We start from the raw sequence: 225,554 nt of genomic DNA on the forward strand, positions 1-225,554 counted from the left end.
TAATTTTCAATTTTTTTAAATTTCTAGTCAGTTAATTATCTACTTTATTTACTCCTTTTTTATTACTTTTTCTCATCTCATTTTCTTACTTGCATTTGTCTATTTTGCCCTATCTACCTTTAACAGAATTTGCCACATATTCCAATCCCTACAAATGATTTAGATGTAACTCTCACTATGGAAAAAGAACTGAAGGAAATAACTCTTTGTAAATTATAATAAAAATTCAAAGCGTCTTTTTGTCTCCAAAGAACATTTGATTGCTTAAAAAATTTTATACATAACTGTAGAACCTTGAACTGGAAATTTCAGACATGGAAAACATAGAGCTTTCTTAAACTGAGAAGTGTCTGATTCTCTTCATAGGCATAAGATGATTGCTTACCAAAATTGCAAATTTTTAAAATTATCAAATTTTTCAGGAAAATGATGAAGCATAAAGCGGAGGGAGGAAAAAAATACGAAAGATTTCACGACCTGTGATCTTTTTTCTAAATTTTCATGGACACTGGAATCCTTTAAGGAGAAGATGCGAGGTAGTCTCAAATTTTTAATGACTAAAAGAATTGAACTTGTAACTTTCGGCCAGAAAGTCGAAATATTTTAACATCACTCGAACATTCCCTTTATTTTGTGTTTTTATTATGTACTGTTATTTATTGTATGTGAACTATGGATTTTATCAATGTATATAATACATAATGTTATAAAATTTAGATATAAGATTATTAGATATATAATTATTTACAAAGGAACACACAGATTTCGATGACCTTGAAATATGTTGACAAGATCATATCGAAAAATTCAGTTATTTGATTATACAAAATTATGTTGGCGACGAAATAAAAATTTTCCAGTATAATGAACGTAATGTTGTTTACGATTTCTGTACGTCCTGTAACCCATCTCTGAGAAATAATGTTGTTCAGATTCAAGAGAAAAAATAAACTCGAAATGTCAATAAAAGATGAATACTGAAAAAGGGGGCATCTGGTGGTCAACGGTTGCATTGTTTCGGCAACGGCCGCCGATAAGCTCTTGATGGAAAAGAAACGAGCGAACATATATTATGCATGCCGAGAGAAAAGGGAAAATAAATATCAATAAATGGGTTTCCTTGATCGTTACAAATCATTTCGAAAGTTATGAATTAGATAATTCACGATATATAGAATTAGTTAATTATTTTACGAATTAAGACCGAAAGCAAGCTCGCGGTTGCTATAAAAAATTTGAAATATAAAATGTCTTTTCTGTTTTTGATATAGGAATGTTCAGAGTTCAGGTCTGTTTATATGATAGCGATTCCGACGCATCTTAATCCTGAGCCAAACGTGTCGAAAAAGAGATAAACCAGGGCAATTCTTGGAATACACCTACCCCGATAGTATTCTCCATTCGAATTCTAAACAAACAATATTAAACGCGGGCTACGGCGTTACTGTTTTGACAAGCAGTTTTCGTATCTAAATATTACATGCTTATGACAGTCTCATGCGCAGATGCGTAGTAATTTTAGGTATTGAACGTATTTTACTCTATGATTTAACCAACCTACATAGTATATACTGGTACTACTATCTGTCTTTTCATTTGTCGCTGTCGTCAGATCTACGTATTATTTAAGTATCAAAAATTAATTTATAACAGTAAAGATGTTACGACATATTTTACAACCAATTGTCCGAAATACACGAAATGGTAAGCTAGTAATATTAATATGTTTTATTCCATGACTCCAAGATAATATATTATTGAATAATCTTATATAACATTGAGAATTTGATATTGCTGAAAAATGTTTAATAGCAATTACAAAGCTTAGCTTATATATATACATACACTTTTCTTAACTTTATCATTAGTAATTTATTTGATTCATTCTTTTGATACTTTCTGGTATTTAATAAAGAGAAAGATTTCCTATTTTTGCATAAAATTTCTTATAGCCAAGAGAAAAGTTATTTAAACAATGATTTCCTATATTCTATTATTTATTGTATTTCTAATAACATATATAACATTAAAGGTGTAAGATCATATCATGTACCTAATGAAGTTAGACCACCAAGTATGGATGAAGTGATTGTGCCGCAAGGCTCGTGGCAGCAATCATATTTTAAAGCTCAACAAAAACACAACTTACAGTTAGCAGCTGGTATCATTATACTTGGTGCTACTATAGCATATGTATGCATATATCAAGTAAATTACTGTTTTAAATTTTGTTAAACTATTTTTACTCATATTAGTTTAATTTTTAGGGTAGGGTATCTGGATTACTTTGGCTTAACTTCCGTCCACCAAAGCCAGAAGATAGGCCTGAAAGTTCTAAATAAAATGAATTCAAATATAATATTATAGCAGATAATAAATATAACAATTGTATGATTGTTTTATTGTAAAAAGTAATAATAAAACATTTATGATATATATAATTCCTGTATTACATTTTTTAATTTATATTCACAAATAAAGTTTAGTAACTTAACATTTACCTTAAAAGATACATATATCTTCTCTATTTTTAATATCTCTACATTAAAAAAATTTTAACTTATATTTTTAAGAAATGTAAAAATTATTAAGAGTAAAAATACCAAAAGTATATAGATTGAATTTTATTAAATAAATAAGCTTGTTTTATTTATCTTATTTTACAAGAAGACTGAAACTGAACAAAAATCTAAATAGTTCCTATGAAAATTAAATATTTACATTCTTTTATCAAGAAATTACATTATTTTGTTATTGTTATTTCAATTTAAATATCAATATATATTATGAAACGTTTATTTTACAACTGGTAAATTATTAATTTTTTTCAATGAGATCGAGCTATTTCTGAAAAAAATTCTAAAATATCTTGTATAGTAAATTCAAGAGTTACCATACTATCTGGATAACACCTTTGAATTAGCTCTTCTATGTATATATACTGCGCGATAAATTCACCTTGCATTTCGCGCCAAACAACCTAAATAAAAAATTATACAATATAAAATATAATACAGAAAAATGAATAAATTATTCGTATTTTTAATTTACTTGTAATAAATTTTCTTCTTCGCATAAATGTTTCTCAACTTTTCTGTACAAATTTTCTAAACCTTTTTTAACTTCTCGAGCGGGATATTCTTTTACGACACGTCTAAGTTCTTGTTTACTAAAAGCCATTTGATAACTAACTTCAGATTCTTTAACTCCAGCACCAACTTTTGCTTGCACGCCTTCAAAGAATAGCTGTAAGTATATATTATACATTATAATAATTAAAAGAAATACTATAGAAAGCTAAGAAAAAAGATTTAAGTCACAAACATTCAGTTTTTCTAGAGGTCTCCCAAAATATTGTGTAACATATGCGCGTAAAGCATCCTGATATTTTTGTTTAGCTTCCTTTCGTTCATGATCAAATATAGGTATTTTTAATTGTGATAGAAGATCATATAAATGGTGAAAGTTTTCTGAAATATAACACAATTATTTATTTAGCGCTAATAATTTTAATTATTAACACTTACAATCATAATCAAAGTATAAAGTTAATAGATTTATCTTACCCATTTTAATAACCTCTTGTGGAGTTTTATGATGTTCTCTGCTATGGATGACAATAGCTTCAAACATTGTACTCACTAATTTAGTATACCACTTCTCAAGATCAACTTTTCTATCTGAATTTTTAAAGATTTTTTCTGCCGTTCTTGCAAATGGTCCAAAATTCTCTACATATGGTAAAATACCACATTTATTTCTGCGATTAACTTTAGTATCACAGAGAATTGATTGTAATTGTGTTTGCATAAATTTATCAAATGCTCTTTTAACTTGAATTAGAGCAGAAGCAAATGTCATAGATAAAAATGAACCAGTGTCTTGTGCTGACATAACATGTTGTGACAAACGTACCAAGACATACATACACCAACTGAAATACTTTTTGCATTAATTATTCTGTAAGCAAATTAAACAAAAATTAATTGTAGAAATTTTATAAAATACTTACAAACTATCGATTTTATCCAGAAAGGCAATAAAATTATTTAATTCAGTTTCTAGCGATGGAAATATAGCCGCCATTGTAGCACGCACTTCTTCATTTACTTGTCTTTCTAATTTTTTACTTGCTGTAGAAGTCACTGATCCAGGACTTGCAGCTCCATTACTAACATTATCTGTTTCTTCCATTTCACTGCTCTAACATATTTAGATAGATACTTAGTTTTTGAATATTGTAATAAATCTGTAACAACAATTTACATACTTTTGATGGAGAAAGAACAGAATCTAATTGTAGAAACGAAATGCAGAATGCTTGTTCCGCGAGACAGACCGGTTGCATTTGAGAAAGCAGACAATCAAGTACTGAGTCTAAAAGATTTCCTTCGCCTACTGGTGCCCATGTTTCACCACTTAATAAGCAAATAGGTGCAGGATTAAGTAAATCTTCTACTTTTTGGCCACTAGACTTTGATGTATTTGCTTAAAAATGTACATTCTTGTAAAAAATGAAAATTTATTATTATTAACAATGAAGAAAAAAAATATAACATATATACCTTGAAGGCGTTTACAAATTAGTTTATTTTTTGCTTCCTCAAAAAATCGCTTTAAATCCCTTTTATATAGTTTACTCATTGTATCTGTATATACCTTAGTTAATTGTACAAAAGCCTTATTATCTAATGCTCTTAATAATTGCATTAGCTCTGTATATGGTTCAAGTTCATGATGAACTGCTTGATGTGTTGGAAGAATTAAATCTGTCATTGAGGTAGACATATCTCCAACATCATTGCCCTATAACAATATTATATTTCAATATCAATGATATTTTAATTTTCTATTACTTTCATAGGTACACATACCAAATGTATGAAGAGATTATTTAAATGTCTAGCAACAATTACAGAAAATTTTACTCTAAGTTTATCAAGTCGCCTTTTTTGTTCTGTTACTGCACTTAATTTATCAAGTCCAGGTGGTAAAGGAGCTGTTGTTGCTTTTAATAGAGCAGCACCTGCTTGGCTAAGTTCTTCTTTTTCTCCTGGAAGCTCAGCTTCACTCAAAACACGTTGGTGAGTTGGAGAAATATCTAATTGTGACTTACAGGATTGAAATTATTTTATTATTAAAGAATTGGGATTAAAATAATTACAGAATAAAAATTTTATACAAATAAAAAAGAGTTGTAAAATATAATAAAGTAAAAATTACTTACTATTACTGTATTCAATTGATCTAACAGAAGCCGTGCATTATTATTAGCTGTATGAATCGCCTGATTTTTTTGACCTACACGTGCCATAACTTCCCTAATTCTACCAAGGGCTTCATCATAGGCTGCAAGACGAGATTCGACAATAGAAGCTTCAGTTATTGCTGCTTCTATACTATTCATTAATTGAGTTACACAGGCTTCTGATGCCAAAACTGATTGTACATTTTCCTGCATTAATAAAAAGTAAATTCCCTCTGAATTAAGATTTCTCTTAATAAGAATTATAATTCACTAAAACCATAATTTTACCCCATCAAGAATTGAAAGATCTTTAGAAAGTGTTTCCATAAAAAGTTCCGCATTAGAGACTGCATATTCACAATCCTCCATTAATTGTTTTAAATCAGCAGCTTCTTTTTCAGTAATAGGTTGATAATCGGATGAAATAGGAGATGTTAACAGCTCTAAAAATATTTTAATGTTAGGATAACTGAAATTATTTTGTCTATATTATACATTACATATTTATTTAAACTTTAAATTCATATAAACTTAGTAATATCAAATAATCATATATATATATGAATATTATATATATTATATTATATATATATACAAATAGATATTATTTAAAATATAAATAAATAATAAACTAATTACAAGCAAACTATAATGTTTACCTGGTGTGAAAGTAATACTATCACTTTCCTTTAATGAACTGGGATCTATAAGCAATTCTTTTGGAATATTTTTAAATTGTGGCCTTTGGGCTAAATTGCAAGAATAAGTATATAAATTACTTATAAATGTTCTTCGTTCTTGTGCTGTTGTCACTGACCATTTATAAACTTTATCAATGTGCAATTCTATATCCATAGAATCATTTTTAACACCATCCACAATTTGAATATCGCTTAAAGGCCATGATTGTTTCTTCTTAAATACATTTTTATCGTTCTTCTTTACTTGGTATAAAAGTAAAGATGAAGGTGAATCTGTAGTTGTAGTCAAGCACAAAAAGCTCATTTTCTTTTTTCTGTATGCTTTACTGACATAACATACGCTTAATAATTTTTCATCACTAGGTGTGAAAACTTCTCTTTGTAATGTATGTCTTATTGCTGCCATAATTGAAGTTGAAGTTTGAAGTTTTGAGTTTATATAATATACAAGCAATATTACTTTAAAACGTTATTTATAAGTAAATTCGTTAATTTAAAAGACCTATAATAAACAAATTGAGAATATTGTGTAAAATTTTACAAAATTATATAACTTTAGTCGTCTTTAATATTTTTCAAACATTATTATAGAATTAATACCTGTTAGGTTAGTACACTTTAATTTCAGACACATCTCTTTTATAATTTATTATTTGTTACAAATTTATAGCAGAATATAATTTTACATATTTTATGTCAAAGTCAATCACTTGATTTGTCTACGAATCTGTCAAATACAATGTTTTGTTTGCCAGTTTTTTAGTTTACTGACAAATGTAAGTACTAACTGGTAGATACCTGATACTAACCTCTACTAACTACCAATTATCAACTACCAACTACCAACAGTAGGTACATAGCCAAGTTCAAAATATGTCTTATTAAATGTAGAGGTTTGTATTTAAATGCTCAAAACTAAATCGCACGTTAGCCTAATTGAAAAACATAAATTTTAAGTAAATGAGTTGAATGTTTTAGGCCTTTACACATCCTTCATATACACAGAATAATATTACTGAATGTTATCAGAGATTAGAATTTCTTAGTGATGCAATACTTGGTAACAGAATGTTTAATCATTTTAGAAGTTATTTTAAATGTTTATTGATCAATATGATATTAAATGGATATTTAACGTATTATTTCAGATTTCTTAGTTTTAAGCTATATTTATGAAAGTTGCAGATATTAAACCCTGGTCAATATATTTGAATTATAATAAAAATCTTATGCATCATTATACGTAAAAAATCATATTTATAAAAATAACTTAACGATCTAAACATATTTTGCCACAGGTAAATATTATTATTTGTGATAATGTATAATTTTTATTTAGACAAATATAACATAGTAAATATAGTCAAATTAGCAAAAATATTCTAAAAGAACCAATTCCTGAGTATTATTAGTAATAACTAATACTTCATCTTTGTTAGAATTATTTAACAATTATATAATATTTTCCTTGGCAAATTAACTGTTATTGATGGTACGAATATTATCATGGTACCTTCAAAAGTAATTATTGTTGGAAAAATAAAACATTTTTATGAGTACAAATAAGAAACATGCTTTAAAAACCTTAATATGTAAAAAATAAATCAAGATTATAAGATATACTAAGAGTTGTATTTATACATTGTTACATATTTAAGATATTCAAAAACCCCAATTAATACAAAAATATTTGGTTTGAATAAAACAATTTTACAATATGTTACTAATTCTAATGTAACATAAAATTCTTAACTTATCCTGATTAATTTTCATTTTTTCTTTTTTTTAATGATGGTCGTTCGAATACTTGCTTCATTCCAGCAGCTTGATTATTGTGGAATTTTAAATTTTGTGCTGTTTCTGAGATCCATGGTGAATCAAATTGAGTAGTATCTTGATCAACTAGATGAGTATATTTAGTTCTACCACTGCGTCCAAAGTTTTTCACTTGCATAACTTTGGGTAAAATCGTTTTATCAAAATGATCCTCCAAAGTTGCACCAGAGAAATCTCGCTTGAATATATTATCCTCTTTATCTAAATAGAAAGCTCCACGATGATAATATTTTTGTAGAAACTTATATTTCCCTTTGGCTGCTTTATTTGTAATGACTTTCGGATTTAAGCGTACCTCTTGTCTCCGCTCTTCTTCTGTCATGTTACGTATTCGTTCAACTTCAAGTCGTTCTTTTTCAAGTCTATAAGAAATGTTTTAAAAAATATTATAAAATTTTTTATATGTATCAAATAATTGTTATTGTAATAACGATACATACTGTTCTCTTTCTTCACGATCACGTTTAATTCTTTTTAATTCTCGCAATTTCCAAGCTTCATACTCAACTTCATCATTCTCATCATCTGTACAAACATCTTCAAGTTTTCCTTCATGCTCACTGGTGGTTTTACCTACTTGTGCTTCTTTTCTTATTGCTTCTTCTACCATCTATGTAATAAATAGAATAAAAGAGATAATTATTGATTTATTTACTAGTTATATAATTAGATTTACCCGTAATGTTTGTCGTTTCCGTTCTTCAGCTAACTTTTTAGCTTCAATTTCCGCTTGTTTTTGTTTCATTGCTTCCTTTTCTTTTTCCATTACTGTAATTCTGTCTTTCTTACGTACGAAAACTGGCTTCAATCTTGGTCCAGTTTCTTCCTCTGAATCTGTATATTCTTCATATTCGGAACTTTCCTCTGAGGTATCACCTGACCTCTCATCTTCTTCTCCATGAATTAATTCTTCTTCATTTTCTTTTTTTGATAAAACCCGTTGTTTTAATGCCTCTCGTCTTCTCTCAATTTCAGAATCTGATAATTCTTCATCTTCTGACGAATCTGAACTTTCTAACTTTATCCTTTCCCGAGTTCTTTCAGGCTCAACTTCAATTAATTCTGGTTCATGTATGTGTCTATGTCTCTCTGCACGAATTTCTGTATTAGATTCCTTCTGTTTTTCTAAACGCGTCAATCTTCTTATACGTGGATCATCTTCATCACATATTTTCACTTGCGAATGTATAGGAGTATCTATAGAAATTTCATTTTCCTCATAACTTTTATGTACACGCCTTTCTAAGAAATCTTCTTCTTCGGACTCTTCTTCTGAGCTAGCAGCTGGTGCGTAATCAGGTCGTTTACCAGAGACATAACGATGTACCTTTACTTTTTTCATAGAAAGTTCACCTATAAATTCAAATAAAATTTTTTAGGGATTTTAACACTTAAGACATAATTCACAGAAACAACTGTTGCTATCATTTATCTTTATATTATTGTTGCTATTTTTAGAAGAAACAGGAAGATAATTATTATAGTTAGTTAAATATTAATTATAATATTTAATTACTAACCTTTATCATTTTTTACAGGTACGGCACCAGCAGTACTCTGAATTCCCATTGGCGCAGGTGCCAAAGAATTATTTGTAACAAAATAATCCATCATCATTTTGCTAATTCACAACATAAATTTTCCAAGTAGTCTAAAGATATTATAAATTACACTCTATCGATGTCTTGTCAATAATAGTCAAACACATCTGACCGTGGTCAAACATTTTACACTTAAAAATATATATGATATAGATGTGCTATCGACCACTCTTTAAGGCCATGCCAAAAATGCATATGATTCTAACTGTAAACTGTTGATGTAAACTGTAAATCGCTGCTCAACTCTATGTCGTACCGCCCGTAACATGATCGTAATGAAATTACGAAATATTGCTTTAAGTACAAAAATTAAGTAAAAATATTTTAGTGAAAGTTAAGACACGAAAACGTGATCTTATCAGTAAGAATTATTATTTATTAAGTTAAGAATTTCAAGGATAAAAAAATGTTCTAAAAACCATCAAGTTTTAATCACTGTTATTAAAATATGGTGTTGAATCTACAAAAAAAATTAGTTCGTGACAGAAATTGATTTGCTGGTAATGGCGCTGTATGAAGTCTTTTAGTTGTTCATTAGTAGTTGGCGCGAGGTCGTAAAAGATACGTGATATCTGTATTTGAATGTAAGAAATAGAAAGTTTTTATAATTGATATTTCATTTTACTGGAATAAGAATCAAAAGTTACACAGACAAAATGTTTTGGGGTAAGTATAATCACGGTTAAGATGTATCTGATGGTTTTCCAAAATTTACCGGTATAAGGTGTTTTAAAATGGTGTCGCCATGTGGTTTCGAGAAACGGTTGCTCTTTATGAAAACAATATTTTACGAAAAGGAATTCGTATAAATATTAATAATAATTTTATAATCTTTTTTTTTTAGGTTTAATACTAGAACCAAATAAACGGTATACACAGACCGTTGAAAAATCATTCCATGTATCAATGGCTAGTTTAAATCTTCAAAAAGCCGGTAATATTAATAAATTCGTCTTATGCTAAATTTAAATTTATAAATAATCATTTTAAAATTTGGATAATAATCTAGCATGTTATTCAAATCTTAAATAAGTAATTTGTTGTAATAAAGTAAAGTAATAAATTGAAATTTGTTATATTTCTAAATAATAATAGTATGACATTTTATACTTTATTTATTATAGATGACGGTGTGGTACAAGTGATGTTATACTATGAAGGTACCAGTTATTTGTTATGCAATTTAAGAAAGAGCTCAACGTGGCAAGTACCGCTTGATTTAAATTTTCATGAGGGAACTACAATAGCATTTATATGTCATGGCCATGGTCATGTACATTTAACTGGTTATTTAATACCTGATGAAGATTTGGACTTGGATGAGCTAGAGGATGCAGAAGGAGAAGAAGATGAAGAAGAAGAAGAAGAACAGGTACCACAGTTGGTTGACAAAAAATCAAAAAGAAAAGCTATAGATACCTTAAAGAATGAAAAAAATACTAAGCGTCTTAAACAAGAAATTGAAGCAGAATCTTCTGATGAAGATATAGAACTAGATGGCATGAATGAAGAAAATGATTCTGATGATTCTGAAGAAGGAGATGAATCAGTATTAAATGAAGATGAAGATGAAGCTGAGGACGAGGAAGGCGAAGAAGAAGATAAAGAGGATGAGGAAGAGGAAAAGAAAGTAAAGCCTCAACAGAAAGATAAAAAAAATAAACAACAACAACAAAAAAAGAAAATGCTAAATGGAAAAGAGGCAAAGCAAAAAAAAGACAAAAGGGAACAACAACAAAATGAAATAAATATCCAAAGTGACCAGAAAACAAGGGTAGTAGAAGGTGGAGTGCAAATAAAAGAATTGAAAGTTGGTAATGGTGTTTTTGCCAAAAGTGGAAAATTGGTTTCTGTATATTATGTGGGTCGTTTAAAAAATGGAAAGAAATTTGATGCAACAACACAAGGAGATGGTTTTAAATTCAGGCTTGGGAAAGGTGAAGTAATTAAAGGATGGGATGTTGGTATTCAGGGAATGAAAGTAGGAGGAAAACGACAGATTACAATACCTCCAGCTATGGCGTATGTATTATTCATTTATGTGCGAACTAAATTTAAATATATTACTCATATTATGTTTTACATGTTTGTTATAGGTATGGAGCAAAAGGCTCACCACCTGTTATTCCTGGTAATAGTACACTGGTGTTTGAAGTGGAACTTCGGAATGTACATTAAACTTTTACGAATATTTAAGTATTGTTAAGTGATGTATAATGTATTTTAAACTAATAAATGTAATACCCTTTTTCATTATCTTACAAAACTTCAATTTTCTTGAAAATACAACATAAAAATACATAAATAACTGTGTTGGAATACAAAGTAAAATTACATTTTCATATAACTGTATGTTATTAATATACAAGATGACAAGCTATTTGTTTCTAGTATTAGTATCAGTAATTATTATTAGTAATAGATTTGCGAAAAAAGCGGAAGAGGATAAAATTTTATTATCTTTTATATAGGTAACACAATAATTTGAACAAATTTTCTAAATTCCCCATGAATTTCGCATAATAACACGAACATCCTAAATATAATAAATACTTTGCACAAGATGTATATTATGTATATGCATAATATACTTATGGTTATTTAGAAAGTTGTAAACAAATATAAAGTTTAATATTGTACAATAAATTATATTCAGAATAATTGTGTTTATAGACAAGTTTCATTTCAATCCTTTTTCATCGAATTTTCGTCTTGATTTTTTGTCCATGATAATGTACAAACTCCATTTTTACATTCCTTTACAAGCTGTGGGGGTTGTTCATTATTTGTTAATTCTATTTGTTTGTTTCTGAACTGCCACCATTTTATAAATAATGGCTGTATCAAGAATCTCCATATAATGAGTAATATTGGTATAGCTACACATGGTATACATACCATTTTAAGCCAATTTAGAATAAAATCTGGAACAATGCAGGTTATTATATATTAAACTACTGATTAACTTAAAAATTATATTTTTTTATACAGCTACTTTCACATCATTAATGTAAATAAAAATTGAATTCGTACCTTAAGTCAAACAAATGTATTTTTCTTTCTATTACTCAAAATAATCGAGCAAGCAAATAATTGAGATAATCTGAAAATATACAGAGGGATATAACCTTTATATCATACGATTAAGTATTAAATATTTAAGTTCATGACAATTTATTCTATTATTTTATGCATAAAAGAATAATATTTTTATCAAAACTGAAATTTTGGATGTATTATTTTTTACTATATTTCAAATTATCGAATTTTATTTAACGTTGGTTGTGTTATACGTATACTTTATAGTGACGCCCGTGAAAACATGCGCAATGGTCGATTTCAACAATTTAAATAATGTTCTACATCCAAGTCAATGTTTCCTTCGTTAAAATACCTAATATATCTTTAATAATTTTATTTTTAAGTAAAAATGAATTAAAAAAATGCAGATAATTATGCTATTAAGGAAAAATCAGCTAAACTCTTATAAATTTAATTTTCTTTATTCATTTAACTAAATTTTTAATCATATAATTTTCATGTCTTATCGCTTATCTTAGATATATTACTTAATATTACTTTATCTGGATATACATTGCATATTAATATTCATACATAAGAAAACATGGTCACAGCCATATATTGCTAACAGGATTTAAATCCTATTATTTTAGCTTAACAATATAAGGTACTAAAAGCATATAAAGCAAGTGTCAGTCAGTATTTTTACTAGAGTTACAAAAGTACTCTGATTAAGTTGTTATGATTTATAAATCGAATTACATGCTTCCAAATACTTTACGTCCTTTTGTTACGGATAAGGAAACAATGACGACACTTAAAACAAAGAAGACTAGTCCGAAGAAGGCGGTCAGAGCTCTGCACCATTGTCGTTTTCGTTTTGCTTTTGCAATTACACGACCTAAGCGTTCCGCTCGTGAAACGTCGAGCGTGAAATCTAAGTCTTCGGCAAATCCCTTCACACGATAGTCCCAATTATTTCTGTTGGATGAGAAGATTCTACCTTTGTTGAATGAATCACCGTCGCCGCACTCCAACTGCTGAAACATCAGTCTTGATACGTTGGTTACATTGACATTGTGAATACTGTTATTTGCTCCTAACGTTATTATATGCAAAAAGGAATATACATTACACGTAATGAATCTATTATATGGCAGTAATTGCTTTTATCTCTAAAGAGTTAGATTTATTTGTAACGATTTGTACATCGAGTAAAGAAATCGGTTAAAAGATTATAGAAATTTATAGCTCAGAAGTATTTCACATAGACTTACCATAGAGTATTCTGGTTCGTTAGAAATAACTTTATCCCGGTCCTGTTTGTTCTCTTCGTTAATATCGATCGTTTCTTTCGTATCACTTCTAATACAACGATTCACGTATATGTTTTTCGTTTTTTTATCGAGGGCAATTGAACGATTTAAGCATTTGCAAACGTGCGACTCAAATGTGTTTTTATTGTTCTGCTGTGTTAATTCTGAACTTGTTCTTCGACAGTGATTATCCATCAAAAGTATAACAGGTGGATTTTCTTTGTTTTCTGATCCATCGTGCGTCTTGGTTTGTTTGTCATTTTTAGAAGACGACAAAAATCTGTGAGTATGTTCACAAGTGCATAAGCAAGTGTACCATGGATTGTGCAGATAAAGTTGTCGTGTATTATCGTAAAGTTTTGAGTTTACTGGATTGATTTTCGACGAGGAATTTTTATTGCTACTTAATAGACACGAATTCTTGTCGTTTAAGAACGATCGTTTGCTTGGTAAAAAAGAGGAATTATGGTAAACGTACTCATAAAGTCCTCCTTTCAAACCAATTCCTTGGGCCACCTTGTACGAGATATTGTGCAAAATTTCTTCTGGTGTCATAGAATTTTTGCCTTCTATCACAGAGTTTAGTGTTTGAGATAATTCAAGGAGGACATCATGTGCTGATATACTTGCAGATTTTTCATAATCCCAATCGCAATATGAATAGGTATATGCGCAACTGCATCCGTAACATGTGTACAAAGCTATTATAAACCGCAACATGTTTTACTGTTTTTATAAGACATTAAAAGAAAAAAAGAATCTATTTGCTTACTATCATATTCGGGATTTTCTTCGCTCTGATAGAGTTCGCGCGGATTGGGAAACGCAGTCGGCCAAATAGGACGTGGAATCGATTCGCTCTCATGAATTACAGCAAGACCTCCGCTGAATTGATCCTTCATTGTTAAAGGTATTCCTCGAAAAAGACTCTGACCGGAGACTGCTGATGTGTAACAAGAATATGAACCAGCCGACAATGGCGGAGAATGGCTGGAGTAACCGGAACTGGTCGAAGTTCGGCAACATTTTTTTAGATTATTTCGCGTTGTGGTCGTTGTTACTGTCGACGAACCGGCTACAAATCTTGAAACATCAGCCTCTAGCGAGTCAGCCTCTATCCTGAAGAATAATTTTTTCTACTTTATATCGGTATTTCAAAATATTTAATTAAAAAGTTATTTACAATGTATATATATGTATATGTATATAATATACACCTATATATTTAACGTTCATTTATAAATTATTGCAATGATAAAAGAAGAAGTTTCACTTACCATTCTATCTCATGTAAACCAATTCGTGGTACCGCGTACAGATTGTCAGGATTGCAAGTGAATCGCTCATTCGCCGCATATAAAGACAATTTAGTAGTTTCACTGTCAGAGCTAGTTTGGTTCCCACCTGAAACTGCCAAGGCCGTTGCGATTGCGGCACTGGAACAAAACTTCCCGCGTTCCAGCATCCCCTGTTACGATCCAACCTAGTACCACCTATATGAAATTCCCACGAAGTCTTAAAAAATTATCACATTCTTGTATGTACTTTTAACGGTGTCATCGATAAAAGCCATTATGATTAATACAAATAAACAACTAGGACTTTCAAAAATAATCGAATATGCCATACGGGTATAAATTGTGTACGAATTTATGTATTCGTACCCGGATGGTTCGTGGCTGATAACGGTGTTACCGCATGGATTAGACGCAGGTTCATCTAGGGCCAGTAACCACCGTTGCATACTTTTTTAGAATAATCGTCCGCGGGCTAATAGCCACGCGTTTTCATTCTTAAGTTCCTCCATTATCATTAATATTTCAGCATCATTTTTTGTCTTCTTCTTGATACTCACTGAATCTATAATACAAAATTATGATGTATTATTTCATCGATTGTTGCTACCGTATAGAAGAAATTTCTAATTCTAATTCGTCATTTATCTACAGGTTGACTAAATTAATACTGCAACTTAATTTTTCATTGAAGTTTTAGCTACACGATCGAATCTATTAGATAACATTTTTTCTGGCTAGATATTTATCGGACATACTGCTTAGTATTGATGCGATGGATGATCCAAGTTTCAAGGTCGCTTTCACATTCGTCATGTTCACGTAAGAAATTGGACAATGTGAAACGAGTATTACGTTATATAGGACATTCTTTACAGACTGATGAAAATATAAGATAATCTTATATTTTTGCAATAATTATTTACACAACGAATTTTTGAAAACAAATTTTGTTATTATTTAATTAATATTTTTTGTTATCTTTATATTTTTATACTCTTTAAGCTTCATAAAATAATCAACTATTTTCTTGAGAACAATATTCAAATATAACTGTCATATGAATCGAGTCGTAGAAATGAAATATGTATCCGATACGGGAATCGGTCAGCCGGACTAATATACCAGAAGTAGCCCTGTACGTATAACATGTATAATAAACATGGTATCAGCCATACAATTACCTAGTACCACAGACGAGTACTCGTCTGTGCTAGTACCATGGATCAGTGTACACACCGTAGCGCCCAGCACTCCGCATTCCGCTTCTTCCAGTCGGAAACTTTCACGTCACTATAACTTACTGCCCGGTGTTCAGGTATTACACGGTGCACCCTAGAATGTCGATTGACGTTACAAAAGTCCTGTGTTTGGAGAAGAATGTAGCTCCAGTCAGAAGTTTAATATTTCTTAGATGCATTACATAATCGAAAAAGTATAAACGTTTATTAGATTAGGGTCATTTGATTAAGTAATCATTAAATGTTCAATTGTGAATTTATTTTTCTCAAATCTCGATTTGAACTCAAATTGTAATTTTTTTTTGGACTCAAATTGTAGTTTAAACCATTTTTCTATTTATTTAACGATATGTGCGCTTTCTCCATTTTTTCTTTCTTTCTTTTTTTTTTCTTTTGTTCCTTTTCTCAATTCTACGATTAATTTTTGTGCGCTTACGATATATAAATAGCTATATACACTTTATTCCTCATTAAGAAGCGAACATAGCGTGCTGTAACTTATCTTATAGGAAGCTCGTACATACGTATGAGCAATCTACAAAACGAAGTTGCAAAAAATATTTAACTCACGAACTTTCACTCGTACTCATTCAGGACCGTCGTATGAAAACGTACTGCCCCACAGCTTGAAAATAAATACCCGCCACTTCACTCTGTTATGCTACATATCTACGCTTGAGAGGACCGAACTTGTTCTTTTAATTGACTAACAGATCCTCAGAAATGCAAATATGTACAAAAAGGAATTAATCGAAACACACTTTCTTTTTCAAACTTCGTATGTGCTAGATTACAGTTCTTACACAATAAAATCAACAAAATCACAGGAAATAATAAATTAAGCGTGTAAATATCCGAAAAAAAAAGATTTTTTCTATTTACTTTCACGACATCGAAAGTGCTGTATAGAATTTATAATCAATTGATCTTCCGTCTTTCTGTCTATCTTACTTGTTTTTTTTACAAAGTAGCTATTTTTTTGCAATTTACAGAATGCAAATAATGCGATAATTAGCAATAAGTGAGATGTTTATAAATATTAACATAGTATTATTGTGTGTATTGTATAACTATAAAGTATGAAATAAAGGTTTAAGATTGCTGGCTAACGGTATAGTAGAAGACGATCATACGATAAAAATTTTCTTTCGGTGGTACAAGAAAGGCAAAGTAGCCCCGGGCAAACCACAACTTTCATATATGCAGATTTATGTTTCGTATCATTGAACGGATATACGAACTTTGGCCGTTGGAATTGGCTAAATAGCCAGAGGGTAATACCTGTAGCTTTTCTTTTCGCTGGAGAAAGTACAAAAATAACAATTGTTCCATGGCAATGAGTGTACCTGCATATTCAGCAAAGAACCAAAGGATTACGTCAATTTTACTGGTCCATGTGTGTACGTGCTTCGGTAGTCAACGTGCGATGCATTACCCAAAAAGATACACGTGATTTTATTTCCATCTGACTGAGATGTTCGTTATTTTCTATATTCTTTTTTTTACTAAGTTTAATTATCGTAAAAAGAGTCTAAATTATTCAAACTATCAATAAAATAGATGTTATCGCGAAAGATGCTTTTTATAACTAAAAAGAGACGCGATATAATTTTGAGAATATTCATAATTAAGCTTCAGAGGGATAAGCGATAAAATCGGGTAACTTGTTATCAAGTTGTTCCATGATTCGTTTTATTTTTTTTTTTCACAATTTGTTCCATGATTAGATTATTGTTTAAAAATGGTTAAAATATTAGTCGATATTAATCAAATATTAATCAAGTTCTAATACTATGAGATATAATGGTACATTGAACTTTTTAATGTACAAAAGAGCGAAAATCGATGGTTTATAAAAATGAACAATTAAAATTCCTTTCATTGGTTAAGAAAAGTTGACTCTGAACAGGCCCTGACTTTTCGACCCACGGCTCACGGCACGATGACTCGTGGACCATTGATCGTTTCATGTTCTTATACCTTCATCCTTCGACTCTAACATATGGCCATTCCGTTGAAACTCACTCCATTTCGCAATTCTCGTCACAGAGTATCGCGTACTTGTAGAATTCTTCGCAAATTTTTGTTTGCAATGCAAATTTTACTTTGCCTTCTATTAAATCAAATCGTTGTTTCGTTATCTTACTATATTATTAAAATTCATGGTATCTTTGATTTTCAGTTGGTAGAATGGTATACGCATTCATGTTGTAATTGACATAAATTATCAATTGACTAAACATTTAAAAGAAAAAGATTATTCGTAAATCACCATAGAACCCTATCCTACCAAGTTGAACTAGTTCGTATCTACTAGTTGAACTAATTGAAAACAAAAGTAAATTACTAAACAAGAGGAGCTAAGTAGTTGAAACAACATATCACGTAATAGTAACATCATCGCAAGTGTAATACTGCAGGTATTCTTGTGATATACGTAAGTACGATTTGTTATTAAAACATAGTAATATAAACCATTCGATCATATTGATTAATACATTCTATGATCGAATCGAATTTACACGGTGAACGGTTTTATTATAAAGATTCATTATCTATATATTCATGTTTCTTTAAAATATGTACACACATACAGTTTAGAATAAGTTAAATCTCTATGAGTAAAATGTCGCAACGTTATAAGACACAAATAATTTTCATAAAAAATGATACTCGATTTACAGTAATTGTTATTGTTATTTGCCATGCACTCTCAACCAGGGACGGATTAGCCATCGAGCAGTTTGGGGCAATTCCCGGTGGGCCGGTCGGGTTTTTGGGGCCGTTATACGTAGAATTTAATCAATGAACTAAGAATGGATAGCCGGTCATGTCGTTAATGTCTCGGTAAAAATTTACGTCCCAGTCCACTCCTGCTCTTAACCATACATTCTTCCGATACATACATATGTATATTTGCATACTCCGCTTATCTAATTATTTAAGGATTATCTTAGTCATTAACTATTTACTTCACTGCGTACTATTCAATATAATACTTTATTATCACACAAAGATTTAAAAACTATTCTCTACCTGAGAAGCTAAGAAGAATTAGAAAGAAAAATATGTATGTTGATAAAAAGTAGAAGATGTATAAAAAAGTAACTAACTGAGAATTACAATTGTAATAGTAATTATAAAATTATTGAATAAAAATTGAATTTTAAATTATTCATTGCTTTCGAAAATCTACATACGCTTTTAAGTATCTGTTTCAATCTTCTTCCTGCGTCAATAAACTTTGTGCATAGAGGAGGCTGGGCGCTCGGAATACAAAACTTTCACGCGCGTGCCAGCGTGACCGTTACACTCACGATGTTCCACTCGCGAACGCCTAAAAGAAACTGAAAGTCCTGCTTCTTCGTCATATAAACTCGACCCATTCGAAGGCCTCTATCTTTCAACGTGTTATCACGTCCGGAATCACGTAACGAATAGACAAATTATCCATTTTACCTGCGGTTTATGCTGCCTAAATTAATTAACCAGATACATACATTATTTTGCCACCTATAGCAAAATAAAATAAAGTTACAAAAATTTTGGTTTTTATTTGATCTGATATGTTTTATATTATAAAATTTATAAAACTTTTAAGTAAGACTCATTTGAGAAATAAAAATGATGATGATATTAGTGTAAATATTGATGTAAAGAAAATTGATGTATATTTGAAATGAATTATTCAATATACCCTATGATATTTCTTTATTGTATGTATATATAAGTTGTAATTTCATAATAAAAATACTTTTGATCCTACTTACGTATTTTATGTTCTAATTAATTAAAGCACTTTATTCTATTTGAAATTAGAAATTCTTTTATATTAAAAGTATGAAGTTTTAAATACATAATTTCTTAAAATTTTAAAATAATCGATAGTCGACTACTCTTTCGATATATTCAATAGTCGACCACCTTTTCGATATATTTACTAGTCGATATAGGACGTCGATAGATATAAACAGTAAGCTTTGTAAAGAATCTATGAAAATTGTGATCAGAGTATAAATTTATATTTGTAATGGCTAATTTTACTGAAGACTTGTTTGACGTTTTTGAAGAAACAGAAGATATAGAAGTGATTCCAACTCCGATAAAGTCAAGAAATGAAGATATAAACGTATCGTTAAACGAAAAGTTAGTATAAACTTTTACATAACCTCTTCGTAATATAAGTATGTATGTACTCTGAAAGTAAATTCAAGGAATTTCTTTAATTAAAAGAAATAATATGAACACAGGGCAACCAATGCAGAAAGTGGAACTAAACGAGAACTTGAAAATAATTCTGATGCATTTATTTCTAAAAAATTACGACCTGATCCTGTATTGGAGGATTTAAAGTAAGATGCAAGGTGTTAAAAATAAGAGCTTATAGTATTTATCAAGAGCAGTAAAAAATGTCTATTCAATGTTTCCTTTAACTATACATCTAAATAATAAAAGTTAAATTTACATCGTAAAAATTGTTCTTAGAATCTATGTTGATTAAACATCTTTCTACTCCTTTCAGTGAGTACTATAAGCTCTTTAAGTATTAGATACTTTTTTCTAACAATCTGTACAGTAGTTGTTCCTCTAACCAAAAAGTTATCTGCAAAGTTTTATTTGGTTCGCTTAATAATTGTCTTTGAATAATATATTTTCAAACTTTTATAGTATAGAAGAATTAACATCACGTATCAAAATACATACAATAGAAACGATTGAGTCATGTACACACGAAGTTGCAGTTCCACCAGATTATGAATATGTATCCCTGGAAAATAAACAAGGCAAACCAGCAAAAGAGTACAAATTTGTATTGGATCCTTTTCAAAAAGAAGCAATATTATGCATCGAGAATAATCAATCTGTTTTAGTTTCCGCACATACATCAGCTGGTAAAACTGTTGTTGCAGAGTATGTATTAGAATTTGAAAAACTGATATATTTTAAATAATCTATGTATTGTTAATAATAAATAATGTACAAAATTTTGTAGGTATGCAATAGCGTGTTCATTGAGAGATAAACAAAGAGTTATCTATACAACACCTATAAAGGCATTAAGTAATCAAAAGTACAGGGAATTTTTTGAAGAGTTTGAGGATGCAGGTTTAGTAACTGGAGATGTTACAATTAATCCAACAGCAAGTGTGCTTATCATGACTACTGAGATTTTAAGGAATATGCTTTATCGAGGATCTGAGGTATTTTAAAATATTTTTTAAATTTACATGTAAGTAATATTCTTAGAATCTTAATAGCGCGTTTAATATTTAGGTAATGCGGGAAGTTGGATGGGTAATTTTTGATGAAATTCATTATATGCGTGACAAAAACAGAGGAGTTGTTTGGGAAGAGACATTAATATTATTACCAGATAATGTGCACTATGTATTTCTTTCTGCTACTATACCTAATGCCAGACAGTTTGTAGAATGGGTTGCACATTTACATAAGCAACCATGCCATGTTGTTTATACAGATTATAGACCAACTCCTTTACAACATTATATATTCCCCGTTGGAGGTGATGGTATCCACTTGGTTTGTAGACTATAATAAACAAGTAGCCTGTGATGAAATAACCAACATATATTTATATATTTATATTTATATGTAGGTTGTAGATGAAACGGGACAATTTAAAGAAGAAAATTTTAATAGAGCAATGGCTTGTTTGCATCATGGTGATGCAGCTAAAGGGGATACTAAAGGACGTAAAGGAGGTATTCGTCCATCGAATGCTGGGCAAACAAATATTTTTAAAATGGTTAAGATGATTATGGAAAGAAATTTCGCACCTGTAATTATATTTAGTTTTTCAAAAAAAGATTGTGAGATATATGCAATGCAATTGGCTAAATTAGATTTGAATACATTAGAAGAAAAGAAGTTAGTAGACGAGGTATTTAATAATGCTATGGATGTTCTTAACGAAGAAGATCGACGTTTGCCACAAGTTGAAAATGTATTACCGCTTTTAAGACGAGGTATAGGTATTCATCACGGTGGGCTTTTACCTATTTTGAAAGAAACTGTGGAAATATTGTTTGGAGAAGGATTAATAAAAGCACTCTTCGCGACCGAAACTTTTGCTATGGGATTAAATATGCCAGCACGGACAGTTCTATTTACATCATCGCGAAAATTTGATGGTAAAGACTTTCGTTGGATTACATCCGGAGAATACATACAAATGTCTGGTCGAGCAGGCAGACGAGGTTTAGATGAAAAAGGAATAGTAATATTAATGATAGATGAACAAGTTAGTCCTGTCGTTGGTAAAGCAATTGTACAAGGAAAACCAGATCCTATTAATTCAGCATTTCATTTAACTTATAACATGGTTTTGAACCTTTTGAGAGTTGAAGAAATTAATCCGGAATATATGCTTGAGAGGAGCTTTTATCAATTTCAAAATCAAGCATCTATTCCAGACCTATATAACAGTAAGTGAATTATCTTTTCACCTATTAAATATTATGATTTAGAATAAAATATTATTTCTGCATATCATTGTAGAGGCGAAGGATTTGCAAATTGCATATAATGCAGTGACTATTGATAGGTATAACCATATATCTTCTTATCATGATATACGTGAGCAACTTGACCATCTTAGCACTGAATTTAGGTCATTTTTGACGAAACCAGTATATTTACTTCCATTTTTACAACCTGGAAGATTAGTAAAAGTATGTATTTATATATATTATTTACATTTTAAATCATTTTTTCTCATAATTATATTGATAATTGTAGGTAAAAAATGAAAATGAAATGTTTGATTGGGGTATTATTGTGAATTTTAAAAAGAAAAGCCCTAAAAACCCAATGAAAGAAAGCACTGCTATTATTATTGATATATTACTTCATGTTTCTAAAGACTCTAAGGAAGGTTGCCCTGTACCTTGTCATGAAGGAGAAGAAGGTGATGTGGAAGTAGTCCCTGTTATACACACATTAATTTCTCAAATTAGTTCACTTAGATTGTATTATCCAAAGGATTTAAGACCATCTGATAACAGGAAAAGCGTATTAAAAACGATACAGGAAGTAAAGAAAAGATTTCCTGATGGACCACCATTATTGAATCCTATTACAGATATGCATATCGAAGACGAAGCTTTCAAAGATATTGTTAAAAAAATTGAAGTGTTAGAAGAAAAATTATATGCTCATCCTTTGCATAAGGTAAAATAGTCATCTTTTGTTTTTACATATTTTTTCTTAGTTTTAATTCCCTACATTAATAATGAATATTTTACTTTCTGTTAATGTAGGATCCTGATGTAAATACGCTATATGAACAATTTTTACATAAAGAAGATTTAAGTAATCAACTAAAACAAGCTAAACTAGAATTAAAACAAGCTAAATCAATACTTCAAATGGATGAACTAAAATGTAGAAAACGAGTATTGCGAAGAATGGCCTATTGTACGGCATCAGATGTGATAGAACTAAAAGGCAGAGTTGCTTGTGAGCTGAATGGAGCTGATGAATTGTTAATGACAGAAATGATTTTTAATGGTTTGTTTAATTCGCTAAGTGTTCCGCAAATGGTAGCGTTAATTAGTTGTTTTGTTTGTGATGACAAATCAAATGAGATGCTTAAGTGTACTGAAGAATTAAGTGGTCCACTCAGACAAATGCAAGATTTAGCTCGAAGAATAGCAAAAGTATCTACAGAAGCTAATTTAGAATTAGATGAAAACGCATATGTAGAACAATTTAAACCGTATTTAATGGACGTTGTATATGCTTGGTGTAAAGGAGCTACCTTTTTGCAAATTTGCAAAATGACAGACATATTTGAAGGTATGTTTAGAATTGTTGTTTTTTTTTCACTAGATTATTGAAGGCCTTTACATGTTATTTTTAGAGAATAATGCAACTTTAATTTATTTTAGGCTCTATCATAAGATGTATGCGTCGTTCGGAAGAAGTTCTTAGACAGTTATGTCAAGCAGCAAAAAACATTGGAAATACGGATTTAGAGAATAAATTCAGCGAAGCAATTAAACTTATAAAGCGTGATATCGTTTTTGCTGCATCTTTATATTTATAATATAAATTCTTAAAAAAATTAAATATTATTCAAAATATATCTTTTTATTACAAATTCCATTCATATTTGTTACAAATTGAACTTCTTTAATATATCTTTAATGCTTTTTGCAATCATGGTAACGACAAACAAAAGGCTACTTTTGTTTGAGGTTTTTTGAAATGTAATTTATTTTTAGGAATTTAAAATATACAATGCACATGCATGGAAAGAACCTTTTTTTATAATATAAGACTACATTTGTCGTACGAATGAATAGTACGAAAAAATACAGCATAAAAATGTAGTTACACAATAAACTGAACTCATACTAACTGATAACTATTCAAAACTTGTTAAATAAATAACACTTTCAGAATATTGCAATGTTTAACTTCTACATTTTAATTTAATTACAACAAGTTACTTATCGTTCTTCTAAAATTACTGTTTCTTGAGGACAGAATTTTAGATCCATAAGAGTTAATTTCGAATCCATAGAAGTTAACTGAAACAAATAAAAAAATAACATTAAATAAATTTTAACTTCACTATTACAAAGTAATGACACATATGTAAAGAGCTCATTTATCCACGTTTAATTCAATAAAATGAGAAGCACATTTACGTAGTGAGAACTCAAGTGCTTACATCATCTACTTACATCCCTTCGAGGCCAACTACATAGAACTTTATATTCTTCTGTTGGATAACCTTCCACAATAAGGAAGTTAAGAAGCGTTTGTAATGGCGTATCAGATTGAAATCTACGTTCCAAAAATTTCCCAGCTGGGAGCCGTACTCGTACTTTTAGCACTCCATCACCAGTACTTTGTTGTGGCTCAGGAGGTAAACTTGATTCTACTGCTTGTCTATGAGCTTCTTTTCTCGCTTCTTCAGCCAACCTTTCATTTTCTGCTTGTTCTTTTCGTTGCTTTTCTAGCTCTTCTTGCATTTGTTTCGCTTCTTCTTTCGCTCTAGAATTATATCGAAATTAAAACAATTTGGATATATATATATTTATCTAAATATTATATGTATATTTTTAATGTACCTGTCTGCAGCTAAACTTTCTTGATATGCTCTATCTTGCTCTTGTTTTACTCTTTCTCTAGCTTGTCTTTCTTCTTCAACACCAATATCGGTACGTCTTTGTTCCTATTTTGAAAAAATGTAATGCTAGAGATTATATTAACATCATATATTAATTTTCATTTACCTGAAATACTTCAACAACGTGAATTAAATTAGTTAATAGTTCATTTACTCCGACATTGGCATGTATTACTGTAAACATTTCTGTAATTGATCTAGCTCTCATTATAATTACAAGAGCAGGTAAAGTATCAACATCTATATTTTCCATAGCTAATGTTGCAAATGATCCTAATGTTTGTTTTACAGATGAAAGAAATCTGTAAATTAAAAGCATTTTGCAAGAAAAAGGTCTGATGTTATTAAAAAATTATCTTTTATTGTTATATATACTTTTGCTTATTGGATTCAAATGTAATATCCCAACCCCATACAATGAAATTTGCTGAGAGAACTTGAAGTACTGCTTCACAACTTAATAACTGCGTGCAAAATACATTTGCTAATACACTATTATCATGATGCAAATATACAGCTAACAATTTTCTCTGTAACATTAAAAAATTATAATATTTTATATAAAATATTAATTAAAATAAATAATTCTATCAATTACAAACCTCTTTCGCAGGCTTTAAACATGATTCTTTAACGGCATCTTTAAATGTACCAGTAAAAAATTCTGGATGTGCTGGCCCATACCGTTTTTCAAATTCTTCTGCAAAATGCATTGTACCTATTGTTTCATCTGTTACATTTTCTGGCACTAAAAATAAATTAAATAAATTATTGATAACGTAAAATTAAATTTAAAAAATTTAATGTACGTACTAAGACGTTGAGTTTTTGTAGATCTGACGTTATCTACAAAAACATCATCTTCTATATCATCTTCATCTATAGAACTGTCACTCTCAACTAGGTCTATAACTTCCTGTAAGTACATAAGTATTATTTTAAAACTATATATATTTGCATTTTAATTATTACTATACCTTTCTTTCTTTTTTTATGGGGATTTCATTAACGGATAGATCATGTTCTGGATAAGAAATTCCACTCTGAGCTAACATAACATTATCATTTTTTACTAAACTTGGCCAGCCTTTCCATTGTTGATTTCGAACTGGAACAGCTGTTAATGAATAAATGCCAGATTTTACATCCAAAATTGTATTGGTTCCAGGAAATTTCAAGTTATATGTTTCCTTATTTATTTCATTTTTAATGTTCAAAGTATATGTTTGAGTCATTCGATTTGATAAACTCACTCTACAAAAATAATAAATATGTGAAATTATACATAAAATTGAAATATTTTATAGAATTAAACAGATCATTTTTTAGAAAATTTACTTACATATCAGTTGTTAAATCAACATCTTCTGTTGCAGGAGACATATACAATGTATTTTCTTTAGGTAAATCTAATGATTGTAATGATCTATAATCTGATTTTGGCTCTTTTTTCCACCCATACAGACGTTGTTGGCAAGGTGGCACATTTGTTTGTACCCATATAAGCTGTTTGAGATCCTCTAAAAAGATATGTATATGTAACTCTCATTTTAACTATTGTATACAAACAATATGATAAAGTATTAACCACTTACTTAATGATGAAAACTCAGACAAATTTATTTTATATTCATTATTAAGATGGTTAATATGGAATGTAAGAGTTCTTTCTTTTTCGCAACTTTTAGGTTTACTTGTCCCTGGTTTTGAATTTTCTGTTACTTCTACTTTGGAATTACTTTTAGGATCACAATTGGTTTGGGATGATAATGAATGTGCCTGAGGCATTCTTTCAATTTCTTCTATCATTTCTATATCTGGACTTACTTCAGAAGGTAATTGTTGTGTACCATGAAGCATAGCTTGATTTACTGCCGCCTATATGATATGATATATCATTTAAGTTCTAATGCATTTTTAAATATAATACATAAATGAATTTATACAAAAAGTTACCAATAAATCCCAATTTGATTCTTCTAAATATTTAATAGCATCACCAACATCATCAATTCCTGTACATGCCTAAAAGAATAGTTTACATTTATTTATTCATAAATAATTAATATAAATATTAATATAAAATAGAGAAAAATTTTTTTAATTAATTAACAACAGAATTCTTTTTTAAAGTTTGTTTCTGTCCTTGTAATTTTACAGTCTTTGTTATCCGTTTTTATGATTCATAAATACAATAATACAAAAACAAAAAGAGTGTGAAAAAACGTTTTTAACAATATACAGAATTAAACATCAAAGAATATTGTTTTAATATTAATGATATATGAAAATTGACCAATTTTCAAAATCATTTTTTTTTTTTAAATTCTCAAAGGAGAAAACTTTATACTAAATTTTTTCCTTATTTTTTCTCATAGAATCGTTTTCTTTTTGGTTGTACTACGATTTTCAGTCCACCCTATATATGTGTATGCTTATCTTTTTATATACTTTAAAATATCGCTAAAATCTTGACAGATCGAAGACAAAACAAACGAAAATATTGTTTTATATTTATACAATTTTTTTTACTACTGTCAATGTCATTAATGCATACAGCATAACCTAAAATTCTATTTTGTATTTAATATTGGCGAATAATTAATCATTTAATATATCACCTGAAAGTTAGCTAAAATCTCATCCCGGATCCCAGCCATCGTGTCGTCTACTGTCACACTTAAAAAATACTTGCGGATCGCGAAACGCTACCTCGTTACTTTTTGATCGTTACAAGCAACATGCACAACTAATGTAAGCCATTGACGTCTTAAACCTCACTCTAATTCGAAACGAACATTGAACCATCTAGGTATATAGTGTTTATACATTTTCCCTTGTAGCAGCAAATAATTGTTCGTATATTCAACGATACCAAGAAAGATATTTTCATTGCACGAATAAAGGTTTCCAATATATGTGAACTATTATGATTGGTAGAATCTCAAATCGTTACAAGCGATCTCCAATCATATTTGAACAACAAGAAATGCATGCGAAATACTTTTCTATACGTTTATGATTATGATAACGTAATATAAACATTTGACATTCTATATCTTCAAATTATAATATATCTTACTTATTATAGGCGTTTAATAATAATAATAATTGATTTGTATAAATTGCCTTGTAGTTTATGTAACATTTAATCTTCAGTCTACGCTCCTCTAAATTATGAGACACTAAATTAATTCAAAACTAATAAAATAAATTATTAATATTCCATAATCTACATTACTATAGGTAAATATCAAAAACATAATTGCAAAAAATTTGTCTTAATCGAAAAGAAATAATTATTTAATTTTAATCTGGAATATGTTACGCGCATATATGCATAAATGAAATACAGGCTTTACTGTATGAAAAATGGTACTTTAATACCGTGATCGTAACAGAATCGAGTTCTGTTCCGTCCACGTGAAACCAGTCGTAAATTTACAGTAGTTGTTTCCATTGTCAAAAAGTTTTGTTGCGTGCATCGTAGCTGCGCGCGTGGTCGATCGAGGAAGAAGACTTTTGTGCCTTCCACGCCGGGCACCGCCACTCTATCATGATCAAATTATTCTCGTTAAAACAGGCGAAAAAGGATGGCGAGTCGCCGAAAGCTGGCACCCAAAAGAAGGCATCTGCAGCACAACTGAGAATCACAAAAGGTTTATTGACGGTTACTCATAGTCTCCTTTACAATGTCTGTTGTATTTGTTACTATAAATCCAACTTAATATATAAAGACTAAAACGTATCGATTAAAAGTTGATTAAAAGTTTTGTTAAGATTCAACGTTGTAGTTAGTTTTAAATTTTGTAACAGTCAATATTTGCCCATTTTTATTGATACCATGTTACGCGTATATTATATATTTAGTTCTGTGCTTTCATTTACCTTGCATATACATATATGCAGAATTTACAAATTGATTTATTTCCGTATTTCTTGAAGATGTTGATTTGTGAGCAAAAATGTTATAACTTGTTTATAAAATATTATTTATAACGTTTCGACAAATTAAGCTAACTTTAACTTAAAAATTTTAAAATTAACTTAACTTTAAGAAGTTAACTTAATAAATAATAGAAATATATGGTTATATCCAATGAAGCACCAAAGAATTATTCACAAGATTATTATAAAGAAAATTCCTTAATAAATAAGATAATGCGACTTGATTTGTTTTTATATCTATTGTTATTAATATTAATATTTACATAATATTTAAGACTATCCTAAATTAAAAAATATTTTGTCCACTATTTTGACCTTTAAATAACCTTGTGTAATTTGAATAATTGAAATATATTTTTTTCTCTATTCTTTAACATGTACATTAAAAAATTTTTATTTTATGTAGACATAAATGAACTTAATCTTCCAAAAACATGTGGGACAGAGTTTCCTGATCCAGATGACCTTCTCAGCTTTAAGCTAATTATTTGTCCAGATGAGGTAAGAACATTTTTCTTTTTATATATACGACTTGGTAATGATTTAAAAAAATTTTTAGGGATTTTATAGAGGTGGTCGATTTGTCTTCAGCTTTAAGGTTGGGCCAAATTATCCACATGAGCCGCCTAAAGTAAAATGTGAAACACAAGTTTATCATCCTAATATTGACTTAGATGGCAATGTGTGTCTAAATATTTTAAGAGAAGATTGGAAACCAGTCCTTACAATTAATTCTATTGTCTATGGATTACAATATCTTTTCTTGGTATTTAGTATAACATTAATAATTATTACATTTTCTTTAACAAAGTAGAGAATTTTCTACATAAATGCTTAATTATTTAATTTATATCAAATTCGTTATATGTTACATCTTTGTATATAGTTGAGCAAAGAAATTTTTATGAAAAGATATTATTTGTTTAGGAACCAAATCCAGAAGATCCATTGAATAAAGATGCTGCGGAGGTCCTGCAAAATAATAGGAGAGCGTTTGAGCAGAATGTAGCAAAAGCAATGAGAGGTGGCTATGTTGGCGCGTTTTATTTTGAACGGTGTCTCAAGTGACATTAACGTTCACTTTATCCGAGGACACATTGAGGAAAGAGATCGAGAGTAGAACTCCTTCATGCTCTAAACGTGTTCCTCTCATCCATCTCATTCGTTTTAACGGGCCTCTTTGCGTCTTCATGAGTGCTTCGTACCTTTGGTCAATAAACCATCGGTAAAAAATACCACCGATGTGCTGTTTTCTCGGAGTTGTGGGATACTTTTTTTCCTTTCTGTACTTCTTTCTTTCAAATGTAACAAAGAATTGAAATTGTATTTACACTTGCAAGCCTTTTATTCAACTGTTAATTCATTAGTATATATAATGAAAACAGAACATATTGCTAATAATGATTATTAAAGTTGTTTTTGAAAGTATATCTATTAATGATTAGAAGTTACTGCTTCACATCTTTTTGCAAGACTAAACATGAAAATAAGCGTATAATTATTCTGTATTTAAAAATTTATTTTTAACTACAATCTTCTATACCCAAATGAAAATTTCGTAGTATCTCTAAAACTAGAATTGTTCTAATCTTATTTTTAAAAATGTATATATATATATGCATATATGTAACAGCAAATGTATCTACAGTTTCAATCATCGCAGCTCCTCTTATAAATGTATCTCCGCCCTGAGGGTTACTTCGCAGGATATAAATTATTTTCCATAAATGGATATATGTATATATCCTGCTAAGTTCTTCATTTAAAATCACGTAACTTAACTTATGTATCGATCGAAAGTGGAATATAAGGCTGTTAACGAAAAAATTTTGCATTTTAATTGTTAGTCAATTCTGTTCCTAATTATACAACTTCCATTTTTCTAGTCAGATATGATAACCAATGTTACTATGCGGAACTGTTATCAAATTTTATTTTATTCCTTCAAATAAATGAATAAAAAATGGTTAATAAAGCATTATACAATTTTTACAAAACAGGACTTAGCTTAACTAATGTCTTTAAATTAGAAACTTAGTAAGTCATAAACTTTGTACATGACTTTTACTTGTAATATAATGTACAAAGCGATATAATTCTACATCAATTTAATCTCCTTTTGAAATATTACAATTAATGTTATTGAAATTAAGGCTGTTAAGTTCTTTAAATCTTCATTTTTAATTAGCATTAATTTATTATATTCTAGTACATTGTTTAGGAAACTTACAAACTAGAGAAGCGTCCTAGCCTCGATCCAATTTGCTTTGTTTAAGTTAGGTCCCATCCGCGTCGAGCATGTTGAAGGCACTTTTTCGAGCGCTTCAAAAGCGATCGAACTACTTTCTCCTTTTTCGTCTGCTTTCCTCTTTCAAACACACACATACATACACGCGCTCTTTCTCTCTTTTCACCCTTCCATTTTTAGTTTCATACATATCTTTTTCTTTCTCGTACAAAAAAAAAGATTCGATCGCGCTGAACGATGGATTGGCATGAGCTCGGCGAAGAAGCACAGTGATTTGGAAATCGAGATCAGAACATATTCCCTGGAATCTGGAAATCGAAATAACAGTGATCAAAAATATCTTTCATATCAAAAAATACAAATTATTATCTTTATTTATCCTAGATGCATTTTTCTACTATGAGAATTAATTACGTTTTACTATTTTGTTATGAGAAGAAGCGTGCTTCTCCGCAGATTCCATCGTGGAATGGATTTCCAAACGCTCGAAAGGATGCTACCATTGTTGTATGTACCGAGCCATAGTCATGAAAAGTCAAAAACGTGGAGAAACAAACAAAAATAAGAGCTTTTTTCATGTCGAATTCAATTCGTGTGCAACTCGGTTTTAACGGAGTGGGAACATGTACTGCATTGTTAAGGATACTCGACTTGGATGCTTCACAATTTATTTACTTACTTAAGCTAAGAATATAAACGATCGGGTGTCTATCGGCTTAAAAGCGTTCCACCAAAATTGAACGATGTAGGTACAGTCTGTGAATGAAAGGCGTAACCTAAAACAAAAACATTAAATATATGTATATTATTTTAGTGCAATGCATCTCGAAAGCAAACTTTTACCTATATTTTATATCAATAAAAGGGAGGCTTACCACCGCTCTGCTCGATTCGTTTACTTTCAAGAGCTGCTTTACGCTGATCTGCTAAAAGAATAATTTCCTGTAATGCCTTTTGCTGTTCTGCAGTTAAATGACCAGTCAATGCTCTATACCAAACTGTATCTGTTCTTTCAATATCTGTAAATAAAAAAGAATTTGAGTATGTACTTCATCTAACAAATAGAAGGAAATACAAATATGTGGGAATCATAAGAATATAGTGATTACTCACTTTGCATTACTTCTTTGAAAACAATGTATTCATCTTGATTCATATCATCTGAATCTAAAGGTGTGGCATAGTATTCAAGTGGAGTTTCCTCATTAGCATCATATTCTGAGTCATCACCATCATCATCTGATCTGTGATCACCATGTCCATCTTGAATTGAAGCTGATACATTAAAACCATGTTGTGTAGATGACCTTGTCACCTTTTCCTGCAACTTTTCCAAATATTCTTGACTAGCATCGTCAATTTCGTCTTCATCGGATGATAAAATCTCTGTATAAACATATTGATAGCACTATTAGTTTTTGAAAATAAAAATGAATGAAAAGAGATATAGGAGGATAAATGGAAATTACTACCTTCATCGATATCGCTATCATCTTCTTCATTTTCTTCGTCACCAGCGTCAGATGCTTTAGCTGCATAGGCTCTTTTCAGTCCATCAAAAAGTAGAATCAAAGATGGGATGATTTGCTGGGCGCATTCATTCACTGCTGGTGGTTTTGCGGGACCCATACTGATTAAAGTACACAATCCAAGAACACAGAGCTTTCTATCATGCAACCTAAATAATATAAATATTGTTTTTTTTTATAAAAATGGATCAATATTTACAATATTTAATTATAAAACAAAAATGCAATCACTATTGAACAATTAAAATAATTCACCCTAAAAAACAATCTGTATCATGAATCCATTGTTTAATAAAGTGTGAAGCAATTGGTTCTGTCGACTGTCTAAAATTTCCTTGCAATCTATCCATTGTTTCAAGACAAAGTGCTGGGTTATAATAAAGTGCTGCAATTACTACTTGCAAACACATTGTTCTTAACTCAGATGTTTTAACTTCACGCATCAAACGTTCTAGTACCAATTGTACAAAGGAAGGTATGCACTAAAAGAATAGCATTACATATAAAATTTCTCACATTCTTATAAAATGAAGTTAGGTTAAAATGCACATTAAAATATACATCTAGAGTGTAGCTTACTTGATCAATATGATCTTTACACTGCAAGATTATGACTTCCAATAATTTGGCAGCATGACATTCTGGATCTTCTCCAGCATCCCCTGTTAATACCTAGTATGTACAAATAAAAAATGAATTTTTAACAAAATAAATTAAAAACGTCTTTTTCAATTTTTATAAAAACATGATCAACGCACAGCTTTGCACATATTAAACATAGCCAATATATGATTTTCATTCGATAAGAATGCTGGAGTATCAACTGTAATATAATTATGAAGAGCAGGCATCATATCAGTAAAGTATTCAAAACCATCTTTCTGGAATAACTGATATATCATTTCTAAAACTTTCCACATATCTCCTGATATTGTTTTTATCGTAAGATCATAAACTAATGAAAGAGATTCTTCATAGAATTCTAAAATAAAAAAATACATTACCAGTCATTTTAATAAAGTGTATATTACATTTAGTATCTGTGCCTTCGTTATTATTATTTGCCTTACCCATCACACTTTCTCCAAAGATATGAGCAACAACTTGAAGCACTGTTGGTTGCAGTCGTGCTATGATTTCTGGTTGATTTTCCATTACACTTAATAAAGACTCTATTGTATTTAATAATCCCATAGCAGTAATAGCTTTTTCATCACTGCCTTCATCTGTTTCGAGCACTTGGCTGAAAGTCGCAGCCTACAAAATATTAATAAAATTTTTTTCAATATCTTAATTTACTTTGTAAAGGGAAGAAATAAAGGAATAATACTCACAAGATGTTGACATATCTCAACTGCGATTGGCATAAGTTGGTCTGGATATATATAAACAATTTTTTGAATAACGGTTGTTAAATCATCATTTTCTGTTTCTCGTACAATAGCTAATAATTCAAGGGTTATAGGCTTAATTAGAGGTTTTACGTATTTTTTTGCTTTCTCTTGAGCAGAAAGAAGCATTTGCAAAGCAATGGCAGCTTCTACCTTAACAGGTAGATCTTGGTCCGTTAGAAGAACGTTCGTCGTCAATCGAACAGCCTCAACTAATATTTGTTCTTGCTTAAATTTTATTTCGGAGAAATAATGCAATACCCAACATGCCTGGAGTGTAATAATTATGAAAGGATTACAAATTAAATAATCAATAAATTTTAATAAATAACAATATACGGATTACTTACTCTCGCTCGCATATGTCCATGAGGACTACTAAATTCTGGAAGAACATATTGTAGTAACATCTTATCCATTTGCTCTTTATAAACTTTCTTCTTTAATAATACATCCGCTAAACTCCCAATCTAAAGAAAACTGATTTTTAGAATGTTTTATATTTTCTACCTTATAAAACATTTTTCTACATAAAGATAATTACCATATGCAATGCGCCATCCTTTTGTCTAGGGTCTGCATTTGGACTAGTTAGTACTTCCACACAAAATTGTATAGTTTCCTGGAGCATATCTTTACGTTTCTTACACGCAGAATATAATAAGGTCTGTGCTGCAGTTACTGGAGACACAAAGTCCTCAAAAATGTCTAGAAAGTAATAAATTATATCATTTATTAAAATAAAATAATAAAAGATAAAGTATACGCAAAGAGGATACATTTTATTTTTTAATAAATCATCTCACCGAATTTGACCCTAATATATTCATATGGATTATTATTCCAAAGTTCCTCATCTGCTGCAGAATATGAGAGTATTGGAAAGAGTACATCACGAATTATCTCAAACATGTGTGGTTTCAAAAACTTCCATGAATATGCATGGCTTACTCTATAAATTAAAACAAAGAATTTTCAAACTGTAGCTTTCAACATAATAGAATTATTGTTTCAATTTATTGCTTACCCTTGATTAATATAATTAATTGATTGTTGAATCACTCTAGGTGATACATATATCTTTCTTCGATATTGGTCCAAAATTTTCAAAAGGACTTCAAGTATCCCTCCACTAAAAGTTCTTAAATACCACCCAGAAAACTCCTTGTACTCATGAGTTACATTTCCTGGGCTTCCATATCTTTCAAACATTCTGCGTAAAATATGAAGAGCCCACTTCTTACATTTCCACCATGGCAATTCGGCTCGTTCGTCGTCATCCAAATCTGGATTGTTGGTTTCAGGTGGAACAGGTCTATCAGCTACTTGTCGTACCACATCCATCCATTGTGAAAAAACTTCTTTTGAAATCAAATCTAAAGGAAGTGTATACTGAAAGAAAAATCATAAATTATAATGGAAATTAAAAAAGTGATTACATACTTTTATATAGAATAATATGTTTAACATCTATAAAAGCAAAATTTATACCTGTGTAAGGGTGAAAAATATTTTTAATATCTGCTTCTGCAGCAATACTGATTGTTCTGAAGGATCTGGTAAAAGTCGTAATATCAATTGATAAATCATAGGAAACAAGAGATTCATTGCTTCATTTAATGGTCCTCTTTCTTCTGCCTTCTTATATCTAAAAAATATACCAGTAAATGTTTCTACTATTATCACTGCAATTTGAAACATATGTAATATGTCATGTTTTGGTAATAATTTTTTCTTTGAATAAGAAAGTCTAGTAAGACATACTCAAAATTTTTGACAAGTTGATGGAGTGCAAGGAGAACACCTGGCCAGCAAGAAGCATCTGAATTCTGTAAATATATTGTGATCTTGTCCACTATTTGTGTCCATCTTCCAGGAAAGTCATGTTTAATTATATTACTAACACAAACACCCAATTGTACTCTAAATCAACAAAAGAATGTATTGATTAAGATTACTTATAAGGATACCATGTTACATATATATATTGTATACTTTCTACAATTGAAAATATGATTGTGATAGAAAAACTTACCTAATAAGTTCTGGTGCATGTACAAGAGCATCAACAATTGCATCACGGATCATTGCACGATCTTGTTCATGAATAGTAAACTTGACTGACCCATTTTCATCTTCTCTGTCAGCCCAATTTGTTGCAATTAGATTCTTCAAATATATAACACCTAAATTGGTATTAAGTTATCATTAGTTAACTAATTTTCTCTTTTTTTTTTTTAATGCAATTAATCTTATTAATTACCGGCTTGTCTTACAGACATTTCCTCTGCAGTCATTAGTACTTGAAGTAGTGTTGGTGCAAAACCAATAATTTTGTGAATCTGAAAACATTATGGAATTCTTTAAATTATAAATCTAGTCTCGTGTAGTTATTATTGTATGTAAACCATTATATGTAACTATAATTTGAAATTTATTAGATTAGAATTTGAAATTTATTAGATTACAATTTGAAATATAAAGTAATAGTTCATTTTTATTAATGTTCAATAGAGTACATAAACAGTATGATGTATACATTTAATAGTACAAATAAAGAGAAAGAGCGTCAATAAATAATAGTATTAAATTATAACAAATTAGGAATATCTTGTAAATGAAAAAGAATGTTTTTAAATAATAATAATTAAGTAATAAGTAAATATTTCAGAATTGATAGACAGTAAAATAATGTTTTAAAATGTTAAAAAACTTATCTATGTTATTTCATGGAAGAATATATAACAAAAATTTCTAGATCCACATAATTATGAGTTTGGTTAAATGCCGTCCTCTCGAAAATTAAAATTAATAAAAAAAATCAAATTGTTAGGTAACAAAGATAAAAAGATTTATTTTCCTGAATATGTTTTAGAAGAATTAATTATATATGTATGCATATAAACATGGGTGAATAATAATGAAGAAAATATAAAAGATGAATAATAATGAAGGAAAATGATAGGAATGGAGCACATGTTTCTGTTGGAGTATTGGTCATTTAAGCACGTTTTCAATCAATTGACCGACCTGATTTAGCTGCTCCTCAGCTTGTTTCTGTTGCTCTGGGTCGATCGTGGCTCGTAATAATTCTGTCACTTTTCGTACATCCATCTTGTAATTGGTTTCGTAGTAGACGGTGATGTCCAAATTTTTAACTCTTCGTCACGAATTCGACCCGGCGCATTCACCTCGCTACTCCCTCATCACGTGACACAACAATATGGCAGCCAAAACTGATGTGCGTTATATCCGGCCATTAACTGTATGAAAGTTAGAAAGGGAACTGGCAAATTCATTACGTTGCAAGACTGTAGATAGCAAACTACGTTATAAACAGATACATGTGCAATAGCTATATTTGTTTATAGGTCATCGGTCGGTCAAAACATTGTAATCGTAATTCTATGCACCATAGTTAAAGCTGCACCATTTTTATTACTATCGCATTAACTTGAAAAAGATATAATTTAATAATATTTTTAAAATTTCACTTGAGTGAAAGTGTTAAGAATTTAATTAACACAAGAACAGTGATATGTTGCAATTAATAAACCTGCCTGACATTGTTTTAGAGACAATTTTGTCTAACCTTTCGTACGATGATATTTCTCGATATAGAATTGTAAGATTATTTTTATCTTTCTTGTGTGTTATTGTTTGCTAAGGCTCATATACTAAGTTTTTAAAAAAATTGTAACAGGTTTGTAAACAATTTGATCGGATATGTAAAAAATTATTAAACCGAGGTTTCAATTTGATGGAAAAATATCATGCACAATGTTTGCGTGCAGTAAAAAGTCAATTACCACGAAGAGAATCGGAAAGAAGGAGTCATCCTTTGGCACGTCATTGTGATATATTAACAGCTATTGAAACAAGAATATCTATGTTATCCATGACTTTTATAAAATATGTGGATCTTAATTTGTGTTGTTTCATTCCTGGGAAGGTAGAGTATTAATAATTTCAGCTCTTTTAATATATGTTTAATTAATATATATTTTTGCATCAGGTAATCGATGAGATTTTTCGAGTTCTTCGTTTAATTCGGGATTCTAAAACTCCACCCAGGGCTCATGAAATACTTCAAGAGTTAAGAGATATTAGTAGCATGGCTATGGAACATTTCGATGAAAAAATTTTACCAGATCTAAAACACAGTATTTGTACTTCAGTTGTTAGTAATGTAGGTTCTTATGAATTGCCAAGTGGAAGTCTAATGATTTCTCATCATACTACAAGTTCAAACAGTGTAACACTGCCACACAATTTTAATTCAGAAAAATTGAATCAGACTTTCAAGAAAATTTATAGTCGCACTAAAAAGAATAAATTATCTGTTCTGTCTATAAAAGGTCAAATTGGTAAAATGAAACTTCGAATGAAAAGACAAGGCTTTCAAATGAGATTACAAAGCTTAAAATTACAAGAGCAGGCAAAGAAAATACATGATCAAGATACACAATTAGCTGAAATGAGAAAACATCTTGAAGAGTGGGAACAAAAAATGGTTGATTTAACAGCTGAGCTAAGTCGTGCAAGAGAAGAAACACAAAAACCTGATTCTATAGAAACTTGCAAAAGAAAGCATATAGATATGATTAATCAACGAGAAACTGATTCATTGCAAACAAAAGAACTGCAAGCAAAGAAACGTAAATTAATTGTAGAAAGAATATCATCTAATGATGCAAAAGATGTCAAATTTAAAAAATTTATGACTGATCTTCTTGCAGGTAATGCTATAGAAGCATATCCATCAACTTCACATTAATTTACTATTTGTACATAATGAGGTTGTATATCAAAACAAAATTATTATTTTATGTGTATTTTGCATTTTGTATGTTATAACTAAATAAACTTAAACGTTTAAGCTTCTTGCATATTTAAATCAAATCTATACAACTGCTTTTACAATATAATTTAAAATTATTTGAAAATATAGTAGCGAAATATTTAATAAAAAAAGTAGTATGCAAAAAATGATATGTTATTTTAAAGCGATACTGTGTTTAATAAATAAACATACAACCAAATTTTCTTAATTCAGATAGATAATATTGTACAATTTATACAATAGTCCTCGTTTAATAGAAGCACACTCCGAACCGCGTCGCGTCTATTACTATACTAAGGGAAATAGATACATATTGCTGGCTGTTATCTGATTTTGGCTTGTACGCTTCTTAAATGCTTACATATTTATATCAGAAACAAGAGTGACAAACAGAGTCTGAAAATCTGAATGAACTGAAAGGAAAGGTTCGATAGTTATTTTATGTTAAATTTATTCATATATAATCACGTTTTCAGCTATCATTTTCGCCAAAAACACTTGAGACATTTTATTAAGATAAATACGAAGTAAAAGATATAAAAATGTCACTTTTCTTATTTTGATGTTTCATTATTTGAAATAGTTATTCAGGAAATAGCCTGATCACAGATCAAAAATGACGCGAACGCTTGCTATATGTAAAAAATTACAAAAATTGATGGAATAACATTGCGTCTATGAGCGGAAAATACTGTACACAATGAATGAAAATACAAACACATGAAAAATGAAATGTACGATGTTCTCTATTTTGATGCAAGCATATTATTAAACAAAAAAAGTATGAGTATAAATATAATGAATTGTATATTAAATTATTGTAAAAATTTAAAAAACAATTAATAAACATATTAAAATATATAATTGTACGCAACATGATATGACTCATATATTATTTTAAATATATCATTAAAATGTAGATATTAATTATCAACTAAAATATTAGCCCTTAACGCTCCAACTTCTAATTGTGAATATCGACCTGTAACTCCAACTTATTCTCATCATATTTCGACTTGCAAGTTTTTAAGTGTCAAATTTTAAATGCTATAATGACGTGTAAATAATAATATTAACCCATTTGCATTATGGCTCTACTTAAGAGGACTGGTCCCTATCACCGCGCGCGGTCGATCGTAGATGCAGTAAATGACATCCGAATTCTTCATCCGAGTTTATCGAAAATTTACTGTTCAAAACGATTAGTAGACAATGTTACTTCGCAAACATCGTATCTTACATTCTTTATAACAGAGGAAAAAAGAAAAAATTATTTATTTAAAAAGAAATAAGAAATTAAATCATATTATTTCTCGTGGAATTCTTTAAAATGGTCAATACAATAAACTGATATAGGCGAGATGCTGACAAACGGGATAAACGTGAACACTCATATCTGAAAAATACTTAGCGACTGAAATAAAAAGCAGTCGCAGCGCGCGTAATAATCCGCGCTTGGTGATAGAAGACAGTTGCAGCGCGCGGATTAATCCGCGCTTGGATACAAATGGGTTAAAGTCATTTAAAAGAATCTTTATTCGTTTTAGAAGTAATATAATTTTGATTACAGCATTTATATTAATTATAATTGAGTAATGTGTGGTATTTTTTGAAACATTCATTGGGATGCAAACCGGGTTTGCGTTAACAGGTCTCACAGTAGAAAACTGTTTGTCTTTTTACCGTATTACTTCCTTTTGGTGAACAAACAAGACACTTTTTCTTTTTCCCTTTCGGCAATTGATTTATTATATGGAGTTTCCCATCTAAACGTTGTTCGTTATCTGTTCAAGAAGGCCTGCCATACGCATTGTTATTCCTAAAGTTACTTACGAGCTGACTTACTAATAATTTAACAAACTTATAGTGTGACAAAGCGCTTTCTCCTTTCCTTTCCTGAGAAATTTTGTAAAGTATATAAACATTTATTACGCTTGTTTCTAGTCCCCAAAAAACAATTTCCGCCACCATTTCAACGATTTTCTCAGGAAACAATATGTTGATGCATATTGATCGGCTTTATCTACACCACCTTTATTACTCCTATAATCAGCAATCACATTTGGTTTTGAAGCTTCTTCAATAGTACAATTTCATGATGATCTAGTCATGACTCTTGACCCAAAGGCGTGATACGTGCTCAACATAGTGACAATTCGTTTGTCTTTCCAAGCAAGGAGTAAGTAATTTGAATGACGCATTGCAATTATATTTGAATTGATAAATTTCGGATTAGAAATTCCTTGTGGTATGTGTTTGCGATTTTTTTGTATTGTACCTGTTATGTGACACTTCATTTGTAACAATTCCTCTGCCAGGACTAAACTTGTACCCATGTTCAGTACGAGACCAAGAAAAGCTTTCATCTCTTCAAATTCAACCTCACACCAGTCATTCCACATAGAGCATTTTGATAATATCCTATCCCTAAGAATATGTTTTGCATATAAATTTGTTTCTAGCGTAATGTCTTCTATTAACGCATTAGTAAAAAATAATTGAAAGTATTCAATAGGTTCACATAAATTATGTACCTGCGGACCAGGAGTTTTTGTACTAGTCGAAAATTCAAATCGTTGTGGAATGATATCTTCGTTAAAAATTTCCTGCCAATCAGAAGATCTTACGTTACAAATACTCTTGGCTAAATTTTCTTCCTGTGGTTCTCCATCATCTGCACTTTCATAATTCGATGAAAGTTTTTTTTATTTTTCTTCTTCTTCGAGGAACGAAAATATCATTATCACTGCTGTCACTATAACTGCTTTCCAAATCAACAGCTACATCATTATAGATGCGAAAATCAAAATTGTCATTGTTACTATCTATATCATCCTCATAAGGATAATTAATTTTTCTCCTTGACATAATTAAAATAGGGGTTTACAATAAAACAGGTTCAGATCTGACTATCTTTACTGATCGCTTGTAACTGACTGAGGAGTAAAATATTCTAAGGAATAATAATGTTTATTATAATTTTTTAAGATATTTAATTCTGTGATTCAATTTTTTTGCCATGTTTTTCTTCAGATTCTTTATCTAATAAACTTTTGTCTTCAACAAGTGGTAAATTGAATATCTCTTCATAAATTACAGCATGTGCATTCTGCAAATAAATTTGTTGCTTTTCTCTTATATTTTTTCGTACAGCAGTTCTTTCCACTTCAGGTAATACAAAATTATAAATCATATTAGCAACCATTTCTTCTTCTGATAATTTTGTTGCACTGAAATATAAAGCATTAGGAAATATAATATATTAGTCACAAAAAGATTTTATAAAATGTACAATATTTATCATACTTATTCTGCGCAGCTTTTGATATACTGTCTATTTTATCGCACAATTCTGAAATATATGCTTTAGTTGCTTCATCAGATATCCATTCAATGCCTTCTTTTATTATATCTTCTAAATAACTTTCCACAGATTCTTGATTAACTTTCATAGTTTGCCTAAACATTTCGTCAAATTCCCTGCGACGATTATATTCTAATTGACGTCTTCCAGCTTCTGCTGCTTCTCTCGTAGCTCTTTCTCTTTCAGCCAATAATGCAAAAGCATGTATTCGACGTTCATCCTCTAATCTTATTAATTCCTTAAAAATAAGAGTGAGAAATATTATAAAAATTGTATTTAGTTATTTTTAATAATCGCAACTCAAAATGAATTGTACTTTGCTAAGAAAATCTAGCATTCCCGATATAGTCATTCCTTCTAAAGAATTAAGAATTTCATATAAACTATCTTCTTGCATAGATTTTTCACTTTGTAAATGTTGTAATTCTAACGTATGCGCTTTTTCTTCTTGATGTTGTTTTTTGCTATGTTCTTCTAATCCATAAGATGATTGTAATTCTTCGATTAATTCCCTACATCTATTGCGGCCTTCGAACATCTAAAACATGATGACTTTTTTATCGAAATTTTTTATCGAATTAATCGAAATACCTTATTTAGTCTCATTTCATATCATTTACTTTCTAATTATTACCATGCATTGGATAGCTCTTCCTTTAATTATTTTTTGAATAAGTATAGACAATTGATGCAGACGTTTATTTGTTATATCTTCTGTGCTTTTCCTATATGGTGTAGAAGGTAGAGCTGGCAATTTATACTTGCGTTTCAATAATAGTGGTGCCTCTATTGTCTTAGTATTTGATCTACTTGCTTTCAAGTCACTATGTAATTGACTTAGCTTTTCTTTTGTCCATCTTGTTGCTCTGATACATAAATCAGCTGACTTAGATCTTGGCTTTAATGCACTTAATTCTTCATATGTCGGAAGCCAATTTGGCAATGTATTTATTTCAGTTACATCTAAAATAATTGAAAAATATAATATAAAAAATATCATATATAAATATAATATTATTTAATATTAATATACATATTCTTTTTACTTTCGATACAGCCTTCTCCTAACAACTCTTTTTCTATTACTTCATGTTTTCTTTGAGGATGTTCGCCATAACGCATTTGTGGGGCATACAATTCAGAAGATGGATCATCATGTTCTTTAATAATATCACGTTTAAAAGGTTGCGATTTTTGTTGTTGTCTTTTATATAGTTTTCTCAATTCTCTTCTAAGCTTGTGTTTAATAGAGTTTATTTCTTTATCTCTACGTATAGATAAAAAATTCGTCCATCTATCCAAACGGCCTTGAATCTTTTTTTCTTTTTCATATTCTTGTGATTTAGATATTTCATCCATTAATTCAAGCCTATAATCCACTATTGCTTGAATTTCCTAAAATTAAAAAATTTTATTTATTAAGCATTTTATTCTAGAGATGAACATAATTACAGTCTATATTTTATGAATTAAGAAATATTTACTGATTCTCTAAATGCCCATTCATCTATTTCTAATGCATTTATTATAGCTGATCGTTTTTTTATGTTTGCTGGTGTATCCATAGGAGGAAGAACTGCTTCCCATGCCCTTTTTCTTCTCATTCTATTAATGATTTCTAAATCATGAATTCCAATTTCTAATCCATGATTCCAAGATAAATGTGCTATTGATAATGCTTCAGGATAATGGCCTGGAAAATAATGTTAATATTCATCAACAGGTGAAAATCAAGTTGAAATATATCTAATATATTATACCTGATTTAATTTTATATGGTGGATCCCAAGGTGCAGTTTGCGAGTCACTATCCCGATAATCTGTTTGGGTTCCTATATTTCTAAATGGTTTTAATTTAGATGAAAATGTATAACATTGTTTTTGTGCATTTGTTACTATGTCGTTTAAAATATCATGATTAAATCGTACAGGAATATTCATATTTTGTGATTTTGATACTAAAAATGGTACAACTGGTCGATAAAAACATTTAAAACTGTTACAGTATTCAATTTTGGTTAATTTATGATGTCCAGCCATTATCCTATAAGTATCACACATAAAGCAATTGTATATGCTTACACTCATTTCTTAATTATAACATAATGTATAAAAATATTGATTTTTAACTTATATAAATGGTTTACCTGTAAATTAAAAATTATAACATTAGTTTATTACTCTAGATCATTATTCGATATATTAACTTGCTTAAACTCTGCAATCCAATTTTCTTTTTCACTGTTACATTGTCCCTTCAAGCTATACTCTAAATTTTTTACTTCATTTTTATATATACGCACATCATTTTTGTAAATATTCTGCAAATTTATAAGTATGAAAGTTTGTACTACTATTATTTAACAGAAAAAACAAGAATAATATCATAAAGCAACTCACATCTATAAAAATGTTTTGCATGTCAGATGTTTGAAATTTTGGTTTATTAGCACATGCAGTATATGAAGATTCTGTATATATAAATATATAAAAAGATCATGGAAATTTAATTAATAACATACGTATTATAAAATATATAACTTACGGTTTAATATTTGTCTTCTAGGCATCTTTAGAATTAAACAGTTACATACTCTATTTTAAAATAAATTATTTTAGTATTTTAATTTTAATTAATTAAATAGTTTATATAAAAAATATACTATTATTTTTTAAAAAGGAAGTTGATATTAGCTGTTTAGGAAAAACTTCTATATCAAATGGATATTGATCAAACACCTAGCTTCAGACTTTTCAGAATCATATAGTAGAGTTTTATTCCGTTACTATATCAGTAATAAGCAATGTTTTTAGCAAGTTTTAATAAAACTACATTGGTTGTGATATCTGTTTCATATAATACCAGTATTTTACACATAACAACAACCGATAAGTTATTTTCCATATCATTATGTTAAACATTACAAATACCTTGGAAATAGAATATATTGTGCATAAATTAATATTACAACAATTGACAATCTTATAACTTATACATATGTAAGTTATATAAGTTATAAACACACATACGTACATATCATTATGTGACATATCAGTTAGGCAATAACATTGTATCTTTAGAATGTTAGTACCAAATTGTAGGTACTACAATCTTGTATATATAATGATTTCTTTTATTACATAATAAATATATATTAAAAAAATAATAATATATAGTTATAGTTCATTGAATTCTGTTTATAATGTTACTGTTTAAAATCTAATATTTCTGATAAATTTTATAGAAAAGAAATATATATTTATTATTAAAAAATAAAATATAAAATAGTATTAATATTTCAATGGATTTAATGCTCTTTATGGAAAACATAACTATCTTATTTAAAAATTTGTTTTATAAAATGATTTAAAATATCCATTTCCACCTGAACCTAAATATTCAGGCCAATTCTGATGCAAAGATATATTTTTGCAACTTTGATTAGGTAACATATCTTCTGGACACATACATTCTAATTTCATCCTATATATTGTCATTTGTCCAAGAGAAATTTTTAAATCTTTTTTGTTGCTCGTTTCTAGATTTGCTTTATAATTAATACCTCGTTCACCTAAACATTCTTTAATAATATCATCATTTTGTTTATACTGAAAACTTTTTTCGGAAAGCAATGTTTTCCAATGAATACAATTAAAATCTTCTTGAACTAATATTACAGATGCCTCAGAAGACGGTAACCAAAATGTAGAAAATACTAAATCAATAGAACTTATTCCTTCTGTTTTTAAAATAGATGGTAATAATATTCCAGTTGGTGGTTGTTTTTGTATACCATGTACTGAATACATGTGATTGTTAGCCTTTATATCCCGCTTTTCTTTTTGTTTTTTTAATTTTAATCCAGATTTATATTCTAATTTTAATTTTAAATCTATGCCAGTATCCTTTTTCTTATTCCGACCTTTTAATGATTTTTGTTTAGGAATTTTTTTTATAGCAACAGCTTCTTCTTCTTCTTCTTTTAGTGCAACATTAAAAATCTGACGAGTGTAGGTTTCTACATCCTAAAAAAAATTTTTCTTTACTTTTTTCCTATAAACTATAATTTTTAATAATCTTATTACAAATTAATAGTCTTACAATAAAAGTTTGATCAGTTGTTTCTTTTGTTTTATTCACGTCATAATGCAACAAATTAATTGTTCTTTTACTTAATACTTTAGTTCCTCCATCACTTGCATTGTTTTCAATGTCTAAGTTATGAGAGGTTTCATGTGTACTTGTCTTACTATTCGTAATGTCCGTTTCATCATTACGCATATTTTTTATAAAATTATCTATTCCCTTATCAAATTGACTAGTAAATTTGAGATTAATGTCGCTTCTTTGTTCTCGTATTTCATCTTCTTGTTGGTAATCTATTGGCTGTTCTCTTTGTATGTTAATTTTATTATTCTCATCATATAACAAATCAAAATCTTTACTTGTTTGTATAATATTCTGAGTCCATTCATTCTCATTTTTCAAAACATTATTTTGTCTACCAATAGGAGTAAATTTTTTCTGTTGTGTGTACTGTTCGTAAGTTTCATGAGAAACTTCCTGTTCTTGTTTAGAACTATCTTTTTTATTTTCATCTTTATATATTTTTGGCAATCGTTCAGATACAAAAGGTGTATTTTCAGGTAATTCTATTCTAACATTCATAGAATTATTATATTCTAATGACTTCCAGTCTTCAGAAAAATATAATGATATACCAGGTGGTCCAACATGTTGGCTTAAAGCATATAAATTTGTAATTAAAGTAGAGTTAAACCGTAGTTTACAAACATCAGCGCGTGATTCAGATATAAAATCTTCACTTCTGAAGAACTGATATTTTTCTTTAATCCCTTCATAGTTTAGACAATCAACTGACCAATGTAAAAACCAATCATTTCCAAATCCTTCAACGGTAACAGATAGGCCAGACATTTCTCTACTTAAACTATCTTCTATTGGTTTTTCTAGTAAAGATTTACCAGTTTTTCCATCTATGATTGTTGCAACTGTGTAGTAATATGTTGGAAAACCCGAACCTATCTGATGTTTTACCATAAAGTCTGGAACATTATCATCATTATAGTAACCAGGAATCGGCATACTTATTATTTCAGAATTAGGTACTGTATAATTCCAGATAGGTTCAAAAGTTAATCCATTATAAACTATTATTGTAGAGTTAAACATAGCAGCAACAATATCTTCAATTCCATCTAATGTTACATCTACCAAAATTGGAGGTAGCAAAGTTCCTTTTCCTGTGTTATGGTGAAGTTTTTGTAGTTTCTATAACATACATATAATTGTATAATAATCTATTTATAAGTTATCTTTAAATATTTAAGGAACTTACCAAGTTACTATACATTAAATTCACTTGAGGAATTACATACAATCCACCTGATTGTTTTTTACTACTAGTAACAAGGACAAAAACATTTTCTCCATCTGGATGGACTAATTTCTGAGGTGCTAAAAACAATTGCTCTGTATCTGGTAAAGCTGAACTATGTATAATATTTCCATTGATTCCTGATATCATAAGAATTTCACTTGAATGAATTTCTCTTGATTGTATAGTGTGTGATGCGATAATATCTCCAATGTCATCTCCATCAACATCAGCAATAAATTTAGCATTATAGATATCTGAGAGCTTCCATTCTTCTGAAATTGATAAATCTCGAACTGGCATTTTCCATATACTAGCTCCATTATAGCCATTAACTGCATGAAGTATTCCACCTCGACCACATATAATGCAATCTTTAATTTTGTCATTTGTTAAGTCTATACCACAATCAACTGAAAAAATAGCATGATTCGTCCAATACACCCAAAGGGTATCTCCTGTTCTTCCGTTTAAAGCTAGAACTCCACCAAAACATGGAACTTGTCCATCAAAGTAGAATGCACAAATATATTCTGAAATATCCATCATGTCCAATCCTGTATATCAGAATAATGTTACTGTTTACTATAACTAAATGTAAATATTACAACTAAATACATTACAAAAATGATATACCTCAAAAACTGAAATATTCGGCAAAATCATAAAACTATAAATCTAAGACCTGTAAATCAAAAGGTAAATATACTAAAAATTTAATACTACTAAAACAAATAAAAAATTATTTTAAGAAATTAAGCCAAAATACACTTGTTCAGAGATAAGAACCTGTACTAAATCCAATAATAATATCTTCAACTCCATCACCATTAACATCATTGCTTCTTATTGGTGATTCAGATGTTAATTTTGGAAATGATCTAGTCCATAAAATCTTTGATGCAAGAGATGTGCATGGTATTTTGTTAGAGTCATGTAATGAATCTTTAAGATCATGTGATAACCAATTTTTCAAGATTGACATTGGTCCAGGAATTATATTTATGACATATATGCATAATATAATTAAACTTAACAATATTATTAATCCCACAAGACCAAAGCCAGTCCTATTTGATAATCCATATGTCGCAAAATTATATGACCTTTTACATCTTCTACGAGGTGCCATTAAAGGCCGTTTAACTCCTCCATCATCATCTAATTTTAAGCCATTTTTTCCATCTCTAATGAATACCTCATCATCAATATCTGTTAAATCTTCATCATCAAAACCATCTCGCTCAACCAATTTAGGTAAAATTGGATAAACAGCAGACATATTGTTTATCTGTAAAATTTTTATATTCTTAAAAAACTGCTTATAAATTATATAATAAAAATTTATATTTTTTCCAAATAAATATAATATAATTAATGAAATGATAAAAAAAATGCATTAACAATACACAATCATTTATGTTCCTGAATGTTAAAGGCAAAAGATATTTACATTCGTTATTATATTTATAAATATACGATAGAAATACACTTATTAAAATAACAAAATGTAAATAGAATATTAAGATAATAATATAAACACAAAAGATGTGCTTAAGTCAACGTCTACCGCATTGAAATAATTATTATTCGATAATAAATAAATGAAATTATATAATAAATAAGAATTAGTAAAATTAAAACATACTTTTTTTTAAGTATTTTTGAAAGATTCTGGTTTCAAATAACAAGCAGATAAAATTTGTTCACTAAATTTTTCAGAGACGTCGTATGAGAATGATGCAATAAATATACATATTATACTTAAGGGTTATTCATACTCATTCGTATTGAACATTAAGATTGAGATATATTTACAATTTTAGTAATTGATGATTTGAAACATTATTAAGAAGCATAATTAATTTGTTGAGTATTGTAATTTATAAAAATAATCTATATAAGTTACACATGAAAAAGTTTACCAGTTAAGTAACGTTAATAGAACTTGTTATATTAAGAATTTTAAGATACATAAATTTGATCTTATAAATTAGAAAATCTATTCCACAATGTTTAATTGATTAAATAAGATTCAAATCTACAACATTAAATAAAAGTGGCTTTTAAAAGGAAAAAAGAAAAGACGGAAATATTATGAAGTTATATTATACATATATCTTTAAATCTAAATTTAAATGGATCAAGAGGGCAACTATTCATCTTTCCTATTATATCAATATACTAAACTATAATTAAAAAATTTAATTATAGTTATCATTCGTTCCTAGGGTATTAAATCTGATATAATATTTTCCTACACTCTATATCATAAAAGAAACTTGGTTACTATTGTTACCAACTACCAACTATAACAGATTGAATTCGTGCTTCTTCCAGTAACCGGCAGCGTGTATCACCGGTGGATATTAGTTAACATAAAATGTCGTACACTAAATTCAATTTTTCATTTTATATCATATGCTGTTGCTTATCTTTGGGTCTCGTAAATGCAAATACTCAGACATCGTCGAAGAATTTTTTCGCGGAACAACTTACCGAAGAAAATTGGGATCGTATGCTCATCGGAGAATGGATGGTGGAATTGTAAGTTGAATTGGTTCAATGTCGTTAAATTTGATGGCGTGTCGAAAGTCATATTGAAAACATTTGTATATATGTATTTTAATGTCTTATTTGAAATTGTATAAAATTTATAAGTTTTATAAAAGTATTATAAAAGACAAAAGAAAAATTTTATTGGAAGCAAATTGAAGATATAAGGAGGAAGCTATAAGAAATATTTTATTGAAACCTATTTGTATTTTAAAGTAATATATGTGTTTATAACTAGACTATTTTGTGATTTAGCTATGCTCCATGGTGTCCTGCTTGTAAAACATTGGAACCAATTTGGGAACATCTTGCTGCACAAAAGGAAAATTTAAATATCAATGTAGGAAAAGTTGATGTGACTGATTCTCCAGGACTTAGTGGAAGGTTTATGGTTACAGCTTTGCCAACAATATATCAGTAAGATTTTTTGTTTTGGAAAAAGAATAATATGATTTAAAGTTCTAAATATTTTTAATTACATTTTAATATTTCCTCTAGTGTTAAAAATGGCATATTTAGGCAGTATAAGAGCCCTAGAGATAAAGATTCATTAATTGAATTTGTGTCTGAGAAAACTTGGGAAAAGATTGAACCAATTCCTGGCTGGAAGAGTCCAACATCTATTCAGATGTCTGTTATTGGTCAATTCTTTCAGATCTCACAAGTATTGCGGGTGAAGATTTAAATTAAATGTTAATGGAACTAATATAAATTTTAAATGCATTATAAAACAATTTGATTATTCTTATAGGGAATACACAATAGGTTTATGGAAGATTTTGGATTACCTACATGGGGAAGTTACTTGATCATTGCCATTGCTACCATTGTCTCAGGTGCAATATTGGGATTGGTAAGCTTGAATAATAAAATTGAATCATTTAAGCTAGAATTAATGAAACTAACTGTTACTTATATCTTGTAGTTTATCGTTTGCTTGATTGATTTTATATATCCACCGAAACCCGTGATGCTTCAAAACAAAAAGAAACAAAAAGATGGATCAGGTGGATTTATGCAAGAAAAAAGTATACAGGATGAAGAAATTGTTGAACATGTTAAGGATGATTTAGTAGATGAGGAATCAGAGCAAGAGGGATCTGAGACAGAAGAAAAAGAAAAAGATGCAGATAAAAATTCCAAAACTGAACCGAGCAGTCCAAATGTTCGTAAACGTAAGCCACGTAAAGCTGATTAGACATACTAGTTTATTGTATGTAAATATCTAATGTCTGGTAAAAATGACAAATAATAGCACATTTTAATGTTAATCCATTTTGGTAAATGAGAATAGCAAGAGCAATACATAAATATTTTATGTTTGTCAAAAAATGTTAAGGGTTTGATCAGAGATGGAAATAATTGATTGTATTAATAATTTAAAGTTATATGAAGCATACAAAATATTTTCAAATATGACAGCTGAATTTCGATATTGCATAAAAAATTTTAAATGCAAAATAACTAACCTCAGGTATCATTTTTAACATTATAGAACATTAATCACACATAATACTAAAAAGTAAGATTCGGAATATTTTACTGTAAATTTATAATATCATTGCTTCCAAATACAAAGAATCTTTCCTTGCTCGTACGTATTAGATATTGTGTCACAATTATTATTGTATTACTATTACTTTTACTAAACTTTTGGTATTATAAAATGATAGGATGATTATTTTTTTCAACAGCATTTCATTACATTTTTTAAAGAATTTTCACATAAAATAATCTAAATGTTTGTTAACATAGTTAATTGTAAGTAATTAATATATTTTTTCCTGTACAAATTTCTTATTTATAAATTCTATATACCATATTACAAAACAACTATGTATTATTTATACATACATACACTGTTTCTCCCATTTTTCTTATTTTTTCAGATTTCTTATATACTTAAGAATTTATTAGATAAGCCCATAGCTTTAACATTTTTTATATGATTGTATTGTACAATGTATTTTCTGCTTTTATAAAACTGCAAATTTTGTATACAACACTAAATGCACTTCTTAGAAGAAGAAATTCGTTCGAGCTAAATTATTTCATAAAATTATGACTGCAAGTTATAAGTTTTTGATATATTGTAAATTATACTCATAAAATTTCATAGTGTTAATTAATCGTTACACTTTCTTTTATATTTTCTAATACAGAAATAAAGATATTAATATAACAACAAACCTCGTAATTGTAAATAATTTTTAATAACTACATGTAACTGATTGTATTCAACTTTTATAATGGTTATTTGATAAGAAACAAAATTTTAGGTTATTGTACATGTGGCATATGCTAAATCAAGTCAAAAACATAAGCTTAATAAAAATATATGAGACACATTGCATTTATAATATCTATGAATAGTTTATTATACATTGTAATTATTTTAAAAGTATTAAATGTCTTCCATGCATGTTATACATATACATGCTTCAAGAGAAAATAATATTATTGATCATAAATATATTAAATTACATTTTGTTGTATTAAATTAATTTACAATGAATATATTAACTGGAGTTTAAATTTCAGACAGATATACATATATTTAAGTAATACTGCTTACATTCTTTGCATAGGAACTACACATTTACATAAAAAATGTTATATGAGGAAACAACTTTCAACTAGATAGTACAAAAATTGTAATGCTAACTGCCTAATAAATGCATTATGTAATAATTATGTCTTGTTTGTTAAAATTCATAGATTGAAATTTCCTTTTATGTTTATAAAATATTTAAACAAAAAAAGCAGTTGTACCTTTATAGGCACCATGTTTAAATATTAAATGACGTATATACATTAAACACATTTAACTACAATGATAAGACACAGGATAATGGTAGTTTATAATCAAGACACAAAAGGGACATGGAAAGAAATAGAGGAAAGAGTAGACGGAAGAGAAGAGGAAGTGATGATCATTGGAGGAGACTGGAATGCAAGAACGGGAGAAGAGGGAGGGCCGATAAACGAGGATCTAGGGAAAGAAAAAAACAGGAGATCAAAAGACAAGACAAGAAACATGAAGAGGCTGGGTGATAATAAATGAAAGAGATAAAGAAGGGGAGCAGTGGACATATATTGGGGAGAGAGGAAACTCAATAATAGATTATGTGATTGGCAACCAGGAAGCGACAGAGGAAATAATCGACATGAAAGTAGGAAAAAGAACAGAGTCGGACCACATGTCGTTAGAAATAGAAATAGGAGGGCCAGAATTACAAACGAATGAGGAAAAGAAAGAAGACGAGAAGGAGAAAAGGGAATGGCCAAACGAAAATGTGGAAAAGTACCTGGAGGAATGTAAAGACTGGACCTGCAAGGGAAGAACAGTAGAGGAAATGTGGACCGAGATCAAAGAGAAGATAAACGAAGCAATGCTAAAGAAGAAAGTGAAGATAAGGAAATGGGGCATGGGAGAGAAAGCGTGGTAATACAAGGAGTGGAAAGAAAGGAAAAGGAAAGGGAAATACAGATGAATATTGGCAAGATTCAGATGTGGAAACGAGACCAAAGTAAGAGAATACTGGAAGGAAGAGGGAGAAAAAAGATGCAGACTATGCAAAAGGAATGAAGAAGACCTGAGGCATGTAATAGAAGAATGCGAAATAACGGGAGAACTAAAGGACATAGGAAAAGTACTAAATGAGACGGGAGAAGGCTTAGCAGAACTGAAAGCAAGAATAGAGGAGAGAAGAGCAAAAGATAGGAAGGGTACACAGCAAGGAAACTAAAGCCCAAAGTTGCAATAATTTTTAGTCATTAGTGGTTAATTTGTAGTTCCTAGTTTTAGTTTTTAGAGAATAGAATAACTAAGGTAATGCAATAGAATAGAGTGGAAAGAGGGGAGGAAGATATGTAAGAAAAGAATTAGACATAAATGATGTAAAACCAAAAGTTCGTCCACAGACGAAAGGCACGGACTAAGAAATAATAATAATAATAAACACATTTAACAATGATATTACTAATTACATTATTTATATAAAAACATTATCTAGTTAATAGTTGTGCTAATAATTTGAAAAAAAATTATTTATGTTTCATAAAAATTGCTATTATTTATAAAAATACATATATACATATGAAACAAAACCAAACCTTTCTTATAACGGAAGTGACGTGAAAATACAAGATTTTACTTTATTTAATTACGCACTATTTAATTACATATATATATCGTTATTTGTACTTTAAAAAATATTGTTTTTGAGAAATATGAATAATTTAAGAAGTAAATGTCATAATATATGACAAAAGTATAATAAAATATGAACGCGCATGCGTAATTTCAGCAAATCGAAACCGGAACTGAACACTGTACGCTTTTAAGCATATATATGAGAGACGCGTGCTAGAGTTAACCTCAACAGCTGTATGTACGACCACGTTTAGATAGGTAAGCTGGTTTAATTTCGTAAAACTAACAAAATATGTTTCTCTGTATTTTATATGTTATTTTAATGGAAATAATTATTGAGTATTAATCGTTAATTAAAATAAATGTAAAAACTAAATGGATTTGGAGTAATAATTTCAATTTCAGTTGCAATTATATCGTTAACCATATATATATATACACATTCATATATGCATACAAGTTCATATTTTGTTGAAATATTAAGTATATACATGGTGTTTTAATTAAAATGATTAAAACATAAATTATATATACTATATGAAATATGTTGGATAGGGAATTATACATAACAAGTAGATAAAACTTGTTCTCATTATATTTATCAGAGACAAGATTTAGCTGTTTTCCTCATAAAAGATGATCGCGTTTTTGATTTTTTTATTTTTCATTTACAGCAAATCGATATTTATATCATATAGGACAGTAATGGCTAAAGCAAATATGGTTAAAAATATAAAAAAGCGAACAGCGAGTGTGTCTGAGATAACTGAAAAAAAAACAGAAACATCGGGAAATTTCAATAAAGATCATAAGAAGAAGAAAACAGAAAACGGAACTGTACAAAATGGACAACCAAATAAGCAAGTTACTAAGAATTCACCTAAGAAACTTAAAAATGAAAAGAAAAATAATGATTTAGGAATTGTTCAAAATCCTAAGAAAAAGGAAACAAATGAAGCTAGTTTACAAAAAAGCAAGAAGAAAACATTAAGTGCAGCGAAACTATTGAAATTGAGAGAAGAATACCGTAAAAAACGTAAAGAAAATAGGCTGTCACGACCACATTTGTTACCACCTAATTTATCTGTTGAAGACATAAAAAAGAGAATTAAATCAATAGAAGAACGAAAGGAACTTACAAGAAGTGCTAAGAGGAAACTAGGAATACTTAAAAAAAGGTTACAAGTAAAGGAAGGAATAGGCAAGGTAGAAAAAGGAAAGAATGAAAAGTCATTAGAAATTGTGAAACAAAAACAAATACAAAATGCAAAGTCAATGCAAGAGAAAGTGGATGCGAAGTCAAATAAAGAGAATAAAAAGAGAAATGCTAAACAAAGTAAAACTTTGTTAAAGCAAAAAAATGAGGAAAATGATGACGATGATGAAGAAGATGAGGAAAATGAGGATGATATGGAGATAGATGATGAATTAAGCGAAGATGACAATGGAACTGATGTAGAAGAAGGTGATGAGGATGATGACGATGATGACGACGACGACGACGATGAAGAAGAAGAAGAAGAAGAAGATGACGATGATGACGATGATGATGTGGAAGAAGGGGGTGAAAATAACAAGAATAATGAACAAGACAAAGATAATGAAATTAAAAAAAGTAATGTACAAAAAGGGAAAGAGAAATCTGCAAATGTGGAAGAAGATGGCAAGAAGAAAAGATATGTCCTTTTCGTAGGAAATTTGCCATATAAGTAAATATGCGTATATATATATATATTTTTTTTTTTTTATTTCTCTTATGCAATATATATGTATACATATATATTCATGTATATATTCTAATAATTAAATTCTTATATTTTAGTATTACTAACGAAGAACTTAAAAAACACTTTTTAACTAAGGTCAGTCAAGTAGTTGATATTAGGATACCTAGGAAAGATGTAAACACAGCGCGTGGATTCGCTTATGTTGAGCTAGCCAATAATACAGATTATGAGGTAATTTTATGTAGTAATTGATACTTCGTTTATCTTAAATATTAGTATTAACCATCTGTACACATTTAATTACACATTATTATACTTATTTGTTAACAGAAAGCACTTTCATTAAATTGTTCATTTCTTAATGGAAGAAGGATAAATGTGGAATATTCTGGACCTGACAGGAAAACAGCTGTTGCAAAAAACTTCAAATTACATGCTCTGCAAAAGGCAGGAAAATTTGCAGGTGGAAGGAACAGATATAATCAGAAATATGCAAATAACAAGGGGAAGCAAAATACGCGAACGGTGAAAACATAATTGTTAAATCAATAGAAGTAATTCGAAATAAATGTTTAAATCTATCTCGACTACTTCCCTATATGGACATTTAGAATTAAGTTTTTTTTATGTAATCAATATCATTGACTGTAAAGACTTGCAATACAGATAAAAGTTTTATCTACTAGAACATGTTTAATTTGTTTATGATATCAACCCAACTTGCATGAAATTATCGTCTATTTCGGAATAAAATTATCATACATTTATCAGAATAAAAGTTCAACTTCATATGTTAACATAAAAAGAGATTACTACAAAATTTATATCTAGTAAGTAGATAAAGAAATGTGGTTATTTTTTTTATAGCAATTCTAATGTTGTACATTGTAACTGTGGAACTGTAATTTCAATTTATAATAAAGAAAGGTTAGAAACGAATTTTGACAAGTTATAAAAAATGTCTAAATCAGAAATAATAGATAAAACGTTACAAGATGAGATAAATAATTCTCTAGATTTTGACGTAACGATTCCATGGCCCAAAGAATTAACAGAGGTGCTATTTTTTAATTCGTTGCAATGTGTATTTTATAAAATAATTATAATTGCAAAATAAATGTAAAAGTAACTTATATCTACAACACATCACAGGAAATTTTACCTGATCACATCATATTCCCAAAAGAATTAAATTTATTTTTAAGGAATCGGATACAGGTAATTAGGATAAATACAGTTTATAGATTTATCATTCTTTCAAAATGACGTTTATAGAATATATTAAATATAAAAAGAAAAAATCGATTTTACCATAAAGTGAAATTAATATCGCAAAATAAATAACAGGATTTAATTGCTGAAAATGGTTGTCTGCGTCGGGCACTCGAAGAGGCGGAGGAGAAAATCCACAAAAAGCAAGGAATTGCAGAAGGGGGGTATTCAACAATTTTAGGAAAACCTCATGAAGTAGCAACAGCAAAAATTATCGAGCTTAGCAGAAGATGTCGAGAACAGATAGCCGAGATTGAAGTTCTTAAATCAAAGTGCAAAAATCTAGAAGTGCATTTAACTAACAAAGAAACAGAATTAGAAAATGAGCGACACGAAAGGAGACATTCGAAAACAGATGACTCCTCTCAGAAGAGTGAGTTATATTAAAGATTTTTCAGTCGTACACGACATTTTTATACTGTTACATTCTTCCATCATCATTCCGTCATATTATGATCGAGATACAGGATGGTATCCTTGACAAAGGTACCAAGAATAGTCAGCCGAAGGGAGACGAGGATCGAATCAAACATTTGTACGAAAAGTTACAACAGACTCAAATAAAACTCTATGAATCCAAAAATATTTGTGCCAGTCTTAAACAAGAGATTAATAAATTGCATAAGGTATTGTTTTTAAAACTTTTATCGGAAAATTTATATACAAATAAAGAAAATATAGGAGGCAGACAAGCGTGCAATACATAATTTTTAAAGTTGAAAATGTAGTTATTGTACAGCGAAATTGGTGTAAATGTGAATTTGAATAATTTATTGAATCAATCTGGATGGCGAGGGAGAGCCGAACAGATTCATCTGCTGCAGCAAAAAATAACGGAACTGCAATCAAGATTGTCGGAATACGAAGGAACGCAGAAGACATCCATCGGTATTAAAACGAAATTCCGGAGTTGTAGGTTTTTATTTATAAGGTGTATGTCTTGTATATTAGTGTCTGTAGAACGGAAAAATTTGGAAAATCTTCGAAATGTTGAGAAAGAGAGGCGGCGACAAATAGAAGATTCAGCGAAGCAACTTCGGCAAACGGAAGTCATCGTTGAGGGATACAAGAGGAAGCTAGAGGCTTCGAAGGCAAGGATAAAAGTGCTGGAGCATGAGTTGAATGCTGCGAAAGGAAATATTGCCATATTAAACGAGAAGAGAACTCATGATAATCATTTAATCGAGACACTCAATGTACGTATACGATGATATTGAAATTGATCGTTCCTCTTAAAATTAATGAAAATAAAATTAACAGAATCGACTTAAAACTACCGAGATAAAACACGAAGAACGCGAGATAGATATGAAAAATAGAGCAGAGAAGTTCGAACGTGAGTACACTAACTTAAAGAACGATTTGCAGTCGGCGCAACTTCAAATCGATCGGTTGCGTAGAAGACTGGAAGAACGAGAAATCGAGATAGATAAGTTGAGGTACTTTATTCTTGGGAAAAATTAAGTATAGATAAATTTTTATACAAATGTGTTATTTATTGTAGAAATGGAACAGTCCCGAACATACGGGATATTAAATCTCGAAATATTGCGCAACCTGAAGAGTTATTAAATAATTTGAACCACAGTGATCCTCCTCATAGCGCTCGAAGTACGTGCGAACCTAACGAATATGTAACTTTGGCTTTTGCTGCTGAAGCTGAAAGAGAGAGACTGCTGGAGTTAATAACAATCCTCAACAGGCGTCTAGATAAAGAGAGAAACTATGCTGACACTCTTTCTGTGAGTCTTCAACGCTATATTGCTTTTCTTCTATCTGTTGCTTGAATTTTTAATTAGGCGAATTATATGCATGTAGAACACGTTACGCAATGAGAAAGATAAATCGGCAAAGTTAGAATTAAAGATACGAAAATTGGAGACAGAAAGAATAGGGATCGTTAAAATTGACACTGGCTATAAAACGAAATTACCGAAATTATCGAAGACTAGTGACAAAGAAACGAATGCTGAACAAATGCGGCTCAAGTAAGCTTTAAAAGCAACATAAAAACAAACAAAGCATATAAATATATATAAATTATAGATATGTTTAACAATTCCTAATGCCATGTAGGATGGAGTTATTACAAGAAGAATGCCTCGCGTTGAAAGCTAGATTAGACACTGTGCAACAGGACAAAGCTGAGGATCTTGCGACTTATAAGCAGATGCACGAGCAAGTTAGAAAAATTTTTCACGAAGCCTGCAGGTATTTAAGAACGCTGTACGAGAAAACAAAAATATTAAAAGAAGTATTAAAGAAGATCTTTATTTTCAGAATCAAACCACTGCCTCCCATTGGTAGTCGTTCTGCCATTACAGTTTAATCAGAATTTAAAACTTTCGATAGCCTTCTAAGAGTCTAAAACATTCGATAACTTTAGCGGAGCGAAACTCAACGAATTTATTACGATTGTAAATCATGAAATAAAGTATAATGGTTTCACCGGTGAATCATAATTCGATCATCGACGTTTGTTAGTTCCTCCCGAATGGAATTGTGTAAGTACTACAAAACTGTGTGCGATGATGTAACTAGGACACGAGATAAGGTGCAACGCACCACGTAAACGCGCGTGACATCGTCGAAGCAACGGTTCCGTTTCTATCTCTCGTTATTCTTCCTCCTTTTCCCCTTTTATAAAACCTGTGTTTGCTCTAAACTACTGTAAACGCGTTAACTCTTGCCATTGATATCGTTCGTCAATTCTACATCGGAAGATTCATACTTTTCCCTAAAAATTAAAAAAAACGAGATGTTTCAAAACCATTCTTTTATTTGCTTTTCTTTGTCGTTTTTCTTTCGATTACGATTATCGGATAAAAGGAAAGCTTCTTAAAGAGAAAAGGGAACTATAAGACTGATGCACTACTATTTCTAAGTAGCAGTATATCTTTTCCTTTCGAATGATATGACATAGTTGAAACAAAGTAATAGTACCATCTTTGCCATATCTTCGTAGAAACTTTCACAAGAAAAGGAAGGTTTTAGCTCAAGCGGAACTCTTTTAATACTTTTCTTTAACCTTCTGAATAAAAATCCTATTCCATCAACTATATTTTATACGAAATCTCTATTCCCAAATCCAATTATGAATCCAAATCTAAAATTGAGCGAGTTTTCTCTGAAAACCTAACTGATGATTGACTGCGTGTTGCCACGAAGATATTTATAGAGATTCGTGTTAAGAAATCTTACAAGTAAATACATCGATTGTAGCATCTCTGGTGCAGAAATATCTTTCGTAAGAAAATTCAGTTCAGGGCGTTCCCATCGACGCTAAGCTCAAGCATACAGGTGCGAGCTTACAGGTGTTGGCGCTTCTACCTGATAAGAAGCATACCCGTGACGTCAGATCAGCGCTGGTAGAGTATATGAGTGGCACCGGAGAGACATCCACGTCACTCGTTCTTGAACCTCTTCGTTCGTTTGTTCTGCAAAGAGTTGTTTTTTCGTTATTATATTATCCGTCCCGTTGGTTCGTTGCGCGCCCCTTTCACAGCTTCGTTATTCCTCTACGTTTTCCTCACACGATGACGTGCAACGAGAAGAAGCTGCGAGCGGAATGTATGTTCATGCGGAAGTCTAGCGTGATCGTTCATGGTTTTGGGACTCAGGGGTACCGATCAGGTAAGTCTTTGAGCCGCCACAAACTTTGCCTCAAAGTAGAGTAAAGATATCGGAAGTAGTTTACTTCAATGCCATTGTATTAGAAATGAAAAAGATGCGATAGAAATTGGTAAATACGTTTGAGGACTGTTTGTATAAAGAATTTCAAAGAAAAGGGAAAAAGTCTTATTTCGTTGAAGGCGCTCGTGTCCATCGATGCTGAAGTTCCTGCAACCTCAAGTACCTACAGCTGGAATTCTTCGTGCCGTGGTCTTTTCATGTGTAAATTCCAGGGATATAATTGCTACTAGAGAATACACGACGTCAGTTTCGCGCTTGAACTAATGATTATGTAACGTACGGGCATCGGTAATGAAACATTTTACAACGACCCCGATAACGTTGTTTCTCAGGTATTCAAGATATTTGTTTCGCGACATTTTTCTATCGAAGAAATCTTTTGATAAGCGAAAATATCGCATTGTTACGATATCTCGGTTAATGTTCGTAGATTTCGCATTTTCGTCGTGATGACGGTGTTCTCGCAAAATATTGAAAATAACGCCGTAGATGGATCGTACATCTGATCGAGGAATCTGGATGAATATTTGTCCGAAATAGTAATTTTAATTGATGAACACGTCAGAAGGCATATTGGCGTTGATAATGATATTGTTACAATTACTGCGATAACGATGTTAAACGTGCCTCGTATTTGTTTAGATGGTTATAATATCGGAATCGAGAGAGATCTCAGAATGATGTTTTTAATATTCAATTTCTTCGTGCGAAGCATACAAATATTTTACACGTTGGCATGTTAATAAAACTATACTTTTTCGCAAATAAGCGCGCAAATAAGAGGATAACGCGAAACTCATTAAAGTTGGTAAATAGACTACGATGGAATAAAGAGAATCAGTGTATTGCTTAATTTCCATCTTCTTTTATCTTGTTGAAACTAATCTTTATTAAGATCTTCCCAGGAAAAACTGTTAATAAGTTCAGTTAATTTATTATTTCGAATAAAGTGTAGAATGAAAGTAATCAAAGATTTCAATTTATTTGATCGTATTTCGAGATTACACAAGTTGCTTGCAAATTGAGCGACGAAATCCTTCTACTTGAGGATTTTTGGTAATACCTGTACTCTGTACAAGTCAACTCTTTATCGCTTTTATCGCATCGTCTACTGATAACGTGTAATCGTTGGCTTCTCTCAAAGGTGATATTCGATATTTGTCGTCAGATTTAATAAACGTGTGTTTTTATTGATTCTTCTTCGGGTACGCGATAGAAGAATATTTAAAAAAAGAATATGATATGTGCCTGAGCAATTATTGAAGATGCTGAACGTTTCATTATGCAACTTTGTCTAGTTTTCCTTTGTGCAACGAAATAACGAGGAAAGGCATAAATTTTGTTGTGACGTAATACAAACTTAAAGACTTATGATATAATTATGAGATTTTCGCAGTTGAAGGCTGCGTGCTAAGCTATTTACCATGTTATTCTATATTATCAATTTTTTAATTATTGTAATCAAGTTTATACGAATACGGACGCTCTTTGGTAAGGTATCATAAACGTCCTAGTGATTGCATGTGATTGATTTAATGATCATGGTTTTGCCTGTGAAAATCATATAGATGATAAGAAAAGGTATAAAAGAAAAATATAGTATATAAATACAACTAAACTACAGTATAATTAAATGTTTGTCTGTTTAAGCAGTTGCTCGGAATCAGTAAAAATGTCAACTGAATAAATAAAGATTTTGAGTCTATGGTGCTACCTTGGGAAAATTAACGCGTTTGTTCATTTTAGTTTATTTGGAAATTAGTTATTATTCGTTAATTACAGCAAACGTACTGTTACAGTATAGTTATACGGATACTGATAATTCACGATAATTTCAATTTCAAGTATATTTTACAAATGTATAGTTTTGCCTCGATCTTTAGATGTTTGTTAGCTCCTTTAAGATTCTTTATATTATAGAATATCTCTAAAATAGTCATGGTTGATTTTTTAACTAAGTGATATCTGATAACAGTTATCGAAACAACGAATTATTCGAACTTATCGCGGATTGATAGAATTATCGATCAATTTAGAGTGCGACCCTGCGTATCGTGTATTTTTTGTTATTACTTGAAATTTATCATTAGGTTATATCGTAATCTTTGAACTGTTTGCCTAATTGAAACTTGATTTGCAGTTTAATGTATTTTTAGATTTGAACGTTCGGCAAACGCATCGGAATGAAGAAGAAAAGGAAGTGTTAACGACTCATGGCACGAGCTAACGCACGGAGGTTATGTTTACCGCGCAATCAGGTGGCAACGCTAAAGAGGAAGAAGTTACTCGCACCTCCTTGATAACAAGCAAAGCTGCTATGCTCATGTTATATTCCACCACGGCGACAACTTTCTGTCTTTCAACGTTTTCTTGCTTAATATTGTATAAGATATAAGTGCCTTATGCGAATCAAATTTCTTTTTCTAATAGAAGCATTATTTCAAATGTTTTATATCGTTAAGGACAATACAATTTATGAAAATCAAAATCTTTATAGATGTAAAGAATATTGCTGATAAAATGTAAAACTCTTAGGGTTTTAGGTGCTACAAGGAAGTGATTTAAATGACGGATAACGACAAAAGGCGCGCGCTATGAAGAGAGCTATCCATCGACAGTATGGTGATAATAGACACTGTCATGGAGTTGCTCTCTTTGTGGACGCAGCTATGTTCAACGATTATCAACGATAAAAGTGGAACAAATATACGATTAAAGAAATTTATTTACTTATGTAAATTTAATCGCTTATTGTCAACGTATTATGGATATTCTCTATACAGTATGAAATCTCTTTCTCGATTATTTCTTGCGATAAACAGAAATTAATGTTTTTTTATCATTAAGAACGATGTAAACTGTACATAATACAATTTTTAATTACCTTTTATCTTCCTACATTTATATTTTCCCCTTCTTTACCGGTTAAAACAACAGCAGTTCTTTGTCCGGTTTACATGTTTTCGCGTTGCTAGAAAGTTGTTTGTATCGGCGCGCGCATCTATCAAATATTAGCGCGCATTTTTAGTCAAAGAGCCGAAAATTAGATGCTGTATTTAATAGCCCTCATTTAAGTCATAATTTTCTGTTATTTGTTGTGGCTTAAAATATTTTCCTGGATCTTTTAACTTTAAAATTCGATTTAAATGATCTTATTTAATTGTTCGGGTTGGAGAAATTGTTAAAATTAACGCATAACGATACATAATAATTGCGAAACCGTATGCAACCGGAATATGATCTCAACATTCTAAAGAATCTGTGTACAAAATATTTAACAGGCACCAGACAGTAAACAAATGTTAAATATGATATATTAACCGTGATAGCGCATAAGCTAATACAACGCAAAGAACCATTCGCGTTTCGAAAATGCTAATACGAAATCATAAATAACTTTATTTGAGGACTGTGATAAGTGTGTACTTATGTACATAGTCTACATAATAAGGAACAAAATTACTTTGAAAAGATTACAAATACTTATTTGATTTATTTACATTTTGAAATTCTTCTAATTTTGATTCTCAAAACGAGTAATTTTCAATATATGTATCCATGTATGTATCCAGCTCTAGTTCCCATCACTGACAATATTATGACTATGTTTTATGTTAAATCGATAATGTTGGAAGTGATACAAGAATGATAGAACATTACAACAGTTTGTATGATACAAAAACGTATTGATTATTACATTTATTTTAATAGTTGAATACTAATATAAAGAAACCGTAATACGAATAAGATACAATTCATTGAATTTATTTAATACTAAAGAGGATAAGTAATTTAATATACTCAACTGATAATGTAGATATTTTGCTGCGAATATAGCAGCAAGTTTTATTCTAATATTATTGTCAATATTATCATAAATCGACCATATTTTCTATTTCTTAACATTTGTGATCTATAGTAAATATAATGTTTATAACGTTTAAATATAATAGAAGTCTAATTATAGGATTTTTGATTGAAATAATTGGAGATAATTAGAGCGTTGCATCTAGGAAATTTTTGCGATATAAGTTATGTATGGCTGTATTGTAATGCAATGTAGTACTTGAAGTTGGCACAAAATGGATGCTGCTTGCAAATATATCAATTTCAACTAAACATCGATATACAAAATGGGAAATCAATTAGTCGGTATTGCGCCTAGTCAAATATTTCCAGTCGAACATTATTTGACGGATCATAGTGATTTATTATTTGATGTAAAGTAAGTATTTTAATCAAATGCTATATAATGACTAACTTTTCACCAACTTATATTCTGTTGAAGCTTTTCATAACATATTTAATCTAAATTAAAAAATCTTGGAAATATCTTTTAATAGAAGAAATATAATATATCTCTATGCATTTTGTATAAGACAGAATTATTGAACATAAATGATGAATCATGTAAATGACATATAAATTATATTTATATATCCCCAGTTGGTTTTTGCAATTAATCTTTATGTGTCTACAGCTTAGGAAGTACTAGATTTTTTAAAGTCGCCCGTGCCAGGAGCCAAGAGGGTCTTATAGTAGTTAAAGTTTTTGCTATTCATGATCCAACACTTCCACTCTCTGCTTATAAAGAAAAACTTGAGGAAATTAGGTCTAAATTAGCATCTGCCGTAAATTGCCTACCTTTTCAAAGAATGATTGTAAATATTTTTAAATAGTATTTATGTTGCACCGTATATTATAGATTAACATATAATTATAAATAAATATGTGTTTATATAAGCTCACAGAAAAATCAGGATCAATAATGAGGGAATATGTAAAGTATTCCCTTTATGACAGAATTAGTACTAGACCATTTTTAACAAGCATAGAAAAAAAATGGATTACCTTTCAAGTTTTGTATGCTTTACATCAAGCTCATAAGGTAAGATGATATCTAAAATTTTCTAAATGAACGAGTTATGTTATTTAAAACTATTACATTAGATAATTATCAAATGTCAATTAACTATGTTTAAGAATTTCAGTTGCTCATTTCTTGTAAATTAGTCCTTAGCTGATAAAACAACGAGTTAAAATGCTTTTCACAGTGTCAAACAGTGAACATAACTGCAATCCTGTCCTGAAAGAACATTAAACAACAAAATTAAAATGTTACTTCTCATTTGACTATAGTTTGGAGTCTGCCATGGTGACATAAAACTAGAAAACATTATGATAACCAGTTGGAACTGGATTTTACTCACAGATTTTGCAAGTTTTAAGCCGACTTATCTACCTGAAGATAATCCTGCTGATTTTTCATACTTTTTTGACACCTCTAGGAGGAGGTACACAATCAAATAGCGTAATCCTTGATAATCATTGTTATATTATTGTTTTAAATAATGATTCATTCGCCTATTTCAGGACATGTTACATAGCTCCAGAACGGTTTGTGAAAACACTATCTTCAGAATTAAGCAATACATTATTATTATCAGAACAAGAGCTAAAAACAGGTGACTTACATCCAATGATGGATATTTTTTCTGCAGGCTGTGCATTAACAGAATTATATAATGAAGGACATCCACCATTTGACTTTTCTCAACTATTAGGTGAGCTTAATATACATAAAGATTGTATATAAGTTGTATATATAATATTATTTCAATAAAATATTTAAGAATTTCATTATTGTGATATCTTAAGCATATAGAAACAATGAATATTCAGTGAGCAAGCATTTGGATACAATAGAAGATTCAGGAATACGTGAACTTCTTGCATCTATGATGGATAGGAACCCGGCAAATAGAAAAAGCGCTGAAATTTATTTAGCCCAAGCTCGTGGAACAGTATTTCCAGAATATTTTTATTTATTTCTTCAACCATATATGCTTATCTTTTCTGCTGCCCCAATTTTATCTCCTGATGAAAAAATTAATAGACTTAAAAAAGATATTGGTAATATCATCAATATTTTAAAGGCAGAGGAAAATGAAAAAATGAAGAGTGACATAAGAAACGCAGAAGTCACACAAAATAACCATTTTGAAAACAATGTGGAGTCAACTAAGGACGATTCTGGTCACAGCGAGGATAATACTATCATAGAAGTTGACAGTGATCAAAGTTTTGACAAGAGCGATTTAAATCAAAGTGATCCAAAAACTGTCCAAATTCAAAACTCTAATTGTAACAGTCAAACAGATCAGCATTCGCACACTATATTAATTGAAAGTCAAAGACGAAAAATAGATTTAAAGAGCGAGAAAAAGGTTTTATCTTCAGAACCTGTCGAAGGATTGGTTATTATTACTCAGCTCGTTACTTCATGCATACGAGGTTTACATCATTCTCAATCTAAATTACAAAGTTTAGAAATATTACTTGAACTTGCTGAAAACACATCAGATGAAACAATATTGGATCGAATTTTGCCTTATATCGTAAGTATTTTAATATGAAATGAATAAAACTCCAATAACTGTTAACAAAGTTTATCTAATATATTGTACAGTTTCATTTAGTTCATGATCCTGCTCCACGTGTACGGGTATCAGCAATACATACTTTGACAAAATGTTTGCATCTTGTAAAATCAATTCCACCATCAGATGTGAACATCTTTCCAGAATATATTTTACCTGGTTTAGCACATATCACACAAGATGAAGCTGTAATTGTTAGAGCCGCTTATGCAGAAAATATTGCACATTTAGCACACATTGCATTACGTTATTTAGAAAATGCTCATTTATCCAACTTAGGTAACAAAGAAGGTCCAAAACCAAGTTATGACAGTGAGCTTCAAACTTTGCACGAAATGGTAATTAATAAAATTATTTTTAACAATATTTATGTATGCTATATATTAAAAAAAATATATATATATATATATAATTATTAGGTGCAACAATCTGTGTCCATGTTATTAACAGATCCTCAGAATTTAGTAAAACAAACATTAATGGAAAGTGGGATAAATAAATTATGTGTATTTTTTGGAAAACAAAAGGCCAATGATATTTTGCTTAGTCATGTAATCACATTTTTAAATGATAAGGAAGACAAAGAGTTAAGAGGTTCCTTTTTCGAATGTATTGTTGGTGTCGCTGCTTATGTTGGTTGGCATAGCAGTCCTATTCTTATGCCTCTTCTTCAACAAGGACTAGCAGATCCTGAGGAATTTGTAACCACAAAGGCTATTAGTGCAATGGCAACTCTCACAGAATTAGGTCTCTTACACAAGTCCGCTCTTTATCAACTTTTATATGAAACCATGGTCTTTTTAGTAAGTTATGTTTTAACAATACTAATAATTATAGCATTGCAATTTTTGCTATTCAATATTTTGAATTTAAACTCCTTTGTAGGTGCATCCAAATTTATGGATAAGACATGCGACTGTTGGTTTCATATCTACGGCGGCAAGAACACTTAACTTAGTAGATGTTCAGTGCAAAGTTCAATCAATAATACAGCCCTACTTAAAACATCCATTAATTCAAATAGAAAAAGAAGTTTTGTTATTAGAAGCCTTGGTATCTCCTATACCAAGAATTGTTTATGATTCCCTTGTAAAATACAACGATGTGGAGGAACTATTTCAAGTTCTTGAACAAAGACAAACTGCTCGAGCTAAAGCAGTAACAGGAATAGTACCGCAATATAGTGAAATGAGTACTTCATTACGGAATGTAAATTGAAGATCTTTGTAAATATGTTTTGCAATTTTCGTGAAATCTAATCAATGCTTTTTAGCTTTTCAGACGTTTGAGTTCGGAGTCAATGACTGAAACTATTGAAGACCAATTATTAATAATGAAACCACATTTAATGAAAATCAATAAGTATAGAAATTCGATGGATGCGAAGCTAAGTACAGCTAAATCGATAGATGGAAAGTTAGAATTAAATACTATAAAGGACAAGATACGACATCACATAGTAATATTATATCCTGATACAAAAGGTGATCTAGGTCTTCCGCCATTTAAACGATTAGATCGTAGAACATCAGATAGCGTCGGCACATATGCAACAATGAATCAAGAATGGCGTACAATGTTCGCAGCTCAAGACAATGTTCAGGTAATTAGAAACATATGATCTATGTCCATAATTAAATTTTTATAGAATTATAGTAAATCTTTTTTATAATATAGCACACTGTTAAAATGTCAGATATGACAGGAAGTAATGGAAGTCCTAGTCAAAGTTTACACGGAGGGGATATTCACTTATCACCACAACATAGTTTATCCGACATGAATAGTATAAATGACCATTCTCTTCATGAACGTTCATATATTCAATGTATGTGTTTTCAAAAATACTTTTGACGTCAATACGTCAGAGTATTATTTATTTATTTGTTTATTTTTTTTTTCTTTTTGCTACAAGACATACAGAAAATTTAATGTAATTTTGTAGACAGGTGTGCACCTTGTAGATTAGAAGTAAGACAACTAACGTACAGAAAACAAGAACAACATGCTGCAGCGTTAAGAGCACAGCATTGGGCTGATAACATTGCATGGCAAGCTGGTAATTAATAATTATAAAAATATATTTTTCAAGCGCAGTATCGGTACTACAACTATTTTTGATTAAAAAAAGGTTCAAGATTATTACCAAGTGGGTGGAGACCTAGAGGGGTACCGATTGCACATCTTCATGAACATAGAGCTGCAGTAAATAGGCTAGCTTCTATACCGGATACTAGTTTATTCGCCAGTAGCTCTGCGGATGGATGCATAAAGATATGGGATGCAAGTAGAATGGAAGGTCGAAATATCGCTAATCGTTCTAGGTAAGATCTTTATGTAATGTACTATCAGACTAAGTGTAATGTATCTTGTATTTTAATTCCATTAGGCAAACTTACATGCATAGAGGTGGTCCTCTAGTTGGCTTAGCTATATGCGATCAGGGACAATCATTAGCAAGTTCTGCTAGCCAATCAGGCACTGTATTTGTTTTACGAATCGAATCAAATTCTAGTAAAATGAGCGTTATCGGTACCAGACAATTAGATCTTCAGGTGATTATACGTTACTTGCTTTATATTGTCGGATTTTTAAATAAATTAACACTGGAACCTTGAATTATTTTGTATTTAGGAAGAAGGATGTGCAGTTGATTTACAGTATTTAGACTCTGGTTCACAATCAGTCCTTGTTTATGCATCACTTTATGGTTCATTGGTAGGGTGGGATTTAAGGTGTCCTGGTACAACATGGCGTTTAGAAAATGACCTAAAACATGGAGTAATTACCTCATTTTGTGTAAACAATTATCAACAATGGTTGACCCTTGGTACAAGTTCTGGCGTACATACTTGCTGGGACTTGCGGTTTCAATTACCAATAACCAGTATTAAACACCCTACAAGTAAATTTACAATTGTTTTAAATTCGTATAGAATAAAACATATTGTATCAAATAATTCTCAAACTTTATAATTTTAGATGCAAGGGTGAGGAAGGTAATTACTCATCCCACAGAACATTCCTGGATTATTTCGGCTGTTCAAGGAAACAACGAAATTTCAATGTGGAATCTCGAAACTGATTTTCGTCAAATGGTTCTCTGGGCGTCAAGTGCACCTCCACTTAGTCACTCACAAGGTGGTCATAGTGTATGTGCAATGTATTCTGGATGTATCGATCGCTCAGGCTTCTTATTAGCTGGTGGTACTGATATGAGATTGCGTTTTTGGGACTTGAACACACCCAACGAATCGTATGTTGCATTGCCTGCTGCTAATGATGTCACATCTCCAAATTCATTGGCATATGAGTTAGTATTTGTAATAGAATTTGTTTAAAATAACATTGTTTACATATTATTACTAATAGAATATGATTTACATATATTTTCACATTTTACAGACAACGTTTAATCGATGGAACCAATGTCGTTCAAGAAGTCTTAGCTGGAGGTGGTCCAACTCCATCATCCGGAGGAGGAAGCAGTATTAGAACAAGAAATTCTGAAGAAGGTGGTCAAGGTCCAGAAACTCCACCGTCTGGACATCACGACACTATTTCCGCTGTAGCTATGTCTAACACGTGTATTCTTACTGGTAGTACAGATGGATTAATACAAGTTTGGAAATGATTGTTTTCCATTTTATCGTGTCACGTTACAAAGCTGCACGCATTGTACAAATTTTTTTAACGTATCACAGATTTATTCCGGGGAAAACATTTTGATCAGACATCGAGATTTTTATGATCGAACTTGCGTGCTACGGTAATACTGTGATTTTATTTGTACATAATATGTAATATATAGATAACGTATATAAGCTCATCGATAGTGATAATTATAATACATAATGCATTTCTTAAATGGAACGTAAAATTTAAGTTACTTTAATACAGCGATGATTCTTGTGAAATATAAATGATTTATTTTTCTACGTAAAATAGAAAGGAGAAAGAGAGCTTGTTGTACTGTAATATACAAAGACGGTAAATCAATGACATTTAGTTTTAGATAGCGTGATAACAATAACTAATTATGTGGACATAATACAAAGGAAAATGTACTAACGCATACGATTAATGTACAAAAAAGTATCGTTAACAGAATCCCCTGATATATAATTTATATCGGCAGGTATATACGACTGCGTACTTTCATGTCATTGGTTATACATAGTAAACTTGTATACCGACTGAAATACTCATAACCAGCGAATATCTTCGTATTCCCTGATATATTGTTACAATAAATTCATATTTTTAATGGATTTGTATATGTAGTTCAATCGTTCATACTTCATGCCTTCGTTAAACAAATTTATCTGGTTACCAAGGACAAACTGGTGCAGAAGGATAGGGAACTTGACCCGGAAATGCGTAAGGATTGGGATTTATCGTCCTACAAATTTCTTTCCATCTTTCCTTCCCTGCTTTCCCTTGTCGCCGTCTGTATTGCTGATTCTTGTAACTCGGTGGTAGTTGATAATCATAATCTGGTTGTTTACCGAAAAGAATTTCAACCCAAGGGGCTGCAGACCCAGCGGCAATCAACAATAAAAATATGAACAAAATTTTCATTTTGTTTGCGCTATTTCGAAATTCTTCGCTTTAAGAACTAACGGAATATCTGGAAAGAATATAAATGAGTGAACATATACGCGAATACGTACTAATGGAGAGCATAGGATCGGTGTTATGGATTCTCATGTTAAAAAGTTAAATGACAAACAATTACCACGTATAATGTGTATTCGGTCGTCTTGTATTTTTACTTTCGAAATTCACACTTTCTGAACAAATTGATTAGCGACACTTCCTCCTTCAACTTTTCTTCGTTGCTCAAACGTAATTGACTGAACCGGCAAGAATTTGTTTTTACGCAATATCCAACTATTTACATTTTTCTTTTTTTCTTTTTTTTTCTTTTTTTTCGGACTTACGAAAAAATTTGAGCTGTACTCGCGGTAAGAAGTACACTCTCGCAATGAAGTGATGCTGGATGCTTGCCGCTGTTTTATAGACCAACACGATCCTACCACCCGGCAAAAAAATATATTGAATGGTATACTTGTAAACGCGTATACATTTACTTCTAATTGTACTGTCATATTTTACTGCCCACAGAAATTGACGAATTCCGTTTGATTTTCTTTTTTCCTATTTTTCAAACAAAGCAATTGGACCAAATTTGTTGCTTTAAAAAGCTGTCTTCAAATTTAACAAAGTTTTTGTTTTACTAATTTTTGTAACCTTTCGTGTGAGAAAGCAAATGTCGAAGTAAAGACTATACTTATCGTGCCATGATTTATCGAAAATATTATTTTTGACTGATTGGTTCAAGTCACCATAGAATTTGCGTATACAAACGACATGCGTCTTACCGTCGCATTGAACTTGGAGAAGGCTCTGTCTGCTTATTGTTTGATGTGAATTACAACAAATTTCGCATTCACGGCTCGTATCATCTTTTCTCGTATTCTACGTGTGTACAAATTCTTTCACAATAAAATACGTGATAGTATAAGGAATACCAACTTAATTATAGATACTCAATGCGCAGCAAATACAATTTAAATTACCATTATAAAAGGATCGTTAAAAGTTGATCTATTATTGCGTCCATTTATTTGTTCCAACTTATTAATTAGGTACAATTATTCCACGAAGACATTATAAGCTTATCATTGACTCGTTCGTGAAACTGTACTGAGATTATATTACGGACCAGATGATAATTTCGTTGATTGTGAACTGTCCTACATTTGCTGTGCTCCTATGTCAAGGTTAACGCTTTTAAGTACAATATTGATATAATATTGATACAAGTACAATGGCATAAGTACATCGATATAAATGCGCTAATATATTTATGTGCATATTCTTATAATAATCTTAATATATTCGAGAAAAATAATAATCATTATTCTATACAATAAAGAAATGGTAGTTTAGTCGCGTGTGGCAGTTGAAGTGCATCGGTTGCCCCTGATAGATCGCAAATTACCGTGCGAATACGTAGTTCTTTGACTTAACCGAGTTGCACGTAATCGTTCTTATTAAGGTTCACCATGACTAGCCGTTACTATTTCCTATTACCGTAATAGCTGGTTTCCAAGCTGTCGATCTATTAATAGCATTTGGCAGAGAAAGTAAGTACGCTCAAGTTTTGCGCTAAGAAATTCGCGATCCTCGAACGATTTCCTCGTCTCCGAACGAGTCTGATTCAACTTTCGCGCTTGTTACCGATTTTCTAAATTAGAACAAACGATAAACGAATACGGGTCACGGTGAATCGTATCTGATTACGTCAATTGTATTTTGATAAATTAACTGCGCTTAATTTTTTACGCGAACGATAAATTATGCGTCTATTCCGCATTTCCGCGCATTTCCTTCTCAGAGGATTCTACTTCGCGGATAAGAAATAGAATATACCTTTCGATACGAATAGATGAATCATAAAACGTGAATGTTGAGTGGAATAAGAGTGGTATTTTATGCATGTTCGTTCATTAGTATTTCGCGCGTAATACGCGCTTGAATATACACGAATAAATAGCTTCTATAATAAGACATTCGAGAGAGAAATAGGATGTGTTCGATGATCCAATGTACACATCATTTTTCGTAAATGAATTACGTTTTGTTGCGTTTACGATAGGAGATAGATGTTATTATTTCGAGTTCGAATCCTGGAGTATCATTGTCGTAATCTGCATTTTTGAATTTCTACGATAATATAATCCGGCGATATAGTAAGTGCGACTATTAATGGTTAAGAATTATTTTTAACGCAATGTTCGAAGAATTCGCGATTCATTTATTAGGTTTAGAGCTATTGATATGCCAAATTGTGTAAATATTTTGAACAGCAGTTTCCTCGAACCAACTCCTCTAACTCAGTTGCACTATGTGCGTCAGTTCTGTTTCACTTCTGATCGAGAAAGCTTCTGCATTTTGATTTTCTCGTGAATTTCATTAATCGGGCAATTTTTCCTTCCTTTCAAGTATCTCTGTGGTTGATATGGAAGTTATTAAAGATTTAATAGGCCAAGTAATACATCTATCTTCATTCTGAAATAAAGAAATCTCTTTTTCCTCATTGCAAACATTTTTTCTATCCTAGAAATTTTTAACGACCATATTCGTATCACGATAATGTCTAATAGTCTCAATATTGATAATAAGAGTATCGAGCAGATTAGAGATCGTATAAGCCTCTCGTTAAAAATGCAACGGAGCTTCAAGAAGATGAAGAGGAGTATCCGAAAGATAACTGGTATGTCATTGAACATTTGGACATACGATAAAGAAGTGCAATATAAAGTTTCAATAAAATTTCTCGACGTAAATTTACATATAGAAAATACTTCGATTGATTACATCGCGGCACCTCGTTACCTCGTTGACACTTTGATGCTAGAATACCAATCACAATTCTAACAGAGTAGAAAAATTATCGTATAAGAGTATTTTCAATACTTTTAGAAACTTCGACGAGTGTTCAACCTCACTGCGTTTTCGTAGAGAACATGCAAGACGATGAGAAACAACCGCTGTACATATTTCCGGAACGGCTCTCCTATTTAACGTACCAAACGGGATTTTCGAAGGATGAGATACGAAAGCTGTATCGAGTCTTTAAACAGCATTGTCCGAAAGGGGCCGTAACCACGAACGATCTGAAACCAGCGTACGCAAAATTATTTCCGTTAGGAGACCCGGCGAAATACGCGCAAATCGTTTTTAACGCTTTTGATAAGGATAGGGATGGTATCGTTAGCTTCGCGGATCTCCTTAATGAAGTTGCTTTAATTATTAACGGTGATATAGATCAAAAACTCTCCTGGATTTTCAGGTGATCATTCAGTCGGATTAATATAGTTTACGACACATTTAACGCTACTTTCTACTTTTACCTTCCATTAGATTTTATGACTTAAACGGAGACGGTTATATCACAAGAAAGGAAATGCTAGTTATAATGTCCGCAATTTATGAGATGCTACATAACGGACAGATTATTCAACGGATGGCAAACAGACACGTGGACAAAGTTTTCGAAAAGATGGATGTTGATAAGGATGGAGTTATATCTCAGGAAGAATTTATGAGTATTTGTAAAAATGTACAGTCAACTATATAATGTTCATTGTTTAGTTTCATAAAACGTATCACAGAAATATTGGTTTCAAACTTTTATAATATATTTTCATTACAGGATAGTGTAATTCAAAAACAGCTGGCAATATTTAATCAGTTTTGGTGATGACATATATGTATACATTGAAATTTCTAAGTTACGCTAATCCTAAAAAAGAAGGTAGCTTGAAAAGTTTCCTGTTTTATAAATATTCTTATTTGCATGATAAAATAGTACAATTACAAACACAGCTTCCCCAAAAGTTGGATAACAACGTTATACGTAATTATACATAAAGTTATTAATAATTCAATGATACTTCAGAAGAGATAATTTTTCTCTTTCCCCATGAAAGATATATATCTTCACTTTCCTATGTACAATAGTTCGTGCTTTCAAAATATTCTTTTCTGTAAAATGTAAAAAACGCAGGCAAGGAAAAATGCAAATGCCAATGTTACTAAAGCTTTATCGGTAACTTCCCTTCTACCATATTTGCCTAAAAGTTTTCCAGATTGAACTATAACTTGTTGTTGATGTTCTAATTCGTCTTTGGTAGTGGTAACTTTGTCCGATGATATTACTAAAGAGGTTTAAAGTAATATGAATTAAAAATTATATCTTAATACTTAAAATACATTGAAAGAAATAAACCACATACTCAGTGTATCCAATGTATCCGCGCTTTTCTGAGTCGTTTCGGCTAAATGTCTAGATATACTTAAAAGTTTGTCAGAAAGTTGACTTGATGTATTTGCTAGATTTCGCTTGTCGTGCCTCCTACGAATAGCAGCCTGCTCCTCTTCAGGCATGGAAAGCATTTCTTGCTGCTCCTTAGACATGGAGAGCAGTTCTTTTTTAGCCAGCTTATCTATCACACATACGCTAACAACATTGGCTTTACGAAACGCAGCTAAAGAAGTATTGAGTTGCTGCCTGTAAGTATCTACCTCTGCCAGTAATTCTACTTTCTTTTTCTCCGAGGATTCTCTCTCTGCTAATGATATTAATTTATCTATAGATGACTTTAAAGCTGCTATATTTGCTCTGCCTTCTGCATTTAATTTATTAAGTAATTCCAAAGGGCCAATACATTGTTGGATATCCTGAAAAATTCATATTAATCAATGAATTTTCTTAATTAAATTACAATAAAAATATAGCTATAACCAGCCTTTTATTTAACCTCAAATAATGTTATTGTTAGCGTTATGTTATTATTAGTAAAAATTTGTATCAATGAATTATATTATGAATTAATTTGATGGTAATTACAAACATAAACATAATTACTACGAATTAGTCAATGTTATAGATATATATATTTCATTGATATTATCTGATGTTATGATATTACAAATCAGGTTATGCTGTGACTACTACAAAAAGCTTTTGTTTTAAATAATATTTACTTGTATTACAGCTGTAACTTGAAGATGATTTTTTACGATATCTTGACGAATAAATTCTATTGCATGGTGCTCGGTGTCCATCGAGGCACGTGTTTTTTGACAGTTCCTTTATGTGACTCTTACTATATATAAAAAAGAAACGTGACTTTAATACTGATTAACATATGAACGAAAAATGAAAATTTCATACATGGGCCATTTTTTAGTGTAAAATCTTTTACTCAAAAGACATATATGGGCTTAATGTACTTAACTATGACGATCTTAGTATTACCAGAATTAATTTGTAAACATTAACCTTTGTTTCTTCTACGTGCGCAATATTATAAATTCCTATATCTTACCTGCATAAAGTAATGCAAATAAAGATACATGATAAGGCTATATATAGCTACATAATAAGGCTAAAATGCATAAAAGTAATATAAGGTAGTATAATTTATTAATGTACAATTTGAGTATTACACTATTATCATACAACTGGCATTGCCTGGTCATAAACACAGTCTCAGTTATAAATATAACGTCGACACAAAAATGTTATACTTTTCTATTTATAACATACAACTCTTTCTAAAGAAGATCCTAACTTATATCCAAAGCAGTTAAGTTACATAAAATTTGCGATGAGATAATAATATGCAATTTAACATTGTTATATTAAATATTTCTGACAACATGAAATGAGCACAATGCCCCTATTGTATGTGATTCTATTTTACATAGGTCTTTTCAAATTTAATATAGATTAAAAATTAACGAAGGCAGTTTATTACAGCAGTTGTAAAATCTGTTGTAGAACTTTGTCCGCCCAAATCCTTTGTTAATACTTTTCCATCATTTAAAACACGATTTAATGCATCCTTAATTTGTTCACTATAACGTTTTAAATTCACATGGCGCAGAAGTTTAACAGCGCACAAAAGCATAGCAGTAGGATTTGCAACATTTTTACCAACGGCTTCTGAATATGTGTGTCTTGCACCCTGCATAATGAATCAAATTTCACAATACCTTCAATTTTTCTTAAATTTAATCATTTCTACATGTTATACCCATGACCTTACCGGCTCAAAGACAACACACTCGGGACTATAACTAGCACCTGCAACCACCCCGGCACCACCGACCAGTCCAGATGCCACATTGTCCAAGATATTACCATATAAATTTGGTAATACCATTACATCAAACTGATGTGGATTAGATACCATTTGCATTGTACAATTATCCACAATCATTGTTTCAAATGTAATTCTAAAGTTGCATTGAACATATGACAATTATAAGTGTTAATGATAATTTGACGAATGATAATGAAGTGAAAGATATTTACAATTACCTAGGATACATCTTAGCAATTTCTTGGCATGATTTTAAGAAAAGACCATCACCGAGCTTCATGATATTGGCTTTGTGGACGCAAGTGACTTTCTTACGATTATGTTTCACTGCATAATCAAATGCAAATTTTGCAATCCTTTGGCTTTTAACTGCAGTTACTATTTTTAAACACTCCACTACTCCCTTTACAGACTCATGTTCTAATGCAGAATATTCTCCTTCTGTTTGTTCTCTAATAATAATACAATCTACATTCTTATGCCGGCATGTAACACCAGGTAAAGATTTTACATGTACAACATTTGAGTATAAATCTAAACTTTTACGTAATTTCATGTTCAACGTTTGAAGTTCCCCAGTCATAGAATGATCCGGTGTTGCTAAAATACCCTGCAAAACATAATTGATATTAAAATCTATATCTCTGTTGCTATTAATTACTAATATTTTAATTAATGTATCAAATATAAAACTACCTTCAGGCATACTCGATTTCTTGCAATACTATTGGATACTTGTTCAAGGGGTGCACTTAGAGTTGGATTTACTTCTGAGAGAAAATAAGGTTCAAATTCAACTGGCACATTCGCAGCTTTGAAAACACTTTGAACGGACACTACTAATTCTGGCCCTACACCGTCTCCTGGTATAAGCGTGCATTTTACCTTTCCCTCCTGTTCAACTGCCTAAAAGAAAAGATTATTAATATTGTATACATACGATAAACATTTTTGAAAGGTTATTTAATACATACAGATTCTTGTCGATGTACTGTTCCTACATGCAAACATCTGACAGCTCCTTTTTGAGCAGTCTGTAAATAATATTTTATGCTGTAATCAATAAAAGGTATAAACAAAGTCAAATGAATATAATTTAATGATGCAAAAAAAATTTGTTATCTCCGTGTAATTAAGGTACACATATTTCATTGAGAAGTTATATTTATAACAATATAGACGTGAGCGTAATGATTAAATAACACGGTTATTAAAGTGAATCATTTAGCCGACTTCGTGAATTGAATTTCGAACTAGTCCATTTATCTTAATATTTTCCATCTACAAGTTACTTATTTAGTTTTTCAAATTGCATTTACCATTAAAGAATATCTTCAGGTATCTTTGAGAGAAGTTATGTATTTTGTATGAAATGTCCTTGCAATAGTCATTGGTAACTAATTAAATGAATGGACAATATTCAACGATATTTTGATATAGTTGTAATATTATAAAATGTCATTGATCTTGTAAAAGGAGAAAACGTCATAGTTTAATCGAACGTCTACATTACCTGTGAAAATACTTTGCAGATGTTCCTCGCGAGTAGAGCCATTTTTCACGATGGACCCTAGTTGTCTAGTCTATTTTACTCTTATCGTCATGCGCCAGTAATGTATCAAATTAGAAAATTATTATGGAAATTTAATGAAAAACAAAACAAAAAATATATAAATGTATTTTTAATTATACTGTACAACAAGATTATTAAAAATATACAATTTATATATTTCGATTTTTCATTGAAAATATTAATATTAAGTTAATATTAAGCAATTTATGAATGGTGCCCAAGAAGTACAATGTATGTGTTGTGTGTACGACCCTGCCATTTGAAATCGTTTTAATTCGTGTTTTATCGCAGTACGAGTGTATGTAATAAACGTTTCATGAATATTAAACTTAACGGATAATGCTAGTAATTTTAAACAATTTCTCTAGTTTGCTTATATATTCTACATTGGTTTGTTTATTTTATAAACTTACTGGATTCAACATTTTCACTACGGCAATATGTTAATGGAATTATCAACTCATGTATCGTGCACAAATTTTTTGTGTGCATTGTATAATAGGACAGATAAGCATAAATATTCTTTCTTCACGATAGTCCAATGTTTCGTGCTTGACATGTTTGTGTAGTTATATCAGCTGTATCTGTTCTCTTCCCTGTAATCGGAAATGTCAAATACGATAACCTGTTTCGCTGTTTCACAAAATTATATAAGATTCGTTTGTTGAAATGTATATCGATGAAATTTTTCGACGAGGTTGAAATTTCATACGTACAAAAATATTCTGGTGGATTTCATTATGACAAGTTTGCCGACATGATTTTCCATAGAAATAGATACAAGAATAAAAGGGACTGCGGATAAATCATATAATCTATTTTTGTAATATAGGTTTTTATAAAAAAAAAAGTGTTACTATAATTTACAATCGATATTCGGTGAATGTTCATAAAAAATATTTTACGAAAATGACTGAAGAACAATTGCGTGAGTAATTCTTTTGATGTATTATAAATATTTATTTATTATACATATATATGTTTTAATTTCATCATATTAGTAACAACATTAAATGATTTTAGAAATAGGAATTTATGACACATTAATTTGAGTCATAAATAATAATAAATTTTGCTTTGAATTCATGAATTGTTAGTCTTAACTTCTACAGAAATAGTAGTAAGAATGAATATGCGTAATGTTGTAAAAATCATTAATGCGATATTTTATAGCACCAGAAGTGACTAAGCATAGTTTTCGTCAAAAAGTATGGGATTATTTGATGAAGAACGATTTAGTCAATTTTCCTCTTACTGTCTATGATCGTATACCGAATTTCAAAGGTGCTGCCGAAGCAGCACAGCGCTTGGCAGATTTGGAAATTTTCAAAGAGGCAAAAATTATAAAGATAAATCCGGACAAACCCCAAGAACCTGTAAGATTCTTAGCATTAGAAGCTAATAAGGAAATATTAGTTCCAATTCCCAGACTGAGAACTGGTTTGTTTCTTCATGTTACACCAATCGCTGGTTCCTCGAAAAGTGAATTGAGGACATTATCAAAAATTCATGGCTTGACGGAAGCTGGTAAACCACTTGGCGTAGATTCTAAAATAAAGGTATATGATTTATTATTGTAACAGAAATTTGTTATTAGTTTGATCTGCTTTCATTATTTTATACATTATCCTTATTTATCGTCAGATAGACCTTGTGATATTGGGATCAGTGTGTGTAAGCCACGATGGATACAGACTTGGTAAAGGCAAAGGATTCGCAGATTTAGAATTTGCTATGATGATGAGGATGGGCGCAGTCACACAGGATACTATAGTTATTACAACTGTGCACGACTGTCAAGTATTTGATAGTCTTCCACCTGAAATATTTAAAGAATACGATGTACCTGTCGATATAATCGTTACACCTACTCAAACAATAATAGTAAATCCAAAGTTAAAGAAGCCCAGTTGTATCATGTGGCATATGCTTAGCGAAAGAAGAATTAAATCTATGCCGGTATTACAACAATTGAAAGAAATGGATGAAAAGTACGCGTCGAAAGATGTAATTGATACTATATGTTTACCGCGTAAATATGCTAAATTGCTGTGTTTTTTTTTAGAGAAGGCAAAATAGTAACTCTGAAGGAGGAGGATTCGGACATAGAAATACAAAAGTCTTATCGTTCTCATTACATAAAAAATAAGAGACGTTCCAAAACAAAAAAAGCTGCGTCAAGTGGTAAAGACGTTAATGAAGAAAGAGGGGAACAAGTAAAACCACGTTCTTCTAAAAAACGTGCATTCAATAAGATCAAATCAGGGGACGATAATGTATTTTCCGATGTTGCAGAAGTAAGAAATATTTGTAATCGATGTATACATATATATTTAATTAATAAATTATACATATATCATACATATTTATTGCAATATTCTAGGCGAAAGTGGAAAGAAACGATAAGAATATGCAGCAACGTCGTAAAAATCTAAGACTGAAGTCTAAATCTCAGGTTGAATTTTCCTTAAAATTGTCAAATATTTCATCTGGCGCCAGAATACGTGATTTGAAAAATGCATTATCGGAGCGTGGTATAAAACCAAATGAAATAACTTGGCTAGGATATCGCGGGATTTGTTATCTCCACTTCAATAAACTTAGAAAGAATAATAGTTTATCGGAACAACCGATACAGGTTGATTCAATAATGGCAAATTTACAACAGCTATGTATCGGGATGAAATCTAGCGGAAATGTGAACGATTTTATAGTGGTAGAACCCGCTAAACCAATATCTAGAATCGAAGTCACGGACGTGACTTCGGTTTAGAAAACAGTTGAATACATTTTAGAAAATGTACAGTTACTTAGAATAATACTTACTACTCCAAGTAATTGTACAATCTCTATCGGCATTCGACGCATATTTTTTTATAAACTCGTTTGCTCTATCAGCGACTGCTAACTTCGTAAATAGATGGTTGACTATAAGTTCAAAGTGTACAAAGCTTTATAAATAATTTATAATGTATTTTCTATACATAATAAGTGCAAAATAATCGTACGCGTTGTATATAACAAATTAAGTATATATAATTATCGTTAAGATATTTAATTTATAACAGACTATTTTTGATAGTTTGCATTGGATAAAAATTCATACGAAAATTAGTGGTTCGTTCGGAAGTTGAGCTAGATTCGCTCAACTGAATCCAAATCTGAAATGTGTATTCTATTTATACACGTGAACTACTTCTTGATAAAAATTGCATGTGTATTATTTTTATCGATAAGCTTATGATAATCATTAATAATTAATAATTCGAATTACATTTACCGTGACCATACAAAAGATATTTAACGCTAAAGATAGCGGATTTAAACGTTTTCTTGCAAAACATATTACACGAAGATAAACAATCATGTAAGATGCATATCTAGCGCTTGATAACGCTTATCTGACATTACAGACTGACAAATATAGTTTAGCTAATTTGTGGGTAACATGCGAGGCATACGAAAGTAAAGCCAATACATTTTGTTTATGTATTTATTAGATACTCTATTTTTCTGAAAGAATATTTTCATATTGCTGTACGTTGTAGGCATATGCTTTGCCAAAAATTGGATAACGAAGAGAGGTAGTTGTGATAACAATAACGTGAGTGTGGTAGCCGAGAAAATGGCAATATTTTTGTGATATTAACAGATATGATTAATTATACTTAGGATACAAATACATATAGGCAATTATTATTTTTACCAGCGTTATTAATAATTCTTTTATTACTGATGCTTTTATAGAAATCATTAGTACGCAAATAGATGGAAAGGGAAGCAGAGATTTTTTTTATACGATTATCTCGTAGTTATATGATACAAAAAATCTGCTAGTCAAACTTTTCTTTTTCTTTTGAAGTTCTTATTGGATAACAAATAAATTAAATTTTTTAATAACAAGAAAGTGATGAAATTTCGCTTTTCTTTATTTCATCTGTCCCGTTTTTTTAAAATCAAATCTAATGGTTTGTGACTATCGGGAAAGACATGTAAAAAATAAATAGAAAATGCGAACTTATTTTGCCGATTGTGACGACTCTACAGAATTTTCATCTTATCCATCGATTGGAAAAAAAAGAAGTCTGTTCGTACCGTCGATAAAAATTTTCCACTCTCGAATCAAATTAATCTCGATTAATGTTTGCTTTGTAATTTTTCCTTCGATCTCGTCCCGATAACACGTACTTTACTTTTACCTATTCTATCGCTGTATTTCCCATAATACCATGTCAAGTAAACGTAATTGTTTGTCCCTTATGATCACGACATTTATCAGTATCAATATTTCCTTATCGTTATTTTCCTATAAACGTTCTTAAGATATTATTTTTATTTGAACGCTACAAATTAAGAACTCGATTCGTTCTTTTCGCATTTATACAACACAGCTTTTCTCATTGTTTAAACTGGTCGTAGACTAAAGGCCTCTTTCGTCGGAAACGGAAAGTGGAAAAACTAGCTTTGTTGTTTCACTTTTCGCTCTCTTCCTTTCCGCGGAACGGTGCTGCTTTTATCGATTATTCGACACTCCTCGCTTCGGTGGTCGTGCTCTACTTTAATATCGAATGTCCATTGAGAATTCTTTCTTTCTGTCAAATACCAATTACCAACAGCGTCGAGAACCTCACGACGTAATGCACACTTTATTTTTCCTTATGGTCGATTCATTTTTCAAACGTGTACCATGTGCGATGAGAGATCGTGAACCAAGAGAAGCGATCGTATTTCCTCATTTGATCGTTCCACAAAGAGAAAAATATTTTTGCTGGTCGCGATTGTACAATCGATACATCATGCCGAGAAAACAGGGATAGACAAGATTCGAGTGGTTCGATCGTTTGATCATCGTTTAATTTCACGTTACAGCGTAGGATTCTTTCTTAACGACTATTTATAAAATTACATTGTTCTTGGTGTTCGTCGGTTGATTATCAGAGGAGCGATCGTTGATCTGTTATTATACAAGACACGAGGTATACGCGAAATGGTGGCAGGTATGTATCATCGGACAAGGATACGAATCGAGAAAGAACGCGCGATTCTCGTAACGTTAACCGTAATTTGCTACAGCATTCGAACGATACGAGTCTTCGTATGTATATCGCTACGACTTTACAATGTTAACTTCGTTTAACGTTATAAAATTTATGAGAATCGAGACTACACGAACTTCCGTAACTTTTCTAAGGGGGAAGTTAAACAGCACGTAGCTAGAAACTAGGGATTAAAACGAGGTGCGAGTCGTACGAAGATTGTTCCGAGTATTTCTTGGACCGTGCGTTTGCTCGAAATTTTTCCCTTTCCAAGGAAAGGTGAGTTCGAGGAAGAAGAAAGACCATGTCCCCAGTAACTTGTTATATCTTTGCGCTAAGTTTTCGGTTTGGCAAAATGGTCCTTGAAAGGCTTTACTTTTGGTCGGGAGTGTTTCTTCTTTCGTTCTTTACAAAAATAAACGATACGCTTTTCCTTATGAGAGACGAAGAAGAGGCGTGAGATCAATCGTTCGAGGTACGAGTTAATCTTTTCCGATAAAGAAATCTTATCTGTAGAGAAACGTTGATTTTTTTCTAATTCTTTTCTATATTTTTTTCATAAACTTCGAGTATATCATTTCTTCTACGAAGATTAAAACGAAGGGAAAAGACGAGAGAAAGTTGGATCTGCGATCATCTTACTCTTATCGATTATCACGTTACTTTCTAACCGGTCATCAAACCGAAGAAATCCATCGTTCGGGCGACTAGATCGATTTACCATGATCGAGAACTTTTCAAATTCTTCGATACGCTAGAAATCGGGTACCGAATGTGATTTCCAACGGCGATCACTTTGTTTCAGAATGTTCTTCCCGAGAATACGCGTCGGCGTTTATTTTTCCTGCGCAACAGATTGTTCAGGAGAAATTTACGACGTGGAATGTTCAGGACTCGCATCGATGTAGTCGATATCCGACGATGTTGCGGTGCTGGCGCGTCTTCCTTGCCTAGGGGATGCGTTTATGCGTGTCTTAACGCTGGTTGTAGAGACGCTCAGTCGGTTTCCGGTTCGATATACCGGCTGTTGTTTCGTCCTATAATTATCAAATGAAAGTTGTCCTTCGAATAATTACAAATACGAAAAGATACAAATGTCAACACGGCGAAAGGGGCGTCGCTTAATTTTTCTCGAATAAGAGGAACAATTTTTCAGATTTCCAAGTTATGATTCTTGCAATTCTAAAAACAACGGGAAAGCAGCTTTTGTGTCGCGAAATTGAAAAGCATATCGGTTCGAGCTTTGTACACCAGGAAGCTTCGTTCCTTTCGCAGCTGGCTATGTTCCAAATGTATCGTAGAAAGCGAAATCGAAACTTTCGAGGTACAGGCAGGTATAGGCTGCTTTCGATCGATGGAATTCCTTCTATGTCGACTTTAAATTTGCAAAGATTGCCAGAAGCATCGATCGTTTATTCGGTAACATTGTACCCTGATTAGCCCGGTGACTAATTCAAAATGCATCATTCTCTTCATCGACGCATAGCGAAACTATAAAACTCGAGGCTATAAAAAAGCAGAATTTCGCAACGAATTATTCGCTGTTAGTCTTTCTTATCGTATTACGAAGTGAACGTGGAAAAGTAATGATATCTTTCCACCTAATCTCGCATTCTTTTCCATTTCAATCGATAAACGAAAATTAAACTCGTCCACGTGTACGTTAGAATTCATCTTTCTGCTACGCGATTATTTCTCTCCGCGGCTTATACGAGCCATCGTCTTCGATCACAAAACCCCATTTATCCCTCTTATTAAATTCTCTCCTAACTACCTCAGAATTACCTCCATCCTTCGTCTCTTAGGAGAGTAAAAAGAAACGACAATCGCGACGGAGTAGAGCGGTAATTAGACGAGCGGCTTAACTCACTTCAGTCTCTCTTCGGCACCCTTCATGGCAGTGTTCAAATCTTCCTCCCACTGTTTCTCCTTCCTTTCCCTCTCCTGCCTCTCCATCTCGCGTTCCCGATTATACACTCGGTACTCTGGGATGAATGCCAATCGTCTGAAATCGACGCTCGGTCCGGCGCCTTCCGCGAGCCCGATCGCCGTGTCCTCGGGGAGATGATCGACTTTCAGGGATCTGTGCACCAAATGTCAGAAATCACAAGCACTCTGTCCGTTTGTTAACTGGAAAGTCAAGTCGTCAACGCGATCGAACGCTAAAGCTAAATGCGTTATTATAATATATCGGTCCGTTCTCGGTTCGCTCGAACTAAATGTTATCTCATTCGTTCGATCCCGTCCCAGCAACGATCCTTGGGAAAAATACTTTGCTCCAGCGAGATCCAACTTGTTCGGATCCGTCCGATTATGAGTTTATCGTCAATCGGTTCAGATTTTTCGGAAACAGATTTTTTCACTATTGTCACGACGCATCGTGGTACAAACGGCGATTCTAGCTAATAAAGAATAATTCTTTGCTCGTTTCCTGTTACTTGATTTTTAGTTTGCTTAAACTTCTAAATCCTCATAGATTATTAAATGAAATATCATTTATCTACGAAAGAGATAGCATATTGCGTTTAATGTTTCTGCTTGTTCCGATAAATGACAATACGAATCATCCAGCGTATCGTGAATTTTGTACAGTAAAGTACGTACTGTGCGTAAGTTGGGAGCACAGCGCACAGGGGCAAGGTAACTGCTCTCTATCGCTCGCTATCGCGTCTTGCTATACATCGTTACGTATCGCTATGTATTATTTTATTCGTATACGTTACACTTTCGGCCAATACGCGTGTTTATTGGACCGCGCAATCGGACCGTGACCGGAAACCGGAAATCTGACACTCACCGACACACGTGTGAACGCGTACGGTCAGTTATTTCTGACAAATTCGACACAGTTGTAAAGATAAGTAAGCATATTGGCCAAAAGCGACTAAAAAATAATTTTTTATCGCTTCGAATCGCTGTTTGGATTACCGCGCGTCGAACAACACTGAGAAAATCGCGGCTTGTAAATAAACGTAACGGTCGACGGTAAATGGAGAAACGCGTTCGCGCTACCGTTTCAGTTTCGGACCGGTTCGATCTCGCTTCGGTAAAATATTTTTGTTCGGGAATCGCTGCGTCGTATTGCTCGTAACGATACGACCGAAACCGTGGGATAATAATTAATTCGATCGAATGGAGAACGAGCCGATACGATAACGTGGATCGAATTTAAGAATACAGCGAATTACAATAGTAATTACAACCGGGGAAGAGATTTTAGAGTGAAACTGGAAATGGATTTGCGAACGATCAATGTGGTTATGAAGGATTATTATTTCGATTACCACTATTACTATCATTGGTAACATTACTACGAGGCATTAATACCATTCTAATAGAGTTGCGCGAGAACCGTTGTTACCATTACCGAAATAAATATTATCGCGAGGGATCTGCTCTGAAAATGATCGATTTCCAATAAAAAAAGACGAATATCGGAACGCGGTAACTTCTTGAAGTTAATTTCCTTTCAGCAAGGGGCATGATCGCGCGACATCGGCTAGAATCCGACGATCAACCTCTTCTTCTTTGCGACACGCTTACCTTTGTTTCGCCAGACGCTTCTTCTTCTTGTGCAACGGCTTCGTCTCGATGATCATCTCCTCCAGTTCGAACGTCGGATCGCAGTTCAGGTGATCTTTCGGCGGCGTGAACGACGGTTTGATCTGCTTGTTCAACACTTTGTCGAAGTCGAGTTCCCTCATCGCGTTCACTTGCTTCAGCTCCTTGAGCGTCGATACTCGCGCGCCTGGTGCCACGACTAACAGTCTGTTCATAAGCTCGCAGATCGCCGAGCTCCAGTCAACGGGTGTCGGTCTTTCTTTCTGAAGAACGTTCCTTTCGTTTCAACGTATGCGCATGTACTCGAATATTAACGTACAACGGAACAACGTTCCAAGTTTTTTCTTTGAATTTATTTCGAACGTATTCGTTTCCGCAAACGTGTTTGTTTTTAAAGCAATACGAATAGTTTCGATACTTTTAATCTGACAGACGTTTAATTCTTTCAAGACGAGGCGATGTTTACGGAAAAGTGTCGAAAATACGATTTATTTCGCGTATGTATAAATTTTAGAAGAGAAGAACACCACGGGAAAATGATGTTTCGCGGTGTTAAAAAATGGATATTAAAAGACGAGGTAGAGAGAACGAAAGATTTAATCGGCAATTTTACCTGCAGGATTTGCAAAGCCTCTCTGTGCGTCGTAGTGGAGCAGAGTGGGTAAGGACGTTCTCCTGCCAGAGTTTCCCAAGCGAGAATTCCCAAGCTCCACCAGTCTACGGCAAAACCGTAGCCAAGAACGCCGTATTCCTCGCAGGAACACATGTAAATTTCCGGAGCTGTCTCGGAATAACGTTCGAAGAAATATTATCCAAGTGACACGGAGATAACGACGATAAAAAGATGATTATGTTGGTCGTTCGTAGTTCATAGAGTTCGGCACGAATTATTTATCGTCGCGTTTTACTACGTTTGATTAACCGAATCGATTCATCGATCGGAATACGTATAATCGATTCATACCTATATACGGTTTTGTTCCCGACATCGACGTAGCCAATTCTCCATCCTCCAATACCGTTGCGATGTTGAAGTCCGTCACGTGCGCGTGTCCTAAGCAGAACAATAAACTTATAATCGTACCATCTACGTTTAACAGAGACCGGACAACCGAGCAACGTTCGATACAGCCTCGTGGCGCCATTACTTTGTCGTCTTTCTTTTCCATTTTACCGGTCGATTTTACCATTCTCCTTTTTAGTCCTTCGAATTAGCCGAGCAATAATAGCACGAATTTGATTAATCGGTGAGCCGGTGATCGTTAGCGATCGTTCGTTATCCGTCGTATGACATCTGACGCGAACGATGCCATATGCGTGACTTGGACCAGCTTGGAGGGTCGAATATCTCGAAGCCTTTTACGCCTGGAATTATTACGTTACCCAAGTTTCGTGTTTTACCACCTACGAGAAGAAATATGAAGTTTCAGAGTAAACATGTGTAAAATATCGTTCAAAGCGTAGGAGACGGTTGAGACCGTTTTTTAACAGCCTATTTTTAACAGCCTGGCACACGAACGACACCTTTCTATTCGTTTCTCCTCCTTTCGTTCACTCCCATTCCTTCCTTTTCTCAAATTCCTCTTTCTTACCTTCTCGCCAATTTCGAATTTACCTTTTACCTTTTTCCTGTCTTAAACGTTAACGCGAACGATCGTACGTTACAATTAAGAATCGATTTGGTGGTTTTAGAAAATTAAAGAAATCGCTGAGAGGAACAGGCGAAGATAAATTTCGCGTTTACGCGAACGAACGAAACGCGATCTACGGAGAATTTTTAACAGCCTGGTTCACCGGCGCAGTCATTGATCAATGAAAGAGTTAAAAGGCAGCGGGATAACGCGCTTCGCGCGTACAGCACGTTTTCACGAACAATAGGGGCGGGAATGGCGCGAGTGAGATGAAACGCGAGCCGGGTCGACAGCCGGCCCCGGTAATTTTAAATGATGCAGAAGCAATTCCGAGGCACAAACAGCTGTCGGATAAATGCAGCAGGAAATTAGGGTTACCCTTCTACGGTGAATACGAGTGTCCTTGGACCAGTCGTTTTCAACTCGACGCCATCGTACGCTTAGTTCTTCTGGCCTGACCTTTGAATTATAAATCTAGGTATGCCAACAACGAAGAAACGATCCCTTCAAACTTTCAAATACAATTTCTTTCGATCACGATAAAACGTATACGTTATTTAATATTTAATATTTAATACTAAATTAAATATTAATCTTTTACGGTATTTTTCGAGTGCCGGTTCGTGGCGAAAAGCTTAGGTAAGTGGGTAGATTCTCTTTTTCCGTTAACGTAGATTATTCTTAGATAGATAGATGCCTGAAAAACCGAGTCACAGGGTTGCTTCGTAATGGAGAAGAAAATTTGCCCGGTAAACGAGGAAACCTCCCGTGACAAAATTGAACTTCGTTAAATCGAATCGTTCGTCTTTCGAACCTTTACCGGGACGTGGGTAGTTGGGTTCTCGCGATAGTTCCAGAGCTGTTTTTCCCGCGCCGTACCGGATGGTCAAAGGGTGAAAGGTAAAATTTCAGAAGCGCATGGCCTCGGGGGTCGAATGGAAAGCGTAAAATTATTTACGAGCTGAGTCAGCCTGTCCGTGGTCGCGACTAATAGACAGAGAGAAAGAGGGAGAAAGAGAGGAAAATGACCGGATCTGCGGCCTGCTACGTCACCGGAATATAACGCGGTTCTCTATTGTAGGCGTTCTTTGACCTTTGCTGAGAAATCAGAAGCGGTTCTCCATCGTCGTGTCTCGCTCGGCAATCCAACGGGTTTCTAACGAAACTCGATGGACAAACGCTAACTGATCGAAGATCTATTCATCGATTGTTTAACTTTAGCGCATACGATATCGACGTTGTATCCGAAATTGAACAGACCCCGACGAGTTATTCGGAGTTTCGAATAGCATCGGCGAATTGGTATTAACGGAACGACGATTTTAATTAGTTTCTTTGCTTTTGTAAATCGTCTGTCTACCGAAAGGGGAATAAGCTACTGAACGTTCATTTAGACGTGAAATATATTTTGTTTGGTAACCACGAGGTTAAACGAACCTTCGTGCGAGCAACTTCTTTCCAGACTTTATTAGAATCGTTTCCCTCTTTCACGAACCGCTTTTAAACTTTGATTTTCGAGTTTCATCCAACTCGTTCGACTCCCGTCTCTTTCCTTATCGTTTCAAAGAAGAAATATTGGTCGACGGTTTAACAAAAAGATGAATTTTCGCGAAGAATCGGCGATTCGCCAACTTGGTGCAAAGAGTCGTCATCGAATTTGAAAACCGCGTGGTACTCGTCGAAGCAAGACGATAGAAGTTTGGTAATGCGATATTCTTCTTAAAATTATTTTAATGTTGCATCGTTGTCGGAGAATCAAAGGTTTTAACGCGAAACGATCGTGATATTCGTTCCGTTATTTTATCATACGATTCATCGTTAAAGATACGTCAAAGTTGCCCCAAGTTCGAAAGAAATTCGTTCGGCGAAGCTTGGTCGCAGACTTTTCATCTCAAATCGCGCTCTTCCATCGAAGCTGAAATTCCAAAACACGACGAAACGCAATTCCGAATCATCAACGATAAATTAGTCGTCGAGTCGAACATTATCACGCGGCGTTATAGAGGTAAATGCTATTGATTTTTGTACCGCGGGTCGGTGCCACGTCGGTCGACGACGAAATATCAAAACACAGAGGCTGGTTCTTTCACTCAGCGTGGAATATCACGGATTTATGTTTCCATTGAAATCATCGCACGAAAGGGTGTTTGTTGCGATCAAAGAACTTCGAGGTGAGTCAACTAACAAGGTGCTTTGTGTTTATCTGTAACATCTCCGAGACGAAGCCATAGGTATTGTCTAAAATCCGAATCATCTTCTACGTCGCTTTTAAGGGCAAATATCATTCGGATTTCAATATGTAAGTTCTAAGCTTCGTCTTTATTCCACAGTAATTTGTCAGCCTTAGCATGTTTCAAGGATGCTCGTAGAAAACACTGTAATTGGGGAAAAGAATGCTGTAGTAGAGAATTTAAGAATGGAATTTTCCCCTTCTAAATAGTCGTTAATAATGCTAGAAGATGGTCGCCTCTGTAGAAGAAAATTTAAGTGCCAATAAACATTAGGTAATCGTTCCTCGACTTTCGTTTATCTCGTCCATTTTAAAGGAATGACTTTTTTAAACGAGTTTTCTTTGCAACTAAGAGGCGACATATACAGGCACGTTTTCTATAGCTACGTTTTTCTTCCACGTGAATTTCTCTAAATTCGACGAAAATTCAGCCGCGGAATCGTGTTCGCGATTTACTTCGATCGAACATACGAATTGTTCGAACGATGCATTTGTCATCGATGAACGTGGAAATTAAGCGTAAACGGTTCGGTTGACGAGCAAACGAAGCGTACGTTCGCTTACGATGCTGCGACTTGATTTACGGAATTTCGAATACCGATCGTCAGCGTTTTAGGTAACTCGACGTTGAATATATTCAATGAACGCGTGGCGTTAAATGTTGCTAATTAAAAAGAAGCACGGTGCCGCGTTTCGAGCGTAGCAAATTCTTTTCGCTTAATCCGTCCTTCTTCCCTTTCTTTTCGATGGCATTTATTTGAAAAGAGAATGGCCATGTTTCCGCGTTTACCGCTTGTAATTGCCGCGTTTTGCCCCTTCATTTCGCTTTCGTTCGTACGAAACGTAACCTGTATCCCGTTCGAGGGACGTGGCAGTCTTAAGGCAAATTTTCTGGGCTTTTGGATGGATCTTCCAGGATTCAGGAAATGTTCATCCTGGTTATCGCTCGCGTGTCTTTATTCGAAATCGTTCGACGATTTTCGCTCTCGAGGAGTTTCAAAAATTAAACGCAAATGCAACGAAAAAGAGAAGAGAGCCAGGAATCGTTGTTTGGCTCTGTTTTGCAGTTATACGTTCTTGTCTTTGAACAAAGGCGCGGAACGAACGCGGCGTATACGCTCGGATATCCGAGTGTCGACATTTTCGTCGCAAGCCCGACGATCGTAAGTAAATCTAGCGGTCTTAATAGCGAGTAGATCGATGAAGTTGATCCCGTGTGATTCGTGTAATTGTTTGCCTTCTATCGTTCGTCGACGCGACGAATTCGTTTCGCAAAGCGTATTCCGACGATGATGAAACACCGTCCGTAGTTCTATACGCGGAAGCTTCTAAGGATATTGGACACCTCGGTGAACGACAAAGTCATTCGAGTAGTCGATCATCTAATTATTTCGAGCGACAAATTGGATCGTCGGACGGGCCATTTTCCACTACGCTAATATACAAAGTTTGCCGGCGCCGACGCTGTTTACCGTTGTAAGCTCTTAACTTTCTCGCTATCGAGTTCTATCCCTGTTCTTATCTATTCTTTCTTCTTTCTTCTTTCTTCTGGAAATGAACGGTGTCCCTAGTTTTCTTATACTTTTCATTAGTACGTGTTAGAGAAACTTGCACGTACCGAAGCTTTGCTTTACCGAAACGAATACCGAGAACAATGGAAAGACGAACAAACGGAGATAATACCGCAAAGTCTTGTCCAGACTGGAGATAAAGATTAGAGGTATTTTAAAAAATTACGCGAAAGATCTCGAGTCAAGTAGATAATTTCGTTGGTACGATCGCGAATTTATATTTCAACGACGTAATAAAACGAACGTAAATAAAACGTTATCTTTCTTCGTTTATGTCGGTTTCGTGCTCGCGATCATTAGGAAAGTTAAGGAATACCAACGATACATCCTAATTTTCGATTACGTGCTAAATTCTTTAGTCTCTTGATATCGTATATCCCGCGTTGCGCAATAATTCCTTGTCGGTTAATAGCCCGTGGACACGTTAAATCGGTAGAAAGCCCGTTGGTCGCGGTTTAAGTACGTATCGGGGAATTTGCACACAGAGCAACGTATTTGTAGTCTGTAGAAGTAGAACGAGCATAACGTAATTCGTGTTATCTCGGGAACGTGATTTGATCGGTTTGCGGGCGTGGCCGTCGTTTTAACAATAAACCCTACGTCAGTCGATAATACGATAGTTTCGGAATTCCGTGTAATTTACCCGGTGAACGACCAACATTCGCTATCGACTTGATCGGAAAGAAAAGAATGGACTTTTGCGTGCTTGAAATCGATTAAATTCGGTCACGACTCGCTTCGATTCGATCTGGGTGGTTCAAGGTTCAACGCAGATGCGAAAATTGTACGTACGTATTACGGCTCGAGTAATTAATAAACTTTGCCCTTGCGTGTATAGCGTTCGCTCGCACCTTTCAATTTTATTAAAAAAAAATCGAGGAACGTTGGAAGTTTTGAGTGGTCCTAATTCGGTGACCTAGGTAGAATTACAGCACTCTGTGAAATTTCCCTTAAAAGCGATCGACGTCCTATTAAACTGTTCCCGGGTTGCCGGCAATTTTTAAATTGTCCGTTGTTAAAAGGGGATTAAAGCGTGGAAACGATATCGTTCCTATTTTACAAATTGCCGCGATTCCTGCGAAGAAGGAGGGAAGCGAGATAGTCGGCCTCTCGACGAGATTTTTCTCTCGAAAATCGACGTTGACTCGGTTCGTTGGTTCCTGCGTTCAACGTTTCTCGCGACTCTACGCGAGATTCTCTCTTTCAAGAAGCGAAAGATCCCGCAGCGAATTGCTGAATTATTTGGCGCGGCCAACGGCAGGTGTACGGAACAGAGAGGCGATCCGTCGGTTCGTCGAGATTCGTGCAAAGGAAACCTGGTACCCGGCTACGTCTTTTATACGACGGCTGTCACGTACCTTCTTCGTCCAACAGAATGTTATCGGGTTTTATGTCGCGATGTACGATTTTGTGACTCTGCAAATAATCGAGGGCCAGAGCGATCTCGGCAACGAAAAGCACTATGCTTTGCTCGGAGAAGACCACCTCTTGCTGGATGTGATACCTGAGATCGCCGCCAAGCAGTAAATCCGAGACCATGAACAAGTCTTCCTCGTCTGCAACAGAGAAAAGAGCGAGTTTCCTCTTTCACCTTCCTTTTTACGCCAATTAACGTTTATCGGAGCGATTATTCGTGACAGATTTTTTTTAGCCCGATTGTCGTCTACGTAAGAGATAATATAATCGACGAGGGGAAAATTCAATCTCGATAAAACGACACGATGAAAGAAACTCGGAGACCTCCATAAATTATCCTCTTAATCGGTCGTACTTGCCTCCTCTTAACCGCGATTTTCTGGTTAATAGCGGAATTTCGTGGTTAATAGCGGAAGCAAGGAAAACAAGCGCGAAACAAGCGGAAAGATCGTCGATCGAGTTAGTTCGCCTAATGCGGTTAGTACCGTTCGCCGTGGGAAAATCGATATCAACGATAGAAGGACGTTCGCGGTATTCGAGAGACGGATAGACGATCGGCTTACCTTGAAAGCTGAACCACAGGTTCACCAAACAGGGGTGTTCCAGCTGCGAGAGGATCTCCACTTCTCGCGCGACATTCTTCAACGCACCCCGCATCGCGCACTCACCCTTGTGCACGTACTTCATCGCGTACATGTTTCCAGTACGATCTCGTTTCTGCACTATGCACACCTATTAAGGAATAATTAATTGCCCCTTGCCGGATGAGCGATGAATTACGAGGCCGCTTCCGGCCGATCGTTGCGTTAGACGATAAAGCGCGAGTTAATTGCGATAGGGTGGATATTTTTAGGAGAGAGAGAAGCGACATCAACGGAGGGTGGAAATTTTGTTGCAGGTGAAAACGAATTACGACGACGTTTCTTTCTTCTCGCGGGCAAAATATCGATAGGGAAACACGGAAGTAGGTGCAGTTTGCAATGCCGATTCATCGTAACGCGATTCGATGACAAACGTATCGTGGTACACGGTGGATGTAAGTGACGATAAATTATGAGAGGAAGAGACGTTTACAGGCAGTTGCGCTGCGACTCTATTTATCTAAATCTGTCGGAGACGATTGATTCGTGTAACGCGTTATCATCCATGATTTCTCGTTCGGAGAACGAATTTACTTATCCAAACTTGCGATTCGGTCGGCAGAGGTTCGTTCGCATAATCGAGCGTTAATCGAAATTTTTCTCCGACAAATGGAATTCAGATGAATAGAATTTTACTGTATAATTGGCATGGATATAAGATAGCCTGGGTGGAGGGGAACAGCGTTATCTCGTCCGCGGATCAAGTGCATTGTATTTTTCCAGCGATCGGGTTCGATTTACGCGTGTACGCACAAGTATAACATTTTTAACGAAAATTTATTCGCATCGAAACATTTTCGTTTGGCAAATTTCAACGTGAAAATTTCAATACGTACATTGAAATTTAAACGGTCGAATTTCAAATAACGATACAAGTTGAACGATGTATATTAATCCGATATGAGCTCGGTAACCGATGCAGGTATCAACGCGGTGTTATTATCCGGTGTCGTTACCTCTGCGTTAATTCGATTATTCGACGGAATGATTTCGGAATTACGGATGGTCCGTGAACAAACACGGATTCTTTCGCGATTCGGAAGAAAAGGAACGAACCCGTTGCGCTAGAGGCGTGCCAATAACTTTAGTCGGAGCTATGTTTGTCTCTCGTACCTTTCCGAAGCTTCCTTTCCCGATGGCTCGTAGGATCTGAAAGTGATCGAAGTTCACTGAAACGAGAAACGGCATAGAATTAATAATAAAAGACCACCGTATCCTGTGCTCGAAGAAAAAGGAACGAACAAAACGGTTTCACGAAATCTCGTTTCATCGATAGAACCGGCGAATCGTATCGAACGTTTACAACGTACGTAGAGCGTCGTAGTACAAAGCGATGTTGTTCACAAAGGACCGATCGAGCGAAAAGTTGCGCACACGCGCACCGGAACTTGCGGTGGCTGTGTAAACTAGGCGAAAAACCGCCACAGGAAGTTTATAGTCGTTGATGTAGCGACCAGGCGGTCTCCTCCTAAAATCGTGTCGGCGTATCCTGTCATCTGTCGTTTCCCGGCTAAATATCCGGTGACGGGAGAAATTTGAACTTTCAACGTTCTGCGTCGTCGACACGCCAACGATCGAATGCCTGAATGCTAAGCAGATCGTCGACATCCGACGTACCAGACGCGATTAGCGTATCGCTTTTGATGGCAAAACGACTTTCTTCGTTTTCCTAGTTCCGCTAATTAGATCCGCGGAGGCAGTCGTCTTTGAAAATTCGTTCACAGTGATTTTAAAAGCCACCCGTCAAGAAGCTTAAAACGCAGGCGGTGGTTTTAATAAAACTGTTCTTTAACGGGGCTGTTTCGTGTTAAACTCGCGAATCTAGCGTGATTTCTTTTTTTTAATTTCACTAATTAAAACACAAAGACAAAGTCTATTTTCCGACCTTTCTATCACTCTCCGGAGACCTTGCTCCCAGAGCAAGTTGCCTTTTTCGCTCACATCTTGCGCGTGTGTGCGTGTCACACGACTGCGTGGTTTCCGTTCGTTGCGAAGCGTGGCAAACGCGACGATATAACGGTTATTACGAATATCAAATCGAACGAAGGAGAGATTTCTTGACGTACGGCGATTCACCGGCAAAGTTTAACAATTTAATCCAAATCAATTTGATCGAACGTAACGGTTTCGTTAACTGTCTGCCCTGGCGGAATCGGAATCGGAAACGTCGATCGAAAACGATATCGCGAACTCTGCAAGTAGTATCTCGATAAATATTCGACTTTTATCCGATACGTTGGCGATTTTTCGCTCCGTAGTTAACGATAAACTCACGTTCGACGGAAAAACGTTAAAGACTTACCTTCTTCGCCAGGAGTAGGCTCGTTCCGTGTCGACTGGTTGGCACCCATTTTTGCCCCTCAGTGGATCTGGATACGTGACGCGAGTGCCGGTGGCCTGTGTAACGTGTAGCCGGATACTTTGATCGGGCCGAGAAAAGACATCCACTTAGAATTCTCATGCTTCCACCCACTCACGGCTCGGTTATTCATTTGATCGAACGTCTTCTTTTTTCCACCGTCGATTTCTTGTCTTTATTCGCTCCTCCGCCTCTGCCGCCGCCCCCTTGTCGTCGTTTCGTTGCCCCAACCACTTAATCTTGTTTCCTTTTCTTCGTATTCCCTCCAGCCTACTGTCTCCCTGTTATTAGATCTCTAGCCCGAAGGTCGTTTCTCTCCGTCGAGATTCTTTCGTTGCTCTTAACTCGTCACCTTGTTTCTTCCACTCGGCTTTCACGGCGTTCACTCCCCCGCACAGGGCTGTTTACTTTTTTTTCACTATCGTTGCGCTTTTCCTTCGATTCGATATCGTCGCTTTTCGACGTTCGCCTTTTGTTCCTTCCCGCTCTCCTCTTCTCCTCGAGTTCGTCGGATACTGCCGCGTCGCTGGAATACGTCACCGCTTTGACGACCCTTTCAACGTCGCTTCTCAAACTTCCTATCCCGTTACCTGTCTCTCCCGGTTCGTCGTCGCTTTACGTCCAATTTCGCCGAGTTTAGACACTTTGCGAAACTTCTTGCTCGATTTTCGAACCCTACTTCCCTCGCTTTCGCGCCCTTCCACTGCCTCCGCTTTGATTCGTCTGTCACCGTTTCGTCCTCGTCCCTTCTAATACGTATATACGTCTTTCGACCCTTTTATCGCTAACTGCCTCCACTTAGGACTTTCCGTTCAAGATTTCGCAATTTCTGGTTGGTGGTCTCGACGGGATTTGTCGAGAAATCGCGTAGATCTTGGGCGATCGATCGACCGATCCAAGCGATAAAGGCCGTGGCGTTAATTACTGCCGCGCCGATTCGTGGATTAATCAACGGTGACCTGCCGTTAATTCACCGAATAACAAGCGACGGAAGCGCGACGGCTGTTCCGTGATGACGGTCGATGGCTCGTGTGGATGATGGCCTGCAAGCGCGTAGATATTTATCGGTGGGAAAGATTCCGTAGAAACCGGTTAATCGGCCAAGTAATCGGTAATTTGCGGATTCGCAGAATGAAAATCGCGAATCGTTCGAATTATCGTTCCCCAGGACTTTTTCGTCAATTACAGCCTGCTTTTTCGTAACGACCGACGAATAAAGCGTGCGATCGCGAGAAATGACGATCGTGCTTAAAAGCAACGAGAATTCGGGAGCTGAATTTCGTTTATTACGACCCTTTGATGCTTGGAAAATAAGCGAACGAATCATGCTGCTTCGAGAGAAATCCCCTGCGAGTAAAGGATCGCGAAATCTCGTAATACGGACAAAATTTTACAAACAACGAGAATTTTCCGCCTTTCTGGCGGTTGAAACGCGCTGCTTTTGGAAAATCTCATTGATTCGCGTCGTTTTTATCGCGGTATAGTGGACGAACGAACGAGACGAATATCCTTGGTTATGTTTTAGGTAGAAGCTGGCACAATTTTTCCGAATTTTCTAGTAAAAAGAAGAAGCATCGTAAACGCGATTACTCGGTTCGATCGGAACGAAAGGGACGAAAGGGACGAAAGGGACGAACGGCACGAAAGGACGAGTATATATAATTTGCATACTCCCTTAATTTTCGTTTGACAAACTACTGTTTCTTCTCTTCTTTGTGTCTCGTGGCAGCGAAGCAACAGACTAGCGGAAGTTCCGTGTATCATGAAATTCAAAGGGAGATTTCCAAGGGCATAGGGGAAAGTTCCCTAACTCGGATCCCATCCTAAATTGGATCACAGTCTTTGTTCGCATAGAAATTGTCGGCCAACGTTTCTTAGCACAAAGTTACAGTTTACATGTTGTTTAGTAACAGTATCGAAACGAAACGCTCGAGATAATAGATAGTACCTTTGATACGACGAATGCTTTGTTCCGACGTCGGCTGACGCAGTTCTGCTACTGATTTGCAGAAGCTGTAACTTTCGACTCGTACGTAACTTTCCCCTACCGCAAAAATCATCCCTTTCTCGTATCTTTTAATCTTTTTTTTTTGTTGCCCTTCTTCTCCTTTGATTCAACGGTAGCATCTTTGTGCTAATTATTTCTTTCTTGCCGAGAAAACGATCCAAGTATCCTCGCTTTGGTCGATCGAAATTTTTGATAATTGGCCAATTATCGAAAACTTTGATTTCCAGTCGATTTACCCCGTCGCTTCGTTTTCTTCTTCGATTTTTCGTATATTTCCCTCTGCTTTTCTACTCTAGGGTCCAATTATTCTGCCAATTTTGATGGAACTGATCTAAGGGCGTCGCTAAATACACGAAGAAACGAAGATCTCCGTTGAATCATCGATTTATACGACGATTTTCGACAGCAACGTTTACAACTTCGAGCAATCTATTCCTTTAGGAAGAAATCGATGTAACCACGAAACACCGTCACGGTTTCCGACGTTATGACACGTCGAATCGATGCAATTCCTTTCGTCCTTTCGTTCCACAACGAGTTTGTTCCTTTCGTGCTTCAGATTCGTTGTTCATTGTTCCGGCAAATAAAAATTTATTGACCACGGTATATTACGGTCCTTCGACATGCGACGCGCATGTACGTTATTCTTTTTCTCTTTCATCGTTTCCTCGACGGCGAAACGTGTCTCCTCGAGATCGTAATAAACCGGAGATCGATGGAACGGGGGAAAAGCACCAACGTTATGATTTCTTATCGCGAACTTTTCTTCGGACGACCACCGTGTTTCGTACATCTTGTCGTTGGACGATGTCGAACGAGTCCTTTTATTCGACAAGACGTTTCACGACACGAGACCCGCGTAACGTTTCGCGTATGAATAGAACGGACATTCGCAAAAATTTTGAAAATATAATCTTTCGAACGAAGGAAATTTACCGCGAATCGTACGTGAAAGCGATCGAGCTATATTTTTCTTGAATTACATATAAGCACGATGCACGTACTCTTTTCTTCATAAAGACTTTGTTTCTTCATAAAACTCGCGTTCTCTGATCAATTGCCGCGTTATTTCTGGCACAGGATTATTACGAGCGTCGACGAAATGTCCGACGGCTCGATAATTTACAGGATATCGCGGAACGTAAACGGCAGTTGTCAATTCACGATCGTCCTAGTTTTACCCTTTGTCCCGCCTGTTTCCGATCTATTCCGCGAGCAAGTTGCGGTACGAAGACAGACCAACGTGAAAACGCGTGTAACCGTCCATGCCGTTCTATTATCTAATTAAACGCTCTGGTTGTTTACGGTTGATCGATAAATGCATGTGATCGTGATTTGACGAGATACAAGCAATTAATATCGAAGCTATCGAAGCTATTTAATTCGTCACGGAAATTTTTTAGAATATAACAGATCGTTGGTAATATACGCATGGATACGGGTTTGTTTCAATTACGTATTTTTTACATGCACGTCGACTTTTTCCTGATTCGAAGAGATACCGGCGTTGATCTAATCGACTGACGATCAACGACCCTCTCTCGTGGTGTCTCGTAAAAAACTTCGACGCTATCTTCGCGCGGCTATCTAAACGCGTTCTTGCGAAGCAACATTTTCTCGCTACCCTTCGCATTCTCGCGAATCAGAAGCAAAGGAAAACGAACAGAGGGCGAAAGAGGCAGCCGAAGGAAGCGCGTGTCGTAAGCGGGACGAACGAATCTCGCGGCGCCGGAAGTGCAGACTGTTCGCAATTTGTTCGTACGGCTAACGAACGCGACGTTGGTCGTGCTAATGCCGACGATCGCGTACCGTGCTCGGTGCATATCGTTCGAAAAGCGACCTCAAGACAAACAGACGGCGAAAAAAGAGGGTTAGGTCTGACCCCGTTTCCAAGTTACAGTGACTTTCGAGCTTCGCCGGGCTCGGAAGCCAGCAAAATCAATTTCATCTCGCGAAGCGCGGTACTCGTCTTTTCGAATTTTCGTAGTTTTCGTCCTCCTCTTTCTAAAAATAGCCGTACAAATACCGAGAAACGATCGTAGCCTGGAAGCATAGTTAAACAAAGAATGGCACCACATAGTTACGTACTATTTTCTCTTTTCTGTAATTTACCCTTCTAACCGACTACCGTCTGTACTCGCGGTTTTCACCCACGATCCGAGAATCCTGTGACAACGTTTTCAGGCGAATCTTTTTCTTTTTCGACGTTCGTCCTCTCAGAGTAATAGGTATATCGTTTTATTCCCGATCTGGTCACTGATTCGTTGTTATTTAATGCGATCGTTACAGCCTCGATCGCGTTATTTATAACGGTTATCGTTCCGCGTTTCCAATTGCACGCGATCGCTCTATTCTTTCGAAATGTCGAATATTACTCGCAATTATCGCGTTTCGTTCCATCAGCGGGGTAATTAATTTATTTTCGTTCGTCCACTCGCAATGTAGCACGGAATATAGAATGGAATTTTTTTCTAGCTCGTACACCTTCTCGAACGGGCGAGATTTTTGAAAATCCTGTACGTCGAAAACATCGTGGCCGACGTGGAAAAAAGAAATTGTTGCCGATTCGTTTTTATTTCGCGGTGTCTAGATTTTCTGTTTTTTCCGCTTTCCTTCTTTTCGCATGGTTGCGCGTTCGTGCGTGTCCCTTTTTATGCGACGAATGCGAGATATACGTTCGAACCTTTTTTCCTACGTGCTGCTATTAAAGCAACGACGGTTATTTACGTTCATACCGACGTAAAATCTCCGACTCGTATACGTCTTTCTTTTCTTTCTTCGACCGGTCTTCGTGCCGTTCCTCGTTTTATCGCGCGATACAAAAAGAACCAAGATGCTCTTTAATGCCATTGAACGGTTAACTCGTCTCATTCCCTGGAAAATACGTTAGCGAGTATTTTTTATGAAGTATCGCGCGAACCTCGTTTCGCCGCTAATATCCTTTCCCTTTGCATCCACCTGGATGCGCCATGATACGCCAAATACGGAACGATGTTACGTCGTAAACGAGACAACGCGTAATAACGCGATGTAATAATGAAAACATAATGAAAACATTCGAATAGCGCGTAATTATCTGCGCGATAATATTATGATAATATCGTGTAAATATATTGGCGAGGAACGACGGGACGATATCGATCGGTCAAGTTCGACAAGGAAGAAGGGAATCGATACGAACGTGGATCGATCCTGTTTTCTCAGCAAGTTGTTGCTAAACGAACCGTTCGGCGAACGTAAATTTAAGACGATAGGAAACGTGAAAACACAAAATGAAAGAATTTTCGATACCTGAATCGCAACGTAGTCGAGTTTGTTCGAGACGCGACGGAATGATCGAGCGGAATGATTCAACTGGCGAATAGAATGGCGATAGAAACGACACGTATCCACGAGCTAAAATGCTCCGATTCCGATCGAATAGATTTGCTAAAACAAATACATCTAATCGGATTCCATGGATAATCGACCGCCCTCGATTACCTAACTCGCGCAACGTTGATTCGAACTTTGATCGCGCGATTCTCGCATCAACTTTTGAACTTAATTCGTTATCGACGCGTATTCGTTCGATCGACTATCTATCTTTCCTTACGCGACTTTCGTACGTGTCCGAACCACGTTACGAATATCAACGGCATTCGTTTCTGCCAGCAGCATGCCCGAATTCTATGATCGAAGCGAAACAGAAGACAAATATAGGAAATAACGTTCACTCACTGATTCGTTTACGACGTCTTAATCGTGAGAAACAGATTCACCGACATCTTCCTGCGGAAGAACTTTTTTTTCCGTAGCAAAGAGGCATCCGAGACAGCTGTCGAGGCTGACTCGAACGAAACGAGCAACCAGAAGAACGATGTCAGCGATGGCGAGCACAAGACGACTTTTGCGGCTGATTCTTCGTGGCAGCGTAGAAAATCGCGCGCTGACGATCGAGCGTGGTTGCTTGGCGAGAAGGTCGCGCGCGATCGATCATCGTAGACAAGCAGGGACCCGAACTACGACGACGACGAGAGGGATCGACGCAACGATCGATAGTGGAACCGCGCGTAAAAAAATCGCAAAGGTGCGTAAAATCGTGACGGTGGCGATCGCGGTCGCGGTCGCGGTCGCGGTCGCGGTCGCCGCACGAGTGTCGATGTTCCTAGACGGTTCAAGGGAACGACGCTCGAGTACGCGAATCTACTGCGGCGTCTGCGCCGAGACGCCGCCTTCGTGGCTGCGTTTCGCGCGTGCTGTGCGTGTTTCGGCGGCGCGGTACGGCGCGTCCTCTCGCGCGTATCATCTCCGTATAGTCGTGGTATCGTAGATAGAATCCGTGGGTAATTGATCGATGGAAATTGGTGGAAATTGTCGTGTGCACGGGAACATTGAAAGGGTGATTTGGCGAGATTGTTCAATGGGTCCTTTGATGTATCGCGAGAAATATAACGAGGAATATCGAGAGGGAGAGAGCTACAGACTCTTCGGCAAGAGTAGATCATAGTTTTATATAGACGATAGCCTGTATAAGGTTCGGCTTTATTCGATGAAATACGGGGTCTTTTGCGAGTGAGAGATAACGATTTCTGCCTGTCGATAACGATTCCTTCGTGGGTTCAGGTATTCCCTCGTTACGGGGTCACCTTTCTGTCTTTTTAAACGAATCTATATGTTTTTGCTTGGCGGACTTGATAGATGAGTCCAAAGACCCATCGGCCTCAGCTCCGCGATGGATATTAATAGCCAGAAAAACATTGGAATTCATGTTTCACGTTTAATGCGAATTTCTCTCGGTTCTTTTCTTAGTGATAGCGCCGATGAAAGAGATGTAGCGAAGTCTCGAATTAAGCAAACAGCGGCGTCGATAGACTTTGGAACGTGCCGATTTCGATGCAACGTTCTTCGTTCGTTGAATAAGGTCGGGGCTCGGGTATGGATTATCGGCCGTGTATATCGTGCCTCATTTTCGCATCGCCGATCGTAGCTAAATTTCTAGCCAACTCGAAGTTGCCACTCCCAGATTTCTGTGATGTACGTTTTCGTTCGAACAGGCCTTCTTCTTCCTGCTTTCACCTGTCCTTTTGTTCATTTTATTTCCGTCTTCTTATCTCTCCGCTCTTTTTATTCGTGCATTCGCTAAAACCTCATGTCGGTGCTTCGGCGAGACGCGATGCTTTTCATTCCTGAAATTGCCACCGCTAATAGATCGGGTTCCGTATCTGGCAATTCTGGCACCGTAGGATTTCATGCTCGCAGCTACGCTGTAGAAGAAAGAAAATCTCGGCAACGTCCACTATAAATCAGGAAATAGGATACAGGAACGATTTTAAAGGAAACGTAAAGGCGAATGGTAGATCGCGAGTCGGTTGGACGGCATAGACCAGCTATCGGCATCTCGCTATTCGCCAAAATCGAAAACGTAGGAACTAAAGTTTGATCTAAAGTACCAAACGGTGGCCACCTCGTCCTTTTATAAATTTGGACGAGCGACGCTTAACTCGGAATAGCACCTGGTTGCCGGTAAGTGCTCCGTACTACTTTTACGCTCAAGTCGATATATAATTCTTCGATAAGCTAAAGTAACGTAGTGGTAAGTCCTTAAGGATTTTACGCGTTAACCTACTTGTAAGATGTGCAATAGTTATTGCACGTGTTATCGCCTCCTTAGTGTTAAAAGGATAATCGATAAATAATTAATACGATATAAAGCTGTATGTTGGAAAGTTTAGGTTCTCGGATACTCGTGAGTCCGACGTGTATAAAGAAAATGGTAAAATACTGCTGCGGCCCTGAGCGTCGTTGCATCAATTGGTAGCACCGCTGCATTAATTCACAGCTATATACTTCCTTTGGCCTCTTTCGTGAGACTTCGATCATATTCCCTCCATCGAGCGCGCTAACTCGCAGAAATATCCATTGAGAATGAGAGTGACTGAAAAATTGAATAGAACCGAAAATAAAGTAACGCCGAAGATCGCTATAAATCCAAATAACCGAATAAGAATTCGATACGCGTAGCGGCAAGACGTCGATCTTAATAACTTTCGAGGCCGGATAACTCACCGAAGAATCGAACTCTCTTACCGGACCCTATTCTTCTTTCGATCCCATCTGCATCCTCGAAATCGAACCGAGGGTGAACTGCATCCAATGGAACGACGCGACTCTTTCGTTCGGTTTTCATCGGACTGTTCCGTTTCAAACGCGACGGCGACGATTATTCGTCGCTTTTATTTCAATGTCATAAACGATCGAAACGAATCTCTCTCGTTTTCCAGTCGCGATATATCATTCGCGTACGTTTTAACCTGACGTAGCGTAACGTTCGAGGTTCGCCTATCTGGACAGGAAAAGAGAGCAAGATACCGATGAAAAAAAAAAAAAAAAAGAAAATTCTGGCCGTTAATAAACGACAAAAAGTAATTTTACCTTCGACCTTATCTCTCAGAGTGTGAAATATTCGATATTCAAGTTGTACGCTAATCCGAGTTCAGGCTTTTTTTCATCATTATCTTTGATATCAGCGTCGTCGCTAAGGCTATATATTCTCCTGTCATAAAGTAAAATATTTTCTTTCGATAATAAGGAAAAGCCTGGATAAAAGCGCAACCGTATATCATTGTTCGTTCCGTGGTCGGGAGAAGGAGTTGTCAAGACGCTGAAAGCCGTAACAACGCCCATATTTTTCTCTCGTTATCACAGCGGCTATTGTCTCGTCCGGAGATCTCGCTACTTGGTTTTTCGCTTTCTCGTACGACGTGGAAAAGACGATGGAAACGCGGTACGAAGCAACGGCGGTGTTTGAGCGACGTTGGAGCGGTGTTGAGATCGGCCAGGCGTTTCCACGCCACGATAAACGGCATCTAAGAAACAACAACGTGGTTCGCTTCTGTTCGGTTTCGTCGAAACGGGGAATCTGGTCAAAGGTATCGAAACCCGACATCCAACTTTCTCGTTGTTATCGCAGCTGCCGTTGCCGCTTCCGTGTCCTGTCCGGTCAATAGTAATTCGCGTTTTGCATGCGCCCACGCGGTCGTCTACGCTCGAACCGTATAACTCGACGACATTGTTTCTTCCTTTCGCTTCGATCGGTCGTTGTTTTCACGCTGTGGAACGCGTGACTTTTCCTCTTCGACGTGCACGCTCGCGCGCATAATTCGCACCCTCTTTTCGTCGTGCCTCGATGAACATCGTGCTCCGGCTACCTCTGCCAACGATTAAACCGTTATTTCCACGAAATGTTGTTCTTGCGATTAACCTCTGGCTGCCTGCTTTTTCCTTCTTTCTCCGGATATCCCGATAAGCTGACGCGTAATCTTCATATAAATAATAAATAAAACTTTTATTCGAAACGTCGTGAAATCCTTTCTTTCCAAGTTCGTAGTTTTTGATTCGTATTCTAGACGGTGAAAGGGCTATGTGTCAACTAGGAACGACAAGCACGCAGTGGACGCGTTAAAGATGGGTTCTGCGAGGCGATAGATCTTTATTTAACCTTCCGTTGTACGCGGTTATTCGATGAGCGAACGTACGTAGAAGAATTTCAGATTTCACCAGAGACACGTTTCTTCGTTAGGGCTACCAGGTGTTCCATGGATTAGCCGCGAGCCCTGCGCGTCGCACCGGTTTGCCATCGTTCAATAGACGATAGCTTTTAGGACTTTCGTACAAATTCTGTTTTCCTATTTTCTTTTTTGTCGAATAGCGGCAGAGTTTCCTATTCTTCGCCGAATCTTACATCGACCATCGAGGCATTTTCCGAGAAAATGTTGCAACTTTTGAAACGTGCTGTACATCGGTGTAAAAGACGGTGTTGCACAGCAAGGACCCGAAGAAGGTTTCTATTTTAAAGAGGAGTCTGCGGCCGAGAAATTATTTACGGCGCGGCCCATTTATTTTTGCAGTTACGCCTCGAGTGGAACTCGGTGAAGGTGGCCGTTCCTCTCCCGTTCAATCAACCGGGATGGTTAATTTAGAATAGTCTCCGACTCGTGAGAAATGGGTTTTATCGAAATACCGTCCGAAAGGTACAGCCGCGCTTCGATAAAAACGCTTCGAGTCGGAATGCATCGGCGATCGGGCGTGTACGGATATCCTCCGTCCGGTGGAAACAGAGACTCGCAGCAAGATGTTTCGGTCAAATCGATCCGCAAATGAAGCCATTTCTCGGCACGTTCGACTCGAGAAATACCGTCTCTTAAGCGCCCTTCTACGCGTATTTCTTCCTGGCGATTTAAATCGTAAGCCTAGCTGCGGGCAAACGTACTTTTACGGGATGTTCGAGAAGCGCGTTCGTTTACCCAGAAGCTTTATTTGCAAAACGAAGATCGCACGGTGCAAAGCAAAAGAGTCCTTCGAGCGTTGCTTGAAAAAACGAAATTTAGTCTTGGAGCTTCGCTATTTAATGTACAAGGAGAATTCACGGACGTACGTACGCCGAACGAAACGTTCTTCGAAAAAAAACTGTTATCTTTCCATTATCCAAAAAAGTTACTCTTAAAAGGGACATTGTAACGTAAAAAATAAACGCCGAGCTAAAATGTCGAATGTTGCCAAACTTGCTCTTCCATCGGAGTAACTTAATATTCCGCATACCCTACGACCCCAAAGTGGACCTACTTTCTCTATAGTATTCTCCTTACAACGTCAAAGATACAAGGAAAATCACGAAAAACCGTTTCAACCTTCCATTAACCGAAACTCTCTTACTCTCGCGCAATCCCATTGAAACGATCTTTCGTCGAAACTTCGATCGTTCGAACTTGGTTTCGTCTTTCAAAGAACGATTCGAGCCTCGAATCGTGGACGCGAATCGAACCGGCTGTCATCGAATCGATACCTGTCCAGGTCTCTCTATCGTTACTCGAAAGCGTTAACGATCGTTGGCAAAACCACGAGACACGTTCCTATCCGATCGATCAAGAAACCAAGCGACCGTTCTCGTCGGCGCGACGGTCGGGATTGCGGCCGTCGAGCGTGTAACACAAAGGCGGCTACGAGTACGAGTTGCAGGATCGATAACGCCTTTAGAACGCTACCGGACATGTACGTGGAACGAGGCGTAGAACGCGATGACCAACGGCGTAGAGGCTAGCCGCGTGACCCTTCGACACGAGGGTACCCCGGAGTCGCTACCCCGTGCGGATAGAAGGCAGCGAACAGGGAAAGACACGCTTAGTCTCGGGTCTAACGGATACGTATTTACCTACCGTACTTATATAGAACCGAAGAACACCGTAGGAGAAACGTCGTATGGGATTATTGAGCACCACTGGCTTCTACCTGGTCGTTAATAGGAGAGCGGAGAGCACGGAATGTCCTCGTAAAAGCGAGCGAGAGGGACGGCGAGATTGAAGGGGATAGACGAGGAGGACACGGATGGCGGGCTGGTGTTTAAAGAAGGACACTCGATATAGGAGGCATTGTACCCGGTTACCGTCAGCCGTTCCAGGTGCTGGAGGGCAGTCGGCTCTCGCCACGGGACGGGCATATACGCTTGCATTTCCTTCTCCGTGCGAACGAAAGGAATCGTCGTGCCTCGTCGATCGCACGCAGCGACGGCCGCGTGTTTGTTCAAGAGGAGAACGCGAGAAAAGACAGAAGAGAAGCGACGCGCGGCTTTTGGCGAGTTTCTCTAGCCACTAGCCAACGAAACGGACCGATCGTCATCGCGGTCGTGGTCGTGGTCGTGGTCGTGATCGTCGTCGTGGTCGTCGTGTGTCTGCACCGGGAATCGGGACGCACAGCCGGCGAAACGCGCGCGAGTGGGAGAGGATTGACGACGGGAGAGCGAGAGAGAGAGAGAGAGAGAGAGAGCGAGGGGGAGGGGGAAGAGAGCGAGACCGAGTAAAAGGCAACAGGGGGGAAAGAGAGTCGAGGAGAGAAAGAGAACGAAAGAAAGAAAGGAAAATAAGGAGGGAAGAAGCGACAGGGACGGCTGTGGATCGTGTGCCGCTCTGCAGTGCGACATTCGACGACAACACACGCTCGTTGCTTCCCGTCCCTTCTACGGCACACCGAGTGCTAATCAACTTTCGTACACACGCGCGCTCCTCCGCGTCTCCTTCGGTGATTCCGCTTACGGACCCGTGCTCTCTTCACCGCCTTAAAAACGCCGTTTCTCTTTGTTCCCGCGACTCCTTCGACCTCGACGCTGCTCGAATCCGCGAGTCGATCGGACGCTGCACGCTCGTCGATACGCTCGCGCGAGCTTGTCTCGCCTATACGTATATCATATATACGTAGAAGAAAGTTACGTGACTGTACAAGGATCGAGGGGGAACGTTCGTAAGGGCCGGTTTCTAACGACGAGGTTTCCATTCCGATCGAGACGTTAGTTCCCTTCGCGACGATCGATGTGGTGAACGAGTGAAACGACGCGTTCCAAGTACGATCGGCGAAAGGTATTTCAGAATTTGGTGAATCGATTTGCGAGAGAAAGGGAAAAAGAAGAGTCACGGTCGACGCGTTTTTCCCCGCGCGTCAGAAAATCCGGCGGTTTGTAAACAGAGAGAGAGAGAGAGAGAGAGAGAGAGTTTGGACGAGTGGCGAAACGAGCAGACGCTGCTACTCGCTTTTATCGACGATCGTTTCAACGTGCGAATCTTGTGCGAAGAAAAACGTAATCCGAGGGGCCGAGTGCGGTGTTGGCGAGACGCTCAGGCATCGACGGAGGAGGATGTGCAGGAGGTCGGCCTGGTGATACAGCCTGGTCGATGTCTTCCGGGCGACGGTCACGTCACGGACGGCATGCGAGACACGAGCCACGTGAATGTTGTACGCCGTTGAACCTTCCTTTCCGCCAGGCGAATTATTCTGGACCGGCATGGAACCCGTGAAAGCCAAGTACGTAGTTTACATACATCGGCTAACTGCAGGAAATTTCGCAGAGTTGGAGAAACTTGTCGACGATGCGCGCGTCTCGGCTCTTTGTCTCTCGCCTTTCGTCTACGATCTACGTTCGTTTCCGCTCGATATTAAATCGCTCCGATGCTTCGTCGACCAGTTCGCGTTTCCACACTAACTTTGAGACAGTTGTTTTCGGTTTATGCGCGTTATACGCACGATTCAGAGACTGGAACGGAGACGAGCGATATCGTAGAAAGCCGCGTTTTCACTGACGTCGACGTTGTTTTTTCGTGCTTTTGTTTTGTTCGCTACGCGCTGTACTTCCTTTCGAGTAAACAAGCTCTGTTACGTCCTTCCTTTACCAACCTATCGATGTACCATATCGATGTATCGTTTACTCGCACAAATATCTCTTTATTACAATTATCAACGATAATAAGCCGCTTTTCTCTTATCTTATCCTTTCTTCTTTTCAAGCTGAAAGTTTTCGCTCGAATATTTACAACGAGATCTTTCAGTTCGCAAATTCCGATTCTTACTCCCGTGCTTCTCAAACGATTTTCCCCTTTACACGAACAATTTCCTTCCAATTTGTTCCTTCTATCATGATTTTATTCCTCTCTGCGTCGCGCTTAACTAATCGTTTCAACCGAGGAGGAATCTCTGGATGAGAAACGTTCCCCGTAGTCTTCGCCTTCGACGGGTTTTTCAATCGACGCGCTTTGCCCTCAGACACGCGCCTGTCCGATTTCCAAATTTCTATTTATTACTATCTTCGACGCGACATTAGCATTTTGAGCGCGGACAACCGTGAAATGAAGTTTACGCCGGTCGCGATGAATGGAGCTTACGTCGATACCGTTCCCAGGCAAAATCGCAAGAAACCTCGTTTTCCCGATATCTCCCCTCGTGAAGAAATTCGTAAATATTTCGTGACTCGGTTCGACGGCCATCGATCCATCGGAATTGGGGAATACGCGCAAAAAGTCGATCGGAAACGAGCCGGCCAAATAGAAAGGGGGAAATGGGAAAAATAATCGTCGTTGTTCGACGTTTTCTTCCCGATGGAGTTGCTTCGTTGTAGGATAGAGCCTTCTTCGTGCTCGAATAAATTTCTTTTTTCTCTCTCCAGCGATAACGTAGTACGAAAGGGTCGGCTAAAGTGAATTTTCCGTATCGTTTCAGCTTTGATATTTATCATTTTCCGTTATCGTAGCACGCGTCACGAAATTTTTGGCTATCGCTTTGTCGTCTGATACGTCTCGCGATCTTTGCGAAGATCACAAGGCGTAATGATTCGAATCTACGCAATTTGTCGCTAGCTATCTACGCGAGTCGCAAAATTCCCATTTACGATTGACTTACGTGCGAACAGGCTTGATAAAATTACCGTCGCGATCGTTATTATCGCGTTTGTAAAGCGCGGTAGCAAAACGTCATCTCTGATCGGATATTGTACACGTAACAGCGATCGAATACGGTCACGCGTTCGTACGGGTGAATCGAGCTCGGCGAATTTGCCGCGCAACATCCCCGCGATACTTTGGAAAATTGAGTTTTCCACGACGCGTTGATAATCGAAATGTCGCCGCTCCAATTTTCGTCGCAATCGCGTCAGTTCCGCGAATGGGCGTCGACTTTTGCACGCGTTTCGACAACACTTCCGTCGAAAGACTCTATCTGCGATTAACTGCGTTCCAGTTCTCGTTTACGATATTCTTCTTTGAAACGGTATTTTCGTCTTCTTTTTTTTGCCACACGACTATCACGGCAGAAACAACTCGGGTTTCTGCTAACGCTGTTCAAACAGGCCTGGATACGTACTCGTATTTGCCTGTACCTCTCCGTCGGAGTAACGATCGCGGCCCGGCCGATCGATCCGACGATCAAAGCATAAAGCTGCCGTCGAAAACGCACTTTCCATGCGATCTACCTTTTATATTCCGTCCATTCGCACCTTTCGTCACCGCCCTAAGCGCTAGAACGAAGATGCACGGAATGTGCGAAAATCGAAGGAAGGCGCTCGAGCTTCGGCAATAAAATTGGGTCGTTTAATTTAGGGAGCGTTCAACGCGTAAAGCGCTCTCTGACGTGTTAACTACCGTCGCGTTGTGGAAATTAGGCCGCGACAATGCGCGTGGTTTTACGCGACGCGAGTTACTTCGAATCGATTCGTCGTATCCTATCGAACCAAAGGGTATACGCGATGAAACGGCGCGCGAGACATCTTGTCCAAAGATTCGGAGTAAATATCGAAATAAATATCTTTCTATCGTCTTTCGTATGAAACAAGGTTTACTCGCAAATATCGAAATACGTGGCTTTCGTAGATACGGAAGGGTTAGTATTCTTCTGGCGGAATATCGTATGCAAAGGTTTGCGCGTGGGTAGATACGCGAAAGTTGGGTCTGATCGGTGGCTACCGGAGTTGCAGAAACTCGCTTAGAAAGCGCACGGTTACTCGGATGTCTGCGCCTCTGTTTCACGATCGTCGGAATATGGACGATCTGGTAGTTGGAAGTCTTCTCCATAGTGGAAGGAACGGAACTTTTGTAATATTCGGTAGAGTTCCGTAGTCTTCCAAGACGAACTTCCTTCTAAAATAACAGATTTAAAAATTCAGTTTGTTCCGCGTTCTGGTCGAATAACATTGCCTAGGACGACTTTCCAGTTCGTTCAAACAATAGGAAACGTTCGTCGCTACTCGCAACTTACTTTCCCCCCATTAGTCTCTTTCATTTTGCAACGCGAGGTAACACCGTTTCCGCGTTAACATCCTTCCGCGTAAGGAGGCTTGCTTCGACCGACGGTCGTCCTTTCCTCGCTGCTTTCGCTCGAAGAGACGAGAAGAAAATTTCCGAAGCGAAGTCTGAACGGAGTAAAGAGACACGTAATCTGTCACGAAGGAACGGAACGTCGCTAGGAAGAAATGGCAACCGATAACCAAGCGTATCGTTGCTGTCGTCCCTTCGGATTTCTGGGTCTTCGTTGATCCTTCCGACGGGTAGATCAAATTCCCTCGATAAATCTCTCTGTACAAACCGATTTCTCCGTACAAGTCTTTGCACAACGACGCGTGAGATTTTCATCGGCAAAATTCGTAACGAGATCGCGAGCGAGGACTAAAATCGTTAGTTTCTTGGACGATGATCTTAGAATTTTTACTTTTCTTCGTGTTCAATGGCCAAAGGCTCGTCCGTCGTGAGCTTCGCCGACGGAAATGCGAACGAATTGCACATTTTCTTGCAGTTACAACGACTCTATAGCGCCTTATGTCAAAGTCATAACGATATTATATCGCGATATCACCTGGATCGATGGAGAAACGGGGCCACGTTGCAAGGGAAAGATGGTTGCATCAGCTAAGATGCGGTTGCGTTACGGCATCGTGTGAAAGTTTAGCTATTCGCACGGTGAGCGTAACACGGATGACATCACAAACCGGATCGTCTCGAATCTCGATCGAAAAAGTCGATTTCACTTCCGTGTAGACGAATATCCTCCGTGTAGATCGTCCGGTTTGTTCTTTCGTCCCACGTCCGCGTCGATCATGTACGCTCGTGCGTAGTCGGTAAATGCGATTGCCCATCGATCGTAGTTTTATGCAGCGGGACGATTCTTCGGATTATATTTACGACTATGGCGCGCGTCGATCGGGTACGTCTTGCGTTTAATAATCATTCGAGGCACGGTGCATCGCGTGAAACGTCAAGCAACGACGCTCGTCGACAAACGTCGCCGCGACGGAGAATGAAAGAAACGAAGCTGTACGACTATTGTACTCGAGACGTAGATATATCGTACTACGCTTGCAGGGTAAATTTACTTTGAATTTACTCGTCCGACGGACGCAACGATTTCCGTAAGAGTACACTCGGGTAGAATCGTCCACTCTTAAAAACGATTCTCATTTTAAAATCGTCGAGCTTGACGTTACACAGTGATAGGTGGAATTATAGAAAGACGGAATACTTTGCTTACCACGGATATAACGCGGCGAATGAGTTAACTCTTCGAGAATCTTACCTTCTCCCCGGTTAGTCCTCGTCCTTTCCTCGCGTTCGGATCGAGTTCCCTTTCGAATTCGAATTGCAACAGGATCTCGTGCCCGTTATCTGGTTATTACAGCGCCGCGAGGTACGTACCTATGCAAGCAGCTGGTTCTCCGGTGAATTTAAACGCGGCATTAAGTCAAATTGCAACGAAGCCTCGTGCACGCGACGATCGTATCGCGGTCCAAACTAACGTAAGGCAGCACGCGTGCGGCGGAATCGACTCGTTGCAAGTGGTTCCCAAGTGGCTCTGTAGACTAGATCGATAGAGCGTGTCGAGAGACTTCGTCTCGAAAGGTTATCCTTTCCTCCGGTCTTTCTTCGCCTCCGCATCTTCTATTTTCTATTTGCTATTTCCTTCTTTTCGTCGTATCTCTTCCTTCGCTGCATCCTTGGACGTATCGTTGGAACGATAAAGAGAGCAAAGGTATGTTTCGAAAGAAAACGGCAAACGAACTTCAAACGGTACTCTTAAATAGAGGCTTGGCGAAGTTCGAGCGAAATCGAAGCTTCCTCCAGTCGTTCTTTCGTAGATAGGAAACGACAAATCAAAAGGTCGACGCCGCGGGATCTACGGCACAGTCGTTTGCGACGGTAAACTCTCGTAGAATTTAAAGGGACGTAAAATTTTTACGAACCGTCACGCGTACGATTCGACGAATCATCCTTCTCCCTAGGTACGAAATAAGCAGCGAATCATAGCACGGTTTACGACGTTGAATTATCAGCACGTAGGGACCGTTCGCGCGAACCCTTCCTCTCAACCGACTCGATTTTTCCGATTAAACGTACCTTCGTCGATCGGAAGTACGATTCGAGAATATATTCTAGCAAACGATCGTTCGTAAGCGTATTTTTATGCGCTCAAGCTTTTTTTCTTTGCGTCACCGTACGACATAATCGAGCATCGAGGGTAAACGATCTTATGGTTGCAGAATGGCTCCTACAGGGATGCCCCCAGTCACCGGTGTTCTACAGCCACCCACGGGATCGACTCTGTCAGGGAGCACGATAGCGAACTACAAGAAAAGCTGGTGGAGAAGAGTGGCCTCCTGCTTGGCGTTTCTTGCCGCTTTTTCCACTGCCATGTCCTTGCTCCTCGTCTGGAGCGAGGCCGCGGCCTTGAGGTAAGTTTCTTCGTACACGAAGCTAAAAACAGGAGGAAAAGAGTATATCCGATCGTTGCTCGTTTTCTGCCAATCCTTTAGTTTCGTTTATCCCTCCGTTTAATACGTTTAAGAAATACGAAAGTTGATCGTCAAAATTTAAAAGCGTACATATACTTGCGTACAAATTTTACAACACGGTAAAATAGAAAACTCCGATGCTTCTGAAGCTATCGTCACCATCCCCGTTAGTCCAACGAGAATGTTTAGTATCCCTTTTTGTTACTCTCCCTCCCTCTCTCTTTCTCTTTCAACATTCTGTATCCCGTTCGTCGAAATGTACGGCAATCCACGTGTCAATTTATGGCAATCAGGGAAAAACGAACGACAAATTGCGAACCGTATCGCTGATTTCGATTGATGTCTACCACAATTACGCATGCGTGTTGGTCGATCGCGAAACCGACCGGTCGTCTGGCCATTTTTCGAGCTCGTTTATCGTACAAAGTTAAATATTTGATCGCAAGCTTTCATCGAGATTCGAGCGACAAAACACGGGTAATCCGGATAATTGATAAAGATCGTTTCAACTGTTATTAACGCCGATCGACGAGGTATTTGTGTAATTTGGCTCGTAATTTATACTTTTATGACGCGATTCGTCTCGCAGGCAAAAAAGAAAAAAAAAAGAAGGAAAAAAATATACTTTACAAGCGCGACGTATAAGTTGTTTGCCTTCGAGTGAGATTCGATTAATTACGTCGTTTCGCTTTGACGACGTTGCATCGTTTTCGATATAAAAAGTAATATTAGCGTGTAAATGCCAGAGTAGATAGAAAAAAGCATGGAAATAGCTTTGATAGCTCGCGAGTAGTCGATATCGTTCGAGACGCATGAAACAGCTAGTCCCTTATCTCTCGACATCTACAAAGAGCACGTTCTCGGTTGCGTTAAAGAAATACGATTGTTAAACGAAGTTAATTACTAGGTCACTCGAGACGATTATCCTTTCCCTCGGACCCTCGTGACAAAGGCTGCTCGACACGAGTCTTTCAAAGAAAGAACGTTCAACGTTTACTTCGAACAGGATCGCTATTAATATCAAACGTTATTAATTAATCAACGTAATTAATTCGCCGTGCTCGTTTTGAATTTTAATCTCGAGCGTCCACGAATTACGTACCTGCGTCGTACTCGAAAATATTTGCATATCAAAGAGCTCGCATTCTTGGCGATCATCTAGGTATACTCGGGTCGTTTTATCGTTGACTCGATGCAACGACGGAACGTAACAACGGTAAAATAAAGATAGATGCGGATGACGCGAACAACGTAGCCCATGCAAATCGCGATTCATCGTCGGATCTCCGAGTTCCAGCAAATCGGATTTTACGCTAAATCTGACACGTACGAACCGAAGCTTGTGCCCTCGACTTCCGCGCAAGAATCGAACGATACGTTCGACCAATTGTTCGAAGACTTTGATTTTCAAGCTTCGACAGCCGTACCGTCGCTTCCCCGATAAACAGACGGGTATCGACGGATTCGCAGAGGCGTTCGAACGTCCGTCAATAGTACATACACGCGGCCTAAACGAGAAACGGTTCATCAACCACGTGTGTGTACATGCCGGGCTTAATAAGAGCTCGGCCGTCGATGTGTACTTAGGTTAAAGCGGACGTTTCGTTGCAGGAGGCAGGCGTTCGACGCCAACATGACCAGGGACTACGTGTTGAACAGCGTCTCGATGGACAATCCTGAATTGGTGGCGTACATCAGAGAGGTTCAATTGAAGCCAACCACGCAGCAGGATCCGTCGAACGCCACTCAAACCACGGAGGAGAGGTACGTGGCGGGTCTGACCGAGGGAAAACGCGAGGGCGTGTACGTGGAGTACATCAGCAGGGTAAGGAGAGATCTTCTCGTTCGTTTGGGCGACGACGGCTACGTGCCGTCGGCTAATTTATCTCCAAGGTTGATTTCCTCCCTAGTTTTAATAAGCAGCAAATATCAGTAAAAGTAGGAAAATTTGTTTCCCTCGTCGAGCTTCGTCTCGTAGACGTCTTATTATCTTATTATACAAGTCAGCGAGGAATTCAGGCGGTCTCGTCTACTTTTTAATTATTTTAACGCGATATTTCGATTCGGCACTCGGCTAACTAGCACAATATTTAAGTAGCGTGTATATTTAAACGGGACTATATTTATCGAGTCGAAATTTCAGTCAGAGCACTCGACGACTAATTGAATTTCCGCCGAATAGAACTACCGCTAACAAGGAGATGGCAAGAAGCAGTTGGCTGTGCGCGCGTTCGATGCTTTTATGATCGTTGTGACGATAAAAGAGCCTGAAAAGTATTCGAACGCGGCTTTATTAATTTCTTTCATTTTTACCAACGTCTTACGTCCGAAGTATTTTTATTAGAATTTTCACTCTGAAAGTCGTAAGCACGCGCGACGGTAGTCGGAGAAAGGAGTAGGTGGAGAAAAGATCGCCTGTCTAGAATTCGGATACGTAGATAATATCTTATCGCGAGATTTATTTAAGAATTATACGAATTATTTCCTTTTACAGATAGGTGCCATTTCCAGTACGGGCTGGTTGGAACGTAACTTAAGTTGGAGAGGCGTTCTGATCCTGACTGATCCCAGAAGCTTCTTCGAGGCGCACAGAGGCACCAGAAATCCAAAGACCAGAGTTCTTCACGCTTGCCTCAGTACCGACAAGGATACCAAAGAAGTGAGCGTATATTCGAAACGTTCTTTATAACTCGTATCTGCTCCATCGATTCGGATAAATCGCGCTAATTATCTACCTATAACGACGCTTTTATCTCTATGCGAGCTCGTTCGAATTTCAGATTACCTATCATCAAGAATCCGAGGTTCAAGTTACCAAGTTGGGCGAAGGGCCGAATAGCCTCGTGTCGTCGGACGAGGGTTTCCCCACTACGAGATTGAAATGCTTCCCTTTGTACAGCGTTTTATTGGCGTACAGTGCCACTACCTTGGATTACCTGAGTCTAGATAGTCCGGATGCGCAAGACAGTCAGGTAACTATCGTTAGCGATTTCTCAAATTCCGTATTCAATACGTTTTATGATATTTCGTCCTGTTCCTTGACCTTTCCATCGTCCAGCGTGGATCGTTACCGTCCAAAGAAAATATTTTCTTTTCACGCTGATCGTGTTTGTGCAGGTTCTGGATACGATCCCCTGGGAGACGACCAGGATATCCGTAGTGTCTATTCGCTGGAGTCCTCACCATAGCGAAACCGAGACGAAAAGCCTGATCGATAAGATGACTAGCAGACGATACAAGCTGATGTACACGACCGACACTGGGAACTTGATCTTCTTGTACAACGCGTTGCTTAAGATTTGAACTTGCTTGACTAGGCTTGCTTTCCACCGACACAGCACCGTTCTACGTTCCTTCGTGCGTTTTTAAACAAACACGAGCCCCAACAGCGATGAGAAATATCTTTCTTTCGAGCGAATGAAAAATTGTTCGCGGAACGGCGTTCGTGACTTTCCTTCAACGATCGAACGAAATCTGGGTCGTCGAAACGATTCCGACTTCGTCGTCGAAGCGAAGAAGGGGACGCGAACTCCGTCGTCGAACGTACCTTTTATTTTCTATAAAAATATGTTTCTTACCGCGCGTGTGCGTATCGGATCGTAGAATGGCCAAGATTTTTCGTTTTCGTCCGTTCGAATACATCGATACGCGTCTAGTATCGACGAATAGACCAGCCGTTTCTTCTTCTTCGTTTATCTTTTTTTTTTTCCCGCGACAAAGACTGAGTCGAGAGTTACGTCCCCGAAGTATAGTTATCCGCAAGGACGCTGATCGACCAGAGTCTCCGGCGTCGAACAACCTCCTTCCGACGTACGATTCGACGATCGATCGTCGTTTTTGGCGCGAACAAGCTCGTACGACGAACGAAGGAAAAGAATCGAGAGAAACGAGTGTATTTAGTTTCGTATTTTCGTATTTTAGCGTAGATTCGTTTTAATCTAACGTCGAGCCAGTGTCGGATCAGGACGTTTTACGATATTGGCGCGTTTTACGAATAACGTAGACTTTATTTTGTCAAAGATCGACAGTATCGCGACCTAGTACCCACCAAAAACGATCGTTGCTCGCGATTTAACGAGCGCTGTCACAGTGATAATGGATTCGATTACCTACACCACGGGCCTTATTAGCACGTAAGTCGATACTTAACTAAGCTATACTAGGATACGATAAACTGGTTGTCCTCTGCTCCTTACCAAGGGCTGTATCGTGCCCCTTTATCGAGTCTCTCGTAGGATCCCAGCAGTCGTTGCTTTTACGACCAGGATAAAGTAGGTTCTTTATTGTAGGGCGGCAGCGGGGGCGGGAGTTTCCAAGTTACTCGACACCAATCATATTCGAGCTCAAAATTGCCATCTGCTCGCTTTCTTTATTGATTTTTCACGATGGTCCTTACCGTTCTTGGCCTACGGCTTATTCTCCGACCCACGAGCAAGCGATCGCTTTTGTTCTATTTTCTCTTAGGATACGGATACGGTCGTTGGCCACCTTTTGTCATTTTGTACGAAAGACCTTCGCGTGTCTCGAGAAGTTTGCCGTCGTTCTGAGAAACGAAAAAATTACCCACCTAGATAGGAACGTTCTTCGAGTTGAAACGATTTCTTACGCTTCTTGCGAAGACCACCGTAGGAGCAGAGGAAATCCGGCGGTACGAACGCGTCCAGCGTGGCGCTTTAAGCGAAACGATACCCGATTGCAGGGTGCCCGATACTTAATTACGCTGTTCTCGCGATAAACTTGGCAGGGTTTATCGGTAGTCCGGCCATGGCCACCGATGTTGAGCAAATGGCAATTTATTTTTGACCAGCGTCTCGTCCGACGGTTTCGATCGAGGGAAACGAATCGTTCCTATTTCGACGGAACGTTCGTTCTCAATGTTCGGCTTGTATTCGACCAGATACGACAGTCGGTCCGATATTTAACGACTGTAGACGGTACGCGATAATACGCCTTACGACCTACGACCCGTCGCTATCAGTCTGGTCGAGAATTACGAGCTGCGCTTGCAATTATCCAACACATGTACGCACTCGTACGGGTTTCGCTCGTTTGTACTTACGTTATCAGAGGTCTGCCAACCATCGCCTCCTTCATCGTCCAGCCGAACGATGCGTCCTCCTCAGCTGTTTTCTTTTTTCTCACCTCGAAAGCATCCCGAGAACAGGATGTTTGTAACGCGTGTTATTTCCTTCCGAAAGAACCGATTCTTTCGGAGAAGAACGCACGTAGATATTTTGGAAATTCGTGTTTTTTTATATTCTAATGAAGAAAAGTGTATTTTTGTTTTTTAAAATAAAATTAGTAATTTTGGAAAACGACGGTCTTCGTTAAGCTTCTTACCCCTCCTCCGTTACTCGTGGAAAATTTCATTCGATAGACGGCGCTAATTGCTCCATTCTATGGCTAGAACCACGCAAATTCTCGCTTCTTTGTCTTCCGTGGGAAAAGTTTACAAGGACCGTTCTAATAGCAAAGTAGCAAACCGCCAAAGTAACGTTAACAGAGATACCGCTCGTATCGTACTCTTTGCACGTTCGAGTATCGAGCTCCTATCGCACGCGACAAATACATCGGAGAAAACATGGCAATTTAGCGACAAATCGCGCAGATCGTATTTTTAATACGCCTTCTACCGCACCGCGTTTTCATGGTCGCCTCGAGCGTTCTACGAAGAAGAATATTTCTACGGTTCGCAATTCTCGTACGTACGCTTGAAAGGTAGTGGAAGATGAATTTCTCTTTCACCGAAGAAACGATTACGATTCGACGTGGAAGGTTTTCGATTCGTCGAAAATTTCTTTAACGATAGTCCTCCGTGTGCTTTATGAACGATTTATAATCGTTGGGAGAAAAGCAAAAAAAACAGGATTTCTCTTGGTCCAAGTTGACGCGCAAACAAGATTTCGGGAAGAAATTTCGGGAAGAGAAGTTCTCGTTGCGAGAAATTTCCTGGAAAACGTGGAATGCTGCAGCGATCCGTCACCCTGACGAAATACCTGTCAGAGGGAAAAGGCGTTTTGCCGGTTGTTTCGTTAAAATTTCCTTATCACTCACCGTATTATTATACATTTATCTACGTGGTGGATCGTCGCACAATTTTATACGCTGCCTCTCGCGACAGAAGCGGAGAAAATTACCGTCGGATGCGGCATGATCCGGGTCAGCTCGGGTCGTGTCATTCAACGTATAATTCTTTTTCATTAGCCACGTAGAAAACGTGGAACGGAAGAGGTTCTATCTCGCCGACATTATCCACGTTGCCTTTCCTACGTTTTAATTAATTAACTTTTCGCCAGACCACGCGCTACTTCTCATTTTGATTTTTCGTTACCTCGTTGCGGCACGCGATCCGAATCGATCACCGGCAAGTGGGTCAGCCCACGAAATAACACGGTTTTCCCTGGAAGCGTGCAACAAGGCAATAAAAACTGGCCAGTCGTTCGTTCGCAATAAATTCCGAGTTAGCGAACATGAACTCCGAGATGGAAAGCTGTTACGTTCTGCCGGGATCGATCATTCCGCCGCTTCTCCATAAAATTGAAAATAATAAATCGACGTAAACAAATAACGACTCGCGGCAAGCAAGACGCGTCAGCGATAACGAGGAAAATTTGATTCGTATTGCGAACGTATTTCGTGGTTGGACGTTCGCGATTGATCGCAAATTTAATCGATACCCGAGTACTTTTCTCGAGGGCGTTGCCATCTAATTACTTTATTGCCAAGCTTTATCGCGCTTCGATGGAAATTTTCCGACAAAAATGTCGTAACGAGAACGACGGAACGATCCGATCGAATCGAAATCGGAAACCAGCTTTTACGGTCTTTTAATGCGGCAAGGTGAGATCCGGCGAAGGTGAACTTAACGGTAGCGGTTACCGCGGTTCGTTCCGCTTGAAAATCGTTTAAAGGCTCGGTAGACGCGATCTTCGATTTCCGGATTTCCGTATAACAGCGTACGTTTAAAAGCACTTTATTTACGCGTATATTAGTAGGATACGTATATAGCTTTGGTAATAAACGATCAAACGAATCACAGACGAGAAAAGCTCCGCAGTCGACGTTACAAAGGATAAAAATAAAGGAAAATAAATTCGCGAGTCTTCGATCTTATCCTCGGCTCGATTCTACGCTAGAGAAGACCGATGCGGCTCTGTCGGTTGATCGATCGACGTCGCTGTAGGGTGCTTTAATTTAGATCGTGACTAGATCGTAGCGACCACCGTATATCATAGTTTAAAGCAAGATCATGGTTGGACGTTTAATCACGGAGGGAAAATCTGATGTCGCTGATAAGTTGTCGGTTTATCTTGGAAAGTTTGCCTTCGGTAGTTTCTTTTCTTTTCTTCGGCCGTATCATCGCCGAGATAAAGATTGCAAACGGCGCGCGCAAGTGTTTGTTATCATTTGGGATCAAACCGAGATTTATCGACGCTGCTCCTTCCCCATTCTTTTAACGAATTCCAAACGAATTAAGATAAAGTTTCATTGTCAACCGTTTGATTTATCGCGCTGCTCGTATATCACTCGCGACTTCATCGTTCGCTACCGATTTCCTCGTTCGTCGCCAGACGACCAGAGTTCTCTAATTACATCGAAGCGTCTTATTTTTCGCACCTTCTTATTTGCTTCGCTTCCATTTATTTGTTTCATTTTTTTTTTTTTTTTTTTTTGCAGATCCGCTCGAGAAAAGGGAATAAATATGGAGTAATGGCGATGATTCCAAGCCAATGTGCGACGTAGGTTCTTGATTTACGATTTACGAGCACCGTGAGAAGCCGATAACGGTAATACGACGGCGAAGTAAGCACGTTCTAACCGACGAAATCAAATCGAACCGCCTGATAAATCGATCCATTTAATTGCTTTTGTTCGCGTTTGGGACGATTATAACGCTCCAATTATATTTCGATTAGAACGGTGTTCTCAAATATCGATACCGGGTTTACGCTTAACGTTTACGCGCCGTTTTATCATCGATGAAACATCCACGGAATAATTTACTTTGACCGTTTCTGCTTCTCTCGGGTATAATCGGTTTCATTCTTCGAAACGAACTTTATCGTAAAACGGTCCCGAGAATTACGTCTTCCCGTTAATTTCCATCGGTATCCGGAAGCGGAGCACGTCCACGTTGACGAGCTTCGTTCGAATAATTAAATTCCTGCGGTTGTTCGACCAACCTCGATCTACGGAGATAACGTATCGCTCGTCGTTGGTACACGTGCCGGCGAACCAATTTATAATTGCCGAATAACGAGGGCTGCGCGCACACCGTTCGTCAGAACTATAATCCCTACGCGTAACGGTCAAGTTGTGGCCAGGCCGAGGTTCCGCCTCGGGTAATCGTCATCGCCTACCTTTTCGTTTCGAATCTCACCGCAATTATGTCCAGGCTGAATGTTCAGATTTTCGCGACAACTAATTCTTTAGACTTTCTATTTTCAGAGTTCCTCTCGGCATAAGAACATCGCGGATGGGTCGTTTAACGTTTTTCCACTCGTTCGTTTAAACGCGTCAATGGGCTAAAATTCTTACAGCCGTTCTTTGTTTCCTGATTAGAAAATTTTAAGATCGTTATTTAAATTCAATTTTGAGATCATCGTCGATGTAGGGGCTAGCAAATATACGTGCCGTTATTGAAAAAATGTTTACGGAAGAAAAATGTATAAGAAGAATCGTTGAACGTAAATTGGTTCGTAAGTTGAAAATCAAAGCCGAGCTATAAAGTTAAAGACGGCTATATGTATAGGAAAAAGTTGTTTCGAATATCGGCCATGACGATATATTTCGAAATAATTTGAAAATCGAGATTCCACCGGCGAAGATTTGAGTTTCGGTTTGGCACGGTCTTAACGTTAATCGCGAAAAGATTAGGAACGTTCGGGAAAATAAGAATCAGGGGAAAAGTTGCGAGAAACACGATGGAAGAAACTAAAATTTCCGTCGATGGTCGAATCGCGATTAGATCGACGACGATTCGAAACACGATCGAGAGATAACGTTGATCCACGAGGATTTTAAAGAAATCGATCGAAGAGGCGCGTTTAAAAATTGTTTACCGACCGATTTACTCGGATTAATGGAAATTAAGCGCGAGCTTATAGAAAGGCGGCGATTTAAACGACAGGATAATTATGTTTGATATTTTAACGATTGATGAAAAGAAACGCGATTTTATCGATCAAAGAAGGAAGAATCGCCTGTTTGTTGTAAAAAGAGAAAGATAACCGTAGAGGGTTTTTTTAGTTTATGTTTTATTTTATATTTTACAAACGATATGAAAAGTACGATAACGCGAGTGCGCGCATTTCTTTCGAATCAAGAGTACGAGAAGGACGAAAATGACAAACATGTTGTGCGATGCGATCGAAACGATCGTCGCTTTGATCACGATCGATACGAACAGATACGGATGAGCAACGTGTCGTTGCATCGGTAATTATCATTCGGCTAATGTTGTATGTTTTTCGAATCGTACGCTTTTAGTTAAATCGGGATTTAATTGGAATCCCCTAGCCAAACTCAGAGTCGAATACGCTCTGTACGTAGCGATAAACCGTCTGCGTACACGTTTGTTTATGGAATGCAAATGAAATTGCGAATTACATCGTATGCTAGTTAACCAACGGCACGATAGTATAATCCATCGATCCAACGCCGTGTTTCCAATGAATCCAAGCAAAAGTTTCCATAAACGGTACCATACCGTTCGTAACCCTTATACCTAAATAGACGTTGCTCGTCAACGATCGACGTTTCGAAACAGCTGCTCGCAATATTTTACGTATAATGGAACGGCGCCTCGCACGACGTTTTTCTGAAAATTCAGCGTATAGAAGGTACTAGCGAAATTAAGCGAGAAGCGAAAAAAAAAATCAGCGTATAAGAAAGCGATTTCAATTCGTCGAGATTACAAGTCCTTTGGTCCTTTTTCCGACAGAAATTTCAGTTCTTCCAAATCGACGAACGTAACCCGTCCTAACGCTCCGATTTCTTGTAAACATCGATACGTCGTCGTGATTTCTACGACTCTTTTTTTTCCTTTGATTATAAGCGATAATAAGCGAGACTAGTGATAATAACGGATGGACAGATAGTGGCGGGTGCGATATATGCTGGCCCCTTGCTGTCACCGGGATCATTCGGTTTCACTCGATCGTCTCCGCTCTATCCGAAATATGCGGTTTACCTAAAGTGTTCGTCGCGTCGACTCCAACATCGATAAACGGTGCTCGTTTTCCGCGTCGAAGGATTCGAATTTTCTCGCGGCAGAGAGGGAAAAATAAAGAATCGAGAGAAAGAGAAAGAGGTAAAGGAAGAAGCTCGTCACCGATTACGATTCGATACGGTCGAACGGCCGCTCAATCGTCGAATCGCTGATTTTTCAGTAAATCGTCTCGGTCTGGTGGTGGTACGTGGCGTTCTTCGAGTGCAGATTCACCGATCGACCAGGGGAACGCTAATTCCAAGGAAATGGAAGGCACGGGAATGATTAACGACGCGGCCGTCCGCCAGGAGAGCAGGAAGCTGTGGCAGTACCTCGCTTCTATTTCCGGTATTTCCACGGAAACGGCCAATCCACGTTAACCTTTTCCGTTTTCTTCTTCTTTTGCAATTTCTCGCAGCTTCGTTATGCTCGTCGTAACTCGGAGTTTATCGAGATGCTAGACGTTTCGATGGAACGAGAGCAGGATAGTTGATAAGGCAGACTGACAGTCTCGTCGGAGCGTCGATCTAATTAACGAAGCTAGTTTTTATCTATTTATTATAAAATATAAAATATAAAATAGCAACGTACGCGTTAACTATTCCTTTTGACCGTTTCGAAACTTTCCGTTAAAAAGTTTCGAGATTCTAAAGCTGTGCGCGTTTTTATCGTTCCATTTACCTTCGATTTCTGTTTGCTTCGAACTAACTTACTTTAAAATCGATTGTGTACGCCCGTGGAAAAAATGACGCGATACTGATAAAACGTAGAGTGGAAAAACACACGTTCACGTTGGAACCGATGGACGAGACAACGGAGTTACCGTTCCGCGGAGTCAGCGATTTGCGACTCGAAGATATCCTGAAAATCGTCCGGTCGGAACGGATGCGTTTCTTCGATGTCCGATGCCCGTCGTAAGGTCGATCGATTATTACCGTATTTTATTTTACACGTACGAGTCGCCTCCTTCGTATTCGCGACATATTCGCGATACGAATTTTCTGGCAACTACTCGACGTTATCTGGTCGTGCCTCATCATCCCTCGATGTGACGCAATTTTATAATTGAATTTAAGTGTAATACACGAGTGTCGGTAGAACGTGCAATTATCGGCAGATAACCGCGTAGTTATGTAAACTGTGAGATCGATCGACGAGCGTTAGGTGGGCGAAATAAAGGTTTCAAGTAAAAATCGGGCAGACGGTTTTGAATAATTTTTTGAAAACTTATTTTCTAGCATGCATACTGGTAGTCGGTGTGGGCACGGCTCTGGCATGGACCTCGCCGGTGCTTCCACAGCTGTACGCAGCCGATTCGTGGCTCGTCATCACCAAGGAACAAGGTTCTTGGATCAGCTCTCTACTCGCACTGGGAGCCATCGCTGGTGCTCTGGGTTCGGGATCGATGGCGGACAAAATGGGACGAAAAAAGTCTCTTCTTCTGCTATCCGTTCCGTTCTTGCTCTCCTGGGGTATCATCCTTGTCGCGACCGAAGTAAAGCTTCTTTACATCGCCAGATTTTTGGTCGGTATCGGCGTTGGTGCGGGATGCGTCCTCGGACCGACGTACATCTCCGAAATCTCCGAAGTCTCGACCAGAGGAACGCTGGGCGCGCTATTTCAGCTGTTTCTCACCGTTGGAATTTTTGTCGCGTTTATCCTCGGAAGCGTTCTCAACTACACCATGTTAGCCCTCGTGTGCGCTCTCATCGTCGTTTTCTTCTTGACTACCTTCTATTGGATGCCCGAATCTCCCGTCTGGTTGGTGGTTAGTAACGAGGAATTTCTATCTTTGCAGCTTTTACGACTGACGTTGAGACGTCGATTTTGACCGACGGTCCGTCGATGCTTTTAGAATCAAAACAGAAAGCAAGAAGCCATGTCGGCCATGTCGGTACTCAGAGGAGAGGACTACGATCCCAAACAGGAACTGAACGAGATGCAAAAGGAAGCAGAGGCTAGCGCGGGCAAAAAGCCCAGCCTGTCCGACATGGCGAAAGACCCGGTTAACAAGAAGGCTATGATCGCTTCCTTCGGTATGATGTTCTTTCAGCAGGCTTCCGGTGTAAACGCCGTCATCTTCTACACGGTGATGATCTTCGAGGCATCGGGAAGCTCGATGGCGCCGGAACTGGCCTCCATTCTCGTCGCGTTAGTTCAGGTTTGTTCGCTTTCGCGTATTTCTTCGATCGATCTTCGTATCGTACGACTCTTCGGAAACTGTAAATACGGTTCTCGGGACTTGCAACGAACGGAGAAGAAAGGTTTTCGTCGCGTCAATCCGGTTGTCCGACGAGATCCGATTCCAGTTTCCTGCGAGAGATTGCCGTGATCGCGAATTCCAGCCGCGAATCAACGAAGCGATCCGTTCGCGAGAGACGTCGACGATGTAAACGTTGTTCTATGCGCAGTTGGTAATGTCAGGTGTGGCGGCGTTGATCGTGGATAGAGCAGGAAGGAAGCCGCTGCTCATGATTTCCACCAGCATTATGTCGGTCAGCCTGATCGCGCTTGGATATTACTTCCAACAGAAAGACGACGGAAACGACGTCAGCTCGCTAGGCTGGTTGCCGTTAGCCTCCTTGATCGTCTTCATGGTCGCCTTCTCCATCGGGTAAGTCGATTTCTAATTAGACGAGTTCGATAGGCCTCTCGGTGGAATGTTTAAAGTATCGACGAAAGACTTTTAAACATCGTCGTTGGAGAAGGAGTGGGAGAAATCTCGCAACGAATATCGGTCCGATGAAGTGGATCTGTTATTTTTAGATTGGGCCCGGTACCATGGATGTTGATGGGCGAGCTGTTCGCCGCTGAAACAAAAGCAGTCGCCTCCAGTGTCGCCGTCATGTTAAACTGGTTGTTGGTGTTCATCGTAACAAAGACGTTCCCGATGATGAACAAGGAGTTGGGTACCGACATGACGTTCTGGATCTTCGCCGTGGTGATGGCTTGCGCCACGGCGTTTACGCACGTCTTGGTCCCGGAAACCAAGGGGAAAACCTACCAACAGATCCACGACGAACTTCAAGGTGGCCCTACCGTGGACAAATCGGTTCAACAGATGAAAGCTATCGCCTGAAAGCGATATCGACAATCGTTATCGATCTCAACGTTAAAAAAATATTTCCAACCTTTTCGTACATTCATCCATTCGAAGCGTTCGAATCGTGTTTCCATCGCTTTCAAACGCCGATCGGATCGCGTCGTCGTATCATCGTCGATCTCGTTTATCGATCGCGCACGACCGTGGCCTAAAATCGATTTGTTATTATTTTTTCGACAAAATCACGAACAGGACGGATCCGATCGATTTAATTATTTCGTTTTATCGACCGATCGCGCGCTGCTATTGTAAGAAACGCGACCAAGTGCTCGAGATGCTTTCGCGCGAAACGAACGTGGACGTTGCGGTAGAAAACGCGACCGATCGAATATGCCGTCGGCCAACGCGACGCTGTTTCTCCGTTGTACAACCGTAATTTTTATTCGATCGAATTACCGACGTTCGAAACAGCTCCGACGTCGCCTCTCCCAACCATCGACGCTTTGCCTCTTGCAATTTTTATCACGTCCCTGTATTTATCGCCCGTATGAAAGCGTATCGATTCGTATTCGATCGTTTTTCTCGTAAGAAATTTATTTTCGTTCGGGCAAATCAATCGCGACGATTCGCTGTGACCCCGGCGACAAAGAGCGAGTTTCTCGTTTTTCGGTCGTTCAATTTCGTAATGTCGATCCCGCGGTCGTGCAACGTGCCCACGCCCGACATCATTATCGCGAGTGGACGATTATCTGGATGACGTTCACAATGGAAAGATTCGCCGTTGCATCGCCAGTCGTTCCACGTATCTCGAGCTATCGTCTTTTATTTTACATTTTCCTCGATTTCTCGAGGATATGGATACGGCGACCGCGGGACGAGTGTCTCGTGCCGATAACCACGATAACTGCTGCGAGGCTATCGTCTAGTCCGGTAATCGAACGATCGACGCGTAATTCTTTACAGCGTTTGTTTCTCTCTCTCCCATTCCTCCTTTTTCCTCCTTTACGACACGATTTTCTGACACGATCGTATCAACGAATCGTACACCGCGTCACTCTCATGGCCGTAGAACAGAGGTGTTCGTTATAAAAATCAAACTCGACGTCACGATTCGGTGACTTTTTCGACTTTTTTACCTTCTCGCGTAGAAGAAGATTTATAATATTAAAAATGTAAGAAGATAATCACGCTGCGTACAATAAAGCGAAAATATTAAACTCGTATTCACGTTATTGTAATCCTTTGTAATCGTTGCTTTTCCTCGTATTCGTCGGTCTTCCTTCCGTCGCGGAAAACGGGAAAAGGATAATCGCGAGTTAATCGCCGCCAACCGACGTAATCAAAATAAACAAACGCGAAAATATGCTCGCCAATATTTTTATACAGCGATCGTTAAATCGAGTAATTTTCGGTGTCATTAAAACGCAATCACGGCTAGATGTACGGATAACGACGGTAAAAGAAATTTCAAAACGAGTATGACGTAACTTTATTTCGACGAATCGAACAGCCGCCACTTTTCTTTCGAACCAAGGTTGTTCGTGGTACTCGAGAAAGTTGGATAATGACGTCAGGTACTCGACAATCGTCCCGTTAGTCCGTGCAATTGCCTCCGTGTCTGTGTAAATATTCCAAGCGATCAGAGTCACGACGAAAAGTCGAGAAACGCTGTTCACGCTTCGTGTTCCTCTATCGTAAGATGTAGCTCGCGCTGCCAATTTTACGATTTTTAGCACCTATTCGCACGATTATTTGTTTCACGCGATAAAAACGCGAAACGTATCGAACGTTGCACGATCCACGGTCTACGGATAAGCGTCGAGTCTCGCAAAAGTTACGATTCGCACGGTCACGTAATCGGCGAACGATCGAAATTTTCCAACGAAAACGTAAACGAAGAATGTGGCCGATCGCCGGTTATCGTTATCGGAATTGGCGGTGACAGGTGGTCTACGTCACCGCGTACACCTACTACCGATCGCGCCTAAAAACTAAAACTAGTTTCGGTTTCCTAGAGAAAGCGTATCATCGAGAAATTTTCCGCTCCGCGCTTTACGCGTTGTCAGGCTGTTTCAGCTACGAGGCGTCCCGATGCGCAACCTTAACGATGTTCCTAAATGTTCTCCGCTTCTGTTCCATGCTATTCCACGTACGTATTTATCGTTGGAGCATCGCCGCGACAAAGTACCTTCGATCGATCGATTAAAAAGTCCCTACCGGATTTTGACTCGTTTCGTTGCTGCGTTCTGATTTTGGTATTTTATTCCGATAAATACGAAGCAACGCCGTTATGTACGACGCGTGTCTGACGTAGCACCTTTCGACGAGAATCCTTGAAGAAATCCGGGATAGTTTCGATGGTGTAACGTCAGTCGCGGGAAACGTTGGTTGTCAAAACCAGTCCCGTAACGTCTAGTAGGGTTTTAGAGAGGATTACCGAATCGAAGGAGTCCCCGAGTGACTCAGGTAGCCGGTACCTGGGTTTCCCTTACTTTCGCTTTGCTCTTCTTCGCTTCATTTGCCTTCGTTCTTTTCTCTCCTCTTTGTTCCTTTCAAAGGAATCCCCGAAAAGATCAACCTACCTCAATTGCCATGCGCGGTCACGAGTCTACCTTCGTCCGAGGATCCTTGCCAATGAAGATAGACCAGGCAAGGAAGAAACTTTCCACGCAACGTGACGATTTTCGCACATGCGGATTCGTTAGGATTCGCGGCTTATATACGTAGCGACGATCGAGCTTGCGCGTGTCGAAAAACGAGCAATTGTCGAAACATTCGGCTCGATACCGCGTAGCAGATCATCGTCCTTCTCCGTAACCGCCCGTGTAACCTAATTGTAAGTATGTTTCGCATCGGGCTGGCTTTAGATTACCTTTGGCTTAGCTTTGGACTAACTTTCGATCGAGTTTGTATTAGATTTGAATTCAGGATCGAGCTGCCGCGAAATTTCGTGATGCGAATCGAACGGGTATGCAGAGGTACGAGGTACCTCCGTGGAATTGTACGTGATCGAGTACACGTACTCGAGAAGCATCGAGAGTTTCGCGCGACGAAATTTTCGGGTCAAGCGTTTTGCACGTGTTCGATCGATCGGGGCTTTCGGCGAATTTTTCACAGATTGCTTTGGACCACGGTTTGCGAATGGAATTCTTAATTCGTTGTAGAGGTAATTTCCTTTCCAGGGAATAAGTATTCTCGCTTGCGCGCAAATATTCTCGATTCTAAAGTTTCGAGCTTCTCGAGTAACGCGGCGATCTTTAACTTATTCGCGAAATATTCCATCGAGCCGGATTAATATTACATGGAACGCAAACCGTGATACGTCGTTAAGAAAAGGCCGTACCTCTTTAAAAGGCTTTATTTTTTAAATTAAACGGCTTTTTTCGTCGTCCTCCGGTATCTTCCTTATTACGCTCTTCGTCGAAGCAAAAAGTCACTTAAACGCTCGTCTCGTCCAAGACGAACGCTAATGGAGTAATCTTCGATTCGAACTAAAAAACGGGAATGAAAAAACGCGGTCGCAAGAAAATACGCGTGTATTTTCGAGGTAAATTTCGAGGTATCGCGTTCGTTCGGTTCTGAAACGGTCGAGGGCACCGTTTGCGTTGTAAACGCACGTAGACGCGTAGGTATCCGCCTCGATAAAAGTGGCTACGCGAAGGCAGAAGGAAAAAAGTCAATTTCAACCTTCGCGATTCGCGATATAACGGTTTCTGGTTAAAAAGAGCGGACGCAATTTTTGGATGTTGTTCGTTCGAGTAATTCGAAGATTCTCGTCTCTTTTGGACGAGCAAAGGAGCTTTCTGGATGCAACGAAAGAAAGAATTCGACGAAACTTCTTTGGAGGGGAAGGGAGACGAGATACGTCGATTCCCGCGATAACAGCTACTGCCACTTGCTACTCGCGTAGTTTTATTTTCCTCGTTCGAATCAGCTCGCACTTTGTTACTTCGCAGTTGTTGTTACAATCTTTTCAGCCTCATTTTTTATCGCGATCGAATCGTCGATTTATCGACACTCGACGCCAAAGTACTCGAAGGACTAAAAAAGCAATATCGTATCGATCCGACATTCTTCGCTAGATACGAGGTAACTGTTAATTATCGAAATTCACGTGTTTCCCGCAACGTCGAGCGAACCTTGTCGCTCGTATGGAAGCTTATTACGCTGTATCGTAGTTCGGAGGGCGGCAGGACCGCGGATATTTGCGGCAACGGGAAAGTTGCGTTCGCGAGAAGTTCAACGGAGAAGTTATGCAAATTCTGTCGCAGAAACTTTTCGATCTATCGTCCTATGTCGCTGCCCGCCGTAAACGGCGTGCCAACGGTTACCATCCGACCGTGAAATCCGAGACCTATTAATTTTTCGAAATATTTTTCGAATACGCGGAAACGAAACCAATTTACGAGCCGAGAGTACGCGAAATGTGTTCAATTAGCTCGTCGAGCGTGTTACCGAAAAACGTTTAACGTCGTTTAGCGAGTAAATTATCGTTTCGCTCCGATCGGTGTTAAGCGATTTATAACGTACGGAGCGTTCAACGAAAATCGAGAATAATTATGAAAATGCAAGTTTAGGAAGTTATGGATTGGATAGAAAGTAGGATTAAAATTTTGGAAGAGTCGAAAACTGGATATAGATACTGGCTGTTCGGTGAATATATCGTTTAATATGCAGCAGGATCCACGGAACTTTGTCTACCTGTCCTATTATACTCTCGAGTTCACAGCCTCGTTATAACTTCGCTTAATTCCCTTCTAATTTATTCACCCCTCTGACGGTGCTTTTGTCGTCTCATCGTCGCGCGTTATTTCTTCCTAAAGAACAAATTTTCATGAATATAAAGAGGATAAGGAAGGCGGTATCGAAGCTCGTTGCCGTCGAGTCAGCGTTCACGAAGCCACGTTGTCCGACGTGTCTGCAGCTGGACGCAGCGGTCGGAAAACGCGATCCTCTCGTTCGCCCATCCTATCACGAGAGTCATAGCCTCTATGATTATTCGAAAAAGGCCCGAAGATGGCAGGAGCTTTAATCGTTGGCAACTCTTTCGTTCGGCAACGTTAATCGATGAACCAGACGCTGTCGACGTTAAAGAAACGCAAGAAATCGACTCGAATTTCGACGTTCGACGTTCGACGGATCGACGTATCGTCGAATCTGCGTTTATCGTTTCGCGATCGTGCGAGCTTGTCGGCACTTGGCTGGCCAACGTAATCCTTGGCACGAGTCTCTCGTCGAACGATAGGAAAAATTTCTTAAATCGTTTAGCGGCTGAATATAGCCGATCGATCGTCGTACGAGGGACTCTAGCGACGACTCGAGCAAGGACAAAGAGTAAACGGAGTACGGCAAATCGGCGACGGACGATTCATCGGCGTCGCGTCGCGTCGCTTTTACCATTCGCGTAACTTGGCCGATTACGGGGCAAGGTTCGCGTATCGATCGATGTTCGTAAGCGCCCGCCTTTTCCTACAGTTTTCAACGTTTCTCGATCCGTAGATCGGATTATATAATTGCCACCGAGTTCGATCCTTTTTGTTTCAAGTTCGCGTTATATGGCTATCGAAACGCTGGAACGTATTCCGAAACCTAGCAAAACCTATTCCAAATCTAATATCGTCGAAATTTTAAAGAAACACGTGTTTCAACAAAATTATGATATTGGACAGGTATTCGACGACTTTAGCGCAGATAAGCCGTAGATTCGCGCGATAGGTTTGCGTTTGAAGGAAACTCGCAGTTGACGCGATGAAGCGAATCACGTAGAACGAACGACGGTCTTCGTCGAAGCTCGATTATTCATCGTCTTCGTCGTTGACACGTTGATGATACGATCGACGCGATCGATCGTACGCAACCGATTTTATCCGCGGACAATGTTATCTCGCTTATTTGTACAAAGAAATTCGTAGCGCGAGTCGTTTTACAAATTTAAACAACGATATCGCGTGAATTTGATTAAAATACCTCGTCGAAAATCGCTCGTTACGAGTGGTCGACACGAATTAATCCATTAATTTCAAAACAAAACGCCCGATTGATCTACCACGATCGATACGACGATTTTGTTTTCCTAGTTGTTGTTGATCGACAGGATTCGCGTCAACACGCGTGGTTCACGTTTAATGATTTCGATTCGAGACGATTACAATCTGCCAGCCGTTTCGTACGCTCGTTCGTTTACTCCTTCATCGAAATTGGTTTTAGATCGAGGTCGAAACTCGATGCAATTATCGATAAGATTACGTTTCCTCGCGATTCTGTTTTAATTCAAGATGACAATGACGAAAATGGTTGAATATCGACGATACAGTGCGAGGCAAGATATCGGCGATCGCATGTGGATTAAATGGTCGTTGTACGGCGTCGAATTTTACGACGACTTTACGACGTTGCAGAGAGGAAGCTGCGTGGGATACGCGCAGGCGATAACTAGACTTTATTTTTATCGAAGAAAACACGTTCGATCTATCCTTCGTTCCCTTCTTTTTTCTTTTTAAATAATACAGCTACAAATAAGCTTCTGCTGCGACACGCGCGATACCGTTTAAACGAATTGCAAAACGAAATTCTACCGATGTTTCAAGGATTGCGTCTCTCGACGCGCATACGTAAAATACCGATTGCAACGAGAGAAGACGCGCCGTGTCACGAGATTCAACGCCGGTATGTATTCCGCTTCTGTTGTGTATCGAAATTTCTTCGTGCATGCGTAATTAAAAATACATGACGCAAGAAGCGATCTCGCCAAATGGATCATCCTGTCCTATTTTAGACCGTCGAAACCGTCTTCGTGCCATATTTACCTTTTTGAGTGGGGCGGATTAGCCGAACGACGAGACGTTAATTAGCGTTTAATTCTCGATCTACGCTCAGTCGAAGCGGTGATCGTCGCGTTATCGAGGGTCAACCACAGAGACGGCTATTATCCGCGGACTCTTGAGCGGAGAAACGGGCGCATACTAAAGCGCTTTCACGTTTATCCGTGTGTGTCCGTTGGTACACAGTCTCGGATAAAGAACGGTTCGAGTTCGTTATATAACGATTATCGAGTGTTTATATTACAGGTGTTTCTTAGAGAAAATATCATTTTGACAAAGTGCGCGCAGCTTGCCGGTAAGTGGATCGCTCTTTCATTTTCTCTCGTTTCGCGCTGGACTCGCGTCCCTCCTTTTCTCGCGTCGTATCTTCCTTTCCCGAATTCTTTTCCCGAATTTCGGTGGAGATTGTTCTTGGCCGACGGGCGACCAGATCGAGTCCATCATCCACGACTATCGCCACGTTATGTTTCTTCTCTCCACGTAGAAATACGTAGCGACGGTGGGAGACTCGAAGGTGGAAGATTTATCGATTTCTGAACGAGCCTGGATCCAACGAAAGATGGACTTTCCAGTCGCCGGGAAATCTACCGGAACCGATAACTCTAATCCCATCGGCGTCCCCGAAATCGAGCACGAACGATCCTCGAAGGACGTTTTTACCCGTCGCATTCTCCGAGAGTTCACGATCGAGCGACAAAAGGTTGCGAAACAAAGGTTCTGGCGATTCGACGATCGTCGGTACGAGGACTTTGAGGGAAAACTTGTTGCATTGCGTTCCTCCGTGTCCAAGTGAGTTTCAGATCGACGTATAATCGACGTTCTCGATTTTATTTCACCGTACGAGAATCTCATTTCCGAGCAGTGCCTGATATTCGTAGAAACCCGCGATCGTTTGTAAAGAGAATCGCAACCGTCGAACCCTGCGAACATTCATGCCGATTACTCGGAGTAATTACTTCTTTCTTTTCCTCGCGTGTCTATATCGTCGTTCGATCGTACCGCCTACTATCGACACACCTATACAAACGAAAGGCACGAACGATAAACCAACGGAAACGTAGCGGATCGCGAAACGTCGGAATTATGGCACCGATCGGCTTCGGGCATCGTCTTCCTCGAATCGATTCGTAATTAGTCACGTAGTTTCCGATAACGTAACGACTACCGAACGAAATAGATCGCGCGGTACGACGATTAAGGATCGACGACGTGCCTCGTCCCTGGCGTCGGCGCGATTACCTCTTACTTTGATCAACGTGGTCGTAGAATTACCAGAGTCGCTGTTCGCTTTTTCAACAATACCGCACCTATGTCTAAAAGTTTGCGTCACCCAACGATCCGCCGATTTCGACGTACGAACCGTCGACGACATTCGCCGAGTCGAATGAAAATCAAAAGTCAAAGATTTCCCTTCGTTGCTTCGAGCCTCGAATTCGATCTACAGCAACGGGAACGAACGAATCTTTGATCGGTCGGTAATACGCGTATTTAACGACACGCTTGTGTTTTAAGGCTAAACAAGTACTCGAACACGTACGATGGTAGATAACCAAATTCGTAATCGTAAAATATCTTCTTCGACGTATTATAAGTAATAAGTGATCCTCGATTACCTTCCGTGGAAGCTTCATCTTCGCGAAACGGTTCAATATCGGCTGCAAATAAACGAAAGAAGATAGGAAATACGGGGTCGAGAAAAAATAGAACATATCGGGTTTTTTGCCATTGGCGCAGCCATTGGTGCAACTTTCCGCCAACAAAACGTTATTTTTTTTTTTTTCACCTCTATCCGCGAGAGTGGACGATGCAAGTTTCGGCAGTCATTCCGGTCGTAGGATACGCGATTCACCGATCCGAGCTAACGATTCGCGTACGCGAATTCGAGCGTGGAGCAGGGGCCCGATTTCGTCATCGTTGACCAAATATTCCACCCACGAATTCTTCTTTCACGCGGCTTCTCGTACGCGGTTTACTCTCCATCTTATCGGCCGATAACATTTTTTCGGTAGCAGATAATGGCCGTGACAAATAAGTGGTTCTCGAGTTGTAGATAATCTCTCGAACATAATTCGCGATTTTCTTTTGCATTTCCATTTAAGTGGTATCGCGATGGTAGTCGCGTAACGCTGAAAAAACTTCTTGGAACGAGATAGATACCGCGGATGGTAGAAGTGGTGGAAACGATAGCGGAGATTTGGAAATTAACCAAGAGCTTTTAATTGCTCTTTTTCGAGCACTCGCAGCGCTTTGATAATGTTCGATAATCGACGTGGAATTATCTTTGAACGAATATTTTGAATTAAAAGTAGTATCGCGAGTCGAAAAACGTTTGTCGTTGAAGGTATTTAAACAAATACACGCGAAAGGACAGGAACACTCCCCGAGATAGAGATCGATCGATATCGAAAATACTTGTACGAAACGCGTCACCCGTATTCTTGTAAACACCATCGATGTTATTACAGTTATGTTTGCTCGCGAAGCGTTATACGTATCGTGAGTAGGCGTATAAGAAATGAGAAAACAGAGAAGAATGAAAACAGACGATCTAATCGCGTATCTACCAGAGGCGATGAGCGTGATAGGTGCGGAAGAATAGCTCGAATATGTTTAACGATAAATATTTATTAACATATATTCTCGCTATACACTCGCGCGCAGAACGCGCGATTACTATTATCGGTTCGCGGTTACGAGTTCGACTCGGATCGGTTATTACGGCCAACTAGCAACGAACAGTCCGGACAGCGTCGCACCGCTCGCTTTCCGTCGCGATGATGCTGCTTAGGAAAACTATGATCGGGTGTGTCTAAGGATACGAAATCATCGGATTCGTTGAGGAAAGCGTTGGTTCGGATAGCGAGGGAAACGGACGTTGCTGTTACTTGGCTAAGTTTTGAGTTGGTGGTTGAAAAGGGACGCCGACCACCCCTCGAGAGAAAGTTGCTAGTACCTAAGATTTCCAGTTTCTTCCCGTAGTAGGTGACTGGTACGTATAGGGACTGTTAAGAAAAAGACTATTTGTCCGTTTGGAGGAGCTTAGCTAAATAAATCCTGAGATTTTACATCTGGCGATCATCTTGTCCGAAGGGATAGGGTCTTTTTGTAGCGAGCCACGGGACAGAAACCGTTGGAGGGTTTGCCGTCGAGTACCGCTACGTACCTTTTCTTCGAGAGACACGCCTGTCGTGTAAATATACGATACTCGATTTTACTACCGACGCTCCAAGTGTCGTTGTAGTTGTACGTTATGCCAGTGTTGTTTCTTTGTCCGATTATCGCGTAATTAAGACATCGTCGTCTAAAAAATGACTAAGAAAAAGAAATAAATTATGTAACGTTTTGGCATTCCATATGCGTTGCAAATACCGGTAGAATGTTTATTTAACGAGCAGATGGTATCAACGTCGACGTTGTTGCTTAATACGATTTCGCGTAACTGAAAATTGATTGAACGACGCGAAAACCGAGAACGCAGCGACGCCTCTGCTTAGAGGCGTCGAATTGGAGGGGATTTCCGAATTGCGGCAGTCGCGCGCCGGCATTCGAACGAAGAGGACACGCGTTCCGCGTACTCCTTATCGTTACGTGTTCCGCGCTTATATTCTAAACATTTATCGTTTTATCAATACGTATGTGTACGTATGTATGAACAATTTTACAAAATTTTCAGGCTACGCGTAATACGCGACAAAACACTAGTCGCGATATTTAAAGAATGGAACGAGTAAAGGAAGATTCGTGAAAAACGCGCGATCTATTCGTCCAACTTTTCACGAAACTATTAAAAGCTTTTTCTTCTTTTAGAGAACTTGCTTCAGATTTTATAATAAAATCTTAGTTTCTCTCGACTCTTTGTCAGGATAGGAACTAACGGAGCGGATTTTTAACGAAAAAACGCTTCCGGCTCTTGCAACATTCTTCTCGTTGCGAGAGCTTTGATCGATGCAACCTTCGGTAATCCCGAGATTCTAGAAATCAATTAACTCGGCCCCAGGTTCCGAACGCACGAGCACAGGAGACCCTGCTCGTTTGATCGCGACTTTCCTTCTTTATCTTTATCGATCGGATGGAACTCGCCTCGTTTTTAAAACGAACTATCGTCAGAACGCTGTTCTGTACGCTTTCTTTTTTTTTCTTTTTTTTTCAAACCTTACACCGCGAGCGTTACACACGGTAACGCACGGCATCTCGCCTCGATTTTCCTTCGATCTCGTGAAGCGATCGTAACGACCGGCACGAGTACGAGAAAAGCTCGTACGCGAGACGAATGTAACGTGCTTGGCGTACTAGGGAAATCGCCGCAGTACGCCGCAGAGTGTTCGCGCAGCGCATGAATGAAAATCGACGAGCGGAACGATCATTGCGAGTATGAATGAAACTCAAACGCGCGTGGATAGACGCGTAGGACGCAAAAGTAGCAAAGACACGCAGCCGTCTCGAACTCGGCTTGTTCGTCGGCGAGTGTAAACGTCGGTCAAAGACAAAATAGAGTTCGATATCCCGCGAATTGCGATCATTGACGTAACTCAAATTGTGGTCATCGACGTCGAAAGATCGTATAAACTATATGAAGGAACGCGCGGTTATTTATTTAATACTCGTACGTAGAGACGATCGTTCAACGTGCTTCTATTCGCGTTTGTACGTTAACGTACAGGCAGCAGCGCGACTCGAATTCGATCGTCCCCTTCGAACCTGTTCGTGACAGCGTGCGTATTGCGTTGGCATTCGCATTTCCATCCCCGTTAGCACCCTTCGCGTTCAACCCTTTCGCACGAGTGCAGCTGCCGTGGTACACGTGCACGCCAGTAGCGCGACCAGTCCGATTTGGTATTGATTTTTTGCGCCGATGCTAAGGGCGCGTAACAGGCGAAGGGTAAAGTCTTTTTAACCGCCGCTCCTCACCGACTTAATTCGCGGCCATTACGCCACAGACATATTCGTTCGATCGCGACACGACGTTTCGAAACCCGAAGAAAAATGCGATACGTTAGATAATGCAGATACGGAGAACAATCGCGATCGTCGGACAGCGATATACAGAGAAGGACGAGCGAAGATTTCTCGATGACGGCACTTTTTTTTTACGCGTCTATCGGAACATTTTTTTAGATTTGCTTACAAAAATTTCTATCGAAATGGTAAAGAAAGACACGAAGATACGGGACACTTAGGAAAACCGAAGATCGGTGGGCTATCCTGCGAAAGAGCGAAACGAAAATGATTTTCTCGCCTTTATATCGCGATTTTATATCGAACGATCGAAAAACACACGCAATCTCGGCTCTTTTTCTTACGCGAGCGAGCTGGTTTCTTCCCAATGATAAAATTTCTCTCGAACAGCTGCGTAGATCGACGAGATACGCTCGACGTTCGTAGACGATAACGAGCGCGAAGAAAAAAATGTTCCGTAATTATAATTATATAATATAACGTAACGATCGACGAGGCGATGGAACGTAAGCGACAACGCGTAGGACGATCGTTAATTCGGTCGGGCGGGAAACGAATCGTGTCGGGCCATTGCAGGTTGCACGACACTGACCTTGCGTCTCGCGACGCTAACGTTAACGTTAAAAGCACGCGGCTTTACGAGCTTGAAAGCTCGGAAACGGGAAACGCGGATGAAGTAATCGTCCGATCCAGAACCATAGACTCTCGTACAGGCTGTTTAACGCGCTTGATAATCGCGCGAATGGCAGCACGACCGTCCGTGGCGGTGAAAAAGCGAAACGATCGGCGCCGCTTGGCGCCCGTTGGCGTTTCAACCCCGTCGGTCGACCGTATCGATCGATGATCGCGCGACCTTGGCACGATCCGTAGCTGGCCGCAGGGTCGAAAACTCACGGTATACGGTTTGTTGCAATTTCAGCCGGAGAAGGAGACTGCTGGTCGTCGCTAGCTGGAGGGAGAATCGAGAAGCGTGCGAGAGTAGGACGAACCGACGAAGCTCGTTTCGCAGGAAGGAGGAAGCACGAGGGAAGGGAGAGGAGGTGGAGCGGGGCTTATCGAACGGAGCCGTGTACGCGAGAGAGAGACAGTAACGGGCTGTAGCGAGGCGCAAGGAGAGAGGGAGAAACGGAAAAGGAGAGAGAAATGGCCCCCACCCACGTCCAGGAGGAAATAGAGGGGCGCTATAAAGAGTATGCCTATAGCCCTGTACCAACGAGTTGCACTTCGGCAGTGTACTATTCACCCACCCCTGGAAAATATCCCATAAAGTTTGGTGGTAGCTTACCCAAGTATCGTACGATCGGTGACCACGACCAGTGTCCTGCCGCAGAAATGACGGAGAAGGGCTCCACGTTGCTTCAATACCTGGCCGCTGCAGCCGGTAAGTTTCAACCCTTTTTCTCAATGGCTAAACGCGGCACTCTCTCAGGACTCTCGGGGAATCGTCGCATCCGATCGACCAAGAAGCCGACCGTCGGCCCGAGTTTAGCGACCCCGGAGCCGCGCGTCGTTGGCCACGTTTTCCGTTGGCGAGCGTTTCGTTTTCGCACGACGCGCCACCGTTAAGGGATCGTCGAATTCTCTTTCGAAAATCGTTCGATGGAACGCGTTTGCGAAACCTTTTATCGATAGGCGGCTTAACGATTATCTGTAATTATCTGGTGCGAGCATCGCGAAAGCTCGATACTTTCAAAGGTCGCTCGAATTTTCCAACCAACGAAACGCGGTATTCACGGTTTAACGTTTGAAAGCGGCGAGGTAACGTATAGTACCGTATCGTTCGTAGAATTTTACGTACTCGTGGAAAAGTTTATTCGGTAAATTCGACGTCACGGAGAGAAATTTACCGAACCAACGAGTCCGTCGAACGTCGATAATACCTGTACGACGTAAGATTTCCAAGATACGGATTAGATAAATTCAACGGACATCGATTCCACTAACGAACTGCTATGAAAAATCGATTCTACGTGTAACTCTCTGTTAACCGTTAATCGATCCGCCTTTGATCGTACAACGCTTTCGAGAGGAACAAAAGTTTCGCGCTTCGCGGTGATTCGTGGCGATGGCAAGAAGAGGAAGAAGAATCGCGATCTTCGTCCGGTAGAATCGAAGCGACGGTTACTTTATGAAATTAGTCGTTATCTCTCGTTCCCGAGTGTTTCACCGTCGTAACGTCGAACGTCCGAATTGAATCCTAATTGACTTATTACCATGCTACCGCTATACCGCGATACCACGGTGACACACGGTATTACGCGCGAGGAAGAATATCGAAACGGACGAAATTTTCTTTGGAAATATTTCACGTACAGGTGACAAAAACGTTACCTAAACGATTCCCCGATTGCTCGCTCGATAATCGCGATTGCCGTAATTATCGAATAGCCGAAACGAAATAACAGCGTAACGAGCGAACGATTTTCTTACTTAATCGCTGACGTTCGAGCAAAACGATCGCGCAAAGTATAGCGCATTATGCATATCGGCGGACAAACAAAAGTAAATTTACGTGTTCGTGCGCAAAACAAGGAAGCGATGTAAACAGACGATCGGACGAGAGCGCGTTTTCGCTGGTCGCGTGCGTTTTAAAGCGATATTGGCTGGAAACGCGTGCGCGCCAACTTTGTCGCAAGAATACGCGACGTCATGCTACGGATATGTTCTTCCTCGCGTGCGTGTGTGTCTTTTTGAAAGATTCGTATTATCGTTACCGCCGTGGTAGCTATTAAAGGGTGGAGTCTAGAGGACGGTTACTCGTCGAATTTTTCTCCATTAAAACGAACGATACTTTACCGCACGCACGCCGCAAACGTTGAGAATTCTAGAGTTCCATTCCTTTGGAAGAAGCTCGTATCAAATAATCCGGCGTACGTTATACCAGATAGCTAAGGAAATATCAATTTTGCTTCCGTTTGAAACGACGCGTACATCGTTGGACAAGAGTGCAAATTTACGAGAGTATTAAGAGACTCTGCAAGTTCGCGTTTATCAACGATCGGCGATATTTGTTTAAACGTTTGCCGCTACGATCCGAGTCGCCATCGAGCTATACGTAATTATAAAGTAAAATATCGATTTCCCAACGCTTCGTTTTCTCGCCGACTGCGATGACGCGCGTAGGCGGCGGTAAAGATTCTCTCTAAATCGCATGGTCGATGCTTTAGCGAGCAATAGATTTCGCCGTCGAGTTACGTGGATCGGACCGTTGAAAATGAGATAACGGTGGCATCCACGCGTTTCACGGATCATTTCTCGCGTTTCTATAAACTCATCGTGGACATACGTATTCGGATAGTGCACGCTGTCCAACGAATATCGTACCGTTTTCGTGCGTTCGAGCGGAAAACGTTCGCTCGAAATAATCTCCATTCCCGTGATTCATCCTACACGCCCTCCTTCTTTCATTGCACTTTGAATCGACGAATTCCACCCGCCTCTCGTAACGAGCGATGTAAAGTCGGACAAACGTTCGACGATGGAGACTCGAACGAGAAATAACAACTATTAGTATTCGACGGTCCATAGTTTTTCGTTTCTCTTTCGCGTTCCTCCTCGCCTTTCTCTCGGTATATTTAGAGACTTTCTAAATATATCGAAATGTAATCTCTTATGCGACGAAAAAGAAAGAAAAAAGAAAAAGAGAACAGATCGAGAAAACAAGACGTCGAATAGGACCGTACGAGTGTCAAGGAAGAAAATCGGTATGCCGTGACTGAAAATAACGCCGTTTATCTTTAACGCGGCTCTCGTAGGTGACAGGCGCGAAGGAAATAGCGTGGCGCGATAAACGAAAGAAACAAAACTAGAAGAAAGAGAGGGAACGCGGCAAAGTCGGCGCTGGTTCAAAGTTGGAACAAAGTGGAAGAGAAACGCGCAGTATCGATTCGTGCGTCAAGTCGACGAATATACACGCGCGATTTGGCGTTCGTATCTCGATCGGATTCTTCTCTCAACGAAACGAATATGTAACTGGTGCAACGTTCGGTTTCGTCTCGCGATCGAACCCGCAAAGTTGTCGAGAGCTCGAAACGATCGCAACGGAAAGCCGAATCTAGAGTAATCTAGAGTTAGAGTTACGCGGAGAGCGTAAAGTTTCTTTCCACGTAATTTTCGAACGATTTTCGCCGTAAATTTGTCAAAGACGAGAGATCGCGTTAGGGCGTGTAATACCGTTGGAACGACGGTAGCTATCTCGGACAAAGCTCTTCTCGCGTTTGAGAAAGCTCGAAAAATCACGGACAAAAGTATCGGACGAAAGAGGCTAAACGTTTCGAGACGGCGCGATTTGTTTCGAGGTTTTACGTGTCGGATGACCGAATTGTTACGATGTTGTGACTAAAGAGGATGTAGTTCGAGTTGATTGAAATCTTCACCGGGCGTGATTCAATTTGGACGGACGCCGGATGCGAATCGTTTGATATTCGCGGCCGTTCGAGGACACGAACCTCTCCTCGCGACTGTTGCTCCCACGTAAACCCATTGTCCTGCACGCGACACTCTTCGCATTTCGTTCGACCGTATTCTCGATCACGTTCCCTCGCGTCGATCGTTCTACCGATATAAATCTCGTAAAAGGTTCGCCCCCTCCTATACCATACGTATCGACTATCTCGTTCGCGTATAAGAGTCAAACGTCCCGAATATTTCAAAGATAAATTTCCACGTAAATCTTTGCCCGCTCGAATATCGCTGGAAATTTTTCAGTTAAAACTGGATTTAAACGGTGACGAACGGCCGTTTTCCACGCGTGGATATTGACCTACGAAGGTTTGTCCGCTCGCATTGTCCGATTTTGATCATCCGCGAGCGAGTTTATCCATTTTCCTTCTACATAGGTAGAGACGTAAGTCTTACAACGTGTTGAGAAAAACCGTTCGTTCTTCTCGCTTTACGCATCGTCGTAACGGGCACGCGTTGCGGCAAGACCGTGGAAAATTCGAGAAGTCGAGACTCTCCTGCGGCGTGGTCGACGGTCGTGGCTCGCGTTTATCTCGAGGAAACGAGACGCGCGTCCTTCGTTCGTTTCGACCAAGTCGTTAAATTTCATTTCGTAATCCGCGCGAAAAACGAGGCGATCGTTAAAGTAATTTTTATCGACTTTTGCAAAGATTTACGCGCCGATGTATGCGCTCGGAAAATTTGTCCGGCGCGATGGTCGCGTCTTTGCATCGAGCAAATCGATTTTTCGCGTCGAATAAAATCGTTCGATCGCGACGGCTAAGCTCTAAAAACCTTTTTCCTCGTCCCTGCCCACGTGCTTTTATCTTATCCGAACGGAGAGTTTTACATAACGGATTTCAAGATAATGCATTGATTATCGAAGATTAGTTGAGAGCGCGAAAACAAAAAATCGATCGGTCGACTACGGTATTTGCGCTTTGTCCAACTAGTAACTACCGGTCGATCGTACAGGATCGATGCCAGATGTACGACGAGCTACCGCGACGATTCGTTAAAAATAATGATAGTGTCGGTTGGCTCGATAAAGACGTAATTATAGACAGATAGTGGTCTGGTTAAAAAAGCGTACTTGCTTGCGTAATCGTTCATCGTAATAAATACGATTCTGCTTATTGGTATACATAGTCTGCTCGTTCACCCTTATTAGCATTCGAAAAAATAGAGATCGATTATCTCTAGAGCGTTACGAATAATTACGATTTACTATTTCTCGAAGGTTGCAACAAAATAGAATAGAACTTGCGAAGTTGCATCGAGTTTCGTTCGGAGGATCGATCTGTAAACTCTGGCGAGTTTGTCCAAGTTCTCCGGATCGGCTTCGATTCGCCCCATATTTCCCAAATTTGCCGCGTTCGAATCGTCAACTTTACGGAAATCGTGCGCAGTTTCGGTCGAAGGAATCGCGAAAAAAAGCTTGCAAAGGACAACGCATCGTGGAATCTTAAGCGCCAAACGTAATTCTAGTACTTAATATCTGGAATCTCAATAGGTTCGATGGGCGAGGCATACGTAGATTAATTTGATCGTACGCCCGGTCACTTTCGATACGGTATTTACCTATTTTACCCGTCTGTGTCACGCGACTTGAAGCTTGCTCCCTCGACGATGCCAATTGTCCGTTCGACGTGACAAATCTTACTCGATCAGAATCGTATCGTGTATCGTGCCACGCGTATTCCGACAATTTCCTCCTTACCTTATAAATTCTTATCTCTCGTTATTGTTAAACATTCGAGTAGCGATATCTTCTTAGTGTCAAAGATCACGAATGTTTATCGGAAAACGGAATAGCTCCACGCTACGAACGTTTTCTCGATCGAGCGTCGACACCGTACGTCGAGATCGTCGAACGATCCATCGAACGAGACGTTCCGTTCGCAAACATACGCCGTTCGTCCAATTAAAATACAATTACAATCTTAAAACGCATCGATGCTACGCAAAGATATCGTACCGATTCGAATAATAGGTCGAACTGGACTTCGAGCTCCAGCGAAATTTCAACGAATAATACTTTTCGAACGAAAAAACACAGCTACGATAACTATATTTCTTGTAGTCGTGATTCTCTCGTTATTACCTGGAACTGATAACACGATAAATCCAATGTAGCCACTAGATAGTAGTTTTCGCTTGATCTTCGATCTTGAGCCTCGTCGATCGCGGTTATCCTCTATCGCGCGGTATAAATAATAAACGAGAATAAACGGAATTCCGATTTTGCCCTCGAATCTTCGTGTAAATTCATCGATAGCGTTATCTGGTTAATCGCGAGCGAGGATGAAGACGAACGTCGGCGAAAGGTGAAAAGTCAATATCGTAGTGGATTTAGATAATTTGCGAAAGATTCGCGCGTTATCGCGACGAAAGAGCACCGCGTCGAGGGAGGCTGGTCAGACATCGTTCGATACCATATCGAGATAGTGCGTTGAATTCGCACTAGTCCGATCGAGCCTCCGCGAACAAAAATATTTACGCTTTCCCGTGCTATTTTCGTAGGGAAAAGATCGCGCAAGATCGAAGAACGAAAAGAATCGAATAATAAGGCCGACGACGATAAATCTACGATAATCTCGCGTTTCGCGTTTTAATCCAGTTGCGCGAAAACACCGAGTCTACACGGATCCGCCCATCGATGACGTATTCCAACGATATGGAAACAACGTGGCGCCTAAGCAATTTCTCGTAACTTTCGCTTATTCGTAAATATCTTTGACGAACGATTGGCAATTTAAATTGCTCGTATTTTCCATTTATTCGACGATCTTGCTTATTCACGAATGAGAGTTTACCGCGTTCCGTCTCGTCGTTATTAAAGGTACCGGTTGGTTACGATCACTGCTCCGTACTTTCTTGCTTTCTACCCGCTCGTTATCGCGACTGTTTTTTTAATTAAAAATACGCGACAATCAGAGACTCTCACCCGAGAAACGATCAACTTTCTAATGCCGCTATCGAGACGATTTCCTGTTTTTCCGCGATCGTCGTTCAGAACTTTCTATAGCAACAACTGTTATAATAATTATTATCGCCAACAGTAATCCGATTTTCACGCGAGACGTACGATATTTATTCGCGTTCGCTTCGTCCTAGTAATCTAGGAGTAAAAAATTAACGTATACGTAGAATTACGAAGGTAATAGGGCATCACAGGGAGGGAGAGAGTATCGGGCGAAGAACGAAAATTCCGTTTCCTGCGACCGTGCCACGATGGAAGCCGGATGATTCGTCGATCGACACCCACCGAGTTATTCGCGATGGTAATTGTGCGTGGCGTTTCAAGCCGACGATGCGTTGGCGAATGTTTGAAAACGTTAGTTTCACGGCTGTTTAATTAATACCATCTCTGTTTAGACGACTAAGAGCTTCGAATCCGAAAAAAATCCCTCGAAGGTTCTAGAATTTTATCGCGGAAAAATGAATGGAAATGCGCGTTTGCGCAATTTGTAAACACGCTTAATTGCATATGCAAAATGTAGCGAAGAAACAGTAAAAACATCGCTGAATTTGCAAGTTTCGTGATAGAGAGCTTGTTGGAGTAGCGGTGACGTTACCGCTATCGTTCCGACTAATAACCGCCATTATTTTATCTTTTTTTACGACATAGGAGTTGACAAAGTTAGCTTACGTATTATCTAGCTGTAATTGATACGCGTGACAACTCGACGCATAGGTATTTCCAACCCTCTTCGAAGCAAGGAAAAAAACGGTTTCTTTCGTCGTCGAATACTCGATCGAAGTATATCGTACAACTTGATAACGCGACGTTCTCAAGTTCATGAGAATTCTTATCGACTTGAAAATTTCCTATGTTCCAACACCCCTTCTGCTTCTGTTTTTCTTTAGCGCTGGCTACTGTTTTGCCATTCAACGGTAATCACGACTTCGCTCTTGTCTAATCGCATAAATTTACAACGACGTAGTTTCTAGTCGCCCCTAGGAGCTTCGTTATCGATAAATCGCGCACCAACGACCATCGTTTCTTCACTGTCGCTGATAGCGGCCTTCTTGTCCCTGGACAAGAAGAGCGACGATAAATGGCTCGCGACGTATCGTCGATGTCATTTCGGATCGAAGAGTCGAGAGACGAGAAACGAAAAAACCATGGGAAATCGAAATTCAGCCATTTCGAATTGCCAGTCGCGAATCGTTCGTACGATATAGCGATTAGGGAAGAACGATAAAGATTTTCAAGTGCGCGACAATTTACTATAATCTGTGGCACTGTATCAATTTAACGTATACAGTGGTGGAACATGATTGTGTCTATATACGAGTATCTGAATCGATATCTATGTTTGCCAGAGCGCAGATTTATCACGTAGCAACAAACGAAAGATTTACCACATTAATAACAGCTTGCCACCATTATGTACATAGATGATATCGTTTCTGTCAAGTTTATCGGTTGAAAAATTCAGATTCGAGGGAAATAGACGAACTACGATAGATGGCGAATCGCGACGATCGAAAGCAAACGAATCGATTTCTTTCTCTTTCGTAATCGCCGACGAAAACTATTTTTTCACCTTTCAATGACGATCGAAATGTTTGACAGAGCGTTTCGATTAAGTCATCGTCGTTTAAAGAAGTCGATAGAACGAGTTGTTTCGTCGCGGATGGCAATGGTAATTGGCAGGCAGGCCAATTGGCCAGACATCTGTTCAAATCAAGTAATCGATAAATTTGTTCGCGATAGATCGAAAGAATCGAATTTCTTTTCGCTTTCCTTTTACGACGAATATCGAGGAAGGAAACGCGTCGCAGAATATCCGATCGTACCGTTAATTATTTTTATTAAAATATGAGATTCGACGGACTCGTTGACACGATAATCCCCGTCGATCCGAACGCCGCTTCCGGCAGAATATCGTCTCCGCTCGCGATATTATGGTAATTAAACGTTTCAACGGTGAAGTATCTTTGTCTTCTCACGGCCGTAGAACGGAAGAAATTAATCGATTCGTTTACACGATGTCTAAAACGATTTATGACGATCAACGAGATCGCGGTAATTCGCTGATCGACGACGCTTTCTTCCTTTCCACGTTTATCCCCTTCGAACAATCAATCGTGTTCGAGTCGTGTCCTTTCCTTCCACGCGTTTTCGAATAAACAACGATATCTCCGATGCTTTGACAGAAGAACGGCGGATACTTTACGCAAGAAGAACGCAAACATCGATTATCTCGTTTTTTGATTATTAGAGATCCAAGAATGCAGACCTAGTAGCGAACAAACAAGTTGACGATGTCCGATATTGATATCCCGACGAGAGATTTTTCACGCGACGACCAGCGCGACCGTTCGCCGCGAGGAACACGCCTGGTTATTTTTATTTCGCGTTGCAATGTCGCACGCGATCGGATGATATAAGAGCGATTCCGCGGCGATTATGTAAACCTGTTGCATTGCTCTCGGCTACAACGTTTAACGTGTCGTTTCGTCGCGTACTCGGACTCCTTCGTTCCTTACCTTCGATCGCCACTTCGCAATACCATGCCGTTCGAAAGTTTATTACGCTACCCGTAGCTTATTTTCCACTTCTATCCACCCCTTTCGTTACGTAAATTCGAACGTAAACGCGTAACTCTGTCTAGTTTGACATTTTCCTCGATTTCCTAGAAAAAGTTATCTTGTTTCGTTTTACCGGCGATATTCCGACGTTCCGACATTCTAACGTTCGATGTCCATTTCAATTACGCGCGATAGCGCGCAGAGTATCCGCGTCGTTTCGACGACAGTCTTTTGCTACCTTGGATTCCTTTTAACATAATCGACCAGTCCCGCTTAATCGAGATTTTACAGCAGCTTCGGAGCGTTTCGCTGGATAAAGACTTAAACTATTCATCCGCCGATTACCTTAACCAGTCTAATTCGATTAATCAACCTGCTTTACCGTAGTCTCGTTCAATTCCATCTAATTTCTTCGATTCAAGAACACCGTGCTCCACTGAACGTCAGGTTCTCGCATCTTTATATGGACAGGTGTGCCGAGATTCTCGAGCGTTGTCTTTGAAATTGCCGATCGTGCGAAACCGTGGCTCGTACTGCGAAACGACCTCGAACTACCGATCCTCGTAACCGCGTTTCGGTGGAACAGCAGGCGGCAAGATACAAGCTGTCGTATTACATTTTGGCTATGAAAATGCTCGCTGTTATTCGCTAACAAGAGCGTCGAATTGTCTTATCGAAGACTTAAAGCTTTATCTTCGAAAGTACCAAGATCCCATAGCGGACGAATCAAACGTTCTAGTTACGTCAATAAGCGTAGGTTTAAGCTAGGCCGTGTACGTAAGTAGTAAAGTTTACTATTGCGTTAGACATCGGACGCTTTCGAACGCGCATAACGTGACAAAACATTCCTGATTTATGTTATCCTCGATGATATCATCTTTGCAACGAGGACAGAAGCAGGCGCAAAATGCACCCGCGTTCGCGATTCGATTCTTTCTTATCGGTTCGCTTCTCCAGTGATCGACCGTTGTACGATCAGAGATATTCGATTTCGCGTATCAACGATCGAACTTCTCGCGTCGAACGTCAGAGGGGAGAAGAGGGATTGGGAAAAGATCGAGGAAAATAACGAGAAGAGAAACAACTGAGAGCGATGGTGGTGGCGATGGGGTGGAAGGGTCAGACACGGAAAGCGTCGAAGACGAGCAGATAATCGAAAGCGATAGTACGAACGATAATTGACGTAATAGATGGATCCGGCGTTAAAATCACCTTGCTATCGCGTATCCTCTTGTCTCGCGTTAACAAAGTACAGAGCGATCTTTTTTTTTTTCTCGTTTTGTAAAAGACGTTTAACAAGCGATTCCAAGTGAATTTGAACTGGGCGGGCACGAAAACATTCTCCGTTCAGAGTTTATCCGTCGTTCGTATATTTTTTGAACGCGTTATCGATGCCGCCGTTAGCAAATTGTTCGCGACCAAACGAAAAGTCGTTTGCATCGCCTCATCTCCGTCCCTTTCTCCCTTACGTAAATCTATTCGGAAGATCGGTCGTTCTGGTCTCCGATGTCGCGCACCGATTATGCGCACTGATCGCGACGGGAATCGAGAAACGCGAGAGACAAACGTGACCAGCGGTCGTTCCGCCGGCAGACGTAACTTAACCGTGACTATCGCGCATGTGGAAAATATATACTCGAAGGAGATCGTTCGTTATCGTTTAGCCTCGTTAATCGTACATCTTGGATCGCGTCAAACTAGACTAACTAATCGTCTATACCGTTTTCGAATATGTCGTGTGATTTTCTTGCGCAGACGCCGTTGCACCAGATGGACGAAGAGATTAATAACAACGAACGTTATGATTTCAGCAAATTTGTGCTGCGTTGCAGCCGGTGCTTTGTTAGGATGGACCAGTCCGATATTACCTAAGCTACAGGGTAGCTTGGATGACAATCCTCTCGGCAGAAAAATCACCCCGGATGAAAACTCTTGGATCGGCTCGTTGGTCTCCGTTGGTGCGGTGATTGGCAGTTTCGTAGCTGGATATTTAGCGGAAAGGTATATAGCTATTTCTATGGAACAATCGTATTATCTATTATCGCGTGTACTAATTGACAGACCTAGCACGTTCTAAAGAACGTTAAACTTGGCCAAGGCTTTCAACTCGAAACCTTGACCACGTGGCTGAACGAGCTTCGAACGTCTTTCGCCAGAATTGTCGCGCGTATAGACACTCGACGCACGAAATTCGCACACCATTGTAAATACAAGACGTAAACGCAAGACGGTTCGTCTAATCTGATCTAATCGGTTCAACAGATGCGGTAGGAAGATGACGCTGCTGCTCAGTGTGATACCATTTCTGATCGGTTGGATCCTAATCGCATCGGCTGCCGTCGTCTATCAACTGTACGCCGCGCGAATAATTCTCGGTTCGGCCTTGTCGTTCGCTTTCACGGTCGTTCCTATGTACTGCGGCGAAATCGCCGAGGTAAACGTCTCATCCGCTCGTTCGAATCCGAGTCCTTCGTTATAACGCGTTTAATCGATATTCCATTCTGTTTGCAATTACGTAGACGTCCGTCAGAGGAGCTCTAGGATCCTTCTTGCAACTGTTCGTCAGCTTCGGTCTTCTGTATGCGTACTGCATCGGGCCGTTCGTCTCGTATCTGGTGTTTGCCATACTCTGCGGCATTATACCCGTGATATTCGTCGCTTGTTTCTTCATGATGCCCGAGTCGCCGTACCATTTGCTGAAGATCGGCAAGAGACAAGAGGCGATAAATGCTTTGGCCTGGTTACGACGCAAGTCACCCGCTAGCGTGCAAAAGGAAGCCGACGAGATGCAGGTATGTAATGGAAAAATAATTAAAAGATACGACCCGAGAGTAGTTCAGAAACGATCGTCGTCCGTTGAATTCTATTTCCGCGAGGTCCTCGCTATTTCCGTGTGCTTTTGAGACTAGAACAATTTCCGGCTGCACGCGTCGGAAAGGTCACGTTGATCGCGAGACGAGCTCGTACATACGAAGCACGTGCCCGAATGTCGTAACACCGACGAAGATGGCCGTCGTTACGCGAGACGAAATCGAACGAGGCCTCGAGATCGTTTCCGGCGCGTTAAAGGAACCAGACGATTGCGTTAGGAATAATCGTAATCCGAATTGAACGGGCCGATAACGCAGGAACGTTGATACGCAATATGCAACACCGAAGTGCATAACGGCAAAGTGCAGCGATAGATACGAATGAACAACGTTTGCACGGTATCGTTTATAAAAGCAACGAGCAACTAGCAAACGATAAATATAAACAGAGTTTTATACGACGAAAGAATAAGAATCGGAACGATTGATAACAAGGTCTCGCATAAATACAGAAATTTTACCAAAAATCGATGCGGAGAGCGAGAGTCGATAAGAGGAGCGCCACGATAAGACCGATCGCGCGGTAAAGCGCGAGCGAGCGCCGCAACATGGTATCGGTGCGGCGTTCGGCTAACGTTTGCTTAACGAGGCCGGGGGTAAGGTCGTTCCTTGATCCGTCGATGATGACAGCGTTCTTGCAACCTCCGACGTGCCCCTCTATACGCTACCGAGTATGCCCTATCGCGTAGTCGGCTGACTAACGCGTCACGTGCCGCAGCAACGCGATCGTTACGCCTATCGACGTTCGATCTTTCGATTTCTGCGGCCGCGTTATTAAAATTCGATGAATTTTATAATAGATTAAATCGATCGGTAGGTCGCCGAACCGATATTTTTTTTACGTCATCCATCGTTTCTTCGATCTCTTCTCCCATCGTTTTCGTTCAACTTTTCCACGTTCGTTGCGACAAGTTGCGCTCGACTTGTTTATCAAGCCCCGAATACAAATTTTTCTTCGATTTATCGATGAAAGATGATTCGATTTTTCGATTTTCGAAAAGCAACTAACGTTGGCGTTAGCGATATGGTTCGAATAAATAGATCGTCGATCGTAATCTGTTTGTTTGGTATTTAGGCTGCCATCGACGAAGCGTTCAAGTCCGAAGCGAAAATCAGCGATTTATTCAACGTGAAGGCGAACCTTAAAGCTTTGATATATACGTGCTTGCTCGTGACGTTCCAACAATGCAGTGGCATCAACGTGGTCCTCTTCTATATGGGATCCATCTTCGGGGCTGCGCACAGTGCGCTACCTGACTCCATATCAACTCTGATCGTCGGTAGCGTGCAGGTGGTTGCTTCCGGGGTTACGCCGGTGATCGTTGACAGACTTGGTAGGAGAATGCTGCTCATTACCTCCGGCGTTGGCGAGACTGTCTCCTTGGTAAGTGAAATATTTTTAAAATCCATGTTTATCGTTTAAATTTATCGCGTTACATTCTAGTTACTTTACGGAAGTAACGATTCTACCGCACAAAGAACGTACTATCGGTCCCTTGCTATCGCGTTATCGTATTGCTTTCGCCATAATTTCTTGATCGATGTATCTCTTTATGATGTTACCGCGTGAATCGCGTTTATCGGAAAACAAGGCGATCGAGATGTTAGTCCTCGCGACGTGGAAATATAAAATTGCAACGCTTCTACCAATTGTGCTCGATAACGCGCGCACGTGGAATCAAACGACAGCTACGAGCGAGAGCGTACGATTCTCCGGACACTAACCAGGTCTCGTACCTTCCGGTGTCGTAACGATATTTCGTAAAGGCTACTTTTACGCTTGGAAGCATCGGTTAATGGCGAACAAATTATTCCGCGATCGTTCAAAACGTACGAAACGCGATCGATCGTCATTCCAGGCAGCATAACGCTTTCGCTCCGTGGCCACCTCGATTATAAAACAACTCGTCGGTGACGATGCGTTTCGACGGTCACATAACCACGTTTTTCGATCAGTTACCTAATCGAGTTACGTGACGTGCAATTTTCGCGGTATTTCGTAAGTACCTGCGCCATGGTTCCCACTGTTCCACCTGGAATATCAGCGATGCCGCGGAGATTCGCGGTTAGAATTTGCCTGGCGTTTCATCGACTTCTCCGGTACGATGACAACGATTGACAGCGATTTCACTCCGAAACGTTCAAAGATCGTGATTCGTTTGGTAAAGTTCCAATATTACGCGGACCATCTACATCTCTGGCAAGTCGAAACTATCGTTCTTCGCGTGAGAGAGACGGCATATATAATCAGTCTTATCTCTCGTCTCAACGACAAGTCCCATTGTTTCCACGATAGATTGACAGCTCTTTTAAAATTACATTATCGCTTAATTAGTAACATCGACAAGCTGCATAAACAACCAGAACGTATCTACGGAACGTGTACGTTCCATCGTTTTGAATCACGATTTGAAAAATTCGGAATCGTCGAAACAAAGGGGAGAGAGAGAGAGAGAGAGAGAACGCGCCTTTCCGTGGCCTTGATCCACTGTCCATCGCGTACGTTTCGCAGGTATTGCAAAATAGCGGCAACGAATCGATCGCGGCCTTGCGACGCCTATTCAAATCGATTTATGTAACCTCGCGATCGTGTGTAGATGTACTTCTGATGCGCGTCGCATTCCATCGCAACGGTGCAACGCGAACGCACGACCTTCGTTCGCTCTTTTCTTCACCGGTCGCCCCAGTGATCCACCTTCGTCGCTCGATTCTCCATCCAATTTTTATACGAAACAAAGGCAATAGCTCTTTTCGATTGTCTTCTATCATCGAAAATATATTCGACGCGCTCCAATAACAAAATCGCTCTCGACGATGAATGTCCGCCGGATTTTTGGAATCCACGACTGAATTTTTTATAACGCGGTACAAGTGGTTTTTCACGCGCGTTTATCGAGGCTTTTCTTACGCTTCTACGCGTTCTCGACATCCTATTGATTTATCACGGCCAATGAATCCTTGATCGCTTCTTTTTTAACGGAACGAACGTTCGTTTCCAACGTCGGACGACTCGCTGAACCTTGGACTATACGGATATAGGTATTAATCGTTCGATTTAAATAATTAATAAAATTACGCTTACTTCTCGTTTACCGTAATGTTCGCAACGCGTGCCTGCAAGAAAATTTCCGTAAACAGAAAGAAGCGACGCGTCGACACGGAAATCGTCGGTTGTTCCGATGACTTCACGCATCTGGAATCGTGAGGTCGAGCAGTTAATTATCCATAGCCGTAGATTGTTGCACCGATCCGCGGCCGCGATCAATGTCAATGCCTCGTTACGTGCACGCGTACGCTGGATCGATCGTTGCTTCGCCAGCCACAACGCTGTTTTCTGAATTTCGTAATAACGGTGAACGGATGACGAAGGTAAGAGAAGTTGATCGAGGTATATCGAGACACGAGACGTGTCCGGAAACGTCTGGAATGCGGTTAATTACCGACAGCGCTAGTCTTTTGATACATCGATCGGCCGATCGTCGATTGTTTTTCCCGCCTTGCGAGCATCGTCGGACGCGTGCCGTCCAAACAATTACAGTTGAAGTTTATTCGAAGCAAGTGGATCATCGCCGCGCCGAGTATCTTTCTTACCAAATATCCCGGCACCTAATTTGACACGTGTATCTCGGAAAACATCGTCGTACCTTTGCGTCGTTCCAACAAATTTATTTTCCTATTTACGCGTGTGTTTGATTTCTAGATCGCCCTGGGTCTGTACATGTACCTGCAAGATGTTTCACATTCGGACGTTAGCGCCATATCGTGGCTTCCTATCGTGTCGCTGGTCATCTTCATCGCGGTATATTGCATAGGCTGGGGTCCTCTGCCATGGACCGTGATGGGTGAGATGTTCGCATCGAACGTGAAATCGAAGGCTTCCGGAATCACCGTGTGCGTGTGCTGGTTGGTCTCTTTCTTCATCACCAAGTTCGCTAGCAATCTACAGGATGTATTCGGCCAATTCGCCTTGTTCTGGATTTTTGCCGTATTCTGTGTGGTGAGCGTGCTGTTCACGGTGCTGATATTACCGGAGACGAAGGGAAAGAGTCTGCAAGAGATTCAAGACGTGTTGGGCGGCAACAACCATTCGGAGATACCCGAGTTCGGAAGCTCGAGTAAAAAGTGAAAACAGTATTGCGGTATCGGGTGACTCGAGAACGATCTCGAGGTTCGATTTCACCTTCGTTCGCGTATCGGACCAATCGTATCCGTCGAACGGTTCTTGCTCTTCCTATTTCTATATACTACGTATATACGTTAAGCGCGCCTTTATACTGCCAAAGACCATGGATCGCGATTCTGCATGCTCGCGACGCGTGACGATTGGATACTGTTGTCCTTTTTTATCGTTAGAATCGTAGGAACGGACCGGAACGACAACGCTTGTGATTTTTAGGTCTTAGGTATACGCGTATGCGATAAGACGTCGGCGCGCATTCGATGCGATATAATTGTTATCGATCGTAAAGAACGACAAGGGAAACGCGACAGAGATTCGAACGAGTGTCCTATTTCATTCTATAATCTGTTCAAACGATACGTAAACAAGGTAGAGATGTCGATACGATACGATAGAACGAATAACGTCTACTTTTTCCATGTTCCGAGGAACCAACAAACGAACAGCTCAGCTAATGAACGGTACTCGCCTACTGCGCGTTTCTCGCCTCGTACGCGCGATAGTAGTTAATGAATGTATTTATTTTTTGACAAACCTTAGCCGTTTAACGTACGCGTCGTTTCCTTTGTACGTAAGATTTTATCCCATCCTTCCAAGTACCATAATATTTAATAACTCAACGCCCCGTTAGATACGTATAGACGCGAGAACGAGATCCGCTACACCGACCGTGAAACGATCGCACCGATATGTATTCCGTTTTCGATCGCGTAGGTGTTCCGTAGAATCGCGAAAAAGATGGCGGAGAGACGAGAAAAAGAGTCTTCGTTTTGTACGCGGGAATTCCGCGAATACGATCGATCTTTATCCGAGACGAGTGGTGTGCTCGTGCGCGTCAGGCGAAGTAAAACTGAAAGAAAAAAAAAAAAAAAAAAAGAAAAGAAAATGACTCACCACTGAGTCGTGAAGTTTCCACGAGCGGGACGCGTTAATTGCGTTTAGGGACGATGTAGGAAGATTAATTAGAGAAACGAATCTTATTGTAATGGACGATCAGATAGGGAGAGAGCACATTCCTATTTTGTACGCGATTGTTCTAATGTTCGTGGAGACCCGCGTTCCCGCTTGTTTCTCGTCATCTTTATCCTTGTAATTAAGAGTAGACTTTTAAATACAACGACGAAACTCGAGAGAAGATTATTCTACGGAAAATTATTTCTTGAAATTATCGCGCTATACTTTGGACACCTCTCGTCCCGTTCTTAGGAAGGCCAATGCATAATTTCTGTGACCAAGAAACCAGCCGACAACGTGTTTGCGTAGCAGCGGGCAAAACCGAGCGAAATCGATGACACGTTTTAACGCTAGCGCACACATTTCCTGTTTCTTCCCTTTTTTTCGCGCGGTGGCGTTCAGAGATCATTCTTCCTTTAGTATTTCGTTTCTTTCTTCGACGAATTTCTCTCCTTGGTTATAAACGGCATTTCGCGAGGATTCCTTCTGCGATATTAATAATTTTTTCTATCGTAAGTCGTAACGCAACTTTTTTTATGCAAGTATCGATAGAGTTCGTTTTCTGTTGTTCGTGCGATCTAGCAACGGATGTACTTACTTATACCTCACTCCAATTAACACCGGTTCCGTTGAATCGTTCATTTCGGATTGCAAGAATTTTCCTCGATGAGATATCCTTCACGCATCGGCGATACGCGTGTGCGCAACACTCTTCTTCTTTTTTTTTTCTTAACGATCAGGAACGACAATTGTATTTGCATTTACGCGATAGCCTTAAAGATTTACCAAATATATACTGTTCTAAGAAGGTCGCGACACTTAAGATATACGGTCGGAGAAACGAGACATATCGACGAGTAGCGGTTGATCGAGCTTGACGCATCTTTCAGATAGAAAACGATTCGTCGAGCCTAGCACGATGCACCTATCGAACGATACGCGCGGAAAGATCGAAAAATGAAAAGAGAGGAAAAATTATTGGCATCATAACGCGATGTGTAATAGGGGCAAGGTATTCGCGCGGACGAAACGCGGTTATTCGTCGATGCGTGCGCGCTATAGAAACAAAGGAAAAGAAAGATACTGGAAATAACGAAGGGAGAATGAGTAACGGACCGCGTGTACAACGATCAACGATCGAAGTCGGTCGTTGCGTACATTTTCATCGCGATGAAAAATCGAGCGCCTCGATCGGATTTCATCGAGGTCAGAATCGTCCGAGTATGGGACGAAACATATATCGTCCATGGTAAACTTCTCGAGGATGCGAAATCGTCGTCATTGATAGAAACTAATTTTAATCTGTACGCAACAATGATTTCCGATGCGTTTGTTCTTCGTTCCGATCGTGAAAACGGAGCTAGACGTTGTAGAATCATTCCTGAAATGTTCCTCTATTTCAAAGAGCAATAAGACTTTTCCTAAGATATGCTTAAGATGACCCGATTGTACGCGCGTGTAAAAAGTAATTTAAAAACTCGATTAAGAAACAAAAGAATATGGCAGGAAAAAAAGAACCGCGGCCAAGTGACGTTCGAATTACCCGGTGTATGGAATTTCCACTTGGATCGAGAAGAGAAGCGCTCGCAGAACGTGTTATTATCTTTGTTTTTTAATTTAAGTAACGTCATGTTTAGAGGAAATTGTACTGTTCACGGAGGAAAAAAAAAATGATTAAAGTACGCGCATTGTTCGCGAGGCCTTCGAAGCGATTAGACAGATCGAGCGATAACGATTTTCCACGCGATTGTCAGCAAAGTAGATTTTTAAAATAGAGTATGATGATCACGTGGAGTATCGTGTGCGAAGCAACGAGAGAATGTGATAACGTTCAAACGAATAATCAGGGTACAAAGGAAATCAAGTTTAGGAACTTCTTATCGACGATACTGTATATATATGTATATATATATATATATATACATTATATATATAAATATCCTACGCAACTGTATATATGTACATATATATACGTATGTACGTATTGTTACGCATTAAACGTATAGTGTAATTACGATACTTTTGTTACAACTAAATAAATTATAACTTTAAAATATTACTCGTTAAGTAAGTAACAGGTGAAATCTTTTTCTTCCTTCCTTTCTTTCTTGTACCTCAACCTTGTATCCCATCTTTTCCACTGTTTTAGTAGTACGAGTCTGTTTGTGTCAGACGCAAAGATTGAAATTCGAGAGGTTTGCGGGGCTTTGATCGCTCCGTGTAACTGACAAGCGAAAAAAAAGAGAATCGAATCTGTTACACGAAGAGTCGAGAAAGCGTCGTCAAATATTTTCACGAATCTCGTCGATGTAAAAAATAATTTTCCGTTGAGAACGATTCACTGAGATCTTGCAAACTGCAACGATGGCTAAACTCGGCCCGCGAAAGGAGTCAGAAATGGTAACCATATTAATAAAAAAAAGAAAAAAAAAGAAAAAATACCAAGTTTTTCATTCATTTCTAATCAAGGAAACATTTGTTAGAACGAGGAAGACGCACGCTTGCAAGAAGAGCTGTACCAGTTGGTCGACGTATTGATGGTAATAATAACGCTATATGCAATTCACTTTCTTAACCTAATAACTGTCATAGATACGCATGCGATTACATTACATAAAGCGTTAGCTGCTAAAACAATTTCAAATTCAAATCCAATCGTTACCTAACTCAAACCTTCGGTGTCACATCGATCCCGATTTTTAATTAAAATTCGAGGGAAAAGACGAAGATGCGATGTTGATATCCCTGAGTCAACTTCGATTGTTGATGCAAACCTCGACAACATCGATGACTTCCGTACCAAAACCTCTCAAGTATTTGAAAAACTCGTACAATGATATGAAGAACGCGCATAAAAAGATTCGAAGGAGGGACGTGAAACGGCAATTCGCGGAAGTATTGAGCGTATTATCGATGGCTGGAGCCGCGCCTGGTTCCAAAGAATGTCTGCGATATTGCACCGATGGTGAAGTGACGAACCCTGGCGAGTGGGGTCACGAATACGTCAGACAGCTCGAAGCTGAAATTGTAGACGAGTGGACGAACGCTCCTGTAAAGGACGAGGAACGTATCAGGTATTTTTAGATATGAAGGTATTTTTAGAAATGTGATAATATGTTTGGCGACGATATACAAAATGAACGGATTATAAGAAATAAAATAGAATCTTTTATCTGTTTGTTTCCTTCTCTTTATGGTAGAACACAGCTTACTCCTTTGGTAAACGGTATCATAAAATTCGACATGAAGCACAACGCCGAAATACCTGGATGCGATCTATGTTTGGAGATCGATCAATTGAACTTTTTAAACGAAAGTTTGGATAATACGAATTTTGAGAGGGTTTGTCGATATCTGGAGAGTTGTGCGGTCTACAGGTGAATTTTCTGAAACGACGACTAAAATTTAAGCAACTTTATCCAGTTTTTTAACGTCTTTCGAACGGTCAGCGAGGATATCGAAAGAAGACAAATATTGCAGACCGTGGTCGACCATTATCTACGATTCCAAGAATATTGCAAAGCAATGTTAGTAGCCCTTCAATTGGCAGACTCGGATCTTGTACACAAATGTCTCACCACCTGCCCTGACGATTTAATGCGAAAACAATTGTCATTCATACTCGTAAGACAAAGGGTAATTCATCGGATTCTACACGAGTTATTCGCGAGATTCTATTTTCCATTCGCATAATTTATCGCTCTTCAGGAGAATCCATTAAAGAAGGATTACGAGGGAGGCGATGCCAAGGATATCGAAGCTATCTTAAGCAACAGTCACGTCAATAATCATTACCATTTGCTCGCGAGGGAACTCGACATTCTGGAACCCAAACACCCGGATGACATTTATAAAACCTGGCTAGAAACTAATACCGTGAGACGAGCGGAATACGACTCAGCCAGGGCCAACCTAGCAGCTACGTTCGTTTCCGGTTTCGTTCACGCTGGATTCGGTCAGGACAAACTGATGGCGAACACCGCCGATTGCTGGGTTTATAAAAATAAGGTTTTCGTATAAATATCAGAGATTCTTGAAATAGAAACTTTCTAAACAGCTTAAATCGAAGAAAACCGTTTGACAGGAGCACGGAATGCTCTCGGCAACCGCTTCTTTGGGACTGATACACATGTGGGACGTAGACGGTGGTCTGGTACCGATCGACAAGTGAATCGCGTCTCTTATCGTAATGCAACTATGATTTATAGACAAACGCCCGCGGACTGAGATACGCTTATTTCGCAGATATCTCTACACCAACGATCACAACATCAAAGCAGGCGCTTTACTCGCGATAGGTTTGGTCAACTGTGGTGTTCGCAACGAATGCGATCCGGCGTTGGCGCTCCTCAGCGACTACGTGTATTCCGAAAACGTTACACTGAGAATCGGAGCAGTTTTAGGACTGGGTTTGGCCTACGCTGGCTCGCAGAGGTCCGATGTTACGGAACTTTTAACCGGAGTATTGGTAGACGAAGCAAGTACGTTTACGATGATTAGCTCCCAGTACGTGATATTTTGCAAATGAACAATTTTTAGGTACCATGGAAATTGTGTCTCTCGGAGCGATCGCGATAGGTTTGATAAACGTTGGCTCTGCCGACGCTGAAGCCTCGTCGACACTTCTGCAGAGATTGATAGAGCTTACACCTCAAAAGCTGTCTAGTACCTACTCCAGGTTAAAGACAGAAGTATATCTATCAAATACGTTTCACGACTATGCAGGAGGGTTCGTTTGATCTTGTTTTTCGCAGATTTCTACCGCTGGCGCTGGGTATGATCTACATGGGTTGCCGCGACATCATAGACGCGCCTTCAGCTGCGCTTGAAGTCTTACCCGACCCTTACAAGCTTGCTGCACAAACTATGCTGGAGGCAATGCTTTCTCCTTTGTCAAAATGCTCTATGATACAATCCCGAATAAATATTATAATCATCAGCATTCGAAAATATTTCATTGGTCTCAGGTGTGTGCATATGCCGGTACAGGAGACGTATTGATCGTTCAAGGACTATTACGAATTTGTTCGGAACCGGCGAACGGTGAAGGCGTTCCCGTCACCCCGGTTAACAGTCCTACGAGCTGCTGCTGCGATCAGCGGTCTCGAATCATCGAATTTTCTGAGAAGAGAACAAAAGAGAAATTAGAAGAGAAGCATGCAGAATCAAAGTAATCGCACATTTATCTATCGTTAATATCTACCGCCACTTTTCTACAATTTCTTGCGTACTCTTCAGCGATATTGGATCGACGCAGGCCATAGCTACGTTGGGTGTCGCTGCCGTTGGGTTAGGAGAGGGAAAAGAGGACTCGAGGATCTTCGGGCAGGTGATAAAAAGTCCTTAAACACGAATAAAAGTGATCAGTCTGTTTGCACGAACGATTGTTCTTCAGATAGGAAGATACGGTCCCACAGCTGCGAGACGCGCAATGCCACTCGCTCTAGGTTTATCCTTTTTGTCAAATCCAGACTTGTCAGTCTTGGATGTACTGAACAAATACAGCCACGACAACGATTCTGACGTAGCTAACAATGCGATCTTTGCTCTCGGTCTTGTCGGTGCTGGGACGAATAACGCGCGTCTCGCCACTATGCTGAGGCAACTAGCCTGTTACCACGCGAAGAACCCCACGCACCTATTCCTCGTTCGAATTTCCCAAGGCTTGGTCCATCTTGGCAAAGTAAAAAAGGACGATTATAAATTGCGTCGATCTTAATCGATGAACGATTGGTTTACTAAATAAAAAGTTGTTTATCAGGGTACGTTGTCTATATCTCCTTTGCGATACGCTTCCAAGGTGTTGGACAAGGTCGCCTTAGCTGGATTACTGGTAGTCCTGGTGGCGTTTCTCGATTGTCAAAATCTGATCCTATCGAAATCACATTATTTGATGTACTGTCTGGCGCTTGCAATGGAACCTAGATGGTTGGTTACCTTGGACGAAAATTTGCAGGTATGTACCGACCATTTTTCTCGTAGGCAAAGATAATTTAACGCTACGGGAATATTTGAGACCGATCGGATTGTATTTTGATCAGAGTCTACCGGTGTCTGTGAGGGTTGGAAAAGCTGTAGACATCGTGGGCAAAGCTGGCAATCCCAAATCCATCTCTGGTGGATACGTTCACACGACACCAACGTTGCTTTCCTCCGGAGAAAGAGCAGAACTTGCTCTAGACGAGTACGAGGCGTTGTCCAGCGTTTTGGAGGGCTTCGTTATTCTTCGAGAGAAATCGAACGTTTCTTAGATTTTCCGCTGCAATAATAGAAGATAGTGGATAATAAAAGAACACGGCAGATTGCGAAAGGCAACGCTGGGACAAGTGATTTATTTATTTCATGAGATAGTAATAAGAAATACGATCGACAGAAGTGTATTATGTAAGGCGAAGAAATTACTAGGAACCAAAGTGCGAACGACGAATCGTTTATATGATATATCGTAACGTATAATTTTCCATGCTGTTTTTAATAAAAAGTAGGAGTAAAATTTTCGAGAAAAAAGAATCGTTCGAAGAAAATCTTGTACAATAACGGATCGATACCACGCATGTTTGTAACGCATCACTTTGACAACGACGAGACGTGGAAAGTACGCAAGTGATACGAGCAAAGGTTCGATCGCGTCGTTGAATGCATCGATAAGAATGCGAAGAGACGCGTGAATACTAGGTGTAGGTTTGCGTTCATTTAATTTGAGGGACTAGCGGAAGCAATGTGCTCTATACAACAGAATATACATTGGTTCGCATTGCACGGTAATATACGACACGGTGCACCATGATCTGACAGCGGTCACTAAATTAAAATATATCATTAACGTATGACTCTTGTTCGATTAAAAACGAGCCGGAAAAACGCAATAGGACGAAAAAACATAATGAAATTAATCAGAAGCGAGACGTAGGAAAGAAAACGAGATGAAAAACGATGCACGATCGACGAAAGAAACGAAAGTAACCTCGAGTAACGATCGAAATTTGGCTTCTTTTGATAAAATATTGCAAATGAAAGAGGAATATTGCAGTTTATTGGTTCTGAAAGTGTGTACAAAAGCGGGCAACTAGGAAACGAGAAACGATATCACGCGGATAAGAGAACTCTCTGTTCCTGTCCCTTTTTTTCGTTTGCTCTGCTAAATATACACACAAATGATATATTCTTTCACGCAGAGTACATGGTTACTTTTCCCCTTAAATTTTTTGTTTTTTTTTTCTCTTCGTCCGGTGAGTTCGCAAAGTCGCATTGCACAAGATCATGGAGCACGTTCCCATCTTCTCGTAACGAAGCCGTGAGAAAAAAACTGCAAGAAATTTCACGAACGTACGCGACGCGTACTTTATCGAAAGTGTTCTCTCACGACTTCACGTGTTCAGAAATCTCCACCGATTTTTATATATATATAGGCACGTATGACTCAGGACGAGGCGAAATGTAGAATGAAATGTAATTTTCAGCTCGTTCAAAGGACGCACATTCCCGCGTGTATGTTTTTCCCGCCAGATCGAAAACGCACCCCCTCAACATTATTTCTTTTTTTTCTTACGTTTTTCATTGCGTTGTAAAGTTGCGATCGGTTCCGATATACGTTACGCTCCACGAAATCGTACAAAAATTTGTATCCCGTTGGATCAAATTTAACAGTTGCATTTCAAAGTACGCACACCTTTTCTTTCGCGTCTTCAGCTTGCCGCCTGACGTACTCGCATAAGGTAGAACAACTGGCTGTGATAAATGTTATTTTTCCCCCCCTTTTTTATCTTCCTGTTCCTCCATAATTTTCGTTTATCCAAATACACATAGATACGTTCGCGATATATATCTTTAATCGCTCACACTGCAGAACACTTTTTCGTGTATCGTCGATACGAGTCAAGGGAAATCGAGTTAAGGAAAATCTTATACCTATGTATAGTAGTTTGCCAACAGATACGTCGTCTGCACGCATGTGTTGAAATAGCGAAACAACGTGCAAAATTGACGGTAATATTTAAATACGTTGATAATTACGTCATCCGGCAAGCTGAACTTCCTATTTACTTACATGTATCTTAAATTTTTCATCTTGCTTATAGTAAAATATAATAATAATAATAGTTAAAAATTAATAATAATAATAATAATAATAATAATAATAATAATAATAATAATAATAATAGTGATAGCTCCTATGATAGCAGGCAGCGCGTTTGTGTTATAACCTTTTGCAAATAGTAAATGTGTTCTGTGATTCAAGCGAATTCTCAAAATGGTGTATATACGTATGTGAACGTATATATATATATATACATTTATATACATGTATATATATATATACACTTCCTCGTACTTCCGTTGCTTCTTTCATCCTTTCTGGTTCATTCGTTTATTTACAACAACGTATGTATGTCAGCTACATAGTGTTACCATTTCTCTGGTTTTTATTCGCTTTAAATCTTGCACATCTTCCCGCCGCGCTATTTTATACGTCGACATTCGTGGGAAAAACTCTAAGTTACAAGACGATGTTCCTGTTAAATGATAAAACCTCGGACGATGTTTGTCACCCATATATTCAGCTACTTCGCTAAAATTATTACCCATCTACCGTTTTCACTTTTCAAACCGTGAAATTCATGGTCATGAAAGTGTACATGTTAGATACAGGATGACAGCTTCCTCTTTCTCAAATCGTTCCCTCTGAAACGATCATCGATAGCAGTAGTCGATGTACGACCTTCCTTCGTTAATAATGCCGGACCAAGCGTTTGAAGGTTTCAACTTGTTTCCGTTCTCCGTTTCGTCTTCGACTTTTATATGTACGGCGGAGGTCCTTTTTGTTAAGCACAGAAACGGATAAACATATTTTTCTCCCTTATTCTTATGAACAGCGAAGATTGTCCCGAAAGAAGCACCGAAGTCACAGGGTGATGAAGTAGTTTGTCAATGATTAGAGTCAAGCTGCCTGTGGATTCGTTGCTGAGAGAACAAAATTGACATCGAATTGCAGTGCGCTCCTTTGTGTCTATGAGTTTGCGCCATCGTGTGAACGTCGAACACATGTTTATACGCGTGTGTATGCATCTATACGTTTCTTTGTGAGTGTACGAGCGTACGATCGAGATTCTCTCGAACATTTTTCATCCACGACGATGACGATGATTTGATATCGATGTTCGTGATCGAAGACCAGTACGGATCGTTGGTTCCCCGAACATGTGTTCCTCATTTTCTTCTCTCTCGTTATACACCTATCACGCTGAAGGAATGTACACTCTATAACACGATAACACAGTCGTGACACGATGAAGGTAATAAGTAGAACACGTAGCGTGGTTGTTGCCGGTTAAAACAGCCGGGCTCGTCTTTTGATTTCGTTACGACGCCATTGCGGTAGTCTATAGAACTCGGCACGAGTAAATTGAAGAACTGCCTCGAATTCCGCGTCGGAAAGGTGCCGCTGGAAAACACAATTAAACATCAGTAAGATAATCATCTCTGTTCGTGCCGGATGAGAAATTTTTTATTTACTCGATAATTGCTTCGTCAGTTTCGATCATTTCATCCATTCATCGACCAATTTCTCTAGGTCCTATTACTTTAGTCTTTTACAAAATAAAAATTCAAGCGTTATTCTAGCGTCCTAAATGAATTCTACGTGTTCTAGACTCGTTATAATTGAACGTTTTAATAACTCACTTCGAGATTGCAACGATCCACGTCAGCGGGCAGCCTGTAGTTGGTGATGACAAGCAAGTGGTAAGGGTAGAGTTTCGGCGGTTCGGACGGCGCTGTTCCCATATCTGGCAGTGATCTCCTTACGTGATGGCCCCCGTGACTTCCGACTACTGAACCTAGGCCACCTGTATACGTGGTAGATGATGGCAGCATTCCACCATCATTCTGAAGCACCATTCGATCGTTAATTTCGTTGTAACGCGATTCATTATGACGTGTGATGAGCGTTAATAGCGGTGCAGCCGTTCAAAAGCTTCTCGCATGAAATTTCAATTTTGATTTTCTGCTTGAATCGATACGGTAAAAAAAAAGAAGAAAAAAAGAGAGAGAGAAATGTACACGTTCTGAAAAATTTGCGAGAATCTTTCATCTCTTCTTACAAGAGTCGATATATCGCAGCAAGAAAAAAGTTGGCGAAACACCGCGTTTGTTAATGACTGATTCGACACAACTTAACACGGGACAGACCACAGAACTATGACCACATAGTTAGACTGAAACGAACGATAGGAACTGGCATTTTACGGATTAATCCTTCGACTCGTTGCTTTTCGATAGGAAATCGTTGCGTGCATGTACATTAAACTAGTCGATACAATTGTTGCACGATTTATTCTTTTACTTTTTTAAATACTTTCGACAAACCAGAAAGACAAGAAAGCAATAGGGGCACGCGCCACACACGCACAAACTCGTGCACGTTAATTTCAGTTTAGGCGTATAGTTCCGTTTTCCGTCACGTACGCACAAATTATGCCATGGATGCAGAATATGCAGTCAAATCGTGAGAACAGCGCAACTACGCGTCAGTCTCGTTAGCGTTATTCGAGATTTCATCTATTTTCGAAACTCGTACACGCGTTCGAGGATCACGATCATCGCACACGAAACTCACATCGTGTTATCGTAAGGAAATAATAAAAGAAAGTAACGAACTACGTATATGTCATGAATCTATCGGTCTAAAGAATGAGCAAGCCGATTCAACCTTCGGTCTATACTAAGACATTGCGAACGTTCAGCTAAAATCTCGCGATCGTGTCCGATTCTTTCGCAAGATACGAAATCAAATGCAAACTTCAAATATGCCAAGGCGAGAAAAAAAACTTGTACAAAAAGATGCAAAAAAAAAAGAATCGATTAAAAAAAGAATATCGCAGCAAATATACAGCATGTGCATGCGTCGATCAATGTACAATCTAGTATGTACAAACGTTATATTATACATATATTATCAACAAACCGGCAGTGCTCGTTATGTACAAATACGTCTAATCCGATCGGTCTAGTCGAACGATTTTGCCGACGCTCGATTTCTCAGTTCTACGCAAACCATCCGTGTCTCGAGAACTCACGAAAGTGTTTAATGTTACGATTAATGCGCGGCTGTGGCAATATGCTGTTAAATATAATTCATATGCAAAACAAGCTACAAACCATGCTAATTCGCCGGGAGTAGTATGGGGCTGTGGTACATACCAATGCCCGTCGATCCACATCCGTGATGCTGCCTGTCGATACTAAAATTGGGGGAAAAATGGGAAAGAAAACCATGTCAAACCATATTGCACAAACCATTTCGATATGTTAAGTACAATCTTTTCTTTCTATCGATCGAACGATCGATCGTATTCCATATGGATGGAAAAAGAAAACTGGAAAACGTAAGAGATAACGTTACGTCAACGGGTTAACGAAACCAGTTGAACTTTCAAGGAATGCGATCGGGAATACGATCGATTCGATCAAATAACTATAAGCGAATGTTCGATGATTATATTATACATATGATTTGAATTCAGTCTCTAAGCTACACGATATACCAGCTGTCAATGATCAAAGAGTTATCGTGTCATTAAGTCACGTTATTGGCGAATAGGAGGTACTGTCATTTGGGCACACTATAAACTCCTCTGGTTAATGGATCAAACAAATCTTATTATGCAATCTTTAATCTAACACGGAATCGTACCGTTCGAATCGTGATACTCAGGCGTAATGATTAAATCAAGATAGAAAAAAGAAGAGATAGTGTCTATGATAGAGCAATGATGCATTAGTAAAGCATGCTCAGATATTAAAGCCGTATAATCAGGTAGAATAATCGAGAACAAAATAGTCATTCTCACGAGCTCTTCCTACTCGTGAATTAAAAGAAAGAAGAAGTAAAAACGAAAAATTTAAAAAAAGCATGTACAAACTGAAAAGTTCGATTGTACTTTCGAAAAAGAGAACTGCAAGATAACCGTGTGTGTGTGTGTGCGTGTGTGTGTGCGCGCGTGTGTTTGCGTATGTGTTATGTGTGATTGGTTTCCTTTCTGGGTTTACTCACTATCTGATTTGCCAGACGAGAAATCAGTGCTGTGCGTCTTGTCTCCCATCCCACTGAACGAATAATCACCCTAGACGACAGAAAAGCGTAAATCTTAGAAACAACCGAGGCGCAGGGATCCGTGATTTAATCAACGGATACGATAATTAAAACGTGTATCATTATCTCTACAGCATATATATATATATTTTTATTTTTTTTTTTTCATTCTTTATTATTTTGTAAATATCAGCAACAACGGTGCAAGAAGATTTTTTTTTTGGTCGTCGATTGTGACGCGGTGCAAGACTTACAGGGAGAGCAGATACAGAACCGCCGGTCGAGGAGAAGGTGTGACTTCGCGGTGCCAGACCGTACCCTGGCTTCGGGATGTGCCGAAGGGAGCTCACAACTGGTTTCAAATCAGTCAATCGACAGTATTACTGATTAGTGTCAACGGGAATAATGGAATCGTTCATTCCCATACGAATGCCCAACGTTCGCCAAAAAATACGTTTCATTAAGGGGGTAAGAAAAATAAAAAGAAATAAAATGGAGAAAAAAGTGAGAAAAACACACATCCTGTGTATAATTAAAATAATTACAAAGGTAGTCTCGCTGTTCCGCTCGTGTACAAGATTGAATCATCGAGGGATTTCACTCTACTCTGTTATCTTATATACGTTTTATCTCGCTTCACGAACAAGAGGATCGAAGTTTATCTTTGACGATCTTCCTTTTAAGGGGAGGCATAGAAAAGAAAATCGTCGAAGGTGAAAGAGAAAAAAGAGAGAGAGAGAGAGAAAAAAGTAAAGAAATCTTAATACTGTGTAAAGATAAGTAGTACCCTCTTCGTTCGAATTTTAATTTCAAGTTTTGTCGACCTGTTTATATCGTATCTCCACGGCAAGATGGTGGGGAACGTACCCGATGTTCAAAGTGCACAAGCGTTATTTCTCGTTCAATACTGTGCAAGGTATCACGTACGTGTGTGTACAACGAAAAAAGATTAAAAAGAATATGTATATATAAATATATATGTACGTACGTGTGTATACATATATATATATATATATATATATATATATACACACATACGCACACAAAATATATAATACGTATGTACGAAGAAGCCAGCACCTATGTGTTTAAGTACGATCAACGTATGCTTCTCCAAATAAGCTTAAGAGAACAAAAAGCATGCCTCCCGTGAAGACAAGTCAACGAATCATCGCGTCGGTTGAAAGCGTTTTTCTCTCGATCTTTCTTACACGACGGCTGCTCTTAAGAAGTCTCGTACGTTTTTCTTTTTTTTCTTTTTCTCTTTTCACGATTCGCTGAAAAAACGATTCTCAGACCAATGAAATTCGCTCGCAGTACACTGTCACGTTGTCAGACGAGAGAAAGAGAATCTCCGTTCCTTTCTTTACGGTGTACGCTAATTTTGGACTTGACTTGAGATCAACGGTAGGTAAATTGGAAAGTTCTCGGACTCACCGAATGATAGTGCCTAGCGGCGTTTGGAAGAGTGAAGGCGCGTTGAGTACCAAGGGGTGGATAGTTTCTGGGAGCCGGGGAACGTGCCGATGACCTCCCAACTGCCGCCCACGCAAACACAACACAAACACAAAAACACAAATAGAGACACGATGATACAGGTAGCGGTGTTGGCTAACGTAGATAGCGATAAATCCTATCGACTTTTCTTTGTATGTCCCAACATTGGAAGATATTGCCAGTTCGACCGGGCTAAAATATCTCGCAAAAATACGTCAGCCTACTATCGAAAAGTATACGTACTGTAACGATAATATATTCCTTTTCCTGTACGCAAAGCGATACAAAGTAATGCAATGCTGAAGAGATACAACTTTCATGCGACCAAACGAAAATATGTACACGCAAATATACGTACATATATATATATATAGCACGATATTAAAAATGTACAATAGCGTACTGAGCGTATATTACGATTATCTTCCAACATTGTGTAGTAATTAAAAAAAAAAAGAAAAAAAAAAGAAAAAACATTCCAAAAAGGTATGAGAAAGAGAGAGAGAGAGAGAGAGAGAATGAAGTTTGGAGCGATATGTGTTTGTGTATGAATGAATGAAGTTGCCAAGAGTGGAATCTGTAATAGATATTACCATGCCAGAAGGGGGATGGGAGGAATAGCAAAAATGTTGACTAGGTTATGGTATACGTAGATATAAACATCGGTGAATGATCACGTATGAAATAATGGGAATCGATATTACGCTACTTGAAAGAGGATGAACTTTCCACGCACACTATTTCCGTTACTCGAATTGGCGTATGCAGAGATAATCGAGAGAGATAAGAAGAGGCAAGCACATCGAAGGTAATATGCCGACCACATGCAGAAGCGGAATAAATACATCACCTGTCACGTTAATGGACGCCCAGTGTGTGCTGTGGTATTTGGTGCTATGCCACTTAACTTATAAACTCCTGCTCAAGTAGTTTACACGTACTGCGTGTTATCGTTCGTTAATCGAACATCATTACCCCTTCCCACTGCAAGATTCGCACGTTGCTACGTTGCGATCAACGATAGAGAAAATTTTTTATTTTTTTTATTTTTTTATTTTATTCTATATCTTTCTATCCTTCTTTCTTTTTTAGTGATACCAAAGGAACGATCTTTTTTCGCTGGCCCCACCCCCGCTATCGCCTCGAAATCTAACGAGCCGATGTTGCATCAAACGGTAGAGTGGTAAATGTTAGTGTTATGTGCGAACGTGTGGACATGTATGAGATGAGATTATCACTTAATGTTAATGAAACGATCATGAGATATATATGTATATATATATATAAATATTTAACGACGACCAGATTCGATATGAATCTGAAAGAAGCTTACCGTTATAGCTGGGTCCTACGCTCGATCTGTAACTGAAACCATCGTCGTCTTCCCACGGTCGAGCGTGATCTATATTTCTCGATGGCGCTACGCGAAAACATTTATACAATTTAAGTACGAGCACCGGGATAGACAGAGAGGCTAAAAAGTGAATCGCGATAACTTACAAGCGCCAACCGGACTCTCGTATCGCAATCTGTATGTCGGTTCTCTGGCAGCCGATGGAGTTCTCGATGCGTTTCTTGGATCGACGTTCGCGGCCTTGTGTCTCAAATTTTCCCGATCCTTTTCACGATCTTGCAAGAACACCTTGGCTATTCCAGTGTCGATTTTGCTTAGCTCGTCCTGTTCTTTCTTTAGCTTCTCCTCCACCTCTTTTATATACGTCTTGTTGTCCACCTCGTCCTCGTCATCCGATGCAGGTACACCCTGAAATCGTGGATGAAACGTCGAATCGAGAATAAAATACGTAGAAATGCCGCTTACAAAGTAAGCGGCATTCGCGGTAATACCTTGTAAGTGTCAGACCATCGTCTACGTCTCTCAGGATCTGTATAGGGATAAGGCGGGGCAGGGAAATCGTCTCTTTCGATCGGCGGCTTGGTTCCAGGAGGAGGTTTCATGGCGTCCGGATAATGCGCTAGCTCTATTGGCTCGTCATTATCTACTTGACTGGCCGGTGACTTGGGCCTGGTCTCGCTGAGAGCATCGACCAGAGCACGCATTCCAGATCGGCTGCTGCGTCCGCCACTGCTTCTTATCGAACGCGACGCTGAAATAAAACGATGACACATTTTAGTGACGCGTGTATATCGTCCACGATCCAATTTCTATATTTCGCTACGCTGCGCCAGAGAATCGATTGTCCTTTCTTTTTCTCGTTCGCGGTAGAATTTCGTTACATTCGATCTTAAGAGAAAGAAATGTAGGTACTTACAGCTAGGTCTATGAAAGTGTGGGCTAGTCGGTGGTTTGTCGTACGGCTGTATCGGACGTCTCAAGTATCCTTGGCTCGGCGTTTCGGTCAAGTACGAATAAGTATAAATCCTAGACACGTCTTCGGATGGACCACGTCCGTACTCTCGCAATATCAGTCCAGGACTGCCAGTTCGCGCAGGGTAATACTGAGGCAATTAACGTATATTATCACGGCTAAACTCGTTCTCTCTGTTCGATGGATCGTAAAGCGTCTCTCATACGGCTAATTTTTAGCTATTTACTCGGCAAATGAAGATAAAAACTCAACGCGCTTCGATTCTCTCTCAAGATAACCCGCTGCTAGGAATACCACTAAAAAACCTTGTACGATCGCATACGCCAGCTTCGTCAAGGATTTGCGAATAAATTGACATAATGACGTCATCTTGAAAGGTTTTTGATGAAACGTAGTATCTCTGTTGACTAGAAGCCCCGTTATATTCAAGACACTCTAATATCGTTCGAAGGCTGGGCAGAGGAGCGATACAAGGTTAGTTGGAAATTATGCATTGCCGTTCGAAGATTCATCCAATGTTGTATCGTAGTTACTCAAGATCGTTTTAAAGTAAAAAGATGACCGAGTAATGGAACATTTTGGAGGGCGCTACACACCATCCACCACCAGCGAAGAAAGGTTTCAAACCCTTAACGAAACTAACCGTTACAGAATAAAATCGCGGACATCTACGAACCGTTTTAAAGTAGTATTTATTAAGTAATCGAAGGTGTCTCTTGAGAGAGTACTTGTGTGCTAGGCTAGGAGATACATGGCATACCTTGCGACTGAGGCTGCTGTAAGGGCTGCAGAGTGATCCGTTCAGGCTTGGCGTGCGTGACCGCAATGAAAACTATACACAATGACCGTGCCAAAAAAAGGAAACAACAATTAAGAAAGCAATAATAAAAATGAAAAATAATAAAAAAGATAAAAAATCATGTAGTAAACTGTTGATGTATGTACGTATATATGTGTGTGTGTGTGTATATATATACACACACACACATATGTGTGTATATAAAAGTTGGGACATCGAAGCGTGCGGCAAAATTACGACATGTTAAGAAACAAATGCATGTTAAAAGCCACGTAATACGTATATATATCGTCGAATAAAATGGAAACGAAGCTATACACAAAGCTGGTTACGAGTAAAAAAAGGTAGATACTTTAGGTTCTAGAATGATCTACTCTAAGTGGCTGTGTATATCGAACAGAAAAATTAACCGAGCAGCAAAGAGCGTTTCGCATGAAATACGTGTTGTACAACAGTCCAAATATAAGCACGATGCAAGCTGAACTTCGTGTTTCGTGTTTTTTCGGGCCAGAACCGGCTCGAAGGCAACATACTTCCTCCTCTCTTTTGGTTACTTTTTTTGTCTCTTCTACAATCGGATATAGCGAACTTCAAAATTCAAGTATGCGCACGGACACGATTTAGGTCGTTCAACGGTGTACGATGCAACTGAAGGAGAAAAAAATGCAATTGGCGAACGTAGACAGCGACGTGCAATTACGAATGTCGACGTTCGAAATGAATGTTATATGCGGCGATTGATCACGGCATTATAACGTAACGTATAGAAGCGGGCGACGTTAGATATTACATCCGCACGGAAAATGCTAATGGTGTGCGCTTCTTCTACCAAGTTCAATGACGCGTGAATGATTCCATGAAAAATGAATGGCAAAACAATCGCTGCTCAGTGATCAAGACGAATAACGATAAAATGACGAAACAAACGGACCGACCACCATCTATACACAAACGAATACGCAGTAACAACGAATATACACGTATGATACAATATTTTACAGAAACAATATACAGTTCTCGCCAGTTCCAATTTAACGGTCCGCGGTTACGATAAAGTAAAAATTTCGGAAACCTCGATCCTATTTTCTTAACGATCGATCGAAAGCGATCGTCATCTCGATGAAAATAGCGAAACGGCCGACGGTCTTCAACTTTTCACTTCTTCGATCCCTTGGATTCTCGCGGTCTTACCTGCATCTCCGAAGCGCTGCTGGAAATCCGTTCTGACTCTCGATGCTGTGGCGTGTGAGCTTCGCCGTGACCATTCACGATACCGTTCGGACCGCTAGGACCCGGACCGCAACGGGGATGCCATATGGCTGCACCCTGCAAATACATTTCCTCTCCATCGCCGAAAGGATCGCCGCACTTGGTGCAACGAGCACAGGTCGGATGAAAGTGGTGATTGTCTCCGGCCTGTAACACCTTTCCGCTGATGTAACGGTTGCAGTAGGCGCATTTCACGCCGAACTGCTTCTGATAATCCTTCTCGCAGTAAGGCACTCCATCTCTGTTAATCAAAGTGGAGGAATTTCGTTGGTACCGGTATCTGTGTTTGGCGGACGATCTTGGCTTTCTCCGATCCTAATCTCGCGCATTAGGTAAATATTAATGCACGGCAATTTGCTCTGGCTATCAAAAACCAGCGAAATTTCAACGCTGCTCGAGCTCTTTTCTAAATCGTGCTTTCTCTAGTTTCTTTTTCACTTAGCTGTGTTTATATATATATATATAAACTACACCTATTTATTCGATGAAAAGTTTACAAGCTCTACGATCTCCAATTAGAAATCTCTCGATACGATCAAAGTCATCGTAGAATACCAAATCGGAGATATGGAATGTAAAGTAGATGTTCGAGGGATGAGAAACGGATAACCAATTTTCCCACTCACTTTCCCATGTATTCTCCGTGAAGCACGGTGTCACAGGTGTGACACTTGAAGCACCATACGTGCCACTGTCGATCGAGAGCGACCAAAGCTTGACCTTCTCGTAATTGGTTTCCGCAACCAGCGCAGGCACCGGGGTCGGAGGGCCCGTCTCCGGATCCTCTGGTAGCGGAGCTATTGCCGACCGGCGTCGAGGCTTCTCGAACCGGGATACCGACGCATCGATGACACAGAGCTTGACCTATAGATAACGCTCGGTTAGTCGAGATTGGACAGATCCGGTCGACGATCTGACCGCGAACGACCGACTCGCTGACGCATACGCTCTATTGTCTTTTATTCGAGAAACGAACACGAATCAACGATCACGCGCGCCGTATCTTCGCGGCTGATTCATCGTTTGTACGCGTACAAACAACGCGGCGTAACGTCAACTCGCGGAGAAGAAGCATTCGTGGCCCGTTTGGTCGTTCGATTTACGTATTTTCGCGTATAAATAACCGACCGTACTTGGTCGCCGTTCATCGTTACGATCCGATCAAGGCGTTTCTTCGTGTCCTTTCGAGGGCCAATTTTCTCTGAACGCGCTCTATGTGCTTTTAATCGGTGGAGTTGAAAGGTCGGAAAGAGAAACAGAGAATCGAAGCTTCGTGCGTGTATTTGTGGAACTAGCGCTCTAAAAATACGCAGCTTTATCGGCATCCTCGTCCAGCCAGATCGATAAAGCAATGGTAAAAGATGCGCATAAATATTTGCACGGGAAAACAATGGGGAGAAGCGAAACGGGGCAAGTTTAACTCGCGATACGCTCGTTTCGAGGCACGCATATTTTTAAGCGTTCGCCGCGTAATCGTTACAAGGCCACGCGAGCGTAGCCTCGTTCGATGACGATATACACCTAAGTGGTAATTTGCTTTAACAGGTTTACCGGTACTCCAATTGCGCCGATCGAATAGCAACGAACTCGAACCTCGCACTCCTTACGAGGTACGACCGTTTCGCTGATCCTGGAAGGAAGCTCACCTTGAACGAGGGACACCTTGGTCCCTTGGCCGAGTAACGGTTGCCTACACCGCTGGCAATGGAAACAATTCGGATGGAAGGCGTGCTTGTCCCCCGCGGTAACCACGTCGCCCTCCACGTATTCTCCGCAACCTGCGCACTTTGTCCCCCAACGTTCTCTGTAATCCTGAAAAATTAACAAATCCGCAAGTCCGTTACCGACTATTCACCAGACATCGTATCGCGCAGGCAGCCCGTGAAATTCGTCGTCGCACCGGACGCGATGCTTTATTTGCGTATTCGCCAAGATAAATACTCCGAACGAACGAACAGCTTTTAGCGAATCTTACGCGGAGATTTTATTGGGAATTTCTGCAACGTTCTGTAACGCGATATACCGCGACTGTTTCGTCCTTTTGTTCTCTGTCAAATATTTCGAGGCAAAACTACGAGATACAAGAAGAAAAGCAAACGAGTCTATTTATCGCGTCTCGAGTTACGCGCTCTATATAATCGCGGTCCTCTCGCTTTCTACGTCATTCTTATCGTCGCCTTGGTTTCTTATTCGTACGTTCCAGTACCTTCGTGCAGTAGTAAGAGCCCTCGCGCGCGAAAAAGCCACCCTGTGCCAAGCTCGCGTTGCACTGAGCACACTTGAAACACCCTATGTGGAAATACTTGTCCTGCACTCGTAGCACCTCCCCGCTGCACTTCTTCTTGCAGGACTGACAGAACGTTTTACCTGTAATGAAAAAGAACGGCGCGATTTTATACGAGATACAGGATACAACGAATCGTTTAAGGTGTAGCAGCATCGGTGGATAGTGTTCGCGATTTCGAGTGGACGTCCGTTTGAACTCGGACAGCACACCTGCCTCTCTTGAGTAAGTGCGAATTTCCTATCTGTCAAGTTTTAAACCTTACGACGAGGACCTCATCGATAGGTTAATTAACAGCCTAAGTGTCCGATGGGTCAACTCTAAAGTAAACATCCCGCGTCAATCAGCGATACCAGAGGATATGCGACCACGAGGCTACACAATCGTAAGATCGGAAGGATCGTCATACTCTTCGCGTTATATTATACAGTGCAAATAAATTAACTGAACATAATACTACTCCGCATCTTTAATTTACCTCCACCTTGAGTCTTAAATCTCGTTCAAGGTTCGCGATGTCAACCGATCAGTCGCAACCTCATTGACCGCCAGTTAGTCGAGAATTCGCAACAGATGGACCAAATGAAATTTTCTTTGCTAGCGTTCACTACGCGACTACGAAGTTCCTGTTCGCACGACGCCCGTTCGACGACATTCTGACAATTCTCCAACAACTCCGACTCTTTCCCATCATGCTGCAGCACTCTTAAAGAATTCTCACGTACGAGATTCGATCTTTGTACGTAGCATCGCGCATTCGAATCTCCACTTGCATTTCTAGAATCGCTCTTTATTCGCAACCAATACTTTAAGACTCGATCGACGACGGTGAAAGAGAAAAAGGTCCGTATTGCGTGTACAAAGCAACCGAGTTCTAGGAACTCAAACAGTACGTAACTCGTTGTATGCTGGAACGATAGTAGAACTATTTTCCGCGATAATCAGGGTGTACGCTATAAATCCAGCGAATTAAAAACAAACTATTTCTACGTTCGTTCGTTTTTGCATTCAACGTCGGATGATTAATCGCGCGAAATGACTAACGGGTTGATGTCTGACAGGCCGATTGCCTGGTATTTTTATCGCGATCGCGAAATGCCGCGAAGGGTGATACGGGTGTTGTTCTGTGACCGCGTTTATTAGGGTTAACGTTGAGCCGCCAACTTAATTTATCGATCTTAGTTCGATGAACACCATAACCATAGATAACGAGCTCGCGCCACGTGCAACGATCGTCCTCCCAACCGATCTCGAGCGAACTGGTCTCGTTATCGTCGACCGTTAATTTCTTCAACGCATTGTTTTCGCGAGGAGAAAGGAAATCTCTTCCCAGCCCGAACTTTTATCTACGACTGTCGGTCTTTCACTCGTCGGGGAGAAAAGTCGCGCACAAACGAGTACTCCTTCGTTTTATCCATTTCTGTTCGGATAATAGTCGCGTTCTTTACGAAGAAATTTGTCCGACCACTTTGTCCAGACTCGAACGGATAGCTCTGAAATTTACCCGTCACGCCAATTAATAGCAAATGGAGTGGAACTGCTCGTGGGTTTTACATCCTCTACCGTAACTTGTTTCTAGGAAACGGAAACGTTCTCGTTGCATCGACTGTTTCTTTAAAAACAGCTTTTGATTCTTATCGTTTGTGAACGGCAGCTCTCTAATTGGATCATGGTAATAGCAGTGATATTCTTGCGCGATACAAACGTTCTAGATACCAGTCTTTTCAACATTTATGCCAGAGCATCGCCAATTCGCAACGATCAAATAATCAAACGATGGAGAACAGCTGTGAGAACGATGAAAATTTCAAACGAAATCTTGCGCATCTCGAAATTCCATTTATCTCCCGCGATCGAGCTCGATTTCTCTTTTACCTTTCTACCGGCCTAACTCCACACGGACAATTACCGCCTCTTTCTCCTCTAATTATTTCAAAAACTAGCGGATAGATCTGTCGTAATCTGTAAAGGTAAGTTGCCGCGTTTCTCGTGAATTTTCAGTCGGATCGGTCAAGCTAACCGGCTGTTTCACCCGTGCGCACACTGGCGCATAATCGATTCACGAAACTCGTAAGATGATCGTGTTCCTGACGGGTCGGCTTATTCGATGGAGTTGGACCCAATCGGCACGCGACGCACGTATCGCTCGAATATGGCGCGTTACACGCGTAATCCGTTCGTCGTCCAACTTCTAAAGCGTGACTCAAAGCCTGCTTACCGCGTGCGTCAATGTGCCGTCTGCGAAGCGACACGACGAGCAAGAGAAAAAAATGGAGAAAAAAGCGAGAGAACAACGAAAATAAAAAGAGTGAAAAAGATGGAGGGGGACGAAGAAAAAGGCGGCTCGAGCACTTGTCAGAGTGCTTACGCTTACACGCGAGCCGCGTATCGAATCCGGGTGAAGGTCTGACTCTTTTACCAGCGTTGGAAGCGGTCGGGCCAGGTGTAGTCTCGAACGTGGTCGTGAATTTGTGGTCGTCGAGACTCTGTCGGTTCGAAAGAACGATTCCGTCGTCGCGCGATCGAATCGTTGCGTTGCGTACGATAAAACCAGCACGATGCAAAGATCTTTCGCAATAATTTTCAACGTCTGCCGCTTTCCATTGGGTTAATCGACATTTCGGTGTGTTTCGCGTCTACTTTTCAATTATCCACGTGCTTGGTAACGCAAAAACCGCACGGCCGCCCGGTTTTTACGTTAATTGGACGCTCGCTCGATACGCTGTTTAACGGCGATCGTACCAATCACTGTGTACCTCGCGTCGATCGTAATTAACGTTTAAATGACGTGGCAGATACTTGGCCGTGCGTCAAGACAACGTTCGACCGATGAAACCTCTCGATAAAACGATTAAGAAGAAAGTTTTCTTGGAAGGAAGGAAGGAAGGAGAAAAGGGAACGGGGATCGCTGATCGCGTAACGATACGCTTACGTTCGTACCACTCGACAAGATTTTTTATTTCGGTATGACCTGTGCCGACCTAGAGAGTAAATACTCGGATGTGCACGGTTCGATTACGTAAAGCTTATAAGCGGTCTCACGGAGCAGATTAACCGGAAAAAGTTAGACGCCATCGATGCCAGTAATTTGCCAAGGTCGTAAGGTGTCGAGATGTTACGATCTCCCGCTGTAAACCGAATCTAGGACATCCTTGGACACAGTGTTCTCCGTAAATCAAGTCTTACTGTTTCTCAGGTATTATTACATTCCCTTGTGGTTTGGATCGAGCAATTTCTAACGTGGTATCGCGTCCTCGACGATATAAACTTCCAGGTTTTCGGTATATTACCACGTTCTCCAGAGTCCAGGGTCGAGTTTTGAGACTTCGGTATAAGTAGCAGTTTGTTCCAGTTCTCGGTATCGTAGGAATGGGAATTCGAACGGACGAAGCAAGACTGAGAGAACGCTTATGACGGACTATCGGAAACGATCGACGAGCGATTTAAGAAACGCGCATAAAGCAAGTGCTAAATGTGTTTCTAGTCGCACGCGCGTCGTGTGTCAGCGGGAATCGTCCAAGTTGGGAGCGAGAGTCAAAGTTCAAAGAGAATAGAGTCTGAAAGAAACGTGCCACGTTGAACGAATCACGAATAAACTATTATCGTAGTATCTCTGCTTTATCGTTCGTATAATTCTAATTACTTTATTTTATCTGTACCGCGATATCTTTCCTGCGCTTCCTACGGTATTCTTAAAGTAATATATATACCAAGTTTCCTAGCAAGCTAAAAATAAATTTCTTTATAACGCTACACCTTCCAACATCCTGCGTGTGGTGCCAATTGCTCGAGTTTATTTCAACGTAGCGCCACGTTTCTCCTAAGGCGTGACCCTCCGACTCGATGTTTGGACAAGCTAAAACTAGCCACCCTTCGTGTAACGACGCGATCTATCCTTCGCGTCTGCGTTGTCATCGAGGAAGACAAAGGTTGGAATAACAGATATACGTACAACTTGAGATATACTTGGTTACGCAACAATCGACTCTTTCCTTTTTCCTTTTTAATGTCCGGCTGCTAGCCCCGTATACGACGATGACTAGCGAGAAGACAACCACGAACGTAAGTAAGTACCTCTTTGCTCGGCTAGTAGAACCGGCAAACGCGTTAAAGGAAATAACAGTACGATCGTCACACGACCAGTCCGAGCGGCGGGCTGACTCACGCCGCAACTTTTTCTCCGTCGTTCACGGCTTCCTCGCGGTGAAATGAAACGTTCCTTTCTCGCCTCGGGAAACGCAACGACCATTCAATTAACGTACATCCAGTAAATCCGAGCGATCTCTAAGGTTTACCTTGGAAATGCTCTCCTATTGGTCCTATTGTTAAATCACGATACTTTATGTTTGACTTTATTTACTTTTGATTCGTATTTTATAGTTTATACGATAAATTATAAATCATAGCTAAGTAAACCAAAGGCAAGAACAATCGAGTATATAACTTGATTCAAATTACGGGGAATCGACTCTATGATGCAAGGATGCCAATCTAGGATTAATCTTGGTTAGACTGGATATAGAGCTTCGAGGTTTGCGTGACAGCCTCGATGATGAACCGATGGAAGAACTTTCCCATGTGTACGAGAGAATCCGGTTCTACTAATTCAATGATTCAGTCTTTCTTCGTGTACACGGCGTTCATCAATTATCTCCATCTATCTACGAATTGGAATATTGTTACGTAGGAAAAAGAAACGAGACGGGGACAAAACTTAAGATTCATCGACCGGAAAAGAAGGAAGACTGGTTTATCTCGTCGTTCAGAGTCGATCGATCGTTATGCAAACAATCTTATTTCCGTCGAGTATGGTGGAACATTTGGCGGTCGCGGCAGGACCAACTCGTAATTCGCTTTCTCGATGGATCGATGGATACTTTTGCGTTTCTTTTCTTTCGTGAAAAAAATGCGGCTGCGATTCGTGTGCAAATTTCACGTACGAAACTCCTGTGTCTACCGACGGCCAAGGCGATGCCATCATCCGAACGAAAATACGAGATGATTCAAAGATGAGATCGCCGAATTTCGGTGGCCATCGGAGACGAATAGAAGGTCCAATTTTAATTGGTCGCGTCGGTGCGAGCTTTCACAAGATATAACGACTCGAGGAAATTATATTTTCGTGCGTAGAAATACGTAGAACGTACGAAGATAAGAATAGTTTATTGCCGTTACCTCGTGCAATACAACGTGTAACATTTTGCAAACTTGGAAAGTAGAACCTAACGAGCGTGTTTGTGGTAAATGTACAAAATAGCTTTTCAAGTTAAATTTAGAAACTTCCGAACCTGCCTGTACGTATACGCGAACCAAATAATTACATCGTACCGAGTGTATCGAAGACGCGTCGATTTGTCAGGAGATACGTGACGTTTTTTCGCTACGGCGAGACGATCAGTCTCGTTTTCCGGATGTATAAATCAAGCTTTCTCGCTCGTCTCGTTTAGCCTCGTTTAGCCATGGTGACACCGAGCTGAATCGCCAAATCATGGATACACTCAAACGGAACGATATGGTCGAATCGCGAGTCAGATAGAACCGTTTATTTATCGAAGTATTTATCGAAGCATTTATCGAAAAATCGAGATAAGATAAGCGTTCGGACGTAACTCCTGCCATTAATACAATATAATTGAAATTGCAAACGCACCTGTCCAAAATTCTTTCCACTCTTTTTATCGATCGCGATAAAGCAAATCCAAAAATACGTACGATTGTCAAAAATCCGTGTTTACCACGTTCACACGGCGACAAATTTAAAAATACGCGATGACATCACGCCGACTCGCCGTTCGTATATTTGACGTCACCGTGCTGTCACGTGAGTTAAAAGCAATTCTCACGCGGCTGTATTTTCCGCGAGCGATTTTAACCGTCTATAGGAGGGCTCGATGACGAGCAATTTCCATCTACCTGCTCTGCTCGTTGATAGTTAAAACGCGGCGGTGTATAGAATCAAGGAACAATTTCGCCAGAAATTATTTGCGGTTTCACAGACGAAGATTCTCTGTTTGGTTCCATTTGGCAACAAAGCTGCAATTTCCACATCGATACGATACGATACGATACGATACGATACCGCGAGTCCGCTATGAAACTCATTGTTAGCGAGAAACTTCGATACGAGGCGTGTTCTGTATGGAATAAACAGAGTTTGCTCCGTCGAAACGGCACACCCTCCACGACCACGCGTCACTGCCGCCTTAAATTTACGCTAGCTTTCGATCGACTGCTCGTGTAGAATTAACAGCTACTCGTCGGAGGAAGTCCGACACAAGATCGCGCGAATAGCAACCCCGTAGAATCCATTGATTTAACCTTATAGCACGCGATAGCTGTTACTCGTTGAATCGTAGCAGGTTTAGAACGATCCTAAAATATTTTTTACTAACACTCTGTTCGTAATTTTTACAGAACTTCTACGGAGGTCCGTTCAATCGTAGCCGTGAAGCTATTAGTGGCTGATTACGGTTAGTCACGACGATGGTCGTGAAGAATGAAATGACGGGAAGAACGACGAATACAAACTGTACGGTATCATTGTGATATCGTCGTGAGAATCATGGAAGGCCTTTGGTCTTATTTACCATTCGCATCGACTGTTAGTAACGAGGCCGATGCTCTGTCAGATACGCGTAAAAGACCACCTCGATACATTTACACTTTGCAGAAATATTTCAAAACGCCATAATATTAGAACAATTGATTGGAATAATTGGATAGACCAGCTACCGCAAGCTACGCATACCAGCGCACGAGCAAGAAATCCCGTCTACGAGTAATCTCAGACGACCTCGTTCCGATTCTAAGCCAAAGCGGCGATAAGCAACGATAAGATGGAGGAGAAATAGTCGAAAGCGACGATCGCTTTGGCGAAAATGGAGCACGTTTATCCATTTCCTCGACCCGTCACTATTTTTCGCGCGTGACGTTCTGCAATGGCGAACGCGCGTGCCATTTGTACGCGCCGTGTAGAAACAATGCTCGATAGTCCCCGCAGACATTTCTGACGTGGAATCCAGCGCGTTAGTGGCGCGCAATCCGGTAAGAGTTCGTAGGAGGAGGCCAGAATTTCTAACGAACGACGATCGAGCGGAACTACGATCTACGACACCTACGAAACACCGCTCGTGCCTCGGACTTTTTCTTCGTTCTTCACCGCCGAACTCTTTCGGACACTCGTTCGTTAAACGTTCTAGTACGATGGGAATTCATTGACGTAAATAATTACGTGTTCGAAACGACGGAACAGGGATCTGGAAAAAAGGAAAAGTTACGCAATTGCGGTTCACCCACACGCGCGTCGTCCCACGTACACCTCATCGCGTTAATACGATTCATAAGTTCGTTTAAATGGGATGTCGGGCGAAACCGTGTTTCCAGGTTACCGAAAACCCGATCCTAAATTCCTTGTTTATTAATTCCGCGGGTCAAAGACCTGCTCGTGTGCTATATTTCCGTTACGTTAGTCGTTCAACGTGATACTCGGTTCTCCTTAACGAATCTTGCTCCGTTGAGGTATAAATACACGGACTGGTTTAGAATCTATTTAATCTCATTAAGACGCGCGAGCGCGTTGGTGGTGTTCGTGTACTTGTAAGGGATGCACGACGACATAAAGGCTACAGGAAGGTTCACATAAATGGCAGCCGATCAATTCTCTTGTATCCATTTTTGTAACGAGGGTTACTTTAAACAAACCACAGGACTTTACCGCCTTTCACCCCTTGATTCGTCCCTTAAAGCGGGTCGCAGCAATAATGAAACGAAGTAAGACGAGTGCCCTGGTTGTTCTCTGGTCTCGAGGAAATCGATCGATCCCCTAAGGCCACGGATGTACGCGTCCGGAGAAAAAGGAACTTTGAACTCAGCAGCGTCCGTTCTACGTTCGATTCGTTTCACGCTGCCAATTCACCGTTCTACAATGTTAGATAACGTTACTGTGATCGACGAAACCGCTGAAAACCGTGCGGATTTTTTTCCCTTGACGCAGGAGGAAACCGGTTTCGCTCGCTCCACGATGTCGCACGATTCAGCTCGTAATGGCAATCCATCATCCAGAGCGTAACCCGTTCCACGTACGTTCCTCTCCACTTCGGTATGTTAATATGATTCATAAGTGGTCTAAATAGGATGTCGTAAAGTGGGGTCAAACACGACGACCCCTAAGTGGCCGGCTCTTTCTCCTAATGCACTCTGGGTCACACACGAATCGACCAACGATCGAACGTATCTAATGGATAATTACGCATCGTTTTCGAGCAACAGAAACGAACTTGCAAATTTTCGTCGAACATTCAGCTCGTCGAAGCTATCAAACGGCACGAGTTAGACGAACGTAGCACCACACCGTTGGCGTTCCATACCAAAACATCGAAGAGTTATTAGAAAGATTCGACTTACGAATTTCTTGGTCCGTATAACTGCGGTATTTTCCAACCGTTACTACGATTACGTACAGACTAAGATTCCGTCGCGGCGATTCCACCTTATCAAAGCCTTTTAAATGCTCGTTCTACGGTTATCGGTATTTTTGCACAGCCTATCAAACAGAACCAAGCATGTGCCACTAAATCATTCGTTACGATTCGATAATAGTCCAAAGCGTTATCATCAATATCCAGTTTTGAAATATCCGACAGATACAAGCAGAGGATTAAACGTTTTTTGAAAATCGCGCTACCAAAAGGACAAAGAAACGTAGTAGCAGCATACCGACGTCGAAGCACGTTCGCTGTAACCTGAAGTAATTAAAAGAACGCATAGCGAAGCGAAACACCGTAATCATTCGTTGCTTATGCAACAGGATGCGATGCATCTTTTGTGTGCAATTAACCGCATCGTGGCTGTGTGTTACAACTATTTAATAATGTATCGAACATGATCGGGCGGCAGCCCACGAGAAACAAATGCACGAAGAATTGAATTACAAAGTGGCCTGTATACAACGGCCACTTAACTTTCATCGAGGCGTTGCCGAGCGATTAGCGAAACGATATCGCGATAATTACTAGCCACGATGCGAAGGAGTCACGTGGTGCAGCTTTCTCGTCTTTCTCTGATTTCCATTAATTTCTAATCAATGAGAAACAATTACGCGCTAGATGATATCGAACCGTGCTTCACACGTGGGAAACACCGTGCACCCGATGGGAACCTATCTTAGGTTAACATTTTTAACGAGAGAACGTTTGACGAGTCGATGCAAAATTAACGCGAAGGAATATTAAAATTCGCTAGATGAATTTCGAAGGAAGGAAAAAATCTCGAAACATGGGATTATTCATCTTTGTGCGAGTAGCGAGAAAGTTGTTACTCCTTTCTCGGGGCTTTTCATCGGCGTTCTCTGCTTAAAGATGCATCGATCGTGTCTGAACAGTCACGTTCTTTTTGCTGGTCACGTCACGAACATCGGGGGGAGAAAATCGTGACGAGCCGTTCGAGGAAACGGCGGAAAGAAAGGGACCGTACCGATGAACTTTTCGCGTGTCAGCGAGCAAACTCGAAGGAAAACGTCGATTATACGAGTGGCCATTATCGCTTTCCATTCTTTTTTAAGATCGGCGACTGTTCCACTTGGCTATTCGTCGCCTTATCTAATCGTGCAGTCGCTATCGGTTCTAGTATCCAGTCGTCGCTGATTTCAAATTTGAACATTTTCCATCAAAAACAAAACCTCCTCGGCGTTATCTAAGAGTCGCGGATGATGTCACACGGTGGTCGAGCGTTACGTGCGATTTTGCGAATCGACGCAATTACATCTGCCTATCGTGGTTGATCGATTAACGAGAAATTCAAGGTCCCTTTGCTCAACTCTGGAGTTAGACCGTAAGGCAGGAACCGAGTCAACGCTCGCGAAAGTTTTCTTGCGAGTACATTATATTTGCTTGTACCAACGTAAATATATGCGGAATAATATCGGGATAGGGAGTGGGAGTTAGTAACGTTTTCGATCTTTTCAATTTAATCAGAGCGGAAGAACACCGCTGCTCGATACAACCGGAGGATCGCGAAGGCAAAACGCTTGATTCCAAACACCCACTGTACGCGGTTTTTCGTACCGTTAAATATAACTCGGCGTCATTTTCAAGCGTGATTGTCTCGGGTTGCAGTTTTTATTCGATACGAAAACAACCTCTTACCACTCTTGAGTTGTTTCTGCTTCGATTGCTGCTCCCTCTTGACCCCGTTACTTTCACTCGCAATAAAATTCTCGCTCGTCTTCGACTTCATTATATCGGCTGCTCGCGATGATCGCGTAATATTCGCGATAATCCCACAAGGCGATCTACACCTTCTCCTCTTCTCGTCTCTGGTCGGGCTGCGATAAGATAATCGATCCGTATCACGATTGGAAGCAACGAAGGATCTATCAAACTCCTCGATACGATCACCCCGAGGGGGAAAAGGAAGTAACGAGTACAAGGCGGGACAGAACCTTCGAACGAAAAATTTACAATTTCGAGACACTCGGCGACACTTTGAAAGATTCGCACGAACGCCCGTACGACGGGTAGCGATCGCGATCGATGTAGCAGATTCGCAGTCACCGAAGCGTACGAAATCAACAGCACGAGCGCCGATCGCCGACTGACTGACGAGAGCGGCTGCGGCGGAGAGCGATCGAGACCGGAGGCGCTGAGATTCGTGCGTCGAGTTCCGATTGTCAACCGACTGCGGCAACACTGACGTTTACTTTTCACGGCCGTCCCTCCGCCGTGATTGCACGCGTGCACATCGACGATCTCGGCTCCTCGATCCACGCCGAAAATACCTGTGTATCGACGCGTCGATCTCACCGATTAATTCGTGCGTCCAGCCGTAAATGGAAGTCTTTGCTCGGAGACCGACGAAACTCGGCGACTGTTATGTAATTCAGTGGTGTTTCCATATTTCTTGTCTTCCTTGCCTGTCCACGCGTTTCTAAGAAAATGATTTAAAAGCAAAGATCGCTTTTAACGGACGATCGGATGCCTCTGTTCGTATTGCCTTAAATTTTAAACATCTACGTATACATATCTTCGTAGATGCTACGAAATAGCTTTCGATATCGCATAGCGGCGGAGGTACGAAATGTAAAATCATCCGCGAGCTCCAAAGCGCAGATTATTTGCAATGGAAGGCTTATTAATGGAACGCGAGCTGTTTCCAGTCAGCGTGCAGGTATATTTAATCGGGCGATACCTCCCGGGTTATTTCAAAACCGCAGTATCTTGCATCGCGCGTCTCTATTTCATTTTTTCCTTAAAATAACTTGCCATAGCTCTTTGTACGGGTGGGCAATTATCGCGTTTATGGGGTAAACGAGGATAACGGATACGATTACGACGACACTGTGATCAAATGCTTAAAAAGAGCGTGACAATCCTAATCGGCTTTTCGACCGCCGAAGAAGCAACGAGTCTACGCGATGTCTACAAGCGAGGGTCATCAAGGTACGCGGCGTATCACGGAAAAGAAATCTTACGTGCTAGAATAGCAGCGGAATAATAACCAGCGTCGCGTCCTCTTGAAATAATTAACGGTAGGACTGGAAAATATGATAATCTTACTTTGCAGTTCTCATTCACGTTTCTCGGTACTATTTGCAGCATCGAGTCACGTATGGTAACTATACAGGCGGCGCGGAGAGCGGTGTCATTAGGTCGAGGACCAACGAACGAACACGCAAGAGAGCTTGCATAAATTTCTATTTACCCTTCTTTACCGAGAAACAAGCAGAAACTTGTACGTGCAATTACAACCATCGGCAATCAGCTGCCATACACGACAAATATTCATTGTCAGACGATAAATTTGTCTCAAGATTCTCGATAGTTCGTTAAGATCAACGAAGTTCGGTCGCTTTGATAGGCCCAATTTTTAACCATTCGGTCGATGGATCTCCATTTTGGAGAAGAAACTCGATCAAGGATGAAAACGAGATCCGAATAGTTGGCCATAGCTCGCGCACGATACGACCGTGTTTTATCTCGAAATCAATTACGCGACCGTGTTATTACATTACCAGATATATATGCAACAAGAGGAAATTCTATACCGACCAGGGCTTATCTGCTTTCAGATAGTACTGGTATGCGTTACAGGCACGTATACACGTTATTAATAAATACCTTGCGATCAAATATAAAATTTACGCAATGGCAATTGGAAATATAGGATTTAGATGTACATATATCTGTTAAATGTCTTTTTCGATTTTTCTATATTCGACGACGATCGACGCACTACGTTCATCGATCGTTCAAACGATTGAAATTAAGGGATTAGTCATAAAAGAAAAGGTTCGGTACTTTGACGATAAAGTACGTTTCGCTTGTAAACTGAAACAGCTTTCGATGCTTGATTATAGTCATCGAACACCTGTGTACGTTCCCGCACGCGCCACGTGTGTACACTGTACATTCATTTATAGAGCGATACATAAATACAGGGTGTCTCGATGCAACGAGACTGTTCGATCGTTTCGCGGGGAAACGCGATCGCGAAGAAGCGATAATCGACGCCACGATTCGGTCGATCTCCTATTTCGGTTAGGATAATAGTGGTGGTTGAGCTGATGATAACGCTTAGTTAACGGATTAAAATATACGGTTTATTCTAACAACCTTGTAGATATAAGTCGTTACGCGTGGTGCGTCTAGATGTATTCTCAGCGAAGCGTAAGTAACAAGTTAAGATGATGACCGATCGATGAACGGAAAACCAATCGAGATAGTGACTGGCCAAAAGATGAAAATCCAATAAAGTTCGATGACGATGCTGTCGCGGAGGAAAACTATCGAAGGGTGTTGGTTAGCCCAAAAACCTGCTTTTCCCATTTTTTATCCGATTGTACAATAACCCTAAGGAACGTCTCGACTCGAAGATGTTTTATAGCACTTAAAGGCATTGATAAAGTAAAAGTGGTTAATTTTATGACGGTTCCTTAGGATTATTGTGGATTAATTCTATTTGCAAAGCTAGTTGCAGTCTTGACCAAGGGATGGATTCTGGTTTATGCAAAGAGTCACCGGACGTAACAAGGATCATTATGAAAAGTGGGAAGAGACTACCTGTCTATATTCATATACCGTGAATTTCAAACTACGCTTAGAAAATTCTCTCTATCGTCTTCTGAATCGTCTATGAATCTGTAATATGTGTAACAATATACATATAACTATAATGTAAAGACAAATCTAAGGAATTTTCGCGAGGAGAGAAACGATTTGAATGTACAACGATTCTGTTAATAGAGTAAAAAGAGAGAGAAAGAACGAAGCGCATGGATGAAAGATGAGCGGGGCGTGATCGATCAGGGCGCGGATCAGGAATGCGTGACGACTGGTATCGTGCAACGAATCGAAGAAACGCGAAACGAGAGAGAAAAATAAGACGGCAGAGCGTGATGCGCGTCGAGTGTCGATACCTGCGTGACCGAGTCGCGTAGCGGCTTTTTAAACCTCCTTTCTTACCTGGTGCGCAGTCGTTATCGAAAGGCCGCGCTTCCGACGACCGGTCCCTCCTTACTCCGCCATCATTTTTTCCACTCGTAACTCTGATCGTCGTTCGATACGTTATCGCGCGTGCACTTATCTTTGCGAAAATGCGAGACGTCGGAAATCTCTACTCAATAACGTCTCCGTTATCTCATCGACTTTATAATGCTTTCAACAGGCTAAACAACGCGTGAGAAGATCGTATAGAAGAGTGTACTTACGTACACAGAAAACGTCAATCCGTTTAAGAAGACTTAAGTCCTTCGTGCGTTACCATTTTGTCACGCTCAACTTGTTTCCATGATAAGACAATTAAGTAGCGAGCGAGTCAGAGACTCGTGTGATTTTCTTTCTGTGTTTCGCGAATTTGATACGCGTTAACCCTCCGCAAACCGAACAGCATTCGCATCTCGTGCCAACTGGTTCGTACCTCGTTCACACGCGATAAAATATTTTTCTCGATTCGTTCGCAATCTGCGTGTCATTCTCGTAATTTTGTAATCGACCGGTTGATCAAGCAGTAAGCTTAAAAATACGTTTCTATCGGAATACACGTATCTCGAATTTATATACTTTAATCGGCATCTTTGATCGATCGATGCGGCGAGAGTAGAGAATCGAGCTTCGGAAGACAACTTTCGTTTGTTCTCGCTTCGACGTATACACTCCTGCTTTCTCCTGCTTTTTCAACGGTTGCTTCCAGCGAGTCTCGGCCGTGTGCCCTGACATTTAACATCGATTTTGCTCGTGTCGGAGATTCCAGTAGCTTGCAACGGTTGTTAGCGACTTCTCGATAAAGCGGAAATATATACTCTAGGAATTTAGCGCGAAATTTTAATATAGCATCTAGAGATGCTTGTAGAAAAAGAGGACGTATTTTTTCCTACCACTTGCCCGTGGGCAACAGGCAGAATCGCAGACGAACGTGACGAATTAATATTCAGACGTAACCATATCTGCTTATGGGATAATAAACAATATTTCGTCGCAATCCACAGCTTGTGTAATCAAGGAGTTACGTTACATCCACTCCGGTGACTTCCTCGAAGGACCTCCATCTAGCAGTAACCTTTCCAGAATACGACTAGAGGTAGAGGTAGAATATCGATTCGTAGGTATTAGAGAAAAAGGACCGAGAGTTTGGGTGAATGACCTTTATACGAGGTAGATGAAATCTTTTTGAATCTCCGACTTTCTGTTAGAAGCTGAGAACAAAGCCTGGCGAAATACTGGCATTTCCTAAAACGTTACTTTCCTTTTATTCGCAATTCCTAAACTATCTACGGGATTTATAGGAATCGCTAAAATTGGGTCAGCCTGTATAAATTAGATTCCGTCGAACGCACCAGACACGTAACTCGCGTAACCGCAGCAGCAAACATCTGTCTCTTTCTTCGGATAGAAACATTGTTGCAGCCATACTTGCTCTATTTTCGAATCAGGTTTCTCAACAAGAACGTAATCTCGGTATAAAAACGGCTTTATTCCGTAGTTTCGATCAACTTGTTCGCGTTTAACCACTTCCTCGTCGATTATTTACCGTTTATTACGGCCCCGCGATAAGATTCCACGTGGCACGGTTCTGACGCATTCATCTGAATTTTCAGTCGTCGTTCGTGCAAGATCCGCCGTATGCACAGCGTGTACTGCTTGCGTTAAAAAGGGCGCACGACCACGCCAATTTCGATGCATTTCACTCGACGGGATTGTCCCTTCCGGTTAGTGGCGCAGCGTGAATCGGGCACGAGGGGGCGGGTGGTATCGATCTGCAGCGCTTGCAGTTTCACTGAAAGCCGGCAACGGAGTTAACGACATTCTCCACGGATAGGACCCTTGTACCAAATGTATGTCAATATACAAGGGACGCGAAAGAAAAGAAAAATCAATACTACTCGCCGATCGGCGTATTATTTAAAACTTGGTTGGAATAGGCGCGAAAAGGGGGCTTGCGCGAGACGAAACGTAGCTCGATTTCTGCGGAAAGGGCCAACTAATTCAGGGTGATCGACCTAAGTCGTTCTATACGAAGATCGATCTGAACGTGAATTATTTCTAATTATACGCTTTAATTATATTCTCGACGATGTGCTATACGTAGAATATATAGTAAGCGATAAAGATAGCTATGTAACGACGTCCAAATATGCCAAGTATGCGACAAAATTTAAGCACGTTAATGGCGAGTGTAATTTCCTGCGGCATAGATAATATGGCGATTATACTCGAGGGAAGTCAATATTTAAAGGCAATGGACGCGCACGACGCCACGCTACATATTACTTTAGAAAAAGCGGGACGATTCATTAAGCGCGCCGCTATATTTGCCTCGTATGTACAGGATTGATATTCAATTCGATGTTTAACGAACGATAAGCCTCCCTCCTCGTTGACCCGTTTACGTAGTAAACGATGGAATAAATTGAAATCGGTGTATTTAAATATATCGAGAAAGCGAAACTGAATAGAGTAGCATCGAAATAAAATGAAAGACGAGAAAAAATAATGGGCAGTAGCGTAGCCTTTGTCGCAGAATGCGGTACTGTAGCTGGTGAAATTCGCGTTGCAGTACGTCGCTACTCCTCTCGACGTTGCATAGGTATTGAAGCGCACACACGGCACATCGTGCGAGGTACGGTTGCGTGGGTAGAACGCATAATTGCGTGAGCAAATTTACGAGCGTGGCGTCCTCAGATTCTGTCCTGCAATAGCTGCTACACGCACACGGACTACGGACAGAATTCGACTCGAGTCCATATTTTACGCTTCAGGCGATCAACGAAAAGAATGCTTTTATGTCGTTTGGAAAGAAACAATCTCGATTTGCCTATTATATATATATATATATATATACCAGGTTCGCGAGGACAGCTTGAAAAGTCTTATGCGAACCAACGACGTTGTAGACTATTTCCTTGAAATAATTCCTATGTATTTTGCGAGAAACTCTCATGTATATTTGACGTTGAAGAGACCGGGAATTGTAGAAATTAACATTTGTATTCTAAACGCGCGGGATTACGCAACAGTTATGGCACGTTGAAAAGGCTGAATGGCACGCGATGCGTTACTTTGTTTTTCTGCCTCTGTTAAATCAATGAAGCTCGTGGAAAAAAGTGTGACTAGGAGAAAAGAGAAGTGGGCTGTCCCGTGAAAATCGCTGTAAAGGTGGCAACCCTAGGTGAAGATCGGATACGAACCAGCATCACTCGAGAATGCAGGTCACTCTCAAATAGCGGGAAAACAAAATGAACAGGAGAAACAGTCGATGGAGGTACAAACGTCGGAGGGGGGGCTCACCCTAGGAAACGTCAAACCGATGGATCCACCTATTTATAGCCCCCCGAGTAAGTTTAGAGTACGATCCTTTCAGAAAACATTGGACGTCTTCATCACGAGGAAAAGACCGTGAAAATCAAAAGGAAACCGCACGATACAGGGGCGTACCCCGCACACACACGGTTTCCAACTCTTTGGCAATGGGAAGCACACGAGCCACGCACACACGTTCGCCGAGAATAGCGAAGCCGCGGAGAGAGAGAAAAGCTAGCCGGCATTCACCACTTGGTTTCCGCCTTTTACTCACCCATCTTTCCGACTGGCACAAGCTACGATGCTTCTAACGGCGGTTCGTCGTAAACGATCGGTTACACGATCATATTATAATATCGGTTACGAATAAAAACGACACGGCCGCGAAATTTCACTTAGGAAATCGCGAAAAACGCAAGAGACCGTCTTACTACCGAACGCTCGACGTCCGACATTGTAGTGGCAAGCGAGCGCGACAATGCGCAGGCGCGTCCATCGTCTTCACTACCGTATCTACGATTCCAATCTCCTAGCTATACGTGTCGGACAAATTTTGGGAAAATTTTTCTAACGTTTCGTCTACTGATAAATTCAGCGATATTTTATTGTCCCTTTGGTCGTAGTTATCCTATTCGATGTATTTCTAACAAAGTCGTTAATAAATTGAGGTGGAACAACAAAATAAAGCAAGCCTATATTATGCTATCGTAGATTGAAATTTTATTCGTATGTTTTCGCAAAATGGCGCCAAACAAGAGCAACGTTTCTGTTTATATCGTGCTTTCTGTATTTGTGAAATTATGAATTAGCAGCTTATTGGATCGTATTTCATCGCCAGTAAATGGTCAAGTCGAACGATTTCCTGCATAATCTCGATCTATTTCGCTACAGTTCACAATTTCGATGTAGTAAGTACATATATTTAATGTGTTCTTAATTGACATCATAATGTTCGAACGACGTTATAAATTTATTGTTACGTATTACGCGGGATAAATAATTCATTAATACACGAATACCATTTGCATTTTTGCAAATATAATGGGATAATGTCGGTGATTGAATTTCAAATGAATTTGAATGGGATATACGGTTAGACTATAATTTTGTAATATGCTATAGGATACAATTATTTATTTAAATATAGATTGATATTATTCGACTGTGGTCTATATCTTTATTTGAAAATATAGCTTAATATTTTGTAACTCCCGTGGAATATTCGATATCGGCATATAATAACGTAAGCTTTAAAAACCGTAGAGATTTATATAGATGTTAAACATTACCGTTGTCGATAATGACGATATCGTCAACAATAAAAAATGATTGATTTTCGATTTTTCTCTTTCTAATGCTTCCATCAGAAAGGAAATGAGAATGCTTACGCCCGTAGATCTAGTTGTTTCACGGTACAGGTGCTGCACCATGCGGCCAAGTGCTGAGTTCAATTGACATTAGTATGTACAAGAACCTATAAAATCAGGGATCTGCCCTGTTTGGTTACACGTTGATATAGACAAAAACGTATTGAGTTTCATGCTACGAGAACCTATTTAATTGTACAATTCTATGGAAAAGTTCAGATCTACTATTCTATCCAAGATAAACAAGCATAAGAATGAAGAAATCATGCAATAATGAAGCTAGTTATAAGTTGCCTAAGAAACAGAAACTAATCGTTTACTATATTTTTCAACGATTACACGTATAAGGCAATAGTAGAAATTCCTCTCTGGTATTATAAAATACAAATTTATGACCTAAACATCAATTAACAGCAAAGTAAACAATGATAAATTATTTTCAATTTAAAAAATTTCTCTTTTTATGACAGTTTCGCTATCGATTCTCCAGGACTATTCTAAACTATTAATTATTAACAATTTTTAAGGATTACATTTGTCTTTAATCATTAATGTCTTAAAGACACTTATAAAGCAGGATAGAACAATTCTCCAGATTTTCCAAATACCATATTTTATGTAATAATAACTTTACTCGTGTAACACATAAAAGCTTTTCATTAAGAACATAATCTTATTCCTAATCGTTACTGAACATTGTCTTAAATATGTTTCCTATTTCTCAATTTCATCAATTTCACTGTTTGAACAAACTAAGTTTGCGCGCGCTTGTATATACAAAAATTATGCGCTCCTATTTGCGCAATGTATAGCGAAGTCAAATCGAGCGTATCTATTGGCGCAGAATATTGTCAAAGTCAAATTTGGCGTGTCTATTGGTGCAGAATATTGTCAAATGAAATTGTGCGTTTCTATTGGCGCAATATATTGTCACGTCGAATCGAGCGTTCCTATTGGTGCGAAATATTGGAAAGTCATAGATTCGAGGAGAAACGTGCCGCGGGGTGACGTACTGGAGCGAAAATTCGTCTCGTCGAGCGTTACCCTATCCTTATTACTACTTTCATTTCGACTTTATCAACATTTCTACACTTCTATCTGCTTCATACAAATATAAACCGTATTTAACGTTCGTATTTAACCGTTTATTGATTATTTTGAATTATATTGAAAATTGAATTATGAATATTGAATTATGAAATATTGAAATTTGAATTATATTGAAAATTATATTGAATTTTTGTAAAATTAAGTAGTATCCGAAATCTTCTTTTACTTTCATCGTTGATTGCGTATTTGACAGGTTACAATCAACGATAGCTTATATTACCGGTCTTTGAGCCAGAATTTGGGTCTTATTGGTTTATTATACATTTATTCTTGACTATATTTCTGTAGTTAAAATTATCGATAATTCACATTACCGTCCTTTGAGACAGACTTTGGACTCTATTATTGCTTTATCTTACTATAATTTGTTCTGTTATTGTAAATTAATGGTTTTTTAATACATTTATTTGAGATTGCTTTGGTTTTCTTTTGTATAGATTATTGGCCGGTCACGGGACTGAGAGAATAGGGGTTCACATCACAGACGCCATAGACGATTAATAATCGATAATTCGAACTGATACGAAATGGATGCCACATTTACTATGCTTCGCAAACGATTAGATTATCAACATTCCTAGGTTAAATATTGTTACTTTAGCGTTCCTATTTTTATAGTAATTGGACTTTAACAGGATTTCAATTTGTTTTATTATTAAAATTTCGAACAGAGATTAGAGTTTAGAAATTTTGAATAGAGTTTCATTTTTCATTAGCTTAGACTCCTTAAACAACGAAGGATATATTTTTATATTCCAATTAATTTTATTCCTTTGATTATTCTACTTTAATTATTTATAATGAAAAAACAAGTTTGATTTTAAAATTTAACATCAGAGTTTCAATTGTTGGAGTAATTAGAGTTTACTAGCAATTTAATCTTTCTATTATTATTAAAGTTTACCACTTAGTTTTCAAAATATATTATTCACGGATATATTATTCATATATGCATAATAAGTCATATTTTGTTAAAGGTTTATCGCTCTCTCTCTCTCTCTCTCTTCTGTTTCCTAAAAGGGACCTAGTGGGGCTTCAAAAGCCAAGAATGTGAGTAATTTTGTAATCTGTACTTCATTTAATTCTAGTCCTTGTATTTCAATTTGCTATTCCTGATTTAAATATTGTCATTGAAATTTTAACAGATTAATCTTCCGCTACTTCAAATTTTCCAATTAATTAACGTCATATTTAAGAGTAAATTATGATATTCCATGCATTGTTTGTTACAGTTTTTTCCATGATGAAATTGCATGTCCCCTCCTTGATGGCGGTCTTCGCGACGATTTCCCCTGGGCTACCGCAGCATCGATGACTACGTTCCTCGCATCTTATCGTGAGTCGCATGCATTTTTATTCCTCCGGTCACTCAATCATGTCGTTGGACGAAACGTCCGAATCGACACGGGTGATTGGTTGTATTACGTAGAATTTTTTGCGAACACAGTAACCGCGGGTATTTACTATACCCGTGAGTAGTAACATTTTCTTTTTCTGTATATTATTTGTTAGTTCAGGATAGGTCTTCTTGCACATCGCGTTTCTTTTTCTTTTATATTAATTACGTGAAACTGACAAATTCTGTATTAAGAATATTGGTAATGATATTAACTGGTACAAACGATATTATATTAACAATTAATTTGAATATTTGTGATTTAAGGTGTGTTCGTAAAGTCGGAATGTATTAAAAATATATATTTGCGAACAGAAATTGCAACGGCTTAATGAAATATTTCGTAGTAACAAAACAAAATTGCAATTATCGCGTATCTATTGATAATGATAATAAGCCATCTTTTATTTTCACCTTCTGTTCTCCGATGGCATTGTTTCGATGGACTTAATTGTTTGCCGTTCATTTTTGAATTTGAATATTAATTTAAAATATACATATAGAGGTATTAAAGTTTAATTCTGCCGTGCAAAAATGTATGAAATTTTATGTGCAAGAAGAAATTTCGCGACAGGCAAATTTTGGAGTCAAAGCAACAAGTTTTGAACGTTGCTTTCGTTAAATCGTAAATTTTCATATAGGTAGCGTTCGTAAACAGCTTTAGACTTTTACATAGCCTCAGTACATAGTCTCTACTATGTATTTGCGATTTTTAGCTCGTATAGTGATATTTGACGTTCGAATAAATGAATTCGATGAAGTTTATTTAATGAAGTGCTAGCTCAAGTTTTGTTCGAATAAGCGGAGGACGGGTTGTATCTCTGCTTTTTGACGTACGTAATTACAATGGTCGTGACGCAACGTTATAAATCGTAGAGGGCGTGTAAAACACTGTGATTTTTTTCAAGGTCGGTATTTCAGAACCAACGAGACACGGAGTGCCATTTAACGTCAGGTCTAGCCTGTGTTTAGTACTAAAATCATGATAAAGTCACCGGCGAGATATTTAGTCGATGGTAAAATATAAACGATAAAAGTTATCGGCTTTTTGCTTAAGAAAAAATATATTCAACTGCCTCGATTATCAATGGAGACTCATTTGGAAGCTCGAACGGTATATGCTTACTCGGAGAGTTTACTTTGGACGAACGGCAGATGGCTCTACCGTCGCATTTAGGAACGCGCATAAGAAAACCCATAAAATTCGCGCGTATGAATATTAATTTTGTAATTTAAATAACCCCTGGATGCGTTGTTTTTTTTTATGACTGGCGATCAATGGCTTGACCGCGTATAACGATAACAATGTATCTAATTAGCAACATGATATATTAGATACGCGCAGCTTCGTTTGCGCCAACTACCTATCACGTCGGAAGCCATCCTATTATCCTAACTGTAATTTCCTCTGAAACATTAATCACGGAAGTTTTTACAGTGAATACGTAAATAGAATGTACATCGTACACGGACAGACTCGCAACAGCATTATTTCTCGCTTCATTACTCGCTAATTTGTAATTTCTAATGATTGCGTGTCCTCGAGCATACGGTGTATCAAGTAGGAAGAGGTTGAACGCCATTGTGGAACATAATTTAGCACGGACCCGATGAGAGTGTATTGTTGGTTGGGTTCGGTTTCATCGTGCTTAAATCGTCGGCTTAACAGGCGATTCGAATATTTCGTTTTTCGATCTCTGGCGCAACTTTATTAATTTTTTCCTACGCGTCGTTTCCTCCTTTAACGCGTTTAAAACGAGAAGCGAAGGCCAACGTGGACAATGTAAGTGCATGGAGCAAAGTCGGTTTTTAAACGAACCGTAAAATTAGGGTAGCGATATCGTCGAAATAGCCAGGCGAAGTAACGAAAACTCGGAACGGATTATGCCAAGATGCGATGTACGTCAACGTTTTTAGTCGGCCGTACTTTTCGTTAAAATCTCTTATTTAGGGGAATGCGAATCGTAAAACACTGCTCCTTCGTTTCGCTCTTGCGTCTATCTCGTCTGCTTGAATCGATGGATCGACCAGATAAGAGATTGATTTGATGGCGAGTTTAACCATTCGCGCAAGATTCTAGATTTAAAGCGATCAAAGCGGTAGACAGGTTGTTAAGCAGCCATCGATGCGCGATCGCACGCGAAACTAGTTGCTTTTTAGCGAGGCATTATCGCGCTCGGATAGATGGAAGCTAGTAACCAGAGACACGAAATTCAGACACGCGAGTGCGATCGGTCGCGAGATGCACGTTGAAAATTAACCGCGCGTCGTAGCTTCGTCCGATAGTCTATCTTTATCCTCTTTGCGTCGAAACGGTAACGTTTAATCACAGTACGGTTTAAACGGAATGGAATTACCGGTAGCATGCACACGCGGTTCGTTATTTCATGGTCCCGTGAGATCGTTACCACGCATCCGATGTGTTTGCCGCAACTTCGTTAACGCCGAGTGGAATGGCGACTTTCTCGACGACGCGACGGTGCGACGGTGCGACGGTGCGACGGTGCGCAGGCTACAAAGAGGTCAAACGGGTGGGAAAGGGCGAGGGAAGGAGTATGGTTAAAAAGACGGCGATTAGTCAAGCGAAATCGTCCATCACGTCTGAACATACGAGGAACACATGCGGGGACTAGCTTCTGCCGCACCTCTCGAAATAGAGAAAGAAAGACGGAGAGACGGAGAGACGGCGAGACGGCGAAGGAGAGATGCGCGTACGTGCGAGGGAAAAAGCTGAAAGAGCAGAGGAGGCAGCCTGAAAGTACAGAGTTCTTTTCGGCTAACCGCCTACTTAATTAAAACAACATTAAGCCGACCGGCTTACGCCGTGAAACGTCGCCCTCGATGGACCGTGCAGCGGACGGACGAACCGCGTAACACCAGAAAGAGCAAGGTAGAAGGGGGAAACGCGCACGAGGAGACGAGCCGCGTCTTCGTCGTAGCTGTTAAATCTCGGTTGTAACAGCTTGCCGCGTGGCTCCCGCGCCGCCTCATAAACTACGTTCCTTATTAAATTGCGTACATTTCGACCTAGTGCCTTTTCGCATCGCGCACCCACCATCTTGGATCTGGCCGTCGCGGCGGATCTTCTCGACCGCGGCCGCCCGATGGTACATGCTCGGTCTGGGAATAGTCGAGATTATTACTTGGAAGCAGTCCTCCTCTTGCTGCCGATGGACACGAGTCTCGACGACCGAATACTCTCTCGAACGCGTGTCTGTCTCTCTGCAATGCTCGGCAATGCTCGCCATTATTACCTCCGACTAGTCTCCGCTTTAAGCTCAACGGATATCAAGGAGAATCCTTGCGAACCGATCCGCGCACCAAGGACGACAGGAACGATCGCTCGATCGCGATACAGGAGATGGTGGTGCTGTTCGATGGAGACGATACGGGGTCGTCACCGATTCTTCTTCGTCGTCGTCGTCGTCGTCGTCACGGTTGACGACTTGGTCGAGATTCGTCCATCTCTAAACGTTTGGCAGCGGTTCGTCGTGGTGCAACGAGTGGGAGGTTAGGAACGATGGCGAACGCTTGACGATGACTTATGTTTCCACTACATGGTAACGATGTCGTAAAATACGTTTATTGAAACGGATCTATCCGGTCGACTTAATGAAGCTGTGAGCCATTTGTTATCGCTTATTTGGCAGCAGGAAGACGCGGACGATCCTTTGCTTTCTCGAGTAATTGCTCGACCATCGGAACGGGCCAATGTTTCCATCGTTGACTTCGAAATCGACCGAGTTTCGTTTAACGAGCGCGAGAGTCTCTGCTCGAACTCTGAACACGGACGCAAGTTTCGCGCCGCGAGAATAAAACGACTAGTAATAAACTAACGAGTACGATGGTTGGAAATAGCGAGTTGGTCGGTACACGCAAACCAATTACGCGCGAAAACACGAAGCACAATGCCAAAGCCGAGACACATTAAACTAAACGCGTGTTAGATTCAAAGACCGGCGGATGCTGTTCCACCGCGTCCAGGCTCTTTATCCGATCAACGACGAATATTATTACGATCGTTTCTAAAACGCGTTACGCTCGCTTCGATCGTTGTTGAACGCTTATTAAGTTTAATTTCTAAATAACATTTTCTCGCCTATGATTAAAATCGAAGACGAACTTTGTCGTCTTAGGGAAAGCAAGCATCCCGAACGAACGACGAGTGGTTTAAAGCCGCGTTTAATTTAATCTCGTATCGAGTATCATGAAAATGCTAGGCTCCGAGCTGAGACTAATTCGGAGTAGACACGCGCACGCATGCCGCATCGGACGTGGAAACACGCAAGCACGCGCTAGCCAATTAAGTGCAATGCCGAAGACGAAAGGGTGAGAAATGACCGTGACACTTGGCAGTCTTAAGTAGCAAGATTTAGGAGCGACAGGTGCACCGATAGCATCCTTGCCTCGCCTTTTTCCACCGCGATGCAGGCCGCTGCCTCTCGTGGTTGGTTTTCCTCGGAGAATACACCGTCCCGAGGGGAAAAAATAGGAAAACGACTGGGCTTTTGGCGAGCGACGACTCGCGTATTAATAACGAGCGCTTGACGACGCGCCAACCGTGCCGCGTTCTGCTTATTTTGCCGAAACGTTGCTAAATTGCAAAGCGAAATTTGCGCCAAGATACGCGCGCCATGCGAACATTTAGCCAAATGTAAACTAGCCTCATTAAACATCGCTTCGCTTCTCCTGTCTTCTTAAACGAAACTGTACGTAGCGTGGGAAGATACGTTCGTTTAATCTGCCCTGAAATAATTAAACTACGTTTGTTAGGTGGAGATTTATTTACGATGAATCGTATCGCGAAGAAGCGCGACGATATAAATGGCGAGGATCGATCGCGCCGAAGAAATAGCAAAGTTTTATAACGTAACTACGAACGTTTACGATTCGGTTACGATTCGGTTACGATTCGATTACGTGGGTCTTAAATTATCCGAAGAAATAGGAAAGCAACGTTCTGCCGAGTTTCATGAATAAAAGAAAATAATGTCCAGTTTTGCACCATCCTCTCGCCACGCAAGTTACAATAGGAGGACGTTCTGCGAGGGTAATTGAAACGGATCGATTCACCCGAACCGAGAAAGAGAGAGACCCTCGCAGTATCGTACAGTTCACGGTGTATATACAATGAAGTAGACCGGCGTGTTCTGCGAAATGTAACTACCGTGGCGGTAATAAAAATGGCGAGGAAGAAGGAGGCGGTCTGATATGGAAAAAATGACCGCCTACGAGTACGTCTTTAGCGTATTGTTACGGAACGCACCGAAGCGTAGCTCCTTGAGGACTTGGCCACGTTCGTTCTTGTCGAAGAGAGGACATTGTGACCAGTAGCGTTATTTCGTAGCCAATGAGTTCGTCAAGGGGCGAACGATATCGTCGTTCTTGACCTGTAAACGCACGAACGTTGCAAGAGTCCCTTCGGATCGAACGAACCCTGTTCCTTTATGTCGCCTTTACGTCGAAAATACAACGGTTCTCGTAGAAAACTCGAGACATAGTATTTAAGTGCAATTTCCGTTTCTAAATGGTCGTGTAATTCTACAAGATAGAGCCGCAACGTGACTTCTACGCGACACAAGTGCGAATAAACGTAAGCTAATTGTTATTTGGCTTTTGTCCGTGCTTTTCTTTTTCTATTTATAGCGATTTAATACCACGATAACGCGTTGAAAAACACGCTTTTACAACGTTTTCTACAAGCACTCTGCAATTATCGACGAAATATATATTATATTTATATTTCGTAATTTAATTCGTAATGTAACGCGTTTTGAAAACGATCGTACCCAAGATCGAAAGCGTCGACGAATCGAAATTTTAGGCCACACACGAGCGTTTGTCGGCTGTTGGATAGTTTATGCGAAACGTTTAATTGGTGGCATGCGCGCACGAGAAAAGTGTCTCGGAGATATTATCTACCCCAGACATCGGGCCACGAGTTTGGTAACGAGGCCCGAATCGCGAGGAACGAATTTAATTGGCCGCTGCGTGTTCACCGCTTCGGGTTAAGTTCGTAGCGTGAAACGTTGATGAACGAAGCTTTCCATCGAGGAAGAATTATAAAAATAGGCAGGCTCGAACCGAATGTAGTCAACGTTGTTTTCTTTGAAATTTGAAATTTAAAAGTTCAAAATGAACGGTGATTTTAAAGATAATGATATTTCGTCAAACGTCGAAACCCATTCCAACGCCACCGCTCCGTAGTCGTAGCATCTTCGTATAAAGCGTAGTGGCATTGTCTCAGGGGAAACATCCAGCTCTTTGCGGTTAAGCGGCTCTTTCCTTTTTTCGGGCTTTTTATCAAAGAGTGATCAGCTGTGTCTGTCAGGTGTTTTAGCAAAGAAGCGGATACAAACTCTTCCCTCTTATTTTCTTCGATGAATCCATACCACCACTACTGCTCCTTCGAACCCTTACAATTTCTAACCGTTTTCGATTTGCCTTTCTAACACCGCTGACGGATAATCGATGCAGGGTGATCGGAACACGTGAAATTTCATTTTACGAAACATGGATTTCGTTGCTCTTTAAAAACAAACAGCCGGTATTTGTTTCATCGTGCGGCTGCTACTTTTGATTATAAAAATATTTTTTATCGTTAACCACGTAACGCTAAAACGGCAGAAAAGGCAAAGCTCGGATGCATTCTCGAAACGAATATTCTCTTCTTCGTTTTTGATTTCGACTCTTTTGATTCAATTTTCGCCAGATACTGTTTGCGGTTAACGTTGATAGAACGTTTGGTTGAAAACGCGTCGACCGGCTAGCGTACCACCGTGTGTCGCTCATTTGCAATTGCTTAGCGCTTGTCCGCGACCGTTGTATGGTTTCGCGAAACGTCACACAACGCACGCTGGCAATATCATTCTTCGCTTAGGCATACGTGAATGGCACATTACCGGGCCGCGTGCAAACGGTAGTGACACCTGAGCAGTAATAATCGTATACAAACGGCAGTTCGCTTTATAGTTTGTCGAGCCGTTTCTGTTGCACCGCGAGCTCGACTCAACAGCGTACGGCGGCTTTCGTTCTTTTTCTCGTTGATCCGTGCGCGCGCGTTTATCCGTACGGTAAAAAGATTAACGAGTCGCATCTACGACGTTTGGTCGTATCCGAGTTACGGACGAGAATCGTCCGGAGAACGAAAGAAATTCGCCTAGTCGCCTATCTTTTTCGATACGAAAACGCGTGTTGCTTTTGTCTGTACGTGTTGCGCGATAAAGCGTGGCCTACCTCTCTACCTTTTCGTATTTATATCGAAATAGTCCGTTCGATAAGCTCTGACAATTTTTAAGTCTAGCGATAATGGTAAAAATATTGGTAATAAAAAGAGTGCCACCTTGAAGCAGTAAAGTACGCAACGGATAACGATATGGAACGATTACGGGAAGGTTTAAAGACGGAAGCAGAAATTCTTGAAAAATAAAGTCGCGACTTTTTCGCCTATTCGCACTGGTGAGCGACGGTCTGCGAGAGAGCAAAGGAGATTGGTCGCGTTTGCCGGGGCAAAGACATAACGAAAGGTTTTAAACACATTGTTAAAACTCTACTTAGTACCTACAACTTTTACGCATTCAAAGGGAGACACGCCCCCGCTTCCTGGTCCAACTCTCGGGACCGAGCGTAGACCTCTGGGCGCAGCGCAGCGGCCGGAATCGAATTTTATATGGAGATTGCCGCTCTTCCCGAGAACACTAAAGAGTTAAGGGCCTCTTAAAATGGCTGTCGTTTGTTCGTAAGAGAGGCAGCCAACTTCTTCTCGATGGTCCTTTCCGTGGTGCGGGTACCTGGTATTATTATTATTACAAAGACGAGTCCGTGGCATAAATAAATCGTAAATCAAGCGGCGTCATAAACGTCGAAAAGCTTCGAGACAGTTCGGACCGTGCGATCACCGCACAATGCCGCCGCAATTTTGCAATTTGAACGCTTATAACCGCCCCGGCCCTTTCCCCTTTTTCGCGTACGCCCACCGACCTTCCCTCAGTTCGGACATTCACGAATCAAGTGCGAATTTCCACTCTTTCTTTTCCCTCTTTGTCCATCTTTCTTTCGGTTATTTCACGTTGACGAAGGAACACGTGATTCCGGTGTGAAGAATCGATTCCGTGGATTTGGCTCGCGCCGTTTCCAAATCGCGTCCGGCGACATCCGTTCCAACTCATTTTCGCTCTCTTGAACTCCAACCGGACAATTCTCGCCACCGATGATTTATTCCACCGATTCGCTTCTACGTCGAAAGAGATACCGAAGGTCGGATCCGGGATCATGGATCCGCTGTGTCGTTATTTATTAGACTAGCATCGCCGTGTGGGTAACGATCCGGGAGCCACCTTTTTCCAAAGCCCTGGTTCGGCTTCCTTCCCATTGTCTTCTCGAGCTCCGAAACAAAAACCTTTAACCAAGTCGTTCCGTTCGAACGATTCTATCGCGCCGATCGATCCGTTTTTCTCCGCGCGTTAGAATAACTCACAATTAGAACACGCTCGCATCGGCGATTACTCTTGGAACAACCGCAAAAACGAATTAATCTCGCGACGAAAAATCACGCGTACTCGCGAATTATCCTCCGCACTTTCGTCCCAGTTTCGCAAAGTTTCGTTGCAACGTGAATCGCGAGCTCGAAATAACTCTTCGAAATACATTGCAGAAGGGGAACGAACGCGTACGCGAAATCGAAAGACCGTTCATGGCGTGCAGCGCCATTTTTTACAAATTTCCTGCGGCAATGTTATTAAACGATAAACGTTTTCTGGCCGACGTCTTTCCTGACACATTGGCCGAATGACGCAACGCGATAAAGAGGGACTAATTGCGAACATGGTCGGGGATAGGGTAGGTGAGTCGGGGGTTCGACTTTGAAAATAAGAGCAGATTCGCTCGAGGGTGCAATTAATCACGGCGAAAAGAGAGCTGCCTTCCGGGGTTTTATCAACCAATTACCCGGGACGCGGTATATTTGATGCTCCGAATAAGTAGCCGGCAAACAGCGCCAAGGAATTCATTAGCGGATCGTTGGACCAACATGTTCGACTTTATCGGTTCTTCGGCGTTTCACGGGTCGCGATACCTAAGCGTCGAATTGTCGAATCAATTTGCAGGTACAAGAAGGACGGTCGTTTTTTGAGTAGAAGCTGGTTAAGTTTCGATATCGGAAAGATCGAGAAACCTGATGCATTTTCGTCATTCTACTATGTTAGTTTTCTTCTTTTATCTTCGGCCGTGACGCGAGAAGTAGATTTCATAATATTTGTAATTAAGTAAGTAATTCGAACGGAGATTGCAAATATCAAAGATTAAAGTACGTATGTACGTATAATTTATTCTCGGCTCTCGCATTTTGTTTTTTCTCGCTTAAAACGTAGAAGGCTGCGATATTCTCGGAGCGCAATGCATAATTTAAGCGCAATAAAGCAAAGCGTTTAAGGTTGTTTTAACGACAAAGTGAAACGAAAAATGACAGAAACTCGAACGACCTCGTTGCGTCGGTTTTATAAACGTCCACGCATCTATGCCGCTATCGATCCCGCGCACCCCCGACGAGCGCGAATTTCTTTGGCATCGTTCCACGGCTGTAACATTGCAGGCCGATATCGCAACGCCAACAACACGTTGTAACGTTTAGCTCGGTTACATCGTCCAGAATCGTCGACGTAAAAATTTATTTGCCCGATAGCCGGTGCTTTTAACGAGCCTAGAAGATTGCCGTCCGACATGCAACGGCGACGATGGCGAAGAACACGGCTGCCAGCGCACAAAGCACAAACGACATAATAAGATGTCTATACGCGAGACAGATGGACCCGAAAGTGAGAACGGAACGCGTTGCCGTTTCCCGGACCGAAAATGAACCAAACTCACGTAAACTATGAAACTTTGACAAAAATAGAAAGTCAGAAGAAAGAAGCAATCCAGTCAGTCAGTCAGTCAGCTAGCCAGCCAGCCAGCAAGCAAGCAAGCAAGCAAGCAAGCAAGAAAGAAAGGAAGAAAGGAGGGAAAAAAAGGAAAGAAATCGCGAGATGGTTCTATGCAAACCACGAGAGTGGCGTGCATGGTGCTCTCAAAAGCGTGATTTCGTGAGAGCAAGCATGCGCGCGGCATTGTGCTGGAGGAGGATTTCGCGAGGAATCGCAAGGGGGATGAAGAAGAAGGTCGAAAAAGAAAGAAGACGTCAAAGAGGATGCGGCGACGACGATATAGAGAATAGCGTATTGCAGTTTAGAGGAGCGCGCGGTGTGCGGCTTAGTAACGCGTAGCGGCGAACGTAGCGTGTGGCGTGCATACCACCGTGGTTGTATGTCTCGTCCGATCTCGTCTCTCTCCCCCGCAGCCTGCCCTCTCGCTCTTGCTCTCGCGGAGGTACCAGCGGCGGCACCCTTTGATCTCCATGGCCACGCCCCCTTTTTTCATTTTTTCACTCCTTAAAAGGCAGATGGACAAAGTGTATTGTAAAGTGGGCAGCGCGCCCGGGAAGACAGTCAGCGAGGAAGAGCGTGCGAGTGAAGCGGACGGAAGGATAGATCTGGTGCGAGGGAGAGGCAGAGTAGAGGGTGATAGAGGAGGCGAGAGAGAGAGAGAGAGAGAGAGAGAGAGAGCGGAAAGAGCGAAGAAGAGGCACGGCGATAGGCGAGGCTGCTGGCTCCGTGTCCAGTTACAATTATTAAGGACTCTCTGCTGGCCTGCGCAACGGGGGAGAGAGAGAGAGAGAGGAAGAAGTCAGACCGGGAGAAGGAGGTAAGAATCGGACGAATGCTTCGCTAATTATCCGATCCCCGCGTCTCGGGGCTAATGGGCCAGGCGAGAGGAACGGAGAAGTCTGTGGAAGTCGAGCGAGACACACACCGACCGGCAATATCCAATTGATCATCCGACAAACCTTGCTGATGAACGAGGAACTTCCTATCCCATCACGCGCGCGTCCTCTTCGTAAAACCTGCTACCCCGATAGGTTGCCGATATCGAACGAGCCACTCGCGTCAACTTCGCGTAATTTCCTTGTCGTTTGTCATTTTATCGTTTTATCTAGTCGCTCCGCGTCGCAACGATTCGACTCGACTCCGAAACTTTCTTCCTGTCGTTGATCGGTTAAGAGCGCCGACCGACGACGATCTTTGACTCGGACGCGCGTAACAGAAGACTCCTTTATGGAGCCTGACACGGCTAATCCGTTTCACGGTTCGATCGAGAATCCGAGCTCCAGCTATTCAAATTTTTAACGAATCACCATCCACTCCAGAGTGTTCGAACGGTATCCCGTAGGTGAGAAGCCAAGCGACCGAACACCGCCGAACTAATTCTCCTCGTTTTCTTTCTCCATCGCTCGTCTCGGCCGGAACAACGTCCTTTTATTTTATCTCGGCGCTCGCCTCGACCACGCAATTGTTGTCTTTATACCGGTTATTGACGTTCGCTTTCGCGGCGAATTACTCTGCCCTCGAAAGTAACGTCTTAATTGAAACGCACGGAGATGCGGAAGCTACTACGTAGGAAAAAAGCGAGGAAAAAAGATTCTTTTCAAACAGTCTTTGCGTCCTGATTCTGACATTTCGCCTACGCACACGGTGATTACCCTGGTATTTGTAACGAATCGAGAGCTATCGAGAAGCAACCGTGCGTTGGAATGCTAACGAATCGGGCAGCGTTTCCGCGTTTCCTCCACCTGGGTTTATTTTAGCCGTTCGAGAGTAATCGTTTTATAATAGTTACGAAATACCAGGTAGCGGAGTAATGGCAGGTTTCGGTCGAGTTTGATAGCTAGTTTATCGCGCAAGTAGTCTTGGTGTATGATTTCGAGGTCTTCCCGGTTGAAACTCGAGCTACATCGACGTATCTATAGCCGTGGAACAACCCCTTAGAGTCGTGCGAACGATTGTTTCGAAGGAGCATGATCTCGTTTATTGTTGGATGAATCGTTGGTGCCGCGAGATTAGCCTTTTTCGCGCAATTCTCATGCAATTACGTTTCGCACACGAGTTTCAATTTGTGGAATAATCAACGGCGAACGCGTTACTTGAACTCGTCGTGTACATAATATCGAGTAGTTACTCGTCATCTCGAGATTGAAAGCGGCCACGAAGGCGCATATGGCGCACATGGCGGAGGCAATTTTCGGTGCGTACCGAATGCAAATGGAGTGTCGACGAGTTCATTATGGGAGGAAGGACGCGTACCCCCGTGGCCGTGGTGGCGGCACGCCGGCACCTTTCGTGTAACGGCAACGGCCTTTCTTTCCTGCGGTCGGAAGCGATATTAAACTAGGCTCGATTTTCCTTGGCAATAGCCGGTGACGTAACGCGTCGTACCGAGTTGCGGAGAGAACGTCGCGTCGCGGTCATCTCGCGACGGGGAGAGGGTTCGTTCGAGCGGCGGGGCACTCTGTCTTCGAGTGATCCGCCATCTTACGAGAAGGCCGAAGGATGTGGTTATTAAAATTGCAGAGGAGGCTTACGTACGAGCCGGACTTGCTCGAGGTAACGAGCGTGCGAGCGGCACGGGACGAACGCGTTCGCCGTTTTCTCGCGAGCGCGTCTCGTTGACACAGAAAAATTTGGCGTGTAGGTGCGTGCGTGTTGTCACGCACACACCATGAGTCACCGACATTTTCCAGGTAACGTTGTTTGCACGCACTTGGATGTTGCGCGCCGGCTATCATTAGCCGGGGCACAAAGTGGTGCGCAAAAGTGTGTAAAAGTCGTGAGACTCTTTTCCACGGGAGGACAGGGTGGATGGTTACGAGCTTCTTTGTACGTACGTTTTCGTTTCTTTCGTTTATCGCAAACAGAAGGGTTCTGCCTGGTCACGAACGAGCGACGTTTCTGGGACCATTTAGCCGGTTGTGCGTACCGGCAAATAACGTACAAATTGGTACGTATTAAGACATACCCACGACGCCAACAAAAGAATCGTGGGGACGGGTCTTTAGGACATTAGGCGCCATTTTGAAGGCAACGCCGTTGCACCGGCTGGCTAATGGAGGGAAATGCATTAGCCGGTGATTTTCGACGTTCTAGACCTTAATCCTAGGAATTAAAGACCCATCCGTGTCGTTGGAGGTTTCGTTCGTAACTCGCGTCGGAAACAGTCGCGGTTTCTTAATTCACACGCGGCATCCGAGATTTCTACCTCTGTTCCGGACTAAAGAAATCCTTGATATTCTGCATATCGTCTGCTCGATGCGTAATGATTTTTTTTAAAAGCGCAACAGTCGTTCCTTCGAAACGTCAATCGCAGCCGCTCGCTGCTATACGACAGCTTACATATTTAATCGCGCAAGTCGAGCCAGTGCGACAGTATGTCCGACGCGAAGCAAACGTTTGCTGATCGATGATGTCTCCGTTAATTCGAAAAGTTTTGATCGCGCGGAAGACGCAAGTCTAAAATTGTTGGCGTGCACGCGATCGACCAGAACTCGCAGTAGATACGGTCGATTCTGGTCTGGCGCTACTAGACCACAGATGTTGCGAACGTTTAAAGCCATCAACCTGAAATTTGACACCCAAGAATACGACGAACGTTCCAGATTTCTCTTCCGACGTGTCTCGTATTTATTTATTCGCTCGATCGGCGGTTATTCGAATTGGCCTGCCTGCAATTGCGGTTAACGGCAATCGTTGGCCTTTTTGGGGATTTTCTGAAGATGAAACGCAGAAATTTACGTTTTAAATTCCTTTTACGAAGTGGATATGGATTGCGAATGGCCGAGCGATGTCGGAGACGAGAGAGCAGACCAGAACGGAGTAGAGAATTTCGAAGCATCATTGTTTCTTGGTTCGCGTTTGTACCGTGGTCTTAACTGGGGATCATGGAGTTGCTGTCGTTATATGGTTAAAGTTAGCAGAAGGATATACGAGTTGTTGGCAATAAAGATCGTCGTAAATAATCGTAGAAGGTGTTTGCGATTGTGTCTTTGGATTTAACGTTTGAAAATTCGTAACAGCGTATAACGGTTAACGAAAATTGAAGAAACGAACGAGCAATATGAGCGTGTTTCTTCGTTGTAATTGACCTCGGAAGTGGAAGAATTCGTAATTAAACGTTTAACAGGAAATTGCGGAAGAATCGTGCTTCGTTTTAGCTGTTAGATGGAGATTACCGGATGAAACGGAAACGTTGCTCGAAGCGTAATAGCCTTTTCCTCGGACCTCTGTGTCCATCTAATCGCGAATCAGATAGCTGCGCGTAATTTTATCGAATTACGTTCGTAACTGTAATCCTATTTAACTCGCTACACCGTCTATCGTCGGTCGTCGGTCGTCGGTCGTCGGTCGTCAGTCCCCAGTGCCCGCCATTGCGAACCGCGACGATTACTAGAAAGCCGCGATCGTTCGACAAACCTACGTGACTGACATTCCGGTGTTAATGATAGCAGACCGATTACCCGCGTGCACGCAAAGTACTCGTAAGCTCGTAAGCAGGCTAGGCGGCTCATTCGTCGACGGTGACGTAGATAAGCAGAAAAGCTTTGCGTCGTTCATAGATTAACGAGACTAACTATACTGAAAGCCGTTGTCTAGATAAACGAGCAAGTAGTACCATTTTCATTTATCATTCTCTGATGAATCGAGCCAGAGGACGAGCAATTTTCATATTCAACCTTTCAACCGATCGTTGTGTAGTCACGCACGCGAACGCGTAACATCGTTACTTAATATCGGCTGGAAGATATTGGAGGAGGCGCGGCAGTTAAGCAAAAGGATGGCCATTGGAACGGTTCCCGTTTATTAAAGTTGTTGGAGCGTTTACGCGACACAATGGGCAACGTGGTAATTGTCGGCCGTGTTGGGCGCCGTCTGTTTGTTTGCACGAAGCTGCGAGACCGTCAGTAAAATGAAACAAAGTGTCGGATCGAACGCAGAACTCGATGTGTGTAACCGGAAGGCAATTACGCCGCAAATGACAACGTTGTGCAGCAGCTTGCGAGATGGCGGACGCGGTGCAACCCCGCAACCTGTCTGTGCCTCCCGCTTATCCTTTCCTACGTCGTTTAATTTCCGCTTTCGTAACGAATTTTACTGGTCGCGAGAAACACTTTAAGATCTCGTCGTTGTTCTTGTTCCTAGCCAAAGCGCAAACCCTCGACGAATCGTCGATGCTTTCGATTCGCCTGTGAATGTCAGACGATGTTCGTTTATTTCTCATCGTTTCTATTCGATCGTAGATCGTAGCTTTTCGAACCGTTTAAGCGTTCCTTGCGGATAAAAAAAGGGTACCGATTGAAACGAGCAACGGAGAGCAACCGGGTTTTATCAAAAGTATTGGAAGAAACTAGTAGGTAGGTAGAGGAGGGTGGCAAATGGGACAGGGCTCGATTTCTTGAATATTTGATGCGTCTAGGACGTCGGCCATGTTGCGTTCCATGCCGTGCAGCATTAAACAACGAGGGTTGTTAGCCTCTTTATCTATAGGCTTGGCTCCGTACACTCGCGTCAGGTACGTACGCGAGAACAAGGCGATACGTTAAGGTGGTACATCGAGTCGCCATTTTGGATCGTTCGTCGTTAATCGACGGCGTGGATCGAACCCTCGCGTTACCATATTCCTAAGTCGTATCTGCTGGATTTTCTTCGTTCTCTTCGTTTTACTGCGTGACGAACGATGGAACAAGAGAAACGCGACAACGAGTCGGAAGGCGGCACATGCGCGGAGAACGGCGATACCGTAACTTACGGGAAGTCGTGAATATCGCAAACGGATAATTTATATTTAGCGACAACGGCACACCGTCAGGTAGAACGGCGATCGCGTAACACAATACGCCGCTCTTGTGTACTTTATCGATGACTCGCGGAGCCTATTTACGAGGATACACCCACGTTACGATGAAATTATGGTTTTCAGCCGCGACCCGATTGCGTTGTAGTAATTCGTAGTTAGTAGGAAATACACGTGCGTCGTAGATATCTGTCCTCAGCCTATTATTCTTCCTGCTTTCTCTTTCGATAGGTGGATTCCGGACACGCCGTCGGCGACCAGTCGCGTTAATCGTACGCGAAAACTCGCTATTTATTAGCGTTCGGCGCTATATTCGGATCGGGAAAGTCATCGCCGAAGCTGAAAATACGGCGCGGTACGATTCTCGCGATGCCGCGTGAAGTTGGTACGACGCGACGCGACGCTCTCGTGACGAGAATCGGTAAAATGCGAGCCGCAAATGGCGTCCGTAGGTGGTGGAAATTGGCCGCGGCTAGATTACCGTTGTTAAGTCGAATCGAAAAAGAGGTTTAAGCCAGACTCGGCTGATTGCCACTGCGACTCATCTGCATCGGCGGAATTTGTTTCTGACACGAACTAGTAACGTTACGATTCTTCTATCTTCTCTCTTCTCTCTTATTCCACGGCTAACTTTTATTTCGTGGAACGTTTATTATCTGGAATCGTATTCCGTTCTCTGGCAATCTTGAGAAAAACTATTCCAAGGAAATGATTGAGTTTTCCTAACGCGAATCAAATCGTAACGTTACGTTCTCCTGTCCTCACTGTTTCGACGATCAAGTTTCGTTTCAAGTTCGACAAGAACGGTCGTGTTGCCGAAGAATCTTAAGAAACTGTCCGAGGGCAGACAGTCGTTAATTCTACTTTCTCTTCTTTCGTCTACTTTGGCTCACCCTCTTGCGAATACTCGATACGGAAACTCGTAAGAGTTATTACAGAAATCTACGGCGGACTATAAGCAAGGCGACCGCGATAGAAACTCTAAACGATCTTATAGACGGAACGAGAAATACAACGGTGAATCTATGACTCGAGACACGCTCGTGGTTAACCACAATCTCGAGCGTCGAGAATCGATATAATTCTCGTCGTACGAACAAACTAATTCGATTGTACGCGGCAAGTTGGTTTCTGTCTTTCGGCGACAGAAGCTTCGCCGCGTCTCTAGGAAACGCGAACAACGTAATTAAAACCGATCCGAGATGGTCCGTGTCTAGCATGGAAATCGGCATCTACGTCGATCCACACGGAGGCGATCCGAGGTAATCAACGAAATGCCGTAACGTCTCGTACAGCTTTCCTCCCCTTGCGCTCGTGCTGCTTCTCTCTCCATTATCGCGTCCGCGCTACCCCGCATGTAAATTGTCCGCCGTCCGCGTTTCCAGGTATAATATCATTTTAATGACGAAAAAGCCGCGTCGGTGGCAATTAATCCGCGGAAAAAATCGGATACACCGTGTTGCGAGCCGTCGATTATAATACACCTCGATTGCCTCTTGCTCGTTCCTGCATCTCGAATCTCGTGTCATTCGTTTCTCTCTTTCTTCGGTCTCGTGCCGATTGCGCTCGAGTGTATGAGTGGTGGACACGAACGCGCAATCGAGATTAGAAAATGTCATTAGAACGGTCGAGGTTCCCGCTACTGGAAGACGGCACGAAGTTTGTCTCATCCGAGGTAAATTGTTGGAAATGTTCCGTGTACGAGATGCCACCGTAGGATCCTGATGAACGTGCAAGAGCGTCGGTCGGAGATGCAGATAGCAGGCCGCCGGTTATTATCCGTACTTGGCGGAAACTTTTCGTGCCGCGCGTATAATTGTTGCGCAGTTTCGTCCGTGAAAGGATCGTCTATTAGTTTGGCTCTCGGGCGAACCAACTCTGGCTAGATGGATCTATCGATGGTTCGGTTTCGTTTGCGACACGACGAAACGAGAGGTTTGCGTAGTAGAGAGATTTTGATTTTTCTAATTCACGCGAGAGATAGGAATATTATACGCGGATGGAAGATGTCCGAACCGAAGCATGGTAAAAATAATTTCAATTTTCAATGGTGAGATCGGAACGTGAAATAATTATTCTTGCAAGGATCCAATTCACTTTTGTCGCGCGTAGGAATCGAAACGTAAAGATGGTCATCGGAGTAACGGCCGCGGGAGAAACGAGAGAGGAACATAGAATCCGGAACGAGATTAGTTTTCGTGGTCGAGCGACGATTTATCATCGATCGAGCTGTCGCGGCGGGCCGCGTGGGTGTTACACCGCTTCGAGCAACTTGCAAACTATCGGAATAAAACAGCCGGCAGCGCGCGCTCTCTCTCTCTCTCTCTCTCTCTCTCTCTTTCTCGTCTGCTCGAGCCAATGTTGAATCAGTTTGATAGTCCGTGACTGTTTGGAGTTGTTGGTTCGTGATCGAGTTCTCAGAACTCGTAACTACAGCCTCGACTACGACTGGATGGACAAACGAACGAACGAACCGTCGAGAACGTTCGGTCCGGCGCAAAAGTTTCTCGTAAAGACTCTCCGCCGTATAATCAATCTTTCGATAGTTCGTGTAATCGCGCGGCCCTCGTCGTTTCGCCGTGAAACTATAACGGTATCCGGGGCGAGTATGCGCGAGCGCGAACCGCATCAGAGAGTTTGCGAGCCGCGTGCGAGCCGCGTAATTGGAAGATGATACACCACGTTAGGCTTTTAACCGAGCAAGGTAATTGCTTGTGTAATTCTTAATTTCACGTTACGCTGGAATTCTGAAAGCAAAGCAGAACCCTCCCTCGGGGTATCTCTCGAATCTCTCGCGGCGCCGCGCCGCGCTCTGTCCTCGGGCGCAACGCGAAGCGGTGCCGTGCTCGCGATAGACAAACGCTGACACGCTTCGTTAACGCGGCCTCTCTCTCTCTCTCTTTCCCTCTCTCTCATTCTCTCTCTCGGTCTCTTCGCGTTCGCGCTAATTAATTCGTAGATAATTTTTAATTTCAGCTTCGGTACGCGCGATCGTCGGCGACCGGCTTGATTCACGATCACGCGCGCTTCTGTAATTAGTCGACTTTTCGTTGATACAAACCGCGATAAAGCATGATTTGAAACGCGATTCAAGTTGAAGTTTACTTTACGGATTCGACTGTTCTCCACTTGCTCGTTTTTCTTTCCTTTCTTTCCCATGTTTGGCGGATCGAGTATTCACCGTCTCGGATAGATGCTCGGATATTCCTATCGGATCGTTGGATTCATATCCGATTTGGATACATTCGACGATTTGGTCTACGCCGTTTAGCGATCGTTCGTTAAGCACGTGGCCGATCTCGATCGGTATCGATAATACCAGCCGATTCTACGTCCGACAACGATGTACTTATTCCAACGACTGTTTGTATATTAGACTGGAACTACGAGTCGCTAGAGGCCGGAGGTAGAAAAGAAAACGCGTAGATGGAACGATGCCGCGGCTCCGGCACGGCCTTTATCGTTTTGTTATCGTTCACGAGTGTCGTAACGTTCCATTAATCACCGGTGATTTGGCGTGGGCTCGCGTCTAAATATAATGCAACGATTAGAGCGTCGACAACTCCGCTTCTTGGCCGATGCTTGCACGTGTGCTGTGCGCCGTGAGCGCATTTATTAAATGTCAAAGCGGTAATGGAACGTGCTCGGGACGATCGCAACGACGTGCCATAATGGCCGTTAATTAAATCGACCGTTGTCAGCTGGTGCGCCGATGATTTCTCCTCGCACCATATTATCGAACTTTCAACGAGCAAACTTTGATCGATTCGTTACGCTCGTGTAATTCGAAGAAAGAGGAATTCCACGATTTCTTATCAGACGTATCGCGGTCAAGATCTCAGGTAGCCGAGCATAAAGCGTAAGCACATCGCGAGGCGTGTGTTGGAGGTGTAAAAACGTCGATGAAGGAAATGTACGAGGAGAGCGCGGTGGAAAAGAACTCGCAAGGGCGACGAAGACGGGACGTAGCGCGAGAGAAGGAAGCAGGGAAGAGAAGTTAGCGTGGCGGGTAAAGGGATTGAACCAAGGGTTGCGGGGTGGGGGCAGGAGACGGGAGAAGCGACTCCCACCAGACGCGGGTAGGCAGAACATCAAAGGGAACCGACTTCTCGTTCGCGAGGTGAAGAACCGGCCATCTCCGGGCCACACACGAATTGCTTTTATATACTTACTTTAACTTGTGTACCACTAAAGTGTAATACCTTTTCAACGGTGCTACGTAGAACGGCATAGGTCGGCCGGCCGCGCATCTACGAAAATCCCCGCTCGGCTCGTCCATCGAGAGTTTCGCGAAAACGCGTTCACCGGTATTTTCCCGACATTACGAAATTCTCCTCTTTCCTTCTATCGGAGAGACGACGTTTCTCGAAAAGACGTTAACGAATTTTTGTAATTCGAAAGTAAATGCCAATGTTCGTTTCACGTTAGGCGTAACATTCAACAAGGATGATTAAAGGAAGAAGAGGAAACAGAGTATCGGAACACGGAATAGTCGTTGGAGGACGGATATTAGCTTGTTGCAAAATTCGTTCTCACGGGGATCTATCGCGCGACCTAAACAACGGAAGTTGATCGCGTCATGTCGGTGGCGTTCCGGCCCTGATGCGGCCAAATTGAAATCTGCCCGTTGTAACGCGTCGTTTTAATCTACGTTAAAACGTCTCGGCACCCTCTTTCCTCTTGCCTGGATGAGTGAAAAAAGAGGCGCGAACAAAACGACTGCCGGGTAATACGGGCGCCTAGAGTCGTCGTTCCGTGCACGTTCGAAATATCAAGTCATCAACGACTATTCAGTGGCTGGCGAGGACGAATCACGCTCTCTGAGCATGACGAATTCACGCCGATGTCGTTGTTGGCTCGACTAACTTGGAGAGGTCGGCAGAGGCCTGGTTGGTCGCGTAGCACGATCGACGAGCGACCCTTCGATTCGATTGTGTGAAACGAGCGGGGAAAGGGACGGTGCGAGGCGCGAGCCGCAACGGAAAATTGATGGAACGTCACGGACGAGTCGCTGTACAAAAGAGCGTTCGAGGTTGGTGTCGATGGTTGACGAAAATCCACAACGTGAATCGGCCCGTGAATGGAACGGCGTCTGTATGGAAAGAGAGAACAAACTCGCCTTCCCTCTCGAAAAGTGGTTAGTGAAACTGATTCGAGCTAAATGGAGCCTAAATGGAGTTGGAATTGACTGGCAGGGCTGCGCCGCTGGCTCTTGTACAACCGGGACATCTCGAATGTTTGACCACCCTGAGCCTTACAATTACGAGCTGAATGCGACTCCGCTCGTACGACAGCCAGCCAGAGTACGAGGCCTCTTGTCACCAGTCGCCACGCGCTACTTTGCGTCGAAATTGCGCTCTTAAATTTGCCTCCAAGATGTCCTTTTTTTGGTTTTACCATGAGATGGAACGATGCCGATTCGAAGCCATCTTTCACTCGATCACGTCGTCCGTTTGATTCCGCGAGGCTTCGACCCTCGCGTTTCTCCGCAACGATGAATGAAAAGAGAAACGCCAATGAACGGTGGATCGTCTTTACGCGCAGCAAGTAAAAAAAGAGATGTTTATTGCCGAACGTTACGAGCTTCTTCTGTTGAAAGGGTAATTTTGAAAATCGTATCCCTGTCGATTAGCCGGATCACTCTACACGTCGCCATGTTACCTCGGCTGCAACTGCGCCGGCTGAAAACGCAGCGGTAACCGCAACAGGAAATACACGAGGAATTTACGACGTCGTATGGCAACCGAGCAGTGAGCGCACAGTGAACTGCGGTTAATATCGACCGCTACCTGACGACGAAAATATCGCGAGCATCCACGATTTCTCTCGACGAAGAACGACGCTTGTCCCTCCGATGAGCGGAACCCGGGCCGCTTCCAAATCCTTCGTAACTTCCAACTATGTAAATAATACGTGTAACTCTATAAAACTACAACCGTACGAATAATATCGATGGCAAGCTGGACGCGTTAACGCGAGAAGGAAATACGCGCGTCGTGGCAAACGCGTACGATAGACAAGTCGGTGAAAACAGGGACCACCGGAATAGAACACACTCGTCCTTTTCTCTGTAAACCCGCCCCGAACTAGGCCGACAATGCCTTTCCGGAAGGACAGGCCCGCCATCGATATCCCTCTGCCAATTATTAGGGTCATTCGATGAAGAGATTTATGTAACTCAGCGTGATGGAGTATCCGGCTCCCCTCGAGGCAAGCGGCTCGAACTACACGTCAAATTGCGAGGAATGACTTATATCGCGAGTACGTGTGCGTGTATTGGTTACGGTGTGCCCGTCGACAGCTTCATTCCGTGCATTCGAGGAAGGGGCAACTTAAACTGTTCGAAAATGGAGGACGTTTAAGTTTTTTGCCCGACGAGGAAACGACCGTTCTTCGGCATGGACGGACGATGATCGCTTTTCGGCCAGATTGATACGTTCGCTTTAAAAGAGCGAAGAGATTAAAATTCGTACTATTGGAATAGTTTGGAGTCGTTGGCCGTTGGTTGGCATGCCTTCTACACGGGTACCTCGCCGATTCTTATATAATTTATAATTTAAATGCGTCGCCTCGAGGCGACGTCTCGAACATAGGGAATAAAACCGTCGAGAATCGTTGATTGGCCGGTCGCTTCCACTCGTGTCACGACTTTCGGTCGTTTCGGTAGAATAGATCGGTCGGTAGCAACCACGGCGATTTATTAGTATCGATGGGCGTGACTGATACGGTACCCGTTTGCTATCTTCTCGATGGTAGACGTCCTTTATTACGAGCATTGACTATCATCCCGCGCGTGTCTTTCTCCTCTTCTTTCTCCGTCGTTTCTCGCTTCTTTTTCCAAACTTTTTCCAAATTTATATCGCTCCTCGCTAACCAACCTATGTCCAACAATTTTGAAACAGTTCCAGGTTACAGAGACGATATTTACCGTACAGGTTTCAGGGGCGTTGATCGATCTCGAAACGTGGACGATATCCGATTGCATAACGCTTCGACGCAACGCTCCGATATCGTTCTAAGAGTCCCTGCTAAGATAAAAAATGATAAGATTCCGAAACTCGGCAAGTTCGTTCGCCTTCGTGGAGCAATATCGCGCAAAAATCGTTGTTTGTACATTCGAACGAGAAGAGAGCGCGTGTTTGACGAGTCGTTGGTACGGTAGGAGCGAGTGGAAGAGAGCGGCGAGCGTTTCGGAGTATCGCGAATCGATCGGACCCAGAGTCACGCTTGCAAATAAACGCCTGCGGAGAGCTCGAGCGATGTCCGTGTTCGCGTCTCTACCTGGGCTCTTTCTCCGGTGAAACACGGCTGTAGGCGTCGAACGCCATCGTTGGGCCCACCCATAGATACTGCCCGAAGTAGGCAAGCGTGTCTAACTGCCATAGAATACGAAGGTGAAGAGAGACAGGCGGAATCGTGGAGAAACAGTCACGGATAGTGGTGAAACGAGACGGAACGAGTTCCTCGAGTTCATCGTCGAATTTTCGATTTACATGTCGCAAGCTGGCGGTGATTCGTCGCGCCTACGAAGCTCTGCGAATCTGTGGGAAACCCTATGGAAATTAATAATAGCGAGACGAGTAGCCGTGGAATCGGTGAGAGACGAGGAGAATGAACGCTGATTGGCCTGATTCTTCTCTAAACGGAACAAGCTCGAACTTTTTTGGCATTTCGGGGTGAATTCGAAAGATAGAGCGGGTGGATTTGGCGGCGGTTGCAAGGGGAATCTTTCCATTTCGAGTAATACATACGGTCTTAACGTATAATCGGTTTGAGAGTCGAAGATTCGTCGATAAAAGGCGGTATCGATCGTAGGGCGAACGAAAAGAATCTCGGAGGAGTTTCACGGTGACCGAGACGAGACTCGATTTGTCAGCACCCTAGCTGCTCCGCCGGGTCAGACGTTCTCCGGAGCTATATCGAATCATTTCCGAGCGATAGAACACGAATTCCCTTTCCGCCGGAGCGTGTAAGGAGCGTGTAGAACCGGAAGACTAGCAAGTTTGGTTTAAACGCCCTCGACGGTGTCATTAGTCTATCGACAAAGCGAAAACTCTGGCTGCCGGAATTGTCTGGCCGTGTCAGCGAAATGGCTTCGTGCATTAAGGAAAAGTGGCTGATCGAATTCGTGCCAGGATAGAAGTCTTTTCTTAAAAGATAGTCGACCAGAAATTAAAATTCTTTAACATCTCGAAATACCTCCGTATTGCTTCTAAGTAGCGCGATTATATCAATTTCATTTCAACGTAATCGATCAACGATTCGTTCTTCGAACCGAAGTTCTCGTTCGATTTAACAAATTCGAAACGTTGTCGTAGTTTCCACTTGGATCCGGCGTCGTCTTCGTTCCTTTTTTATTTTTTTTTCTAAAGAAACGAACCCCTTCTTCACAACCGATTCCGATAGAAAAGCTGCTCCGATTGTTCCCCATCCGACTCGCAGTCGAAGAGCAGCCATCTTCGTTGTACGGGGTCGCGTGCCTATTAAGAGATGCTTCGAAGTTCCGACACTTTCGCAGGGGTTAACGATGACCGGTCGTTTGTTCGATTGGTCGCGGTCATCGGCCAGCTTCGAAGGACTCCTGGTCGTTCGGCGGTACCTATTTACCTCGATCAGTCACAAAAGCGACTCTTTGCACGACTTCTTTGCGATGGTATCTACGAACGAGTCGATCTCTTTGCAATTATTTAACTCTTAACTCTGTGTTATTTTTACACATCTTCGCTCGTATATTTATATTCTTTCCGTATTCTTTGCTATACATTTACCATCCGTTGTCGTAAACCTTTTTCTTCTTTGTACCGCTCGAGTAGATACCGATGGTAAGCTCGAAACCTACTAAATAAATAAATAACGCGCAGGACACGACGCAGCGATTCGATTTCGACGATCGTTTCGTCGCGTCAAACGTCGACGAGGCGTTCTATCCAACGATTTTCATTTCCTTTCTCTCCACCCTCTTGGTTGGTTCGTGTTTTCGACGCGCGTTTTCGTCCACGGAGACAGATCCATCAGCAATCTCGGAGGAAAGCTCGTTAAATCAGTGCCTGGCCACGTAATTTCGCCAGAGGTAGGAGTCTGGCGCGTAGATGAGAAAAATAGGCGTGTAGCGTAGGGTGGTGAGACGCGG

General features: G+C 39.5%; 25 protein-coding genes and 5 long non-coding RNA genes across 70 annotated transcripts; 17 read left to right on the forward strand and 13 right to left on the reverse strand.

The window, feature by feature from the left end:
* Positions 1 to 1,521: 1,521 nt before the first annotated feature.
* LOC100644871 lies at positions 1,522 to 2,441 on the forward strand. The gene is made up of 3 exons (XM_003392833.3): positions 1,522 to 1,704; positions 2,033 to 2,193; positions 2,268 to 2,441. Exons 1-3 carry the CDS (start codon positions 1,659 to 1,661, stop codon positions 2,340 to 2,342), a joined length of 282 nt encoding a protein of 93 aa, XP_003392881.1. The 5' UTR covers positions 1,522 to 1,658; the 3' UTR covers positions 2,343 to 2,441.
* Positions 2,442 to 2,609: 168 nt separating this feature from the next.
* Positions 2,610 to 7,079, reverse strand: LOC100644991 (exocyst complex component 1). Its single transcript, XM_003392834.4, has 12 exons — positions 6,550 to 7,079; positions 5,908 to 6,451; positions 5,537 to 5,691; positions 5,228 to 5,455; positions 4,875 to 5,111; positions 4,566 to 4,806; positions 4,271 to 4,488; positions 4,013 to 4,203; positions 3,567 to 3,934; positions 3,325 to 3,470; positions 3,052 to 3,246; positions 2,610 to 2,980 (listed from the first exon to the last, which is right to left on the reverse strand). Exons 2-12 carry the CDS (start codon positions 6,353 to 6,355, stop codon positions 2,828 to 2,830), a joined length of 2,580 nt encoding a protein of 859 aa, XP_003392882.1. The 5' UTR covers positions 6,356 to 6,451; positions 6,550 to 7,079; the 3' UTR covers positions 2,610 to 2,827.
* Positions 7,080 to 7,559: 480 nt separating this feature from the next.
* Positions 7,560 to 9,682, reverse strand: LOC100645110 (microfibrillar-associated protein 1). The gene is made up of 4 exons (XM_003392835.4): positions 9,306 to 9,682; positions 8,462 to 9,138; positions 8,226 to 8,395; positions 7,560 to 8,147 (listed from the first exon to the last, which is right to left on the reverse strand). Exons 1-4 carry the CDS (start codon positions 9,400 to 9,402, stop codon positions 7,712 to 7,714), a joined length of 1,380 nt encoding a protein of 459 aa, XP_003392883.1. The 5' UTR covers positions 9,403 to 9,682; the 3' UTR covers positions 7,560 to 7,711.
* Positions 9,683 to 9,866: 184 nt separating this feature from the next.
* Positions 9,867 to 11,647, forward strand: LOC100645230 (46 kDa FK506-binding nuclear protein). The gene is made up of 4 exons (XM_012313034.2): positions 9,867 to 10,052; positions 10,231 to 10,320; positions 10,511 to 11,408; positions 11,483 to 11,647. Exons 1-4 carry the CDS (start codon positions 10,043 to 10,045, stop codon positions 11,562 to 11,564), a joined length of 1,080 nt encoding a protein of 359 aa, XP_012168424.2. The 5' UTR covers positions 9,867 to 10,042; the 3' UTR covers positions 11,565 to 11,647.
* LOC105666164 lies at positions 11,397 to 12,719 on the reverse strand. The gene is made up of 2 exons (XR_002308919.2): positions 12,420 to 12,719; positions 11,397 to 12,310 (listed from the first exon to the last, which is right to left on the reverse strand). It is a non-coding gene; the product is annotated as an uncharacterized LOC105666164 (long non-coding RNA).
* Positions 12,720 to 12,930: 211 nt separating this feature from the next.
* LOC100645431 lies at positions 12,931 to 19,583 on the reverse strand. 2 transcript variants are annotated; one of them, XM_012316843.3, is made up of 7 exons: positions 19,460 to 19,583; positions 16,203 to 16,353; positions 15,388 to 15,583; positions 15,001 to 15,216; positions 14,496 to 14,842; positions 13,685 to 14,424; positions 12,931 to 13,444 (listed from the first exon to the last, which is right to left on the reverse strand). In XM_012316843.3, exons 4-7 carry the CDS (start codon positions 15,186 to 15,188, stop codon positions 13,166 to 13,168), a joined length of 1,554 nt encoding a protein of 517 aa, XP_012172233.1. In that variant the 5' UTR covers positions 15,189 to 15,216; positions 15,388 to 15,583; positions 16,203 to 16,353; positions 19,460 to 19,583; the 3' UTR covers positions 12,931 to 13,165. The 2 variants fall into 2 exon arrangements, with proteins under 2 accessions (XP_012172233.1, XP_020719495.1); XM_020863836.2 differs by having other exon boundaries at positions 12,931 to 13,447.
* Positions 19,584 to 20,216: 633 nt separating this feature from the next.
* LOC100649317 (exosome RNA helicase MTR4) lies at positions 20,217 to 24,364 on the forward strand. Its single transcript, XM_012313112.3, has 10 exons — positions 20,217 to 20,405; positions 20,510 to 20,611; positions 20,928 to 21,170; positions 21,253 to 21,460; positions 21,534 to 21,800; positions 21,877 to 22,705; positions 22,779 to 22,951; positions 23,019 to 23,450; positions 23,540 to 24,077; positions 24,170 to 24,364. The coding sequence occupies exons 1-10, from the start codon at positions 20,290 to 20,292 to the stop codon at positions 24,325 to 24,327; spliced, it is 3,066 nt and encodes a 1,021-aa protein (XP_012168502.1). The 5' UTR covers positions 20,217 to 20,289; the 3' UTR covers positions 24,328 to 24,364.
* LOC100645550 (FAS-associated factor 1) lies at positions 24,351 to 28,318 on the reverse strand. 2 transcript variants are annotated; one of them, XM_048414462.1, is made up of 12 exons: positions 28,041 to 28,318; positions 27,376 to 27,444; positions 27,015 to 27,297; positions 26,762 to 26,939; positions 26,397 to 26,673; positions 26,233 to 26,335; positions 26,022 to 26,167; positions 25,795 to 25,949; positions 25,526 to 25,721; positions 25,361 to 25,464; positions 24,958 to 25,283; positions 24,351 to 24,814 (listed from the first exon to the last, which is right to left on the reverse strand). In XM_048414462.1, the coding sequence occupies exons 1-11, from the start codon at positions 28,077 to 28,079 to the stop codon at positions 24,959 to 24,961; spliced, it is 1,875 nt and encodes a 624-aa protein (XP_048270419.1). In that variant the 5' UTR covers positions 28,080 to 28,318; the 3' UTR covers positions 24,351 to 24,814; position 24,958. The 2 variants fall into 2 exon arrangements, with proteins under 2 accessions (XP_048270419.1, XP_003392884.1); XM_003392836.4 differs by having other exon boundaries at positions 24,971 to 25,283; positions 28,041 to 28,317.
* A 511-nt stretch (positions 28,319 to 28,829) lies between these two features.
* On the forward strand, positions 28,830 to 30,586 carry LOC100645787 (NEDD8-conjugating enzyme Ubc12). Of its 2 annotated transcripts, none has more exons than XM_003392838.4 (4): positions 28,830 to 29,078; positions 29,774 to 29,868; positions 29,927 to 30,133; positions 30,295 to 30,586. In XM_003392838.4, exons 1-4 carry the CDS (start codon positions 28,976 to 28,978, stop codon positions 30,433 to 30,435), a joined length of 546 nt encoding a protein of 181 aa, XP_003392886.1. In that variant the 5' UTR covers positions 28,830 to 28,975; the 3' UTR covers positions 30,436 to 30,586. The 2 variants fall into 2 exon arrangements, with proteins under 2 accessions (XP_003392886.1, XP_003392887.2); XM_003392839.4 differs by lacking the exon at positions 28,830 to 29,078 and adding an exon at positions 29,350 to 29,374.
* A 943-nt stretch (positions 30,587 to 31,529) lies between these two features.
* LOC100645666 (importin-7) lies at positions 31,530 to 37,773 on the reverse strand. 5 transcript variants are annotated; one of them, XR_001099129.3, is made up of 20 exons: positions 37,566 to 37,773; positions 36,799 to 36,877; positions 36,571 to 36,721; positions 36,300 to 36,458; positions 36,027 to 36,183; positions 35,563 to 35,927; positions 35,342 to 35,487; positions 35,080 to 35,243; positions 34,886 to 35,005; positions 34,479 to 34,805; positions 34,215 to 34,401; positions 33,903 to 34,126; positions 33,724 to 33,816; positions 33,400 to 33,626; positions 33,088 to 33,293; positions 32,729 to 33,001; positions 32,491 to 32,634; positions 32,295 to 32,391; positions 32,030 to 32,111; positions 31,530 to 31,923 (listed from the first exon to the last, which is right to left on the reverse strand). XR_001099129.3 is itself a non-coding variant. In XM_003392837.4 (19 exons), exons 1-18 carry the CDS (start codon positions 37,647 to 37,649, stop codon positions 32,324 to 32,326), a joined length of 3,174 nt encoding a protein of 1,057 aa, XP_003392885.1. In that variant the 5' UTR covers positions 37,650 to 37,773; the 3' UTR covers positions 31,530 to 31,923; positions 32,295 to 32,323. The 5 variants fall into 5 exon arrangements, 3 of the variants coding, with proteins under 3 accessions (XP_003392885.1, XP_012168921.1, XP_012168807.1); XR_002308094.2 differs by having other exon boundaries at positions 32,030 to 32,391; XM_003392837.4 differs by lacking the exon at positions 32,030 to 32,111.
* Positions 37,774 to 37,899: 126 nt separating this feature from the next.
* LOC100645973 (F-box only protein 28) lies at positions 37,900 to 39,418 on the forward strand. The gene is made up of 3 exons (XM_003392840.4): positions 37,900 to 38,160; positions 38,239 to 38,487; positions 38,551 to 39,418. The coding sequence occupies exons 1-3, from the start codon at positions 38,074 to 38,076 to the stop codon at positions 39,310 to 39,312; spliced, it is 1,098 nt and encodes a 365-aa protein (XP_003392888.1). The 5' UTR covers positions 37,900 to 38,073; the 3' UTR covers positions 39,313 to 39,418.
* Positions 39,419 to 40,896: 1,478 nt separating this feature from the next.
* LOC100646091 (cilia- and flagella-associated protein 91) lies at positions 40,897 to 45,291 on the reverse strand. 2 transcript variants are annotated; one of them, XM_003392841.4, is made up of 9 exons: positions 44,890 to 45,291; positions 44,503 to 44,786; positions 44,227 to 44,435; positions 43,789 to 44,137; positions 43,377 to 43,705; positions 43,059 to 43,280; positions 42,685 to 42,980; positions 41,913 to 42,608; positions 40,897 to 41,805 (listed from the first exon to the last, which is right to left on the reverse strand). In XM_003392841.4, exons 2-8 carry the CDS (start codon positions 44,780 to 44,782, stop codon positions 42,371 to 42,373), a joined length of 1,923 nt encoding a protein of 640 aa, XP_003392889.1. In that variant the 5' UTR covers positions 44,783 to 44,786; positions 44,890 to 45,291; the 3' UTR covers positions 40,897 to 41,805; positions 41,913 to 42,370. The 2 variants fall into 2 exon arrangements, with proteins under 2 accessions (XP_003392889.1, XP_012169311.1); XM_012313921.3 differs by having other exon boundaries at positions 44,503 to 45,291.
* Positions 45,292 to 45,493: 202 nt separating this feature from the next.
* Positions 45,494 to 49,937, reverse strand: LOC100646214. Of its 3 annotated transcripts, none has more exons than XM_048414429.1 (5): positions 49,790 to 49,937; positions 48,931 to 49,432; positions 48,103 to 48,698; positions 46,845 to 48,035; positions 45,494 to 46,768 (listed from the first exon to the last, which is right to left on the reverse strand). In XM_048414429.1, exons 2-5 carry the CDS (start codon positions 49,421 to 49,423, stop codon positions 46,085 to 46,087), a joined length of 2,964 nt encoding a protein of 987 aa, XP_048270386.1. In that variant the 5' UTR covers positions 49,424 to 49,432; positions 49,790 to 49,937; the 3' UTR covers positions 45,494 to 46,084. The 3 variants fall into 3 exon arrangements, with proteins under 3 accessions (XP_048270386.1, XP_048270399.1, XP_048270393.1); XM_048414442.1 differs by lacking the exon at positions 49,790 to 49,937 and adding an exon at positions 48,778 to 48,826 and having other exon boundaries at positions 49,248 to 49,341; XM_048414436.1 differs by lacking the exon at positions 49,790 to 49,937 and adding an exon at positions 48,778 to 48,826 and having other exon boundaries at positions 48,931 to 49,024.
* A 504-nt stretch (positions 49,938 to 50,441) lies between these two features.
* On the forward strand, positions 50,442 to 57,268 carry LOC100649434 (glutamic acid-rich protein). The gene is made up of 11 exons (XM_048405796.1): positions 50,442 to 50,688; positions 50,953 to 51,114; positions 51,196 to 51,370; positions 51,449 to 51,550; positions 51,623 to 51,892; positions 53,841 to 54,139; positions 54,209 to 54,426; positions 55,075 to 55,111; positions 55,528 to 56,562; positions 56,676 to 56,811; positions 56,911 to 57,268. Exons 1-11 carry the CDS (start codon positions 50,525 to 50,527, stop codon positions 57,115 to 57,117), a joined length of 2,805 nt encoding a protein of 934 aa, XP_048261753.1. The 5' UTR covers positions 50,442 to 50,524; the 3' UTR covers positions 57,118 to 57,268.
* A 139-nt stretch (positions 57,269 to 57,407) lies between these two features.
* LOC100649559 (E3 ubiquitin-protein ligase BRE1A) lies at positions 57,408 to 60,297 on the forward strand. Its single transcript, XM_020864125.2, has 7 exons — positions 57,408 to 58,478; positions 58,581 to 59,048; positions 59,113 to 59,291; positions 59,357 to 59,594; positions 59,671 to 59,840; positions 59,929 to 60,063; positions 60,133 to 60,297. The coding sequence occupies exons 1-7, from the start codon at positions 58,305 to 58,307 to the stop codon at positions 60,179 to 60,181; spliced, it is 1,413 nt and encodes a 470-aa protein (XP_020719784.1). The 5' UTR covers positions 57,408 to 58,304; the 3' UTR covers positions 60,182 to 60,297.
* Positions 60,298 to 61,266: 969 nt separating this feature from the next.
* On the forward strand, positions 61,267 to 64,435 carry LOC125387181. Its single transcript, XR_007227741.1, has 2 exons — positions 61,267 to 61,485; positions 63,702 to 64,435. It is a non-coding gene; the product is annotated as an uncharacterized LOC125387181 (long non-coding RNA).
* Positions 64,436 to 65,598: 1,163 nt separating this feature from the next.
* On the forward strand, positions 65,599 to 72,553 carry LOC100649679 (phosphoinositide 3-kinase regulatory subunit 4). Of its 3 annotated transcripts, XM_048414498.1 has the most exons (18): positions 65,599 to 65,770; positions 66,026 to 66,206; positions 66,290 to 66,433; positions 66,685 to 66,839; positions 66,919 to 67,109; positions 67,204 to 67,943; positions 68,015 to 68,323; positions 68,405 to 68,788; positions 68,871 to 69,194; positions 69,259 to 69,588; positions 69,663 to 69,813; positions 69,931 to 70,044; positions 70,117 to 70,309; positions 70,375 to 70,540; positions 70,620 to 70,890; positions 70,968 to 71,298; positions 71,391 to 71,553; positions 72,323 to 72,553. In XM_048414498.1, exons 1-18 carry the CDS (start codon positions 65,679 to 65,681, stop codon positions 72,551 to 72,553), a joined length of 4,470 nt encoding a protein of 1,489 aa, XP_048270455.1. In that variant the 5' UTR covers positions 65,599 to 65,678. The 3 variants fall into 3 exon arrangements, with proteins under 3 accessions (XP_048270455.1, XP_012169544.1, XP_048270447.1); XM_012314154.3 differs by lacking the exon at positions 72,323 to 72,553 and having other exon boundaries at positions 71,391 to 72,256; XM_048414490.1 differs by lacking the exons at positions 65,599 to 65,770; positions 72,323 to 72,553 and having other exon boundaries at positions 65,810 to 66,433; positions 66,600 to 66,839; positions 71,391 to 72,256.
* On the reverse strand, positions 71,892 to 73,616 carry LOC105666289. The gene is made up of 3 exons (XR_001099182.3): positions 73,370 to 73,616; positions 72,724 to 73,020; positions 71,892 to 72,615 (listed from the first exon to the last, which is right to left on the reverse strand). It is a non-coding gene; the product is annotated as an uncharacterized LOC105666289 (long non-coding RNA).
* A 25-nt stretch (positions 73,617 to 73,641) lies between these two features.
* LOC100647053 (hippocalcin-like protein 4) lies at positions 73,642 to 77,300 on the forward strand. 8 transcript variants are annotated; one of them, XM_048414614.1, is made up of 7 exons: positions 73,647 to 73,771; positions 75,115 to 75,267; positions 75,477 to 75,846; positions 75,918 to 76,116; positions 76,210 to 76,311; positions 76,893 to 77,069; positions 77,153 to 77,300. In XM_048414614.1, exons 1-5 carry the CDS (start codon positions 73,717 to 73,719, stop codon positions 76,255 to 76,257), a joined length of 825 nt encoding a protein of 274 aa, XP_048270571.1. In that variant the 5' UTR covers positions 73,647 to 73,716; the 3' UTR covers positions 76,258 to 76,311; positions 76,893 to 77,069; positions 77,153 to 77,300. The 8 variants fall into 8 exon arrangements, with proteins under 8 accessions (XP_048270589.1, XP_048270571.1, XP_048270574.1 ...); XM_048414632.1 differs by having other exon boundaries at positions 73,642 to 73,771; positions 75,477 to 75,681; positions 76,210 to 77,069; XM_048414617.1 differs by having other exon boundaries at positions 73,649 to 73,771; positions 75,516 to 75,846; positions 76,210 to 77,069.
* Positions 76,174 to 77,665, reverse strand: LOC100646937 (vesicle transport protein SEC20). Of its 2 annotated transcripts, XM_048414641.1 has the most exons (4): positions 77,544 to 77,665; positions 77,082 to 77,237; positions 76,793 to 76,964; positions 76,174 to 76,714 (listed from the first exon to the last, which is right to left on the reverse strand). In XM_048414641.1, exons 1-4 carry the CDS (start codon positions 77,622 to 77,624, stop codon positions 76,527 to 76,529), a joined length of 597 nt encoding a protein of 198 aa, XP_048270598.1. In that variant the 5' UTR covers positions 77,625 to 77,665; the 3' UTR covers positions 76,174 to 76,526. The 2 variants fall into 2 exon arrangements, with proteins under 2 accessions (XP_048270598.1, XP_012169955.1); XM_012314565.3 differs by having other exon boundaries at positions 76,793 to 77,237.
* A 298-nt stretch (positions 77,666 to 77,963) lies between these two features.
* LOC100646694 (isocitrate dehydrogenase [NAD] subunit beta, mitochondrial) lies at positions 77,964 to 80,278 on the reverse strand. Its single transcript, XM_003392845.4, has 6 exons — positions 80,181 to 80,278; positions 79,642 to 79,701; positions 79,364 to 79,573; positions 78,886 to 79,277; positions 78,611 to 78,800; positions 77,964 to 78,529 (listed from the first exon to the last, which is right to left on the reverse strand). Exons 1-6 carry the CDS (start codon positions 80,220 to 80,222, stop codon positions 78,299 to 78,301), a joined length of 1,125 nt encoding a protein of 374 aa, XP_003392893.1. The 5' UTR covers positions 80,223 to 80,278; the 3' UTR covers positions 77,964 to 78,298.
* Positions 80,279 to 80,466: 188 nt separating this feature from the next.
* LOC100646815 (methenyltetrahydrofolate synthase domain-containing protein) lies at positions 80,467 to 83,945 on the forward strand. The gene is made up of 5 exons (XM_003392846.4): positions 80,467 to 81,168; positions 81,414 to 81,799; positions 81,885 to 82,231; positions 82,306 to 82,537; positions 82,624 to 83,945. The coding sequence occupies exons 1-5, from the start codon at positions 81,150 to 81,152 to the stop codon at positions 83,011 to 83,013; spliced, it is 1,374 nt and encodes a 457-aa protein (XP_003392894.1). The 5' UTR covers positions 80,467 to 81,149; the 3' UTR covers positions 83,014 to 83,945.
* Positions 83,946 to 85,072: 1,127 nt separating this feature from the next.
* On the reverse strand, positions 85,073 to 106,963 carry LOC100646573 (serine/threonine-protein kinase 32A). 3 transcript variants are annotated; one of them, XM_048414589.1, is made up of 11 exons: positions 104,414 to 106,963; positions 99,276 to 99,728; positions 98,629 to 99,211; positions 97,440 to 97,495; positions 96,249 to 96,417; positions 95,628 to 95,825; positions 89,802 to 89,891; positions 89,451 to 89,617; positions 88,820 to 89,100; positions 87,147 to 87,359; positions 85,073 to 86,313 (listed from the first exon to the last, which is right to left on the reverse strand). In XM_048414589.1, exons 3-11 carry the CDS (start codon positions 98,675 to 98,677, stop codon positions 86,148 to 86,150), a joined length of 1,389 nt encoding a protein of 462 aa, XP_048270546.1. In that variant the 5' UTR covers positions 98,678 to 99,211; positions 99,276 to 99,728; positions 104,414 to 106,963; the 3' UTR covers positions 85,073 to 86,147. The 3 variants fall into 3 exon arrangements, with proteins under 3 accessions (XP_048270546.1, XP_048270541.1, XP_003392892.1); XM_048414584.1 differs by having other exon boundaries at positions 98,629 to 99,227; XM_003392844.4 differs by lacking the exon at positions 99,276 to 99,728.
* A 1,856-nt stretch (positions 106,964 to 108,819) lies between these two features.
* Positions 108,820 to 121,308, forward strand: LOC100647171 (protein Star). Of its 2 annotated transcripts, none has more exons than XM_003392849.4 (6): positions 108,820 to 111,523; positions 116,514 to 116,705; positions 118,377 to 118,590; positions 119,260 to 119,424; positions 119,546 to 119,737; positions 119,883 to 121,308. In XM_003392849.4, the coding sequence occupies exons 1-6, from the start codon at positions 111,450 to 111,452 to the stop codon at positions 120,066 to 120,068; spliced, it is 1,023 nt and encodes a 340-aa protein (XP_003392897.3). In that variant the 5' UTR covers positions 108,820 to 111,449; the 3' UTR covers positions 120,069 to 121,308. The 2 variants fall into 2 exon arrangements, with proteins under 2 accessions (XP_003392897.3, XP_048270565.1); XM_048414608.1 differs by lacking the exon at positions 108,820 to 111,523 and adding an exon at positions 115,553 to 115,663.
* Positions 121,309 to 126,891: 5,583 nt separating this feature from the next.
* On the forward strand, positions 126,892 to 131,241 carry LOC100647285 (facilitated trehalose transporter Tret1). Its single transcript, XM_003392850.4, has 6 exons — positions 126,892 to 127,077; positions 127,157 to 127,323; positions 128,214 to 128,743; positions 128,831 to 129,136; positions 129,387 to 129,589; positions 129,742 to 131,241. Exons 2-6 carry the CDS (start codon positions 127,242 to 127,244, stop codon positions 130,052 to 130,054), a joined length of 1,434 nt encoding a protein of 477 aa, XP_003392898.1. The 5' UTR covers positions 126,892 to 127,077; positions 127,157 to 127,241; the 3' UTR covers positions 130,055 to 131,241.
* A 5,686-nt stretch (positions 131,242 to 136,927) lies between these two features.
* LOC100647601 (facilitated trehalose transporter Tret1) lies at positions 136,928 to 159,702 on the forward strand. 2 transcript variants are annotated; one of them, XM_048414580.1, is made up of 7 exons: positions 136,928 to 137,134; positions 142,715 to 143,176; positions 153,588 to 153,777; positions 154,039 to 154,210; positions 154,296 to 154,568; positions 155,722 to 156,030; positions 158,347 to 159,702. In XM_048414580.1, exons 2-7 carry the CDS (start codon positions 142,939 to 142,941, stop codon positions 158,770 to 158,772), a joined length of 1,608 nt encoding a protein of 535 aa, XP_048270537.1. In that variant the 5' UTR covers positions 136,928 to 137,134; positions 142,715 to 142,938; the 3' UTR covers positions 158,773 to 159,702. The 2 variants fall into 2 exon arrangements, with proteins under 2 accessions (XP_048270537.1, XP_012170933.1); XM_012315543.3 differs by lacking the exon at positions 136,928 to 137,134 and adding an exon at positions 139,413 to 139,424 and having other exon boundaries at positions 142,745 to 143,176.
* A 2,746-nt stretch (positions 159,703 to 162,448) lies between these two features.
* On the forward strand, positions 162,449 to 167,072 carry LOC100649793 (26S proteasome non-ATPase regulatory subunit 2-like). The gene is made up of 13 exons (XM_048414647.1): positions 162,449 to 162,854; positions 162,981 to 163,157; positions 163,230 to 163,416; positions 163,489 to 163,788; positions 163,865 to 163,947; positions 164,026 to 164,261; positions 164,320 to 164,458; positions 164,535 to 164,655; positions 164,748 to 164,950; positions 165,019 to 165,109; positions 165,176 to 165,463; positions 165,542 to 165,736; positions 165,822 to 167,072. The coding sequence occupies exons 1-13, from the start codon at positions 162,514 to 162,516 to the stop codon at positions 166,029 to 166,031; spliced, it is 2,571 nt and encodes an 856-aa protein (XP_048270604.1). The 5' UTR covers positions 162,449 to 162,513; the 3' UTR covers positions 166,032 to 167,072.
* On the reverse strand, positions 166,792 to 197,318 carry LOC100647405 (actin-binding LIM protein 2). 13 transcript variants are annotated; one of them, XM_048414578.1, is made up of 16 exons: positions 190,190 to 190,660; positions 179,970 to 180,130; positions 179,410 to 179,575; positions 178,390 to 178,627; positions 177,686 to 178,004; positions 176,456 to 176,527; positions 175,639 to 175,825; positions 175,214 to 175,473; positions 174,869 to 175,130; positions 174,702 to 174,788; positions 173,305 to 173,409; positions 172,126 to 172,223; positions 171,833 to 171,902; positions 170,980 to 171,020; positions 169,462 to 169,665; positions 166,792 to 169,222 (listed from the first exon to the last, which is right to left on the reverse strand). In XM_048414578.1, exons 1-16 carry the CDS (start codon positions 190,278 to 190,280, stop codon positions 169,109 to 169,111), a joined length of 2,475 nt encoding a protein of 824 aa, XP_048270535.1. In that variant the 5' UTR covers positions 190,281 to 190,660; the 3' UTR covers positions 166,792 to 169,108. The 13 variants fall into 13 exon arrangements, 12 of the variants coding, with proteins under 12 accessions (XP_048270535.1, XP_012171323.1, XP_012171137.1 ...); XM_012315933.3 differs by lacking the exons at positions 172,126 to 172,223; positions 190,190 to 190,660 and adding an exon at positions 197,112 to 197,318 and having other exon boundaries at positions 170,938 to 171,020; positions 173,309 to 173,409; XM_012315747.3 differs by lacking the exon at positions 173,305 to 173,409 and having other exon boundaries at positions 170,938 to 171,020.
* Positions 180,124 to 180,503, forward strand: LOC125387209. Its single transcript, XR_007227781.1, has 2 exons — positions 180,124 to 180,272; positions 180,345 to 180,503. It is a non-coding gene; the product is annotated as an uncharacterized LOC125387209 (long non-coding RNA).
* On the forward strand, positions 182,421 to 190,440 carry LOC105666407. 5 transcript variants are annotated; one of them, XR_007227779.1, is made up of 3 exons: positions 182,421 to 184,113; positions 186,462 to 187,679; positions 187,754 to 190,440. It is a non-coding gene; the product is annotated as an uncharacterized LOC105666407 (long non-coding RNA). The 5 variants fall into 5 exon arrangements; XR_007227780.1 differs by having other exon boundaries at positions 182,421 to 183,976; positions 184,069 to 184,113; positions 186,462 to 190,440; XR_001099275.3 differs by having other exon boundaries at positions 182,421 to 183,243; positions 183,322 to 184,113; positions 186,462 to 190,440.
* Positions 197,319 to 225,554: the final 28,236 nt, after the last annotated feature.

Source organism: Bombus terrestris, chromosome 1, assembly GCF_910591885.1.
Source record: "Bombus terrestris chromosome 1, iyBomTerr1.2, whole genome shotgun sequence".
Classification (NCBI taxonomy): domain Eukaryota; kingdom Metazoa; phylum Arthropoda; class Insecta; order Hymenoptera; family Apidae; genus Bombus; species Bombus terrestris.

Bases quoted from the DNA above. Each gene is read 5' to 3' on its own strand.
- LOC100646214 (XM_048414429.1), bottom strand. From the start codon at position 49,423: ATGTCTGCTGTTTATCCAATTTTACCTAAATTGGTTGAGCGAGATGGT. The intron at 48,699-48,930 runs GTTCTTATCTCT...TCTGATATACAG, and splicing joins TATTATTGGATTTAGTACAG to GATTGGACATGATGGATATT. The intron at 46,769-46,844 runs GTAAGACTATTA...AATTTTTTTTAG, and splicing joins CAACTGATCAAACTTTTATT to GATGTAGAAACCTACACTCG.
- LOC100649793 (XM_048414647.1), top strand. From the start codon at position 162,514: ATGTTGATATCCCTGAGTCAACTTCGATTGTTGATGCAAACCTCGACA. The intron at 163,789-163,864 runs GTTTTCGTATAA...ACCGTTTGACAG, and splicing joins GCTGGGTTTATAAAAATAAG to GAGCACGGAATGCTCTCGGC. The intron at 164,459-164,534 runs GTTAAAGACAGA...TGTTTTTCGCAG, and splicing joins CTGTCTAGTACCTACTCCAG to ATTTCTACCGCTGGCGCTGG.
- LOC100645973 (XM_003392840.4), top strand. From the start codon at position 38,074: ATGTTGCAATTAATAAACCTGCCTGACATTGTTTTAGAGACAATTTTG. The intron at 38,161-38,238 runs GTAAGATTATTT...AAATTGTAACAG, and splicing joins ATATTTCTCGATATAGAATT to GTTTGTAAACAATTTGATCG. The intron at 38,488-38,550 runs GTAGAGTATTAA...TTTTTGCATCAG, and splicing joins GTTGTTTCATTCCTGGGAAG to GTAATCGATGAGATTTTTCG.
- LOC100649434 (XM_048405796.1), top strand. From the start codon at position 50,525: ATGTCGTACACTAAATTCAATTTTTCATTTTATATCATATGCTGTTGC. The intron at 51,371-51,448 runs GTGAAGATTTAA...TTATTCTTATAG, and splicing joins AGATCTCACAAGTATTGCGG to GGAATACACAATAGGTTTAT. The intron at 51,551-51,622 runs GTAAGCTTGAAT...TATATCTTGTAG, and splicing joins CAGGTGCAATATTGGGATTG to TTTATCGTTTGCTTGATTGA.
- LOC100649317 (XM_012313112.3), top strand. From the start codon at position 20,290: ATGGCTAATTTTACTGAAGACTTGTTTGACGTTTTTGAAGAAACAGAA. The intron at 21,171-21,252 runs GTATGTATTAGA...AAAATTTTGTAG, and splicing joins GGTAAAACTGTTGTTGCAGA to GTATGCAATAGCGTGTTCAT. The intron at 22,952-23,018 runs GTATGTATTTAT...TGATAATTGTAG, and splicing joins AACCTGGAAGATTAGTAAAA to GTAAAAAATGAAAATGAAAT.
- LOC100647053 (XM_048414614.1), top strand. From the start codon at position 73,717: ATGATAATTTCGTTGATTGTGAACTGTCCTACATTTGCTGTGCTCCTA. The intron at 73,772-75,114 runs GTTAACGCTTTT...TTTCTATCCTAG, and splicing joins TGCTGTGCTCCTATGTCAAG to AAATTTTTAACGACCATATT. The intron at 75,847-75,917 runs GTGATCATTCAG...ACCTTCCATTAG, and splicing joins AAACTCTCCTGGATTTTCAG to ATTTTATGACTTAAACGGAG.
- LOC100649559 (XM_020864125.2), top strand. From the start codon at position 58,305: ATGATCGAGATACAGGATGGTATCCTTGACAAAGGTACCAAGAATAGT. The intron at 59,595-59,670 runs GTGAGTCTTCAA...ATATGCATGTAG, and splicing joins ACTATGCTGACACTCTTTCT to AACACGTTACGCAATGAGAA. The intron at 60,064-60,132 runs GTATTTAAGAAC...CTTTATTTTCAG, and splicing joins ATTTTTCACGAAGCCTGCAG to AATCAAACCACTGCCTCCCA.
- LOC100644871 (XM_003392833.3), top strand. From the start codon at position 1,659: ATGTTACGACATATTTTACAACCAATTGTCCGAAATACACGAAATG. The intron at 1,705-2,032 runs GTAAGCTAGTAA...ATAACATTAAAG, and splicing joins TGTCCGAAATACACGAAATG to GTGTAAGATCATATCATGTA. The intron at 2,194-2,267 runs GTATGCATATAT...TTTAATTTTTAG, and splicing joins TTGGTGCTACTATAGCATAT to GGTAGGGTATCTGGATTACT.
- LOC100647405 (XM_048414578.1), bottom strand. From the start codon at position 190,280: ATGAAGTCGAAGACGAGCGAGAATTTTATTGCGAGTGAAAGTAACGGG. The intron at 176,528-177,685 runs GTAAGACCGCGA...CATTGTGTATAG, and splicing joins GCAGCGCTTCGGAGATGCAG to TTTTCATTGCGGTCACGCAC. The intron at 171,021-171,832 runs GTGAGTAAACCC...CCCCAATTTTAG, and splicing joins CTCGTCTGGCAAATCAGATA to TATCGACAGGCAGCATCACG.
- LOC100647285 (XM_003392850.4), top strand. From the start codon at position 127,242: ATGGAAGGCACGGGAATGATTAACGACGCGGCCGTCCGCCAGGAGAGC. The intron at 128,744-128,830 runs GTTAGTAACGAG...CGATGCTTTTAG, and splicing joins AATCTCCCGTCTGGTTGGTG to AATCAAAACAGAAAGCAAGA. The intron at 129,590-129,741 runs GTAAGTCGATTT...TGTTATTTTTAG, and splicing joins ATGGTCGCCTTCTCCATCGG to ATTGGGCCCGGTACCATGGA.
- LOC100645787 (XM_003392838.4), top strand. From the start codon at position 28,976: ATGATCAAATTATTCTCGTTAAAACAGGCGAAAAAGGATGGCGAGTCG. The intron at 29,869-29,926 runs GTAAGAACATTT...AAAAATTTTTAG, and splicing joins TAATTATTTGTCCAGATGAG to GGATTTTATAGAGGTGGTCG. The intron at 30,134-30,294 runs GTATTTAGTATA...TTATTTGTTTAG, and splicing joins GATTACAATATCTTTTCTTG to GAACCAAATCCAGAAGATCC.
- LOC100646091 (XM_012313921.3), bottom strand. From the start codon at position 44,830: ATGAGTGTAAGCATATACAATTGCTTTATGTGTGATACTTATAGGATA. The intron at 42,981-43,058 runs GTACAATTCATT...CTTATTTTTAAG, and splicing joins TGCTAGATTTTCTTAGCAAA to GAATTAATAAGATTAGAGGA. The intron at 42,609-42,684 runs GTATGATAAATA...TTTATATTTCAG, and splicing joins TCAAAAGCTGCGCAGAATAA to TGCAACAAAATTATCAGAAG.
- LOC100646573 (XM_003392844.4), bottom strand. From the start codon at position 98,677: ATGGGTGCCAACCAGTCGACACGGAACGAGCCTACTCCTGGCGAAGAA. The intron at 97,496-98,628 runs GTAAGTCTTTAA...TTCTCGTTTCAG, and splicing joins GCCTACTCCTGGCGAAGAAG to TGAACTTCGATCACTTTCAG. The intron at 96,418-97,439 runs GTACGAGAGACA...ATTCCTTAATAG, and splicing joins GGAAAGGAAGCTTCGGAAAG to GTGTGCATAGTGCAGAAACG.
- LOC100649679 (XM_048414498.1), top strand. From the start codon at position 65,679: ATGGGAAATCAATTAGTCGGTATTGCGCCTAGTCAAATATTTCCAGTC. The intron at 65,771-66,025 runs GTAAGTATTTTA...ATGTGTCTACAG, and splicing joins GATTTATTATTTGATGTAAA to CTTAGGAAGTACTAGATTTT. The intron at 68,324-68,404 runs GTAATTAATAAA...TATAATTATTAG, and splicing joins TTCAAACTTTGCACGAAATG to GTGCAACAATCTGTGTCCAT.
- LOC100646937 (XM_012314565.3), bottom strand. From the start codon at position 77,624: ATGGACACCGAGCACCATGCAATAGAATTTATTCGTCAAGATATCGTA. The intron at 77,238-77,543 runs GTAAATATTATT...TGAATTTTTCAG, and splicing joins AAGTTACAGCTGTAATACAA to GATATCCAACAATGTATTGG. The intron at 76,715-76,792 runs GTATGTGGTTTA...AAACCTCTTTAG, and splicing joins GGATACATTGGATACACTGA to TAATATCATCGGACAAAGTT.
- LOC100647171 (XM_003392849.4), top strand. From the start codon at position 111,450: ATGTTGTACGCCGTTGAACCTTCCTTTCCGCCAGGCGAATTATTCTGG. The intron at 111,524-116,513 runs GTACGTAGTTTA...TTATGGTTGCAG, and splicing joins ATGGAACCCGTGAAAGCCAA to AATGGCTCCTACAGGGATGC. The intron at 118,591-119,259 runs GTAAGGAGAGAT...TTCCTTTTACAG, and splicing joins ACGTGGAGTACATCAGCAGG to ATAGGTGCCATTTCCAGTAC.
- LOC100645110 (XM_003392835.4), bottom strand. From the start codon at position 9,402: ATGATGATGGATTATTTTGTTACAAATAATTCTTTGGCACCTGCGCCA. The intron at 9,139-9,305 runs GTTAGTAATTAA...TTGAATTTATAG, and splicing joins ACCTGTAAAAAATGATAAAG to GTGAACTTTCTATGAAAAAA. The intron at 8,148-8,225 runs GTATGTATCGTT...CATTTCTTATAG, and splicing joins GATCGTGAAGAAAGAGAACA to ACTTGAAAAAGAACGACTTG.
- LOC100645666 (XM_003392837.4), bottom strand. From the start codon at position 37,649: ATGGATGTACGAAAAGTGACAGAATTATTACGAGCCACGATCGACCCA. The intron at 33,002-33,087 runs GTAGTAATTTCC...ATGTTTATACAG, and splicing joins TGATAGCGATATCGATGAAG to AGATTTTATCATCCGATGAA. The intron at 32,635-32,728 runs GTGAGTAATCAC...TTTTATTTACAG, and splicing joins TTTCAAAGAAGTAATGCAAA to ATATTGAAAGAACAGATACA.
- LOC100646815 (XM_003392846.4), top strand. The intron at 82,232-82,305 runs GTACGCGTCGAA...GTTTTTTTTTAG, and splicing joins TTGAAAGAAATGGATGAAAA to AGAAGGCAAAATAGTAACTC. The intron at 82,538-82,623 runs GTAAGAAATATT...GCAATATTCTAG, and splicing joins TATTTTCCGATGTTGCAGAA to GCGAAAGTGGAAAGAAACGA.
- LOC100646694 (XM_003392845.4), bottom strand. From the start codon at position 80,222: ATGGCTCTACTCGCGAGGAACATCTGCAAAGTATTTTCACAG. The intron at 79,574-79,641 runs GTATGTATTAAA...CTTTTCTTTTAG, and splicing joins CAGTACATCGACAAGAATCT to GCAGTTGAACAGGAGGGAAA. The intron at 78,530-78,610 runs GTAAGGTCATGG...TTCATTATGCAG, and splicing joins AGTGTGTTGTCTTTGAGCCG to GGTGCAAGACACACATATTC.
- LOC100645230 (XM_012313034.2), top strand. The intron at 10,321-10,510 runs GTAATATTAATA...TATTTATTATAG, and splicing joins TTTAAATCTTCAAAAAGCCG to ATGACGGTGTGGTACAAGTG. The intron at 11,409-11,482 runs GTATGTATTATT...TGTTTGTTATAG, and splicing joins ACAATACCTCCAGCTATGGC to GTATGGAGCAAAAGGCTCAC.
- LOC100645431 (XM_020863836.2), bottom strand. From the start codon at position 15,188: ATGCTGGAACGCGGGAAGTTTTGTTCCAGTGCCGCAATCGCAACGGCC. The intron at 14,843-15,000 runs GTAAGTGAAACT...ATTATTCTTCAG, and splicing joins GGTTTACATGAGATAGAATG to GATAGAGGCTGACTCGCTAG. The intron at 14,425-14,495 runs GTAAGCAAATAG...GGTTTATAATAG, and splicing joins AGAAAATCCCGAATATGATA to CTTTGTACACATGTTACGGA.
- LOC100647601 (XM_048414580.1), top strand. From the start codon at position 142,939: ATGGCCCCCACCCACGTCCAGGAGGAAATAGAGGGGCGCTATAAAGAG. The intron at 154,211-154,295 runs GTAAACGTCTCA...GCAATTACGTAG, and splicing joins ACTGCGGCGAAATCGCCGAG to ACGTCCGTCAGAGGAGCTCT. The intron at 154,569-155,721 runs GTATGTAATGGA...TTTGGTATTTAG, and splicing joins AGGAAGCCGACGAGATGCAG to GCTGCCATCGACGAAGCGTT.
- LOC100644991 (XM_003392834.4), bottom strand. From the start codon at position 6,355: ATGGCAGCAATAAGACATACATTACAAAGAGAAGTTTTCACACCTAGT. The intron at 5,112-5,227 runs GTAAGTAATTTT...CAATCCTGTAAG, and splicing joins ATCAATTGAATACAGTAATA to TCACAATTAGATATTTCTCC. The intron at 4,204-4,270 runs GTATGTAAATTG...TAAATATGTTAG, and splicing joins CTGTTCTTTCTCCATCAAAA to AGCAGTGAAATGGAAGAAAC.
- LOC100645550 (XM_003392836.4), bottom strand. From the start codon at position 28,079: ATGGCTGGGATCCGGGATGAGATTTTAGCTAACTTTCAG. The intron at 27,298-27,375 runs GTAACTTTTTGT...CATATCATATAG, and splicing joins AATCAAATTGGGATTTATTG to GCGGCAGTAAATCAAGCTAT. The intron at 26,674-26,761 runs GTAAGTAAATTT...TTATTTTTGTAG, and splicing joins GTTGATTTAACAACTGATAT to AGTGAGTTTATCAAATCGAA.